This window comes from Stenella coeruleoalba, assembly GCF_951394435.1.
Source record: "Stenella coeruleoalba genome assembly, chromosome: 7".
Classification (NCBI taxonomy): domain Eukaryota; kingdom Metazoa; phylum Chordata; class Mammalia; order Artiodactyla; family Delphinidae; genus Stenella; species Stenella coeruleoalba.
This window is the reverse complement of record NC_137153.1, coordinates 87,827,442-88,115,799: the sequence shown is the minus strand read 5'-3', so window position 1 is coordinate 88,115,799 and position 288,358 is coordinate 87,827,442. Positions and strand designations below refer to the sequence as shown.

Here is a 288,358-nt window from a genome sequence, read left to right as displayed (position 1 = left end):
CCGGCAGAGGAGCCAGCTTACAGGATGGGAGCTGCTAAAAGGAATTTTTTTCCTTAATTTTATGAACCTCTCCCTCTTCTTCCTCTAATTGTGACCGTTTCCTCTGTCGGCGTGTATTCATGTTTTCTTGGACATCTAACAATTGAAACAGCTTTTCCCTTTCAGAAACACTCACATTCAGGTTACTGGCGTTGGTTGGGGTTTTGTTTTGGCTTTTTTTTTTTTTTTCATCTGCTGCCAATTAATGGGGGAAAAAATGAGCTGGATTTCTTTGAGGGAAAAAAAAAAGCTCCCTGCCACACAATATCTCGCCTCAGCATTTTGTCTCAGAACACAACCTCTAGCCCCTAACAGGCTGCGTTGCTCAGAGCCACAGGACTGTCGGGCTTTTTCCCTTCTTTCCCTCCGTCGCTGGCTTCATTATTGACCATAATGCCCCGACCACTTCAGCAGTAATGTCCTTGAGCACTGAGGAGTCAGGGCCTTTTGGGCAGTGCCCCGCCCGCCCCAGAACAAGATGACAGCCCAGAAAGAAAGGAGGCTTTGTGGGGAGAGATGGCCCACCTGCCTGTCAGGAGAGAGGCTCACAGAGCACCTCTTCTAAAGAAAATGGTGAAAAGGCTCCTCTTCAGGAAACTCAGCCAATCCCAGCTGAGCTGTGCCTCCCCTCCCAGGGCAGTTCCAGGCTGGTGCCCCTCAGTGGCCAGTGGGTTAGCAGAGGGGAATCATGATGTAACTTCCAGGAAGGGCCTGGCATCAACAGGTGGCGCCCTTGGCAGACGCTCTGCTTCTCCTACAGTCACAGGACCCGGAGATTGCCTTTTTAAGATTTGGAACACCGAGCTCTGGCTGGCTTCAGGGAAGTGCTTGCTGTCACTTGACCAAGGGCCCAGCAGGGACAGACATCCGGGCTTACCATGTGCTCTCACAGGCCCCAGGGACAGTGCGTGCAAAAGTGGGCAGACAGGGCAGGCTGGCGTTTGGAGTTGGCCCGTCGATGCTCATGAAGGGTCCTGGCTGGATCAGATGGTCATCCATCCAGCAAACCGATACCTTCCAGAATCGATTACCAGCAAAGACAAATGGGGCAAGTTGTCCGGTGGAGCCAGCACAGCCCAGGGCTGTAGATGCAGGAGCACCTTCCAGAACCCCCCAGAGACCCACTCAGGTATCCCCTAGGCACTGACAGCCCCCAGCCCCTCCCCTCTCCTCAGGGCTGTTGTGTCACCGCCAGGAGCCTTGGGACGGCCACCTACTGCGAAAAAGTGTCCCGTAAAGATCTACTGATACAATAATTCTGTGCGATCATCTGTATAATGTATATTTAATGTGAAGCTTTTAATATACAAGTGTCTTGTTTAAATGTACCTCACTGAGCACGCATGTTTTATTTCCTTAAAATGCAAACGTGTGCCCCAGGATCTAGTTTGATTGCCGCCTTCTCGCAGAAGCTGAAGTTCTGCCATCATCCCCCAAAGGTGGATCTTACAAGAGGAAGGAACCTTCCTGCTTCCTAATTAGGAGGAAGCTAGAGCCCTAGTGAGCTTGTTAAATGGAAACACATTAATTTGTTCAGCAAACATTTGTTGAGTGCCTACCCATCCTTGGGCCTGGTGGATACAGAGGAGAATAGGACCCAACCCCTACCCTCAGGAAGTTTCCAGTGTGGCGGAAAAACAAACAGGCAACTACACGTGATGTAATGACAGGGGCCGTGCACGCCCAGATGAGGGGGAGTTGAGAATCTGCTTGCAGCTGAGGAACGAGTTGGGCCTTAGCGGATGAGTGAGGAGCCTGGAAGCCTGGTGTTCCCGGCAGAGGTAACAGGTGGGGGGATGATCGGGGGAGTCAAATAGGCCTGGTGTGGCACAGCCTGCATGGTAGGAGATGGCAAGGTCTCTGGGCCTCCAAAGGCTTCATCCGGTGGAGGCAGAAGAACAGAACAGGGCAAGGGGAGGGGCGTTCATCCCCTTGTGGCAGGAAGCCATTTTTGGTCTCCCTGAAGACTAGGAGATGCTGGCCTGTTTCCTGGAGAGCGGCAGGCAGGGCGTGACGGGCACACTGTTTCCCATTGTGTGCCCTCATGCCATCATCATGATGATGTCCTTATGCAGCCTGAGCAGGACGGTCTGCAGCCCAAGCCCCTTCCTCACACACAGGTCGGCACCTGAGGAGGCATAGGGACCCCCGGCTCGCCTGGAAGCCTGCTCTGGAGTGGAGGCCGACCCCCACCTGGCCCTGGAGGAACTCACTGCCTCTCCCTCTCTCCCAAGGTTGTGGCCCGCTGTGCCCCAGTGGGCCTCTTCCTCCCCCACTACCCCCAAGTCTCAGGCTTCGATTCCATATTCCAGTGACCCAGACAGAATCCATACCTCCAACTCCTAAGCCCCTCAGAGCACACCCCCCACCACAGCGCACACACACACACATGCACACACACACACACACACACACGCACACACGGCTCCCTGTTCAAGGGACGGCAAAGCCCTGGCATGTTCCTGGGCCCACCAGGCCGATGCCAGTGCTCTGTGACCAGGAATATTTCCTGAAGAGAGGAGAAAAATGTCTCTAGTGGTCACTTTTATGTTTGGGACAGTTTTTTATTTCCGTTTTGGTTCAATTTAACAAACACGGAGCATGAAACAGGGCCTGGAACGAGCTGGTGACCTGGAGCAGGAAGCTGAGCACAGGAAACATCTTCCTCAACTAGTCGACAGGAAGTGGTGGACGACCTGCCCTCCCTCATCTATGCACAGAGACCAAGCGGCGTGGGCCAGAAACTGAGGTTCAGAGAGGGATAGGAGGTTGCTCAAAGACACACAGCAAGTCCATCTCCACATACCACCAGTGCTTGAGGGTGGCCAGCTCAGAGGGTTACCTTGGCCAGTGCAGCAGCTCTGGGAAGACTGGGGTAGGGGTGGGGATTCTTCTAGGACAGAGTTTATGAAGCAGTTCCTTCTCTCTTGCTCCCTCCTGAGTGGGAGCGTCCCAGCCTGCAGTGACTAGTATCATCTCTGGCTTTAGGGGACAGTTTTGAAGGGGCCATGATCTGACTGGGTGGCAGGATGTCACCAGTGTGGTTCTGGCGCCCTCACGTGGTTGTCTTCAGCATTGCAGCCAGTCTCAGGGGGAGGGGAAGGCAGCTCTTAAGTCACTTGGCCTGTTACACAGACAGAAACTGAAGCCCAGGCTCATATCCTAACTCCATCCTTTCCAGCTGTGTGACGTGGGCAATGTGCAAAAAGCCTCCATTTCCTCCACCGTAAAATGGCACGAGAAGTGACCTCGGGTTATTGCAAAGATTACACGCAGCCTTGGATGAACGCCCTTCGCGTGCCTGAGTTTTCGTCAAACTTCAGACAACGTCAGCTACGATGAGAACAAGGTGAGCTTTCATAGAAAAGGCAGGGGTCATTACAGCCACAGGATTTCAAAGGAAAGAGGGCCTGGGGTTCCAGGAAGGCTGGGGCATTTTAGGAGGTGAAAGAGGAGTCCACTTTACAAATTAAAAATGCCCCAGCTCTATTGAACATCATGAAGGATCAGCGTTCAAGATCCTTTTCCTCTCCAGGCTGAAGTCCAGAGTGGCTCTCTCCATTCCCCTACCACGGCATCTTCTGCTGCCCCATCTTTATTTATTTAAATTAATGCTAACATACTAGACTATTTAAATAATAAGCAGGTGTTGTGTTTACTATTTAAATAATTGTTACATCTGTTTATTTCAATATTAAACCTATTTATTGTCTTTATTGTTTAAGCATCAAATCCATGCAGTGTCTTTACTGTTTAAATATTAAACACATATCATGTTCATTATTTGTCTGTCTCCATCCACTAGAATGTAGACTCCATACAAGCAGGGGTCTAGGAGAGCTCCTGGCACATAGCGGGTGCTCAACAAGTATTTGTTAAATGATTTAACAATGGTAACAGTTCCCACTTACAGCGGGCTTACTGTGTGTGCCCTACACATCGTGCACACACCGGTCCCCCACCATGAGAGCAGGTGAGAAACTGAGGCTTAGAAGGTGAAGTGGCTGCTGGGAAAAGCATTAGTTCAGTTTAGTGGTGGGGGCCCTGCGTTCCTGCTCTGTACCTCACACCCCAGAGGACAGTCACAGCCCAAAGGTTAGCAGGATCGAGAGGGAACTACAGAGTCCCTTCTTCCCAGAACAAAAGAGAAGGGTGACATTTAGAGGTTTGGGTGACATATTCCCTGAGCCTCCATTGCCCCCTCCATGCCCCCCATGTGAAGGAGAATGAGCATCCGTCGTGCTGGGTCTGCCATCGGGAAAGCCTCCCTCAGGGAGACAGAAGGTGGGTTCGGGAAGGATCCTCATTCTGAAGTGGGGATATTGAGGCTCTGAGAGGGGGAGAGCTTTGCCCCAGGTACAAAACCAGGAAGTGGTGGTTCTAGGATTCAAACCCAGGTCTGCTGACCTTGCGACATGCCACGTCTAGTTCAGTGCATCCTACCTTTGCCTCGTCATATAGTTCACGTGGGCCTCTTGTAAATTACAAATTCCTAAGCCCTTCTGGGAGATTTTGAGTCAGTAGGTCTTGGGTGGGCACCAGGAACCTGTGTTGGTAGCAAGCTCCTCAGGTGCCTTATGATTAGAGAGTCCTGTGTAAGGGGCCAGTCTCCCCACTGCCCTGCAGCTCACCATCCACAGATCCTTCCCCAAGGGCCAGGCACCAGTTCTCAGCAGTGCTTCTGTTCTCAAAAATGGTGGAGGCGGTGCAGTCCCAGCCTCACCTCTTGATACATACTCAGCTCAAGCAGGTCACAGGACTTCCCGGAGCACACAAATGATGTGTAAACCAGAGGGAATAACTATCAAGTAACTGCTTGGAAGACCCAAAGACTATTGTGCAAATGTTTGATGTTGTTTTATTGACTCAGCCCTTGCTAGATAAAAATGTGTTTGTATTTCACAAGTATGTGTCACTTAGATACCAAGTAAAGTGTCCCAGGATCCCACCCAGAGGTCAGCAATTGTTCTGAGCCCTGAGAGCTACCAGGGGGCATAGGCTCTGCCCGTAGGTGTGCCTGGGACAAAGGCGAAGTTGGGGAACAGGAATGAGGTCAGGGAGAATGAGAAACCTGGTGTCTCCTTCCTTACACAATCCTCCCATCCCATGCTTCTTCTGGAGCCCGCCTTGTTTTAAGTCCTAGTCATGCTTTATGGGTCACCTCTTCCAGGTAGCCTTCCCTGATTGCAGCTAGTGCATTTTCACTCTTCTCTGCGCACTCACAGCACTTGGTATATGTCTGTTTCAAGCCCTGATCATTTCTCCTTAGGACTAGACCCCAGTTTCCTCTCTGGGCTGCAGGCTTATTCATGCACACATTCCTGAGCCCTGCAGCTCCCTGGGTTTCAAATTTTAGGTTACTATTATGGGTCAGGGTATCAGTTTAGAACTGTTGCTTCCCAAAGAGTTTGAGAAGAACTGCCTGAGGCTTGTGTTGGAGCTAGAGAGGCCAACTGGCCTCTCCCCCGGAAATTCTGACTTCATAGTAGGTCTGCTAGAATCTAGCTTTTCAATCTGTAAAGTGCATACGAGTCACAAAGGATAGCACTGTGGGGCAGCTCTGTGTCAGGTAGTTAGGTCAGGAAAAGCAGCAAGAAGCCTCTGTGTAAGCTGAGCAATGAAGGGTGAACAGGACTTTGCCATGAAGCAGGCAGAGCCTTTGAGGCACAGAGGACATTGTAAAAGAATGCAGGGACGTGAATCAGCAGTGGCTGGCCTGTGGCTGGAGCCTGGGGGTGTGAAGGGGAGTGGCTGAAAAGGGAAAGGAAGGTCACTGACCCCTTGCTAGGGAAAGACTGCTGGTGACCTTATCTGGGCAGAGCCACTCACAGTAGCCAAGGCTCCACCGATGACAGCTTGCGTAAAGCTGTTTTTGTGGACATAAGGGCCCATGGAGCCTGAGTGCACGAGACAAGTTTCTAGAAAGCATTTTGGTGGGAGGGGGAGGGAGAGTAGAGGGTGCTTAAGCAAAGATCCAGCAGCAACATTCCCATGGCCCTTTTCCTAAGAACCCAGACCCTCTCCACCAGCATTTTATTGGGGCAAACACCCTTTTTGCCAAGCCCTGAGCTGGAGGGTCAGAACCAACTCAGATAGCTCTGCCCTAGTAGGAAAGGGAGACATCTTCACAAATGATTATAACGTAAGCAGATATTAGAGGTGCCCCAAACTTTGTGCTATGGGAAGGCAAAGGCAAGAGCAACCAAGTTAGCCCAGGTTAATCAGAGAATGCTTTTCAGGGGAGAAGGCAAAGGGCCTTGAAGGCGTAACATGTTTGATTGCTGACAGTCAGTGGTGAAAGGGGGGGAAGGTCTAAGGAACAAGGATTTGCAAAACATTGAGAGACTGTGCATGGCTGAAGCACAGAATGTAGCTGGAGACAGGTGAACAGATTAGGTAGAGGGGCCAGGACATCGAGAGCCCGCGAGCCAAGTTAAGGAGTTTGGATTTGTTGAAGAGGCAAGAGGGAACACGTGGAAGTTTTTAAGCTGAGGACTGAGATGATCAAAACTGAGTTAGAGGATGTTATCCGACAGCTGATATGGAGGCTGGAGGTATGGAAAACAGTTTAAGAGACTGAAGAATGAATAAAACAACGGGTGGATGAGGACAGAAAAATGAAAGGATAACTTTATGATGAATCGTGAATCAGAAAATAGAGGTTTTTGATCTCCAACATTCATATGCCCAAGAAGAGCCAATTAAGGACCTGGGAGGTTTCTGATGAGGAACTAAGAGCTGGAGGAGCAGAGGCCAGCGCTGTGACCTGCAGCATAAAAGAAACGGACTGGCTCAGCTCCAGACATGCGTACGCCTGTCAACCTGGGATTCCCCTACTCTTTCAAGTCTGTTGTGCCCCAATTGTGTGTTTAATTTCAATCTTTCCTCCTCTTCGGGTTTTACCACAGGAGAATAACCTCTCTATTCTAATCTGAAATGAATTATTTATGCTTATGAACATGCTGGATGCCTGCCTGATTTATTTATTTTTCAAATAATACATCTGAATAGGAGTTCACACAAGACAGGGCAAACATAATTCTGACATAAATGCCTTTCCCCAACTGTTGCCCAATTTTAAACACTCCAAGCTACTGCGTGGCCTTGTCATTATCCTGTGGAGCCCCAAATCTATCTCTGCACACTAATTAGATGCCAGGTGCCTGCATCTGACGGTCAAGATTTGCACTATCAGTCCCCACCACCTGACTTTTACAATCTTATCTCCTGCTGCTATGACTTTCTCTGCTAGTCCAAGTTCCACTCATTCATCTTCCAAGGCACAGTTCAAACACCTCCTCCCCTATGAAGCCATCCCTAGTTCCCTCTTAAGGGGAAAGGCCCCTCATGCATCTGAATTTCCAGAGTTTTTGTTTTTATATCCTTCGTTGGACTCTAAGTTCCCCGAAGAGAACACAATGGCACCCAGTAGGTACCTCAGCAGAACATTTGCTGAAATTAGGTAGCATGATGTCTCACACCCCAAGAAGCAGTTAATCAGGCCAGCTCAAGCAGATGAGACAAAATTTTGGAGTCAATATCTACAAAGTGCTCTCAGGGGAAGTGGGCCGGGAGAGCCACCCACCTATAGCCATACCGTATTTCACTCCAGTGGAGTTGCTTATTGGACTAATCCCAAGGAAAGCGCATACACTTCACATATTTGATGAGCCTCCTGAGGAGCCTCGCTGTTGCTCTCCAGGCTGACCTTTCCGTTTCCTTCAACACCTCACATCTGTGTGCCTTCCAGTTTATAAGTTAGAGTCAGATCATTATTCTCAGTGATTCTTACAAGGGCCAAAGGATGCATGCAAGGCCGGCGTTACTTGTCAGAGATCTGGGGCTCAGGGGACAGTGACTTGTCCGAGGTCACTCCCAGCAAGGGTCAGGGCTATGACTTGACCTAGGCCTCCTAACTCCGGGTGCAGTGAAGTCCAAGACGTGCAAGTTGTCTGAGACTGAAAAGAAACAGGGTTTTTTAATGATTTGTATATTCTAAAGCACACACAGGTGCTCTGTGAACTGCAGGATCAGTAGCTGACACAAGGCCACTCCGAGGGTTTGATGAAATCTAACCAAGGCTACAAAGGGAAGCGAGGCGGGGCCTTTCAAGGCCTAGGCGCACGTGCGCTTGCCACCCACACTGTCACTTCCCAGTGGTCCTCCCGCAGGCTACGCACTAGAGAACGCGTTGGCTGTTTGTGGCACGGCAAGGCCACCGTACGGCACCAAAGGTACGGCATTCCAGCAAGTGGAACCCGAAAGCCTGACGACAGGTGTGATGGGTGACCCTACACCTGCCCTGCCGCGCCGAACCGCTGCCAGGAGTTGGCCGGCGTCACTCGACCCTCCGCGGGTTTAGAGAGAGGCGGCGCGGTGGCGTCTCCCTCACGTGACCGGGCTCGGCGGCATAGAGCGCGTCACGCTCCGCCCTGAGCTCGGGTCGGTCAAGGTCTGCGCCTGCGCCGGCTCGGTGGCTCGCGGGCTCGCGAGCTCGCCAGCCTGCAGGCGGGCCGCTACCGGGCGTGGAGCCTGGCGCCCGCGGCGATGGGTGAGTACAGGAAGCGGCCGAGAGGAAAGCACGGGGCTCCCCCGGCCTGCGCGTGGAGTGAGTGGAAGCACGAAGGAGGGTCTGAGGAGGCCGCCTGCACGGCCCTCTGGCGCGGCCGTTGAGGACTCACCCCCCTGCCTCCGCGCGCGCGCGCTCGCAGTGCGCCCCCCCGCAGTGCACCCCGCCGTTCCCGCGCGCGCCAGCCCGGGTGGGACCTGCAGCCGCAGGGCCCAGCTCTTGCCTCCCAGCTCTGCCGCCCGCTGCCGGGCTTCGCTGGGCCGTGAGCGCCGTCCGACTGCCGGAACGAGCCTTTCCGGCGGAGGAGGCAGTGCGTTCATTTGGGCGCGCCCCGGGAAGGAAGGTGCCTCCCGGCGCGCATCGAGAGCGGGGCGGGGAGGGGCCGGGCTTTGCCTGCAGCCCGGGAGAGCAGCGTTGGGACCGCGGAAGGGCGCCTGCCCCCTCGGGGTCTGGGATACCGGGACCCCTGGCTCCGTTGAATGTCCGGGACGGAAGGGGCCTGGTCGACCCCGTCCGCCACCCTCCCCTCCCCCTCACTACAGACAGGGGAAATGGACGCCTGGAGAGCGGTAAGTTCAGCCACACAGCCAGACAATGGTTATTCTGCGACACCATGTTGCTTCGCGTTGTGGGAAACTCGGTGGTACAGTGCTTTTTTTGGAGATGCGGGGGGCATTGTTGTTAATTGAAAATCTCTGTACCAATTATTTAGTGTTAAGCTTATCTAGGTGGAGCGTGTCAATGCCTCAGCTATATTTACCCTTTTTTTTTTTTTTTTTTTGCTCCTTAGAGCTGTACACGTCTGGTCTTAATCCCCACCTTCTGTTTCTCTACCTGCAAGCTGTGAAACAGAAAACCTTAAATAACTGTGTAGTGCCCTTGCCAGTCTGAGCTTCCTCTGACCTTGTTTCGGAAGGATTCCATAAAATCAAAAGGTGCTAGGATCGGTCAGGTCCGCTAGTGGTTCCAGAGCACAGGTCTGGCGCTTTGGATCTGGAGTCACCTTGAGTGCATCTCGGGGAAAGATCACAAGCTGTTACCTTTAAGAGGAGTGGACTTGTCTGGTCTCTCCTTTGGTAGATTAAAGTAAGCCCAGAGAAATGGATTTTTAAATTGTAGACTTTGCTTTGTATTTATAGTAGCAAGATAGTGTCCTATCTAGGACTAGAACCCAGTTTAATCTTGTCCTGAATGCTGACTCAGACCTGCTGACTTGTGGGAGTTAACATCCTTTGAGAAATACAATTGCTTTCTCCTCAGTTTTTGCGCAGAGACCTTTGTGATGGATCACATCTCGGTCTTAACCACGTGGGCTATAAATTACAGTGAGCATTTAGACTTTACACTGTTTTCTTATGCCACAGGAGTTTGACTCTTGGAGTTGCTTGAAAGTCAGCTTAATTAACTTTGCTTCCTAATGTTGACATAGGTTGAGTGTTTTAGGTAGCAAACAAATGTAATATTATGGTAGATAAATTTTGCAATAAATTGCAAAGAATTATTATCCATGTTAAAGAATTTAAATATAGGGAAAAGTTTAGCAAAGAAATTTAGTCGTGTTCACAGAATAAACATGAAAAATTTTAAAGTCCACTGCTACAGAATACTGTGCACACTAGCCTTTGTTCTTTTGCCAAATTAAGAACCTATTCACACGATCCTGGTGTGTAGGGCAAAATGAGGGAGAAAGCTTTAAATCTGTGAAGTCTGGAAAGGTTTCATTACATTCCTTTTTCCTATGTCCAGGCCTGTTTTTAAAAATCTGAGACCCTAAATGTACACTAATGTTCTTTAAATTTCTTAGAATAGTTCAGTACAGCGGTCAATAAATGACTGGCTAACTTCTGTTAGCCACAGTTTTCTATCTGTTTAATAACAGACCCAAAGAGTCATGACAAAACTAGTTGAAGTAACTTTAATTTGCAAAATTTTGGAAAGTAATGCAAGTGCCATTCTAGTAAAAATTAAAAGTGAACATGGACAGAATTTTGTTGTTCAAGTGTATAAGTAACTTGGTTTGTATTATCAAGGAACATATATTGTTAAACAGCTGGTAGGTAGTGACTTTATAATTTAAAGTATATTGTTATGTGTTTAGTATGTAAAAATGAAACTTTTACATTCATAAATTGTCACAACGTGTTATGGTATAATAACACATAAATCTGGATATTTCTGTTGATTTTAACATTTAGTCCTGAAACTGAAGAAGAGCAAAGCATTACATAAAGTATTTCTATGCTAAATTGTTTTTAAATGTTGGTTAATCTTAGATTGGCAAGTATAGTACTGATAAGAGTTTAAACTCCTGTCTGGCAGCTAAAATGATAAGAGGTAAGAATGTAGAAGACTGATTAATAATTATCAAACTTTGTACCCTGGCAAACCTCTCAAGCATTTATAGAACAATTTTTCTTAAAATGCCATTGATTCCTTTCACTGGTTAACAGCACAAAATGTAACAGACACAATGTCTGTTTTAAACAAATTAAAAAGCTGTGGGGTTTTTTTGGTTTGTTTTTTCAATTCTCCCTAAGTCAGATTTATGCATACCCACAAAAGCTGTGTGTGAAGGACAGCTATCATACCTAAGGAGTTGTATCTGAATTAAGGGAAACAGCTGTTGAAAGGGAGTTAGCTCAATTAGTCAGCAACAGGTTAACAAGTTTAAAAATTGAGTCTTCAAATGCTCCTTGGCACAATGCTAATACTACATGAAGTGCTTCAGGTGTTGAGGAAGTCTATACAGCTTTTAGGAAAAATGCTTTTCTAGAAAAGCACGTCAGAACAGTGGGATCAGCAGGTTAGGGAGGTCCCACCTAGATATCAGAGCTACAGCTTCTCATATCTGTGCTGGAAGATACCATTTTTCCTGGATGGACTAAAAGTTCAGAACAGAACAGGGACATTTTTAACATTTCTTTCTTTCTTCATTTTAAGATCTCAGTTTCTTTCCCCCTCACCCTGTATTTCAGCATGATCCAGCAGAAAGATGGCTGCTTTCAGAAGTGGCTATTTTATTTTTCTTTGTGGGGTGAGACTGTTATGGAGCCTGGATACTTCAGGCTCGTATGCGTCCATGACCAGTGTCCTACTGTGGTCAAAAAACTTAGCAATGGACTTGGTGAACTTGGCTGCCTGCTGCTGCTTTGTTCTGCCACTGATGAAGGTCAACCTCAAGGTGTATTTGTCATCAAACCTTTTAAGACTGGAGGCTAGTTGCCAGATATCAGGGTCCATCCCTGCAGGATCTTTCCTGTGGGCCACGAGAAAGATGCTCTTCTCCTGAGCATAAATTAAGGATGTGCTGCGATGTCCGGAGCCTAAACAGGCTTGGACTCTGGAAAGGGTGCATATCACTCCAGGTCAAAGCCACTGTGGTGAAGAAACACAAGATGGTACAGATGGTAAGGTGACTGCCAATTAGACCAAAACGCTCCATGGAATGTATTAAAAAGTAATAGTTAAGGTTTTGCTTAAAGCAAAATATATACCCTTAAACACTCAAATTATGAAACAAAGAATAAATAAAAATAAGAAATTTCCCTTCAATAAATTAGAAGAAAATAAATCCAGACAAAGCAGGAGAAATGAGATGATAAAGAGGAAAAACAAATTTAAAAACTGAAAAATAGTAAAATTGGTAAATTTAAGAACTGGTTCTGGGCTTCCCTGGTGGTGCAGTGGTTGAGGGTCTGCCTGCAGATGCAGGGGACGCGGCGGGTTCGTGCCCTGGCCCGGGAGGATCCCACATGCCGCGGAGCGGCTGGGCCCATGAGCCATGGCTGCTGAGCCTGCGTGTCCGGAGCCTGTGCTCTGCAACAGGAGAGGCCACAACAGTGAGAGGCCCATGTACCCAAAAAAAAAAAAAAAGAACTGGTTCTTTGCTGGGATGATAGGAATGTGAATTAGGTAAACTGACTACCCTGCTCAAGAAAAAAGGGAATATAGGCACACAAGATTAGAAGTGTTTTTTTAAAACAGCAAGTGCTTTATAAGACTATATAAATAAACCAGACTTTTTTTTTTTTTTAAAGGAAATCCAGTTATCAAAGTTGACTCCAGAAGAGAGAACCTAACAGACCTAACAATGGAAGAAATTGAGGAAGTTATCAAAAAGCTACCATCCCCCAAAACACCAGTCCCAGATGGTGTTTCAGGTGAATTCTTTTAACTTTCAAGAAAAAGATAATTATAAGATTTAAATTGTTCACCAGCTTAAAGAAGGAAAAATGACAGATTTCTTTTACAAAGCCAGTGGAACATTGACACCTGAACTTGACATGAAGATAGTACTGAAATTGGAAACTTGGTATGTTATGAATAGTGATGTGAAATTTTAAAATAAAATGTTAGCAAACTGTGTTTAGTGATACATTAAAGGAATATTTCACTGTGGCCAAGTAGGATTCACCTCCATATTGCAAGGGCGAGAAATACACTAACGTATACACCAAATAAATACATCAGAAAAGAACAATAATAATAGTTTATCCTTGTTGAGCCACCTGCTGTGCTGTAGACTACTTTCCTGGGGGCTTCACATGTATTAATTCAGTTAATTGGCCGGCCTATGAGGTAGGTAACATTCTTATTTTATAAACGAGGAAACTAAGCCACAGAGACATTGAGTAACTTGCTGAAGGTCACACAATAGATTTGTAGTGGAGCCAGAATTTGAACCCAGGCAATTAACTGTATCTGTTAAATGTTACACTGGCTCTGTTTCCAGTATCCATATGATCTTCTTAGTAGCTTCCTAAAAGCATCTGACCAAAGTTCAAGATAGATTCCTGACTTAGTGGCAGTGGGGGTGGAGGTGGTGGTAAAACAGGAATCAATGTATATCCCTCCTGTGTTTGGAAATTCTAAGAGACCCTTATCATCAGTTGACCATTAGTACTAGAAAAATGGAATCAATTTTTAATGGGAAAAACAGGGGGCAGGGACTTCAATTATAATTGCAGATATACTGATTCTTAGAATGAATGCAGAATGAAGTTTTGGGAGTTATAGTGTAATTTGTCAGATGAAATTATATGATAGTACTGGGAAGACATGCTCCACTTTAAGTTTGCAGAACAATCCTAAAGATGGGCAGGGATAGATGGCAAACAGGGAATATTACTTGAGAGGGAACAAATTTTATATGGGCCAATTGATCAGTGAATATTTTTGTGTCATGATAACTTGTTTCCCTCTGTAAACTTGAAACTGCTAGGACTTGGATTATGAACACTCAGATGACAAGAACTTCCTCCTCAAACCAAAAGCCAGTGTCATGCTTCACAGTTAATCCCTGTGGAGTTGTCACAGATGTCAAAGTATAAGGATGTTTACTATTACCATAATTTAATTATGTTCAGGAGGTATATGCCAATCCAATAATAAGAAAGATGCATACAGTAAAGGAGAAGGCAAAATTATTTGTGATATATAGTAGAAACAAGCAAATCCACCAAAAAACTGAGAAATAGGGGACTATGGGCTGCTTCTAACTTTAATACACAGGAATTGGTAGCTTTTTCATATGCAGACAAAAAGCAGTTAGAAAATTAATTGGAAGTAAACAACCCTTTCATAATAGGGACTGAAAAGGTAAAATACCTTTCAAGGTCTATATGAAAAAAATTTTAAATGCTAAGGTTTGTGAAAAGAAACAAACAGGAAGATATCACATCCTTGTAAAGTAAGGTACAATTTTTTTTTAAGGTTCAATTTTGAAAAAGTGACAGTACTTTAAATTTATAAAGTCACTTCTGCTGTAAAATACCAAGATTTTTGGGAGGAATATGACAAAAATACATTAAAGTTTATCTGGAAAAGTGCAAGAGCCCGGAAAACTGATGATTCTGACGAGTAAAAGGGAAAGCCCTACTAGTTGATGAAATCTACTCTGATGCTACAGTAGGTTAAAATCAGTTGTACCTAGAAAAGACATACAAGGCTATTGTGGAACAGAGTGGAGTGCAGAAATAAATGCAGATGCTTGTGAGTATTTAGATGATGCTAACCAGTGAGGAAAAGAAGGCTCATCAGTCAGTTTCTAGGCAATCTCTTGTCTTTGCTTCATTCCTTATACTGTAATTCCAGAGAAATTAAAGTACAGATGGTAAATGAAACCATAGAAGTTGTAGAAGGAAGCATGGATTACTTGTTTATAATTTTGGAATAATGAAGGACACAAAACCTAGAAGCCAAGATCAATAGAATTCATATCCATATTAGGAACTTCATCACAAAAATGATACAAAGTAGGGAAAGTATATGCCACAACTTGATTAATATAACTAGGATTGATTTTTCTTTGTGCACAAAGAAATTTTCCAAATCAACAAGGAAAAAAACAAAGTGCCTACAGAAAAATGGATAATGTGAAATTTTACAGTACTAAAAGAAATTCAAATGGTCAATAAAAAATGCTGAATTGTATGTATGTATGTATGTACGTATGTATGTATGTATTGTATGTATGTATGTCTGTGTTGGGTCTTCATTGCTTCGCCTGGGCTTTCTACAGTTGTGGCGAGCGGGCGCCACTCTTCGCTGTGGTGCATGGGCCTCTCACTGCAGTGGCTTCTCTTGTTGTGGAGCACGGTCTCTAGGTGCACAAGCTTCAGCAGTTATGGCTCGCGGGCTCCAGAGTGCAGGCTCAGTAGTTGTGGCGCGCACGGCTTAGTTGCTCCATGGCATGTGGGATCTTCCTGGACCAGGGCTCGAACCCATTTCCCCCGCATTTGCAGGCAGATTCTTAACCACTGTACCACCAGGGAAGCCCCAGAAATTACTGTTTAATACCTGGTGCTGGAAATGGTAGGGCAACTGGGACTGGCGTACACTTAATGGAAATATAAATCACAGTAAGTTTTCTGGAGGCAATTGGCCGTAGCTATCAAATTAAAATGTATTCCTGGGCTTCCCTGGTGGCGCAGTGGTTAAGAATCCTGCCAATGCAGGGGACATGGGTTCGAGCCCTGTCTGGGAAGTTCCCACATGCCGTGGAGCAGCTAAGCCTGTGGGGCACAACTACTGAGCCCACGTGCCACAACTAGTGAAGCCTGCGTGCCTAGAGCCCATGCTCCACACAAGAAAAGCCACTGCAGTGAGAAGCCCGCACACTGCAACAAAGAGTAGCCCCCACTTGCCACACTAGAGAAAGCCCGCATGCAGCAACGAAGACCCAATGCAGCCACAAATAAAAAAATTAAATTAAAAAAAAAATGTATTACTGTTTGAACCAGCATCCATTCTAAAGATTTACCCTACAGATAAACCTGTGAGAGTTCACCAGGTATAGGTACAGAGTTGCCCATTGCAGCATTGTTTAAAAGGAAAAAACAAAAACAGTGACCATAAATAGGAGACAGAGTAAATTACATGTAATATATCCATTCAGTAGAATACTACGTAGCCATTCAAAACATTGTGATATCTGCTGTTGTTTTTAAGCACATTGTTGTACACCTTTTTCACTTAGTAGTGTGTTCATTTTGTGTGTGTGTGTGTTTTTTTTTTTTTTTTTCTTTTCTGTACGTGGGCCTCCCACTGTTGTGGCCTCTTCCGTTGTGGAGCACAGGCTCCGGACGCGCAGGCTCAGCGGCCATGGCTCACGGGCCTAGCCGTTCCACAGCATGTGGGATCTTCCCAGACTGGGGCACGAACCCGTGTCCCCTGCATCGGCAGGTGGACTCTCAACCACTGTGCCACCAGGGAAGCCCTTTTTTTGTATTTTTTAAATGATGGTTAGGTTGGTGGGGATGGGATGGAGTGTGTCACTAGAGTCGGACTTAGTAGTAAGGAGCCTTTGGCAGTAGTCAGGCAGGAGGTGAAGAGGACCTGGGTTGGGACAGTGAGCCTGGAGGAGAGAATGTATGTGTATTTAATTAATTTACAATTTTATTTTTCTCTTAAAAAAATATACATCTTTTTTAAATGTCTTTTTTTAGTTTATTTTATTGAAGCATGGTTGATTTACAGTGTTGTGTTAATTTCTGCTGTACAGCATAGTGATTCAGTTATACATATATGCATTCTTTTTCATTATGGTTTATCACAGGATATTGAATATAGTTCCCTGTGCCATAGAGTAGGACCTTGTTGTTTATCCATTCTCTATATAATAATTTGCATCTGCTAATCCTAAACACCCACTCCATCCCTCTCCCAACCCGCTTCCCCTTGACAACCATAAGTCTATTCTCTATGTCTGTGTCTGTTTCTATTTGGTAGATAAGTTCAAGTTCATTTGTATCATATTTTAGATTCCACGTATAAGTGATATCAAATGGTATTTGTCTTTCTCTTTCTGACTTGCTTCACTTAGTATGATCATCTCTAGGGTCATCCACATTGCTGCAAATAGCATTATTTCATTTTCTTTATTTTAAATTATTTTTGGCTGCGTTGGGTCTTTGCTGCTGTGCACGGGCTTTCTCTAGTTGCAGTGAGCGGGGGCTACTCTTCGTTGCGGTTTGTGGGCTTCTCATTGCGGTGGCTTCTCTTGTTGCAGAGCATGGGCTCTAGGTGCGCGGGCTTAATTGCTCTGTGGCATGTGGGATCTTCCTGGACCAGGGCTCAAACCTGTGTCCCCTGCATTGGCAGGCAGATTCTTTTTTTTTTTTTTTTTAATATGAATTTTTTTATTTTATTTTATTTTTGGCTGCATTGGGTCTTCGTTGCTGCATGAGGGCTTTTCTCATTGCTGCGAGCGGGGGCTACTCTTCGATGTGGTGCACAGGCTTCTCATTGTGGTGGCTTCTCGTTGGGAGCACGGGCTCTAGGCACGTGGGCTTCAGTAGTTGAGGCACACGGGCTCAGTAGTTGTGGCTCGTGGGCTCAGTAGTTGTGGCACACATGCTTAGTTGCTTCGCAGCATGTGGGATCTTCCCGGACCAGGGCTCAAACCCGTGTCTCCTGCATTGGCAGGTGGATTCTTAACCACCGCGCCACCAAGGAATGGCAGGCAGATTCTTAATCACTACGCCACCAGGGAAGTCCTGCTCTATTAAATGTATTTTTAATGTGTAAATTTAATGTGTAACTTTTTCTAAAGTAATATACATTTATTTTGTGAATTTCTGTTTAAATGATTCATTTGTTGTTTTATTGGATCTACGAGCGGCCCAGCTCCAGGGATTCTGGCCTCTTGGTGAAGCATTTTGGTGACTTCATAATGTAACTGCTTTAATACCTGCCAAAGTTAGAAATAATGCCTCTCTCTGAGCCGGGCCTTCCTTTGATTATTTAAATTGCAGTGGAACAAATTTTTAGAATGTCAGGGGAAAGTTTTTTACTGTCCCTTTATTCCCCATCATGATAGTGCTAAGCAGCATTTAGAGACAAGTCCCACTCCTCCAGCCTCTGCCAAAGTTGAGGTTAATTCAAATGAACACAGTTTTGGTGCCCAGGGGTAGTGTGGCTGCCCTGGTGTTGGGGGTGGACAGTGAAAGGTTGGGGCTCTGGTCCTGTCTAGTTCTACAGGTGTGACCAGGTGACAGTGGGGAGAAGATTCCTGACTCCTTTTATTACCTTCCTTATGGCAGATTTCAGGCCTGCAGTGGTTTCCAGGCATAATTCTTCTCAACTGAGGGCATGTTTATCTTTTCTAATAGAAATGTGATAGCAAGCCAGCTCCAACTACAGACAAAGCAGCATTGGGCTAGAGTGTACAGATGTTACATTTTCTTCTTAATATAGTCTGTCTTCTGGGAAAAGGGCACACAGATCTAGGTGTAACATGCCTAAGGAAAATAATTTGTTTCTATTAGCTTCCCATGAGAAAGGAAAAAAATAGTACATAGTAGCATCAGGGTCTTGGGATCATCCTGAGGGTCTCTGGTGATGCAGGTCCTAGCCTGCTTTTCCATCATTGTCTGCCGCCCATCCATCTCGCACCCACATTAAGCTCCAGCCAGACACCCTCCTCAGGAATGTGATGCTGCTGCTCCTTTGACACGGGGCCTACACCTTAGCCTGTGCTGCTTTGGCTAAAATGTGCCCCACCCTTAGGTACATCCAGAGTCCTATTCACCTTTCAGAGCCCTGCCCAGAGGTCACAGACCCCCCTGTCTTTCCCTCCAGACAGCTAATTAATGACCCCTTCCTCTGTGGGGCCTTTATACCTTCTGTGTATTTCTGTGGTTGCATTTACCACACTGTGGTCCAGTTGTTTGCATGTCGTATCTCCCGAGGCCAGCGTCCTTTTATCTCTAATCTCTGAACATTACAGGAGTTGAATAAGTTGGTTGAATTAAAATCTCTTAGTATACTGAGGAGGCCAGTGTAAAAGCAGGCAAAGAAGAAGAAATTCCCAACAAAAGTAAATGAAAATCTTCTTGATAATGTTATACTGTAAGTCTGAATGAAGCAAATACAAAAAACAGTACAGTGCTCACTGTGTCCCCAGAACAGCAGTGGGACCCGGTGCACTGTACTCTTCAGCTGACTTCTGCCCCAGTGCAGGGTGGGTGGCCTTGGCCCATTGTAACTGGAAGCAGCCTCAGAGGTACAGCAATTTGCCTTGTTCACTTGGGAGCATTGTCACATCCTTTCTGTCACTGTTTGCCTTGTCCTGATTAGACCTTAGTTTTGTCAGTCTCCAACTTTTGAAGACAGTAAATTGAGACAAATTCAACTTGAAAAATATAGAAAAGGAAAATACAGCATTATTATGAAATTAGAAAATGTAAACTACTTATTTTGGCTTTTCTATATGTATATTGATAAAAACAGGATTGTGCCACGTCAATAAAAATATTCTCCTTTATTTTTTCTTCTGTAACACTTTATTGATCATAAAAAGGACTCACTGCTATCTGAAACTTCATTAATACCATTAAAAATTCAAAATTAATATACTGAACCTTAAATATAAATACTCCTTTATTTTTAGTACCTATATGACATCCCATCAGGTGGCTACATCTTCATGTATGCAGTGTGTCCCTTACTGTTGCACATTTAATTTTTACTCTGTATTTCTGTTAAGAGCGTTGTAATTGTCCTATAATTGAGTCTTTATGTACCTCTCTTGTTAATAATTATTTCCCTAGGCTATATTTCTAGAAGGAAAATTAGAGTCGTATGTGTGTTCCATATTTTATGTTACATGTCTGTGGCTCCTGCACATATAAGCTCCTCAAGAACTGATGCTTTCTGATTATGTGCCTCACTCTGCTCTACCTTCACATGATGACATTTCTCTTTAACACCTTTTGTCCTGATGCTTAGCGGTTTACAGCAGCGTGTGTGTATGGGGAGGGGGAAAAAAAGGAACTTGTTTTTTGTTTGTTTTTGTCATAAGTCAAAGAGCTAGATGGTTTACCTGACTTATTTTGTTCTTATTTATTTATAATTGAAACTGTGGTTAAAAAAAGAAATCAGGGACTTTCCTGGTGGTGCAGTGGTTGGGAGTCCACCTGCCAATGCAGGGGACACAGGTTCGAGCCCTGGGCTGGGAAGATCCCACATGCCATGGAGCAACTAAGCCCGTGCACCACAACTACTGAGACTGCGCCCTACAGCCCGCGAGGCACAACTACTGATCCCATGCGCCGCAACTACTGAAGCCCGCGTGCCCTAGAGCCTGTGCTCCGCGACAAAAGAAACCACCGCAATGAGAAGCCCGTGCACCACAACAAAGAGTAGCCCCCGCTCGCTGCAACTAGGAGAAGTCCGTGTGCAGCAATGAAGACCCAGCACAGCCAAAAAAAAAATTAATAAATTTAAAAAAAAAATTAAAAATCATAAGATTTACCATCTTAACCAATTTTAAGTGTAAGTTCAGTAACATTAAGTATATTTACATTGTTATAAAACAGATCTCCGGAAATTTTTCATCTTGCAGAACTGAAACTATACCCATTAAACAATAACTCTGTTCCCACCTCCCCCAACCCCTGATAATAACCGCTATTCATCTCTATGAATTTGACTACTTTAGGTACCTCATGTAAGTGGAATTACACTCTATTTGCCATTTTATGACTGGCTTATTTCACTTGTCCTCAAGGTTCATCCATGTTGTAGCATGTGACAGGATTTCCTTCCTTTTTAAGGCCACATAATGTTCTGTTGTACGTACATACCATGTTTTGTTTATCCATTCGTTCATCAGTGGACACTTGGGGTGCTTTCACCTCTTGGCTATTTGTGAATAGTTCTGCTGTGAACTTGGATGTGCAGATATCTCTTGGAGACCCTACAGTAAATTCTTTTGGATATATACCCAGAAGTGGGATTGGTGATGGTATCGTATGGTAGTTCTATTTTTAATTTTTTGAAGAACTGCCAGACTGTTTTTCCATAGTGGTTGCATCATTTTACATCCCCTCTAACACTTTTTATTTTCTTCTTTTTTTTTTTTAATAGTAGCTGTCCTAATGGGTATGAGGTTTTCATTTGCATTTCTCTGATAATAAGTGATGTTGAGCATCTTTTCATATGTCCGTTGGCCATTTGTACATCTTCTTTGGAGAAGTGTCTGTTAAGTCCTTTGCTTGTTTTTAATCAGGTTATAGATGACTGGCAAGGACTGATCTTGCCATTTTAAAAAGCAGATGTATTCTAGGGGTAGGACCTTGCCTTCATTCCACTAAGTGGGCTAAGCCTGTGTATTTAGGCTTCAAATCTTTTTCAGCATGGTCTGGTACGGCCACTCTTTGTCCCAGGGCATCCTCCCAAAGTCATTGCCATCTGTGGTATGACAGCAGGAACATGAACTCTGGAGGCAGACTTCATTTCAAGATGCCAGCTCCACCAGTTACTAACTACCTTGGATGAAGATGAGTATTGGTTTTTCCATTTGTAAAACTGGGAAAATAATGTTTACTTTATGGAGTTGTTTTGAGAATTAAATACGTGAAAATTGTGCTTAGTATATACCTGCAGGCCTTCCTTGAGCCTGTTCTCCCAGCCTCCACCTCACAGAGTGTGTGCTCACTGTCCCTTACCTGTGTTCCCATAGTATATATTTATCATGGAAGGACTTATACTGTGGAGTGATTGTAGACCTTGGCAGAGCCTTCTGTTAGATTGCAAGTTCCTTGTCTTTGACTCTAGCACTTAGCAGAGGGCCTAGTTTACAGTAGTAAGTGTTAGTGAACAGAATGACTGAGTGTATGTCTTGCTCTTCTTTTTCTCATGAGAGGACTTTGTTTCAGAAGGATAATAGCATGTACCATTATGTAGTGTAGGCATTACATATGAACTAGTCCAGTGGTTCTCAAATTTTTGGGTCTCAGGACCGCTTTACACTTAAAAAATTTTTGTGGACCCCAAAGAGCCTTTATTTGTATGGATTAATATTCATGGTCTTAGAAATAAAAACAAAATTTTAAAATATTTATTAATTCACTTTAACAAAATGATAAACCCATTACATGTTAATATAATCAACACATTTTCATGAAAAATAATTATTTCCCCCCTAAAAAATTAATAAGTATGTTTTACAGTTTTGTAAGTCTGTTTAATGTCTGACTTAAAAGGTTGGTGGAGTCTCATATCTACCTCTGCATTTGTTCTGTTGCGATAAATTGTTTTAGTTGAAGTATATGCAGAAAATCCAGCCTCACATGGATATGTAGTTGGAAAGGGGAGGACCTCCTGGACTACTGAAAGGGCCTCAGGGCCCTCCAGAAATACTTGAAGAAACAGTGATCTAGTTTAAAAGGGAAAAACGTAATAGAGTCCAGAAATTGGAGGAAGGATTAGGGGAAATTTTCATATGTTTAGCACTGTATATAAAGGTTTACCTATTATCATTTTATTATTTGTAGGTTAAAAAAATCCTTCCCGAAGAAGATCTTAAGCAACACGATGGATTCAGAAGCTCATGAAAAGAGGCCACCAATCCTAACATCTTCAAAGCAAGATATAGCACCTCATATTGCAAATGTTAGTGAAATGAAGCATTACTTGTGTGGCTGCTGTGCGGCTTTCAACAATATAGCCATCACATTTCCCATTCAGAAGGTCCTCTTTCGGCAACAGCTGTATGGAATCAAAACCCGGGATGCAGTACTTCAGTTGAGGAGGGATGGGTTTCGAAATTTGTATCGCGGAATCCTTCCCCCGTTAATGCAGAAGACGACTACACTGGCACTTATGTTTGGTCTGTATGAGGATTTATCTTGCCTTCTCCGTAAGCATGTCAGTACCCCAGAGTTTGCAACCTGTAGCCTGGCCGCAGTACTTGCAGGAACGACAGAAGCAATTTTCACTCCATTGGAAAGAGTTCAAACATTGCTTCAAGACCACAAGCATCATGACAAATTTACAAACACTTATCAGGCTTTCAAAGCACTGAAATGCCATGGAATTAGAGAGTATTATCGAGGCTTGGTGCCTGTTCTTTTCCGTAACGGATTCAGCAATGTCCTTTTTTTTAGCCTTCGAGGTCCCATCAAGGAGTACCTGCCTACAGCAACAACCCACGGTGCTCATTTGGTCAATGATTTTATCTGCGGGGGCCTGTTGGGTGCCATGTTGGGGATCTTGTTTTTTCCAGTTAATGTTGTAAAAACTCGCATGCAATCTCAGATTGGTGGGGAATTTCAGTCTTTCCCTAAGGTTTTCCAAAAAATCTGGCTAGAACGGGACAGGAAACTGACAAATCTTTTCAGAGGTGCCCATCTGAATTACCATCGATCCCTCATCTCTTGGGGCATAATTAATGCGACTTATGAGTTCTTGTTAAAGATTATATGAAAGAAATCAGTTAAGTGCCATTAATCAACTGAATAGACCTAAGAAGAATGCAGTTTGGCCTTGTTTCTAATTGGCCAAATACAAGTTGGTGTCCTAAGTCCAGGGCACAGTGAATTACGGGCAAAGCTGTTTTTCTTAAGCACCAACAAATTCAGAATAAAAGGTTTCAGTAGGAAAATTTAAGGTTTTGGGGGGATTTTGGGGGGGACAGTGTTAGTACTTTTTTTAATCATTATCTGAGAACTTTAGGCTAATTGCCTGGTTAATAGCTGTCTATCTGATGGCTTTTAACAAGGAAACTAACAGCCAAGATATATGATACTTTTTTCCACAAATCTTCTGTATTGAAGCATAAGTGGCCATGACCAGCCAGAGGAAAGGCTCTTAGGGTCCCATGATTTCTCAGGCTTACTTCTATTACTCCATTTCTTCTCTGCTTTTAGGAGGAGTTACAAAGGGTAGTTTTTGTTAACTTAAAACATATACATGGTAGGAAAAAGGAGCAGAAGAGAGAAGAAAAACAGCTTATTATGTGTAGGTTTTTCATGATAAATTGTTTGTATTCGTTTTGAAACTAAGCACCTGTTGGGATGGTCATTATCCAAATTATTTCTCTTTCGACGTGGTAGACTAAAGCAACTAATGACATCTCCCATTTTGCTTTCTAGGGTAGAAAGTTTTCTCTGTATTTCTCAATATGACCTTAAAGCTTCCCAAAATATTTTTATATTAATTTCACTATTTCGTTGCCAGAAAACGTGGAGGCTTAAATTTTGTTAAAGGTGTTTCATCCCATTAAGAAGGTTCATATTACAGGTATCCCCCACTTCTCCAGAGTTTCCTTTATGCCACTTCGCTTTTACAAAAGACCTACATTAGTACCTGTTTTCACTAACCAAAAGAAATACAGAGATGATTTTTGCTTTTACAAGAAAAGGTGATTGCTTCCTCATTCTATGCCATTTCGGCTTACAAAAAGTTCCGCAGGAATGCGGGGGAAACCTGTAATTGCATTACAGATCCAATTCTGTTTAGCTCAGCTTCTTTGAATTGTTGTTGCCAATTTAGTGAAGAGCTTTGGAGTTTTGGTAGTTTTTCCTTTGAGTAGTAGTTTGTCATAGTCAAGTATCCTGTTCTCTTGAAACTCCCTTTAAAAAAACAACAACATGCTTCCATAAAATTTTATTTTGGAAGTCTATTAATAGGACCTCAGATTTTTTTTCTGGTTTCTAAGTGTTCTGGGGAAGGGGAAAAAAACTCAGTACTTTTTCCCAGATAAATAAGGCAAAGTGACTCATACACCAATTGAATAACTAATAAAACATACGAGACATCCTAGAAAAGTGGTTTATCGATCTTTTAAAAATCCACATCTGTAAGTATTATGTAGTTAAGATTACCTTCCAGCATCTGACACGGAGCAGAGCACATGGGTTTTATTACCAGTCTTTCATCATTCTGGGTAATTGCATGTTACTCTGTGCACATGCTGACCAAAATAAAGTCAGGGTCTCAATTGGTAGTTTACTCAGTTTCTGGACAGATAGTCCAAAAACGATGTTTACCTCTCAATGCAGGGTGGCTGGTCAAGTGACAGGAACATCTTCCTTCCAGCTGTGAAGCATTCGGAGGCATTGTCACGCGTTTGCCAGGCAGTAGTGAAGCTCACTAGCTTTACAAAGGCTCTGTCTGACAGCGTTGTGCTGGAAATGGCCGTTAATTTTAGAAACCAAGGTGCAGGTGTAAGGATTTGAGAAAACAAGGATTTGACACCAAATAAATGAGAGTAGCATCCTTTGGCCTATGGAATAGAGTCAGGATTTCAAGTGGGTTGTTTCAGGAATGAGTGGCAAAGGCACTGGTGTCTGATCCCCTCGCTCGTGTGTGTGTGTGTGTGTGTGTGTGTGTGTGTGTGTGTGTGTGTGTGTGTGTGTGTGTGTGTGTGTGTGTGTGTGTGTGTGTGTGTGTGTGTGTGTGTGTGTGTGTGTGTGTGTGTGTGTCCAGCACTCCTGGGCATATCTGAGTGCTCAGCATGTGGCCGGTGCGTTAGCCTGGGGTCACACCCTGACCCTGGGAGTAGACTCCACTGGCCTTCAGTTCCACGGGGCTTCCTTTTGCCTCTACACTCCATGTAGGTGATAGAAATCTAAATTCTAAAGCACTTTTGTGAAATACAAGTGAAGTGAGAATTTGAAGGAGGGTGCTTCCTCTTCTGCTGTCTCAAACATGTGGCATTTAAAAACAAATATTTTTTTAATGGTTTTAACTCATTATATTTTTTGATTTCTTTGTCACTTTTTACAGCTTTTGAAGACCAAACTGCAAATACGTTACCAGGGTTGGTTTTATGTTGTCCTATATTTTCTTAAATTTGACAAAAAACTCAACAGAATTTGTGGTAGCCAACAGCTTTGTCTGAAATTTAAAAGAAGTCAAAATGTGTTATTAGTAAGGAAGAGATTCTAACTATTGTTTTTGCCTTCAGTGTGAACTAGTATGGTAATAATTTGGAAAAAGCAAACATGAGTGAATAACTTTTATCTGCACAGCTTTAAAAGTGGCCTTTCTGTGGCACAGACAGCTCATGAGCGCAGGGCACTCCTGGTCTTGCCTCCTATACTTCATTCTGATGCCACCAGAAATATGTTCTGGATTCTATACGTAAGGGTATGAGCCCTCAGGACTGTACTACAGAGTAAACTCAACCTCTGTATGGTGGCAAATGTATGTGTCTTTGTTTCATTTGTGGTTGGAGACAAAGTTGATACTTTAGTCTCAATAGTCAATATTCATCTTACTTTATGGTTGGTTATATAATCACCTGCTATATATTACGAACTGTGCAATGAGACAGAATTGTGCATATATAATCATCTTGGAGACCTGCAATTCCTTGGCTTGATTACAGTGGTGATACTCAGTTACAGGGCTGTACAAACCTTAATAAGAGGATGACGGGTGGTACTGGAGGGCTTCACGGTAAGCCGATCATGTTGACCAACACTGTTCAGTGTAGATGAAGTACTGTCGTGTGAGGGGCATGCAGTCAAGATGGAAGCGAGGTGGGAGATCACATTTAAAGAAAGGGTAAGCACTCAGCCTTGGTTTCTTTTAAAATAGTCTGTTTTCTCACGTGCTTATAAATGTGTATCAAAGACTTGAATAGGCATTCTCCTTAACTCTGAGGGTTTTTCGTTTTTAATGCTGTCTTTTTGCCTAATAGTGAATATTTGCTTGCCTAAATGGCTCCTAAATTGTGGAGGAGTCTACACGTTTCCTTTTTTAAAGTTTCATTATTAAAAGTGGTTGTTTTTGTTTGATATTTTGAGTTTTGTGACTATATGAGTTTAAATGAAATCTGTTAAATGTTTCAGAGTTAACGTGTTTCTTTTGGTATTTCTGATCGGAATAAATTTTTTTTTAAGTCCATTTTTCTGGTCTCTTGTGGCTGGGTTAGGGTTAGTAGCACTGTCCTTTTTGTGGTAGATTAGTCTATTAGTCTTTTTGTTGGTAAAACATTCAGCACACTACTTTGACTATTAGTGACTTCACCTGATAACTTTGTAGGTAGAACAGTTCTTCAATTATCCATTTTGTTTGGTCAAGAGGAGTTCCAGATAAGTTAATTTTCTAGATAGGTTAACTACAAAGCATTTTGTTTTTTAAAGGTTCTCAAATGAAATAAACTTTTCCCTACTGAGTATAAACTGTTTTGGTGAATTCAGTATATCAGTACTTTCTGTTGTAATTATGTACCTTCAGGTCATGCTTACCCCCAAGCTGAATGATCTGGACATTTGTGCTTTTTGAGTTTTTTATATCTGCTTTTGATTTCATACTGCTTGTTTCTGTTAGGAGACTGAAATCATATTAGCTACACTCTTGGTTTACACATTACATTTATAAGGTGCTTCCTGACTCTAGGGATAGTTGAGGTTGCCTGATGAGGTCCACCAAGTAAGGGAGCAGTTGCCATGTAATGCTTCTAAAACACTCCTGTTTTAGAAATTTTTTAGAAATTCAGGATAAGAGTGAATATCCTGAACTCTAGAATTCATGAAACGGGTTTGACACATCATCTGATGAAATGTCATTGTAACCCATTGGCGGAGTGAGGGGAGTAGAGAGCATTTCTCTTGGTGTGACGGGGAGGGGCCGGAGGGAGGTCTGCAGTAGCTGCAGTGCCTCCCAGTCTCCAAAGGCTGGTCCCAGCTTAATCCCTTCAGCATCTAGTTTCCAGTAGGGAACTTTTTCTCCAGATGAGTATGTGATTTTGAAGTAGAAATTGAGGATAAAATAGGATTTATAAAAATTCTCATCTGCCTTCAATCCATTCTTCATATTCCTATCATTTTTCTAGATGAAATGATCCAGGCCCTGTCTCCCTTGTTGTCATCTCCAGCTAAAACTGCCCTGCCCAACCACTGCCATGGGGACTTCTGTACTCTCTAGCCTCCCAGCCTTACCCATGTGGAGTCCCACTGCACTGAACCCTGCTCTCTCCCCTGGTTCACGCAGTAACTCTTACTGAGGCCTTCAGATCTCAGCTCAAACGTCACTCCCTCGGGGAAGCCAGCCCTCACTTTAAGGACCAAGGCAGGTTCCCCTCTTACATATTCTTGTGCTGCCACATTCCTGTGCTGTTTTCATAGCATTTACCTGTTTTAATTATATTGTCATTATTTGATGCCTTTGGCCCTTTTGAATGTCAGCTCCATAAGGGAGGGACTCTGCTCTAGTTTCCACAGTTCAAGTTCCTGGCACAGTGCCTGACACCTTGTAGATGTCTGACAAATGTTTCTTTAAGAATCAAAAGAGTGAAGGGGGCTTCCCTGGTGGCGCAGTGGTTGGGAGTCCGCCTGCCGATGCAGGGGACATGGGTTCGTGCCCAGTCCGGGAAGATCTCACATGCCGCGGAGCGGCTGGGCCCGTGAGCCATGGCCGCTGAGCCTGCGCGTCCGGAGCCTGTGCTCCGCAACAGGAGAGGCCACAGTGGTGAGTGGCCCGCGTACCGCAAAAAAAAAAAAAAAAAAATCCTGTCTGACTTTAGTTCCTTGATGGGTCATGGAAGTTGTTTCAGAAACAAATTTTCTATTTTTTTTTTTTTTTTTTTGCGGTACCGCGGCCTCTCCTGTTGCGGAGCACAGGCTCCGGACGCGCAGGCTCAGCGGCCATGGCTCACGGGCCCAGCCGCTCCGCGGCATGTGGGATCTTCTTGGACCGGGGCACGAACCCATGTCCCCTGCATCGGCAGGCGGACTCCCAACCACTGCGCCACCAGGGAAGCCCCTGAAACAAATTTTAACACTGCTTGTGCTGCCATAATGAAATACCATAGACTAAATATTTAGGCTTAAACAACAAGACATTTCTCGGTTCCAGACACTGGGAAGTCCAAGATCAAGGTGCTGGCAGATTTGGTTACTTGTGAGAGACCTCTTCTTGGCTGTGTCTTCACATGGCAGAGAGAGAACCTCTTGACCTCATCTAAACCTAATCACCTCCAGATACCATCACACTGCGGGTCAGGGCTGCAACCTGCAAGCTTGGGGTCGTGGGGGACACAAGCATTCAGCCCATAACATACATGAGCTAAATGATGAGGCTCTTCTTTGCTCTCCTTCTTCATGTGTAACACTTCGCTATCTTTTTTTTTAATTTTTATTTTATATGGGAGTAGAGTTGATTTACAATGTTGTGTTAGTTTCAGGTGTACAGCAAAGTGATTCAGTTATACATTCACCTATCCTTTACTCAGAAACATCCAGCCAATCTGAGACAAGTCTCTGTACTAGTCAGGACTCCAATATACAGGCTCCATTTTTCTTATTCTTGCACTGTTTGTGAATTGTGGATCTCAGCTGAGTGAAGCTGACCAAGAAGGACAAGAAGAAAGTATTCCTTAAAATAATAAGTGTCATTGCTACTTTGTCACTGTAGAAGTGCCATGAAGGCAGTGGCTTGTTTTGTTTAGAGCAGACCACCTCAGTAGTTGCTTTACCTTTCACCATCATCATTCAGTTCAGGAACCAGTCATTAGTCAGCAGTGGCTTGCTCCTTACAGAGTACACCAAAAAGGGGGAATGCATTTAGTTACATTGAGATGCTATATACCTTTTTGTTTCAGATGATAATAGGGAAAAGAAACTAATTTCTTTCAAGGGTCATCATACCTATAGTAATACGAGGCACATGGTATATAGCTTTCTCCTTTCCCGTTGGTAAAAAGGAAGCCTCCAAACTTTCCTTGCCCCTCTCATACTTTGCTGAAAAAGAGTGATTAAACAAATTTCGAGGTTTTCTTGGGCTCCCCACTTCTCACTCCCCACTGAAAAAGAGCCATAGAGTTTTCAAGACAGGTAATAGGGAAAAGTGGGTATGTAAGGGATCCAGGTACTTTTCATTTGTAATTTGTGTGTAAAATATGAAGGTAACAAGTGAAAAGCAGTTAGGAGGTGAGGGCCTAAACTTGGAGATATAATGGGTGCGATAAGCCTTGAGAAAGCTAAGGCAAAGTCCAAGGAGATTTAAAGCTTTGCTGTTGCTGTTTGGAGCCCTTCAAAACTGCTGCCACTTGTGGTCCAGGAACAGAAAAGCATGGTGTTTTTATGTTTGGAAGCAATGCTAAATACATTTGAATATATATCAACTCAAACTAGAGAAGAAAACATCCCTAATTTCAATTTGTACCTTTTATAGTTTATTTTGTTTAGCAGATTTGCCTTACATCTGCTCAGTACTGTAAATCTGCCCTCTTAAGGACAGATCATTTCAAGTTACAAGATTCTAGACTTGTGGACTATACAGAGCTGGCTGCCTGTGGCAAGTTCCTAGGTAAAACCTTAAATTTCCCTTGATTCCCTACTGGCTCCCAGGCTGGATTAGGTCTCCTGTGGCACGTGATGACTGTCTCAACCTCAGCCCTCTGGCCAAGATGTTTGTGCTGTATCCCTCAAGACAGTGTGAATGCCTTGAGGGCAGGGGCTGTCTTTCTGATCTTTGTATCCACGGACTAGAGTTTCTCATAATACCTATTCAATGAATGAATCATACTCTGATCCCAGGTGTTATCTTTATCACTATTATTCTCCCTGTTTCAGAGACACTGAATTTTTTAGGAATTTGTCTTTTAAAAATCATCACGGAGAATACATAATGTCTGATTCCATTTATGTAAAGTTCTAAAAGAGGCAAATCTGTTGGGGAAAAAAACCAGTGGTTAACTCTGGGAAGGGGCGTGAAGGAACTTTCTGCATCTGGGGTAACGGTAGTGATCTGTATCTTGATAGGGGTTTGGGTTACACAGGTGTATACATTGGCCTAAACTTATTTAGCAAACATACTGTTAATATTTGTGCACTTCACTGTATGGAAATTTTACACCAGAAAAATATTGAACTTTAGTTAATGATATGTATTGCTGAGGAGTTTTAAAAGGATGGGTACAGATATCTGCAATTCATCAAAATACATCAAAAATTAAGATGGATTGATGGATGGGTAGAATATTGGATAACTGATAAAACAAGCTTAGTAAAGTGTTGACAGTAGAATCTTGTAAAATTCTTTCATCTTTGCTGTATGTTTGAACATCTCATAATAAAATGTTAAGAAAAATCATTAGGGTGTTTATCACAATATTTGATGTCACAATATATTGAGAGACTCAGTTCAGTTCTTTTAGTATGCTAATTATTCTAGACTGCCATGAAGTCATAGGATACTACAGAAATACCTGCTAGAGGGGAATACAGTCCTATGGCATATTACTAACTTATCCTTCCCACTAGTCCTAATGACGACGTGGTGGCCACCTCCTCTCTCTCCTCAAGCCCAGGATACACACCAGATTGTAACAGGGCTGGTGAGTAACATGGTGGCTGATGAACTGAAGTTTTTCTTAAGTGGGCCCCAAAAGTGAGTGGTCTACTCACCCCCGAAGTGACCAGGGTAGGGATCATGATTTTCCCGCCAATACTCTGCAACTTTCAACAAAGGCCAGGAAGTCCTTCTTTTATACATACATTTATTACGTACACACACAAAACCTCTTCAGTAATAACTGCCTAAGAATAAATACAATGTATTCAGAACAGATCTGATACTTTGTATTTAACTTTTATAAAGTAATCCTTTTACAATGACATTTGGATCCTTCATTTTACCCAGACAAGAACTAATCTTTTATAGTGATGGGCTTTTGCAAGTTAATGTAAGCACAGCAGCCTCGTGTACCCATAATTTAAATAGCTTTCAAAGGAGACAGCTGTTTCCCCCAAAAAAGGGTTTAAAAGCTGTTGTGAGTTGTCTGTGCTCTGCTTAGAGCTTCTGTTGTTCCTGTTTTGAATTTGTCCGTAGCAGTTGGAAGCTGTTTGGAGCTCACAGTGTGTTCTGTAGCGGCTCCTCTCGTGGAGTTAGAAGATAAGGCACACGGCACCAGGTCTGTTCCTGAGAAGATAAGATGATCTTAGTGTAATTAACTGCTCAGTAATTTAAATACCATTTAAAAATAGGGAAGCCTTAGCTCTCGCTGAAGGAGGATGGTGTAACTGATGGGATGCATGGTTGTCCATCTCTCAAGCTCCAAAGTTAATATGTTCTCCAAACAGGCTTTCTTTATCTTCACAGAGATCCATGGAACTGTCATCCATGAAGAATCTAAACCCTAACTGCATTTTCTAAATCCCTAGTTCTCAAACTGTGGTCCCCAGACCTACAGCATCAACTGGGAACTGGTTAGAAATGCAGAATGGGGCCTCCCACCCCAGACCTGTGAAATAAGCAGCTCTGGATGTCAACCTAGCAATCTGTTTTAACAAGCCCTCCTGGTGATGCTAATGCCTGCACCACTTTTCATGTGTTCTCTGCCAGAAGGGAAGGGCCTAGAAGGAAATCTCAGTGGACATGTATCTGTGTTGTTTTAACCATTAAGTTTGTGGTAATTTGTTACATCAGTAATAGGAAACTGATGTAAATATAAATCATTAAAATCACTTCCTTTTAAATAAAAAAATCTATTTTTAAATAGTCCAAAATATGTCAGTCATATTTCAGGAATAACTGAAATAGTGATCATTAGTGCTATGGTTAGTTAAGTTAGCTAAAGAACGATTAATTTCTCAAAAAACTGAAAGGGATTCACTCTATTTTTCTTTTCAGTGACTTCCCAAAAAAGCATCCCAAGTAGGATTGTCATTTTTCTAGTAAATTTAAAATAGTATGGCAAAATGAACCATCAATCATAGTTAAATAACACAAGAAAATGTCATTCTAGGGAACAGTGTGAAAAGTAGCATGTTCTAAATTTATCTATATGAGATCCAATCACTGTATACAGCTTAACAAAAATTTATCAACTATGCTTCCTACTGGTATGAATAATTTTCACTGAATAATTTATAAAACTCTACACACGATTCATATCAAATAAACTTGTAAATGGCCAGAACATTAGTGAACAGATGTGAATGGTTCAGATCTTAGTAAATGTGTTTTCAGTGCAAAATGCCATTTCTATGTTTTAGAACGGTAGGCTTCAAAAAATGAAGTGTGCATATGCCAGTGGAAGGACAAGGTGAACCCTGGAAGTGCAAGAGGTAATGTAGAACTTTGATTTTTTAAACATCTTATCCTTTTAAAATTTCCTTTTTCCCTATACATGTTTTATAATGTACATAATAGATCAGTATAACAATATATGTAATTTATAAATGATCAAAATTTGGATTGTATTCTCTAATTTTTTCTGTTAAGAGTTAACATGATCAAAAAAGTTTAGAATATCACTAACAAGAACCACCAAGCCACTGCCTCTGTTACAGCCTTATGCTTGATTCTGGTCTAAAAGTGAACAAAATGTAAACAAAAATTTTCAAACTAATGCTAAATGCAAGTTTTTTGTTGTTGTTGTTTTTTCCAGAGGTGGGGTCTCTGACCAGATTAGGGTGTGAACAGGACTTGCACTCCCTTAATCTAGCTCCAGGTGGTCTCCTAATCTTTTTTAAACTTATTTATTTAATTTTGGCTGCTTTGGTTCTTCTTTGTTGCTGTGTGCGGCTTTCTCTAGTTGTGGCGAGTGAGGGCTACTCTTCGTTGCGGTGCGCAGGCTTCTCGTTGCAGTGGCTTCTCTTGTTGCGGATCATGGGCTCTAGGCGTGCGGGCTTCAGTAGTTGTGGCGCGTGGGCTCAGTAGTTGTGGCTTGAGGGCTCTAGAGCGCAGGCTCAGTAGTTGTGGCGCACAGGCTTAGTTGCTCCGCGGCATGTGGGATCGTCCCAGACCGGGGCTTGAACTCATGTCCCCTGCATTGGCAGATTCCTAACCACTGCAATGCAAGTTTGCCATCAACCTTTTAAATAGGTTAACCACACACAAAAAGTGTGGCAAATGTTTCAAAGTAGCATTTATTTTTTAAAAGCACGTTATGAGGTAGACTTAAACTAAAATATTCAGTGCATGTATTAATAAAAGGTTTATTAAAACCTTAAAATTTTATGTAGATATGTATGTAGATAAATTCACCTACAATTCTACCATGCATTTGAAAAACAACTCAACTGAAAAGGTAAAAACATCACATTTTTAGAAAGCTTTTCTAATTCTGAAATAAAGAACATTTGATCTGTTCAAAAACTTTGTGGGAGGGAGGTAGTTGTTTCAGTTTTAGATTTTAGAAGTTATTTTACTAAATCATTCACTTTATAGCTAGTTTTGAATGAATGTGAATATCTTTACTAGAAGGTAGGTAAAAGGTACTATAATGCAATTAAGAATTTCAAGATGGCTTCAGCAGAGCATTAAACCAAGCATGGGGCTTTTCTCAATGGAGACCCTTAAATGACTACATAGGTCACATACGCATGAAGCCAGCCCTGCATCTAAGTCTGTATCAACTGCAGTTATAGGAATACTAAAACCTTAGTTATCTTTGTCCCTTGAGCTCTAGACTAGGCATCTAGTAGGGAGCCACATGTTTGTTGAATGAAAAACTGAGTCTTGGCAGTTTTCCAAATCAATGAGAAATGCTTAGTTTTTCTGACCTATGGTCAGAACAAATTCTTACTCCAATGAATAGTCTGTTCATTATAATAAATGATGGATTCCTGTAGTACTGAATAGTTGCACATCACAATTCTGGCTTCATGGAAATTTGAGGCCACATATGGTGAAGATTCATTTGATTCATTCAACAAAAATTTATTGATCCTGCTGGGCACTGGGAATAGAAGAATAAATAAGAGTCCCTGCCCTCAAGGAGCTTATTGTCTGGCATGAGAATCTAGTGAGAAACAGCACCTCAGAATCTAGTGAGTAAACTTTCTGGTGTCTGGCATATTATCTGGAATACTCCAAATGTCCTGAAAATGTGCATCTAAAATTTATCAGAAAGCACAGTGTGGAAATGGAAGATGCAATGAAATTTAAAAGAAAATTCAAATATTCAACTTCTAATGTAAAAACCCTGAAATCTAAATGAGGAAGAAACTCGGGAAAGCTGAAAATTCTATTTTAAGTACTTTGGACCAGATTTAAATTTTTAAAATTATTTTATTATCTCTAGCATTTTCATTTATAGTGACATTTATATACACATGTATAGAGGAGGTGTGTGCATGTGAGATGTATTCCCTGGAGCATTTAATAAAACCCATTTTTCTATCACTAATTCATTTACAACTAAAAAAGCGGCATACAGGTAAATTTGAGACTTCCCTTTTGATAATAGTTTCCATTATCGTTTGAATGGAAGAAATTCTTATGAATTGTGTTTAGGGTATAAATTTCAGTACACTCTCATTTTGCACTGAGACTTAACTGTGTCTTTGTACAATGTGTGATAATTTAACCATGTATTTTATTTTTTAACCATATATTTTAATAATTACTGACAGTTCAATGGCATCAAAAATACTCAAGTCTATCTGGATTTTCACGGGGTTTTTTTTTTTCCCTCTGCACTCTTCTTTTTCCTTAAAAGCATGAAAGACCCCTGTGCAACTACAGAGCCTTTGTTTTTGCTTCCCTGTACTTTGGTACATTGCTTCTCCTTAATCTAGCAGCATCCTTAGCTTGTAGTATTTTACTTAGTGGCAACTGAAAAAAATCACTAGCTTGGGCTTTAACTGGGAACTATTATCCAGAAGGTTACTGTGAACCTGTCAGGAAGGTGGTGAGCAACCAAAAGAGCTGTCTCAGACTGTGCACCCAGAGCTCATCCAGCCCATTAGAAACTAAGCAGGCTTGGTTATCTCACGTCCCAGCTCATAACAGATGAACACAGCACATTAGAAGGAAGTGGGGAGCCTGTTAGAGGCAGGTATATTGATAGTGTGGCAGGAGACCACTATATAAGCAAAACAAACTGCTTAGCAGATACAAAATTTTTTAAATTAAAGAAAAAACAAAAACCACACCAGGAATCTGAGGCAAATGATTATATATACCTCGAGGCTGAGGGAATCACTTTATAATAATTAATATCAATTTGTTATAGCCCTTTACAATTTATGGATTATTTTACATACATCAGAGCTCATTAGATACTTGTAATAACACATGAATATAACTTTTACTTTCATCATGAAAAAGTGAATTGTACTGAGCATGCTGTTTAAGAAGAAGGCGGGTAGGTATACTGACATATCTGAAAGACTTGCATCAAAAATAATTACAAGTTTTGAATTTTGGCACTTAAGACAAATGCATTAATTATCCCAACATTAATATATATGCTTTCCTTCATGACCAACACTGTGTTACTGAATTTTCATAGCTCTCAGTGACTGCTGGTCATTAAATGGGGATGACTGTCATCAGTAAGTTATCAGACCATTTCTCCTGTTAAACACAAGCTTAACAGATTCTTATGGATGCCAACACCATATATTCTAATATGGGAAACACTAGGCTCCTAAAAGAGTCTCAGAGTGTTTTTCCTATATTGCACTTGCTAGAAAACAGCCTTAACAATGATATGATGTGATCTTGGTTCTAGACATAGGAGTGAGGAATATGTGATTTACCTTTTTCATGCTTGTTTTCCTAAAATTTTTGGTATAACCTCTTCCCGGGGATGTAACAAGGAGAAACAAAATATACATGCTCTTTGAGCTTCTGAGAAAAAAGACCACAGACATTTTCAAAAGATAAAAATAGAGGTCTCTTCTGCATCAGCCACTTCATTTTCACAATTGAAAATAAGGAACTACGGTATATTTGATGTTTTTAAACTCATTCAACATAGCTTCGCCATAAATATACTGTTCTGCAGAAAGCTTTTTAAAACATGTATAATTTATACTATACTTACCAACAATTATATTATCAATTATAATACATTTACCAATTATCATGATTAAAAATGACTAAATAAAATTTTAGAGTTAAAAACACCAGATTAGATTTTATACACTAGGTGAAATGGGATCTTGAAATTTTAAGTGTAATCTCCTCCAATAGTATGGCATTCCTGATGCCCTTTAATTCCTTGATTAATATCCCCTGATGACTTCCTGATCATGACAATACCTCAGAGAGGACAAAGGTTTTGTTGAGTTTGCTATTAATTTTTAATTCTCATCTGTGAGGCTCTGTTTTTGTATAAGGCTATTAATCCTCCATTTTTCTTTACTTTATAGCTACTTACCCTACATGAGGGTTTTTAGTTAGGAACGGACTGTATGTGTGCCCTGCAGTTTATGGCGTTAATTCTAATGGAAATTGTCTATCTTGTAAATGTTCTTTTGTATGGTGCAGAAGATGAGCCAGCTCTGAAATAAACAACTTCCAGAGGGTGTTAAATAAGTAAATTAACAGGCCAGTTTACCATCCTTTACAAACTAAAGGGCAAAATGGTAGAGTAGTAAGCACAGGCTTGGAACTAAAACATTGAGTTTGAATCTCAGTGCTGCCACCCCATGCCAGCTCTGTGACTTATGTCAAATCAACCTTTCTGACCTTCCATTTCCCCCAAAGTACATTGGTGCTCATGCCACCTACCTTGCAGTTTTTGTGAGAGTTACTAGTAAAGTATCTACATTATTTGACACATGATAGATATTCTTGAATCACGGACTGAAATTTATTAGAGTTGGGCAACATTTGGGCCCAGCATCTGACATGGAGCACTCTCCCAAGGAGATGCAATATATGGAAACTTCTTTTGATTATCAATACAACCTTTGTACTTAGTAGGTTTTTTTTTTTTTTTTTCCTGCGGTACGCGGGCCTCTCACTGCTGTGGCCTCTCCCGTTGCGGAGCACAGGCTCTGGACGCGCAGGCCCAGAGGCCATGGCTCACCGGCCTAGCCGCTCCGCGGCATGTGGGATCTTCCCGGACCAGGGCACGAACCCGTGTCCCCTGCATCGGCAGGCGGACTCTCAACCACTGCACCACCAGGGAAGCCCAGTAGCTTATTTTTAATGTCAACATTAGGTGTTTTTGTCTCTTTATTTTCTCTTAAATATGTGTTTTTAAGAAAGTTTATGGCAAACCTGTGTTTTCACTGTGGGTACTTTTTTTGATGACTAAAACATTTCCAATTTTTTTTTAACATCCATGGTAAGAAAGATCTAATTTTTAAAATTTGTCCTACAGCCAACATTATCCAAGTGAGATGTAACCTCTGTACGTGCGTGAATGGCTGTCTGGCAGGTTCTACAAAAAGTGTCATTTTTATTCATGTATTTGGGTTGCTTAAACATTTCTATAAGATTTAAAACACTTTTCTTCTTATGGCTGGAATTCTCAGCATTGATACTCCCATGCCTTCCTTTTTCAATCTACTGGCCAGTTTAAAGGTATTCACAATAATACAACTTAAAGACAAAAAAAGTGTTCATAAGTCATTGTTTTAACAGCCAGCATAATACAGTAGAAATGGCCCTGAGCAAGGAATTAAGAGACTTGAATTCAAGTCCTGGCTCTGCCACTAATTTTGCAGGATGACTTTAGGCAAGTCACTTAACTTCTCTCATTCATCTAATAACGAGATTGAGTCCATTTTAAGTTACTTTCTACCTCTAAAATTGCTTTTATTTGCTTATTTTTTTAATAATCAAAACACCTTCTGGGAGTTGTGTTAAGCACCTGATGGGTACAGAAATATTTACTGATGTTTAAGGTAGTAATATTTGAAGCTGTGATCCAGGAACCACCTGAATACAGATTACTTGGGGTTCGTGTTAAAAATACAGATTCCTGTCCTCTCCCTGGCTGAATCAGAACCTCCTAAGGTGAGGGCCAGGTTTCTCTATTTTTCACAAGCTCCCCAGTGATTATAATGCACCCTAATGTTTGAGAACCACTGGCCTAAGAGAATGTGTTCTAAGGGGGAAAAAGCTAGCATGTGGCTCAAATTACTCCAGCCTCTGGCAAATCTCTTCTCAGGACAGTCCCATTCCAAGTGGAGGAGACTAGAAAAAAGCTGCTTACTTCAGCAGAGTAGTCAGCCTTATGCCTGGCCCCTGCGTGATGCTTTGTACTTGCTGTGTTCCACAACAAAACACAACAAAAGGTCTTAGTCATGACACCCAAGTCACGGACCACCACAGTTATGACAACAGCTTGAAGACAATCACAGTTCTCCCTTCATAAATGGTAAGAGAGTTAAGCTCAAGGAAAATGAGAAAAACACAACGTTTTTACTCTCGATTTTCCCTCCACCTGTCATCCTCTGTGATTTAAATAATCTGGCAGAGGAAACAGAAAATCTAAGCCACATTGTTCTCATCACTCTGTGGCCAGATAGAAAGTATAATCTAATAAATAAATCCTCTTCTATACAATAGAAATGACCAAAGCCCATTCCTTCTCTTTTCCTTTCTAATGCTGTTGACAGGAACAAAATACCAAGTAAGGACACATGCTACAGATTTAAAAGTTCATACAAATAAACTACAAAGAGAGGTGGTAATTTTTTTTCTAGAATTTCACAACAAAATCCCTCTCACAGTGAAAAATATGTATAATTTTAACAGGAAACTTAAAAGACATTTTGCTGCAAAACTATAACATTTGTAAGAATAATGCCATTATCTGTGCTCATTATAGAGAAACAACAGCAACTTTAAAAGGCCAAGTATACTGATAAGATGAAATTTCTTTTCAACCAGTATGCCAACATCGAATAAAACATTGAATAAAACATAGGTTTTATTCAACACTAGCATCACGAGTTTCTCCTAATCCAACCAAAACTCCTGCCAAATGTCCACAAAATTCATACCAAAATCGAAAAACAGAAAAGAGAATTAAAAGAAAGAAACTTGACAAGAGCTACCATGCAAAACAACCAGCAGAACTGGAGTTCAGTGGCACAGATCAGCAGGAGCCTAGGAATGCTGCAAAAGATGGTGCTGCCTGGAGTCTAACTTGGCGATGCCCCTGTGATGCTGGACGACCAAGTACTCAGGTCACAGGTGTGTTCATGGACCCGTAAGAACTAGGATCTTGACCCAAACTTTTAAGATCTTCTAAAAAGAAAATACTTCACCTAAATTGAAGTAATATATAATTCAAACACCAGAAGAGTTCCTTATTTGATGTAAGTTGTGCCTAAAACTTTGGCTGATACAAAGACACCCGTCCACTAAGGCACCCGGAGGCGATCTGACAATGTGTTGGAGAGAACTTTGTCGTCAGTACCACATCATTATGAGAGTACAGAGAACGGATCACCCGCAGGGGACTGGCTTCTTTGGGCAAACAGTCAATAAGTTCACTGCACTGTTTGTCAAATCCCAACAAGCGAATCCCGTAGCCATGTGGGGAAGAAATCATTCGCCCATCAGGGCTGAAGCAAAGTTCTTTGATATAACCCCTGCCTACGTTGGCTTCTTCAATGTAATGAGTCAGTCGTAGAGAACAGCGAGGTGAGACTGGTCGCACGGGGGCTCCTTCTTGGAATTCATAGACACAAGTCCACTAGAGGGAGAGAAGAGAGACAAATCATAGAGCCTCATAAATGGAGTATAACCTTTAAAAATTGTGAATAACTATACTGTCACCTGTAACTTATATAATATTGTACAGCAACTATACTTCAACTAATTAAAAAACAAAAAGTTACAGAGTCCCAAACAGTGCTACAGATAATCTTTTTTTAAAAAAAAAAAAAAAAAGCTCCACAGAATGCCAAAGCTACAGAATTGTTCCAAGAAATCATTCAGATGAATGCTACCCCTCTCCCAACTAACAAAACTTGCAGGTCCCATACTGTCTTATCTACATTCATATCAAGGTTATTCTGTACTATGACACTTTAAAGCCTTTTATTCCCTGAGGCCACTGTGACTTCTGAAGTAATAATTCCCTTTTCAAGAATTCCTGTTACTCAAGAGAGTAACAAGAATCTTGATATTTTAGGGCTAAGACATCTAAGCCCTAGAGTACCTCTCTTCCTACACACTTCAAAGACTCTTCTCTCCTGTTAGCTGTGGCTTCTAGAGCTAGTGACTAGCTAGCTAGCTCTGGAAAGACTCCTGCTTTCCAGAGTAAGGAGAATCATAAGCTCATATAGGATCTTTTCCCCTAGTTATCAGTTCAGTCCCTTCCTTTCCCAAAGCTTTCCCTGGTTTTTAAAAAGAGAAAATCATAATACTCCATTGGCTTATAGCAAAACCTCCCATTTAGCCAGCTTAGCTCAGTCCTATGTTTACTATATAAGGGTTTTTTCACATTGAGATGAAGGAGGCAAGAATTAAGCTGGGCTCAATCTGAGCTGATGACTCCTTTAAAGTACTTCCTGCTTGCCACACACAGGCCAGAGAGGAGGAAGGATTTTGAAGGGATAAAGACACCGTGAGCACACATGGCAACGGCAGTTTGTTCAGTCAGCCCCATTGAAGGTGGAGTGCTGCTGCCCATACCTCCTGATCATCAGTGTTGCTTGAGCACCGAAGAAGAGTGGCCCAGCCTTTTGGGTGCAGCTGTAACGATGTGATGCAATTTCCACGGTCTCTCTCACCAGGAACTTCAGGGGTTAAGACTTCAAGACTGTTTCGTGGTGAAATTCCTGAGATATAAGAAAATTAGGATGTGGAATTTGTATTATCAAAGGACTAAGGTAGCTCATCAAAGCTTTGATTTCTGGCAGCCACCCTCATGCCTTTATTCTTTCATCTGCCCCTTATGCTACCACATATAAAAAACCATGGTGCCCTTCAACGTATGGGGTATGTGTCTTTGGGGTGGGTATGGGGGAAGGGGTATGACAGAACTAAAGAATCTAAGTTCCTGCAGCAGGAATCAACAATAACCTAACGCTAAGGCGTTAAAGCTGACTAGGAATCCTTTTGATTTGGATCTACATCTCAAGTTATGTGACATGAAAGGAATCTGGAAAAGTAAAAGACAACAATTCTCATCTCAGAGGACCTGATGCTCTCTAGTCCAGAGAAGGAAATACCTGGAAGCCGTGAGGACTGCCTTTATATAGATGAAAGATGTGTGCAAGGAGCAGGACTTATGGCCCCCAAGGACAGTGCTATAAACAACAAATCAATGTATAATTTTGGAGGTAAGAGAGGACAACTCACACAGGACATGTCAAAACAAGGGGTGGGAGATACTGCCAACTGTACATATTCCTGGTACTCTGCTATGGCCCATCATTTCTTTCTACCTGGCCCCCAATGAAATTGACTGCTGTAGTGAGCCATTGTTACAAATGGGAGTATGTCATATCCCTCAAGTATGTGGAGAACCACTTTCATACACATTGTAAGGAAGCAGCTTAGAAATTTATTATCAAGAGAAATATTTCAACACTTCTCTGCCTATAGGAGTTGCTTTAAAGATAATGAGCTGCCTCTGTCAGACCCTTCGTGAATTATTTCGCACTTAGATGTGCTATCTTCTTTTAAAAGCTTCCCTTAAGATTACTGCAGCATTGACAGAAACCTGTGACGATCTAAATTACATTCTCACAACCAAATTATACCTAAAGAATTATTTCACATGTGATTGAACCTTAACAACAATTTTAGAAAAAAAACGAACCCTATTTCAAGAATTTTGAAAATCTATAACAAAAGCAGAAAAGAAACCCATTCTGAATAAGTAAGCAGTGGTTTTTGAGCTCTGTTCCTTGGAGGTTGCTCAAGAGCTGGCAAAAGGGGGAAACCATACAGGGCCAGGGTGGAGATGGGGTAGGGAAGACTGAAGGGTCAAGGGCCTCCTTAATTTTACTTGAACCAAAGTTACTTCACTTTTATTTGTGCTACATCCCTAAGAATCCACAGGAGAAATGTTACGTATGTGGGCATAAATCTCTAAGAGGAGGAATATTTAACCTTAAAATGAGACATCATAGTCTTCAACATCCAGAGGACAGGATGGTGGATAGTCTATAGGTTTAGGTTAGGAAGGTCTCTCAAACCATTCTTGGAAGTAGTCAGGCAAAGTAATCAAGAATGCATTTATTGAGCACTTACCAGATGATGCCACCCAGGGAAAACACTAATTATAAGTCTAAGTATAGTCCTGCCTCTAAATATCTAGGTAGGAGATATGCTTATTTCCAAAAGGTGACCCAAAATTACAAAAATATATATATCTGGCCATCAGTCCATCAAGAGGAGAACAAAAAGTGCTGTAAGAGCTTAGATGTGAATTAGTACGGAGAGGGATGATGAGTGAAATTTGCATAGGTAGAAAGCATTTCAATTAAGGGGTGGATAGAACAGACTGAGCAGCTAGTTCTCCCAGATTGGCTGGGGAAAAACTGGCAAAAGTAGAGTGGGGCCAGATTATAGCTCTTTATCCCACAACCCCTCTGAGGCTGCCAGACATTGCTGAGATAAGGAAATGGCAAAGCAAAAAGCCTGCTGGGCTGGAACCAGGCAACTTTCACAAGCACCTGATAAACTCATCCCTTTATATTTACATAGCACTATCACATGCATAGTCTCATTTAATTTCTATAACAACCTTGATTGGAGTCTATATTTCCCAACTATTCCCTCTCCAAACTAGACCAAACTTAATCCAGAAAATAAAACTAAAGTTCAAATTCCAACAAAAATGTAAGCCCAAGATACTCAACCCTAGAGACTGGTTAGCTTTTTGGGGTTTTGTTTGTTTGTTTTTTTGGCCACACTGTGTGGCATGTGGGATCTTAGTTCCCCAACCAGGGATTGAACCCATGCCCCCTGCAGTGGAAGTCCTGAGTCCTAACCACTAGACTGCCAGGGAATTCCCTGGTTAGCTTTTTGAAAATTACTGAGGAGCAAGGAATAGCCTCATCTCTATTGGCTTTTATTTTTAAGGATTAAAATCAAACCAAAAAAAGCTATTTTAGAATCTGTATTCAAGATTATGAAATCCAACTTTTGACCTACCTTCTCTTTGTGAGGCTCGTGACATGTGTTTCTCAGAAGATGAATTAGAATCACTATGATGAGAAGGTGAACCAGAAACTCTAGGACCGGATGAACTCGACAAAGTGGTAAGATCTTGAAAATACAAAACGTTCCGACAGTAAAGCTAGCAAAACTCTGGTAGTGTCTCTTAACTTTTTAATCATCTACTTGAACCATATTGTTAAAGTTCATCTGAAACACGGCAAGTACATATCCACCTAAAAGTGGCCTATAAAAAAGACTGAGGTGGGCAAGATAGCTCTTTGGAATGTCCAATCTAAGGCCTAGTCCCTTTCTAAAACCCTTTTTACATCAATGACTTCCTTAAGTGAAATAAAAATGAAAAACCAAATAAACACAGGAACATCTTAGGTTTCCCATCATTTCTGTAGTGAAATGGAACAAGAAAATTCAGCAAGAATGAAAACTGAGCTGTTCGGCCTGTTGTTTTATGTTAGAATGGCATCCAAACAGGTCCATTACCGAGAACATGAACAGATCCTTCTTAAAGCATACCAACAACTTCTATCATCAGTACTGAAATTATGTGAATACCATCTTTGAAATGCAATACAAACTTAACATTGAAATCTGGGAAAATAAAATGAATATCAGATAGGTGAGTCTGACGTATCACTCCAAATAGCAGTCTCTATTTCACACTTTTCTTGTGGCCGCACATTTCTGTGGGGACTTCTTATTAATCTAATTTCTTTGGATGGTATTAAGTATCAGAATTACCTTTAGAAGACAGAAAACCTTCCTGGTTTTTAAGCAAAACATGCCAATTTAGACCTTCTAAATCACTACTTCTCACTAAGCTCACTAAGCTAAAGTTGATTATTAATGTTTAACCTAAAAATTTGAAATGAAAAGGACTGTACTTGCATATTAATGAAATCCCTTGCTTGCAAATAAGTTGGTAAAACTTAAATTTCTACTTTTAGCAGTGAAATTAGGCAACTGCAATACAATGAGCCCTGCACATTCCCAAAGGAGTCTTCAGAAGTGGCCCTGTGCATAGAGAAAGATTCCAACCATTTGAAGTTGATTTTAAACAACAATTTATGAACGTTATATTTTCCAAATGCTTAAGTATTTTTTTTCTGAGTTCTTGTTCATAAACACAATATTATAACTAATGAGTATGTTCCTATATCAGCCCTCTTCTTCCTAAAGGTAGATATAATATAGTCTCTATCATGTAACGTAGTACAGAGTTTTCCTGAGCCCCCATTTTGCTTAAGTCCAATGGAATTGGCAACAGGAAAAGGAACAGGGCTTTAGCAAGAGGATGTTTATAGGTCATGAGATAAGATGGCACCAACTACCTGTGTCTGGACATCTGAAAGTCTAGGATGCAATACAGACTTAAAATTAAAACTCTATATTGACTATAACTTAACAGCTCTGCTGGGTTCCAGAAAAACTTAAAAAAGATTGACAGTAATTTGGGCCATCACTAATTTTTGAGATAATGGTGATCTACAAATACTGATGAAGACTTTCTGGCTAGCAGAGGGCTAAAAAAATTTTTTTTAGAGTTAGAAGTTATTCTTCCTATATCATTTGTGAGACAGAGGCACAAATTAAAACTATGTCAGAGATACATGTAGATCATTATACTTCCTTACTGAGCTTTCCAAAGAATATCTTTTAACTTTCTTCCCTTCTTTCTGCTGTCATTCTCAGAATAGAAACATATACCATCCCCATGTCTGAGATTACTTAGAAAAAACTTTCTTTAATCAAAAAAGGAAAGCTTACCTGAACTTGATGTTGTTCTTCTTGCTCTCAGAATGGGATAGCTGCCTACTTCTAAAGACTTGGTTAAGTCAAGATCATGCAAAATCAAGAGATATCCAGAGGACGTTGAGATCAACATTTTGGAACAATCTGGTGTTAATCTCATTCTCATGAGAAAACGTGTGTGAAAGAATTTCTTATGTGGACACCCATCTTCTGTACACCTACAAAAGAAATCAAACCAACAAAACCTAGAGTTACCATAAATATAAGCATTCAGTGATAGTCATATTTTTGCCCTTCAAACTAGAATTTACACTTGATGTACACTCAGACTTATACATACGAAAAATTTTTGCTCACCATTCCTTCTTCCATCTCTAACTTTTTTTAAAGATTATTAGTTCTTTCTGAAGTATATTAAATAAAATTTTGTTGAGATAAACTCTCACTTTTTATAGTTCTGAAAATCTTTATTTCACTCTTTGATTAAAGGTTTAGCTGAGTCTATAACTTTAGGTTGATAGTTATTTCTTTCTGAATATTGAGGATAATATTCCAGTGAGTTCTGCCTTCTATTGTTGCTATTTTTAAGTCTACTATCAGTCGAATTGTTACTTTGGATAATTTTTTTTCCTTTGGTTGATCTTCTCGTTGTTTTGGAGTATTGCAGTTTCACTATGACGTGTAAATTTGGATTTCTTTTCATATATCTTCATTGGGATTCATTTGACTTTCTAAATCTTAAGATTCATATTGTTTATATATTCTGGAAAATTTTCCATCATTATTCCAATATTGCCTCTCACCTATTTTCTCTATTCTTTTGGAGCTCTAGATAGATATCTGAAACATTCCCATTTGACTCTCCTTGTCTAATAACTGCTCTTTCATGTTTTCTATCTCCTCATTTGCATCTGTTGCCATCTTGGTTTTTCAATATCTTTCTTAACCTGTTTTTTAAGCTGTGTCTGCTACTTGTTTTTATAGACTTCAATAGTTCTATTTCCTTACTTCTTTAAGTTCTATTTGGCTCTATTTCAAATCTGTATGACCTTTTGAATAGATTTTTATTCCTTGCCTATGTTTTTTAGTCCCCATTTTATTAACTATTTTTAAAACTGTGAACTTTGTCATCCCTACAGAAAAGTACATAAATAAGACATATGTAGAGTTTAAAGAAAAATGAACAGCTGTTATTCATCACCCATGTTAAGAGGTAGAACAATACCAGTACTTTAAAAGTCCCCTCTGTTCCTCTTTTCTGTAGCATCCTTCAGTCAGCATACAGTGCTTCAAGCATGCAATAACTTTTCTTATCTCTCTGAGGATATTTATAGGTTTTTAAAATTTTAAGTTTTCTTCTCCCTATGTAGTCTCTACTTTTTCCAAGATATCTCCCCATTTGTGTGAGTCTTTTCATAGAAACTTTTGTCAAATGTCTGATTATGTTTGGCTGTCTGCTCATAATTAAGAGTGGGGAACTAAAAAGCTGTCTGGGAACTCTGAGTGCAAGGGTAGGCTTGAGCTTCACTAAATAGGGTGAAGCCATTTTTTGAGGAACTCCTAATGTCAGTACCTTTAGTTCATTAACGGAAAGAACTTGTGAGGATCTCTAAATTCAATATTCAGTGTGCATATGTTCACTTAATCCCCCTGATTTTGGTAAGGTACCCAAGCCTTCAACTGTGTCTTGGCATCCTTTAATACAGATATTCTCTATTTTACCTCTTTAGAGAATAAAATTCAAAATTCCTGCTGAAATGCGAGGAGGTAAATAGCCCAGCAGTATGGATTAAGGGAGGAGATATAAGTTCTTAAATATCTTTCATTTGAATCCTTATTTTAGCTACCCTTTCTGTTACAGAATACCGAGAGTTGCCAGTTACTGTGATTTTTGAGGATTTTGTATAAATATTCTCAAGTTCTTAACTTTTTCCCACTGCCAGTTTAGGATTCAGCTTTCTTGTACTTACTAGTAAGTAAGTTTAAGTGAGTTGCTGAGTTGGTTGCCACTCATCTTCCTGCCTTCCAGATTTTAAAACTTTATTGTCATTCCTTCCTTTCCTATTTCCCCATCTTATGAGTTTATACCCTTCATTTTAAAATTTGCTTATATTTAATTTTAGAGGAATCTTTTCATCCATAGATTCTATTTAGGTCTTACAATAACTTAAATGAAATTTTAGTTTTCTCCATAATAGTTATACAGATCTTCTGTTGCAATTTATTCCTGTGTACCAACTAAATTTTTTTAAGAACATTTATTTATTTATCTATTTATTTTATTTATTTACTTATTTATTTTATTTGGCTGTGCCACACGGCATGCATGATCTTAGTTCCCCCACCAGGGATCGAACCTGTGCCCCCTGCAGTGGAGTCATGGAGTCTTAACCACTGGACCACCAGGGGAGTCCCCAACTAAATTTTTTAATTACTAAAAACTATGTACTTAAAAAAAATTTAAATTGTTTGTAGTGATATATAGGAACACTACTGATTTTTACATTTTGATCTTATATCTAACAACCTTAGTTAATGCTAATTAATTCTGGTAATCTGTCAGTAGAATTTCTAGAGTTTTCTATATAGACCCTAGGTGTCTAAAAACTGTGGCCTATGGGCAAAATCTGGATACTGCCTGTTTTTATATAAAAAGTTTGTTGGAACATAGCCATACCCATTCATGCATTGTCTATGGCTGCTCAGAGAAAATATAACACACAAAGCCTAAAATATTTATTACACAGTCCTTTATAGAAAGTTTGCCAGCCCCTGATACAGATAATCATATCATCTGAGAATGATATTGTTTCATTTTTTCCTTTCCAATCCTAATATATTCCAATCCTTGTTTTTTTTACTGCACCAACTAGGACCCTGCCTCCCTCCAACCCAAAACAATAGTGAACAGCAGTAGTAATAGCAAGCATGTTCTCCTTCCTGATTTTATAGAGAAAATGTCTAAAGTTTCACCATTTAAAAATGTGCTATAGGTTTTTAGTGCCTACTTTTGATCAGTTTCCTTCTATCTAGTCATCAATACAATCCAATTTTAGAACATTTTCATCACTCTAAAAAATCACTCTTGCCCATTAGCAGTCATTCCCTTTCCTACTCCCAGCCACAGATAACCACTAATCTACTTCCTGCCTATTGCTGACATTTCATATAAATAGAATCATACAATAAGTTGTCTTTTGGTTTGGCTTTTTCACTTAACTTTTTTGAGGTTCAGCCATATTGTAGCACGTAATAGTACTTTGTTCCTTCTCAGTACCACATAGTATTCTATTGTATCGATATACCACATCTTGTTCATCCTTTTACCAGTTGATAAGTATTTAGATTGGTTCTATTTTTTTGCTATTATGAATAACACTATTATAAGCATTCTTTGTGTGGACATATATATTCATTTCTCTTGGGTAGATATCTAGAAGTGGAATTGCTGGGTCATATGGCAACTCTGTGTTTAACATTTTAAGAAGCTGTCAAACTGTTTTCTAAAATGGCTGTACCATTTTATATTCCTACCAGCAATATATGAAGTTCCAGTTTCTCCATATTCTTGCCAATATTTGTTGCTGTCTTTTTTGTTAAAGCCATCTTATTAGATGTGAAGTGGTATCTCATTTTGGTTTTAATTTGCATTTCCCTTAAGACTAATGATGTCAAACATCTTTTCAGGTGCTTATTAATCATTTGTGTATCACCCTTGGTGAAATGTCTATGTCAGTATCTCGCCCATTTTTAAATTGGGTTATCTGAATACATATAAGTGAGTTAGAAGAATTCTTTATCTATTCTGGACACAAATCCTTTAGCAGATGTGATTTACAAATATCATATCCCATCCTGTAGTTTTTCTTTTCACTTTCATTTGTTGAACAGACTATCCTTTCCTGAACTACTGAATTACTTTAGTACCTTTATTGAAAATCAGCTGATCATAAATATAAGGGTTGATTTCTGGACTCAATTCTGTTCCCTTAATTTATATTAGACGTCTATCCTATGCCAGTACCACACTCTCTTGATTACTATGGCTTTGTAGAAATTTCTGAAATCAGGAAGTGTGAGTCTTCCAATTTGTCCAAAAAAAAGGCAGCTGGAATTCTGATAGGGATTGCCTTGAATCCATAGATTAATTTGGAGAGAATTGCCATCTTAATGATATTGAGTCTTCCAATCCATGAGCATGGAATGCTCCCTCCATTCGTTTATATCTTCTTACATTTCTTACAGCAACGTTTTAGTTTTCAGCGTACAAATCTTGTACTTCTTTTGTTAAATTCATTCCTAGGTATTTTATTGTTTTTTAATGCTATTAGTGGAATTTTTTCTTCATTTTTGGACTGTTCATTGCTTATGAATAGAAATACAATTGATTTTTATATATTAATCTAGTATATCTTATGACCTTGCTGAACTTATTAGTTCTAGTAGTTTTGTGAATTCAAGATTTTTTTTTTTTTTTTTTTTTTTTGCGGTACGCGGGCCTCTCACTGTTGTGGCCTCTCCCGTTGCGGAGCACAGGCTCCGGACGCGCAGGCTCAGCAGCCACGGCTCACGGGCCTAGCCGCTCCGCGGCATGTGAGATCTTCCCGGACCGGGGCACGAACCCGTGTCCCCTGCATCGGCAGGCGGACTCTCAACCACTGCGCCACCAGGGAAGCCCCAAGATTTTTGATATATAAAATCGTATCTTCTACATATGAAGATAGTTTTACTTCTTTCCAATCTACATGCCTGTTATTTTTCTTGTCTGTACTTCCAGTGCAGTTGTACTTCCAATACAGTGTTGTATAAAAGTGGTGAGAGCAGACATCCTTGCCTTGTTCCCAGTCTTAGGGGGAATGTATTTAGTCTTTCAACATTAGGTATGATTTTAGCTGTAGGTTTTTCATAGCTGTCCTTTATCAGGTTGAGGAAGTTCCCTATTATTCCTAGTTTTATCACAAATGGGTGTTGGATTTTGTCAAGTGCTTTTTCTGACTTTATTGAGATGATCATATATATGGGCTTTGACCTTTATTAATGTGATGTATTACATTGATTTTTAGATGTTAAACCAACCCTATCTATATTCCTGGAATAAATTCCACTTGGTTGTGACATATAATCCTTTATATATCTTGCTAGGTTTGATTTGCTAATATTTTGTTGAGGACTTTTATCAAATTTTTGGGAGAGGGATATTGGTCTGTAGTTTTCTATTCTTAATGATGTTTGTCTGGTTTGGTATCAGATTAATACTAGCCTCATAAAATGAGTTGGGAAGTGCTCTCCCCTCCTCTATTTACTGTAAGAGTTTGTGAAGGATTAATATTATTTATTCTGTAAATGTTTGGTAAAATTCACCAGTGAAGCGTTTTGGACCTGAGCTTTTCATTGTGGGAAGATTTTAAAATTCAATTTTTTTTTTTTTTTTTTTGCGGTACGCGGGCCTCTCACTGTTGTGGCTTCTCCCATTGCGGAGCACAGGCTCCGGACGCGCAGGCTTAGCGGCCATGGCTCACAGGCCCGGCCGCTCCGCGGCATGTGGGATCCTCCCGGACCGGGGCACGAACCCGTGTCCCCTGCATTGGCAGGCGGACTCTCAACCACTGCGCCACCAGGGAAGCCCTAAAATTCAATTTTAAACCAATTCAATTTCTTTACTTGCTATGTAGGTCAGTAGGTCTATAGACTTTCTGTTTGCTCTGGAGTCAGTTTAAGTAATTTATGATTCTGTAGGTATTTGTTTATGTAAGTTGTCTGATTTGTTGCCATAGAGTTTTTCATTGTATTCCTTTGTAATACTTTTATTTTTTTTTATAAAGTTGGTAATGATGTCCCTTCTTTTGTTTTTAATTATGAACAAATGTTGAATTTTATTCTTCAGTTGAAACAATCATATGGATTTTTCTATTTAACCTGGTGTGATAAATTATACTAATAGAATTTCTATTGATAAATCTTTTCATTTCTAGAATAAACCCAACTTGGTCATGATATATTTTTTTAAATTAATTAATTAATTTATTTATTTATTTTTGGCTGTGTTGGGTCTTCGTTTCTGTGTGAGGGCTTTCTCCAGTTACAGCGAGCGGGGGCCACTCTTCATCGTGGTGAGCGGGCCTCTCACTATCGCGGCCTCTCGTTGTGGAGCACAGGCTCCAGACGCGCAGGCTCAGTAGTTGTGGCTCACAGGCCCATTTGCTCCGCGGCATGTGGGATCCCTCCCAGACCAGGGCTCGAACCCGTGTCCCCTGCATCGGCAGGCAGACTCTCAACCACTGTGCCACCAGGGAAGCCCGGTCATGATATTTTGATTAATATCTTACAGGATCCAATTTCCCTTTTTTAGAATATTCGCATCTACATCCATAGTACAGACTGACCTTTCATTTTGAGTTTGTGTATCAAGGTCATACCTGAGGTAAGAATTCCATTTTTCTGGACTCTGAACAGTTTAATAAGATTGGAATGTTCTGTTTCTTGTAATATTTGGTAGAAGTCACCTGTAAAATTGACAGGCTGCTGTTTTATTAGTAGATAGGTATTTTCTTAAAAAATATTTATTTACTTATTTGGTGGCGCCGGGTCGTCGTTGCTGTGTGCAGGATCTTCATTGCAGCATGCGGGTTCTTTTCTTTCTTTTTTTAAAAAAATCTTTTATTATTATTATTTATTTATTTAGGCTGTGCTGGGTCTTAGTTGCAGCATGCGGACTTCTTAGTTGCCACACATATGTGGGATCTAGTTCCCCAACCAGGGATCGAACTCAGGCCCCCTGCATGGGAGTGTGGACCACCAGGGAAGTCCCAGTAGATAGGTTTTAATTGATTTTTTCATTTCTCTAATAGCTAAGGCAGAAGTGACAGCCCTGCATGAAAACTAGCCAGAGCTGATGCAGGTGGCAGTGCTGGAACTGGATCCTGCGATTACTCTGCTATGTAAGGGGGGCTTCAGCTACTAGATCATAGGGAGAGATCTTGAGGAAAGTATCTCTAGAAGAGGTGCCACGGTACCCAGAAGGTGCCAGGATATGACACGTGGGGATGATTCATGACAGTGACTATTTATCAATTAGTATGGAAGAAGTTCAATCTTTTAACAACCTTTTCAGCTGAACCAGTGCATAATGGTTAAATATCAGTCCTGGTAATAAGTCTATTTCAGGTTTTCTATTTCTTCCTTGATCAGTTTTGCACAGGTGTATTTTTTGTGTAAACTATTTCATCAAAGTTTTCAAGTATATTGGCAAAAGGTGATCTTACTCTATATTTTTTATTGTCTTCTTTCTAATTGCTGAGATTGTGTCCTCTTTTTTCCTTAATGTATCTTATCAGAGAAGAGCAGGCTTTTAAAAAATCTTTATTGTATTTCATTTTCTATTTCATTAATTTCTGCTTTTTTAAAAAAAGATATCATTTCCATACATCTACTTTCATCAGGTTTACCCTTTTTTATCTTTTTCAGACTTTTTGAGTAAGATGTTTAATTAGTTCATTAATTTTTAGTCTATCTCCTGATTTCACTATGATTTTTTTCTTTGATCCATTAATTATTTAGGAAGTAAGTTTATAAGTCTCCAAACCTGGGAATTTTTATTTACCTGTTGTTCATTAAACTGTACTGGGATCAGGGAAAATGGTTTGTGTGATAACAATTCTTTGATATTGGTTGAGACTTACTTCGTAGTCCAGAACATGCTCAATTTTTGTACATGTTCAAACTTTGCTTTAGAGGATGTATTCACTATTTGGGAGCAGAATTCTACATATGCCTACTAAATCAAGCTTATTAATATTATTAAAATATTCTATAGACTTACTAGTTTTTTGGTCTATTTTATCTATTAGTAAATGAGAGAATGATGTTAATATTTTCCACTGAGATGGAGATTCTCACTTTTTTCTTGTCTGTTTTTGCTTTTTATGGTTTGAGGCTATGTTATTAGGTACACACAAGATAAGAATTTTTATGTTCTAGTGAAATAAACTTTCTAATATAGTACCTTTTTAAAATCACTAATAATGCTGTATGCCTTAAACTCTATTTTGTCTGCTATTAATGTAGATATAACTATTTTTCTTTGATTTGTATTTATCTTTTATTTTTTCCCATCATTTTACTTTCAAACTTTCTGTGTTTGTATGTTTTAGGTATACTACTTATGAAGAACATAGAGTTTGTTTCTGTTTTTTTAATCCATCTAGTACTATCTAATAACTGGTTACATTAGTCCATATATACTTATTCTAATTGTTGATATTCCATTATCTGCCTATCATATTCTTGTGCTTCCTAATTTGCCTGTTTTTTTTTTAAAAAATGATTTTCCCTCTTCTTCTCTGCCTCTATTGGATTGATTGTATTTTTTAGCTTTTATCCTTCTACTAATTTGGAAGTTATTTATATTCCTATTCAAATTTTATTTCTAAACTAAAAAATAATTAGTCCTAAATTTAAACAGACACGCTTGTCTTAGTTTAAAGATAATCAGTAGCTCTATGCTTTGCTCAAACAATATGAATAACTAGAAATCTTTAAGAATATCCCCCTAGTTTTACATATGAGCTCTAAAAAGAATATTTCAGAAACATTCCTGGTGTATATTACTGTATTGTCATTTTACCAAAGCTAGCAACAGGAATATTATAATTATTTCCCAACCTTCAACTCTTTCAATTCTCTATAAGGAGATATTCTACAGAAGTGTTTCACAACACAGGCATTAGTGACATTTTAGATGGGATGACTGGTCCCCTGTGCAAACTGTCCCATGCACTGCAGAATGTTTAGAAACTCTGATCCCTGCTCACTAAATGCCAGTAGAAATCCTCCTCTCTTCTCCTGTAGTGACAACTAAAACTGCACTACACATTATTTCCAAACATTCCCCTAAGGATCAGTACCACTCCAACTGAGAAACCACTCTTTTAATGCATGAAAACAAAGTGCAAAAATTACAAAATAGATTTAGAATTGAAGGACCAAAGAGTGAAAAACATTTCAGTTCCACAAAGGAAATAATAACAAAAATACTTTTCCTTAAATTCAGGAAACTCATCTTATAAACCAGTTTTCATCATTAACTATATTACTTGGTCTCCTTTCCACATAATTTTCTCCAAGTTTTTTAGTCACAATATGTGACTAAGTGCAAGGAACAAGATGGAATCACTTTCTGATTGTTTTTTCCCAAAGCCAGTTTCTTTCTCCTAAAGAGATATGAGAGCTAAGACAGAACACTGCATTTGTTTACCATCTTAAAAACTTTTTTGTTGTTCATAATCCTAACATGACCTCCTATTCACAAACCTGTTGGTGTCCCAAATAATGACATTTCCATCAAATCCTGACGTTACTAAGAGTCTTGTATTAGTATCATATTCGATGTTCTTCACCCAGCTAGTGTGACCATGTAAAGTGCATACTTTGCTGTTCAGTTTTCTCAGATCCCATAGTGCTATTGTAGTGTCATCAGAGCAGGTAGCAAACAGCCGGTTATCAAGAAATCTACAAAGCAGAAAAGAAAAACTAGTTCATTTAATCTCTTATTAAAGAAAAACTGAGAAGCAGTCTCTGTATTAGGAATCAAGAAAACAAATCAAAAAAGGACTACAAACTCACTGTATAAACCCAGTGATTCTAATATATAATAAATAGTAAGTGTAATTCACATAACCACAGAGAAGGATACTATGATTTAGTGAGGGCCATGTTGCAATTTTATCTGTTTTACATTATTGATTTTTACTCAAAACTAGAAATAGGGGTGGGTGTTTAGAGAACACTGCTAGAGAAAATGAATTTTAGAATCTGTATAGGAAACACAAATGGTGAGAGACAATTTAATAGGAGACAAAGGAGATTTTGAATACTTAATTGCAAGTGAAACATGTTAAGCATAAAGTGTTCAAAATTATGAGAAATATTTACTCTGCTACCAATAACATCTCTATCTATTTAGAGTACATTTCTCTTTAGAATACATTTACATATAAAAATTGCTACTAAAGTGCCATAATTTTTAATCTATTAATTCAAAGCCATTCCCCAAATAATCTCACTTCTAGGACAACCAAGAGGAAATGGAAAAATTCTTAAAAAGGTAGAGTTTCCCAAGACTGAACCAGGAAGAAGTAGAAAATATGAACAGATCAATTACCAGCAATGAAATTGAATCAGTAATTTAAAAATTCCCCACAGGGACTTCCCTGGCAGTCCAGTGGTTAGGACTCTGTGCTTTCACTGCCGAGGGCCCAGATTCAATCCCTGGTCTGGGAACTAAGATCCCGAAAGCTGTGTGGCGCAGCCAAATAAATAGATAAATAAATTTTAAAAAATTAAAAAATAAAAGTAGGGCTTCCCTGGTGGCACAGTGGTTAAGAATCTGCCTGCCAATGCAGAGGACACACATTCGAGCCCTGGTCCAGGAAGATCCCACATGCTGCGGAACAACTAAGCCCGTGCGCCACAACTACTGAGCCTGTGCTCTAGAGCCTGCGAGCCACAACTACTGAGCCCACATGCCACAACTACTGAAGCCCGTGCACCTAGAGCCTGTGCTCCGCAACAAAAGAAGTCAGCTCAATAAGAAGCCCATGCACCACAACGAAGAGCAGCCCCCTCTTGCCACAACTAGAGAAAGCCCACACGCAGCAACGAAGACCCAACACAGCCAAAAAATAAATTAATTAATTTAAAAAACAAACAAACAAGGTCCCTGTGCTACTCTATAGCACAGGGAAATCTACTCAGTACTCTGTAATAACTACATGGGAAAAGACTCTGAAAAAGAATATATATATATATATATATAAAAAACTAAATCACTTTGCTGTACACCTGAAACTAACAAAACACTGTAAATCAACTATACTCCAATATAAAATAAATTTTTTAAATTAAAAAAAAGACTTAGGGTGGGAAGCTGTTGTTACTTAGTGATTATATATATTTCAAAATAATTTTATGGCTATGCATAAATTAGTTTGTAAACTACATTAATAAATTAATAAGATTTTTTAACAAACTTAAAAGCTTTTTTACAGCAAAGGAAACTACTGACAAAATAGTTTGAAAAGACAACCTACTGAATGGGAGAAGATACTGCAAATGATACAGCTGATAAAAGGTCAATATCCAAAATATATAAACAGCTTATACAACTCAACATCAAAAAATACTAACAACCCATCTTTTAATTTTTAATTTTTCCAAAGAGAAAATGCAGATGGCCAAAAGGCACATGAAAAGATTAAAAAACCACAATGAGGTATCACCTCACACCTGTCAGAATGGCTATCATCAAAAAGAACACAAATATCAAATGTTGGTGGGTATGGGGAGAAAAAGGAACCCTCATACACTGCTGGTGGAAATGTAAATGGGTACAGGCACTGTGGAAAACAGTATAGAGGTTTCTCAGAAGCTAAAAATAGAACTACCATATGACCCAGCAATTCCACTCCTGGGTATATATCTGAAAAAAACAAAAACACTAATTCAAAAAGATACATGCACTCCAATGTTTATAGCAGCATTATTTACAATTGCCATAGTATGAAATCAACCTACGTGTCCATCAACAGATGAATGGATAAAGAAGATGTGTTATATATATACAATCGAATACTACTCAGCCATAAAAAGGAATGAAACTTTGCCATTTGCAGCAACATGGATGGACTTAGAGGGCATTATACTAAGTGAAATAAGAGAAAGACAAATACTATATGATATCACTTATATGTAGAATCTAAAAAATACAACAAACTAGTGAATAAAATTTTTAAAAAGGCAGACACAGATACAGAGAATAAACAAGTGGTTACCAGTTGGGAGAGGGAAGCAGGGAGGGGCAGGAGAGGGGTAGGAGGGGAAAAAAAAATGGGGTTATTATGGGATTATATGAAATCATCTGTGTGAAACTTTTGAAAATTGTAAAGCACTACAGAACTTTAAAAAATCTTTCATTCAGTAAAAAAAAGAGAAAACATACCATCATTTTTTATCTATTAATTCAAAAGCATTCCCCAAATAATCTCACTTAGCAACATTTTATTGGACCAGTCAAGATTACAAAATAGATAATTAACAGTTTTCCAAGGCAATAGAAATAAAAGCAAAACTACATAAATGGGACCTAATCAAACTTATAAGCTTTTGCACAGCAAAGGAAACCATAAACCAAATGAAAAGACAACCTATGGACTGGGAGAAAATACTTGCAAACGATGTGACCTCCAAGGGCTTAATTTCCAAAATATACAAACAGCTTGTACAACTCAATAACAAAAAAACAAACAACCCAATCAAAAAATGGGCAGAAGACCTAAATAGGCATTTCTCCAGAGAAGACATACAGATGGCCAATAGGCACATGAAAAGATGTTCAACATTGCTAATTATTAGAGAAATGCAAATCAAAACTACGATGAGGTATCACCTTACAAAATGGCCATCATTAAAAAGTGTACAAATAAGGGCTTCCCTGGTGGCGCAGTGGTTGAGAGTCCGCCTGCCAATGCAGGGGACGCGGGTTCGTGCCCCGGTCCGGGAGGACCCTGCATGCCGCGGAGCGGCTGGTGCCGTGAGCCATGGCCGCTGGGCCTGCATCCGGATCCTGTGCTCTGCGGCGGGAGAGGCCACAGCAGTGAGAGGCCCGCGTACCGCAAAAAAAAAAAAAAAAAAAGTGTACAAATAATTAATGCTGGAGAGGATGTGGAGAAAAGGGAACCCTCCTACACTGTTGGTGGGAATGTAAATTGGTACATCCACTATGGAAAACAGTATGGAGGTTCCTTAAAAAACTAAAAATAGAATTGCCATACGATCCAGCAATCCCACTCCTGGGAATATATCAGGAAACTCTAATTCAAAAAAAGACATGTACCCCAATGTTCATTGCAGCACTATTAAAATAGCCAAGACATGGAAGCAACCTAAATGTCCAAGGACGGATGAACAGATAAAGAAGACGTGATATATATGTACAAAGGAATACTACTCAGCCATAAAAAAGAATGAAATAATGCCATTTGCAATAACCTGGATGGACCTAGAGATTATCATACTAAGTGAAATAAGACAGAGAAAGACAAATATGGTATGATATCACTTACATGTGGAATCTAAAAGATGATACAAATGAACTTATTTATAAAACAGAAACAGACTCACAGCCCTAGAAAACAAACTCATGGTTACAAAAGGGGAAAGGGGGGGTGCATAAACTAGGAGTTTGGGATTAGCAGAAACAAACTACTATATAGAAAATAGATAAACAACAAGGTCCTACTGTATAGCACAGGGGACTATATTCAATATGTTGTAATAAACCATAATGAGAGAATATGAAAAATATATATATATAACTGAATCACTTTGCTGTATATCAGAAAATAACACAACATTGTAAATCAACTATACTTCTATAAAAACAAAGTAGACAATTAAAATACTCTATAATTCAGATTTTTAATTATTTTACACTAATTTCTCAATCCTTAGTGAGAATATATTTTATATAAACACTTAAAAAATAACCTACCTATCACATTTTAATTTCTGCTCAATTCAACATTAGGATGCCTTCTCTAACATATTCTTTTATATATAACTAATCTCTCGCAGAAGAAGTGAATTCTGGAGTTTCTTATATATATATATATATATATATAGTTATTTTGAATTATTATTATTTAGAATTATATAAAATTATTTTGTCTCAGAAATCAATCTCAATATCCACAACAGCATAATGGCCTTCCTGAAGCTAACACGATTTTAAAATCCCAGGCTTTTGTACAGGCTGTTTCTGCTACCTGAAACCACATCCTCCCTACCTCTTGACCTGGATAACACTTGCTTTCTTTTTAATAGCCAGCTATCATCCCTTCCAGGAAGGCTTCTCTCTCTATCCAGCCTGGGCCAGATTTACCGATCTTCTAACTTCCCAAAGCACTCTACAGTTCTATGGTAATACTTAATGTTACAGTGTAAGGAATAAATTTACATGGCTATAAACTCCTTGAAGGCAGGGGAAACCTGTCTGCATAATTCATGATTAGATCTGCAGTACCCAACACACACAGTCCCACTCACGAATATTTATTAAATAAATGAATAAGACAGAAGTTCACTGCCTAATGGAGAAGACATTAGAAATACATAGTTATACAAAATACATGTGTGGGGAGTAAGCAAAGAAAAGAGGATGTTTAGGACAGGTTTCATGGTGGTGTCATTTGAACTGACTTAAAAAAAATGAGCAGGAACACCCTAAGTGGCCAAGGGGTAAGCAAAGTTACAAAGGTGTGTACAGGGATAGTGTACTCTTGAGAGGCAACAGCAGTTAAAAGTGCTGTGTGTGGAAAAGTAGAGACAAGTAGAGAATACATCATGGTATTATTCTATAGTGATTCCCAATAACTATTTCTTAATTATAAATACATGCCCATTGAAAATATTTTTTTAAATGGAAAAAAATCCTACACCAAAAATAACGACTGTAATTGATATTTAGCCTAATTCATGTATTTCAAGACTAATATTATTTCATAACTATTTTGCCATGTCATTAAAGATTTATTGACAAAATAATTCTTAATGGCTGAATAGCATTCACCGTATGAGTGAACCATAATCTTTTCTATTTTAAACTAATTTGCAATTTTTGGATGTTTAGATTGCTGCCAATTTATTACTATTCAAAACACAATGATGAATATGCTAACAGCCAAATATTAATCACATTCCTAGTTATTTTTCTAAATACATTTCCAGAAAAATGTATTGTTAAGTAAAAAGGGATTTTTTTTTTAAAAGGTAAGGCTTTTGATACATATAGACAAATTGTCCTCAAAAGAACATACCAATATCTAGTTCTACCAGCGGTTATGAGAGTGTCTGCTTCTCCAAACCCTTCCCACAGAGGTATTTTTTTAATACCTGTGCTAAGTGCTAGGAAAAAAATATCATCTTGTTTTAGGTTGAAACTTATTTTTAGTAAAGTTGAACTTTTTTCATATTAATTGGAAGATTATATTTCTTTGGGGAATTGCTATTCATGTTCCTTGCTGATTTTCCTCTTGCAATATTAGTTTTATTATTGAGTTACAAAATATTACTAATATTCTTCAGTTTTTCAAATACAGTATGTTGAATATGTTTTCCATATATTTCTATCTTTAAACGTGGTTCACATGTTTTCTTACCATATCAAAAATTTAATTATTATATTGTCAAATCCATTTTTTCTCCTTATAGTTTTACCTTTACTGATGAGGCTTTTAAAAGTAAAAATATTTCAATGACTTCCACACTTGACAGGAATTATACGATTTAAAAAAATACAAAATAACAAAGGCTACTGGAAAGTCAAGTCAGACTTTTAAAATAAATTGATCATCATCATAGAAGCATCTTTATATATTTGAAAAATTTAGGGAAAAAAACACTAAGCTATTTTATTTCGTACAGAAAATAATGCACATATGGATTCAAAACCCCAGTGGGATTATATTGCTGTACGCCGCAGTGGTCCACCTTGAAGGGTTTTAAGCAAGAAAGTGACATGATTGGTTAAGACTTTCAGAAGGATCTCTGAGCTGGCTAGGTTCCAAAACTATATTCATAAAAAATAAAATAGAGGGATTGGTTTAAAAGTTTTTGTCAGTAAGGCCACTGAGAAAAATTACTATTGTTGCATGGATATTTTAATATCAGTATGCAGAAAATCATGGAACAAAAGTTAATAATTTTTAATTGAATAAGTTTACTTTAATGAAAAATTCAATACTTAGACTTTAGTTTTCTCATTTTTCCCTCAAAGTATTACCTGTTAAAAATTTTGGTACTGGAGAATCATTGGTAAAGAGAGTAGATAAATTATAGAAAATTAAGAATGTAGACTAGGAGACCAGTTAAAGCACCCTCAACAATTCTTATCCCAAAGTAAGTAGACACGGAAAGTGTAAAGTGGTAGATAAGTCTTGGAGATCTGGCCCAATCCTCTCAAATTAAAACTTAGTCTACCTAATAAGTTAATAATTATAAAGTATTTTTAACTACATGGTCTCTAATAAACAAGAGACACTCCACACACATTGAAATCTATGAATTTCTGAATTACAGAACTTTTCCATATGTCTCCATTAAACTCCAATATGTGACAGCTCTGGATAAATTGAGGTCTTCATTATCAGAGGATGATTGGTAAAGGATAACAGCAACTGAAATTGAATTTTCTTAAAACAGGTACCAACACTTCATTGTACAAGGGAAAGGAAGTGTTGTATATTTTTTAAAAAACCAACTAAAAATCATCAAAAAAGGCCTTTTAAAATTTATTTAACTACATGCAAATTCTTAGAACAAGAATAAATTAAATGTTTGGGTTTTTTGCATAATCTTTCCAATGAAATTATGAAGCAGAATATGACATCCTTACTTCATATCTGAATTTTGTACTATAATAAAAAGAGGGCCATTTCTGTATAACATTCAAGGTCTTTATCAATTTTCCCAAAGGCCTTTCCTTAGTCCTGTGGGATATTCACATAATTCTTTGAAGTTTCTATCATGTCATCATTTCTGTCGTTCTCTTTTCTCTAATTGATAACTAGTCTCACTCTATCAGATCCTCATTTGCCAATGATTTTGACCAGTTCTCTAACATCACTCTCAAGGCCTTGCAAAATTTTACATCCTTTGCAAGATCAGAAATTTCATGTTCCCCATGATAAGCACTGAACCTACATTATATTGTTTGAAATATAACAATCAGGAAAAGACCAACAAAGACAGTGGGAGGGAAAAGCAGATCCTGGAATATTTAAATGGGTACTAATTTTTTAACTGCCATATCACTAAGTAAATATTCTTAGGATAACCTCAGTTCCCCCTCTAACCTCATAACTGGGGGACCTTGATTATTAAATGGACTCTTAAACTCTTAAACCTTCATGAATGAGAAGTAAGGCTGTATATTGGGCTTAAGAATTTAAATTACAGGGGCTTCCCTGGTGGCGCAGTGGTTGAGAATCCGCCTGCCGATGCAGGGGACACGGGTTTGTGCCCTGGACCAGGAGGATCCCGCGTGCCGCGGAGCAGCTGGGCCCGTGAGCCATGCCCGCTGGGCCTGAGCGTCCGGAGCCTGTGCTCCTTAACGGAAGAGGCCACAGCAGTGAGAGGCCCGTGTACCACAAAAAAAAAAAAAAAAAAAGAATTTAAATTACATATTTTTTCCCTTACTTTCATATGAAGCAACAGAAAATACTCTCCAAAACTATCAATATTTTTATTTTACAATATTAGCAAACCTCAAAACTAAGAAATGAACTAGAAGACATTGTTAAGTATGTGGAAAATGACTATCTAGAACCAAACCAGGAAATGCATGTCCATATCTCTGAACAGTACAGTGAGGTGGTCTAATGGAACTGAGTATGAATTCCAGCTCTACCACTTCCTATAAAAAGACCCCGGGGAAATCTCTTTATCTGAGTTGCAGTTTCTTCATTCCTTAAAATGAGTACAATATCTGTCTCACATCAGGATACTGTGAGGATTAAACAATATAATGTATCAAAAGTGCTTCACAAAAGGTTTGGCACATGGTAAGCACTCAAAAAATTAATAAGTAATACACAATTAAGCTCATGCCAGAGGACCTTTCAGATCCTTACTCAAAACACTTAAGTGATATGTACTTCTAAATAGCTTCAAAATCTGTTTTTCTAACAAACAGATAAGAAGCAAATTCAAATTTGTAGGTGTGGGGTTCTAGGGCAGGCACATTGATAGCATCAAATGAGAACTGACATTGAAAAAGAACACAAATTCTAATAGCAAATTAGTCAGAGGTCATTTTGACTAGGGGCAAACAACTTGACATGTCTTTTCTTTTTGAGATAAGAAATTTTAAAATTGTAAAATATTAGAAACATAAAGAAAATTATGAAGAATATAACAAACATCTGTGATACCCACCACCCAGCTTTATCAAATTTTAACATTTGGTTATATTTCAGATTTTTTTGAACATTACAAACCCAATTGAAGACCCCTGTATATCCCTCCCCAATCCCATTCCCCTCCCTCCCTCTCCAGAGGGAACCACTATCCAAAATTTGTTGTCTGTCACTCCCCTTGCAAGTTTTTAATACTATGAATTCATAAGTATGTATCCATAAGTAATTTACAGTTTGGTTTTGCATCCAACTTATTCTGTAAATATTTAATGAGCACCCACTATGTGGCACAGTTCTAGGTGCTGGGGATAGAGCAGAGAACAAACAAATACATGCCTTCATCAAGTTTATTTTTAAACTTTATATAAATGGTATCACACTGTACAGCTCATTCTACAATTTGCTTTTCTGGCTCGACCTTTTATTTCTGATATATCTCAGATGCTGATGCTTCTAGTTCATTTATTTTAACTGACGTATAGTATTCCATCGTATGAGTATACAATTCATTTATCTTCCTTTTATGTTTTGTTTTTTTGGCCACGAGGCATGTGGGATCTTAGCCCCCCGACCAGGGATTGAACCTGCACCCCCTGCCTTGGAAGGCGAAGTCTTAACCACTGGACCGCCAGGGAAGTCCCTTATCTTCCTCTTGATGGAGATTTGTTTTCAACTTCTATTACTAACGATGCTGTAATGAACCTTCTTTACACATTTCCTTGTTCACATGTGCTTTAATTTCTTTTAAACAATCGATCTTCAATTTTACCAGATATTGCTAAATTGCTCAAAATAATTTTACCAATTTATATTCCATCAATAATGTCTAAGAGTTTTCTATTTCTCAGCATCTTTGTCAATATTTGATATGTCTTCATTGTTATTTTTATTTGCATTTCCATAACTAGTAAGCTTGAAAATCTTTCCATATTTATTGCTCATTTTATTTTCTCTTATGCGAGTCTCTGCCTATTTTGCTCTAAGGTAATTGTTTCATATATTCTGGATACTAATCCCTTTTTTTTTTTTGCGGTACGCGGGCCTCTCACTGCTGTGGCCCCTCCCGTTGGGGAGCACAGGCTCTGGACGCGCAGGCTCAGCGGCCATGGCTCACGGGCCCAGCCACTCCGCGGCATGTGGGACCTTCCCGGACCGGGGCACGAACCCGTCTACCCTGCATCGGCAGGCGGACTCTCAACCACTGCGCCACCAGGGAAGCCCACTAATCCTTTTTTTGGCTATGTACATTGAAAATATCTTCTCGCACCAGCTTATAGCTTACCTTCTCACACTGTTATGTCTTTGGTTATAATGAAGTTTTAAATTTTAATGCAGTTGAATTTATCAATCCTCAATGGTTTATACTTTTTGTGTCTTAAAAAGAATCCTTTCTCGTACTTAGAACATAAATATTCTATATTTCTTCTAAAAAGGTTTGCTTTCATAATTACGTCTTTAACTGGCAGTTATTTTTAGTTATGGTATGAGATAGAAATCTAATTTCATTTTCTTTTTTCATACATATAACAAATTCTCTTTTCCATTTTCCCCCACTGGTTTATAATGCCCCTGCTGTCATATATAAAATTTTCATATATGCATGGGTCTGTTTCTGGAAGTTCTATTCCATTCCATAGGTCACTTAATCTATCTCTGTCCTAAGACAACGTCTGATATCTGGAGGGGTGAGTACTCCTACAATCTCAGTCTTCCTCAAACTTTTCTCAGACATTCTTGCCACTTTGCTGTTCAATATGAACTTTTAAATCAAGTTAAGAAAAAAAAAACCATTCTGTTGGGATTTTGATTAAAACTGCACTAAATTCATAGATTAATTTGGGAAGAACTGACTTCTTTATAATACTTAATTTGCTCCTTCAGAGAAGATTTGCGTTTCTCTTGGCAGCCCTGCCAAGCTGGATCCAGTTTAAAATTGCTGGCTGGAGGGTTTTGGACCATATCACAGTGTGAAGGCTGCATGAAGGCTGGCTTGTGGTTAGAAATTCAGAGATTTTCTGACATCCCTCTACCCAATGCCACAGTCTAGATGAACAAGGTGGTTTATTTCTAGATCACCTTTATGCTGAAATTGTAGCCCTTTGCAGTCCCCAGCCTTATGCAGAGTTTTCTATTAGACTCCTCACCTTGAACTGGACGTAGAATTAACTCTCCTGTCCTTTGTACTCCTCACACCTGTCAAAACAGAAACTCAAGAGTCACAGGCATTTGGCAGATGCCTTCAGGGTAAAAAGCCAGCTGAGTACGTGTTTACTTCTTTGCATTCCTGCTTCACTTTTGGCCCTAGGCTTCCTTTCTTTCTTATCAGTTCAACTCTACATTTAAAAAAATATTAAAAAAAAATTTATCCAGCATTTCTATTTTTAGTAGAAAGGTTGTTCAAGGTATTTACAATCTTCTACAACCTAATTTTTATCTGCTTGATTTACCAGTTTTGGACAGAACTGTATTAAAATCTCTTAATATGATTATAGACATGTAATTCATTATTATTGTTTTTGCTTTCTTAATTTGAAGTTGTATACAAGCTCATGATTATGATATCTTCTTGGTGGATTTTTCTTTTTATTAATATTTACTGTTGCACTTTCCTTATTAAAACCTTTGGTCTGGAGAAGTCAGGGAAGATGGCGTAAGAGTAAGACGCAGAGATCACCTTCCTCCCCACAGATACATCAGGAATACATCTACACGTGTAACAACTCCTACAGAACACCTACTGAACGCTGGCAGAAGACCTCAGACCTCCCAAAAGGCAAGAAACTCCCCACGTACCTGGGTAGGTCAAAAGAGAAAAGAATAAACAGAGACAAAAGAATAGGGACGGGACCTGCACCAGTGGGAGGGAGCTGTGAAGGAGGAAAGGTTTCCACACACTAGGAAGCCCCTTCGTGGGCGGACACTGTGGGTGTCGGACGGGGGAAGCTTCGGAGCCACGGAGGACAGCACAACAACAGGGGTGCGGAAAGGAAAGCAGAGAGATTCCCGCACAGAGGATCGGTGCCGATCAGCACTCACCAGCCCGAGACGCTTGTCTGCTCACCCACCGGGCGGGCGGGGCTGGGAGCTGAGGCTCGGGCTTCGGTTGGAGCACAGGGAGAGGACTGGGGTTGGCGGCGTGAACACAGCCTGCAGGGAGTTAGTGCACCACGGCTAGCCGGGACAGAGTACGGGGAAAAGTATGGAGCTGCCAAAGAGGCAAGAGACTTTTTCTTCCCTCTTTGTTTCCTGGTACGCGAGGAGAGGGGATTAAGAGCGCTGCTTAAAGGAGCTCCAGAGACAGGCGCGAGCCGCGGCTAACATTGCGGACCCCAGAGACGGGCATGAGACGCTAAGGCTGCTGCTGCTGCCACCAAGAACCCTGTGTGCGAGCACAGGTCACTATCCACACCTCCCTTCCGGGGAGCCTGTGCAGCCCGCCACTGCCAGGGGCCCAGGATCCAGGGACAACTTCCCCGGGAGAACGCACGGTGCGCCTCAGGCTGGTGCAACGTCATGCCGGCCTCTGCCTCCTCAGGCTCGCCCCGCACTCCGTACCCCTCCCTCCCCCCGGCCTGAGTGAGCCAGAGCCCCCCGAATCAGCGGCTCCTTTAACCCCGTTCGTCTGAGCGAAGAACAGACGCCCTCAGGCGACCTACACACAGAGGCGGGGCCAAATCCAAAGCTGAACCCCGGGAGCTGTGCGAACAAAGAAGAGAAAGGGAAATCTCTCCCAGCAGCCTCAGGAGCAGCGGATTAAATCTCCACAATCAACTTGATGTACCCTGCATCTCTGGAATACCTGAATAGACAACGAATCATCCCAAATTGAGGAGGTGGACTCTGAGAGCAAGATTTATTATTTTTTCCCCTTTTCCTCTTTTTGTGTGTATGTGTATGCTTCTGTGTGAGATTTTGTCTGTATAGCTTTGCTTTCACCATTTGTCCTACGGTTCTATCCGTCCGCTTTTTTTTTTTACTTTTTAAAAAAATTTTTTTTCTTAATAATTATTTTTTATTTTAATAACTATTTTATCTTACTTTATTTTCTTTTATCCTCTTTCCTTCTACTTTTTCCCCCTTTTATTCTGAGCTGTGTGGATGAAAGGCTCTTGGTACTGCAGCCAGTAGTCAGTGCTGTGCCTCTGAGGTGTGACAGCCAACTTCAGGACACTGGCCCACAAGAGACCTCCCAGCTCCACATAATGTCAAACGGCGAAAATGTCCCAGAGATCTCCATCTCAACACCAACACCCAGCTTCACTCAACAACCAGCAAGCTACAGTGCTGGACACCCTATGCCAAACAACTAGCAAGACAGAAACACAACCCCACCCATTAGCAGAGAGGCTGCCTAAAATAATAATAAGTCCACAGACACCCCAAAGCACACCACCAGACGTGGACCTGCCCACCAGAAAGACAAGATCCAGCCTCATCCACCAGAACAAAGGCACTAGTCCCCTGCACCAGGAAGCCTACACAACCCAGTGAACCAACTTTAGCCACTGGGGACAGACACCACAAACAACGGGAACTACGAACCTGCAGCCTGCAAAAAGGAGACCCCAAACACAGTAAGATAAGCAAAATGAGAAGACAGAAAAACACACAGCAGTTGAAGGAGCAAGATAAAAACCCACCAGACCGAACAAATGAAGAGAAAATTGGTAGTCTACCTGAAAAAGGATTCAGAATAATGATAGTAAAGATGATCCAAAATCCTGGAAATAAAATAGAGAAAATGCAAGAAACATTTAACAAGGACCTGGAAGAACTAAAGATGAAACAAGCAACAATGAACAACACAATAAATGAAATTAAAAATACTCTAGAAGGGATCAATAGCAGAATAACTGAGGCAGAAGAACAGATAAGTGACCTGGAAGATAAAATAGTGGAAATAACTACTGCAGAGCAGAATAAAGATAAAAGAATGACAAGAACTCAGGACAGTCGCAGAGACCTCTGGGACAACATTAAATGCACCAACATTCGAATTATAGGGGTTCCAGAAGAAGAAGAGAAAAAGAAAGGGACTGAGAAAATATTTGAAGAGATTATAGTTGAAAACTTCCCTAATACGGCAAAGGAAATAGTTAATCAAGTCCAGGAAGCACAGAGAGTCCCATAAAGGATAAATCCAAGGAGAAACACGCCAAGACACATTAATCAAACTGTCAAAAATTAAATACAAAGAAAACATATAAACAACAGCAAGGGAAAAACAATAAATAACACACAAGGGAATCCCCATAAGGTTAACAGCTGATCTTTCAGCAGAAACTCTGCAAGCCAGAAGGGACTGGCAGGACATATTTAAAGTGATGAAGCAGAAAAACCTACAACCAAGATTACTCTACCCAGCAAGGATCTCATTCAGATTTGATGGAGAAATTAAAACCTTCACAGACAAGCAAAAGCTGAGAGAGTTCAGCACCACCAAACCAGCTTTACAACAAATGCTAAAGGACCTTCTCTAGGCAAGAAACACAAGAGAAGGAAAAGATCTACAATAACAAACCCAAAACAATTAAGAAAATGGGAATAGGAACATACATATCGATAATTCCCTTAACTGTAAATGGATTAAATGCTCCCACCAAAAGACACAGACTGGCTGAATGGATACAAAAACAAGACCCATATATATGCTGTCTACCTGAGACCCACTTCAGACCTAGAGAAACATACAGACTGAAAGTGAGGTGATGGAAAAAGATATTCCATGCAAATGGAAACCAAAAGAAAGCTGGAGTAGCAATTCTCATATCAGACAAAATAGGCTTTAAAATAAAGACTATTAGAAGAGACAAAGAAGGACACTACATAATGATCAAGGGATCGATCCAAGAAGAAGATATAACAATTGTAAATATTTATGCACCCAACATAGGAGCACCTCAATACATAAGGCAAATACTAACAGCCATAAACGGGGAAATCGACAGTAACACATTCGTAGTAGGGGACTTTAACACCCCACTTTCACCAATGGACAGATCATCCAAAATGAAAATAAATAAGGAAACACAAGCTTTAAATGATACATTAAACAAGATGGACTTCATTGATATTTATAGGACATTCCATCCAAAAACAACTGAATACACATTTTTCTCAAGTGCTCATGGAACATTCTCCAGGATAGATCATATCTTGGGTCACAAATCAAGCCATGGTAAATTTAAGAAAACTGAAATTGTATCAAGTACCTTTTCCGACCACAACGCTATGAGACTAGATATCAATTACAGGAAAAGATCTGTAAAAAATACAAACACATGGAGGCTAAACAATACACTATTTAATAACTAAGTGATCACTGAAGAAATCAAAGAGGAAATCAAAAAATACCTAGAAACAAATGACAATGGAGACACGATGACCCAAAACCTATGGGATGCAGCAAAAGCAGTTCTAAGAGGGAAGTTTATAGCAATACAATCCTACTTTAAGAAACAGGAAACATCTTGAATAAACAACCTAACCTTGCACCTAAAGCAATTAGAGAAAGAAGAACAAGAAAACCCCAAAGTTAACAGAAGGAAAGAAATCATAAAAATCAGATCAGAAATAAATGAAAAGGAAATGAAGGAAACGATAGCAAAGATCAATAAAACTAAAAGCTGGTTCTTTGAGAAGCTAAACAAAATTGATAAACCATTAGCCAGACTCATCAAGAAAAAAAGGGAGAAGACTCAAATCAATAGAATTAGAAATGAAAAAGGAGAAGTAACAACTGACACTGCAGAAATACAAAAGATCATGAGAGATTACTACAAGAAACTCTATGCCAATAAAATGGACAACCTGAAAGAAATGGACAAATTCTTAGAAATGCACAACCTGCCAAGACTGAATCAGGAAGAAATAGAAAATATGAACAGACCAATCGCAAGCACTGAAATTCAAACTGTGATTAAAAATATTCCAACAAACAAAAGCCCAGGACCAGATGGCTTCACAGGCGAATTCTATCAAACATTTAGAGAAGAGCTAACACCAATCCTTCTCAAGCTCTTCCAAAATATAGCAGAGGGAGGAAAACCCCAAACTCATTCTACGAGGCCACCATCACCTTGATACCAAAACCAGACAGGGACGTCACAAAGAAAGAAAACTACAGGCCAATATCACTGATGAACATAGATGCAAAAATCCTCAACAAAATACTAGCAAACAGAATCCAACAGCACATTAAAAGGATCATACACCAGGATCAAGTGGGGTTTATTCCAGGAATGCAAGGATTCTTCAATATACGCAAATCAATCAACGTGATACACCATATTAACAAACTGAAGAAAAACCATATGATCATCTCAATAGATGCAGAGAAAGCTTTCGACAAAATTCAACACCCATTTATGATAAAAACCCTGCAGAAAGTAGGCATAGAGGGAACTTTCCTCAACATAATAAAGGCCATATATGACAAACCCACAGCCAACATTGTCCTCAATGGTGAAAATCTGAAAGCATTTCCACTAAGATCAGGAACAAGAGAAGGTTGCCCACTCTCACCACTATTATTCAACATAGTTTTGGAAGTTTTAGCCAGAGCAATCAGAGAAGAATAGGAAATAAAAGGAATCCAAATCGGAAAAGAAGTAAAGCTGTCACTGTTTGCAGATGACATGATACTATACATAGAGAATCCTAAGATGCTACCAGAAAACTACTAGAGATAATCAATGAATTTGATAAAGTAGCGGGATACAACATTAATGCACAGAAATCTCTGGCATTCCTATACACTAATGAAGAAAAATCTGAAAGTGAAATCAAGAAAACACTCCCATTTACCACTGCAACAAGAAGAATAAAATATCTAGGAACAAACCTACCTAAGGAGACAAAAGACGTGTATGCAGAAAATTATAAGACACTGATGAAAGAAATTAAAGATGATACAAATAGATGGAGAGATATACCATGTTCCTGGATTGGAAGAATCAACACTGTGAAAATGACTCTACTACCCAAAGCAATCTACAGATTCAATGCAATCCCTATCAAATTACCACTGGCATTTTTCACAGAACTAGAACAAAAAATTTCACAATTTCTATGGAAACAAAAAAGACCCCAAATAGCCAAAGCAATCTTGGCTTTGAGAATGAAAAATAGAGCTGGAGGAATCAGGCTCCCTGACTTCAGACTATACTACAAAGCTACAGTAATCAAGACAGTATGGTACTGGCACAAAAACAGAAATATAGATCAATGGAACAGGATAGAAAGCCCAGAGATAAATCCACGCACATATGGTCACCTTATCTTTGATAAAGGAGGCAGGAATGTACAGTGGAGAAAGTACAGCCTCTTCAATAAGTGGTGCTGGGAAAACTGGACAGGTACATGTAAAAGTATGAGATTAGAACACTCCCTAACACCATACACAAAAATAAGCTCAAAATGTATTAAAGGGTTTCCCTGGTGGCGCAGTGGTTGGGAGTCTGCCTGCCGATGCAGGGGACACGGGTTTGTGCCCCGGTCTGGGAAGATCCCACATGCCACAGAGTGGCTGGGCCCGTGAGCCATGGCAGCTGAAGCTGTGCGTCTGGAGTCTGTGCTCTGCAATGGGAGAGGCCACAGCAGTGAGAGGCCCGCGTACCGCAAAAAAAAAAAAGGATTAAAGACCTAAATGTAAGGTCAGAAACTATCAACCTCTTAGAGGAAAACATAGGCAGAACACTCTATGACATAAATCACAGCAAGATCCTTTTTGACCCACCTCCTAGAGAAATGGAAATAAAAACAAAAATAAACAAATGGGACTTAATGAAACTTAAAAGCTTTTGCACAGCAAAGGAAACCATAAACAAGACCAAAAGACAACCCTCAGAATGGGAGAAAATATTTGCAAATGAAGCAACTGACAAAGGATTAATCTCCAAAATTTACAAGCAGCTCATGCAGCTCAATAACAAAAAAACAAACAACCCAGTCCAAAAATGGGCGGAAGACCTAAATAGACATTTCTCCAAAGAAGATATACAGACTGCCAACAAACACATGAAAGAATGCTCAACATCATTAATCATTAGAGAAATGCAAATCAAAACTACAATGAGATATCATCCTACACCAGTCAGAATGGCCATCATCAAAAAATCTACAAACAATAAATGCTGGAGAGGGTGTGGAGAAAAGGGAACATTCTTGCACTGCTGGTGGGAATGTGAATTGACACAGCCACTATGGAGAACAGTATGGAGGTTCCTTCAAAAACTACAAATAGAACTACCATATGACCCAGCAATCCCACTACTGGGCATATACCCTGAGAAAACCATTAATTCAAGAAGAGTCATGTACCAAAATGTTCATTTCAGCTCTATTTACATTAGCCAGGAGATGGAAACAACCTAAGTGTCCATCATCAGATGAATGGATAAAGAAGATGTGGCACATATATACAATGGAATATTACTCAGCCATAAAAAGAAACGAAATTGAGTTATTTGTAGTGAGGTGGATGGACCTACAGTCTGTCATACAGAGTGGAGTAAGTCAGAAAGCGAAAGACAAATACCATATGCTAACACATATATATGGAATCTAAGAAAAAAAAAATGTCATGAAGAACCTAGGGGTAAGATGGGAGTAAAGACACAGACCTACTAGAGAATGGACTTGAGGATATGGGGAGGGGGAAGGGTAAGCTGTGACAAAGTGAGAGAGTGGCATGGACATATATACACTACCAAACGTAAAATAGATAGCTAGTGGGAAGCAGCCGCATAGCACAGGGAGATCAGCTCAGTGCTTTGTGACCGCCTGGAGGGGTGGGATAGGGATGGTGGGAGTGAGGGAGACGCAAGAGGGAAGAGATATGGGAACGTATGTATATGTATAACTGATTCACTTTGTTATAAAGCAGAAACTAACACACCATTGTAAAGCAATTACACTCCCATAAAGACGTAAAACAATAAATAAATAAATATAAAAAACCTTTGGTCTTATATCTGTCCAATAATGATAACCTACATCAGTTTTCTTTACCCATTTCTGGGTAGTTTTATTTTTGGTATCTCCATAAAGAGTATATACGTGATTTTGTTTTTTATTCAAATTGCTATCTCTGTGCCTTTTAATAAAGAAGATCAACCCATTTATATTTACTGTGAACTATTAATATATTTGGAACTATTTCTACTTCCTGTTTTCTATTTATCCTTCCTTTCTTTTGCTTATTTTTTTTTACTTTTTTAAGCTTTCCTTTCTTTTACTGAACTGATCAAGTTTTCAATATTCTCTGCCACCCACCTTTGCTGGTTTGGAAGCTATAAACTATAGTTTTATTATTTTAGTTTTTTAATCATATATACTTAATTATAGATTGTTCTGAAAGAGTGTGAAATTAGTTAATATTTCTATCCTCTTCTTGAACATGATGTGGACCTTAAATGTTATACATTCCCACTGAACAAAATTTCCCCACACGTACAACCTATTTGTTGTTACCATCCAGAGCTACAATGTGCAGTTTGGTAGCCATTAGCTACATGTGGCTAATGAGTCCTTAATATGTGGCCAGTCTGCATTGAGATGTGCTCTAAGTGTAACATATATACTGGATTTTGAAGATTTAGCATGAGAAAATGAAAGTATCAATAAAATATCTCAGTATTTTTTATGCTGACTGCATGTTGAAATGAGAACATTTTAGGCATACTGGAGTAAATAAAATATATTATTAAAAATTAATTTCATGTCTTTTTTTTAATGTGACTACTAGACAATTTTTAATTTAAAATTATAATTGTATTGGATAGTGCTAATCTAGAGTTTTCGTTTTAACTTTGTTTTAAATGCACCCTCCCCCACAAAAATCCTAAATTATTATCTTTCTGCTATTAATAATTAACATTTATAATTTCACTGAATCAAAATTCTTTATTCTAGAATAACAATTTACCTGGATATGAAATGGTATTAAACATTACTCTTAGTATTTAAGATATTACTCCTTTGTCTCCTAGCATCAACTGTTGTTGATAAGAAACCAGTCAGTTCAATTATCGTACCTCTGAAGGTAATCTGGCCTCTAACTTTGGTGGCTTTTAAGATTTTCTTTTTATCTGATATTCTAGAATTTCACCACAACCTGTCTAGATGTAGCTTTATCTTTGTTTAACCCACTTGATTCCAGAGTTTACTTTTGATTCAAGGATTCAGGTCCTTCAATGCTGAAAATTCTCAGCCTTTGTGCCTTCAAAATTTAGTTCTCCTCCAATCTCTGCAACTTCTTTCTTCTGTAACTGAGATATTATACATCTCAATCAATCTCTGGGTGAATTTTTTACTAATATTTTCTAACCCATTAATTCTCTCATCAGTGGTGCAAAGGGTAACATTTATCCCATTTATTAAGTTTTTTAATATACCAACTATATTTTTAATTTACAAAAGTTCTAGTTGGTTTTTCCACATTAACCTATTTTTTTTCATAATTTTGAGCTATTAATGGGAAGTATCCCTTATTTCTTTGAGCATACTAAAAATGCTTTAAAGTTTCTTCCAATCAATGGAATACTATGCAGCCGTTAAAAAGAATAAAATCATCCCATGGGTACAAATATGGAATGATCTTAAATATGTCATTAAGTGAAAAAGCCAACGTATATAATAGTATGTGCAGAATGCTACCACTTATATAAAAGTTTATGTATATGTGTGTACATATGCTAGTACATGCATGAACTATCTCAGAAAGGATAGCAAGAAACTGGTAATAGTGGTTGCCTCTGGGGAGGGGAACTGGGTGGCTAGGGGAAAGAGGTGGGAGATAGACTTACTTTTCACTGTTTACCCTTTTGTACCTTTGAATTTTGTACCACGTGCATGTATTACCTAGTCGAAAAAAAATAAAATAATTCATTTTTTAAAATAAAGTCTTTGTTGGACTACTCCAAAAAATTAATTTTATCCAGAGAAAATACCTGTTCTAGTTGCTGGTTTTGTTATGATATTAATATTAGATATCTTCATGATTTTGGGAATTTTGGTTATATAGGCTTATTTTGAGCAAGAAAGATTTAAAAATTTTTTCTCTTTCTTCCTATTTAATGGTTTTATAGTTGCCCCCACTTGGATTTCTGGAACCAAATCCACTACTAGGCCTCATAATGACATTAAGGCCTCCAGTTTCATGATAATATTGGAGCTATCACATATATACCTTCAGTCACCGACTCAACAATGGCTTCATTCAATTCCTGGTCATGAGGCTGTATCTTTATCATCTAAAACCTACAGCCCCAGGTAATTAATAGCTTTTTCCTTTTTTCAGCCTCATTCCAACTAAACCCCTGGCTTCATATAGTAATTCTGGCTCTGGTTCCTGCCTCACATGAAACACTTTTAGCATTTTTGATTCCTCACTGGAGCTAAACTACTATATGTCAGTGCCTGACTGAAAACCCAGTGGGCTTATGGTTTCAACCCTGTAACAGCTTTGTGTCTGTGTTCCGGTCTGGCCATATGGCCACAAAGATGTTTATGTTGTTTCAGAGCCTGGCTGTATCTTTTGTGCTATTTAATCTATTGTTCTATATGTTTGGAGCTAGAGGTTACATCAAAATTCAATATGTCACCTTGACTAGAAGTAATTTCCTCATAAATTATTATTTTTTGAACATTAAAAGTAATCATTATGAAAGTCATATAATCTCATTATATAAAGTTTAGAAAATAGAAAATTACTCATAATCCATTCATTCTAACATATCCACTGTAAGCATTTAAAAATATTTCCTTCTAATCTTTTTCTTCTGCATCATGTCATATTTATATAATTTTTATGATTTTAACCTGTACTGTCGCAAGCATTTGTCTATGCTGATATGTAGTCTCTGTAACCATCATTTTAATGACTGCATATTAGTCCACCAAGCTATTCAACTGTTATCTACTTCCCACATTATTGAGAATTTAAGGAGCTTCCAACAATGCTATAAAGAAGTTTTTCTGTGCATGTGTGTTTTTTTCCCTCAATAGTATGAATTTGGGGGCTGGTGGTGACAGAGGGTAAGCAGTGGGAGTGCCCAAAAGCATTATAGGACTATCATAATACATGGCTGAGATTCATAATGATGACCCTAATACACAAGGAGAAAAGGTGAGATCATATGGAAGTGAAAATGCATTTCAGAAAGATTCCAATCCAAAATGGTTAACAGTAAGTTTTGTAATTAAAGGGCTATGTTCCACAATTCCAAATGTGTATCACCTAGTAGTGCTGGACAAGGCATTATAAATTTTCATTAACTTCCGAAACAGAATATTTTGGGTCACATTAATAAAGTTCACTTTTTCACTATAATACTAACCTTATATTATTTACACAGTCTTCATGAGCTTCAGAAAGTGTTTTTATGTGCTTTGAAGATATAGGATCAAAAAGCAGAACTTCAGTCTGTTCACAAGCAACTGTCAGCACTGACCTGGAAGCAAATGACACATTTCTCTTATTTAGTTTTTTAGCATTCTCTGGTTATTGATATTCAACTATTTATAACTACACAAGCTATAGATGAATAACTTCTTTTTGTCCACATTAGTAGCAGATAGTTAAAAGACTGACACTACTCACTGTTGAAAGTAGTAGTAGGAAGTGGTACTCTCATACATTATGGTGAAGTGTAAACTGGTGCCGCTTGTGTGGAGAGTACAAGTATCTATCAAAATTTTAAACATGCATACCTTTTGACTCAGCAATTTTTTTCTGGGAATTCAATCTAGAGAAATAATTATTTCTAAATACAAAGAAGCACATTTAAAGATATGCTGCATTGTAGGGAGAAATTGAAAGTAACCTAAATGTACATAAAAGAAGGAATGGTTGATTACATAAGCCATAGTATATAATACTTTACAATATAGTACAACATTTAAAAAGAAAGGGATAACTTTATGTGGGTATGAAGAACTCTAAAACATTTTTAAATGAGAAAAGCTGGTTGCAGAAAAACATGCATAAATGAGGCAACTTAGGAAAAAAATCATATACAACAAAATTAGGTATTTCATCAGTATCTATTAAAATGCACTGAAAAGGTCTAGCATATACCCTACCAAACCAGTTTGATATAGTCAAACTTAACCTTTTCCTTTATGGATTTTTAGTATTATCTCTTGTTTCAGCCCTTTCCTATTACAAAGTTGTATTTTTATAAACCTTTTATAAACCCCATTTTGATTTCTGAAAATCTATTGTCATTTATTTATTTTGCCTTAGTTTTCTGTAGGTGCTGATCTTTCAGATTCAGACCTAGCAAATGAAATCCTGAGTCTTTGAAAGTTCAGGTCTTCTCAATTTATAGTTCCAATAACAAATGGTATTTTTACACTTTAAGATGAAAGTGCATAAGATGGAATTTTAAATGGCCAAATTTTTCTATTCAGAACAAACTTTTTAGATAAAGTGGGGAGGGAAAAATTCTACTAAATTGAAATTTTTTCCATATGTAGTAATCATGAAATTATCCTTTAAAGGGTGTCTGCATAAACCCTTTTGTGAGGCATCTGGATTTCAAAAGTTTACTAATATGTGAAGGATTTTCGTAGGATTTTTGTGCTAGTTGACCATGATGAGTAAAAGTATTCAAATTAATATATGTAATTTTAGAGGATGTATAAATAATCATTTCTTTTTGTTGGTCAGAAGAGTCATGAAATGAAATTTTCTTTTTGTGCATAAAAGTAATGAATCAATGATTCTGGGAGAGTCTTAATCTTAAACACTGTACATAAGAGACCTATTAAAAAAAGAGAGACCTATAAAACTGATAGTCTTTCTTTTTTATTAATTAATTTTATTTTATTTATTTTTGGCTGTGTTGGGTCTTTGTTGCTGTGCGCGGGCCTTCTCTAGCTGCGGTGAGCGGGGGCTACTCTTCATTGCGGTGCGCAAGGCTTCTCATTGCGGTGGCTTCTCTTGTTGCAGAGCACAGGCTCTAGGCACGCGGGCTTCAGTAGTTGTGGCTTGCGAGCTCAGCAGTTGTGGCTCGCAGGCTCTAGAGCGCAGGCTCAGTAGTTGTGGCTCACGGGCTTAGCTGCTCCACGGCACGTGGGATCTTCCTGGACCAGGGCTTGAACTCGTGTCCCCTGCATTGGCAGGCAGATTGCTAACCACTCTACCACCAGGGAAGTCCCATTTTTTTGGTTTTAATACCAAAAAATCTATTACAATAGATTACAATCTATTTTTGTACATGGCATGATTTGTAACTTTTTAAAATGGATGTCATTTGTCCCAGCATCAAAGCCTATACTTTTCTAAATGCTGTCTTTATCATACACAAGTTTTTTTGGGGGACTCTATATTCTAGTCTATCCAATACTACCACAGTATTTTAATTTCTAAAAGGTTTGACAAGTGGCAAAGCAAGCCCCTCATTGCCCTAATAAACATTTTTTGGGGTGCTAATGTCATACTTTCTCTTTCAAATGAATTTTAGATATAGCATTATCAGGTACTACTAAAAAATCTTGTTGGTATTTTTATTGGGATGCAGTATCTTTACAAATTAATTTGGTAGAATTTATATCATACAGTATTGAATCATCCCATCAGTAATATGCATAGTTTCCCACATATTCAAGATTTTCTTAGCAAGAGTATTGTAACAATCCTTGGAACTTTGAACATCCTTATACATTTAGAATTGACTTAGGAAGTTATGTACACACACCCCCCCCCACACACACAGATCCACCTGTGGGTTTTAATTGAGATTGTAATAAATCTAAAGAAAAGTTTGCATAGAATTGACATCTTGACAATATGGAGTCTTCCAATCCTTGAACATGTCATATCTCCATTTACAACAGAGATTTTCTCCATATGCATCATGCCTATCTTTTGTTATATCTATTCCTGGGTACTTGAGGTTTTTTTGATGCTTTTGTAAATGTTCTTTTTAAAATTGTTTCATTTGTTGCTGGTACACAGAAGAGTAACTGATTTTTAAAATATTATTTATCATCAATCTTGCTATTTTATTTAATAATTTATCATAGGTTATTTTAGGTTTTCTTTGTCAATAATCATATCTATAAACAGTTGCTTTGTTCTTTGTTTTAAGATAAATTTATTTCTTTTTGGCTGCGTTGGGTCTTTGTTGCTGCGCACGGGCTTTTCTCTAGCTGTGGTAAGTGCGGACTACTCTTCGTTGTGGTGCGTGGGCTCCTCATTGCAGTGGCTTCTCTTGTTGTAAAGCATAGGCTCTAGGCACATGGGCTTCAGTAGTTGTGGCATGCGGGCTCAGTAGTTGTGGCTTATGGGCTCTAGAGCACAGGCTCAGTACTTGTGGTGCACGGGCTTAGTTGCTCTGCGGCATGTGGAATCTTCCCGGACCAGGGCTCGAACTCATGTCCCCTGCATTGGCAGGCAGATTCTTAACCACGGTGCCACCAGGGAAGTTCCTGCTTTGTTCTTTTTAATACTTCTTTTCCTTGTTGCACTGGCTAGGACTTTCAGTACAATGTTGAATAGAAATGTTAATATAGCATGCACTCTTATCTTGTTCCTTATCTTCAAGAATACATTCACCATTTCATCATTAAGCACAATGTTTGCTGTAGGGTTTATTTGTTTTGGTAGATTCCTATTATTGGATTAAAGAAATTAATTCTCTTCTACTTAAAATCTGCTGAGTGTTTTTTTCCATTAATATACATTAAAGTATATAAAACATTTTCTAACACTTATTGAAATTATCCTATAGTTTTCTTTTTAATATGTTAATGTAGTGATTTACATTAATTTATTTTCTAATGTTAAATCAATCTTTCATTTCTACCATATTGCTAGATTCAGTTGGCTAAAACGGTGGGTTCACATCTCTGGCTACCCTCCATTTGCAGATCTTGGCCCTGCAATTTCCTCATTGCCTCAATTCTCTAATCCTTTCAAACATAACTTTTTATATCTTACATTAGATATTTATGTTTTTCTCTAGCTTTTCTAATTATTCTCAGTTGGAGGGTTGGTCCAAACCATCTACTCCACTACTGGAAAGCTACAATCTCTACTTCTTGTATCAGAAAATATGTCCCCCTTTCATTCTGAATATTTGGGTATTCTCTTGATCAATCTAATGAGTGTTTTTCATTATTCTTTGTCTTTTTGAAGACAGATTTTTCTGTTGAGTATTTCTACTTAATTTTTAGAATTTCACTAATTTTACTCTTTATTGCTGTATTTCTTTCCTTTTACTTTCTTCAGATTTACTTTACTACAACTTCACTATTTTTACTGTTTCTTGAGATGGACACTTAGCTAACTAATTTTCCTTGTCTTCCTTTCTAGTTTATTAAAGATTATAATTTTCCTACTGAGGATTTACTTATATCCCACAACTTTTGCAAGGTGGTACTTTCATTATCATTTAGTTCTAAATATTTCTAATTTCCATTATCATTTCTACTTTGACTTATGAGTTATTTATAAATGTTTCTTAACTTGAAAATACATGAGGTTTTTCTAGTTTTCTTTTAGTTACTAATTTCTAGCAATCACATTATACTGAGAAACTACTTAATGATAATCTTTTGAAATATGTGGCCTTACAGGAGAGCAATTTTTAAATCATCCTTGTATGTTTGCAAAAATAAAATCATGAGGCAGCTGTTACATACATATAGTCAAATGTGATATTCAAAAAATATTAAATATTCAATAGTAATATAAATTAACATGAATAAAAATTTTAAAACATTAAAAAATTAAACTAACCTATAGGTTATAAAAATGCTTGCCAAGTGGTATTAGTTCTAACTCAAATTGTTCATCAGATTATTCTAGTAATTCCCAATCATTTATTAATTTTTGGAAATTGTAGCCATAATCGTTTTTTTGACACAGATGCTTTTGTCTGAACCATGAACTGCCACAGGAAATTGCATAAAGCCCCTCCAAGAATTTCCATGTTAAACAGGTAGTCATTCATATAAAACACACTTATGGTTACCAAAGGGGAAAGGGAAGGAGGGAAGGATAAATAAGGAGTATGGGATTGACAGATAACGAAAAACAGATAAGCAACAAGAATTTACTATATAGCACAGGGAATTATATTTAATATATTTTAACAACCTATAATGGAAAAAAATCTGAAAAAAATATAACTGAATCACTTTTCTGTACACCTGAAACTAACACAATATTGTAAATCAACTATACTTCAATTTTTAAAAATTCCTCATAAATAGGTAGTCATCAAGTAACCTGTAGAATTGATAAGTAAAAAAAAAAGTCACTCTTAATAGCAACAGAATTGTTCATGGGAGGTGAATTCTCTTTTCAGCTTTTGCTGCAGTTAACAGTAAGTATATTAAAAATTTTTTGGCCCTTATAATGCTTGCTGTTAATTTTTATATTCAATTACATTAATAACTAAGTCACAAAATAATTTATTGAGACATCATATTTAATTATATCAAACCTAATCCCTCAGCCCAAATGAGACATAATGTAATACAGCAGTTAACAGCATAAACCAGAATACAAATCTTTTGTGTTTCATGACCTTTCAGCTTCTCAGTTCTCTCAACTAAATGTTTCTGGTAAAGAGACTACTAATGTTGGCAGTCAAGTTCATTAATACAGTGTTATTAATGTCCATGGTGGGCATGTATTCAGTGGCTTTTGGCAAACTTATCCCACTAAATAAATGTGAAATTCAGTAAGAATGATAAAATTAGGGAAGTACATCCCAGGAGTCATTCATCCATAAACCATCCTCATAGACCTCATTCACCTGCCATGGATTGTATCCTGCAATGGGTATGCACACTTTGCCAAGAGAATTAATGTTTGGATGGTGCCTGCAGTAGTGCCATTACTCTCATCAGACTGCTCTTTTCATCTCTCTGGATCTCCCCAGAGGCTGCAGTTCCCACAAATGACCATGTGAGAATGACTGGGAGAGTGTGTGAGAAAGTCAGGCAGCCCCATACTAAGGGGAGCCAAATGGTCACTCAGCATTTGCCTATGGATTTTTTGTGTGTCGGGGAGGATACCTGGCATGGGGAGAAGAGCTTAGAGTGGATGCTGAAGGTCTCTAGTAAGATGTTTCTTGGCAGGTTGCTGTGCCAGTTCTTAAATCTTCAGTTGCTATATAATGGGTTACTGAGAGATCCTATGGAAGGTGCTTAAGCACTAGGAAGGCACTCAGTGAGCTTGGGGCAGTAACTAACTACTCAACCACCATGGATATATATTAATATTTTAACAACTGGTACAGGTGAACCAATGTGTACTAGCTGAATATCAGGCCTGAATGCAGTATTCTATACATGCCCTTTAGAGCAAGATTTTAAGTGGTGCTGTTTCTATCTTGTGTACCCTTATGTTTGTGTCTGCCTGCTTAACTGAGGTATGCTATAATGTGTATTAAGATCATCCCCTATGATGATATATTTTTCTCTTTTCTCCTTGAAGTTATCAATTTTTGATGTATATAAATAAAAAACCCTCAATTTCAGAACTGTTTTATCTTCCAGGTGAATTGAGCTATTATCATTATGAAGTAACCTTCTAACTCTAGTAATTTTTTTTTTTTTGCCTTAAAGCCTATTTTGTATATTAATATAGCTCACCAGCTTTCTTTTGTTTAGAATGTTTGATATGTCTTTCTCTATCCTTCTAGAATGTGTTTGATATATGCCTCTCTCTCCTATGTACAAGAAGTACTAGTACTTCTATATTATAATTAGTAATATTTGGATTTATTTTCAGCCATTCTTTGTGCTTTTTGTTATACCTTTTCTTTTTTCTCCTTTCCCTTTCTTGACTTCTTTTGGAATTTTTTCTTCTCATTCCAAAATTGTTTCTTCTACTAGTCTGGAAATAATATATTTATTTGTCTTTTGGTGGTATGCACACATTAAAGCCTAAAGTTAATATATCACAATTCTCCCTCAAAAAAAAGAAAAAAGGAATTTAGAGCATCCTTTCATAATTTATGCTATTGTTGTCTACTATTTTAGCTACATCTTTGTTAATCCCAAAAGAGAAAATCAGATTTAATTTTACATACAAATTTTCCACATCCTTTGTTCTTCATTCCTTCTAATATCTCTGACCTTACAGTTCTGATTGGGTGCATATGTATTTATTTCATCTTTCTTCTTGACAAGAACAAAGAACCTATCTTTGCTAGGTACAGACATCTAGATTGGCAGTTTTTTCCAGCATAGTAAAAAATAATCACGACTGTCCTCTAATTTACATGATTATTGATGACTAATTGGCTTTCACTCACATAGTTACTCCTTTGAAGGTTTTTTCCTCTAGCTTTTATGATTTTATATTTGTTGTCCTGCAGTTTCACTACATGGCTAGGGAGAATTCTTGCTTGGGGTGTGCTGGGCTTCTTAAATCATGGTTTGGTACCTTTCTTCAATTCTGGAAATCTCTCAGCTATTATTGCTTCAAGTTTGTTTTACCCTATTATCTATCTCATTTTCTTTAGGAACTGACCAAGTACATGATATGCATTTTCTCTCTACGCTTCATGTCACTAAGCCTCCTTCATATTTTCAGTCTCTGTCTCTCTTGTCCGCATTTTGGATAACTTCTTCACTTCTATTTTCCAATACACTAATTTTCTCTACAGCCGTGCCTAATGTGTTCTCATAGAGTATAGCCTAAGAAAGTCCCATATTATCTAATCTATTAATATCATATTTCCTTTTTCAAAATGTCATTTTAGGAGTTGACAGATTTATATTGACAGTGTTGCTATTGCTTAAAACATTTTTGGAATTCTTTAGAAATTACCTTCTAGTCCATGTATCCTTTCTTTTTTTTTTTTTTAAGTGCCAAATTCTAGTCTGGTCTCTATCAAATTCACAATTTTAATTCTTACCTTCTGTATCACCTCTTCTTTTTGTACTGAGAAGTCCTTGTGACAGTGGTTACGGTATCCAGTAAGCTGATTTAACTCATATATGACTGAAGGATATGAGAAATCATTTCATTTAACACAGTTTGTCATTTTATATAAAACCATTTTAAGTCCTATAAAAATTTGAGGTATATTAGTAGACGTAGTCAAAAGACTAAAAAATTAAAACACTGAACCATTTTCACCTACCACCTTGACATAAATGAAAAAGTATGGCAATGTGCAATATTGGCAAGGGTATGGGAAGACAAGTACTTTCATATGGGACTGACAGGAATAAGAATTGGTACAGTCTTCACAGAGGGCAGTTCAATAATAGGTATCCAGAATCTTCATAACCTTTGACTCATTCTAGGGACTTACCATAAGGGCATACATAAATCTAAAATATTTGTTTAGAGAGAGTTTAAACTAATGAAAAATTTTAAATAATGTTGTAGAAATATATTCATTAACATAAATAATTCGCAATATATTATATGAAAAAAAGCACACTAAAAAATAGTTGATTCTATCTTTATGTTAAAATAAACATACACAGGGAGTTCCCTGACGGTCCAGTGGTTAGGACTTGGCACTTTCACTGCCATGGCCTGGGTTCAATCCCTGGTCAGGGAACTAAGATACCACAAGCTGCACAGCATGACCAAAAAAAAAAAATTTTTTTAATAAATAAAATAAATATATACAAGGAAAAAATTCCTTAGATAGCCATTCAATCTCTGGGATCATAAATGATATTTAGCTTCTTTTAGCTCATTTACTGCCTACGTTTTCTAAAGTACATATTAATTGCATAATTACACATTATCAAATTATTTTAAGTACTAGAGTACCTAACCACCTTTTACAAAAATGTTACTATAGGAAAATGTGGCCCAGATTCAAACAAGAACTATCAGTAATATACTCCTCATTCTAATAGCACTGGCAATGAGAATTCCTTCTTCATAACTCATTCTATCCCTCTCACCCTCTACCTAAAATCCCACCTCCAAAGAGTAGAAATAGCTACTTCTGAAGGCCGGAGGTTGGGAGGAAAGGAACTGGGATATGTTGAAGAAAGGAACTGAAGGGTTATGAGGAACAGACTCCTGGTATTTTGGGAGAAGCTTTAGGAATAGGGCTTGAGGAAGAAGTGGGGAGAGGAGGTTCCATGGATAAACTTCAGCAAAACAGTTTCTCCCCTCACCAATTTTCTCTGTATTCAGGTGCACAGTCACTGTTACAAGTCAACTGCTATAGGGAGAAACCCCAGAGATCCCAGAACTGAGTCTGATTAAGAAAAAGCATTTGCAACAGTGAAAGGAAACAGGGTGTACTCGCTCAGTGATTCCAGATTCTGTTGCTTTGTTCCTTTGTTAGCACATTTTATGTCTTTCTTCAGCCCAATTTTTTACTTTGTTAACCTATCTTCTTTCAGCTTCTCTAGCATGATATGCTGCTCCTCCAACCACAGGTCCTTTGACATACCTCCACCTAAAGTATTTCTATCCCCTTCCAAACACTATCTTGACTAATTTATCTTCTACTCATTTTTCCAATCTAGGTCAAGTGTCACTTTCTCAGGGAAACCTTGAAAACTCTAGTCCACAACAGATTCTTTCAAGCCTGTATCACAATTTGTAAATATACATTAAGAAATTATTTAGTATGGTTATTAATGTCTAGTTGAACCAATATGTCCCAAGACCAATGAAAGCGGTGCCATTAGCTGGTTTGTTCACCACTGCCACCTCTGCCTCTGGAGCACAGCAAGTGCTCAACAAATATTGGGTTGGCCAAAAGGTTGTTCAGCTTTTTCTGTAAAATGGCTCTAGTAGCCCTTAGGTGTCTTTAACTTCATTCAAAACAATTTTGTTAGATTGTATGTAACAGCTGTCATATCAGTGTGCATTTTTAAAAAACTTATCAAAATTGATGAATTTTTGTGTAGCCATTTTATTATTGAAGATGGAAGAAAAAAAGCAACATTTTCGTCATATGCTTTATTATTTCAAGAAAGGTAAAAACACAACTGAAATGCAAAAAAAGATTTGTGCAGTGTATGGAGAAGGCGCTGTGACTGATCAAACGTGTCAAAAGTGGTTTGCGAAGTTTCATGCTGGAGATTTCTTGTTGGACGATGTTCCATGGTTGGGTAGATCACCTGAAGTTGATGGCGATCAAATTGAGACATTAATTGAGAACAGTCAACGTTATACCATGCGGGAGATAGCCGACATACTCAAAATATCCAAATCAAGCACTGAAAATCATTTACACCGGCTTGGTTATGTGAATCACTTTGATGTTTGGGTTCCACAGAAGTTAAGCAAAAAAACCTTCTTCCCCGTATTTCTACATGCGATTCTCTACTTAAACGTAATGAAAACGTTCCTTTTTTTTTTTTTTTTTTTTTTTTTGCGGTACGCGGGCCTCTCACTGTTGGGGCCTCTCCCGTTGCGGAGCACAGGCTCCGGACGCGCAGGCTCAGGGGCCATGGCTCACGGGCCCAGCCGCTCCGCGGCATGTGGGATCTTCCCAGACCGGGGCACGAACCCGTGTCCCCTGCATCGGCAGGCGGACTCTCAACCACTGAGCCACCAGGGAAGCCCAGGAAAACGTTCCATTTTTAAAACAAACTGTGACGGGCAACGAAAAGTGGATACTGTACAATAATGTGGAACGGAAGAGATCGTGGGGCAAGTGAAATGAACCACCACCAACCACACCGAAGGCTGGTCTTCATCCGAAGAAGGTGATGTCATGTATATGGTGGGATTGGAAGGGAGTCCTCTATTATGAGCTCCTTCCAAAAAAACCAAATGATTAATTCCAACAAGTACTGCTCCCAGTTAGACCAACTGTAAGCATCACTCAAAGAAAAGTGTCCAGAATTAGTCAACAGAAAATGCATAATCTTCCATCAGGATAACGCAAGACTGCATGTTTCTTTGATGGCCAGGCAAAAACTGTTAACAGCTTGGCTGGGAAGTTCTGATTCACCAGCCGTTTTCACCAGATATTGCACCTTCAGATTTCCATTTATTTAGGTCTTTACAAAATTCTCTTAATGGAAAAAATTTCAGTTCCCTGGAAGACTGTAAAAGGCACCTGGAACAGTTCTTTGCTCAAAAAGATAAAACGTTTTGGGAAGATGGAATTATGAAGTTGCCTGAAAAATGGCAGAAGATAGTGGAACAAAAGGATGACTATGTTGTTCAATAAAGATCTTGGGGAAAACAGAAGGCATTTTTGGCCAACCCAATATTTGCTGAACGAGGGAGGGAATGAATGAATGAATGAATGAACAGCTAAGCAAATGACTAAGAATCCAGAGGCCTTGATGGGGTAAGAGTTGTATTATCTATGTCCGCTCATGGTGGAACCATGTGTAAATTTTTTCCTTTGATTGCTGTTGAACTTGTTCCTGCACTCACAAAACAAAGTTTAAAAAATATATATATCACTTTGAGCCTCCTGCTCCAGCTCCATGGCCCGGCCAGCTCCCTCCCTCCCTCCCCTGCAGCCAGATGCCTGCCTTCCCCCCTCCGCAGCCCCCCCCCCCCCACACACACACACAGAGCAGCTGCAGGCAGCCGCTGACTTTCGAGGCTGAGTCATCACTACAGAGTGGGAAGGGCAGCAGCAGCAGAGAATCCAAACCTCAAAGGTGGTATCACAAAGTACCTTTTCTCCAAGTTGGGGGCTCAGAGGGGCACCATCATGAGCAACGTTACCACTGTGAAAGAAGGTTGGGTTCAGAAGAGGGGAGAATATATAAAAAACTGGAGGCCAAGATATTTCCTTTTGAAGACAGATGGCTCATTCATACGATATAAAGAGAAACCCCAAGATGTGGATTTACCTTATCCCCTCAACAACTTTTCAGTAGCAAAATGCCAGTTAATGAAAACAGAACGACCAAAGCCAAACACATTTATTATCAGATGTCTCCAGTGGACCACTGTTAATAGAGAGAACATTTCATGTAGACACTCCAGAGGAAAGGGAAGAATGGACAGAAGCTATCCAAGCTGTGGCAGACAGACTCCAGAGGCAAGAAGAGGAGAGAATGAATTGTAGTCCAACTTCACAAATTGATAATATAGGAGGAAGAGATGGATGCTTCTACAACCCATCATAAAAGAAAGGCAGAAAACATCTTACTCCCCTCCTCAGCACAACATTTATATGTGTGGAAGAAATATGTTAACAACTGCCATTTGCAAAAACTGTTAGCCAATTATCTTATGATATGCTATTATATTGGTGTGGATGGTTTTTAATCAGGTGAATCTTAAACCTGTCATTGTTTAAGACCAAATAATTGAAACATCACTTTATTTCAGTGTTTCAGCAATTAGCACTGAATGTTGAAAGGGCTTGTTAGGAAGTTGTGATTGATGTGCCATCATACTACTTTATATAATTTGCATTTTTCCCTTATTGTTTTAATACTATTTTAGAAACTTGGAAATAAAGTGTTTTCCCTAATGATATGGTCCTTTTCTATTTACCATTCTATGTTCTCCTGAAAGCAGAAGCTGAAATGGCTCTGGTGTACTTCATGCTTGGTGCCCTAGCCTCACTAATGTCAGCAGGAAAGCGAACAATCTTGGAAGTTATAGCTTTTTATTTTGGTAGCTGCTTCTGAGCCAATGAGGGAAACAGATTTTTTCTTCCCTCAGTGCTCCAGAATAATAAGTGCCAATTTATATATTTATAAGAATTGTAAATTATAGTTTTCATTGCTACAGAAAATTGAAAAGCAACTCCCTATTGAAAAAGTGGTATTTTAAGATTAACGGTACAAGTATTCAAAATAGATGAACATGCCATATTTAATGTTAGAATATATTTGTTATAATAGATTTTAAATTAATCTTCAGGTAGGAAAATGCTAATTGTTAAGGTAATTATCCATGTAATTTGGTATTAGTACAGTGATTAAGAACTCTTAAGTTAGACTGCCTGAGTTCAAATCCTCTTTTTCCTATGTGCTAACCATGTGAACTTGGTGAGCTTTACAGTTACAACTTAGATTCAGTTAATCATCCTTTCCTTACCTGAAATTTCTATTCTAATTAGAATAATATTCTATACTTGATCTTGGACAAATTTCTGAGAACCCTGTATGTCTTCCTTGAAGACTAATCCTCTATTTGTTAGTTGAATTGTATCCCTCTTTTCTTTTGAGTCACCTTAACCACGCTCTGCCCTTGTTCCTCAGTTACTGCAAAGAGAAAAACACAATCTAGCTTTACCCACCTTCTCAGAGAGAAAAAAGCTTCTTTTGCTCATGTATGTGCACATGTACACAATTTGAAATTTGACTGCGCTCATAAATTTAACGTCATATCCCGATTATTCTCACCCTTTGAGTAATAAACTACCTCGTTCAGTAAAAAAATATATATATACATACATATATCACTTTGAAAATTCTCCATAGCCCAAAGTAAACCGAGGCCAAACATGAAATTTTAGTCAGCCAGGAGAAAGGCTGGATACCCTTAACAGAAGAATGTAGTCTAGCGTGGAACTTCACAGATGTCCCACATCACAACATACCTCTCTGCAGTGTCTTAGTATCTTACTGGAGCAAAGGAACGACGGACCGCGCACTTGTCCCCTCAGGGCAAGTCAGCACAGGGAACAGGGAGTCTGCAGGCTCCGTACCCTTGACCAAGCTTAGGTGGGAAAAACACAAGCCTAGTGTGACAGGGAAAGAACGGGCATTTATTCAAAGTGTACTTATTGAGCATCTACGGTGTGCCAGCAAACCCTAGCTCTGGACTGGCTCTGACAGACCTGTCGGGGGGCTTTTGGCACTTCTCCTTCACAGAGCGCCGGTCCTGAAGGGGAGCAAACCAGTCCCGGGCTCGCCTACCTCCAAGGGCCGGACGGAGCCTGCAATAGCGACAGAGTGCTTCATAAAGAGCCAGGGGCACGAAGGCCGGCCGCCCCAAACGGACTCTCAAACCCCGGCCCGGGCCGAGCGAGCGGGCCCCGGGCAGCCGCCCACCGGCAGCCGCGCCACGCGGAGACGGGTCCCCGCCCTCCGAGGGGCCGCGCTTACCCGTCGGGCGAGTACTCGAGGTTGAAGACGGCCCCATGGGTGCGGGTGCTGAGGTACACCGAGTCCGCGGGATGGATGGAACCATAGAGGTTAGTCATGGTGCGGAAATTGTCTCGTGCCGGATCCACGAACACCCCGCGGCCCAGGCTGCGCTCTCTCAGCCACCCGAACAGCTGGGCGCCAGGGCCGCCCAGGCGGGCGCTGAGGCAGTGCCGGCCCCGGCTCCCGGCCCTGCAGTCAGGCCCAGGTTGCCGGCGCGGCGGGGAGGGCGGTGACTGCTCTTCCTGGGCGGAAGCGGCTGAGGGCTTTAGAGCTCCGGGCGGCCGGAGCTCCCCCGCGCGCCCAGCCTGGGGCTGCGAAGGGGCGCAGGGGTGGCGAGGGCTCCCGCAGGGCGACGGGGGAGGGGCTGCGTCAGCCCCCGGCTGTAGCGACGGGGGCGGAGAAGGGAGCGGCCCGGCAGCTGCAGCCTGTCTCGCGTGGGGTGCTGGCTCCTCAGCCCCGGCTCCGGCCGCCCTGTCCCCTCCGGGGCTACCGGGCCCGAAGGGAAACATGACCAACGCACCGACTCCCAGCTCCTGGCTGCTGCCCCGCCCGCCGACACCTCGGCGCTCCCGCCCCAGCCGCCACTTCCGGCGTACGTTGGCCTAACCCCACCGGCTGGGAAACCCGCGCCGCCTCTCGGCCATCATCCGCTGGGGACCAAGAAAGCAGGGACACCGCCCGACTGTGGGTACCGCGTCCCGGAGGGTTGGAGGTCTGGAGCGACTAGGTGCGTGGGCGCGCAACTGAGGATGCCCAGGGTCTGGGCTGCATGGAGTAACTTTAGCATCTGGGCACCGCTTGTGACATTATCAGTATGTGGTTGTCAGTGACCAGACTGTGTCCTTGGGGATGACAGGGCCTGACTAGTCAGTCCAAGAGGCTGGGTATGATTATGTACTGTTTACATAATCATCTCTACACTGAGACCAGCGAAGGTAAGAAATGACCATATTATGGGCTGCTCACGCATAGTAAGTAGCATGGTGTACTGCCTACACAGCCTGGGAATCTAGGGACTCGGGTTAACTTCTGCACTAAAAAGCCCTGGTTTGTACATTGCCTGGAAATGGGGCTTACTGGTGCGCTGGAGCTCTGCCCAACTCCCAGTTACTTGACCTACTAGGTCAAGACTTTATCAAGGCCAAAGCCTTCCTCTCTGCAGGAAGGAACATATATCCAGTCAGGAGTCACTGAGGGGAGCTGAAGACCTGAATCAATTCAGCCTTACAAGCAATAGAGCCCACCGTCAGTCCTGCTTACCTCTGCCAAGCAGGGCATAACAGATGCAAGGCCCTTCACCACTGCTGTTGAAGACAAATACATAGGACTTGTTTGCAGAAAAAGATTAACGAACTGGTGTGTTTCTTGGGGAGGGAAGGAGAGTCTTCAATGAAGGGAAGCCTGAGGTATAAGAAGAGGTAGGTATAAGAACTGACAACCCTTCTAGGCCTTGATCAAGACCTGAGTTATAGAAAGCTCCCATCTGGTGACTGTTTAGGATAGTCTGAAAGATCTCAAAAGTAAAGGAATGAGACTCAGAGAGGGCTGAACATTCAGCAGTTCCTCCCACCAGCAAAGTTAGTAGTTATTCAACTCTTCTGTCCATGAGCTGACTGAAAAATGGCAAGAAGCAAGTGTTCAGAGGAGATCAAGGCAGCCATTACTCTGGAGATATTCCCCATGTTAGGGGTAGAGGTCTGTTTTATAATTAACAAATAATGTCCCTTAGTGACCTACAACTTCTGGCTGCAACCGATACTTAATAAAGGCCCTCTACTTGATTCCCGAGTTATGGCCAATGGCTAAAATTATTTTGGTGTATAAAACCTTGACCATGATATATTCACCAATGCTATTAACTTTCTCAATAAGTAAAATAAAACTCAATATTTTTCCTTTTTTTTTTTATGCCCCTGCCTCCTCCCCTCAAAAGTCAGTTTTAAAAGGTTACATATTCTAAGGTATTTAAGATATAGTTCCAACAGAATAACACAAGCTCTGCAACAAGAGTTGTGCTGTCTCAAGATAACCAGGTTTCACAGTTCAGGCAATTCAAAATTAACTGTCGCCCTAAAACTGATTAAGAACTATTCCCTGGCAATTTAGAGAATCTAACGAAGGCAAATGGAAACAAAGACATTTTGTAGGTTTGCATGTACCTCTATCAGTTAGATAATGAAAATGTCTCCTGAAAAGTTAAGACAGCCACACACTTAAGGCAGTGGTGGTTGTAACATGCAGAACGAGTCGCTTAGTAATGTCAGGGTTAGTTTTTTCTTATACTTCTTAAAATATGAGAACCTTCTTGTTCCAAATAATTTTTACTAAACCCTAAAATAAGGATAAACTACATAAGGACTAAAATTCTATTGAGATGACCATGATTTAAATAAAAATCACTGGAAGTTAATGGAGAAGGCACTAAAGATAGAACAACTTGGTGCCTGCTTCTGTTTACCCACTGCCTTTCAGAGCCTTTATATACCATCATGTTAACACAGAATTGATTTCAAACCACAGTCTAGGGCTTCCCTGGTGGTGCAGTGGTTGAGAGTCCGCCTGCCAATGCAGGGGACACGGGTTCGTGCCCTGGTCCGGGAAGATCCCACATGCCGCGGAGCGGCTAGGCCCGTGAGCCGTAGCTGCTGAGCCTGCGCGTCCGGAACCTGTGCTCCGCAACGGGAGAGGCCACAACAGTGAGAGGCGCGCGAACCCCCCCCCCCCAAAAAAAACAAAACACAGTCTATATAGACCAATTTCCATGTAACACTATTTTTAAAAGCTAAAATATGTTCAACTTCAATTGCTGAAATTCACAGATATCAGTTCATCAGAAATGCCTAAAGCATCCTCTGAACTCCTTTGTCCCTGATGCTCCTTTCACATCACAACAAAAGTAAAAAAGTAAAAGGTTTCCCCGAGGCCCAGATATCACATGTCCCTTAGGATCTATCTCATCAAGCAGGCAGGGAACAAATTTATTTACTTTCTTCCCTATCCATTGACTAAACATTTAAAAAAATTACTTCCCAACTGGTGTCTCATAATGCAATGTGCTGGAAATGTAAACACTGGCCTTTCTGTTCAGACTTTTATACTTTGGGAGCAGCAGGTTCACTCCTGATGTCTTTGACATCATTGGTTCTGCCCATCAAATAGAATTCTTTGTTGGGAACAAGACTGACAAAATGAGCAAGGCAGTTGGACATGGCATAAAAAGCTGAAATTGCAGCTATATCCCAGGCATCTTCTTGGTTGAATCCGTGCACCTCGAGCTTTTTGAAATGGTCATCTGTTATGTCATCAGCTCGGGAAATAGCAAGTGCAAATTCCAGCATTGCCTTTTCCCAGGCAGGGAGGTCAGACTTTCTCCAGTTCACACAGACCTGCAAGAAAACACACAGTTAGAAGCAGAATCTCTGTCCATCACAATACAGCCAATAAAACACAAGGCCTAACAAAATAAGCATTAATGAAAAAACCCAAGATTAGAGTAAAGAGGCAAAGTCAGGCCACAATAAACTTTCCAGACAGGTAAGTATCTTGGTCAAGTTCAATATAATGCAAACCTGGAACTCTAGCTCTGCTGGGAAATCTTCTTTGCTCACTCCAACTACTTCTTTCTCCTCTAAACACCCATTTCATCAGAAACCTCAGAAACAAGACTCAGAGACTCTTAATACATAAGGACCCCCAAATACCAACCTTTTTGTATGAGAAAAGTGAAGCTTAGATAATTATCCCTTTGTCCCCACTTAATCCTAAATGACACAATATTTGCAAAATTAATAGCTGATACTTAAGCAATGAATATGTGCTAAGCATGTACTCAATGCTTCATATTAACTGTCTCATGTAATTCTTATAAAAATCCTAGGAAGCAATGCTTTTTATCACTCCCCATTTTATTGGCAAAGAAACTGAAGCTCAGAGAGGTCACACACTTCCCCAAGGTCACACAGCTAGAGAGTGACAGAGCTGGGATATGAATCCAAGTGTATTTGATTCCAATGACTATACTAATAATCATTACCCTTGCTAAAGCAAAATACTGGAAACCATTAACCACCTAAAAATAGGAAGAATAGTCCAGCAAACAATAGTGTGACACTATATCCTATGGTCATTAGGGAGACAATGCTTGAGAGACTGATCCTGGATGAGCAAAGGTCTGGCGAGTAGGCAGAAGGATCTCAGCAGGGAAAAGGGGATGATGCACCTATCTCGTTTAGCTTCTGGCTGGCAACAAAAGGCCCTCAGGGAACAATTTCCAAGGTCTCCACTCAGGTGGGGTCAGGAGGGAAGGTTGGGGGATAGGAAGACTGAATCTGAAAGTGAAATTAAGAAAACACTCCCATTTACCATTGCAACAAAAAGAATAAAAAATCTAGGAATAGGGGCTTCCCTGGTGGCGCAGTGGTTGAGAGTCCTCCTGCCGATGCAGGGGACACGGGTTTGTGCCCCGGTCCGGGAAGATCCCACATGCCACGGAGCGGCTGGGCCCGTGAGCCATGGCCACTGAGCCTGCGCGTCCGGAGCCTGTGCTCCGCAACGGGAGAGGCCACAACAGTGAGAGGCCCGCGTACCGCCAAAAAAAAAAAAAAAAGTATGAAATTAGAACACTCCCTAACACCATACACAAAAATAAACTCAAAATGGATTAAAGACCTAAATATAAGGCCAGAAACTATCAAACTCTTAGAGGAAAACATAGGCAGAACACTCTATGACATAAATCACAGCAAGATCCTTTTTGACCCACCTCCTAGAGAAATGGAAATAAAAACAAAAATAAACAAATGGGACCTAATGAAACTTAAAAGCTTTTGCACAGCAAAGGAAACCATAAACAAGACCAAAAGACAACCCTCAGAATGGGAGAAAATATTTGCAAATGAAGCAACTGACAAAGGATTAATCTCCAACATTTACAAGCAGCTCATGCAGCTCAATAACAAAAAAACAAACAACCCAATCCAAAACCGGGCAGAAGACCTAAACAGACATTGCTCCAAAGAAGCTATACAGATTGCCAACAAACACATGAAAGAATGCTCAACATCATTAATCATTAGAGAAATGCAAATCAAAACTACAATGAGATATCATCTCGCCAGTCATCAAAAAATCTAGAAACAATAAATGCTGGAGAGGGTGTGGAGAAAAGGGAACCCTCTTGCACTGTTGGTGGGAATGTAAATTGATACAGCCACTATGGAGAACAGTATGGAGGTTCCTTCAAAAACTACAAATAGAACTACCATATGGCCCAGCAATCCCACTACTGGGTATATACTCTGAGAAAACCATAATTCAAAAAGAGTCAGATGTGGCACATATATACAATGGAATATTACTCAGCCATAAAAAGAAACGAAATTGAGTTATTTGTAGTGAGGTGGATGGACCTACAGTCTGTCATACAGAGTGGAGTAAGTCAGAAAGGGAAAAACAAATACTGTATGCTAACACATATATATGGAACCTAAGAAAAAAAAAGGTCATGAAGAACCTAGGGGCAAGACAGGAATAAAGACACAGATCTACTAGAGAATGGACTTGAGGATATAGGGAGGGGGAAGGGTAAGCTGTGACAAAGTGAGAGAGTGGCATGGACTTATATATACTACCAAACGTAAAATAGATAGCTAGTGGGAAGCAGCCGCATAGCACAGGGAGATCAGCTTGGTGCTTTGTGACCACCTAGAGGGGTGGGATAGGGAGCGTGGGAGGGAGGGAGATGGAAGAGGTAAGAGATATGGGAACATATGTATATATATAACTGATTCACTTTGTTATAAAGCAGAAACTAACACACCATTGTAAAGCAATTATACTCCAATAAAGATGTTAACAAAAAAAATAAAAAGAAGTCACCGCAATGAGAAGCCTGCGCACCACAACAAAGAGTAACCCTCGCTCACCGCAACTAGAGAAAGCCTGGGCGCAGCAACGAAGACCCAACACAGCCAAAAATAAATAGATAAATAAATAAATGTACAAAAGGAAAATCAGCATGCAGTACATTTGTAATTTTTAGAATCCAGTGAACTAAAAAAATTTAAAGATTCATTCAAATACTACTTCCTTCAGGACACCTATCTTGACTCCTACCTTCCTCCCACAGAGGCAATCATTTCATCCTTTGTATTCTCAGGGCTGACACCCTAATCAGGTTGTTACAGACACCATAACCCTTGGTATTTTCACGTGGTGACAGTGAACTCCCCCAGGGCATGGAAGGTGCTTCAGCTGAATTTCTGGCTCAGAGCAAAAGCTCAATTAGTCTTGTTGATAGAAAGTTACAGACTCCACCTGTCAACAAAGAAAAGGAACCAAGAGATACCACTTTTCCAACTTCTCAAGTAGCACAGATTTCTAAAAAGGAAGTGTTGGGAAAGAGTCCAGAAGGCCGTGGTACGGCCCAACCTCTCCGAAGGGCAACTCGGTCATTTCCCCGAGGGAAATACTGAGAAATGGTAAGGTGTATCCCAGAGGCAGTCGAGGGCAGCACCGCCCCTGCTGCACTGGCTCCAGGCCGTCAAGCCCCCCAAACAAGAAGCGGTCCTAATCCACCCAGGCGGATCTGCTGGGAAGACCCCACGCTCTGGCCGAAAGCAAGACGCGGCCTCGACGCTGGAAAGTGCGCCGCCGACTGCACTGGCCCGGGCCTCATCTGCATTTCCCAGTCGCAGCGGCCACTTTCACACCAAGAAAAGGCTGCACACGCCGTTCCGAAACGCGAACTTCGCAACCGCTGCCCAATTGGACCCCAACACCGCACTGGCGTGCTGCCTTAGTCTGGGTCCGCGGCTCGGAGACTGTCTCCGCACACTTGCTTGCGGTCTTGGCTTCCAGCCACTTGCACGTGGACGGACCTCTGCATCCCCAGGCCTGCCCGCCACCCAGGCCTCGGCCATGCGCGGTCACTCACCATCGGCCGCACGACGCCAAGGCGGCAAAGCACTGACACAGCGGCACGCGGCGTGAAGGCCAGGTGCCCTTCCCATGTGCCCAGCCCTCTGGGCCCGACGTGCAGGGCACCGCCTGCGAGATGCTTTCAACCTAACCCCTCCAGGCCTGAGCTTCAGGTCTCAGGTGACTACTCTTCTCCAGGCCTCTGATTTCATCTGTGGACTTGGGAATGAGCCAGACAGATGCCCACGTGCTTCCCACACAGAAGTGCCCTTGATATGCCTCCTCAGCCAGGTTTGGGCCGAGTTTCTGACAGAGACTCCTCTATTGATGTGGGGGTGCCTGAGGGACAATCCAGGGACCATTTCCTGACCTCTCACTCTGTCTGGCCCAGACCCGACGTCATTGAGTACTATACAGGCATGGCCTTGGGTCAGCCGCGATCAAGGTAGTCGTGGTCACCGAATACCTGCTGGATCCAGACCCTCTGGAACTGGGTTGGAGTGGGGAGGAGAGAAAAAGAATCTGTGCCATTCCTTCTGCAAAAGGTAACCGACCAAGAACAGCTCCTGTGATAATCTGACTGCAAAACAACAAAAGTTACACTTCAGTTGGCCTCTATTATCTTATTCAGTTGGCTCAGCAGCATCTTACAGAATTTCAAGGGTATGTTAGAGATCATCTGTCTTAAACATCCTAAAACTCTAAAAATTAAGGTTGGAAGCAGATACCTCAGAGATGGGCAGAAGAAATGGAGGACAGCTAAAAGCCATCGGTCAGAGCCAAGCCTTTCCAGTCCCCAGGAGCTCTGACTCCTACTGGATTATCTGACCGAGTGCTAATTGGAGGTGCCAGTTGACAGATGAAACTGTGATTTCAAGTGAGAGCCCTGAAAGTCAGAAGGGCAGACCTGACATGCTATTGATTTGCAATTCAGCTGCTTCTCACATAGGCAACTAAAGCGTGCTCCAGCGACAGCAGCAGCAAGGATTTAAGTGCAGTTACTTATTTTCCCAGGCCATGTAGGGGCAGCTCAATTATGTGGAAATACGCATGTGATATGTATATATTTGCGGGGAAAAAAAAAAGCCTAGGGAGAAACGCACACCAAAATGTTAACATTCATTCATTCACCAGGTATTATCTATTTCGTGCCAGAACCTGCTCTACCAAGAATGAGAACTAGCTGACAGCCTAGCAAGGGAGACACACGGGGCTGCAAGACTAACACGTTTCATTTTCTTCTGATTCTTCCCTGTGTCTTCCACAATGTGGATAGATACAAGTTTCCCACTGAAAAAGAAAATACTTTTCCTGGCAAAAGGTCAGCAGTCCTTCTGAGGCCGGAGTCAGAAGAGAGAGCCAACTCCTGAAGGCCCTCTGCTAACTTCCCAAGGTTCCCACGGAAAGAAAGGTGGCGGCGTCTTGTATCCCACTCTGCGATCCGAGACACTGGAAGTGGGTGCTCCGCGACTGACTCAAGCTGCGCGTTTCTGCTGCGGACCTGCAGACAGACTGCAGGACAGGCGGGGGCTAGAGACACAATCATGGCCACCTTGAGGGAACCTGCCGGCCCAGGACTAACCGGCTTCACAACAGGTTCAAGTCCCACAGGCCTGTGCTGCCGGAAACGGAAAGCCTGGGGCGGGCTGGCGATTGGACGCTGAGCCGGAAACCGGAAACTGTGTGGTGACGACCGCTATGGCCGAGGCGGCGGCTGTTGTTGCGGAATCCCTGGCGGGCTACAGGGCTCGGGCGGCACGTGCGGTGCTAGAGCAGGTGGTGCTCCCGGGTGAGGAGCTGCTGCTCCCTGGACAGGAGGACGGAGAAGGCCCAGGAAGTGCAGGGGAGCGACCGCTGCGCCTGAACGCCGGGGCGCGCTCCCGGGGGCGCGTGGTGTGCGGCCCGGGCTTGCGGCGCTGCGGCGACCGGCTGCTGGTCACTAAGTGCGGCCGCCTCCGTCACAAGGAGCCCGGCAGTGGCAACGGCGGTGGCGTTTACTGGGTGGACTCGCAGCAGAAGCGGGTGAGCTGCGACTCCAGAGGGGTTGTACGGCCGGGAGAGGGCTGGGAATACTCTTCGGAAGAAGCACGGAAGGGGCCCTGGAGTCCTCTTCTGTTAAGGCTAGCCAAGAGCCACCGTAGTCCTGTGCTTACCTCTGCACCTCCTTTAGAGGGACCGTGAACAACTGGAACGTGGCCCGAGACGGGCGACCAGGAGAGAAAGGAGTCTGAGAATCTTGGCATGTAAGGGGATAAGGGCTGTGAGACATGGTTATTGTCTTCAAAACCCCATAGGTCAGGGAGCAGAAGACTTGTCTTTCGGGGTCCCAAAGAGCCAGGCTTAATGAATAGATGTCACAGGGAGCTCAGTTTCTCTTAGAATAAATAAGAACTCTCACATAGGAAAAAATTGTCTGACAATGGGATGGCCTTCCTTGGTTGTAAGGACCCCTGTGTCACTGTACTCATATGCAAACAGAAGCTAGAGAGTTTCTGATAAGAATACAGAAGAGGTAGGTGATAGTGACGTAAATGAACAGACTGTTAGAAGCTGGAAACCCGAGAGTTTATCATGTGATTGTTTTTCTTTTACTGAAAGTGACATAATAAAGTTTGTTGTAAGATTTTTATCGATTTGTAAACATGGATTTCGAAGTATTTTCTAAATATTTACAATGACAAACATAAAGTAACCACTAAGGACTTGCTGAAGATGTCTTAAAAATGATTGTCATTTGTGGTTGTGCTCTCATTCTGTTTTCTTTTGTAGTATGTCCCAGTGAAAGGAGACCATGTGATTGGCATAGTGACAGCTAAGTCTGGAGATATATTCAAAGTGGATGTTGGAGGGAGTGAGCCAGCTTCTTTGTCTTACTTGTCATTTGAAGGTGCAACTAAAAGAAACAGACCAAATGTGCAGGTAATGACAGGACCTTTGGTTTCAAAAGTAAAAGAAATATCCGTTCCCTAAACACTCAAATATCCAGAAGGCTACCGGAATGATCCTGTTTCCCTAGTTGTATAGGATGATCTTGGAGGATCTGTGTAATCACCCCAGGCTTCAAGAGTTCCTTCAGATGCTCCAGCTCTGGGACCGGAACCACATACTTATTTTACATTTGCTATGTTGTTGGATGTTTTCATCTCTACTGAGTTGGAAGGTTATATGTGTTCTCTCTGTTATTTGTTATGTCCATATACACCAGACAAGGAAGTAAGCCATAGGCTCAGAGAGGAAGGAGAGAAGAGTGGTGGAAATTGCCATATCAGCCATCCATCTATCTTGGATGTGGGTCCCAGGACTGGCATTTCACAGCTTCAGTCACATCACTGTTTCCCAACAATCCCTTTTTGCAGCCGACAGAGGAGCAGTCTTGTTACCTCAAGTTTTCAATTTGGGCTTTTCAGGTAGCATGGCCATACTCTTCCTGTCCATCCAAGCAAGCCAGAAATTTGGTGGTTTCTTTACCCTTTCTCACTCACCTCTCTTGTGTCTTTAGTTGCTTTATCTTATTGATCCTTTTTGAGTCTCTCTGATCTTCCATGAACACGCCTTTATTTCCACTTTGCAAGTTCAGGCCTTAGCTATCCCTTGATTGGATTTAGTCACTGACCTCCTTAGTAAAGCCTGCCTGTACACTTTTGCCCCTCCTTTTAAGAGCTGACAGCCTCACACACCCCTTTCTCAAAAAAAAAAAGTTTTTCAAAGCCTACATGTTTCCTTGGTATTATGCTCCAGAGGTCTTCCCTCATCCGTAATTATATCCTCCATGTGGCCCTGCCTGAACCACACCAAACTATTTAAGAGCACTACTGAATTCATAATTTCCTGCCCTTGTACCTTTGCTCATGCTGTTCCCTCTGCTTGGATTACTCTTTCCCCTTCTTAGCCGGTGGAATACATGCTTATCTTTCAAGACCCAGGCTGAGCACCACCACCTCCATAGAAACATCCCTAATTTTCAGTCACTTTTCTTATTTACTAGATTCAGCCTTGAATGAAGTTTGTTGTTTATATGTATATCCCAACTGCCCTCCGAAACCAAATGCTTCTAAAGGCAGAGAATGTTTTGTTCCTCTAGTTCCTTGAGGAACTAACAATACTAGGTACTTAACAGAACAAGTTTACTCTCCCATTTCCTTAGTTTTGTCATTTTGAAGTTCAACTCTTTGAGGTTTTTAAAATAAAATTTTTTAAAAAAATTTGTTTATATTTATTTTTGGCTACGTTGGGTCTTCGTTGACGCTTGCGGGCTTTCTAGTTGTGGCGAGCGGGGGTTACTCTTCGTTGCGGTGTGCAGGCTTCTCATTGCAGTGGCTTCTCTTGTTGCAGAGCACGGGCTCTAGGCGTGCGGGCTTCAGTAGTTGTGGCACGCGGGCTCAGTAGTTGTGGCTTGCAGGCTGTAGAGCACAGGCTCAGTAGTTGTGGCGCACGGGCTTAGTTGCTCCGTGGCATGTGGGATCTTCCCGGACCAGGGCTCGAACCCATGTCCCCTGCATTGGCAGGTGGATTCTTAACCACTGCGCCACCAGGGAAGCCCCTAAAGTAAATCTTGCATGGAGAAATGTCACTGAATTACCAGTGTTCCATTTTGCTTGGAATAATTTGCATGCCAGGGGTTTCTGTAATTCTTTAAAGCAGTGCTGTGTAATAGAATTTTTTGTGATGATGCTAATGTTTTACATATGCACTGACTATTATGGTAGCCATTAGCCACACATGGCTGCTGAGCATTTGAAATGTGGCTAATGCAACTGAGAAACTGAATTTTAAATATATAGTTTTAATTAATTTAAATGTAAGTTTACATAACTACATGTGGGTAGTGGCTACTATATTTTACAGTGTAACCCCAGAGGGTATTCTCTGGCTTTTTTTTAAAAATCAATTATTTATTCGTTTATTTATTTTTGGTTGCATTGGGTCTTCGTTGCTGTGCGTGGGCTTTCTCTAGTTGCGGCAAGCGGGGGCTACTCTTCGTTGCGCTTTGTGGCCTTCTCATTGCGGTGGCTTCTCTTGTTAAGGAGGACGGGCTCTAGGCTCGAGGGCTTCAATAGTTGTGGCGCAGGGGCTCTAGAGCGCAGGCTCAGTAGTTGTAGCACCTGGGCTTAGTTGCTCTGCAGCATGTGGGATCTTCCTGGCCCAGGACTCGAACCCACGTCCCCTGCATTGGCAGGCGGATTCTTAACCACTGTGCCACCAGGGAAGTCCTATTCTCTGGCTTTGAGATGGCTCCCAGTCTGGGGATTTTTCTGGTGGGGGAAAGGTAGGGGTACGTGCGTTAATTTTGCCTTCTTTTAAGGCACAACTCCAGAGTGACTGTGAGAATCCTGGAGTGTAGTCAGTCATTTAGCCACAGAACTGAAGGTGGCTGGCATTGCTACCTATGGAAAAGAACCAACAGCAGCACCTATAGCATGGTTTGTTGAGAGGAAATGAACTGTTTTTTAATTATCATTGTAGGTTGGAGATCTCATCTATGGCCAGTTTGTGGTTGCTAATAAAGATATGGAACCAGAGATGGTCTGTATTGACAGCTGTGGACGAGCCAATGGAATGGGTGTGATTGGACAGGATGGTCTGCTTTTTAAAGTGACTTTGGGCTTAATTAGAAGGTAAGTCCTGTTGCCTTCTGGCTTGCCTGTTGTCTTTTATATTATACCTTCTTAGAAAGCTGACTTATCTGTGGGATTTAGGTTCTTCATAACAATGGCTATAGCTCCTCAAAGTTAAAAATCAGTATCCATTTTAGCACAGTTGTAAACTCATGCATTTAGTCCCATCCTCTCAATGTGAATACATCAAATTCGGATGTATTTGGCGTTATAGTTTGTGTTGATATGGAGTCTGGATTTCTCTGCTGGAAGGTTGGTTGTTCCTTATAGCTGATATACTCAGACCAAATGTGAAAACTGGCCTTCCCCCACTTCTTAGTCACTTGTATACAGGTGCAATTTACTATTGTACAATATCATCAAATTTCTCTTATAATGGAAGCCAAATGAAGCTAGGCTGACATGATCCTCAAGCTTATACAGACATTCACAGAAAGCTCCTTCTTTTCTGTCCTGGTAGATTTAGTAGTTCCCAGAAGCAGATTCTTTGTTTAGACCTTTACCTACCCAAAGCTATGCCCTATTAAAGGGCTTTACTCCTAGAGCCACTGAGGTTCTTGCATATCTTGCATATCTCTTTGCTACTTATTCTGCAGATCTGCAGAATTAGTTCAAGAGATTAAAGAAGTATGTTATTAACCAAGCAGCACCTTTATGTTTTGAAAGAGTCAACACTCCTCTCCAAGTATTGAATTTAATACCAAGGAATAACTTACATGGTCAGGAAAATAAGGTTAAAGTGTTCTCTTAGCACCATAGACAGTAAAAAAGCTACAGTTTGAAAGTCAAGAATTAAGGTGCTCTGACAATGTGGAGGAAGAACTTTATACATTTTTTGTAAAGTTGGTGACATAGGGAGTTTGATTTCTTTGGAGAGGATAGTCCACCATTGACCTGTGGTAAGCTTCTTGGAAGAAAGAGGGCAAATGTTGTCATGTGCCTTGTTCTTGGGATGATGTTGGTGGAGCTCTGAATAACTGTGGAGAACTGCTCAGAAAAGGAGACTTCTAAAGGAAAGTCAGGTCACACCCTGCCACTTTATTTTCATTTTCTTTCTCTTCCTCACCAGGCTGCTAGCTCCAGACTGTGAAATCCTACAAGAAGTGGGAAAACTCTACCCACTGGAGATAGTATTTGGAATGAATGGAAGAATATGGGTTAAGGCAAAAACCATTCAGCAGACTTTGATTTTGGCAAACGTTTTAGAAGCCTGTGAACACATGACAGCAGATCAAAGAAAACAGATCTTCTCCAGATTGGCAGAAAGTTGATCTATGTGGGCTTTTTTATGGGTCAGTTGAGCCAAGAGACTCTGGGTTTCCCTGGGGGGAATGTTTCTCAGGTGAACCTCTCCTTATTAAATCTTCAGAAGACAAGATGTCTTATTAGAGTCCTAAATAAAATATTTTTATTAAAAAGTTACTGGCTGCCACTCATGTTCTTGTGGGTGAGACAAATCATTATAAAGTAATGATGTAGTTTTTTACAATAAAGTTTACGAAAAGTTACTATTATGGTTTATTTGATGTTAACTCCCTTAGTTTTGCTAGAGTGCAGCTTCTATAATAAACTGCAAGTGAGCATTAAAATAAGTTATTTTCTGATGATAGTAAAACATGTTCACCAAAGAAAATGTAGACTATGTAGAAAATATAAAGCAAACAAAAACCACCTGTAATCCTATTGTTTAATGGGTGAGTATGTAACAGCTAACAATTATCGTGTGCTTACCACGTATCAAGTATTGTTCCAAAAGTGTTCTGCATGGATTAAATCATTTAGTCTTAGTAACTGCAAAGACACTTAACCTCCCAGTTGAAGAAACCGAGGCACAGACTTTAACTTGGCCTACATTCTCAACTATTTGTGAATGTATATTTTTCAAATTAGAACTGCAGGATTACTTTATATACTACTTTGTTATATACTTTGATTCAAACAACATTTAATGTATTTCTTTCATGATTGCTATTAAAAATTCAATAGTTGTATAATATTTCATTTTCATGTTATAGGATATTTTGGACATGTCTAGTTTTTTGTTGTTCTGTAGATAATACAATGATTAGGATCTCTGATTCCAAGTCTAGCCAAATCTTAACTTTGTTAGGATCATTTCCAGGAAGCCAAACAAAAAACTACCTGCCTGGGTTTTGAAAAAATAGTAGAGGTTTGTGATGGAAAGGAAATTTGCATTTTAAGCAAAGCCTTTAAAGGTGAAAATGAAGCCTGACATGATCCAGGTCAGTGGTTCTGGGGTCAGAGACCTCCCTGATAATATATATAAGAGTTACAGACCCTGAAGCCTATCTATAGGAGGTCCCTTTTGGATGACAGAGATTATAGAACTCATTCAATATGTTGATAAAGACCAAGCAGCATTATATATTCCTAAAGATGTTTCCTGAAGACTGGGCCATTTTTAAGTAGTAAACATATAATATATCAAGTGATCATAGCTGTTGAGGGAATAAATTGTGAAGGGGAGGGGACAGAGCACAGAAGTAACCTTTTGGCTCTTTTGAGATATAGAATACATTTTCTGAATTTGCTAGCAGCTTAGTTACCAAGTTTACTAACCCAAACTGGCCAGAGTAACTGAAGCAACTCTACCTGACTAGGACACGAGAAAAGATCACCGAGATTTAGGTTACCTAACATGCTTGTATCAGATGCAATGTATTTTCTGGCTCTTTTCAAGTTAGACTTATCAATACTGTGTTTTTGCTTTTCATTTTGACCTGTTAATCACAAGTATATATGAAGAATCTAGTTTGTACAAGGCTCAGAAGGATACAAAGGTACTCCCACAAATTGTTAGGAGACTACTTGTTCAGAAGAGAGAAGCCCTCCACGCTCATACTCAGAATAGGGGAGACAGAGTAGGAGCCATAGATGGAAAAAAGTGCTATGGGGGGGCTTAAAGCAGGGCTAGGTTAGGAAAGGCTGATCCTGCAAAGCCTATGTACAACATATTACTTGAGTTGGGGAAAATCAGCATGATCGAGATGGCTGGAGAAAGTCATACAACTTTATGATGCCCGTGTAGTGAAAATTAGACTCAATAGAATAATACTTACTTGATTATTTAAGCTATCTCTAAAGAGTAGGTATTTCACAAATAGATGTACAGAAGATGAATTAACACATCCAAAGCCATGTAGTTTTAGGGCTAATTCATTATTATGTAAACTTTTTAGTTAGTCAACATATATCTGGGCACTTCCTGTGAGCCAGGCACTATGGGAGATACAAAAGAGCATAAAATATGGTCCCTGTTAGTAACTCCTATCCCAGTGAAGAGCCAAGATGTCAAGTAAAGGCAAATGAGTACCACCACCATCCTCTGATCTGTTCTTTGGTCAAGGCAACTCCAGCAACTTCACCTCCTGCAGCTGCAATCTTAGGCTGTCCATCATTCCACTGAGTTCTGAAGAGTATAGCCTTTTCTGGAAGAAACTCCTTTCTTCAATGCTTCAGGCCAGTTTTGAGTCTCAAAGTAAGTGGACAGGATATCAAACACTGTTAGAAAGGTAAACAGAAAACATAGTGGCCATACAGAAGAAAAAGAGAACTAGTAAATGACTAATGAGGAAAAAAGTGTTCTGGAATATTTTATTCAACAAACTTACTCTACCACACACGGTACTAGATCCTGGGGAGACAGAGGCAAAGACACAGGCCCTGCTTACCTACAAGGACCTCAGCCTACACTGAGAGATACAGGCCTGTGAATGGACAATGCTGCAACAGAGAGGAACACAGTACAATGGGAACAAAACAAGCCCTGACGTGGCCTGGGATGTGGAGGGGAGCAGCCAAGATGCCTGTGAACTGAATCCTGAAGGACAAATAGGAATTCACTGTTCAATGATAGATTGAAGGCATGGCATTCTAGGACAAGGGAACAATTTCAACTACCTTTAACATAGTTGGGAACCAGGAAGAAAATGAAAACTGCCTCTGAGAGGCCAGAATACATGTCACAAAGTACATACAGTAAAGTCCAAGCATATCAAGTCACAGGGGAGACTGCTTCAGGGGCCGTTTATACTGAAACACAATGCAAAGAAGCAGCATCAGAACTAATACACGTTAAGCATGAGCCATGTGAGCAGTACCTTGATTGATGGCCAGTATCTCTGAATGATAGTTCTTCCCATTCTGGCGTCTGATCATGTATTCCTGGATTGGTAAGCGAGCAGTCTTGACAGAGTGTTCTTGGGCCTTTTGAAATGTCACCTTCTGTAAATCACAAATATTCTTCTTATAAAAATAATACACAAAAATAGTCTCATTGTAATATGCAGAGCAAACTGTAAGAATCCTCATGTACCACCACCCCAATTTCCATCTGTAATCATAATTAAATGATAAGTATTAAAATTAAGTAGCCTATGGTAGAATGGAAGAAAATGAAGATAAGGAAAAATGGCTTGTGCAGCAACACCTCACTTATTTGGGATTCATTTATCTGCTGGCTTCCACTCACTACTACTTACAACCAAGAAGGAAATAAGTAAAAAGAGGTACATCTGCAGCCACAATCTGCATCCAAAAATCCAAGCCGTCTAACCAATGAGAGGAGAACACTCCTGGCCCTAACTCAGTAAGACCCAATTCTGGACATCTGGAGTTTTCAGTCATAGCCAATTGGCAGCAGCAAATTAGAAATAAGGGAGACAGGATTCGAGTCAGGTATACCACCAGCAACAAGACAGCGTTAAGGTATGACAGCATATAGCCCAATGAAAAGGAAAGGCTCTGAAAACTACAAAAAGGCAGAACTCAAAAAATCCAACAATCTGAGGCCATTTAGTGTCAGAGTACAGTAACTAATGTCCCTTTAAAGATGTCCCTGAGTCATGGACTGAACTTTAAATTATACTCACTACCTGGTAAGAAGCTCTGGGAAGGTCATCTACCTATTTGTAATTTCAGGATTAAAGGTTTAGATTACTGAGAAAATTAGCATACTTAGGTTTGGAAGGGACCTCGGTAGTTAACTATTCCACTCCAACCACCCATCCAATGTTTGTCTATCCTCTATGAACTTTCCCAGATGGCCTCTGGCTTTAAATGGACAACCCTTGTGACAGGGAGTTCATGCATCCTAGGGTAACCCATTTCAATTTTGATAGCAGCAGTTAATAGGAAATCTTCTTGATATTGAGGCAAATTTTCTATTTTCCCTGAGACTTCCAGTCATCTGTCCTAGTTCTGTTCCCCCAGGGCCACACCAGGCAAGTAAAATGGCCCTTCCACAAGACAGCCATTCAGACACTTGAAGGCAGGGATCATGCCCTATGAATCCTCTCATCTCCAGACTGACAACCTCAGTTCTGTTGACCTTTCCTTGACTATGATTTAGTTTTGAGTCCCTGCATTATTCAGGTCAACCTCTTCTGAACTTGTTCTAGCTTGTCAATGTCTATTCATTTACTGTCCCATATTGACTGGCCACTGTGAGTATGGTCTAACCAACTAGAACAGTGTGAAGCAGGCCTAGCACCTTCTTTGTTCTGACACTGGACTACCTGCCTCTCAGATTCACATGAAACACAATTCCGAAAGAGGACATCCAAAAATGTTTTAAGTGATGCAATTCAGATGGGATAAAGGTACAGCTACTTAAAGGACTTCTTTGAAGGATAATACTCCTTTGCATATATGAGCTATGATTATGTTTTAAGTCTATTCCTTTATAATCACTCTGAAGTACAGAATTCAAAGTTAGTAGGAAACTTGGATGCTGCCCTGAAGGAGTTTATAGTCTAGTTTCTGTTCTCTGAACATTTAAAGATAAAATGACTCCCCTTGAAGAAATCTTGTTCTTAGCATATTTCTGTGAAGAAGCCAAACTCTTAAGTAACAACTAAACAAATCTTTGTGCCAGTTATTTTTCAGTTTAAATGTTGGTGGAAAATAAAAAGAGGACAGTGTGTTAAATTTGCACATCTATAGATCATACACTGCTCACTGGCCCTCTAGAATTGTCTGCTTCAAAAAAGGGGATGTCACTCTGCTGTGGAAGACTGTATTTGGTTGTTATGTCTCTTTAATCTCTTTTAACCTTAAATAGCCCCTATGACTATTTCAGTTTTCATTACATTGACTTTTTTGAAAGTCTGGTCCAGGTGTCTTGTAGAATGTCTCACATCCTGGATCTGTTTATGATTAAATTCAGTTTAAACATTTTCTAATAAGAATACTTCACAGGTAAGATTCCATCACATCAGGAGGTACATGTCACTATTGGTGATTCTAAGTTTGATCATTTGTTAAGATAGGGACCTCCAGATCACTTTATTGTAATGGTACACTTTTGTGGGCTGGTACTTCGAGACCACTTGGAATAGTCAGTTCCCTCACAACCTTTCGTTCAGTCAATTCCCTGAATCAATGATTACACTGAGAGTGACAAAATGATGATTTCTCAATTCTATTATGCATTTCTCATTTATTAACTGGCATTCTTTAGAGCTCTCTCCTCCCCCACCTCCTGCCCATTTTTTAGATTATCACTATGGAGTCATGGAACTCTTTTTTAGAATAAATGCAATTCAGTTAAGTATCATCTGTGTCAAATATGTGTATGTATCTCATATATACATGAAAAAATATACTCACATATATGAAAAATATATGTATATAAAATATACCCATAAACACATACTTGTGTGATCACAGACTATATCAAGAGGGATACACAAGAAAACCATGGTTGCCTCATGCAGCAGATACTGGGTGACAAGGATGAGAGGCAGACTTACTTTTCACTGTGCTCCTTTTTATACATTTTAACCATTATATCATTATTTATTAACTATGCAATATGCTAATTAAATATTAAAAAATTATCTCAACAAATATTTGTATAATAGAAATATATTTCAAAACTCCAATTATTCCAATAAAATTCCAATTCAACAAAAGAAATCTGAATGTCCTACTAAGGTAGAGATTATGGGATAAGACTTCTGTCAACAGGGAAGATGGCCTAAGAAGGAACAAACTGCTCTTTCACAAAGAACAAACAGCTGGTAAGAATGCTGAATCAAAGCTTCCTTGGTCAAGATCAGAGTCATCCTTGCAGGACTGAAGAGAGGAGAGAAGAAAGGAGTTCAATAATGGTTATTTATGTAATTACTAAATACTTCCCATTCCAGTCCCTGACTGGATTCTGTCAGGTCAGTGTTGCTGACATTGCTGATGAGAAGAGAGGGAAGTTGGCAAGTAGGAGGGCCAACCTAGGCAGAATAGGCTCTTACTTCCTATTGCCTCTGAGTTTTTAGGTCTTTTGGCCTAAGATTATGACAGGGCAAGGATTTCTTTCTCTAAAAGAAAGTGCCACTTTTCAAAATGCAGTTGTCAGGCCTAAAATGTACACCTACCTTCTGAATGCTTTCGTCCACAAGTCCACCAAGGATGTAAACTTTGTTTAGATCAACATCTTCAAGAGCTAATGAAAAAATGAAGGCCACTGAGGTCAATCTGTTTTATAATTTCTAAATCCAAAGACTGTAAAAGGAAAGAATTATTAATGATAAAAGTAGAAATTTAATGAAATAGAAAACAAAAAGAGAGTAGATTTGCTAATTAGATTTGCTAATTCCCTGGAAAGATCAATTAAATGTCAATTAATTAGACATATCTAATCAAATATGCAGACTCAAATCACCATTAGGATTCAGAAAGGAGGCAAAATGTCAAAGGAAGGTAAAATTGAAGAGAATACTGAGATCAACTTAATACAATAAAATTGAAAATTATGCGAAATAGATGATTTTCTGGGAAAAAAATATTTATCTAACATCAATCTGAGAAGGGTCAATGTGAGGAGGTGACAAGGAAAACTCATGAGGATTACCAGGTAACTCACAAGCTCCAGCTGAGGATGGAGACCCTAAATCTGTGCAGCTCTGTGCACATGGCAGGACAAATATGAAGCATTCAGTGAGGTCTCTGTCCATAAGAGGTGTGCAATTAACGTCCATTCCTTTTTTTTCTTGGATACACCTTGGGTGGCTTTAACAAACTCTGACCCCGGGAATAATGAAATAAAGAGCTGGATGCAATGTGCTACATGAATGCATGCAGTAAAGTACATACCATGTTCTGAGTCAGGAGTCAGGTACACAAGGGTTTCCAGAGGAAATAAACTAAAGCAGTCTTCTTCTGTTATGTCTAGCTGAAAAATGTAAACAATCCAATGTAGTGTGAACTACGTTAAGACACAGCCCACGCTGCAGTAACTAGTTACAGAGCATGTAGTTTCTATCAGGCATGGCTCCAGGTACATCAAGAGGATACATGTCTGACAACCTGTTCTCAGAAAGTGCCCAGTTGGGTAGCGGAAGTAGAAAGGTACAGACATTCGACCCTACAAAATGAGACAGAAAGTGGTAATGAGGCCCTAAGAGACATACCGGGAGCATGCCCCAGGACTACAGAGAGGGAATGACAACACCAGGGACAATGTTCTAGCAAAGAGAATGCTGGAACTGGGTTTCTGAAGAGGTGAGATTGACACACATACAAAAGGAAGAAGTATTCAAAGTGGAGGAAATCACCTAAGAAAAGCATGAAGACAGGAAAGCAAGGGGACTGAACTACGTGGCTCTTAGAGTGGATCTGTTTGGCTCACATACAGGAATCATAAAACACATACAGAAAAGTAAAGCTGGGAATGGCTGTGTTACAGGAGGGATCATTAAGGTAACAGCAACCACGACTAACTGTGCAGCACCACATAGGGTGCTTTTCACACTCGTTGCCTCAGAGGACCTCTCTGGAGAAGGCCACACTACCCAGTCTCAGCTACATAATGCAAACACACAAGGGCACTTTTAGTGGCACTTCTTAGGCACTGATCTGGATTCTTGCCTGTATGTCAATCACTACATTTAAGAGATCCTAGAGAAAGTATTGAAAGTAACTTAGTACTCCATAAAGCTCATCTTAAATCCATATTACTTCCATAAGGATTCTCTCTTTCCCCCAAAATTCATGTTCCCTAATTCTGCACTAAGAACAAGAAAGGAATCATGGCATGTCCCTAAAACATTCCTGGTACATAGTCTAGCATACAATACACTGGATACAAAATACAGCCCTAGATACTGGTAATATTAGTTTGCCAATGCAGTGGAAGGATGAAAATTTTAAAACATAAGAACTGATGAGAGGTTCTAAATTTTTAAAGATTGTAATAGTGAAAACATATAACATATACACATAAACATTTTTTTTTACACTGAAATGTGAAAAAGTAAAAAAAAATTACTATTACCCCCTCCAACCTACTTTTCAGATGACAATCCAAATAATATGCAAAATGAGGCTTACCAGATAACTAGAAAATCCATCATTCATCCTCAAACACTCTTCATACAGGGGACTGTCTGTGGTGAATCCAGTGAGGCAGATCCAAAATGGCCTGTCAGCTTTTTTATTTGAGCCATACAACCTTCGGATCTGTCCAGCCAGTCTACTTAATTCCTTCGAAGAAGTAAGGACAATTTATGGTAGGAACATGCCCACTCTTTCTAAATTCATTATCAACAAATGGTTACTCAGTAAGTTCACTGAATACTACTCTGGGAAAGCTCATGAATTCAATGGCCCTTTTACTCCAGGAGTGAGTACATGCATGTATGCATGTGTGTTACATCCCATGGTATCACACCTTATAGATGAAACTTAAGGTAATGATACTAGCCCAGAAAACCAAGACCTCTCCCTCCTTCTGGATCTGCTGATATATATGTATATATAAATATATACATATATATATATAAAATTTTTCTTTTAGCTTTTACCTAAAATCTTACCATGTGGGCTTCCCTGGTGGCAGAGTGGTTACGAATCCGCCTGCCAATGCAGGGGACACGGGTTCAAGCCCTGGTCAGGGAAGATCCCACATGCCGTGGAGCAACTAAGCCCGTGCGCCACAACTACTGAGCCTGCATTCTAGATCCTCTGAGCCACAACTACTGAGCCTGTGAGCCACAACTACTGAATCCCACGCCTAGAGCCCGTGCTCCACAACAATAGAAGCCACTGCAATGAGAAGCCGCGCACTGCAATGAAGAGTAGCCCCCGCTCACTGCAACTAGAGAAAGCCTGTGCCCAGCAACGAAGACCCAATGCAGCCAAAAATAAATAAATAAAATAAATAAATTTATATATATAAAAAAATCTTACCATGTGATGGTTACTGTTTATCAAAAAGAGATTAGATTACTGCACAGATGTTTTTATACTCCATCAGTTAAACTTGGCACCTTCTCCCTAACTTCAGGAGCTGTCATAGGTTTGGAAGTTTTAACTTTCCATTCTGATTTATTAGAGATATCACCCGTATAGAAAGGTAGTTTCACAATCTGGCCTGATTTGGTTCAGTACAGGAAAAAAAAAAAAAGCTTTGGATTTGATTTAATCTGATATCTCAATTAATATAAACATTAGAAAATTCTTAGTTGACCTTTTCAGAGGACTATAGTTAGAGGTTCCATGGAAGAATCCTAGATCCTAATTTCTCTGAAAAACATGCAAACACTAGCATGTATAACAGGGACGTTGGAAAACACAGATTTCTTTTGTGGTGTAAGGCCTAAAATCAAGGCCCAATATTGTGTGCCGCTTTGATAGCTGGTGAAAATAAGAGGCCTTGAATGGCCTAACTGCAAGTTCCCCTCCCAATTCTGCTCCCATGGATAAGGTTCACTGGCTAAACAATTTTTTTTTTTTAATCAAAGGGATTCCTTTGATAAAGGGTTCCTGCTATCCCTGAGTAGTGGGTTTCAATTCTCTGCCAGCCCATGGAATTATTACAGCAAACCAATCACATCTTCCTGTAGGAATCTAATTTCTTGATACTACAAAACCTACCCCCCACGGCCCCTGGTTGTTCATTCTGTTCCCGAGTGCAATCCCATGTGGCCCTGCATGATGTCCAGTGTCATCCTCCCCTCGGGCTGAGTATATGTGACCAATAAACTGCTATAGATCTTATCTGTCCAGTGTCGAGTGTTGTGTGTTCAGCCATCCCCAGAATCATAGGGTGAAAAATCCCTCCTTCACCGACAGGGCAGCTTTTTAAAACACACACATTGTAGAAAGACCTCCCACCAGGTAATCTCCCCACAACATGCAACCAGGCGAATATTCCTCTCCCCGGCAGAAGGCCAAAGATTTCATCTCTGGAGAATTCAACCTGAAAGTCTCCATCTAGACTGGGGATACCATAAGCACAGAGGCAAAGGCAGTGGGCTCAAAACAGAAGATAAAGGAAAAATTTTTAAACTAAACCATATATCTATTCTCTTCCTGATTCTTTACAACAGCCATCTCAGAACTTAGTAGCCATGTGTAGAAAACTAAACACATCTGCTGGTTTACCAGAGAATCATAGAAGCTGGAGCTGGTCATGTTCTTTGTGAAAGCTGTTCCCACCTGGACCTCCCTCAGGTGAGCAGGAATTCAGAGTTCAGTGGATGTTTTACCTTCTTAGACATGTGGTGGGTCATACTCAAATCGATACAGAGTCTTGGTCCTGAGTGTTTGGCTTGCAAAAGTCTTTCCTTGGTTAAGGATCTCAGAAAACGTTTGCTGTGCTGGGGGTAGATGCCTAGAGTAGAAATATCAGAAAGGAATAAACGTGGAAAAACTGAAAAATGTTATTCAGTAAGAAATAAATCTCCCCAGCCAGGTGAGTAATTTTTGCATATGAAGAGAAACTGGAAGCTCATGCAAGGTATTCATTCATTAGGCAGTTTAGGTATAGCAGAATGGTAAAATGAGTGCTCTGGAGCACACTGCTGGATCGAAGAGTTCAGTTTGTTCATTTATTACCTATATGATCTTGGGCATGTTATTTATTTCTTTGAGCCTCAATCCCTTCACCTAGAAAATGAGGATAATAAAAGTACTTACCCTTATGGTAATCCATGTAAAATTCTTAGCACTGAACCTAGCACATAGTACTGAATAAACATTGGCTGTTGTTGTTATCATTCTTTCTACTTCTGAGCTTATAAACACATACATGCACTAGACAGCTATATTTGAAAGGCAGCCTCAAATGTTGCTCTCTTTGATACTTTGATTCCCAACAAAATAGGCTAATAGGTCCTATCTCCCAGATGTTTGTTTTACTTAAAAACACTATCCCTAACTCTCCTAGGAACAGGCAGATACCAGTTTGCTAAGAAATAAATATAATTACACCAGCAATCTGATTTATTGTTACCTGAATTTTCTACACGATTGGCTTTTCTTCTTTCTTTCTCTTGTCTTCTTTTACTCTTCTTTGCTGCAACTATCTTTTCCCAGTGTCTCTGTTTTCTTTGGACATTTTTCTTATGTTATCCAGAAAACAAAATTGTTTGAGAACTTCATAAGCACCAAAAAGGAAAATGAATATTAGAAACAGTTACTTAATTATTTTTTAAATTTAGATTAAAGTTAGGAGAGAAAAAGGGTATTAGTCTTAAAAACAAAAATGGGAGGGAAGAGATATGGGAACATATGTATATGTATAACTGATTCACTTTGTTATAAAGCAGAAAGTAACACACCATTGTAAAGCAATTATACTCCAATAAAGATGTTAAAAAAAAAAAAAAAAAAAAAGGACTAGATTGCGTTTAGAGAAAGCAGAACCCCAGAAAAGAGATGTGACATGCCCAAGGTCACAGTAAATTTATTAGGGACAGGGTTGAGATTTCCTGACCCTTCTGAGGTGTACAAAAATTCCTCTTAAGTTTACTTACTTTTTCTATGACTCAAATGGAACTGAAACCTTAAGCCAGGAAACTCATCCCTCGGAATACACCTAACTCATTCCCAGTCTTTTTTTTACCAATATCTATCCTTAGAACAGGGGTCTCTGGAACATTCCGTCGTCTCAAAGCCCGTGACCATAAACAATCCATTCCACTCACCGAGCGCCACACTGCATTGCTTGTAGGCAGGGTCATCTCCTCTCGATGCTCACATTCCACGTCAATCTGTAGAAGCTGGAAGCTTTCAGAGATGCCATCTTCACCTGTGTCCTCTAGGGTGACTTCTTGCTCCTGCAGCACGTGTGACTCTGTTTTCTGAGAGCTCCCTTCTAACTTCCAGTCCATGTGCTTAGTCCTCTGTCCTTTTCACCCAGATTAGGAAAAGGCACAATTATGTGAGACATTACATTATTTAATTTGCAGAGGTATTTCCCTATATCCAAATGACAAACAGGGTTACTGCATTACTGAAGGAGTAGAAGTGTGTAAAATACTAACACAGATTAACTGAACTGAGAAAAGCATGTGTGTCTTCTAGAGAAATAAGTCAGCACAGAAACCTTTCAGTAGTAAGGAAGCCAAATTCACTTCTTAGAAGACAAGCACAACTCCTGACAACCCCAAGAAATCAAAGATTATTCACTGCTGCAGTGACACAGATAATGAGTTCATTTACTGTATTCTTTGAAATGCACGTATGAGTTGAGGGCGAGACAGAGATGGCAAAATCCACCTATCCCATTATGTTTCTGTTTATTTTCAAAACCATTCCTTTAGCAAATATTTACTGAGCACCTACTCTATGCAAAGTCCTGTACTAGAAACATCCTGGGAGGTTCACAGCTAGCCAAAAATTATGGTGAAGAGTGGCCCAAAACCAACCAAGAATTCTAGGTTGCACACATTCCCTCCCCCAACTCAGTATCACTGCAGCAGAAAGCCACAGTCATAGTGGAAACGGCTAATATCCATCAGAAGTGCTGAGGTAGAAAAAAATGAAGAACCATTGTTACAACACACTTAACTAATGTAATAATTTCAAAGTGGTGTTCAAAATCCTTGAGGAAGATATGACTAAGAAGTGTTCTAGTCTACAGCTAAGTGTCACAAAGAATGGTATAACCATTGCTCATGGCTGCTCCTCTGAGCCTAGTGTGCTACCTACGTATTAGGAAAAGTGTATCGTTGAAAAAATAAATTATGTAATATGATCCATGCACATGGTAAAAAGACTTAGTTGTAAGAAAAGTAATGATCAATTCTCTGACCCCTTCCACCTTGGGGGGGTGGGGGAGCAACACTTGTTAACCAGCTGTTTTTAGTTCTGGTAATTTACTCCTTAACCTGAAATCATATGCTTACACCATTACTTCCTGATTCATCAACTTTCCCTATGAAACACTAAAACTCAAATCACTTTAATTAGCCCCTTTTATTTTTAGCTCTTCTCTTAGTTACCTTGACCTTTAAATTCTTTTGAGGTATAATTTATACACAATAAAATGCCAAGATTTTAAAGGGTGTAGCTCAACAAGTTTGTGTGTTGGGAGGGATGGTGGGGAGAGGTTTGAAGGGGTGGGAAGTGAGGGATGGGAATATACAAGCTCAATGAGTTTTTGACAAGTGCGTAGGGCCTGTATTACCCACACCCCATCAAGATATAGAACATTTCCATCACTCCAGAAAGTTCCCTTCCTTCTGCACTTTCCAAGTCAATCTCCATCCCACTCTCACTGCTTTCCAAATGCAATCATTGCTCTTTTTTCTATAACCATAGATTAGCTGTGCCTTATGTTATTTAAATGGACTCAAACAGTGTGTACTCTTTTGAACTTGGCATTTTGCCCCACAACTTGTTTTTGAGATTCATATATATTGCTTCATGTATCAGTAGTTTGTTCCTTTTTATTGCTGAGCAGTATTCCACACATGAATATACCACAATTTGTTTATTCTCCTGTTGATAGACATTTGAGATTTTTCCAGTTTGTGGCTTTTACGAATAAAGCGGCCAAGAAATTCTCATACAAGCGTTTTTGTGGACATATGTTTTCCTGTCTGTTGGCTAAGTACTAACAGAATTGCTGGGTCATAGGATGGGTGCTATTTAACTCCTAAGAAACTGCACTCAATTTCCCAGAATGATTGTAACATTACACACTGCTGTCAGCAGTCTGTGAGAGTTCCAGATGGTCTGCATCATCCCCAACATTTGCTGTTGTCAGGGTTCTTAATTTTAACCATTTTTGTGTAGTGGAACCTCACTGTTTTAATTTGCATTTGTTTGATTATTAATGATATTGAGCTTTTTTTTTCATGCAACTTATTGGTAATTCATAATATATCTCTGTGAGGTTCAAGTTGATGACATTGAAATTAAAATGGAGTAATAGTTCAGGAATACAAAAATGGGGTTGGGTGGCCATTGAAGATCTGGTCTCAGGCACGGCTGCATCACTGAGAACTTGAACTTTCTCTGAACTGTACCACACCCAAGGACACCATCAGTCATACTCTAACACCGGCCAGCTGCAATATTACGGTCTCAAGGTCTCCCCTTGTAACTATGCAACCATTTCAGACCCCAACCAATTCTTACTTAATAAACACCCTTACTTCTTGCCACCTCCAATTATAATTCTTGATAAATAACTCATGTAACTAACTGTAACCTTGCAGTTTTTGCCTTTATAAGCTTGCCCCATTTTGTAGCCTGGAGGAACACAATTCAAGTGCTTCTTGAATCTGTGTCTCCCATGCTATAGTCCTCAATGTGGCTAGAATAAAACTCTCTTCTATTCCTATTATAGATTGTTTACTGATTATTTGTCTGGACACTTACAATGGCCTATATTGATAATTAATGATCATCCATTGTTCTCTGCACTATCTGGTCTACTTGCTGTTGCTGTTCCTTAAACATACCAAGGATGTTCCCACCTTAGCGCCTTTGCACTTGCTGGTCTTTCTATCTCAATCCTCTTCTCCTAGATAATTATATGACTACCTTCCTCACTTCGTTCAGATTTTCATTAACCAACATGGCACACTTTTTACTTATTTTTTTTGTCTGAATTTTCCCCTTCCTATAATGTAAGCAAGTGTTCTGTTTGCTTCATTCACTACATCCTCAGTGCCTGGCAACGAGCTTCGTACATAACAGACGCTCAATAAAGACTTGCTGAATTAATAAATCCTCCACTCCACCATCTCTCCGTTGACAGAGGCCTCAGAACTTTTTTCTAACCCAAGTCCCACCTGATGAGCATATCCCTGGGCGCTAAGTGATGGAGACTTCTCTCATCTCCTCGTTCTAAGTTTCAGCCACCAAAGCCGGCTCCACTCCTCGGTCACCTTCAGCACTAGAACACCCTGACCCCAATCTCGAGTGTACACCGCGTGCAAGCCCAGTCTGGTCCATAAGCTGCGAGTACGACGGGAAGCAGGAAGGAACAGCGCCAAGAAGGTGGGGGACATGAGGCCACACGACTGCTGGGCGGGCGCCTGCTCCCCAGGCGCCTGTCTGCCCTGCCCGCGAACAAGGCGGCATTCCCAGGCCGGACCCCCAGCCCCCACCCCTGCCGGCAACGAGGCCCCGGCGTACCTGATCCCGTCACCTCACGCAGCAGCAGAGAAACCCACCAAGCCCCACCTCCGACTTCACTTCCGGTTCCTGCCCCTCTCCGAGTAGCATTCTGGGAGTTGTCGTTTTCAGCCTAGCGGCTGTGTGTTCCGCGAAGACTTGGGCTTCGGCTGCCGTGCCCACGGTAGTACTAAGGAGCTGCGTCCCGCTAGAAGGTTGCCGCGCCTCACTGAGCCTCCGTTTCCTCGCACGTTAGCTGGGCATACAATCCCAGCCGCTCGCCGACCTCACAGGGCTGCTGCAGGTGACCAGGCGCTTTGATGGCTGTCAAGGGCTGGACACGGCGAAGGTGGGCTGAAACCAGACTCGAACCACCCCTCATCTCGCAACCTGGGGGCCTTGCCTTCCCCTGGTCTCCCTGGGCTTCCCCACAACCAGAAGAGCCCACGAGCTGACATAGTTCCCCTCACCACTAGCTGGCCATCCAGGATCATAACAGATATCCCGGCTTGGGCAGATCACGAATTAGTCTAGCCTCTGGCCACTCTCCCTCCTCTTTCTCGCCTCACAAATCCACGGGGAAACTTGAGTCTCAGAGACCTGAAGCGACTTGTCCAAGCCTTGGCCTGATAAAAGCTATCAACCACTCTTCCCTTTATTCCTGCAGTCCTAGGGGTCTCATGCTTTCGAGAGACCCTACCATGAATGAGCCTGAAACACCTCCTGCCCAAGAAACCACAGCCTTGTTGGATCCGTCCTTGGCCTCACGGTTTCCCCTCAGGACTTTTCTTTCCACAGCTTCTCCAGCACCTCCCACCCCATCCCCAGTCCATGCTTTAACCCATCCTTTATAATCTGCTACTGGAGCAACTTGTAAAATACTAAAACTAAACATGCTTTCTTCCTCAAAGGGCTTTTTCGGAAACCCAGCTGTCTTCTCTGCTCAGAAGCTGGCCTTGGCTTTCCACTCAGCAGGACTTGCAAAGTGGCTCAGATGGTCTTCAGTTGCTCCCACCACACCTTCCAGTCCCTGCACCTTGCACTCAGCTGTACCGAATACCTTTCCTCCCTCCCTGCCACTGCTCTGGTGTCTCTTCACTTTTCAATGAGCTCATGAAGCTCATTCAAAAGTGGGGCTTTTCCCCATATCAAGGTCACCTAGCTGGTATCACTGCCCAGCCCCCTCCGGCGTCCATCCATTTGCCGAATGATTATGTGTCTCCCTTACTCCAAACCCTCAGTGGTTTCCCATTGTAATTGGATGTAAAATCTAACCTCCCCAAGGCCTTGCATGGCCTGGTTCCTGGCTGACCCTCCGACCTCATCTATCACTCTTTCTCCAGCTTGCTGTGTTCCAGTCACACCCATCTTCTTGAAATGCTTTAAACACAACAAAAGCCTTTGCAGTTACTGTTCCCTTTTCTCTCACTTTTTACATGGCTGGCTCCTTCTTTCTTACCCTTTAAGCTTCTGCTTAAACCTTCCCTGTTCAGAGAGGGCTTTACTGACCACCCCGCGCCCCCAGGGAAGATTGGCTTATCCCAGCCCCATCTTGGCACTCTTCGTTTTCTTTATTTCAATCTTCACCTATCAGTAATCTTTTTTTTTTCTATGTCTTCCCTGCTGATTATAAGTTCCTCGAGGGGACTTACATCTATCATGTTAGTGATTGTATTCCTGGTGCCAACGCACAGTAAATATTTGTCAACAGGATAAACAAACAAGTGATTTTTCTCCCTTCTTGAGAAAAACTTACCTTCCTATCTACCAAAATCAGAACCTGACACACAATAGCTACTCAATCAATACTTTTTTTAAAAAAAAACACTACTTTATTTTTATAAATTTATTTATTTATTTATTTATGGCTGTGTTGGGTCTTCCTTGCTGCGTGTGGGTTTTCTCTAGTTGCAGAGAACAGGGGCTACTCTTCCTTGCGGTGCGCGGGCTTCTCATCGTGGTGGCTTCCCTTGTTGCGGAGCACGGGCTCTAGGTGCGCGGGCTTCAGTAGTTGTGGCACACAGGCTCAGTAGTTGTGGATCATGGGCTCTAGAGCGCAGGCTCAGTAGTTGTGGTGCACGGGCTTAGTTGCTCCATGGCATGTGGGATCTTCCCAGATCAGGGCTTGAACCCGTGTCCCCTGCATTGGCAGGCGGATTCTTAACCACTGCGCCACCAGGGAAGTCCCCAATCAACACTTCTTGACATACTAGTTCTAATTAATGCTGCCTCCTACAGGAAGCCTTCCCTGATCACCACTCCTCCCAACACCCCCAAATTACTTCTCTCCTCTGAGCTCTTACAGCACCTTATCTGTTCTCTTTGGTAGTCCTGAGCACACCATGCCTTAGGTAGGTCTCTATCTCTACATGTCATCTTACCTCTCAGACCAGGAGCCCTTGCAGATAAGATTCTCACCCAACTATTTACATCCATAATCCTACATCAGGCACCCTGGCATGGGTGTACCATAAATGTTTGTTTAAAGAAATAAATCCGCCAATATGTTGGTGGGTGGAAAAATGAAGGAGTGTAAATATCCAGTCGTTTCTCAGTCATTAAACAATTGATTCTTGTGTTGGGGAGTAGGCAGTCCTGTCCTGCTCTCATGTAGGGAGCTGTGTGTCTCAGAGAAAGTGATAAACATGGCAAACCCCCTGTACTTTAGCTTCTCAACAAGCAATGAGGGGTTGCTTCAGAACTTCTGGGACTTAGTACACCTCATGGAGGCTCAGAGCAAAAATGCCAGCTCCATACAGTAGCAACCCAAGGAAGCTAACGGATTTGAGGGGAGAGGAAGCAAAGGAAGAAGGAAACAAAACATCCGAGTGCCTGTGCCTGAGGCTTCACAGTCTCCATCCTGCCTTCCATGCGAATTTATTTCTCACAATAATGCTGAATGTGTATTATATAACAATCTCTAGTTTGGGGTGTTGTGTTGATAAGAAAGTGTATTCAAGTTATCCAAATAAGGCATCTGGCACATTGTAGGCCATCACAAAATGAGACTAGTGTTATTTCCTTTTGTCATTTGGGGAAAATGAGGCTCAGAGAAGCACCTATAACAACACTGCCAGGATTCAAGCTCTGATTGCGTTGAAGTCCTGAGCTCCTTCCCTAAGCTTGTGAACACAGTAAAAGTATTCAAGTCCTGTTTAGCATCATACAATTTTTAGTATTTCAGTGTCCTATTGTTCCTATTTTCCATTGTCATGAAATCACTTTAAATCTGTTTTCAAGAGCCTTATTTAAATTTTATTCAAAGGATTCTGTGGAAAGAAACAGGCCTTTAAGAAAATAAATCTTTTCCTGGCACTAGTACTGGTTAACTGGCTACTAAGTAACTGGTAACAGGGGATGGGTAGATTCTCTTCTCTTCTCCCCAAATATTGCTTTCCTTCTGATTGGCAAGAGCTTGGGTATGTCACTTAACACCCTCACCTTTGCCCTGCTTTTGCTGGGTGAAGGAGAGAAATTAGGGAACTTTAGAGGAAACAAATTGCAGAGGAAGCACTGAGCCCACAACTGATCAGGAGCCCCAGAAGGACCCCTTGAGTAAACTCTGATAGCCCAAAGTGAGTGTCTAAACCACCTTTTGCCCGGACAGAAAAGCCAGGGGAAAAAGACCTCCCAAGGCTGTCTTCAGGTCAGTTTTCCTGGAGTCTGAAAACAAAATGCAAGGAAGGGTTTCATACTAGGAGAAGAATCCATAAACTTTGGGGATTATTACTAACTTTTTTTGAGTATTTACTAGATTTCTACCCTACAAAGCAGGCACTAGTATCCCCAATATTCAGAAGAGAAAACCAAAGCACTGAGAGGTTAAGTAGCATGTCTGACCAAGGTCCCACCAAGATTAACAGGGATTAAATGGCTCTACTGGAATTAGTGAGAAAGGTACTGAATATATTTCTTTTGCTCTAATATTATTCTTAAAAAGGCAAATCTAGTTCAGGGTTTTAATGTTTGCCTTTTTAGATATTTAAAATGGATAGAGGGTGGAGTCAATTTCAGGTAACGCACAGAGCACACACCTGGATATGGGGGGCCAGGCAACTAAGGTGCTTACTGCCACCTAGTGGCAACCTATGCTTATCGCAGCGAGGCCGCCAAGAATACCAGGCCTCCAGGCGCAGGTGCTGCAAAACAAAACTTGTGAAGGTGGAATCTATCAAATATCCCAAGTATTCACTCCTATTTGCAGAGGTTATTGCCAAATCAGTGTGATGTGAGAAGTCAAGACAATTTTTCAGTGGCTCCACCTTCCTCCCTCATCCCTGCCTTCTTGGGACAGTTTGTGGCTTCTTGCTTCCACACTCGCAGGGTATGCTCCTCCTAGGGTACACACATTACTGATGGCAATCTGCTTATCTGTACCCACCCAGAGGGGCTGTGAGCATCCTGGCCAGGGGCAGAGGCTTGTCTTACTCATCTTTATGAATAAGCCAGTGAATGTTTGTTGAACAAATATGAGCGGATGCTTTTGGCCCAAACTTGTCATCACTCTGTATGATTCAGGCAAAGATTAAGCAGCAGTTTATTTGAACACCCTAAATAATAAACATTTGAGAGGGGTGGGCAGAGGAATGGTAGGAGCTGCTCAGGGAAGTGTCCAGGGCAGGGCAGGGGGTCTGGCCAACTGGCCCGCTCACAGGGCAGTGGAGAACCAGAACTTCTGGGTCAAACAGAATACAGCAGCTGTGAGGGCCGTACACTGACGGGCCAAGAGTTTCACACTCAGGTCATGGTAGCCTCTCTCACAGGTGAGCTTAGCGGCCTCCACAAACTGGTGGTAGGTGTACACCACATCCCTCAGGTTCCCCGCTGCCTCTCTGTGTCGGGTGGAGCAGTGGCTGCAGGCTGTGAACTGGAAGCACAGGCCGGCCAGCTGGACCAGGTGCTGGAAGGTGTCGCGCACAGCACCCTGCATCTCCTTGGGGGACTGGTCCATTCTGATCACGTGCTGACAGCTCAACAGGAGCTTTTGGGAGCCCATGCAGAGGCGGCTCCGGCTTTCAGAAAAGTGCCAGGTGCACTTCTCAGGAGGGTGCGTGTTCCCATTTCCCCAGGAAGCTTCTAAAATGTTCTGTAATTCCAGCAAGCTCTCCGTGAGTTGGATGAAGCCCTCCGGGGTGCTGGCAGGGGCAGCTTTCAGCTGTCTCAGAGCCCTGGCGCAGTACTCTGGCCAGATGTGGCTGTTCCTCGACAGGGGCTCAGTGCTGCAGCTGTGGACCCGGGCAGGCCTCCAGGGCAGGGCCAGCTGGCCTCCTGCAGAGGGTGGTGAGGTGAGGGGGGCTGTGGGGTGTGCTTCCAGGCCCCTGTCTTCCTCCTCCGTCTCTGGCTGCAGGCCACGGAAGCACGTGGCATAGGAGAACTGGCAGCTGCACTGCTCCATCCCAGTTCTAGGGGCCACAGTCTCATTCACGCCTGCAAACCCCGAAGATGTGGCCGTCCTGAGACTGGCAGAAACTTTAGGATAGCTTTCTGGGGCAAAGCACAGGAAAGACTTCTCATTAGGAAGGCACATGCTAGGGCTTTTGTCTTTGCTTCCTGGCAGTGAACAATGATTTGAACCTTCTAAGTGGGGCTCCTCTTGGGAACACGGTAGTGGCTCTGGCAGAGAAGGCCCTGGATTCAAACAGACCTGCTGAGGAGTGTCCCTAGGGGTGGTATCTTCCCCTATCACATGGTTAGGTGGCTCTGCCTTGACCTCCTCCAGAGGGAAAGCTGATGAAATGGTCTGGTCCCTAAGCAAGAAACCCAGGTCTAAATCCAGCTCTGCCAATAGTTTTTGTTCTTGGGCCTGGCAGGCTTGGCCTGGGGTTTCTCTGCTTTGTCCTTGGGGGTCTCTGGGGGAATGTGGTGGGGTCTGTTCAGTCCTTGTTACAGGAGCCTCCAAGGAGAGGGAGGCTACCATGCCACCAGCTGGAGCACTGACACCAACAGTCTGTTGAACAGCATTCAACACGTCACCCTTGGGGTCACCTGGATCCTTCTCAGATTCATCATGAAATAAGTTGGCGCCACTTTTGTTTGTAACTTCTCTGTCATGTTCCAAAGATAGTTGTCCTTGCTGCTCCTCCTTCGTAGGGAAAGAAGCCATCTTCTCTTCTGAATTTATTCCACATTCACCACTTCTAGGCCTGTCTCGAGGAGACAACAGAGACCCTGTGTCCTGGGGGGCAGTTTCTTGCATATGATTTGTAAACAGAGATCCCAGTCCTCTTTCTATCTGGACTCCTCCCAGCTCTAGTGTGTCTCCTTGAGAGATATTATGTGGCCCTGGGCTGATGGTCAGGCAGACTCTGTCTGGGTTCAAGTCAGCACTGGAGAGGGAGGAGGTGCTGTCCCCAAGCTCCATGGCAAGTTCTCGGGGGGCACTGCCATCCGAGTCTTGAAATGGAGATGAGGTCTGGGGAAGCTCTACCTGAGCCGTATCTGGGCCAGATAAGCCTGCGTTGGGACTGTGAGGAGTGTTTGCTGGGGAACTGGCAACACTGGCGGTCAGAGGGGCAATCCCAGAATTCTCTTTATGGCTGGGGTCAATCCGGAGGCGAATGGCAGAAATAGAAAACACTCGAGAGTCGATGACCGACTTGGTTTCCATGGTCTCAGGCTCCATCTCCATGGCCCGGGAGGCTGGGTTTTTGCTCTTGGTCTCCCTCAGGGGAGCCAGCAGCCCCAGGGCCTTGGTCTCCAGGAGGCCAGGCTCACCCTGCACGTCTTGCAGACAGGACACAGTTGGGGAGGGTGCACTGAGGGCCAGGTAGGGCTCCCGGTCATAGTAGCACACGTCGTCCACGCTCTCCAGGGAGGCTGATGGCATCAGGGGAAATGAGACCTGACAGGTGTAGTCGGTCTTTAGGAAAGACCTTCTTTTCCTCAGGGTCTTGGCATACTTTTTCACCCCTCCCCTTCTGCTTGGCTCTCTTCCCCCTGGCTCAGGATTCAGGCTGTCCTCAGGGCTGCAAGTGCTGGCCTTATTCTGTGAGCTTGTGGCACTGGTTTCTGCAGCAGAAGCAGCTCTGAGCCCTGAGAACCAAGAGAGAAAAAAGAACATGAAAAGCACAAAAACAAAGAGACTTGTAGATCTTGGGCTCAGGACTCAGGATTGCCTGGGTTCAAATCCTGGCTGGGCTGTGTAACCGTGGGCATGTTAAATCTTGAGCTCCTCAATTTCCTCTTCTGAAAGATGGGGATGATCACCGTGGTAGACCTTTTTTGGTTCTTGGTTGCCCAAGATCCATTGCCTTATCTTTTGGTCACAGTACCCCAACTTCCTTTTGGGGAATGACATCTCCCCAGTAGTTACAGTCTGCTGGAACTATTAATGAAGGGGCCCTATCCACATCAGCCAAGTGGTCAGATTTATGACCTAGAAAGTCAGTCACAAAATTTCCTAAAATTTCAAACTCAAACACATTGATTAAAAAAAAAAAAAAAAAAAAAACAGTAGAGCCCGTTCTTCGCAGCCACAGTATCCTGACAGTACAATGAAGAATCCTGCTACCCCACCCCCGATCTGGTTGCTGCCTGTGTCTGAACCAGCTCTTCACCTCTGCTGGCAATTCTCTAAGCTATCTTACATCCTTTCAACACTTTCTCTCTGTGCTTACATTAACCCAAGTCAGTCAGTACCAGTGGTGTCGATCAGCACTGCCATGCTGGTTAGATGACTTAGTACGTATCAAGCTCCTGGCACAAGGCCTGTGCCTAATGGGTGTGCACTAAAGGGAGCCAGTGCTGTCATTGTTATGATTGTCACTACATGGGTGAGGGTCCCAAGCGAGCTTTCTTTTGACAAAAAGTGGCTGTGACTCTCAGTCATGGGCATGAGGGGTCTTGCACATACCAGGATGGATCTTTCTGCAAGGAGATGCACTTTTGTGAAGAAGTCCTGGGAATCAGCCAGAAGGAATTAAGATCACAGGCTAGCACCTGAGAATCAGAGGGCTCTTAGACTCAGACCAGTGTTTTGCACCCTGGCTGAACTTTATTAAAAACTTCATCAAATCCTAGGCTGCTCCTCAGACCTCCTGAATCAGAATCTCTGAGGCTGGGATCTAGGAATATACAGTATTTTAAACAGGTCCCTTGGGTGATTTCGATGTTTTGGAATTCCAGCCACGTTTTGGAATTGCTGCTCTAGGCCACCTACAGCCACTGACCAAGGGTGTTTCTGAAGCCTGAAAAGGGAGAGGCTTCCACACTGAGTCAGGGGCCAGACCAGACCTCAGGCTCAGGAGTCCCAGGTCTGGGCTGTCTCCCCAGCACCTCACTAGCTCTCTGTAAAAGAGGGAGTGTCCAGTGTGGACCTTATATCCCTGACTGGACTCCGATAAAGGAAGGCCTTGACTGATGGTCTGTCTCACGCCCATCTTGCCTCTAGCATAATGGCTGAGCCAGAAGGGCAAGGCTGGGGGCATGGATGGCAGTTGGCTGGGTTCTGTGGGAAGCAGGGCACAATCTGGCCATAGGTTTCTAGGTCAATTAACGAAGTCAGGGTAGATGGTGGAGAGTGCATTCATTTATCCATTTAGCAGCAACCGCCAGGCACTATGTGCCAGGACACAGAGATGAGTGTGAAACGCACAGTTCCCACTCGAAGGAGTTTTCGGTTTAGTGAAGGAGAGAAACATCAATACAAAAATCACACAAATAAATATGCAACTACAGGCAGTGCTAAGTGCCAGGCAGGAAGCACCCAGGGTGTGTGACAGGGATGGGGAGACCTGCCCTAGTCCTGGCAGTCTGGTTAATATTCCCAGAGGAAGTGAATTTGAGGCCTGATAGATGGATGGGCATCAGCAAACAAAGATCAGGGTGAGGAATGTTTCAGGTGGAAAGAGCAGCATGTGCAAAGGCTGGAAGTAGAAAAGAACTGGACACTTTCAAAGAATGGCAAGGAGGTCTGTGTGGCAGGAATGCATGGAGAGGGCTCAGGGGGAAGGAGAGAAACAGGCAGAGGCCATGTCACAGAGGGCCTCAAGAAGCCTTGCAGGGGCTGCTAAGAAGCTGGCCTTTCTCCCACGAGCAACGGGAAACCACTAGAGGGCAGGGCGCAACAGGAAAGGGCTGGAACAAAGAAAAGGGCTGCAGCTTCCCCAGCTCTTAGTAGGTCACCCCTAATGTCTGTGTGCTATTTTCTAATTTTTTTCTTCAGAGTTCAGAGTGAGAGAGAGAGTGTGTGTGTGTGTGTGTGTGTGTGTGTGTGTGTGTGTGTGTGTGTGTGTGTGTGTGTGTGTAAATGTCCCGCAAGGATCTCTGGTCAGCTTAGGAAGTCATTCTGTGCGGAAAGACACCCCACACCCTTTGTGGAGGAAGGGATGAGGATCCGGAAAGAAACATGATCCCCCTGCCTTATGTCCGGGTCCCTTCAGGGCCACCAACAGCCTGTCAGTTAGGTTCTTTTTGTTTCAAGGCCTCATTTAAAGCTTTGGGGTCAACAATGGCACAGCTGCTTCCCTCTGCTGGGCTGTCAAACCCTTTTCTTTCTGTGTAAATTCTGTCCATCTTACAACGCCTGGCCCATTTGCTGCCTCTTCTGGGAAGCCTTCCCTGATTCCCACTGCTGAATTAATGCCACCCATCCCTGCCTGCCCACAGTTCTCTGAACCTCCCTTGTAGCCCTTACTTGAAGTCGGGATGCCTGTAATGTGATCCACTGAGCCCAGCTGGCCCACCTCAAAAGAGAACAAGGACCGTGCTCTACCTACCTGTTTTCCCATCAAGCTTGGCCCCTGACCCCGGTGGGTACTGAGGAGCTGCCTGCACAGTCCACAGACCTGCGAGGGAGGGCTCACCTGAGAAGGCATCTGGGGGTGTGAGCTTGTCAGCTGCATCATAGTATTCCTCATCCGAACTGCCATCCTCCAAGGCCAGCGGCAGGCACAGGGCCAGCGCTTGCAGCGTGGAGCTGGGCTGGGCCTCAGGCCCTCCCTGCTGGGCCCAGGCTGCCAGGCCCCGACCCTGCCGGGAAGCTGTGCTGTCCGAGCTGTCACTCAGGTGGCTGGCGGGGGAGACATTGGTGCACAGGTTGTAGTAGTCAATCTGGCTGCCCTCGTACATCCTGGGGTCCAGCCTGACCGCGCTCAGTTCCGGTCCCCAGCTGAAGGTCTCAGGAGCGGGATTCTCAGAAAACTCTGTCTTCTGGCACTCAGGGTTGGCTCTCCGAGCCAGGTCCAGGAGACAGAGAAAGCCACTGGTTTCGATCCTGCTTCTCTCCTCTTGGCTGTCAGAATCAAGATTCTCTGGGAAGCCTACTGAGCCCAGGTGGAAGAAGCCGGAGCTGCTGGAGGAGCAGGCGTCCAGGTCATCCTCTTCCAGGGCATCCACGGACTCGCTTGAGCCACTGGTCCTGCAGCCTTGGCTCTCAGCGTTGGCTGAGTCCGAGGCCTCAGACTCAGCACTGTCTGTTTTGCTGCTGGCCCCGCAGGTGCTTGGGCCTTTCTCGGCCACCTCAGGCGTGGAGCTGTCCCCAGGAGGCTGCTCCTCTTCTACAAGTGGTCTGCAGGGGCCCAGCTTCAGCAGGTGTCTGTCAGAGAGGGGCTCCAACACGCAGTCCACTTCAGAGGACTCCTCGGAGTCACTGCATGCCCTGGATTCGTAGCCTGAAACACAGGAGACACCAAGGGTTACAAAACAGCATTTGGGGACAGGCAGAGGCTTATGTATCCTTTCGCCCCCTCTCTGCCTGCCCTCCCAGTTTCCAGATGAGAGGACTGAGGTTCAGAAGGGTGACAGGCCCAGGTCATGCTACACTGACTGACACAGGGTCCATGGGACTCCAAATTCCATGTTCTCCCCACAGTGTCAAGTCTCCTTTCCCACATCTAAAGGAGACAGGATTACCTCCATCTCCAAGGAGATCTGTCTGTCCATGGAAACATCTGGGTATTTAGTTGGTTTCCTAAGGCCCTCCTAAAACTCTCAGCTCTGTTGTCCTGACTGGGCATCAAAATCAGATAGGGAATCATATTTAAAAAAACAAAACAGAATAGATCCCTGGACCTAGCCCTGATGAACTGAGTCTGATATCTAGGGAGTGAGGCCCAGGAATCTGTATTTTAGCAACTTTATTGGAGGTTCTGAGGCTGCTAGGCTGGCACCATTCTGAAGCCTGGCCTAGGGACCTACTGGTGCCACAGGGCTTTTAGGAAAGTTAAAAGTCATCCACTGCTGGTACTTGGGAGGGATTCATGGTGAGAGTGTCGGGGGGGCATTGAGTCAGGTCTCCAATTTCTCATGCACCATAGCCTCCAGGTGTGATCCTTCTAAACTTCTCTCTGATCACATTACACTCTATTTAAACCCTCTTTTGGCTTCTCTTGTCTACAGGGAAGCACCTAAGCTCTCCTACTAAGGTTGGGGCCTCTCACAGGATGGCCCTGATCCCCTCAGCAGCCTGGTCACCCTCTAACAGGATGGCCCATACCCCTCCTCAGCAACTTTGTCACCCTGTCACAGTGCAGCCCCCACCCCTTCTCAGCAGCCTGGTCACCCACTGCAGCCTTCCCATGCTCCAGCCACTACAGGGAGCTTCTCACACATCACGACCTTACCCTTCGTGTCATGCCTCCATTGTGTCCCCTCTGCTTCAAGGGATCTCTCCTCCCTTCTTTGCCTGGTTAACTCCACCATGTTCTTCATGACCTCTTTCAAATACCTCCTGCTCTGGAGGCCTCCTGTGACCACTGCCGCCTGCCCTGCGCCCCCAGCCGGCCTCCACAACAGCACCACTCCATGGGGCGCTGTCTCCCTGACCATATTCAGAAGTATCATCCCTTGTTCATAAATTGTGTGAAAGACAAAGGTAACAAGCACACAAAATCTTCACTTCCTAATTATTTTACTTTAGTCTCATCCAGTATCTATGATTACTTATGCCTATTTTATCCACATGGAGGAAATGCCATGTAATGGTGCGCTACTGAGCACCTCTCCCCACCTTCATGTTCAGTGACAGCACATCAGGGGCTTGAAATTAGTCAGTGGGGAGTGTTTATGCTATGGAAATAGGCAATTGCTTCAAATTAGAATTCTGTTTTGTTTTGTTTTATCCCTGCAGAGACAGTTGTTAAACATTTACCAGCAAACCACTGGGAAAATGCTGCATCAATAGTGCTGAAGCACCAAGGGAGGAAAGGAGGGGGGTGAACTGGGAGGTTGGGATTGACATATACACACTAACTAATATGTATAAAATAGATAACTAATGAGAACCTGCCGTAGAGCACAGGGAACTCCACTTTGCTGCGCGGTAGAAGCTAACACAACATTGTAAAACAGCTATACCCCAATTAAAAAAAAAGTAGTGCTGAAGCAAAGCCTGGTAGAAACTGGGAGTTGGCCTGGGAAAATGTTCATCTCATCTGGCCTCCCCTACTTCATTCCTTACATCGTATGATTTTCCCTTCTATCTCCAGGTACCCCCTTCTTCTAAACATGTGAGGTTGAGAATTTTTATTATAATTCAAGAAAATGCAAAAGAGTGCCCAGGAATGGGATGAGAAGCTAGGTCAGCTGTATTTTCTGAACAAATAACTGACATCTTGTTTTACTGGCAAAGAAAGATAAAATGCAGTGGATCTTAGAGATGATTTTAGAAAATACTGCAGGGAATCAGAGACCTTCCAAAGCCTTCTTTGGCTCTAGGGGACTCTCAGGTACAAAGAAAGCTTCTCTATTTAGGATTTTGGAAAGATCAACTGCTTACTTCCACTTGGAGTCTCAGCTCCATTCAATGTACCCCCTCCTTTTAGGCTGCCCTGACCTACAAGGCAGTGAAGTGGGCCTGTCCTTACTGGGGCAAGCCTCAGCGCCTCACCTTCTTCAGCGGATACCCGGTGCACCTGTTGTTTGTTTCCCGGCCAGAGGAAAACGGAGGTAACTGGGTCGACATATAGCCTGTAGTACCCAGCAATCAGGCAGGCTAGGTCTTTTGCACTGTTGGATTCCAGCAGCAAAGTCAGAACCTTTGAAAGTAAAGAGAGCTCTTATGTTTATAAAGGGCTAAGGGATAGTCTGAAGACTGGCAACAAGGCCATGTGGCGCCAGTGAGAGATTCCAACTAAATCCAGCCACGGTCCACAGGCAGGCCCCCTGGTGTCCCATTTTCTCATCTACAAGACTTGAAATGAGTGTGCACACGTGTGCACACCCACAACCACACATGCATGCACACACACTCACACATGCACAGTGGGATCCTCCCATCCAATCTCCACAATGTCTCCTGTCCCCCTATCCCAACCACCCTACCCTGTTCATTCATACCATGGGGCCCCTTCAAGACCTGACCTGGAAAAGGAAAAGAAGCAGGAGCGAGCAGAGAAGGAGGAGAGGGGGGTAAGAAGAATGAAGCACCAGCCCTGAGCATGCTGGGATTAAATCAAAGGAAGGCAGGATAACTGTAGGACCTTCCAGAGAGGCTCAGGAAGCACCCCACACCACTTACCCATTTTAACTGCTGCCACCCAAAATCCTGGGCAGCCATTCTGGTCCCATGCATGTAATAAAACCCTCTGGTGCTCCCATCTAAGTTTCTGAACCCATCAGGAAAGTACATGGTCCAGCTCAGTTTATATAAAAAACCTTTTAGGACCTGTCCAGGAAAATGCACCCTGTTCATCACTTTCCCTTTGGTGGGACAGGATGGACAATTCCACCTCTTAAGCAAATGTTGGACATTAGACTTTCTTAATATCCAAACTCATATAAACTACCCTTGAATATTTAGCCCCAGATTCCAGAAGCTGGACTCAAAAATCTCTTCCCCATGTATTACCTTGATGTTCTGAAGATGCACTTTGACCATGCTCACTTTCTCAGACTCTTCTGTCAGCTCTACACGACTGATGTTTGCAAACTCTGCCAACGTGGACATGATGTTGAGTTTGCTGTTGATAATGTGGCTAATGCCATACTTGGCTCCAACTAGAAGGGCAATGTAGGATTCTCTATCCTGTAACTGCAGAAGGCGGGAAAGGGAATTAGTTTCCATTCACAAGCTAGTGAAAAAATACATTATACATGTAGGACATGATACCTCTCTCTGCAAACCCCTTGATTCTTATTTCAGGTCCTCACCACCACTCCCCTAGACTACCAAGTTAGGTAGCCTGGGCCCCATCTACAGATAAATTAAGTATAACTTTATCTCCCATAATACACTTCACAATAGAGAATCAAACCACAGGACTTTGACCTGTTCCATAAACACAACCATACAGTTTCACACCTATGTACCTATATTCATGCTGTGCCCTCCTCTTGGAATCCCTTGCCTGTCATCACTATCTACTGAAATCCTGACCCTTCTTTAAAAGCTTCCATCAAAACCTACTGCCTACAGAAAACATCGGCCTGACCTGCTCCTCAAACCACAACAGTCCTTTTCCTCTGTGTTGTTTTCACACCATATCCTCTGCACTTCTCTGATAGCACTGAGGTAAGACTTCTTACTGTAATTTTTTGTATTTAAGTCATATTCCATGCTAAGGTCCCTGACAACAGAGTCTGCATGTATCTACATTTGTAACCCCCAGTGCCCAGCAAGCACCCTGAGCCAGTTCAACGTGGTTGGTTTCTCCTCCCACTACCAGCTCTTTCCTTAGACAGGAAAGGTAAAGAGGAGCTGGGGATGGGACCTAGACAGTTGGCAGAGGGCAGGTTTAGCCCTTGGGAAAAGTGGGCAGTTTTTCTTGTACTTTCAAGTTTCCTTGCTGTGATCTAGTCTCTTTTCTACCATTTAGTCCTCTACTTGTACAAAGACTCAATCTATTTTTCCCTTCCTCTGACTATCTGATGCTCTTCCTTTCTCTCAAAACACTGATTCTCTTTTTCCATTTACATTGTTAGCTCAGCAGTCTGATTAAATTGACCCATCACTGCTGTAAATGACTGAGAGGCACACCAAATGCACTGAAAGGAGTTTTGCTATTATAAAATATATATATAAAACTGGTAAATTGTCTGGCTTTGTGCTGGAGAGTTCTGGGGCTGACTGAGTGGTGAGGGAGAGTTCCCTTAGGCCACACCCCCCATCACTGACTGCCGCAAAGCACATAGCTCTAGGCCTAGGCTCCAAAAAGCAGGCCAGGGGAGGAATGGGTAACACAGCAGGGGGCTCTTTTGCTTCTCTTTTCCCTTCTCACCCTTCCACCCCTTACTTCTTCCCTTCTTCTGAACAATCGGGGCCCCAGCATGGCAGTCAGTCTAACATTCTTATCTTTCCTTCGTGATTTCCATTTTTTCCTCTTTACCTTCATATACCCAAAGCTCCAGGGTACTCTGGAGTATCTGGAGCTGGAGTACCTGGAGTACTTACGTACCCTGCCCTCAAAACGCCTTTCCTCTGTACTGAAATCTGGCCAAATCCAACCTTCTTGCCTTTCCTTAACCCCTTCTTCCCCACTCAACCTGAAGCTAGCAGTGGTGGCCTCTGTCATCAAACCCCACAGCAATGGTCCTGTGCCTCTTGTGGCTTTGCTTTGTCTTGTTGGGTGCCTTGCTCCATCATTTTAGGGTGGGAATCACATCTCATTCAGCTCTGCCTCCCCCAGCATCTGTCAGAGGGCTGGCTCTAAGCAATGTCTTGATAGACACTCCCTAATGGCATAATATTTAGTTTCCCAAACAAATTCTAGTCCATGACCCAGTCCTCAGGAATTTTAGGCTAACAGATACATTGATCTTCAGAGAACCTCTTGCAACCTTTATAAGGGTAGGACCCTACAGTTCTTTAATACATACCATTAAAGTAGCATTAAAGATTTTCCCACCATATGTCTTGAGTTCCCCAAGGATCTGTAGATAATTTAAACGTAGCTGGGCAGCAGAAATAAGTTGCTTAAGTAGGAAAAAAGAAAATGAAAAAGACTGTTGAAGTCAGAGTTTTTCATTTGTCTAAAATGCAGTCAATGTTGAAAATTCTTTCCCTGAGGTTTCACAACAGACAGCTGTGTGATCGACAGGGGCCGTGGCTACATTACCTTCTGTCTGGGTTCCAGCAAATTCTGGTTCCTCTTCATGTGGAAGCTGATGGCTTTCTTGATGTCTTTTCCTTTCATGTTTCGTAGCAAAGTTGGAGATATAAAGTTCTCTATTCCCCAATCCTTCCTGCCACAAGACATTGGAGACAAGGAGGCCCATTTTTACAGTGTACTTGACTCTAATGAAGAGCATAATTATATTTGATTCAGTACTTAGTGATCTAAGAATACTGTAATTATAAGCTTCTTTTTCAGCAGAAGATATATATGGCTGGTTTTGTGGAGTGTATGTAAATATATACATGAAGAGTGTGTGTGTGTTTGTGTAATTATCTATCTATCTATCTATCTATCTATCTATCCATCCATCCCTCGATTCAAACACACACACACTCCACAAAAACCAGCCATTCAGGAATTAAACCCCATGGTCATTCTAGGAGCTCATTACTCATCACACCTGTATAGCACACTCTCATGGGGCAACACGTAGCACCTGTGAATCCCTGAGGCCATGCTTCAGAATGATGCCAGCCTAACGGCCTCAAAACCTCCCAACAAACTCATTAAAAATACAGATTCTCAGGTACCACTCCCTAGAGATTTGACCTCGTATATCAGGGGTAAGGCCAAGGATTTGTTTTATTTTTTTAAATATAATTCCCCATCCGATTTTGATGCTCAGGCAAGAGGTTAGCAAATCGGGGTGACACCACACAGAGCAAGGTGAAATTTTAAGCTGAGAATCAGGAGGTATCAGAACCTCAGGACTTGAAACTACCCTAATAGGAATCTAAGGCAACACGACTGGTTCACACCAAATGAATCTTCGAGGCATTCCTGCCCTCAGAACAGCTTTATGCTGAAGTCGTCAACTGATTTCCCGAGACATCCTCCCAGGAACTGGGAAATTACAAAGGGATCCTGTGTCGTTCCATCTGGAGTTGGTTTCTGCCCCAGAGGGAGCAGCCAGGTTCTGATATCTGGGGAAGCCAGGCTGGGTTGGACAGGGTGGAGAGGGAAATGAATGGGAAGACAACAGACAGATGGGTAGGTGGGTGACTATCAGCTTTCTGTGAATTCGGCCATCCTGGCCCAGGGCCAGCCAAGTTACAAATGCAACACAGCTGCTGCTGGCGGGACACAGAAGTCCCCTGCCACTCACTCTATGTATTTCAAAGAGATCTTCTGTGGCTGGGCACATGCGTAGATCCGCTCCTGGATGTGCAGGGCCGCGAGCCGGAGCGCAGAGCTGCATTTCATTTCCACGGCAAAGCGCTCCTGGAGCACATCGCTGCAGCTCTAGGAGAGATTAGATCAGAGGAACTGGGAAACAAGAACAGATTGTGTTCCTTGTTCTCTCAGGTGAAAGGCAGCTTTGAGACCTGGCTCTGCCAATTCTGGGCTGTGTGACCTTGGTTACTTGACTAAGACTATCTGCGCACTGGTACTTCCCCTTGATAAATGAGGATAGTCACACCTACCTTACATAGCTTCTCTGAGGTTTAAATTAGATAATGCATTTGAAAGCAGGTATAGGGACACTGTGTTATTCAAATATAAAGTACTGCTGCTGTTGTTGTTATCATTTGCTGCCACCATTTTTATAAGACTTTGGGCAATCAATACACCTAGTTATCTCATCTGTAAAATGGTGATGTCTCCCAAATGATTTTTCCATCAGAATAAAAATGACATAATAAACCTCACCTAAGGAAGTAGAGCAGGTGGAACACCGGGCTAGGAGGTCAAGGAACCCATTTTTGGCTCCACCATCAAATGGGGAACCCAGGCAAATTATGTGACCTTTCCAAGACTCAGTTTCATCATTTCTGAAGTAAGGCTCTGAAGTACTAATGCCCCTTTTAGCAGTAAAAACTGTAACTCTAAAGATCCTAAATGGTATTAGAAAATGTATCATCTACATTGAGGACTAAGCCTTAATTTCATTAATATATTGCAAATCTCCTAACATAGCAACTCAGTAACATTAAAAGGAACGCTGAGGGATAATCAGGCCCACTCTCCCTCAGATAAAGATAATCCCTACCAGGGAGCTGCTTAATTGCCTTGAGCTCATGTTCAAAATAACCCAATGTGCCCCCTTCGAGAACAACCACTGTTATTTTAGGAAGGGCAGACCGGGTCACCTGCAGATAGAGGTATTCAAAGGCTACTGGGTCTTCTTTCAGGAGGTCCAGGGGGTCCTTGGGAACAAAACACACCCTGAAGAGGCAGCGGTAGTCATGTGACTCTTCCCTTTGTACCACCTGGGATGCGTAAGAGAGACACGATTCACCTTCTGCTTTTGTTCTCACAGTTATTCCACAAAACAACTTTTTTAAAAAGACAATGAAAGTCCCCAGAGATTTCAGTTTTAGTGCTTCCCCAGTCAGTGCAGACCTTTGCCGCCAATTTAACTTTCCCATGGGTATAAAATGTAAAAGGCTCAAAACAGCAAAGTTTCCCATTGATCCCATCAACCCCTTTCCAGAAGAAATCTCTGGGTCTGGTTTCTTATATACTGTTCCAGAGACAGTCTATGTGTATATATGCTCCTATAAATGTACATTCTTTTCTTTTCCACAAATAATAGTATATTATACATTATGTATATACATATCTATGTGTGTGTGTGTGTGTGTGTGTGTGTGTGTGTGTGTGTGTATATCTCTCTCTCTCTCTCTCTCCTGTACCTTACTTCTTTTTCACTTCAATGATCTTAGTGATTTAACTTGATTTCTTTTTCCAATGCTAATGGAACAGAAGTGATTTAAAAACAGGTTTGTAAGCAGCAGTATTAGAAGATGAGTGACCACGGTAGGAATTCATCTGCAGTGAAGAACGCTCAGAGCGGCTTTCATGAGCTCGTGCCTTGCTCATGCTGTTTCTCTTCTTAAAAATTATGGAACTGACCTGTGTTTGGCTTTAAAAAGCTAGTATGACAAATCACTGAGTGGCTGAAAGATTGAGTGGTACAGGTGGACTGACTGTGTTAGCCCTGTCCTGCCGTCAAGGACGAGCTCAGAGGGCAAGTCTCACAAAAAGGGCTTAGACGCAGCAACAGATGCTTCCCTGACATCTCAAAGGCAGCAGGTTCAGAGGAAGGTCATCAGAATTGGAAGCAAAAGATAGAGCTCTATTGGCTGTGTTACCTTGAGTAAGTCACCTTACTTCTCTAAGCCTCTGTCTCCTTGTCTGCAAAATAGGGGCCTGCCTACCTCATACAAAAACCAGGCTGAGTGAGCTCTGTGCCTTCTGGGCACAAGGAAGCGCATCAAACCTGCAGATGCACTCAGCCCTATACCCAAAGGTTCTGGCTGAGGCGTGCAGCTTGCCCAGCCCAGATCTCCTCACCAGGAGCAGAAGCAGGTGGTACCTGCTGGATGAGCTCCTCCTCGTGCAGCAGGTGCAGCCGTGAGATGTTGTACTGCTCCTCCAGGGCCAGCGCAAAGTACTCCATACTTCGGATCGACAGCTTCTCCTTCACCGTGAGGATGATGTCCTGCAGGCACAGAGGCATAAGGGTCACCGAGGAACAGGCCAGCCCTCACGTTCAGGCACAGAGCAGGGAGGACTCCCTTCACTTTCCCTCTGCTCCTTGGTGCAGCTGGGGAGAGAAAGGCCTACACTGACCGGGTCCACTGCCAACGCAGGCAGCCGAATCTTGACGGGCCGCATGTGGGACTTCTCATTGCCCCTCAAGGTCCTACACCCACCGCTCCCCTTCCCTCAAGGCTCCAGCACCACCCATACGGCCACCCTCTCTTGCTTTACTCGAAAGGCTGAAGCTATCCTTTGGGGCCTTATGCCTCTCTTCAAGGTCTCCAGATTCATCCTCTCTCTGGAGTCTGCATCATCAACTGCTTACCAGACAGAATCACACCACCTACTCTCTATGTAACTATGGGAAATCAACCTGATGCTCCTGAACCTGTTTCCTCCTATGAAATGGAGGATAAGGATGCCTATTTAGAGGGGCTGATGGGATGACATGATAATTAATACTGTGCCACCAGAGTTGCCATGCCACATTTTCCTCGTTCACTACAGTGGCCGCTTGTCATCACAAGGTCTTTGCTGCCTCAGGGCATTCACAACGCTGTTCCCTCTGCCAGGCACACTCCTCCCACACTCTTCACAAGGCCTGTTTCTTTCTCTTCAGAGAAAACTTCTCTGGTCGCTGTATCTAAATGAGATTGCCCCTGTTATTCTCTGTCCCAGGTCCTGTTGATTTCCTTCCTCACTACTGGATATGATTTTCTTCAACGACAGCTCTGTTCTCTAGTAATAGATAAGACAGTACAGTAAAGTTAAGTGAATGGGCTCTAGACCTAGACTTCCACTCACTAGCTGTGTGTCCCTGGATGAAGTGCTTACTCTCTCTATGCCTCAGTGTTTTCATCTCTAAGATGGTCATAATATTCACACCTCTCTCAGGGGTTGTGTGCGGTAAATTAATTTCCCCATATATGGCATTTAGAATCGCACCTGGCAGATGGCAAGTGTTCAATACATGCTAGCTGCTGCTATTTGTTTTCTTGCTTATTGTCATTTACGCCGCTAGATGCTAACCTTCCCCAGAATGTGAACCTTGCTTGTCTCGTGCTCCATTATATCCCCAAAGCTTGGCACTCAGTGATGCTCAATAAACTTTCACTCAGTGAATAAATAATCATCACAGACTCATCATAGACGCCCTGCCAGAATCTCAGATTTAGTAAGTGCCACACCATCAGGTGCTACCTGTTCCTCACAGCTCCCGATTCTGAATCCTCTTCCCACTTGCTCCATCGCCCTCCATAACTGACCAGTGACGAAGTCCTGAAAGGTCTATCTGCTTCTGTAACTCAACATTAATTCAATGCCTACTGTGAGCTGGCCATGATGGACAGCCCCTCACTGGATTCTGTCCCCTCTCTCCATTCTCCATTTGGCTTGAGTTCACACGTTTCTCCTGGCTTTGTTGAGTGGTGCCCTAAGGACCCCACCCCGCCACCCATCTGACCGCCACCTCGCATCTAGAGCAGGGGTTGACAAACCATCACCTGTGGGCCAAATCTGGTCCACGGCTTGTTTTTGTAATTAAAGTTATATGGGAACACAGCCATGCCCATTCTCTACAATGGCAGAGTTGAGTAACCATGACAGAAGCCCCATGGCCTGCAAAACCTAGAATATTATCTGCCTCTTTACAGAACAAGTTTGCTGACCCCTGATCTAGAGAAACTTGTCTAAGCCTTGTACTCCTCATGCTCTCCCTGGCTCAAGAATATTCAGTGGTCCCCATGGCCCACTAGCCCAAATCCAGACTCCTTAGCTTAATATTCAAGGCTCTCAAGTATCAGGTGCCAGCCCACTTCTCCCACTTTATCTTCCGCTGCTTCTTCCAATGTACCCTGCTCGCAAGCCCCATATACTTGCCAAACTTTCCCATCATTGGATCTTTTGTTTGTTTGTTTGTTTGTTTGGGTTTTTTTTGCGGTACGTGGGCTTCTCACTGTTGTGGCCTCTCCCGTTGCAGAGCACAGGCTCCGGACACGCAGGCTCAGCGGCCGTGGCTCACGGGCCCAGCCGCTCCGCGGCATGTGGGAACTTCCCGGACCGGGGCACGAACCCGCGTCCCCTGCATCGGCAGGCAGACTCTCAACCACTGCGCCACCAGGGAAGCCCATCACTGGATCTTTGTTGGTGTCATTCCACATGCCCGGGAAGCTGTCTTCACCTACCACTCCTGACCCATTCCTGTCCATCTTTCCAAGTCGGCCTCATAGGCCATCACATCCTGGGGGCCTTTCCTTGCCACCCAGCTGGAAGCTCTCTCTTCCTAGAGCCCACACCACACCATTTTCATATCCCGATTTCCTGGTTCTGAGCACACTGTACCCACAACAGTCTCCTTGTGAAATAACCCCAGGTCTCATCTCCTCACCCCAGCCCCACCCCAAGACTCTAGGCTCCCTAAGGGAGTGACCTGGCATAAATTATTTCTGTATCATCAACAGCTTTGCCGGCACACACAAAAGAGTCACTAAATGTTCACTGGGTCAAATGACATGTTACTTTCCTTGATTTAGAGAAAGAGGTTTTCTAATGTAAGAAATTTGCTTCTCTTGAGAAGGCAGTGGGGAAGAGAAGTCACTGATGAACTGACAATGGTTTTTCCCTTTTTTACCCATTTGGGGATTTGTTTACATACCCCCCTCTTTCTCTGTCATAAAGAGCTAAAAGACTTGCTTTTCAAAAATTTGGCTACTACAGGGAAGTAAAATTAACCAGTATTGTACCAGCTAACTCCTTGCCCATTTCGCCAACTCCATCTGTCATCTTGGCTTTAATTCCCCTGTGGTGTGTGTAAGTCATCTCAAAGTCTTTTTGGCCACCAAAGGGGGACTCACTTTAAATAAAGCATCCCCTCCATTCCAATGCACTTTGCTCAAAGATGACAGAAGTAGACACCTTGTCTAACACATTTGCACAACTTTCATGCAGAATGGCAGCGTGGCCACCTCCAGTGCAGGGTTCAGAGACAACAGACCAAGTTGGAAGCCAGCTAGGAGCTAGCTGACCTTGACAAGTTTGGGATCTCTTGGGCCAGTGTTCTCATCTGAAAAGTAGGTTAATAATTGTCACTTTACAAGGTTACTGGGGGCATTGAGTGAGACAGTGCACGAGGAAGTACCCAGGGAAGTGCCAGACATGTAGTGAACACTGAACAAATCCATTCCCCCCTCCCTTCCTCCATTGGGTTTGAGCTTCCCAGGGTCAGACAGGCTTTCTCCAGCTTCTCCTCAGTCACACCAAGATAAGAACGGGATAGAGCATTTGGGGCAGCCCTAGGAACTGCCAAAGGGAGGTGCCAGGGAACACTGGTGTGTGAGCGTGCATTGAGTATGCATGTGTGCACTCAAGTGCGTGTGCGTGTGCGTGTATGTGTATCTTGGCTACTGTCCAGTACCTATAGCTGCACTTGCCCACCTGAACCTGCTCTTCCCCTGGTATCAGAAGAGCTGGGCTCAGTGTTGACTCTTACACGATTTTTAATGTTTGAACAACTCCTTTTTTGCTTCTTCCCTGGTGCCTCCCTCTAACACTATTTGCTTCCTTGTTCAGAAACTATAGTGCCATCCCTTATTGTCTATGGATAAAATCCAAACTCCATTGCCTGCCATTCGAGGCCGTCCCCAGCCAGCCTGTGCCGTCTCCCACTCCTCCCATGAGAAAATGGCCTGTGTTCCAGTCCTGTGGGATGGTTTACTGCTTCCTGGGCAATGCTTGTCTTACTGGCTCTCTGCCTTAGTTCATGGGACTTCTTCAGATTGATGTGCATCCTCTAACCCCTCAAAAACCCTGTCCCCACCTGTGCTTGTTGAAGTCTTAGAAACCCTTCAAAGCTCGGCTCAGGTCCAGCTTCCTTGCAAAGCCTTCTCTGACGTCCTGACAGGACAGAACATGGTCAGATAGAAAGATGGTGCTCTTTCCCTTGCATGCTGGGCACTTCCTTGTCCCTCTCCCTACAGCCCTTACTTCGTCCTGCCCTGGACTACTGCGAGTTCCAAGAATGTCCATCTTCCCTCAACTAGACTGCAGGCTCCTGGGAGACAGAGACCACTTTCTACCTCATTCTGTACCACCTGCCTCAGAGTATCTCCTCTGGGGGAACTTGTTAAATGAAAGTCAAACTGACTTCCATCCAGAATAGAATTCACAGGGGCCTGGACCTGCCCGCACACCTTGCCTGGGATTTTAGCGACTCTAGTCTTTTGGGTAGCAGGTGGAGTCCCATACAAGAGGCAGGGAATCCCAGTGGCTAAGGGTGAAAGCTTATGAGTTGTATTGGGTACTTCATCTCTCTGAGCCCTGATTTCCTCCCCTGCAAGACGGTGATTAAAATACCAGCTTGCTGGGTGTTTGTGCAACTAAATGAGATAACACAGTGCTTGGCTTACTGCAGGTGGTCAGACCATGGTGGTTGTGAGATCACCAAGGTAGCTGCCTGGCAAGATGCCCCCGGGGTCCTGGGAGCCAGCAAATTCTCACTGGGAAAGAGATTCAAGTTTATTCTGAATACCTTCACAGTCGTGTGTGCCTCAAACTTGAAAGCTTTGGTCTGTCCATTCTCCAAGTACACCTTGAGCACGTTGGGCATACACAGCAGAGAATTACCCTGGAAAACACAAGAGTAGTGTTGAAACTGTCCCTTCCTGTCCCTGGGTGTGACAGATCCTCAGCTTCCCTGGCCCTGCCTGGTGAAGAGAGCAGGATTTTCCCCAACCTCCTCACCACGTTGTAGATTGATTCTTGACATTTGGAGATTTGTCCAATGGATGAGGTCTATGCCACACAGATACCGGCATGCTTTGTTCCAGGGATAGCCACTAGAACTGGAAGACGGTGAAGAGTGAGCCCTGCCACGAGCATACTGACAGCACTGTGTGAGCCTGTACGATGTCACGCGGCCATCAGCTGACACTTCACTGCTGGTTGCCGCCCTTATGGGATGCAATTTGGCAAGTCAGGTGACAAGCATGCACATCGTCTCAGATGGGCCTTTCTGAGATTCTTGCACTGTGCCTTGTGGGGTTGGGTGAAATGGGGGGTAGGTTGCTCCCTCAGAGCCCCCTCAACATTTTACTATTTCATTCCCTACAGTAAAGCAACACCAAAGGGCAGAGGGCTGCTCTCCGTCTCTACTCATCCCAACCATCACTCCGGATTTATGAGAACAACTGCCCCCAATTCTAATCTCTGCAAAGAGTTTGGGTACAAAGCCCACCTGGGTTAGAAGCTTACCATCTTTTTTCAAAAACCTGACAGCCTTTTTCAGATGAGAAGTTTGTATCTTCTAAATATAAGGCCACTTGTATCGTTTAAGCAAGACTCACATTCATCACTCTACATAACTTTTTTTTTAAACCACAGTACTTTTATGGAAGAAAAAGGAATATGGTCATATCCCAGTGCCATTTCACACTCAGTCAGGGATGAGGGATTTCACATCGCGCATGTTGTCATCTCACTACTCTGGTTTAGGGTATTTAGAAATCTTAATCTTTGGAATTCCCAAGTATGACATGCTTTCCTTGATACTTTATTATTTGTGATTTACCAAAAAATACATCCATAACATCATCACATAACTAAGGCTTTTCTCTAAGGCTTCTTCCAATTTTTATCTATACCTGTAAATAGCTTTTAGAGAGCCGCACTAATAGAACATGCACGATTCTATGTGCATTTTTACTCAACACATATACACTTCTTCATGTGGGTTTAATGTTTATAATTTTAATGGACTTATAAAGAGTCTGTTGAGTTGAAATATCAGAATTTCTTTAACCATTCCTCTGCCCTAGACATTTAACATTTTTTCAAATTTTTTGCAATTTACCTATCAGTAAAACAGATATCTTTAACTACATGGATTTTTGCATTTAAATTATGTTATAGACTTAAATTAATGAGAATGTGGTCCTTGGCCCACTTTTATGGCATTCATTAAGTTTTGTTTTCTTCTACTCCCAGAGATTAAATCAATTTACAAAGCCACCGATTAGTACATGAGTGTAGCTACTTTCTTGGCATCAGGGCTTACATTTTTCTTTATTTGTGCTCATTTACTAAGTACGAAGTAGCAGTTCTTAATATTTTCCTTTGCATTTCTTTAACGGTTAGCAAAGTTAAGCATATTTGAAGTGTTGGTTTCCTTAAGTCAGACAGAGAAAGATAATACTGTATGATATCACTTATATGTGGAATCTAAAAAATAAAACAAACTAGTGAACATAACAAAAAAGAAACAGACTCACAGATCTAGAGAATAAACTAGAGGTTACCACTAGGGAGGGGGTGGAGGGGCAAGGTAGGGGTAGGGAATTAAGAGGTACCAACAACTATGTATAAAATGAATAAGCTACAAAGATATATTGATCAGCACAGGGAATATAGCCAAAATTTTATAATAACTATAAATGGAGTATATAACCTTTAAAGATTGTGAATCACAATGTTGAAACTTGAAACTTATATTGTATATCAACTATACCTCAATAATAAAAAACCCCCAAACCCCCAAATGTTGGTTTCCTATTTCAGATTCTTCTAGGGTCTTAGTATGTTTCAAGGGAGAAAGTTTAGCAACTGATTTTATCATCTTTTAAATACTTGAGAGGATGAAAATGCAGGTCACAATGATGAACTCTCGCTGGTTTGGCTGTCTCTGCCTCACGTGGCTGATACAGAGACTCGGTACCCTGAGCTGCAAGTCTCCCCAGGGGATCTGGTTCACATCTGCAGAACCCTTATTCTCTACCTGTTCTGTTAGTTGGTTCTAGCTTCTACTTCTCTTTACTATGTACTACTCTTTTTTTTTTTTTTTTGTGGTACGCGGGCCTCTCACTGTTGTGACCTCTCCCGCTGCGGAGCACAGGCTCCGGACGCGCAGGCTAAGCGGCCATGGCTCACGGGCCCAGCCGCTCCGCAGCATGTGGGATCCTCCCGGACCGGGGCACGAACCCGTGTCCCCTGCATCAGCAGCCGGACTCTCAACCACTGCGCCACCAGGGAAGCCCTACTATGTACTACTCTTAAAAACACACGTTGAATCAAAATTCAATTTGCTGAAGAGGTTTGATCCATTTTCACAAACATGGACACACAGAGACTCAAATATTTCAGACTGACAGGATCTCAGGTCTTTTCTGATTAATACATTAGGCCTCCCACTAGACCTTCCTGAACAAATCCACCTTTTACTCTGAGGTCTAACTGAAGGTGGAGTCTGTTAAGCAGCAGGACAAGAAGAAAATAAGGGCTCTCCAGATGTGAATCAGATCGCCTGAATCTGGTGTTACAACGGCCGTGACTCCCCATTCACTGGTCTCTATGCTAAGAAAACCAGATAAGGACAAGTTTCTTGAAACTCCCCATTCACTGGTCTCTATGCTAAGAAAACCAGATAAGGACAAGTTTTTTGAAAGTTTCAAAATCTATTATTGATCACTGAATTCAGAATGGTAATAGTTACAGACCATCGGGTGGAAAATATTTAAATTATGAATATATGAGTCTTTAACAGTCCACATTGAAAACATCAAACTCTAGCCAACATTTTCCCTTTACAAACTTGTCTTCTGAACCCTCATATCCAACCACACCAATCCTGGGTATTCCCATATCAAAAAGGACTAGACAGCATATCACAGTGGAAAACAGAAGAACTGAAGTCACACAGACCTGTGCTCCTGTATTTCTAGCTATGTGATCTCAGAGGTTAATTCTCTTAACCTCTCTAAGCCTCTGCTTCCTCTTTTGTTAAAATACCTCCCATGCAGGGTATGGTGATGACTAAGGATTATGTACCCAAAATTCATGCAGTAGAGGTTCAATAGATGATGGGCTGTTTAAAAAAACCAAAGCCACCCCCCTCCTCCAGCCCCCATCACTACTATCAATATATCACCTTCAGAGGGAATACTAAGTTTGAAGATTTAGAATGAGAAATGAACAATTGGAATCTGTTGAAATTTCAAGGGCAGAAAAATGGAGTCACAGAATGACAGAGCCACACCCAGTGCGTCTCTCCCTGTCCACCATTTGCAGGTGCCTCACTAAGGGGGCACAGAGCCTCAAGCAAGCCCTCTGCACTCCCTCTGCATCCCCTCCATGCTGCAGATTCCAGAGTCCTCAGGAGATACATGCCAGGAGGCAGCTCACCCACTTCATGAAGAGTCATTTCAACCTCCTGACCAGTGACGCACCTGGCTGTGTCCGCTGACGAGCACTTCCTCTGCAAAGTGCACCTTCACGGGGTTGGTCTTCAGCCTGGCTCGCTTCTCCTCCGTTAGGAAGGAGGACTTGGGGACTCCCTGTAAAACATTAACACGACACACTTTAGAAAAATGTGGGACTTTCATAAAAGCCATGTACATCTTCTCGTTTCTTAAAAACAAAAGCAAAAGCTTGACAGCTGTTGAGAATTCAATTAAAACCCACAGAGAAGGACGACATCCCATTAGAGATCTCTTTTCATAAAATTTAGGGATCTCAACCCAATGTTCTTATGTGTCTGAGGACAGCTCAAGATTCAATACAGTGGCCAAAGGCTGTGGTATGATGAAGACAAAGAGAACTGGCCTGTGAGCAAAGAAACCTGAATTCCAACCCAACTTCAGCTACTCAACAGTTCTGAGAACTACCTCAAACACAAATTGTTATGGAAGAAAACCAGTTGTGTGTATGTGTGTGTGTGTGTGTGTGTGCACACGTGTGTGTGTGTGTGTGTGTACACACTCCTTTCTTTGGCCTTCAGTCTTCTCTTCTGCACAGTATGGGAACTGGACCAGGAGGCAGAAACAGCATAATTCTAATGAGCATGGGTTCTGGGGTCTAACTACCTGAAAAAAGCCCAGCTCTACTGATTTCTGCATGTGAGACCATGTGCCTGTGAGGCTATGGTGTCCTCATCTGAAAAAGGGGGATAACCAATACATCTACCTTGCAGGATTCTCTTTTGGCACAAATTAAATAAGTATTAGTATTAATATTATAATAAATAATGTATTATAATTAATAGAAATACAGATCTATACAATTAAACCAAAACATATTTTAATCATAAAATTCTGTGTCCTAGAGAAGCAGTAATTAGTATTCCAACTTAGGATTTTATAATTCCTAATCAATTTCAAATCACTTGAGGACTCTAAGAATCCACTTGGAGAAAGATGAGCATTCTTGCTGAAGTAAAATATGTATGATCATTTGTCTTATGATCATATAACTTCTGGTGAGAGGCCCGAGCGGGCTAGACAATATTCAGGGCGTTTCTCAGGGGCACAGGGGCCATCACCTGGGCTAATATCAGCTTTCCCTGCAGGATTTCCAAAGTACAGTATTCATACTCCTCTTTTCTTGGCAACCCCATAGGAATCTTAGGAATGGTACTGGAACATGTTAATTTTCCTCTCCCTATACTTTTTATTTTTTAAAAGGAGGCAGCTATATGCTGCTTCCCTCTCTCCTTACTTAACAAGTGCTATCTTTTGCTATCACTCTTGGAAATAGAGTAGGAAAAGAACTACCTAATTAAGATTAAGACGTTCTCCACTGAGATGATAATCAGCTAAATGCAAAGAATCTCTCAACACCTGCATGATCATTTATAGCGATTAGCTTTCAGTATACTGTTTTTTTATGCATTGGTTTCACACTATTTCACAGGTAAATTCTTCTATTTAGAATAGAAGAATCTCCATTTATCTGTGCATAAAACACTTGGTCTTTCATATTTATGGCAAACATCCTAGTCCTATTTAGGTGGGGTTTTTTTCCTGTTCTACTTCTAAGAAACAAACAAACAAAAAATAACACTTCAAATAAGGAGAGGAGGCAACAATTTCTTTGCTTTTTAGTGTTATGGAGTTTTTGGACCACAGAAATTTAATTTTTTCCACATAATGAAATAGCTGTTTGTTCCACTGTACCTTCTCCCACTCCCTAAATGCTTAGGAATTCTTTCTGCAACTTACGACCGAATAGACACCCATCCATATTGTTGACATTTTTACGGTTTGTTTTTTATATTTAAGTCTTTAACATCAAATGGTGCGAGATATGTCCCAGTACAATTTCTTGAATAATCATCTTTTCTCCCACTGATTTGGGATGCCATATTTATCATATACTTAATTCTTATACTGGTATCTATTCTTGGACTTTCTATTTGATTAGATTGATATATCCAACATTTCATCAAAATCACACTGTTTTAATTACTGCAGCTTTATTAGTTTTAAAATCTAGTATTTCAAGGCCATCATTATTCCTTTTAAAAAAGATTTTCTTGATAAGTCTCACCTTGATATACTTTGTCAAAATCCAAATAAAAGTCCCACAGGGAGTCTGAATTTTCCTTAAGCATATACATTAACATGAGAAAATCCGACATATTAGTAGTCTTCCCATCAAGGAACATAATATGTAACTCCTTTTATATTAAAGAAAAATTTTACTTCCTTCAGTATTATTCTAGTTTCCTTCATGTAAGGCCCACATATTTCTTTTCCCTAAAGTTCTCCTATTTTTTTTTATTTTTCCCTGTAAAGAACTAGCCCTTGGATTTATCAACTTTCCAATTTTTTCTGTTTTCCAAAGCATCATTTAAATTTTTATCATTTTCTTTAATCTGCTTTATGCTTGTTTTATTAGTCTTTTCTTCCTACTTCTTGCACTGAATATTTACTTAACCTGTTTTCTTGTTAAATAATAAAATCACTTTTAAGGTTATGAATGTTACTCTGAGTATAGCTTCAACTGTATATAAGTTCTAAGAAGTAGAGTTCTAAATTTTAATTATTTTCTATCTAGTCTATAATGGTAATTTTTGCTTTTCCATTTGATTCTGTCTTTACTTAGGAGATTGCATTTTTATTCCAAATGACTGGGTGGTTTTAATTAAGTTTTTTTTTTTTTTTTTTTGTGGTACACGGGCCTCTCACTGTTGTGGCCTCTGCCGTTGTGGAGCACAGGCTCCGGACGCGCAGGCTCAGCGGCCATGGCTCACGGGCCCAGCCGCTCCGCGGCATGTTGGGATCTTTCCGGACCAGGGCACAAACCCATGTCTCCTGCATCGGCAGGCGGACTCTCAACCACTGCGCCACCAGGGAAGCCCCTTAATTAAGTTTTTGATAGCTATCAATTTGTGTTTTATTATATTCTGGAAAAGAGACTTATACAGTTGTTTCTTTGGGGAATTTAGTTTTTTTGGTGGTCTGGTATGTGGTCACTTGGATTAGATTATTAAATGCATTATTAAAATTCTCTATGCCCCTATTTATTTTCTTGTCTATTTGTGGCCAAGGCTAAGAGGTATGTACTAAAGTTTCAAAATGAGAATTTTCTGTCAACTTTTCCTCCTTGGTAGTTTTCTCTTACAATCTGATTATATACTTTCCCCTGTATCACATATAAAGGACTACTAGGCTTACAGTGGTTTAGGATGGCTGGTGCCTTTCTGTGCATCATCTGTGCCACACCTTGCCTTGAGGCCGATAAAACACGTTCACATTCAACACCTTGTTGGGTCCTCAGAACAACCCATTAGATAGACAAGGCAGTTACTGTCCTCATCTCTGTTTTACAAAAATCAAAACTGAAACTAAATGACTGCTCCACAGTGATATCACTCAGACCTGTCTTGAAACTCCTAGTTTGGTACCCTTGTCATCCCACTCTGCATAATCACAGGTCTGTCTCCTTAGCTGGACCATGAGTTCTTGAAGCCTGGACCCACATCTGTGTCCTCCACAATACTGGCACACAGGCTGTTTATTCTACGGGGGATATTCTGCTGGGGGTACAGGGTCTTGGGGCCAAGAAGGGTGAAACTAACACACAAGACATAAAAAGAGATATACCGATGTGCAGCGAACAACTGTGATTGAAAGAGAATCTTCAGCTTCCCTGAAAAAAAAGAATAAAGGTAAAAAAAGTCATCATTCTGGGTGATACACGTGTGTGTGTGCGTGTGTGTATGTGTGTTAGGGTCAAAAAGACTGGTAGGATTACAAAGCAGCCTCTCTTGCCTCAGCTTCTTTGGCTCAGCAAAATTGAGGACACTGAGAAAGCAGTGATCTGTGAAGGAACTTCAGCTGTCCCAGATACCACTGCTACCTTAAGAAAATCTTCAGATACTTCCCTCTACCATCTAGTCCATACCTACAGCCACTAAATTAAGTCACTTATCTTTCTTTCTTTTTTTAAATTTTATTTTATTTTTGGCTGCATTGGGTCTTTGTTGCTGTGTGTGGGCTTTCTCTAGTTGCAGTGAGCGGGGGCTACTCTTCGTTGCGGTGTGTGGGCTTCTCATTGCAGTGGCTTATCTTGTTGCAGAGCACAGGCTCTAGGCGCGCAGGCTTCAGTAGTTGTGGCACATGGGCTCAGTGGTTGTGGCATGCGGGCTCAGTGGCTTTGGCACAGGGGCTTAGTTGCTCCGCGGCATGTGGGATCTTCCTTCACCGGGGATCAAACCCGCGTCCCCTGCATTGGCAGGCAGATTCTTAACCACTGCACCACCAGGGAAGTCCCCACTTATCCTTCATTTAGTCTATATGATGGAAAACTCATCCGGTTGCTATGACCACTAGCTAGGTTTACATCCAGAAAAAATTTTTAAGAGAAAACAGAGCACTAACACAGATAACTTAGGTTGCTATTTCAGAAAACTGGCTAAACATTCATGAAATAGAATAAATGAATGTGGATAACACTGATCAGATAAAAGCCAACAAGTTTATGGTGTTTGGGCACACAAGTTTGGCGGGTCCAATCATTTAATCAAATACTAGACATTTTTGTTTTGTTATAATCTCTTAGGTTCCAAAAGTGATCAAATCAACCAGATAAGTGCCAAACTTCCACTTTGCATTAGAGGACAGAGCTGAAAAATCAATTCATATTTTCCTTTATCTCTGCCATTGCTAGAGAAGCAGTTTGCAAAATAATTTCATTTGATTTCTTGCAATATGAACATTTAGGCCAGCTGCTGCCAGTGTGTTACTTCCTCTAACAGATAAACTCAACCTGAGGTTTCTAAGTGCCTGGGGATTGCCTCTTTTCCATTTTATATAAGAACAGGTCTTTTTCAAGAGAATTCACAACAAACCAACGTCCAAGTACTCTCAAAAGGACAGTTTGGCCTCACAGATAATCGGAGGAATCAGAGAGATTTTGTTGGGTTTTTGTTTGCTTGGGTTTTTACTTTTATAAATGGCAATGACACTGGGAATTAAGCTAAAAAAGTAAGCAGTTCCGGGATTCCCACACAAGGCATGTAGCTGAGAGTGCAGATGCAAGCATACATCAGGTCACATCCCTGCTCACAAGTCTTCAGTGGCTCAGTCTTCCAGGAGGAGAATAACCCCTGAACTCGCTGTATCAGCACCAAGACCCTCCATCATCCGGGCCTCACTTACCAGAACTTTTCTCTAGGTATCCAGTGCCTTAGACAAACTGAACCGCTCAGTATCCCTACTCCCCAGCCAGTCACTCCTCCTTGTCACTCTGCATGGATCACCCTTCACCTCCATCTTTGTAGCCCAAATTCTACCCAGCATTAAAGGTAGAACTTGGCCAGCCGAAATACTTCTGTACTCTTCTCTGTTTTGTCAAACCACAACTTCCCCACAAGTCGGAGGAATCTCCAGCGTTTACAGCCCCTTTCCCCTGCTTCTCTTGAGACACCGTCTGCCCTCAATCTTAGCGGGGTATATACGAGCTGTCTCTGTACTACCATCCTGTAAGTGTCTGGGGAGTGGAGCCCCTTTGCCCCCAGGGTTCCTGGCCCATTGAACAGATCAGGGTTCAATGTTACCTAAACATTCAAATTTTGGTCTACTGTTTTAAATTGTGAACACTTTTGTTTATTAGTCAGAGTTTGATCTAGCCTGGCAGAGATATTAGTAGCAGTGAAAATCTAAAATTCATTTGCTGGAATGGAGAAATTCTTTGAGAAAACCACCCAGTAACTGGGAAAGCAAACTTCATGATTTCCATAACCATATTTCATTTTTTAAAATGAAATAATCAGGGCTTCCCTGGTGACGCAGTGGTTGAGAATCCGCCTGCCGATGCAGGGGACACGGGTTCGTGCCCTGGTCCGGGAAGATCCCACATGCCGCGGAGCGGCTGGGCCCGTGAGCCATGGCCGCTGAGCCTGCGCGTCTGGAGCCTGTGCTCCGCAACGGGAGAGGCCACAACAGTGAGAGGCCCGCGTACTGCAAACACACACACACACACACACACACACACACACACACACAAAGAAATAATCAAATCCTTTCCTGGCTGTCCCATCCACTCACCTTATTCCCTAGCAATCTTGAAGCAATATTGGGCGTGGCTGAGAGGATTCTATTTTCTACACTATGATGGATTCTCTGTAAATCTTATGTTTCTCCACAGCGAGACTGTGGACTTCCTGAGGGTGGAGACTGCATCCTGCATTTTCATTTTCTCTTTCTCTGACTTTGTTATTGTTGCCGGTTATTCAGTGTGTGCTGCACATGATAGGCCCTCAGAAATGAAAACCACCACTCACAAAAAGGCACAGACTAAAGTACAAACTTGAAGTATCTTCAAGCTGGCTTTCCTCTAACTCTATTTCTCGTTTCCCTTTATTTATATTAAAGTCATTAAAACAGTGTTGGGTGAAAGTTTGAAAAGACAAAGGACTGCACGTGCCTATAGAACATCTGTCAGGCCTCCTCACTCCTGTCACTCACTTCCTCTGTCTTAAAACCAGGGTCGCCAACTGTCAGTGCCAACCACATTCACTCATTCCACTGAGCACCCACTGTGTGCCTGGTCTTAAGGAGATCATGGTCAAAGCAGAAATTGAGACATTTACAAAAATCACCAGGACACCAGGTAGAAGCTGGTAGGTGCCATACCGATGGAACTACGTATGCCTACAGGCTGCACCAAGAACATTTAGGAAGAGATGTTAAAAGGGTTAAAGAACAATAAGCAGACTTAGTGTCAATTTAGTCTAATTTTGGGCATATGTTACAACAACCCTATACATCCTAAAGGGGTAGGGCCTATGTATTATTCATAATTACATTCCCCGCAGCGCCTAGCACAGTGTTTTGGGCATTGCAGGGGGTTGATAAATAGAGCACCCTGTGCCTCCCCATCACTTCTGTAGGCAGGTGAAAGAGGGCAGATAGTAACCGAGATGGAATTCTAAAACAAGGCTGTTATTGCTGCTTTAAAGGAGCCTGCACTTTACTTAAATCCCAGGGATATCAGTTATGCCCTTTCTGTCTCCCACCCTTGCTCTATAATAATCTGTGCAATATATATAATAATATATATAATAATTCTGTGGATGATGGAAGACAATTTAGTACCTCAGAATATCGACCGCTCGTTCACAGGAAAGGTCTTCAGCAGGCTCGTTGTTCATCTGGAGGATCTGATCACCAGGGAAAAGCTTGCCATAAGCAGAGCTTCCTGTTGAAGAGAAAAGAAGTAACTGATGTTCATGCCAGGAGAGCCCAGACCCCACGTGTCACAGCAGCTCACCTGAATGGCAGCCTGATCCAGTCCCCAGGGCACTGGCTCACCCACACCCCTGGCCAGACTTGGGCTCACATGGATTTCAGTTTTCCTGTTTACAAAGCATGGATAACGTACCTACCATTCATCACCTTCAAGGGATGTTAGGAGACTGTCCAGGGAAAGAAGACTAGCAGAAACTCCCTGAATCAACAGAGCTGGCCAGCCAATCTACTACATTCATTGCTAAAGAACTCTGGGGTGTGTGTGTGTGTGTGTGTGTGTGTGTGTAAATTCAAATTATTAGATTTTAACTAGTCCCAGATCTCACATCAACACATAGCTGAAGTATGACAAAAAACACTACACATTCCCAGCCTGCTCATCTTCACCCTGATACAGCCTATATTTTACAGACTCAAGTGAAAACAAATCAATAATTTCTATTACTGTCTGCCCAGAAACTCTCCCCAGCTCAGAGCATGTAGGGTTCAGAGAGGACGGCTGGTCCCAATACTGTCACTGCCCCTGAGACTGGCCAGGGGGCCACGGGTGGGCAAATCCCTGCCTGAGGCCAGTGGACCTGGGGTGCAGATCAGCAAGTACACTTGGAGCTCCTCCCTCCCAGCACCACAGGAAGGTGCAAAGCCCTAGACAGAATTAGGTCGAAATTAGATGTGCCCTGTCTAGCTTTCTGGGGTAGCGTTTTCTACATTATGTTATAGCACAGAGAGATGGGAAGAGAACGAGGGATATTTCTCCCCAAGAAGCCAAAATCCTTTCTTGTTTCCCAGTCATCCCCTACCTGCTGTGACGGCCACCACTGTGAGGGGAAGGGTCTCAGAAATGTGAAATCCATAGTCCTGGAGGAGATCATCTTTGTCTATTTTTACTGTGTGTTTCACAGGGATGATGGTCTGGGTTGGGATCCCAGGGGGTCCATCAGCTGCAGCATCTTTAGCCCTGGAAGAGAAGGAGTGTGTAAAAAAGACAGAGAGGGGAGTCTAGTTGGTCGCCACAAACCAGGTCAGCCCTAGGCATTCTGGAGGAGGAAGATGCAGAGCTAAGTGGATACCAACTTTCCTCTTGAGAGAGAGACGACACAAATGCCAGTAGATAAGACAGCGGGACATAGCACCGTGCTCTAAAAGAGAGGTCATGAAGTGCTGTGGGTACTCAGAGAAGAGGTAGAGCAGTTTTAACTTTGTGGGCTAGAGGAGAAGGAATCAGGGAAGCATTTGCTACCTAGAAGAGGTGGCATCTGAGAGATATCTACACAGCCCAAATCCTGGCACACACAAGATATTCAGTAACTGCTGCTGAGTGGATGGATGCATAGATGCATGGATGGGTAGGTGGATGGATTCATGGATGGACGCATGGATGGATGGGTGGGTGGATGGATGGATGGGTGGGTGGATGGATGGACGGACAGGCATTCCAGGCAGGGGGCACTGCTTCAGCAGAGGTACAGAAGAGGAAAAACATGGACTGTGAATAGGAACAAGGAATTGCTCAGTTTAGATGTCTAATGATGACTAATTTTTATAGGTGAGTTGTTTCTTTGGTGATTTTTTTCTTTTTTGCTTTATAATGAACGTTGCTTCCCCTTCAACTTTGTAACTGTGAGGATTCCAGTATAAAATCCCAGATATTGCAGACTCCCTCTATATTAATTGTTAAAAACATGTATGTTCTCTATATATCTAAAAGCAGGTAAGTTGAAAGTTATATTTTCTATCTTTCAATACCACAAAGCGAATTTATGAGCTATTTTTCATTTGTCTGTGGCAAGTGATTTTTTTTCCTTCTAAGAGTCAGTGGTTCTTTCTGAGGAAAGTCAAATAGTGATGGGATAAGGTATTTATTGTCATTATAAAAAAACAACAGAAATGTGGAGGAGTAACAGCTCCCTCGAGGCTCTGCAGCTAAGGTTCATCATTTATTCTCATCTATTTACCAAACACTGTCAGGAACTCTGCCCAATGCAATAGGACCTCGGTTATCTGAAAATCACCTCTCTGTCATTTATAATAATCTCAAGTTTCAACAAGGACCAGGAAATATTAAAAAACTGCTTCGTGGAACCAAAATGCAGGTGACAAGTCCAAGCCTTATTACGCACATTATCCATCAAGGAGCTCTCTTAGGAGCGAGGAGAGGATTTCTCCTAGGTGAGCATATGGGTAATACTGAGAAGTGTTAGAAGACAGACTTAACAAGAGGAAAGAAACAGAAAACTCTGATAATTTATACTGAATAAAACCCATAGGTATTCCCGATTTTTTTTTAAAAAAGAAAACTTTAAAGCTCTGAAAGGACCTTTCTAAGTAAAATAAATAATATAGTGCACTGAAAGGCAAAAATCAACATCTGCAGTCCTTTGAAAAAGCAACAGGAAGGACACCCTAGACACTACTCCTATTTAATGTGGCAGGAGAAATGCCTGGAATACTTATCAGAGAAGGAAAAATGATAAGAGGAATAATAGCGTACCTTTTTTTTCCTAAACAGTTGATGATCTACACCTAGAAAATGAATTCACAAAGAGAATTGCTAGTGCTTAAAAAATAGGTTTAGTGGAGTTGCAGGATAAACACATAAAACACAGCCACAAAAAGCATCCAACAATTCATTAAAAACAGAGTAGCTGAATGTGTATTAGGCGCTAGGCATTCTTAATAAGTTGATGCAATAAAGGAAGACACAAGTAAAACTGAGGCTGGATTCCTGGTTGGGAAGATTACATATTGAAAAATGAAAAGTAAGTACTGAACGAAAATATAAATTTGATGGAATACTGGTTAAAAATCCTTCCAAATTAAAAAAAAAACTTGATAAATTGATGACAGTAATAGTAGCAGTAACAACAACAACGATAATCATTTGTAACATTTATTGAACACTAACTATGTACCAAGGAGTGATCTAACTTGTTTTCATGGCTCATTTGACCCTTACAACACACTTGTGACGTAGGTATGATTATTATCCCTATTTTATAGATAAGAAGACTGAATCTTGCTTTGAGAAACTTTAACCTGCTTAAAGTCACATAGCTGGGGAGGGAGTTTCAAACTGGGGCTACTTTCTTCAAAGGCACTGCAGCACAGCTGTATAATGCAAACCACATTTGTAAATGGAACTTTTCTAATAGCCACCTGAAAATGGGGAAGAAATGAAAAAGAAACAAGTGATTTTTAATATATTTTTATTTAACCCAATATATCCAAAATACTATCATTTCAACATGTAATCAATAAAAAAATTATTGATGAGCTATTCTGCACCCTTTTTTTCATATTATGTCTTCAAAATTCAGCATGTATTTTATACTTACAAAGCATGTCAACTTGGATGCTATATTTTCAGCAGAAATTCTCAGATTTCATAAAATTTACAGTTAAAAAGTAAATTTTCAGGCCCAAGTTCTTCCGAACATACTTAAGAGTTTTCCAATAACTGAATGATCAGTCTTTACATTTAAATTAATTAAAATCAAATAAAATTAAGTATTTAATCTCTCACTCATACTAGCCACGTTTTAAGGGCTTAATAGCCATCTCTGGATAATGGCAACCATATTGGACAGCACAGATCTAGAGCCTATGACAATGTATGAAAAATATACGAGACTCTCATATACAAAAAGAAAATTTCTAACTTCAAAATTGTATTAACAGATGTTAGAGCAAATACCTTAAAAGGTACTTTATGTCAATTTGTCAAATCTTATATAGTTATATAAAATATTTATTGTGAGATGTGGGTACCTTTTAATGTAGAGTGGGTCTCCAAAATATGAGAAAACTTGAAGCCTAGAAGCCTTAAAAGAGTTGTGCTTCGGGGCTTCCCTGGTGGCGCAGTGGTTGAGAGTCCGCCTGCCGATGCAGGGGACACGGGTTCGTGCCCCGGTCCGCGAAGATCCCACATGCCACGGAGAGGCTGGGACTGTGAGACATGGCCGCTGAGCCTGCGCGTCCGGAGCCTGTGCTCCGCAACGCGAGAGGCCACAACAGTGAGAGGCCCGCGTACCGCAAAAAAAAAAAAAAAAAAAGAGTTGTGCTTCAACCTAGATTATTTGACCTGGGAGCCGGGGCTCTTGAACACTAAATACTGCTGCAAGAATGAGGGTAAACAAGATGTGCAAGCACACACTCACATGTGGGTACACTTGGGTGTGCATACATCCACCTTCCTCTCTTCTATAGATCACAATCTTAATCTGCTCCTATCAGACAGAGGCGATGATCAAAACTGCATGGCGTGGTCTTCACCAATGAAACGGAATAGAAACTTTAGAAAATCTTTTAAAATATTAGGTGGCTAGCCAGAAATAACTCAACATGGTGACATAATCACCACACTGCAGTACTAAACACCATACGAAGTATTACATTTCAAAAAGGTCAAAAGAGAGAATTATAAAGACTAGAAATAAATATGGACAGTTTATGCCAGCTTCTGGAGAGGAGACACATTTTTAAGGATTAGAAAATTAGAGACAGGCATAAGATATAAGATGGATGGTTTGAATGTGAACTTCAATAGCTAATACATAAATACAAATAAATAAAAGATTAGATAACAGAATAGGACACAAGGAGAAATATTAAATGATAAAAGTTTATAACTTCATCTTGTACACAAAAACTAACTCAAAATGAATCACAGACCTAAATACAAGAGCTAAAACTATACAACTCTTAGGAGAAAATATAGGAATAAATCTTTGTGACCTTGGTGTCATATTAGACATGCACAAGTAACAAATGAAAACATAGATAAACTGAACTTCTTCAAAATTAAAAACTCTTCTGCTTCAAAGGACACCACTCTGGACTTCCCTGGTGGTGCAGTGGTTTAGAATCCACCTGCCAATGCAGGGGGCTCAGGTTCGAGCCCTGGTCTGGGAAGATCCCACATGCCGTGGAGCAACTAAGCCCATGCGCCACAACTACTGACCCTGTGCTCTAGAGCCCATGAGCCACAACTACTGAGCCCGCATACCACAACTACTGACCCTGTGCTCTAGAGCCCATGAGCCACAACTACTGAGCCCGCATACCACAACTACTGAAGCCCGCACGCCTAGAGCCCATGCTCCACAAAAGAAGCCACCGCAATGAAGAGTAGCCCTCCCTCGCCACAACTAGAGAAAGCCCACATGCAGCAACAAAGACCCAACGTAGCCAAAAATAAATAAATAAATAATTTTATTTTTTAAAAAAAGGACACCACTGAGAAAGTGAAAAGACAACCCACAAAATGGGAGAAAATATTTGCAAATCATATATCTAATAAGGACCTTGCATCTAGAATACATAAAGAATTCTTATAATACACTTAAACAAAAAAGACAAATAACCCAAATAAAAATTGGGCAAATAATTTGAATAGACATTTCTCCAAAGAAAACATACAAACAGCCAATGAGCACAAGAAGAGATCATTAGCCATTATGGTAACATAAATCAAAACCACAGTGACATAACACTTTATATCCACTAGGATGGCTATAATCAAAAAGATAGGTCAAGTGTTGGCTAAGGTGGAGAAAATGAAACCCTCATACAGTCTTGTAGTTCCTCAAAAGACTAAACATTGAGTACCATATGACCCAGCAATTCCACTCCTAGGTATATACCCAAGAAAACTGAAAGCATTATGTCCACATAAAACTTGCACGCAAATGGTCACAGCAACATTATTCATAATAGCTCCAAAGTGGAAACAACCCAAGTGTACATCAACTAATGAAATGACAAAGACAATATTCCATACTAGACTATTATTCAGCAATAAAAAGGAATGAAATACTGATATATACTATAACATGGATAAACCTTGAACACATTATGCTAAGTGAAGGAAGTCAGCCACAAAAGACTACAAATTGTATGATTCCATTCATGTGATATGTCCAGAATAGGTAAATCTATAGAGACAGAAAGTAGATTAGTGATTGCCTAGGGCTGGGGAAGGAGGGTTTTGAAAGGAAACGGAGAGTGACTACTAATACGTATGGAGTTTCTTTTTGGGGTGATGAAAATCTTCAAAATTCATTGTGGTGATGGCTGTACATCCTTGTGAATATACTAAAAACCAGTGACTTGTACATTTTAAGTGGGTGAACTGCATGGCATGTAAATTATATCTAAATAGAACTGTTGAAAATAAGTAAGTCAATTAAAAAAATAAAATCCTAGAGGGAAAAAGCTTACAATAAAAATATATGCAGAATGGGCATAAATACATGCAGTAAATACCCAGATTTCACGTGCTCAAAGCAAGTGAATTGACAACTTGCACATGAAGAAATAAAAGCTGGTAAATAACAGAAAATGTACAACCTTAGTCATTGAAGAAGCACAACTGAAAGGACTACAGAGAACTATTACATGTCTACTAAAGCACCAAATATGAATAAAAATAATAAAGCCCAACATGTGTGGACCCTGGTATTTAAGGTTGACTGTATAAATTGGCTATTCAATCTCTCTGGAAAATAATCAGGGAAATTATAATACGAATTTAAAATTTGATCATTTTCTTTGATCTTCTGTTACCATTTTGACTGACATTCCTCAAAGTAATAACTGCCCTCCCCCCAAATAAAATATTATTTGCACTAGACTATGAATTCCTAGAAGATAAGGGTGACTTTTATTCATCTCTGTGTTCCCTGTGCCATAAAGTCCTAGAACAGAGTATGAACTCAAAAGACCCTAGCTCTTGAATATTCAAAAATATTTACCATAGCTTTATTTAGAATAGTGGAAAAACTTCAAACCACCCAACAGAGAACAGATAAATCAAGCACAGCAAGGAATTGCCCCAAGACTCTACATCAATGAAGTACCACAAGCCTGTGAATCTTAGACATACGTGGAAACACAGCTTAGAAAACACCCTTCCAGAGCATCTTCTAAACTGTGGTTCAAACCCCCATCCTAAGGGAGAGATCAAATTATTCTGTCCCCACAGCTCCCCATCACCCACAGGATAAAAGTTAAACTCCTCAACCTTACTCTCATGTTCCTTTGTCTTTAAGTCTCAGGCCCTGGCCAACATTCCCTACCCACTCTCCTTCCCAGGCCATCACTCCAGCCTAATCTTACCTGCTGCACCAGTTTTGCATCTGGGCCTCAGTTCATGCAGCTACCTCACAGGAAAATGTGAGGCCAATCAAAGCCCAGCTCAAACGCTGCCTCTTCCAAAATGCCTTCTCTGATTTCCCAGCTAGACACAAGTTCTCTCAGCTCTGAGCTCTTCTGGCCTAGAGCACCTCAACTTCAGTGATAACTGATCCCATATATCATCACCCCGAATAGACTGTAAATTCTCAGGATGCAGGAACCACTTTTTACCCACCTCTGTATTTCTCACCGTACCGAGTGAAGAACTTTGCCCACAGAAAGCATCTGTGCTTATTAGGTGAATACATGAGCAAAATACTATATAGAGAGAGCATGATGCAAAATAGTACCTCTAATATGATTAGCAAAGGTGGAAATGTATATTTAACCACTAATAAATAGCAGACAATTTGAATGTGACAGAGTTCAGTGTTTGTCCTTTGTTTGTTTAATTTGAAATATAGCTCAGCCCTATGACAATCGTCCTAATCAAGACCCATCTTTTCCATGTCCCAGAGCTCAGTAAATGGTATCAGGACGAGGCTCAGTTGCTCAAGCCAGACTCCTGGGAGTCATCTTTGACTTTACCCTCCTCTCACCCCTAATATCCTATCCGTCAGTACTACAAAAGATCTCCAAGATGTCCACTTATCTCTATATCTCCATGACCACCATTCTATTTCAGGACCCTGTTACCTGTCCTGAAGAAGATTGCTGTAACAGTCTCCTAGCTGGTCTCCCCACTTTTCATTCTTATCTCACCTGAATGATTCTCCATCCAGCAACCAGACTGATATTATAAATGCAAACCGGCTCGTATATCTGCCCTGACTAAATGGCCTAATCCAAAATCCTTAATATGGCTTAATACAGCGCCTGCCCACCACTGAAGCCTCTACAATGAAGCCATTTGTTCTCTCGATATTTTTGTTCCAGCCAGACTAGTATCCTTGGAGTTCCTCAAATACACAAGGTCTTCCCTCTGCCTAGAATACCCCCAACCCCTAACATAACACTCTTTAGAGATTTCCCAAAACACCCAACCATACACTATCTGCCCAGCTCCTACTCGATCTTCTGGTTTTGGCAGAAATATTCCTCTCCCTCTGCTGAACCTCTACACCGAACCTGTACATCCCTTTTTGAAACACACATCACCTTTGAAATGACCAGTGTGAAGTCTCTTGTCCTTTCTAGACAACAGCTCATATGGCAAAACCGTGTCTCTCTTGCCCCATGTGCTGAACTCAATGCTAGGCATAGAACACGGCTTAATAAATGTATGGAGACCAAAAGAAAACCACCGACCTTACCATATTTAGAACAGAATCCATTTTGATGCTTTTCAAGTGGGTAGGCTTCATTTATCTGACTTTTCCATTTGGAATGGTGTGCTCCTCAACAATGGTAGACAAATGAAGCCCCGCTGTGCTGGCTGATCCCTGGATGGCATCAGGAACTTTGGCCCAAAGTCTGTTTTTTGACATTTTCCCCAAAGGCCACATTTCAGCTTTTGTTTGGAAAGGGATTGCTTAAGAACAGGACCAAACCGTGGCCTCTCCTCACAAAGAATGTTCAATATTTGACAGAGAACTGAAGGAAATGATCTCTGTAGCAAAATTTCCTCCTCTGAAGAACCTTATAAATATCAAACTAAGCACCGACAATCCAAAAACCTATGTCTGATGCCTCTGTAATGGTTTCAAATCATAAATCTGAGGTCATTGCTGCGATTTCACTTTGGAACAGCATAAGACCTGGCGACACTAATAGAATTCCTGTCAGATAACTGGATCAAGCCTAAGGTAGAACTAGAAAAAACATGTAAAATTTATCATGAAAATAGCCTCGTGTAGACTAATTCTGTATTTTATGGGTCATAAGTTCATACTGAGCTGATCAATAATGCTGAGAAGAAAAAATAACAGAGATAGATTAGGTTTCAAATATTCTCTGGCTTTTTATCTGCTCTCTAATAGGTTGGAAAATATATTCTGTCCCTATCTTGTAACAACAAAGAATTCACCTTTGAGTTCCAGCAGGATGTGAAGAAACTACTTTGAATCTATGGTTAAACACTGTATTATGTTCAGCTTGAGTGATTTTCAAAGCTAACATCTGGTATAAGCTGGCTTTTTAATCCAAAGTTTATTCAAAGAAAGAAGAAATAGAAGTAGCAGCTTGTACCAGAAAGAAATTTATCATGTAGTCATAATCATAGGACTATGCTTGTGGCTGTGAAAGTTTCTAGGGGACCACTGAATGTACATATTGTGAGTATAGTGCAAAGGCCTACAGTTGAGAGGAGGAGAAATTATTCCACTGTTACTTTAAAAAGGAGGTTCAGGAGACAATGGCAACCCTGCAGATGCAGCACAGGAGCCTTCTAACCTGTTCTGTTCGAGCCTTTCTGCTTTTGCCCATGGGTCAAAGAGCAATAAAAAATTGGTACCTGAAATGGTCTTTCTACATCATTAGGAGTATTATAAAGGTCAAAGATACCATCCCTATAATTAGTAAACAGACTATGGTTATAATGAACAAGTAAATTTGTAAAGAGTGCAAAACCAATAGCCAGGGCTCTGATACCATGATGCCATGATGCATGTGTGTGTGCGTGTGTGCATATGTATGAATATGTATGCCTGTGTGTACATGTGGGTGTGTGCACATGTGCGCAAACATGTGCATGTGTGTTCACTAGTATTAAGATTCAAGATGAATTGAAGGAAAGAAATCTTTTTAAACCCTGAGGGTAAAACCAAGCACCAAGAAGAAGGCATCAAATCCATCAAGCTCTTTATTATTTTTAAGTCTTGCTCTATAAAACTATTTCTGATTAAGCATAAGAGAATTCAGTAAATCTTATGCAAAATTATGTTAATAATACAATAAAATTATTCTAAAGTTCACATGGAAGAATAGGTAGGTAAGAGTAAAAAAAATGGAAAATGAAGAATAATAAAAGTCTTGTTTAATAGATAATAAATGTAAATATTTTTCATACAGGTGTGTGAAAACAGGCCGTTAGATCAATGGAACAGAATAGCTAGTCCAGGAAGAGATACAATTTCCCACTCACAGACACAAGAATTTCATATATAATAAAAGTGAAGAAAGGAAAGATCACTCACAGTTAATGGTGATGCAAACATTACTTATTTTGGAAAAAACCAAGTTAAATCTACATCTCACAACCTATACAAAAATAAACTCCAAATTTAAAAATTAAATATAAAATACCTTAAACTATCAAATTGAAAATTACTTAAATTACTTATTGGGTGAGGATTTTCTAAGCTTAGAAGCAATCAAAGAAATCACCAAGAGAATATCATTTAACTATATAAAAATTGAAAATTGTAGGAGACAAAAAAATGGCATAATTAAGTGGAAAAGTATTCTATAACATGTCATTCTCAGTTTATCACCTCCGTAGTTATACAAAGCTGTTAAGAAGATGACAATTTAGTTCAAAGCAAAATGGTTAAAAATTAGTTTATAGTGTAATGTCACTATGTTGCAGCTTTTATTAAGTAGTTTGTATTACACTATTTTTACAGAAATTCGAAACATGTCACAGAGACCACTTGGGGGGGTTAGTTATTTCTAAAAAAGCACTGATATTGTAAATGTTATTTTTATATTGGAATGTGAAATTAAGTGGTAAGAGAGTAGTCATCTTAATAATATCTGAGTAATTCTGTATTTCTACAATTATAGGTATCACTAGGCTTGCAACCTGCACAAGCATACACACACATTCAAACTGAGTGCCACTATCCGAATTTGACTAGTGATTGTAACAATAACCACCCACTGAAAATTAATCTAAAATTGAAGAAATCAAAGCAACTTTAAAAGTTGACACTCTTCCCCAGAAAAATGTCCATTTTAAGACACATTATATAGCTCTAACATTACCAAGGTTCATAAAAGTTAACAGTTTGTTTAATAATGTTTGGAAATGGTAATTGTTATTTTTGACTAATTTCCTCCTAGACAATTCAATTAGTGTCAGAGATAAAGTTTAACTTTTATGGAAAAAATGGCAATTACAAGTAAGCAAGTACAACTGGCTGAAATGAGTGGAAGCTTTTAAAAGTCTGAAAAAAACACAGGATTGCTAAAAGATGCATGTAAAACTATATGACTACAGATTAACTTCTATGTTTCCTTTTTTTAAAAATTTATTTTCTTTATTACTTTTCTTTATTTTTGTCTGTGTTGGGTCTTCGTTGCTGCGCATGGGCTTCCTCTAGTTGCTGTGAGCCAGGGCTACTCTTCGTTGCAGTACACGGGCTTTTTATTGCAGTGGCTTCTCTTTTTTTTTTTTTTTTTTTGAAGTACGCGGGCCTCTCACTGTGTTGTGGCCTCTCCCGTTGCAGAGCACAGGCTCTGGACGCGCAGGCTCAGCGGCCATGGCTCACGGGCCCAGCCGCTCTGCTGCATGTGGGATCTTCCCGGACAGGGGCACGAACCAGCGTCCCCTGCATCGGCAGGCGGACTCTCAACCACTGTGCCACCAGGGAAGCCCCTGCAGTGGCTTCTCTTGTTGTGGAACACAGGCTCTAAGCGAGCGGGCTTCAGTAGCTGTGGTACATGGGCTCAGTAGTTGTGGCTCGCGGGCTCAGTAGTTGTGGCTCACAGGCTGTAGAGCGCAGGCTCAGTAGCTGTGGCACAGAGGCTTAGTTGCTCCACGGCATATGGGATCTTCCCAGACCAGGGCTCAAACCCGTGTCCCCTGCACTGGCAGGTGGATTCTTAACCACTGCGCCACCAGGGAAGTCCCTATGTTGCCTTTTATCTGGACTATAAAAAACACTTCAGTGTACTTCTTTCATTTCTTGACCTGGCTATCAGGAAACTCAGAGCCAATGTTAGTACTCAAATGCTAAATCCTATATCTAATTGGTTTGCAATCTATTTACAAAATTTCCAGTCTTTATTTAAAAGTTTTTATGTGTTTTAAAACTGTAAACCATCAAAAATTCCTCTTGGAAGGGGCTTCCCTGGTGGCGCAGTGATTGAGAGTCCGCCTGCTGATGCAGGCGACACGGGTTCGTGCCCCGGTCTGGGAAGATCCCACATGCCGCGGAGCGGCTGGGCCCGTGGGCCTGTGGGCCATGGCCGCTGAGCCTGCGCGTCCGGAGCCTGTGCTCCGCAACGCGAGAGGCCACAATAGCGGCAGGCCACAACAGTGAGAGGCCCGCGTACGGCAAAAAAAAAAAAAAAAAAAAAAAAAAATTCCTCTTGGAAGAAGAAAGGATGTAAAATTTAAATATATTTTAAATAAATAATATAGTCCCTTACTATGAAAGCCCTTAATCAATAAAAATTCATTGAACATCTACTACATACTATGTATGCACTCTTCTAGGGCTGAAGATACTTTGTAAAACAAGACAGTCATGGTCTTTGGTCTCATATGTGGCAGGAGGGTTGGAGTAGAAGAGTCATATAATAAACAGGTGGGGGAGGGTAGACAAAGAACAAGTAAATAAATGGATATGTTATTATAAAGTGTGGTGAGAGGGGTAAGCACTGTGCCAAGGAAGCAGGAGGAACAAGATGAAGTTGGAGAGTTAGATCAGGAACAGATCATAAAGGCACTTGCAGGCCGTGGCGCAATGGCAGGTGGGCCACTGAATGGTTTGGGGTCGGGTAGAGCCTGGGGCGAGCATGTGGGACACGAGCAGTTTGTATTCCGAAGAGTCCACTATGGCTTCAGGGTGGAGCAGAGAAAGAGTGAGTGACCACGGCAGTGCCCCCCAGGGACAGAGAGGTGGACAGATCGGAGATATGTTTGAAGGTGAATTGACAAGAGTTGCTGATGGGGTGGAAACAGAGTGTGAGGAAGAGAGGAAAATTCAGTTTGACTCAAGGGTCTCCTGATTAAGCAACCGGGTGGCAGGCGGTACCATTTACTCTACTCCAGGGAAACTGCAATTATTTATGCTTTTCAGTTCTTGATCATTTTTGAGTAACCTGAGGACACCAAGAACCCAGTCTGAATCAAGGTTGCAGGATTAGAGATGAGAAACAATTTAAAGAAGGCTACATGTGATTTATCCTAGAAACACAGAAATGATGTCTTCCATGGACACTGCCAGGAAGCTTTCCCTCTTTTTCTGCTCTTTCTCAAGCACTTGGAAAGCAAACTTCCTACTAGACTCATGGAAAGATGCTCAACATCATTAGCCATTAGGAAAATACAGATCAAAACCACAATGAGATACAGTACCACTTCACACCCACTAGTATGTCTATAATAAAAAAAACGGATAATAACAAGTGCTGACAAAGATGTGCAGACATTGGAACCCTTACACCCTGCTGATGGAAATGTAAAATGGTACAGCCACTTTGGAAAACAGTCTGACAGTTTCTCAAAAGGTTAAACATCAAGTTGCTAAATGACCCAGCTATTCCACTCCTAAGTACAAACCCAAGAGAAATGAAAACATATGTTCAAAGAAAACCTTTTACACAAATGTTCATAGCAGCATTATTCATAATAGTCCCAAGTGGAAACAACCCAAGTGTACATTAACTGATGGACATAGAAAATATTCCATAATGGAATATTATTTGGCAATAATGCTACATGCCAAACATGCTATAACATGAGTGAACCCTGAACATTATGCTAAGTGAAGAAGCCAGTCACAAAGACCACATATTGTATGATTCTATTTATGTGAAATGTCCAGAATAGGCAAATCTATAGAGACAGAAAGTAGATGAGTGGTTGCCTAGGGCTGGGGGAGGGGCAAACGGGGAATGACTGTTAACAGTTATGGGGTTTCTTTTTGGGGTATTGAAAGTGTTCTAAAATTAGATTGTGGTGATTGTTGCATAATTTTGTATATACACTAAATAAATCTGTACATTTTAAGTGGGTGAATTTTATGGTATGTGAAACATATCTCAAAATAGATGTGAAAAAAAAAAAGCTTCCTAGAGGCCAATGTTGCCTTTTATTTACATTCTGTGAGAAAAGGTAGATATTAGAGAGTTCCAAGGTCAAATATTCAGGCAACATAAAGTTACACAGGTCTTTTTCTGCAGGACTTCTCAGAGCCTTTAATGTGCTAAAATGCACTATGAATCACCAAGAGTGGGTGGATAGGAGTGGGATATAGGCTGCATCACTTCCTAAATATATCTCTGGCCATGGAACATTTTTTTAGTAGAGAGCATCACATAGGACTAGGTTTTGCAGAATCCACTTTAGAAAACAATGTACCTAGGAGTTTTCCCATTCATTCACCAAGCACTACCTGACTACTTGCAATCTCCTGGAACTCAATCATCTCTGGGCTATGAGATGTGGCCGGTACTTTCCCTGCCCTCCATAGAGCTTGTGGTCTAGAAGAAAGAAAAGGGATGTGCTCAAATTTAAGTTGAACACACCGGAAGAAGCACAATGCTGATGCTACAAACCAAATACTATGGGGCCCCTTGGGAGAGATTAATTCTGACTGTGGGCTGGGGAACACTTCATGGGAGACCCAGCATTTCAGCTAGACCTTGAACTATGAGTGGGTTCTGGACACATGGAGATGGGAGGAAGAGATGTGGCACAGAAACCCAGGTCTAAGGGGTGGAAGGGGAAGTCGGGTGCTTGTAGTAGGGGAATAGCAAGTAGATCATTTCAGCTGGAGTATGATGTTGATGAAGCAGAACAGTAAGACAAATAGCTGTAATGGATTGTGGGTCAACCATGGAGCGCCTTGAATGTCTAACCAAAAAATGTTTAAATTCATACTGTAGGAGATGAGGACCCATCAAAGGTTTCAGAGCAGGGGGTAGGGATGGTCGTAAACTAGTCACTCTCTGAGCCTCAGGGTTTCACCTGTAAAATAGGGCTAATTCTCCCAGCCTTATCCCACCGTAGTGTGTGAGGACCTGAGCACTTGGCCGAGGGCAGTGCAGCCCCGAGCAAGGTTTATTGCTCAGCAGCACAACAGCTGTTTCCAGTTCCTCTGGAAGAATATGTGTCTCAGAAACACCTGACATGTGATATTTCATCTCCGTGTCAGCTCCAGATGGGAAATCTGAGACTGAAAATGAGCGCTTTGAAACAGAACATATTTTAAGTTCTCTTGTAGCAGTCAAATCAAATCTGTATTTGATTTCATTTCATTTTGTTTAGAATGAAATAGGGACTGGAAGGAAGGAACAGCTGCTGTAAACAAAGACAGGGAAAGAGTATAAACAGCAGATTGCCTGACATCAAGTACTAAGACAAGGGGCGTGTGTGAGACAGCCAGAGACAGGGACAGTGATCATGTGTGAGTGTGGATTCAAAACAGTGTGTGTTCCAGAGTGTATAGGCACATGTGTGAGAGTATTTGGGTATGAGTGTGTCAGTGTGTTTAAGTCCATCTGTGTGTGAATGTGCGTGTCTCTGTAAATGCATGTATGAGTTTGGTGTGAGTATCTCTGTGTGTCTGCGGGTGCCCCTTGAAGGATGCAGGGGGAGGATTTGGAAAGGGACAGAGAGAAAGGCACTCCAGCAAAATTGCTGACCCATTTACACTTCTTCCATCACAGGGTGTTAAGAACAAAGCAAGCCGGAGACAGTGATCCCCAGACGCTGCCAAGACTGCAAAACTTCCTCCCACGGGGACACCGAACCCTTACAGACAGAAATCTCTGCCAACCCAGGAGCCTTACCGGGCCGAGCTGTCCCGGGAGCGCCGGAGCCATCTTGCCACCATTTGTTCTATTCTGTGTGCTTTCCGGGTCTGGAATAAACTGGTCTCCAGCATTTCCATTTACCTAAAAGGAAGAAGAGTTTTCTTAAGAAGCTAACCAAAATATTTGGAAGAGGATTCTGACAAATCACTATGATGCTTCCTCTATTTGCCAATTTTAAGACATGCTGATCAAATAACTAGGGCTCTCTATCTGAAATTAACATACACAGGTGTTCAGTGTCTACAGAGTGAACAACTTCAGCAGCCCTCTGCCCTAAGGAGTCCGTAGTCTTGTGGTACACAGATAGGTTTTACATCTTAAACGGTTCAACGTAAGGATTAGGGAATAAAATAGATAAGCCTTCTCAAACTCTGACTATGACCCACTGTCAGAGACATACCTTCTGTGTGACACCGCCCCCCGCCACCTCAACTATGTGTGCATCCCTGGACGGCACAGCTCCATTTTGCCTGCATCAGGAACTGCATGGACATGGAAGCATTCTAATCCCATTGTGCCCACTCTTCGGAGTGCTGCTTCTTTTGCTCAATATTTTATATATAATTTTTGAATAGGAAATTCTAATTTTTGAATAGGTAATTTTGAATTTGTATAATTCAAACCCCAGATTGTAAAAAAAAAAAAAAGGATACACAGTTACTGTATCGTGCACTTAAAAATTTGTTAAGAGGGTAGATTTCACGTTAAGTGCATTCTTACCATAATAATAAAAATAAGATTTTTGTACAGTGAACGGTCTCCTCTCTATCCTTCCCTTCCCCCAGCCACTCAGTTTCCACACCCATACATAATCACTGCTCTCCTACTTGAGATATCTGTCTTTCCAGAGTTTCTGTATGCCTATACAAGCAAACACAAATATAGATTTTATGTGTCCTCTTCTTAACACAAAGGATAGTACACCATACACATTGTTCTGCACCAGGCTTTCTTCCTCGATATCTTTCCACATTAGTACAAAGAATGCCTCTTCATTCTTTTTGACAGCTACTGAGTATTACATTGTATGAATATACTGTAATTTAAAAAGTAGTCTTCCCTTGATAGACATTTGGGTTATTGCCAATCTTTTGCTATTGTAAATAATACCACAGTGAGTTATGCTGTACAAATATCATTTCTGCATATATGCAATTATATATTTGGATAAGTTTCCAGATACTGAATTGTGAGGTCAAAATTTATAAGCATTTGTGCTTTGATAGATATTATCAGGTTACCAAGAAAAATAGTATATATGCTTGAGATTAAATTTTCCTAAAACAATTTATATTTTTCTATTTACTTTTTAAAATACTGGTCTCAACTCACCCAATTAATTTCACAACCCAATAAATATTCACATGAAATAAGATATGACATAGTGAAATAACCATGGATACAGAGAAAATAAAAAAGAATTATAAGAGATTATGTTGCTTAACACTACACAAACACATTTGGAAACCTTAATAATACGGATGGTTTTCAAGGAAAATATAAATGATATAAGATGACCCTAGAAGAGATAGAAAATCTAAAAAGACAATTACCATAAAAGAGAAAATTGTTAAAGCGCACACTCCAAAAAATTCCAGGCAGACAGGTTCAAAGGTGAATTCTTACAAATCTATAAGATGTAGCTCACCCTGACAATTTTTTTGTTTTATTTTAAATAGAAACTTTTAATTTTGGAATAATTTTAGATGTGTAAAAACGTTGCAAAGATAATACAGTGAGTTCCAATATACCCTTCATTCAGCTTTCCCTAATTTAGCATCTTACATAATCATTGTAACTTTGTCAAAACTAAGAAATTAACATGGGTACACTAATATTAGCTAAGCTATAAATTTTATTCAGATTTCATCAGTTTTTCCATTTATGCTCCTTTTCTGTTCCAGGATCCAATCCTGGATATCATGCTGCTTCTAGCCAGCTTAGTTTATCTTCCCCAATGCTATGTTAGCTCTTCTAGAGCATAAAGAAGGAAATGTTCCAAATTCTTTTTAATCAGTCAGTCTAACATTGATACCAATTCTGATAAAAACACTACAATAAGGCAAAAATACAATCTCCCTTATAAATATCAAAGTAAATATCCCAAATAAAATATTAGCAACTAGAATCTATCAGTAATCAGCAGAATAATAGTGGGATCTATACTAGGAGTGCACTAACCATTTTCATATAAAAATGAAAGCAGGACACCCAAACTCATCACTTTAGAAACCCAGAGACGTACACTTTTCATCAAATGCAGCCAAATACAAATTAATGGGTGTAAAACATAGGCTGCAACCAAAAATAAATTCCATTTAGATCAAGGGATGTATCAGTCTAGCTTTTTTCTACAATGGAGACAGCAGACCTGAATACTGTCTTCAGTTCTGTACAGCTCACTTTTTTTTTTTTTTTTGCAGTACGCAGGCCTCTCACTGTTGTGGCCTCTCCCGTTGCGGAGCACAGGCTCAGCGGTCATGGCTCACGGGCCCAGCTGCTCTGCGGCATGTGGGATCTTCCCGGACCAGGGCACGAACCTGTGTCCCCTGCATCGGCAGGCGGACTCTCAACCACTGCACCACCAGGGAAGCCCACATTTATATCATTTTAAATTGCTACATAGTATTATTTTCTTTGTCCATATCATAATTTATTCAATAGTCTATCATTGGATGTTTGTGCTGTTTCTAATTTTTCACTGTTATGAAAGCTTTACAATGGATATGCTTATTCATAGTAAATGGCTGCTTCCCAGGTATTTTCTTGGGATAATTCCTAGAAATGTAACTACTGGATTTAAGCATATGTTCATTTTTAAGAATTTGGAATATGTACTGTCAAGTTGCTTCCAGGAAGGTACCAATTTGCACTCCTGCCAGGACAGACCTTTGCAAATATTGAATACTATCATTTAAAAAATATTTGCTAACAGGATGGAAAATAGTGCCTACGTATGATTTAAATGTTTATATTTTGAAAAATACAGAAGACAAAAGTAAATACAATCTTCATTCTCATATATATTGGATATTATTTTTAAAATATTTGTTAATGGGATGGAAAGTATCATCTAATTATTAGTTTAAATATATATTTCTTGAGAAATATAGAAAACAAAAGTAAATGTCACATGTAATTCCATCACATTAAAAATTATATAAATTGAGTATCTTTCTTCAAACATCCAATCCAGTTCCCAGAGATTATCACTGTTAACAATTTGGTGGGTATTCACTCTCACTTTGCCCTAAATCTATAGAGACCTGTATTACGTATGCTAAAATATATAGGCCACAAAAATACAATCATGGTATACTCAGTGGTCTGCATCTTGCATTTTTTAACTGGTGAATATATCACGGACATATTTCCAGATCAGAGCTCATTATATCAATAGTTTTGATTTGAAGTTGTTTGATTACTCGTATATCTGGACATTTTTTATGCACTATGGCCATTTATGGTTCTTTTTTGTTACTTTTTTATTTCTGTTTTTTCCTTATCTTTCTACTAGAATGTCTGCCTTTTTGTTATTGCAAAAGCTCTTTTATAATAAGGATTACTTAATGTCCTTTTGCCAAGGACACAAAACCACATCATATTTCTGTGAGACTTACTAGGGAGGGTCAAGAATGTAGATTCTAGTGTCCTGACAACACAGAGACTAATCACAAAGGATACAAAAATAAATGTCCAGTAAAGCCTACAGCATATTGTTTTCAAGTATCAATTGCCTCAGTCAGGCCCTTAACAGGAGTGAGTCAGCTAGCAATTATAGGATGTGGAGGTTAACTTTGTTTGCCTTATGTCTGAGCATCACACTTTCAGCACCTTCCTGGAGGGGTCTGGGATGCTAAGGAGACTTAAAACCAAGTCACATAAAGACTCACTGAAAAATCAGAGAATGTTTATTCAGCAAAGATTTGGAGGTGGCCTATATGATCATGGTTCACAAGTGGCCAAAAGGCCACCAGGTAGAAGAGACATACGCCATATGTTTCTGGGGTGCAGAGCCAAGATTAATGGGGGAATGCCACAGAGAGGGAGATTCCAGCTCAGGCTGAGGCTAGACCTCTCTAGTGTTCCTAGTGATCCAAGAACAGGATGAGTTTTCTCAAGAATTAGCAAGATCCTGGTCACTGAAGGCGGTCAGGCAGAGGCTGGATAACTAACTCTGCATGGATGTAGAAGGGACCTTACAGTGGAGTTCAGGGACCAGATGACTTCTGCAGTTTTTCCATCCATGTGACTTGAGGTGTCTACTAGATCTAAAAAGCAGACAAGATGATATTTGTTGTGCTCTGTCTCAAAACTCAAAGACCCACATCCCCTGGCGTAGCTGGAACTCCTGAAGTCACCACATCTCTGGAAGATACAAAATCTCTGACCACTATGTTGTTTCAATCTCCAAATGACCGCAGTGTTGCCAAGGATCTCAGACTCATCCATAATGATTTTCCATTCCTTTCAAAGGTCATCAAACTGCAGTGGTTACTTACAGGGGATTATTACAAACACAAATACAGCTTAGCTAATTGATTTCTGTAAACATATATGCCTCTAGTTAAAAGAATTAATTTGCATTATATATCTGGACTGTGGGTAGGGACATGCCTTCATCTAGGAATCCCCAAAGACCAAACAAATGACATCAGTCAAGCCATTATAAGTGCTCCCTGACTCAGCAAAGCCTGAGCAGGACAGTTTAAAGTCAAGAAAATGACCTGCTAATGGTTTTAATATTTGCCTCTGGATTGCTGAGCCAATGGAAGAAAATAAGAGCCCAAATAATTCCCAAACATTTGAATCTTCTCTACAATCCCATTGCCAAGAAGTCATCCGGCCTCTAATTGTTCTGTCATTCATTGTTAGACCAGCTGCTTTACACAAAGCTAAATTCCACACCTCCATCTCCGCAGCTTCAGTCCTCCACAGTAATGTTGCCCTCCGAGCACTCCTTCTCGCCCCACCCCCAGCGCACCCTCCAGAATAAATCATCTCCCTCTTCTATACATCAGTCTTTCTGGACCTGAACATAGCAATCTTGCGTCCTCTGCCCTGGACTAAACATCCTCAGTTCCTTCACCAGGTCTTCATGAGACAGGATCACTTTAGATCACCCTCCTGTGGGCACACACCAATTTGGCAAAATCCCTTAAAGAGTGTGAATGCTCAAACGGAACACACTTCTGGTTGTCTGGAACAAAATACTAAGAAGAAACAAACTCAAAATATTTTGCAAAAGGAGAAGAAGACCAAATACATTCGGGTGATAGCTATCTTACAAAGTAAATAGACAATTAAGGATATGAACCCTTCAAAAGGGATACAAGAGGTGATAACAAAGAACTTCAGGAAACCATTAACTGCTAATGAGAAATGAAAAACATCAAAGGAGGCAGCAATAGATAGAAGAGAAAGTGAAGAGTTAAAAATCATTTACACTAAATTGAAATTAAAAAACAGATAGCAATTTAAGTGAAACTGTCAGAGCTACAATCAGATTGAGGATATTCAACGTACAAATAATAGGAGCTAGCAGAGAAAAGAGAAAAGGAATGCACAAAATTGTAATCAAAGAAAGCGTTAAAGGTAAATTTCTTGAGCTGGAAAATATGTTTCAAATATAAAGAGCACAAAAAGCAGCTCTCAGATATATGCCTCAAGGAAGGTTCCTTACACATCAGCTCAAGTTCTTAAATGTCAAAGACTAAAGAATCAGCCTTAAAATCAGTTTTACAAGGGGGAAAAGGGCTTCCCTGGTGGTGCAGGGGATTCACCTGCCAATGCAGGGGACACGGGTTCAAGCCCTGGTCCGGGAAGATCCGCAGAGCAACTAAGCCCGTGCGCCACAACTACTGAGCCTGCGCTCTAGAGCCCACAAGCCACAACTACTGAGCCCACGCGCCACAACTACTGAAGCCCGTGCACCTCTTAGAGCCCATGCCCCGCAACAAGACAAGCCACCGCAATGAGAAGTCTGCGTGCAGCAGGAAGAGTAGCCCCTGCTCACCGCAACTAGAGAAAGCCCGCATGCAGCAACGAAAACCCAATGCAGCCAAAAATAAATAAAATAAATTTTTTTAAAAAAGTAAAAGAGACGGGCTTCCCTGGTGGCACAGTGGTTGAGAGTCCGCCTGCCAATGCAGGGGACACGGGTTCGTGCCCCAGTCCCGGAAGATCCCACATGCCGCGGAGCGGCTGGGCCCGTGAGCCATGGCCGCTGAGCCTGCGCGTCCGGAGCCTGTGCTCCGCAACGGGAGAGGACACAACAGTGAGAGGCCCGCATACCGCAAAAAAAAAAAAAAAAAAAAAAAAAGGAAAAAAGGAAAAGAATATGATAATTTGAAAAAGATTAGGTTCATATGCTTTGTAGCATATTATTTAGGTACAGATGCAGGCTCCGTTCATTATTTCTCTCTCTGGGGAATGTAAAACTTTACAAGAGTCTGTTCTTGAAAGATATCCCTGGGAGTCATTCTGTGATTTTTTTTAACCTACTAGTGAAGGTCTTTTGTCAGTTTAGTGGTTTTTTTCTTTCACTATTTTTCCTCTTATTATACTGTCAGAAACTTGAGCATAGAGAACATGTCTTATCCCTTTTAATTCTCTCTCAGGACCTGTAACATAGGCTCAATAAATGTTTGTTGAATGACTGAAGGAACAAAATTAAAATAAAAGCAGAAATAAACTGGAAAATTAGAATAAAGTTTCACTTAATAAAGACAAAATTAATGTGGGCTCTTAAAGATTGAGAAAAACGTAAACCACTCTGATACAAGTTATTATTAACAAACTGAGAAATGAGCAAAGACAAACATTAGGGAAAAAACACGAGAGAGTGTCATACATGTTGTACACAATTTAGATAAGCTAAGTAATATGGGTGGTTTTGGAAGATATATTTGGAATGCATCTTTCTAGAGTCTTCCTGTTAAGTCCTTCAATTTTCCTGAGGGGCAGACTCCTGGGTAACAAGGTCAGCTTCATAGAATGGTGTCTCCCAAGACTTCCATATCAACTCTTTGGTATGTAAGTGCATTCATACCTGTGAAGGGATTTTCCTAGACCAGTTCCTGGGACATAGTGGAAGAAATACTTTCCATGTAGGGTGTTAAAAGGAGAAGATTCTAAGACGCATACTGAAAGGTGAAAATAGGATTCTCACCAATGAAACACCCTGGTTGTAGCCTCTGGGAATCCAAGATGTTGATCTTTCCTGGATGTGCTGAAGATTTCATTTGTTTAAAAATAAATCTAATTCACTAAACATACATTAATTGAAAAAAACACTCACAGAGAGATCAGCTTGGTGCTTTGTGACCACCTAGAGGGGTGGGATGGGGAGGGTGGGAGGGAGACACAAGAGGGAGGAGATATGGGGATATATGTATATGTATAGTGGATTCACTTTGTTATAAAGCAGAAACTAACACACCATTGTAAAACAATTATACTCCAATAAAGATGTCAAAAAAAAAAAAGGAAAAAACACTCAGTGCAGGTGACCAAGAATGAGCAATGAGTAAGATGCAGCCCCTACCTCAGGAAAGGGTCAACCCCCTTTCTGTTCTCTGCGTGCTGGTAAGAGATGCTTGGCAAGGTGGTCAGTGTTTTGGGCTCATTTATTCTATGGTTTCCACAAATTACTTCTATCTGCAGCTATCCTAAGGCCGATCAGCTCCAGGAAACAGAGGTAGTTCAACACCTTTCCCCCGCAAAGCAAAGAACCAGAACTAAAATTAAAACTTTGAGTAAATCTATAACTGCAGAAGAAATTCTGACAGTGAATTTTTCAAAAATCTATTAAAAAATCCACACAGAACTTGAAGGTTGCTGTGTTTATCAGAGAATTATTTCAAACTCTCTCTCAAAATTAATACACAAGGCTTCCCTGCTGGCACAGTGGTTAAGAATCCGCCTGCCAATGCAAGGGACACGGGTTCGAGCCCTGGCCCGAGAAGATCCCACATGCCGCAGAGCAACTAAGCCTGTGCGCCACAACTACTGAGCCTGCATGCCTAGATCTCGTGCTCCGCAACAAGAGAAGCCACGACAATGAGAAGCCTGCGCACCGCAACAAACAGTAGCCCCCACTCACTGCAACTTAGAGAAAGCCCGCACACAGCAACAAAGACCCAACACAGCCAAAAATAAATAAATAAATTATTAAAAAAAAATTAATAGACAATATTCTTCAACAAAGAAAAATGATAGCATGCTACCAAGTTCTTCTAATAATGCAAAGGTAGCCCTGAATTTAAAATCTTACAAAGCTTACACTAAAAAGTAACATAGAGGCCAATCTAACTCATGAAATACAAAATTCCTAAACAAGATCCTGGCCAGAAGATGTTAATAATTCTTGAAGCTAGGAGATGGGTATTTAAAGTTCATTTTACTATTCTCTCAACTTTTGTGTACTATAAAAATTCTTCTTAATAAACTTGTTTTTTAATTTAAAAAATTACCTCCAGCAAAATCCAGCAACAACACATTGCAAGGATAATACACCATAATCAAGTTGGATTTATCCTAAGAATGAAAGGTTCAATTTAAGGAAAACTATTAATATTTTTTAGCTTATAAATAGAAAAAATAACAAAATAGGTGAGCATATCATAAGATGCTGCAAAATCATTCGTTCTATGTAATTTAGGTTCCTTGTTTTGATTAAAAAAAAACAGAAATACCAGGCAGTTCAATATTATTTTAGAATGAAATATAAAAGCATTCCACTTAAAAGGGAAAATAAAATTACAGTGTTCATCACAACACTATAGTAGCCAGCAAGTGTGATACAACATGAAAGAGAAATGAGAGATAAATACAGCAAAGGAACTTAAACCACCAGTGCCTACAGGTGGCATGATTGCATATGGGCCTCAATTTCAACATATCAGAGATAGTAAATAACCTGGGCAAAATTGTAAAGTTGTGAAGACTTAGGAGACTCTATAGACAATCACAAGTATTGAAAAGGACTATATGTGTAAAAGGAGTCTGGACTTTTTCTGAATGAAACCTAAAGTAAAAATTTATCTAAGTTCAAGATGACAAATTCGATTCAATGTAAACATCTTATCTCTTTAATTTTTCTTAAGGGAAATTTTAAAGCATACACACATCAGACAGAATGGAATCATGAATCTCCATGCGCCCATGGAGTTAGCTTTAACATTTAACCATTTTGTCCATCTTGTAAAAGACTTTTCATAATCAGAGCTATCAAAATGGCACCGGGCTACCCAGGTGAAGAGAGAGCTTTTCATCACTGAGGTGTGCAAGAAATACAAAAGATATTAGCAGGTCAGGGATCCTATAAGGGACAGTCAAAATTGGCTGGGGACTAGATCAATATGTGCCTTCCAAGCCTGAGAGTCTATGATTTAGGAGGTGAAATGGATCCAAACTGTGTGCTGGCCTGGACCAGATCATAAACAACTTGAAAGCAGGGTTTCTTCTCTTAGTCATTTTTGTATCTCCAGTTCCCAACATAAATAGATATTCAATAAACTTAGTGTTTGTTAAATGCATAAATGACAAATGAATGAATGGAACACAAAATGCAATGGTGGAACTTCTACACACCAGTAATAAACAAACTCTCTCTCTCCCTCTATATATCTTCTTATAACATTTAATCTCCAATATACCCAAGGTCTAAGGATATAAACCAACTGATGACACAAGGAAAAAACCACAAACGAGAAAACAAAATGCATGGCAAACATCCAGCCTTTTGAATAATGAGAGAAAATAAATTACCAAATTAGCATTTTCTCTTAAACTAACATAAATAATTGTTAAAATGTCTTGAACTTCCTCCCTTGGCTCCTGTGACATCTGTTTCCTCACTCTCCTCCAGCCTCTCAGACTACACCTACCCAGCTACTCCTCTTCCCTCCATCATCTAATTCTAGGTTCCTGTTCTCAGCTCCCTTCTTATCTAATTAAATGTGACACCTATTCTTTCTAAACCAGAAGTTCCCAAACTTCATGGCACATTAGAATCACCTGGGGAGCTTTTAAGACTCCCAGATCACACCCTAGACCAATCAAATCAGAATGTCTGAAGGTGCAAGCCAGACGCTGGTAGTTTTTAAAGACCCGCCCCCCCACAACCCCGCCCGGTGATTCCAACGTATAACAAAGTTTGAGGTTCACCGCTCTAAACACTCCCCATGGGCGATGTCATTTACTCCCCCAGTTTCAGCTGCTTTGAGAATCACCTGCCTCTTTAGGATCTCTACCAAGACGTACCATAAGCACTTGAGCCAGTCATATCTAAAATAGAATTCACCATCTTTCTTTGCTCCGCTCCTCAAATCCTCTCCTCCAAGGTGGAACATTTTGTTGAAGGAGACCACCATTTAATTTTTCTAACTGCCCAAGTCAAAAATCATTCTTGACTCTTTCCCCGTTTCATGCCCCACAGTGAGCCAGTCACCACGTTCTATTGCCTTTGCTACCAATTACCTTAATCTCTCACCAACTCTCTTTTCTTAGTGCTACAGCCATTGTCCAAACTTTGATCCTGTCTGAAATACTACGATAGTCTCCTAGCCAGTCTCTATGCTTCTAGACTTACCCTCCATCAATCTATCCTCCATACGGCTGCCAAAATGATATAATGTAATTCTAATCATGTCACTTTTATTTTTAAAATCCTTTAGTGGTTTCCCTTCATCTTTAGGATAACATCTGAGCTCAAGAATTACAATAATATTAAAGACCCAATTACATTAACATGCTATCATTTACTATGTGCCAGACACTGGGCTAAGTAATTTATATGTGTTTTCTTATTTAATGCTTATTACAATCCTCGCTTACAAAAAGGAAACTGAGGCATGAAGAAGTTAAGTAATTTGGCCAAAAGTACATAGCAAGAAAGTGGCAGAACTGGAATTCCCAATCAGATTAGCTTGCTTGTCTCTGGAGCTAGACTCAACCACTCCCTCCCACTGCCTCCCTTCCAGCCTTGGAGCAGCAGTCAAAGCCTTTTGTGATCTGGCCCCTGCCTACCTGTCTGTCTCATCTCCCTCACACTGCACACACCATCAGCTCTGAATTATCCACTGTTCCCCAAACAGGCCCTGATTTCTCACACGGTCATGCCTCTGTAGATGCTGTTTCCTCTGCCTAGTCCGTACGCCCTGCCTGTCACCCACCAAATTCCTACTTGCACTTCAGTGAGTGGGCACAGTAGTACGCTGGTCGAGCACCAACACTTCCCTCTCTGGCTTGTTTTCTCATCTGTAAGAACAATTACCATGATCCCTGCCCAGCTGTGTTCCAGGGTTGGTGAAAGGTTTACATTCCATTATATCGTGACAATTCTTTGAAAACTATAAAGTTCTATGCACTTGTGCCCATGAGAAACCTCTTTTTCTGAGGTAGTGTAAAGCTCAGTTGTATGACCAAATCTGAGACAAAAGTTTGAAGTATAAGAAGTTCATCTCTGCCATAAAAAGGAATGAAGTCCTGATACGTGCCACAGCATGGATAAACCTTGAAAACATTACACAAAGGAGAAGCAGCCAGACACAAAAGGCCACACATTGTATGATTCCATTTATACGAAATGTGCGGAATGGACAAATCCATAGGGACAGAACATTGATTAGTGGTTGCCAGGGCCTGTGGGAAAGGGGAAATGAGGATTGACTGCTAATGGGTAAGGGGTGTATTTTGGGGGTGATAAATGTTCTGGAATTAGACAGTGGTGATGGTTGTATAACCTTGTGAATACATTAAAAACCACTGAACTGTACACTTCAAAAGAGTGAATTTTATGGTATGTGAATTATGACTCAATTTTTAAAAAAAGTTTCCCTCTGGCACCTAGCTTAACCCTTCTGCCCCCTTTCCCTTGGTGGTAAGTAATATCCAACTCCAATAAGGAACCCGTTTTTCCTCATATCCTTCCCCCCATTCTTTCTTAGTAAAACCCAGAACACTGGTTCCCTAAAAGCATTAGAAGCATCTGGAGGGCCGGTTAAAACACAAATTGCTGGGGCCCCAGAGTTTCTAATTCAGTAGGTCTAGAGTAGGGCCCAAGAATTTGCATTTCTAACACCTCTCTAGATAAAAGCTAGGGAACTTTTTTTTCAATATTTATTTATTTATATTTATGTATTTTATTTTTTTGGCTGTGTCTGGTCTTAGTTGCGGCACACAGGATCTTCGTTGCGGCACTCAGGTTTCTCTCTAGTTGTGGCGCGCAGGCTCCAGGGCATGTGGGCTCTGTAGTTTGTGGCATGCAGGTTCTTTCGTTGAGGTGCGTGAGCTCAGTAGCCCCGCGGCATGTGGGATTAGTTCCCTGACCAGGAATCGAACCCGTGTCCCTTGCATTGAAGGCAGATTCTTTACCACTGGACCACCCGGGAAGTTCCAAAGCTAAGGAATCTGAAAATACCACTGAGCTGAAAGTCAGGAGACCTGGATTCTCTTCCTGACTTTGACTCTAATTAAGCCTGGAATTGTACAAGTCTCCAAACCTCTGGTTATCTCTTTTATCTTAAACATTGAATTTCTCTAAGAATCTGCCAATTCTAAAACTGTATCAACTCATCAGTTCCCTTCTTATGTCCTCCAGTGCTTCCCATCTCTAATATCCAACCTCTGCCCAGATGTCCAACTCAATTTCTCACCTGACAAGTTTGGAAAAGGAAGGGAACTAACATATGTATAACTGATAGCATGTTATTTACTTCTCATGACTGTCCCGCATGGTGGGAATCCATAACTGCATTTTGAGGACCAGGAAGCTGAGTATTCTAGAGGTTAAAGAACGTCCCTCAGAGCTTCCCTGGTGGCACAGTGGTTAAGAATCCGCCTGCCAATGCAGGGGACACGGGTTCAAGCCCTGGTCCAGGAAGATCCCACATGTCGCACAGCAACTAAGCCCATGTGCCACAACTACTGAGCCTGAGCTCTAGAGGTCGCAAGCCACAACTACTGAAGCCCACGCACCTAGAGCCCGAGCTCCGCAACAAGAGAAGCCACCGCAATGAGAAGCCCGCGCACCGCAGCAAAGAGTAGCCCCCGCTTGCCTCAACTAGAGAAAGCTGCGCGCAGCCACGAAGATCCAATGCAGCCAAAAAATAAATAGTTTATTTCTTAAAAATTATTAAAAAAAAACTTCCTCCAAGTGGCCAAGGGGACCCAAGGCCCCATCTTCCTCCTATCATATTCTTTCTCTTCCAATGCTTCTCTGTCCCTCAAAAAAGCCCTAGGTGGCCACTCCTGTACATTTGTTCATGATATCCTCACTTTCTGAGACTTATTCAAATCCTATCTAATCTTCAAAACCCAGCTCCAGCTCCACCACATCCAGGGTGGGTTCCTGCCTACCAGTCTACCATGAACCACGTGGTTCCCCAATCGCAGAGCTATTGTGTTGTGTCTTACCCTCCATGCAGCCCCTGACTTCCTTGTCTATGCTCTTGTCTTGTGTTTCCTAACTTCATATGGATTCAGATCTTGTTTTTTGCCCCCTAGTTAGTGAACTCCTTGAGAGCAGGAGAAAGGCACCCTATTTCTTCACAATCCCTGCAGGGTCCGGCAGAATGCCTTGAGCTCAACCAACATTTGTTAAATTAATAATGCAGGTTATAGATGTCTGAAATGCTACGGTAGGCTCGGAACACTAGAACAATAAGCAGTTTCAATTCTTGAAGTTCTAGGCCAAAAGAAAAAGTTATTTGCAAATATTTTAGGGAAACGCATATTTACATTTCTATGTTAACACTTGATGTTGCCTTGGTTCATTACAGTGATCATAGCTCAGTGAGAGAGAATGGGCTGCTTCTCACACCTGCATTAATTTTCTAAAAGGAGGGAACTTCCCTGGTGGGCCAGTGGGTAAGACTCTGCACTCCCAACACAGGGGGCCCGGGTTCGATCCCTGGTCGGGGAACTAGATCCCACATGCATGCCACAACTAAGGAGTCCGCATGCCGCAACAAAGATCCCGCGTGCCACAACTAAGACCCGGTGCAGCCAAAATAAATAAAATTTTCTAAAAGGAATTCGGATTAAGATGATGCTTTATCAGAAAAATGACAGGTCTGAGAAAGTGTGAAAGGCAGGGGGACCATGTCAGCAACTGTCAGACTACCACACCTGTAACATGCACAGTCTGCATAAAAAGATTCTATAGTACAGCGCCTCCTACTTTACCTTCAGCCTAAACGATAATATTCATCAAATCACAGGTCTGATCATGCTAGATATGGGTTTCTTCCTGACACACATTAAAGTAAATATACAACTATTTAAAGAAAAATGTTTGTTCCTGTATCACCTAAAACCATCTTGGGTTCCATGTGGTACAAAAACAAGCCTTTGGAAAACAAGGGTTCAAGGCATCACCATGTCACCCAGATTTCACATCTGCCTAACAGGATTAGACGTCTCTCAGAAAGGGCATAGCCTCTTATCTAGGTCAGTGCAGATGGCCTCTGCACGGCCCTCTGGGAGCGACAGGGTGGCAGCAGGAACAGTCAGCACGATGGGGCCCCAGGCTGTGCCTTTCTCTTGCTATAGATCTAAGGGCCCCAGGACCCAGGAGACTGGAAACTGGTCACACAAGTCATCTACTTTATCAGATGGACAGTGAGCCCTGGAAAGAACGTGGGAAAAAGCTGCCACCAACAATAACACTATCTGCAAGGCCTTACCTCACCACGGCTATGCTTGAAGGGGCCCTGTAGCAAGCCCCAAAGGTGGATGGCAAAAGGACATTGCTGAGTTGGCTGTAGCTGCCAAGGCTCTTGGTCCACCATGGGCAGGAACAGAAGCACTTCAGGGAGACAGAACACCTGCAGTCAGCCCCATCAGCAGGACACATGACCCAAGTCAAGTACATTCCCTCTCTGAGTTTCAATTTTCCTACCAGTAAACTTAAGGGTCAAGCATGGATGTACCTTGAAAACATTGTACTAAGTGAAAGGAGCCAGTCACCGAGGACATACATGTTATATGATCCCATGCATATGAAAGTCCAGAAGAGGCAAATCTAGAGTGACAGAAAGGAAGTAGTGCTTGCTTAGGTCAGGGGACTTCGGGAAAGAGGAGTGTAGCAAAATAGACAAAACTGACTACCCTCATGAAGCTTATATTCTAGTGGAGGCTCCCACTAGACAAGAAATGACAAACATGATAAAGGAAATTAATTAAGGATGTTAAAAACTGGTAAGTGCTAGGGAGAAAAAAGAGAATTAGATTATCAGTGTCGTGGAGCTGGAAGTCAGGGGTCGGGCCAAAGTTTGTTCACTTTTTGAGATCCCCGTATGGGTTCTCCCATTCATATCTCCAGAAGGCCACAGAGTTCCTCTCTTTCTTTCCAATTCTCTAAGTCAAATCTCTAGTCAAGCCCTTAGCTGTGACATACACGGACAGACATCATCTTGGCTCCTGTTTTCCTTTCGTCCTGAGTCAAGGCTAGCATCCACACATTCACTCAGGAAACACTCACTGATCAGCAGCAATGTGCCAGGTACAGGGGCTGAGGGGGACACTGAGACAAGTGAGCACAGTTCTCACCCTCAGGGAGTTTGTAATTCACTGGGGGAATCAGAGCTATAAACACCTAATTGTAATCCAGAGCAGAATGGAAGTAATGATCTGCTGGAGAGACATGAGCAAAGTTTGTGAGTGTTTTGCAACGTCCTCTGCAGTTTTCAAAAATGTCTCATGGGCATGGAGATCTCATGTGGTGGTCACATCCTCATCCTCTCCTTCTGTGCTTTGACAGTACTGCTGGGCTCAAGGCTCTTCCCCAGAGACCTCTCATGTCAAGTGCACAGGCCTGGACATGACCTGGGTTCCAATCCCAACTCTCACTAACTTGTGCATCTTTGGACAAGTACCTTAGCCTCCCTGAACCTGTCATCTGTGAAGTGGACTGACTTCACCTACCTCACAGTAAATTAGATAATATAATTATCTAATTATATAGTACAGGGGCTTGGGGGAGGAGGGAATAGGGTATGTTTGTTTGATGGGTACAGGATTTCCTTTTGAGGTGATGAAAAAATTCAGGAACAAGATAGTTGTAATGGTAGCACAACATTGTGAATATACTTAATGCCACTGAACTGTGCACTTTAAAATGATTTTTTAAAGGTAAATTTTATGTTCTGTGTATTTTGCCATACACGCACAAAAGAATATGTGACCAACCATTTCAAATACAGTCAAGACAGCCAAAAGGTCCATCCTGAAAAGGGGCCTTGGGGATTGGGACCTTCATGATAATACGTTTTCCCTGGGGCTACCTGCTGCTACACAGGTGCACAAAGCATCCAGGTGCTGGACCAGAAGCCCATTAGGGCGTTTCCATCTCAGAGGTCGCAAGATCCTGAAGCTTTTCGTACCCCCTTTACATTCAACATGAAGTTCTTTCCCTCTCCATAGACTTGTTGGTTATTACAAATGCTCTGAACCTGTGAAGAAAAATTCTCTTGACAACCATTTGGGTATCATTTAACAAAATTGTGGAATGTAGACTCAAAGGCTAGACTTGTTTTTCTTACTATCAAATGAGTCATCAAAAGTCATTACATGCCAACTCATTTCAATATCCTCTGGGCACGTTTGGAACCACAGGCACCAAAAACAAAACTCACAGCAATTAGAGTACTTGGGAAGTTCAGAATGAAGACTCCCAGAGTGGCTCAAATGAAGCAGCTTGCCAGCCTGGTGGACTGAGATGTGACTCTATGTGTCTGGGTCTGGGGAAGGAAGGCAGGATTCCAAATCTATCAAGCTAAAAAAAAAAACACAATAACAACCACAACTATAGCACAAAAAACTAAGAATGGCTTCCAAAGCTGGGCCTAAGACATGCCTGCCGCATGACCTGTTACATCAGGCTCTGTCCTGGCCAGAGAGATCTTGAGGTCTTCTTTAAAAGTCTTCACCCTTCCCACAGACTTGGCACTGGGGGCTTGTGGGCCCCCATGTCTCTGCATTTCTCAAGTCTAGTCTCTGCAACCATCTCAAGCCAAGGGATTTGGTCCAAAAATCAATGCTTTTCATTCAATTCATATCTAGCACCCTCTTTTCTGCTGGGCCCAGTGCTGGGTGTGGTAGAGGAGGTTGAGGTTAGCCAGACACAGCCCCTGTCCTTGGAGAGTGCATTGTGTTATGGAGAGGATAAGACACCTAGATAAACAACTCACATAACAATGTGAGGCAGAGCCTGGGGCCCATGAGAAAGGGATGTCTAAAACGCTCCAGGGAGTCTACAAAAGGGCTCCTACCAACCCGAGTGGCAGTGTGTGTCTTGCTCATTTCTGCATGGGGCTTGGGAACAGCTGATAGCTGTCAGACAGCCAAGAATGCCAGGCGTCGCCTGCCAATCAGGACCCTGTACAAGGGTTCAAGCCAACAGGCCACTCTGGCCGTCTTAATTAAGCCTTGATTAAGCATTCTGCCCATAAACCTCGTCTCCCTCCTGTAGAATTGCCCGGTTTACAGCAAACGATTCAGGGAATCGGGTCAGCTGTTCGGAGACGGCAGCCATTAGGAGCGGTGCCGACAACTGTGAACAGATGCCAACTCGAGCCAGAGATCAGTGAAGACGGCAGGGCCCAGAAACCCAGAAACTCAGCCCTGATTAAGCTTTCTGCCTCTGTCCCTGAACTCAGTATAGAAAAGGGCCCAGTATGGGCCACTCCACTTTATTTTACTTATTTAGTTAACATCTTTATTGGAGTATAATTGCTTTACAATGGTGTGTTAGTTTCTGCTTTATAACAAAGTGAATCAGTTATACATGTACATATATCCCCATATCTCTTCCCTCTTGCGTCTCCCTCCCTCCCGCCCTCCCTATCCCACCCCTCTAGGTGGTCACAAAGCACCATGGGCCACTCCACTTTAAAAGGACAGAGGGACTATCCTGGCTGGGAGTTTTTCCTGAGGGGAGAAGAAAAAGGCCATGCAAACAAGATGTTCAGTGAGACACTATCTCTAAACAAGAAAAACAAAACAGCTGACAACAGAGAGTGGGTAAGTTACAGCACATCCTCTTTCTTGATTCCTTAAGAAATGCTAACCAGAAGCCGTATAACATTCCAGGAAAAGCAACTGTTTTAATGTAAGGTGTAAACCATGGGCTACAAAGTCATATCTGTGCTCTGGGTACAGCTGTAAAGGTGATGCTGGGCAGATGCAGGCAGGAGACATAAAACAGCAAGTTTGATCTGATGGGTGATGGGTTTGGGCTGTAAATTTATTCCATTTTTATTTGAATTCCCATTATTATTGTTTGCACACAATGATACCTCTTTTTAGGATCAGAGAGACGATTTCTGAGAAGAGAAGCAAAGCTCTGGGGAGTGGCAACGTGGCAAGCGAATGCAACCAGCCTGAGCGTCAGCAGGGACACGCCTCATTCTGCCCCCATGCTGCCCCCATGTGACCTTCAGCAAGCCCCTTCTCCTTCCAGGACCTCCATTTCCACCTCTAGATCTAGGAGGATTCCAAGGCACCTGCCACCTCTGATTCCATGATTCTCGCTGGCAGAGAGGTCAGAGGTCTAAACTACTCCCATGTGACAGACACTAACCCGCCCACACTGGGGCACCTCTGTGGCATGGACAACATGGGCACCATTAAACCCCCCACTACCCCAGCTTCCCAAGCCCAGAACCCTGGCATCCATCTGAGAGTCTCTGTACCCTCTCTCCAAATCCAGCCACTCTACAACTCCTGTTAATGTGACCTCCTAATTACCTCTCAAGTCTCTGCCTCTTTCCATTCCCACCACCATCGCGCATGCTCAGGCTAGCATGCTCTCCTATGTGGATCACACGCATGTGGTCTCCCTTCTTCAGTGTTGCTCTCCTTCCAATCCATTTTCCAGACCACAGAGCAATCTCTTTAAGATGTAAATATGCCCTTGTCATTTCCCTGCATAAAACTCTATGTCACCCCATACCTTTCAGAATTATTTGCTAGGATCTATCATGTGAGCTCTGGAGTCAGCCCTCCTGGGCTCATACTGCAGCTCTGTCACTTACTAGGTCTGTGACTATGGGCAAGTTACCACTTGGTGCCTCAGTTTCCCCACTGGTAAAATGCAGATAACAATAGCACCTCCCTTACAAGACTGTTGTCAGGATTAGTTAATGCATGCAAGCGGCTTAGAACAGTGCCTGGCGTATGATAAGGAGTCCATAAATGGTAGCTGCTGTTTTTATAGATTCGTAATTTTTAGAGACCTTCCAAGCCCTACCTGTTCAGGTCCCACTCAGCACTCCAGCCTGTTTGCTTTCCTCTGTCTCACTGCTCTCCACCTCCCAGGGAGTCCAGCCCTACCAAACCTCTCCCATGTTTGCTCTTGTGGCTGAACCTTTGCACATGCCATTTCATTGCCAGGTACCCTCTTCCCACTCCTGGCTTGTCTGATTGATTTTTTTTTAACAGCTTTATTGAGATATAATTCACATACCATAAAATTCACCCACTTGAAGTGTACAAGTCAGTAGTTTTGGTATATTCAGGTCACCCCCATTTTCCCCTCAACAATCCCTTCCCAGCCCTAGGCAACCACTGGTCTACCCAAGTTGATTTTTAGGTCTTAGCTTATATCCTACTTGTTAAGTTTTCTCTGACCTCCAACTCTGGGTTGGGTGCTTCCATATATCTATAGTTTTTCTCTCTCAGAACTATGTATATATATGTCCCCTGCTAGACTATAAGCTCCATGTCAGCAATGACCATGGTTGTCTGAGTCACTGCGACTCTTCGGTGTTTAAGAGATGTTCAGTAAATATTGGCTGAATGACTGAAACCAATGGTGCTGACTAGCCAAAGCCCCAGCCTTATAAAGATAGCCCTACTGAAAAAAATCAACAACAGAGTCTTCTCAATAAGTACAAATACTAGAAGTAACAGCACATTAAAAAATTTATGACATTCAAGTTTCCTACAACTATTCCTACTAGAGCCACCATTGGAATAAGGCAGATCCTTGTAAAATGAGTTTGATTCAGGTGCATTAACAAAGTAAGGCCATGAATGAGAGGGAAACTGCTTTAGAGGCTGAGTAAGAAGAAGCAAGATCCACATTTTAGGAATTCGGTATTTATACATTTTATGTGACCTGGCATTACTGGGTCATTACTGAGTAATATGAATACAAATACTTTTTGTTAAAAAGAAAATGTTAAGAAAGAAAACAGGACTTCCCTAGTGGTGCAGTGGTTAAGAATCCGCCTGCCAATGCAGGGGACACGGGTTCAAGCCCTGGTCTGGGAAGATCCCACATGCCGCGGAGCAACGAAGCCCGTGCACCACAACTACTGAGCCTGCGCTCTAGAGCTCGCGAGCCACAACTACTGAGCCCGCGTGCCACAGCTACTGAAGCCCACGCACATAGAGCCCATGCTCTGCAACAAGACAAGCCACCACAATGAGAAGCCCACATACCACAACGAAGAGTAGCCCCCGCTCAGCCCCCGCAACTAGAGAGCTCGTGCGCAGCAATGAAGACCCAATGCAGCCAATAAATAAATTAATTAATTAATTTTAAAAAGAAAGAAAGAAAACAAAGAAGTAAGAAAGGAGTTCTGGAAGTTCTCTATAAAGCTACTCTGTTAAGCAATTTCTATTTTCTTGCAGATTCCTCATTATAAAATCAGAGCTGTGTTCCCCTGGACAATAATCTATGCCCTGGGAGCTTATTTCAAAATCCAGTGAGTAGGGCTTCCCTGGTGGCGCAGTGGTTGAGAGTCCGCCTGCCGACACAGGGGACACGGTTCGTGCCCCGGTCCAGGAGGATCCCACATGCCGCAGAGCGGCTGGGCCCATGAGCCATGGCCGCTGAACCTGCGTGTCCGGAGCCTGTGCTCCGCAACGGGAGAGGCCGCAACAGTGAGAGGCCCGCATACTGCAAACACACACACACACACACACACACACACACACACAAATCCAGTGACTATCATAAGAAAAGCAATTACTTCCTAAATAAACATTGAGATGATTTTTCCAATATATCACCATACTGCTGTAAAATAGTTACAGAATAAAAACAAAAGCCTCCCCTACTCCCTCTCACACATTTCAATCTACTTCATACACTGATGGCAGATTAGACTTCCTAAAAGCACAGCTCCCGTCATGCCTTGCCCTCATTCAAAACCCTTCAATGGCTCCCCATTGCCTTCAGGATAAAGAACAAACTCCTAAGTGGGTGTTTGAAGATCCTCCTCCTTTTGGCACTGACCTACTTATGTAGCCTCATTTCCTCCTAGTCACCTTCACATAACCCCTGATGCGGACAAAAATGCACTGACAGCCCTTTCCATGCCTTTATCTTTTTTCTACCTCTGCCTAGAATGTTCTTTACCCACCCCCAAACTCCCCATGTCAAACGCCTATCTCCTTTTAAGACTCTCTCAAATGCTACCTCCTCCATGACGTCCCCCGTGATGTCCTCCTCCATAACACACGCTCTCTACCACCTCTATGCTTCCACAACCCTTTTACTGGAGATGATTCTCATGTATTTATCAATGGCCGACATATTACAGTTATATCTGAACATAGTCTCTACTTCCTGATAAACTATAAATTCGAATACATTTTCCCCTCACACTTACCACATGCCATGCAAATAGAAGGTACTAAGATATTTGTTGAATGAATGAATAAAATAACAAATTATAGAAAACACAGCACAATATGGTCAATAGTAGTCTAGTTTATCACTGTCCTTAGAGAGGCAGCAAGTCTTGAAACTTAAGAAATATACCTCAGTGGTTGGGACATTTTGTCTATCTACAAACCTGCTGCTATTGAAATCCCCTATTTACTTTCATTATTTGCCCACAGATATTTCACTCCTGCTAGATGTGTGTGTGTGTGTGTGTGTGTGTGTGTGTGTGTGTGTGTTTTGTGATGATGAAAGGAAGCAGAATGAAGAAAGGGAATTATTATTAAAAACTGGCAACAGAGAAGCTCCTTCTTCGGTGAAGAAAACTCAAAATCTACAAAAGAGCCAAAGTGTGTCATTGCACTGGCTGTCAAACGTGGTGGGCGGGGGTGAGGTATGATTTAAGTCCTGTCAGGCAGTGGTTCTCTGACTTAGTGCTGAGTACAGGATCACCTGCAGCGCTTGTTAAAAGACAGATGGGTCCCACCCCCACAGTTTCTGTGTCTGTAGGTCTGAGGGGTGGGGCTGAGATTCTGCATTTCTAACAAGCTCCAGGTAATGCTGAAAGGGACCACACTCTAAGGATCACCCATGCAGACTGGAAAATGAATCAAAGGATTTAGGGGAGGAGGATCCTCTGTGGCACATGGCACAGGCATTCCTAAAGTTAGAAAATTCATCTTTAACTAGATTAAAACACACGGAAAAATTAAGTTGGAGAGTGATTTTTTTTTCCTTCTCACTTGTAATTCAGAAGCTAAATTCTACAGGATAAACTAGAGAGTTTTGGAGAAGGGAGTCAGGAGACCTGGGTTCAAGTCCTGACTCTGTCACTAGTTAGCTGTCTAAGCAAAGACCACTCATTACCTTCTCAGGACATCACTGCACCATGTGAAACACCCCAAAATCTCCAGTGTCAGGTTTTACATCCTATGATTTCACAATTTTGAAAAACTGTTGGCAGTTTAGTTCCAAAAGTGTTTAATGATTATCCCATCTATATATGAAACGATTAAAGACACTGCCATTTCAAAACATAAAACATCAGAAATAATTACCAATTAAATTTGAGAAGAACCTATACCAAATAAAGTACAATTATGAAGACTGAACGAACTTTTACTTAAATAGCTTTCATGTATAATAATAAGTGCTCAAGAACAAATATGCCATAAAAATAGATTAAAAATATATAGTAAAGATATTACAATAAAAAAAAAAAACATTCCCTTCCTGAGAACAGACTAGAGAAAATAGGACAGGTTACAGAATGAGAAAACATCAACTCACCAGTCGAGCAGAGGTAAAGCAAGTCCTCCAAGGAAAGAAATCGGCCCCTCTTCCCAATGCTGGCACCTCCCTCCCGTCCCAGGACACTGCTCCTGGGCCTCCCAGCACACAGTTATTTTTAAAGATAAAAGGCCACATTCCCAAGATTGTGGCCACAAGAATGTGAATATCAAATGACCTTCCCAAAGCTCGTCAATGAGCCGGAGTAAAATAGATCGCTGGGCCATGTGGGCAAAGTTGGATGGTTCTCTGTGGCACGGGTCCCACTTATCTGCTGATACTGTGCAGCTGCAGCTATGCCCTCAACATGAGTCTGGCCTCTCTCCTTTCAGCTCAACAGGCCCAGAAGCCCTCCAGATGCCATCGTCATCCTCAAGACCTTAGCCACTTGAGCTGGCTGAGAGAGGAAACCCTAGAGGTTCTTGAATAGCAAACTGGCCTCTGTGCCAAGGGCGACACAGAAGGTGACGCCCAAGGTCTCATGAGGCGTCTATTGGATGGCTGCAGAGTTTATTCTGTGCCTGGTCTCTCACTGTTTCTGCCCAGCTGTCTTCTGTTCAACTTAATAGCAACAGCATTAAGTCGATAAGTCTCACAGCATCCCAGGGAGGCAGGTCACCCTCAAGCACATTATCCCCCCTTAACAGACGGGGAAATGACGTCACAGGAAGATTAAATAACCTGCCCAGTCTCAACAGCCTGCCACAGGTGGAGCACGAGACGATCCCAGCCCCCGTGCCAGCTCATGAACAGAGATGCTCTGGATGAAGACCTCTGAAGTTCTAGGGTCCCGGGCAGTGTGGATGATTTGCACAACAGAGGTCAAGAAAGAAATAAGCACAGAGGTAACCTTAAAACCACTCCAATTAGAAGGCCATGAGAGAAGAGTGATTTTTAATACACAAGTATTAGCTGAAAGATGGTGTGAGTGTGGGTGCAGGAAGAGGACAGAACAGGCCTGTAGGCAGCAAGGGGCCTCAGTGGTTAGGATCAAAGGAGGGGTCAGGCCAAGGAGGGTTCTATCAATGACCTCTGTCCTCTGTACCCCACAGGGCCCTGCACAAACTGGTGAACTCCGGCCTGAAATTATGCCCATTTCGTTCCTCCATACAAGTACTTGTACATCTAACATGGGCAAGTCACTGAGAGAGACAGAAAGATGAAATGGACCATCTCTGCAGTCAAGAAGCTAGAAATGTCATTAAGGAGCGTACATAAATTACTAAAATACAGAGTAAAAATTAGTAAGGACCACAACAGAGAGGCTGGTAGAATGCCTGGGTTTGATGGTGGGAGGTCACATCCACCTGTGGATACAGTAGGATGCTATCAGGGCAGGCTTAGTGGACAAGGTGAGCAGGCTGCGAAGCATAGGAGAGTGAGGCTTGCAGGGGTGGCCAGAAGGGCACTGGGGACAGTGGCTGGAGAAGGGCAACGAGAGTGCATAGAAGGGAAATGGCACAGGGTTATCCTGGAGACCAGCTCAGGAAGAGGGATGTGTGGGACAAAGGGTATGCGAAGTAGGGTTGAGGGATTTAGGGTAGTCTTGGCAGGTAGAAGCCATCTCACCGAAGGCCTTAAGTGTGGGATTAAGGAGGTTAAATTTCACTGCTAGCCGTAGTGCTCAGCACTGTACCTTGCTCACAGTAGGCACTCAAATGTTGGTGGAACAAAATGCAGGAAGGCAATTTAATCCATGGAAGATGCAGGATAACTGTGAAAGAAGATGCCAAAAAAAGATGCTTCAACTTTTAAAATCAACTGATATCTAGTCAGGACAACTCCTAAGTTTAACTAAAATATATGCTATATTCTGCCCCAAATGGAGCCCACAGTACCTGCCATCAGCTTCTCACTCAAGAACACTATGAAAATTAATGATGAGGTAATGTTTGTGAAATGCTCCAAGCTCTTTGGAGATGTGTGGCAAAAGGCATCACTAAAATTAATATTTAAAGAGATTCTACCCAGCTCTGATCTCTTTTTCTGCAGACTAATGTTACGTCCACAGGATAAGGTGATGCCAGATTGGCCTCTAAATAAACCTTCCCAACAGACAGCACCCAACACAGATGCCTCCTCCTGAGTCCCTTACATGTGGCTGATGGCGCCCATGATCACAACAAGGCAAAGGTGGTTTCCGACTTGGTTATCTGGGGTTATCCAGGGTTATCCAAGGATAAGGGGGCAAAACATTCAAAAGGCGGTCTTTCTTGGGACCCCATTTTTTAAGCATGAGAGAGAGTCTAGTGAAGACTTCAAGGGGGATCATTTTAGCAAAACCCACATCTAAGCCAGTTAACATTTTTAGATCTAAAGCAGTGCCCAGGAAAGGAAGAAATAAGAATAGCTCCCTGGGCTCAATTACAAATGGAGTGGAAACAATAATTTCAAAAGTTCAAGGGGAAAAAAAATCAATCTATTTCCTTCCCCCAAAGCTTTCACTTCTATAAATACACTCACATAAATGGACCTAAGACCACTCTTCCTTATGAAAACACTACCTGTCTGGAATTTGCAAAATAAACGATCTGCCCGTCTTGCTTTCAACCCACTGAAGTTCAGACAATGCTCTCCAAAAGCTTCTCTTTTCTTCTTACATAACATTCATTTTCCCCCTCTGATAATTAAAGTGATATGTGTGTCTGGTAGAAAATTTTGAAATTTTTCTTGTTTCGAAAGAAGAAAATAAAAATTGTCCACTATAATCTACAAGTTGCTAATTACCCTTCTGGCCTTTTTGTGTGAAAAGACACATTTCTGACATAATTGGGAATTTACTGTATATACTGGTTTATAGCCTGATTTTCCTCTTAGAAAAATATGCTATAAACATTTGCATGTCTCTATTATTCTACAGCATTATTTTTTATGTCCTGTAGAGAGGAGTGTCATTTGTAAAGCTAATCCTCTACTGCTGGACATTTGGTTTATCTTGTCAGTGTCTGTATTACAAATAATGTTGAGATAAATATCTTTGCATAATACATCTTCAGTTATTCTCTTAGGATAAATTCCCAGGAGTGGCACTGCTGGGTGAAAGCCTGCTCAGGTTTGTAAGGCTTCAGATGCAGTCAGATTGCCCTCCAGAAAGGTTATCCCAGGCTCACTCCCCAGCAGTAGGAGAGCTACTTCCTGCAGTTGCTCACTGATCCCTCATTTAGTAGATTTATGAAGGGGGTGTTGCTGCTTTTATTTGCAGTCCCTTGACAGGCAAATTTTTCTCCAAATTTTTGTGTCTACAGTATTTTTGCAGAGTTTTTTTTTTTTTTTTTTTTAACTGTGTGCTTCTATTCATCAGAAAGCCAACGTTCTATTCCCTCTTCCAAAGAGTACTTTTTCTGCCACTCCACCTCCAAGGGCAGCCCCAGGGTCTCCCTGCTCAGCACCTGCCACCCACATTTTCACCTTGGTGCCCTTCACTCCTTTCTCAACAAACATTTTACAGTTCCAGCATTAAGTCAGACTAAGAACCCAATAATCAGTCATTTATTCACTTACCCATCTATTCACCTGCTGTCTCTTGGGGGTCTGTAATGCTCTAGGCACCGAAGTATAAACGGAACACTATGAGAAACCAGGAGAGGGAAAGCCAATGAGGCCCAGAAAGCATTAGTATACTGAATTGAAAGGTAACTCATAGTTTTGCTGGTAGGAGAGGGGAAAGACCAGCCTAGGCAAAAGGAACGGCATGAGCAAAGGTCCTGAGGCATGCTAAAGCATCATGTGTTGAAGGAATATTTTCATTATTAAGGCATGAGAATGAGGGGCTGAGGATGAGACTGAAAAGTTAGCTCCTTATGTATAGCTGATTCACTTTGTTATAAAGCAGAAACTAACACACCATTGTAAAGCAATTATACTCCAATAAAGATGTTAAAAAAAAAAAAAGAAAAGAAAAGTTAGCTCCTGCTGAATTCACCTGCTGAACTGCTCTCTTCCCTGCATCTCAACTCTGCTTGTACTCCCTGGCCCATCTCCAATGCAGACAGACTCCTCCAAAAGCCTTCTTGAGAAGCATCCCCACCATCCATTTCTCCACACCTCTCTGCTTGGGACAGGAATCCTGGCCCTCACACCAATCTCCTCAGCAACCACCAACGAATAGATGGCTCTGTTCACTGATTCCTGAGTGTAAGGCTTATCAGTCCAGCTAGAAATAAACCTCTGGATAGTAATACATTCTCTTGTATCCCTAGCTTTTCACCATGGGGCTTAACTTATAATTGGCAATCAATATAAGCCTATAGAGTCTAACCAAATTAAATTGGGCAGAATAAATACAAAAGAAGGGATGAGAGTGCACATGTATGCATCTCACTATCATCCAGACAGCTGGGAAATGGAAATTGTCTTTGAAAATTAGCTTCTGAACACAATCATGGCAAAAGATGGATTGATTCTCTTCAGGCCTGTAATTCTGCATCTACCTAGACATTTCGCAAGCACACAAACAGTACTTGTTAAACGATGCTGCATATCTTAGAAGCTTCTGTGCATAAAGGTCAATATATTCTGGAGATTTGGATTCTTTTTTTTTGCAGGGAGGTAGGAGGAGAAGAGAGAAAAGAAGGCCCCTACTATATGCCATCTCTGCTAGGATTTTCCATACTGATAATTCCCATTCAAAGTGAAAATCCTAATGCCACCTGGGAGGAACTAGTCTCCATCATTCATGCAGGCAACATTTCTAGCTAAGTCTTCCCTGAGGGCAAAGAGCCCATACATCCAGTGGCTGGTCTCTCCCTGTTCTGGTTCATATCTCCCCAGCTCTGAATTCACCTATAGCATTCACCACACTGCTTTGCTTGTTTGTCCCCACGCTGGGCCATGACCTCTACAAGGCTGATGACTTTTTTTCCAGCCCTGTGCACCCTGAGGCCTAGAACATCACCCTCCACTCAGTGGATGATCAATCTCTGTTGTGGAATTAAATGTCATGCCAGGGCTGGAAAGGACCGTAGAAATAACTCAGTCCGCATATAGGAAGCGGAGGCCCAGACAGGGGACACAGCCTCTCAGATACACCGAGAGCTGGTGGTAATTGGCAGGTGGAAGAGAGAAAGAAATCAAAGATATTAGCAATGCTTGAGAAATTGGGAGCCTGAGGGGTTTGATGGAACTTGGGAAGGATGACAACATGGGGGAAAACTAAGTTTAGTTTTGGACAGCCTCTAACACACAGAACAAGTTTTCTCTCTCTTCTCCGTGACAGCCCTTCAGATAATATAAAAAGGAAATTAACATGTATTGAATAGTTACCTCTTGCAGGTGGAAAACAGCAATCCTGTCCTCCCTGTGTAAGGTTAACACTCACAGATAATCAATTACATAAACAAGTAAATAATGTGCCTCAGGTCACATAGCTAGTAAACCCAGGTCTGACAGAGTCAAAAGCCCAGGTGCTTTCTCCTGCATCCCACTGCCTCTCTGACCCTAGTCCTGAGGCTACAGGGTACCAAAGAAGAGCCAGCTGGACAGAGAGAGGTCACAGGTGGCCTTGGCTATGTCCCAGGGTGACAGGCAGCAGCTCCAGAGGCTGAATGTTAGGTCCGCAGCCTCCCCACCCTCTGAAAGGGCAGAGAGCGGGCACCACCCCTCGCTAGCACTTGGCTGACAGGCTAGACCCACTGCAGAAACAGGTATAAGATGGAGAAACACAGAGGCCCACATTTGCCCTTCACTCAGCTAGGATATCGCTGATGACTGTAAAAGCAATGAGGGCAGCTGGGAGCCAGATGCAAGTAAGGCAGTCGTCATAATCACAGTCCTTCATTTCATTAGTCAATACTGTATGCCGAGCCTCTGCCCAGGACCCAGCCTCTTCTCAGTTCTGGATTGAACCAGGCCTAGTCCCTGCTTGGGAGAAACTCACGGTCAAGTGGGGCAGGTTACATGGAAACACCCCATGACCACACAGCCTGGGGAGTGTTATCGTGGAGGGATGACAGGGTGGGGGAAGGGAGCTCTCCCAGCCTGGAAGAAATTTCCCAGACAAAGCAGGACATTTTGATGTGGGGATATTTCCAAGCAGCTACATTAAACAAGCCTTGTCAAAATGGGAAATCTTTGTTCTTTAAACCCAGTAAGCAAAATGAGAAGCAGAAATCTCTGAACTGATCCCCCTCCCCTGCCCTTAGGGCTCTGAGCAGTGCAGTGGAATATCTGCTTTACTAGATATTAAGGTCCCTTTCAAACCTGAGGTTCGTCCAGGTCAGGTCTGGTGGGGTGACCAGGAAGGGGGCAATCTAGGGCCCTGGTGGGGACACAACTGAGGGCAACTTTGGGTGGACTGCTCTATCCGCCTGTCCCCTTAGGGCTCAGTTCAAATGCCAATCCCTCCCGGAAGCCTTCCCGGATCTTACCTGAGGCATGGCCAGCCCTCTGCTGGGCTCCCATTAGTCTCTGTAACATGCAGCACCCTGCGCCACACTGACTTGCTGCAGGCCAGGCAGGGACCATCGGATTAATCTGTCTCTTCCCTCCTCCCCACCCACTCCTGTCCCCATCCCTGTGCAGGCCTTTCTTAGCAAAGCATATTGAACTGAATGGAGGAGCGGTCTAGGAGGATGCTCTGGGCAGTTGTGAGCCGGTAATCCCGGAGCAGCCCTGACAGCCACGAGCAGAGTCTGGAGCTGCTTGGTGCCAGATCCTCTCAGGTCACTCTCTTCGCTCTGCTTCCTCTCAGCTCCACCACCTGCTTCACCAGACCCAACACGCCCATTTGCCCTAGGCCTCTCTGGCACTCTGGAATGTCAAGTGCAAACAAAGTGGTACACACACTTTTTGGAGAAAAGCATATTTGATTGTGTATTGCATTTGGAGAGCTCATTAGCCAGCAGCAGATGGAAGACCCCACTTAAAGGACCATGAACTTCAGCTAGCTGAGGGGCAAGAAGATCACACTACAATGTACTTTCAGGGCTACAAAGCAGCATTTCCTCATCTCTTACAGAAAGAGATATGTACTTGGGCACTGAGAATATAAATAATTTCCCTCAAGTTCAATGAACCAATCTTGGACTAAATTAGAGGGGAAATGCAAGGACATTAAGTCTTCCTCTATACGCCCCTTCTCTACCCAGAGCACATTCACTGTGGGATCTCCCGTAAGTCTAAGAACTGGTAATGAATATTTTAATAGGTACAGCTTCTCCTTCCCATTGATAAAAACTCCACTGACCAGCCAGAGCACGCTGGTGAAGATGAGGGTGTGGACCAGAAACACCTGCGTCTTCCTGGGCAGCCTAATCCCTGAGCCCCTCCCACATCTGTGGGGCAGGGATGATTAGAGCAGCCTCAGAACCCTCAGAGAAGCAGCCACGATGCTGCAGGAAGTAAGAGACGTGAAACATGCAGACTGAAGACCCAAGGCTGCCCCTGGAGAGCTGGGTCCAAATATGATTGAAAGAAAAGACAGTCACATAAGTAGAAAAAGGAGAGCCAAAGGCTGAATGGTGGCCCACTAAAAAAATATGTCCACACCCTAATCCCAGGAGCTGAAAATGTTACCTGATTTGGAAAAAGTGTCTTTGCAGATATAATTAAGGATCTTATCCTGGATTATTCAGGTGGGCCTTGAATCTAATGATGAGTGTCCTTATAAAAGTGAGGCAGGGCTTCCCTGGTGGCGCAGTGGTTGGGAGTCCGCCTGCCAATGCGGGGGACACGGGTTCGCACCCCGGTCTGGGAGGATCCCACGTGCCGCGGAGTGGCTGGGCCCGTGGGCCATGGCCGCTGGGCCTGCGCGTCCGGAGCCTGTGCTCTGCGACGGGAGAGGCCACAGCAGTGAGAGACCCGCGTACCGCAAAAAAAAAAAAAAAAAAGTGAGGCAGAGGGAGATTTGACAGAAGAGAAGGAGACAATGTGACTAAGGAAGCAGAGACTGGAGTGATGCAGCCACAAGCCAAGAAATGCCAGCAGCTACCAGGAGCTGGAAGAGGCAAAGAAAGAATTCTTCCTTAGAGCCTCCAGAGGGAGTGTGGCCCTGCTGACACCTTGATTTCAGACTTCTGGTCTCCAGAACTGCGAGAGAATAGATGCCTGCTGCTTTAAGACAAGGTTGGGACGGTTTGTTCCAGCAGCCACAGGAAACGAACATAGCACCTTACAAGCAATGGGATTGATGAGGGATCTGAGTCCCAGAGAGGGGGCCGACTCACCCAGAGCCACTCTGCGTCAGACACTCGTCCGGGACACTCCTCCACGGCCCACCAGGTCTCTGTGACACTAACATGCACACAGGTCCCCAGTTGCCCAGTGTAGAGTCCAGAAGAGGAAGCTGAGAGCAAACTCTAGGGGGGCCCCCCAGGGGGCCTAACTGGTCTGCAGGCTGTGCTGATATAAGGACAGACTCTGAAGTCAGGCTCCTCAGACCCCACCTGCACAGCTGTGTCCAATTCTTAGCTCTGTCTTTTTCAGGGGACTGGATCAATTGGGGGCATTCTGACTGAAGAAGTGAAGACTCGGGGACCTAATCCCCGTGTCTGAATGTCCAAATGGCTAAAAAGCCTGTCATGGGGAAGAAGAAATAGATTTTTGTGTGGGGCTTCAAAGGGCAGAATCAAGGCCGATGGGACAGCCGTTGCCTGGAGGAAGAGCTTGATTCAGCATAATGAAGAACTTTCTAATAGTCAGAGCCAACTAACAAGGGACTAGGAATGCCTGGGGGATGGGCAGGTCCGAGCACAGAGGCTGGGTGTGCTAGGAAGATTCCTGCGCCAGACAAAGGCTGCACTTGATCTTCTCCAGAGTTGGCAACTTTGTTTGAAGGTCTATGCCTTTTGGCTAAAATATCCTGTGTGAATCTAGGTTTTCAGCATATAGACAGGGAATGCTCTCACTGAAACTTATGACACAGCTTTTTGTGAAGAACTAAGTACAGCAACTACCCAGGAATGAGCTCCAAAAAGAAAGAATTCTTCCTGTTTCTATATTCAAAATGTCCCTCATCCCCAGGGAGGAAAGGAAGAGGAAAAGCATATACCTCCATACGGACATCACCTCTAAGCTGGCCAGGAGCCAACAGCACACTGGTACCAGAGGAGCCCTGGACAGCCTGGCCTTGATGTCCCTCTCCAGGGAAAACCAGAGAGAACACACACTCCAGCTACCAACTGAATTGCTTTCATAAGAACAAATCAATGGCACCCTCATCTTTATTTTGATAATTGCTCTTCCTTTTGCATCCTTCTGAATTCTACACGTGGAACAAAGTAAACAACAAAGCAGTAGCTCAGAAGCTTAACCACGTGACGCTTACACGTTAGCCTTGGAGAGGTTATTTGCAGGGATGGCAGTTGCTACTGTTGCCACTGGTTGTAACAGGTTCTAATCTACACCCTACATTCTGGATACTCAGAGAACAGGAAGTGCAGCATTTTGCATCTGCCTGCACATCTGTCTTCTCTTAAACTCTCAGAGAACTAAGCACTGTTGCAGCTGAATGAATTCCTCTGAAGCTCTTTCCATTCAGGATTTTGAAAGTTTGCCATGTTACCCTTTTACTGAAATGGTTGAGCTTCTCTGATCATTCGTCAAGAAAGGTCAAAAGAACACACTTTCATACTTTTAGATAAACCACCGTACCCATTTCTAGCTTGTAATTAGAGTTCTCTTTTTTTTTTTCCATAAGAACCAGTGTTAAGCGCACACATCATTTAGCAGCCAGCTTGTGAAATGATCGGAAGCCAGAAACATTTCTAACCACTGGCAAAAAGGTCTCCAAACATCAGGTGAGTCCCTGAAATTACTGTTTCACTTTAGTGAACATAAATGGCTACCACCCTTACTTCAATCGGCCAGGCACTAAATCAAACTTCCTATTGTCCATCAAGCAGATAGTTATTATTTTTTTTTAATCCTCCCATTTGCAGAGCTGCATAATGTAATCTGTAGTTACCAAAACAAATTTAAGACTGCATTACCCTGCTTCCATGAATGTGTGGTAAGTCTGGTGTATATCTCTGACTATGGTAGAAGTACAGCTATAACAGCTGTGCATAAATCAGAATTTTATATACTGATTGGTATTAAGCATACAGGCATGTTTGGTATTTGAAAAGCTTTCCATACCCAATCTTTTCGGTATAGGGCAGAATCCTTCTACAATATGAACAATTATTGCCAAGTCTGTCTAGCTTGAAGGTTCAAATTTTACATAGCATATTTATTAAAATAGGCCATCTTGAATAGCTAAACTCAAAACTCAGACTCATCTCTGAGGTTACATCAACTCTTCATCAAATGAAGGGCCTACCTTTCGAGGCACCTGAATGCCGCAAGTGAGTTCAGCCCCTCTGCATTAGCAGCATGTTTATGGCCTGACTCAAACCATTTCAGAACTCAGGAAAATCACCAGCTTCTGTCACTCCAGTACAGCAAACGCATATCACTAGGGCTGGGCTCTGTGAGAAGGGCTGTGGGGTAGACGTAAGAAGGGTGTTATGCCCACCCTCCCAGGGAGTTCTCAAGGCCATGGCTCCCTACACAAGTGGCCGCACACAGAATCCTTCAAGGTTGACAGCGATGCTGCTCCATGAGAGGTACTAAGTGCAGAGTGGGAGGTCAGGTGAAGATGAAGACCCTGGGACAAAGGGATCTGGAAGACAGTTCCCAGGGCAAATAGGATTTGAGCTGGACCTTCAGGCATGGGCACCACCACCATGGCTGAGGCATATGCTAGGCAGAGGGGCCAGATGGACGAGCAAAGCCCTGGAGACCTGGGGGGTGGGAGGGATTAAGTGCGGAGGACCAGGTGAGGGAGGAGGGGGACTGAGAGACAGGATGGAGACAGCCCATGGTGTCTGCCAGGCTGAGGACCCTGGACTTCATTCTCCATACACAAGGGACCCACTGAAGGCCTCTGGGCCACATGTTAGAAGAAACAAGCCTAACATTGAGAGAGAGAATGGAAAGAGAAGGACATGTTTGGGAGAGATTTTAGAAGTAAAAATGACAGGACTTGAGTGATTAGATTTCAAGGAGGAGGGATCAAGGGAGCGGGTAGGTCACAAATGACTATGCTCCCCTGCTGTGACGCTCCCAGCATGGAGTGGGAGGGGTATGCTGGCCATTGGGTATCCCACAGCGAGCGGGCAAGGCTAGCTTTGGTGGCACCATGGGCTCAGCCTCACTCAAGCTTCCCTTTGGCACATCAATGAGCATCTCCACGGGCACTGCTCTTCAGGGTTGCAGTGAGAGAGAGGGCGTGAGGGGAAAGGAGAAGAGGGGAGAGAGGAACAGAGAGTCAAGGAGGAGGGGGCAGGAAAGGGAAGGCAAGAGAGGGTTTTTTTTTTTTTTTTTTTTGCGGTGAACTGTCAACAACTTTAATAGACTTGGATGGTGTCCACCAAAGCAGACCGACTTGGGGATCCCCGAGGGCTCCAGCTTCTGTAGTTCAGTGTGGCCAAAGTTCTCTTGGACCAGCTCCTGCCTTGCCTGCAGAACTGGGTCTACAGTGAAATGTCCCCAAAGCAGCAGCAGCTCACCACACCACTCAGGGCCTGATCCTGCAGGTGGGAGTGCTGTGGCTGGGTATTCCTCTTTTCAAAACTCCTAAAACATAGTTTTGTACTGAAGAGGCAGAGTACCTGCTCCAGAGTCTCCTCAATAACTGTGGGGATGACACCCACAGTTACAGGGCTGTACAGATAGCCCGCCTGGGCCTAGAACACACCAAGCCCTTTCAGGCCTCCAGGCCTTTGCATTGCTGTTCCCTCTGCCTGGAACAGACCTCCCCCAGCCCCCGGCTCATTCCCCTTAATTTAACTTTCAGTTGGTGCTTGCTACATACCTGGCTCTATTCTAAGTACTTTACATATAGCAACGCATTTAATCCTCATAGCAACCCTATCAGGTAGGGTTATTATCCCCAGTTTACAGATGAAGAAACTGAAGCCCAGAAGATTAAATAACCTGACCGTGGAATATATTTAGTTGTCGGAGGGGCCAGGATTCAAATCCAGGTGGTGTGGCCCCAGGGTCTGCATACTCATACGCAGAGTTACCCAGCCTCTTCCAGTGCTGGGCTACCCTCCCTCAGTTCTTGGCATGACTGGTTCCCTCTCTCTACCTCTCCATGGTTCAGATAGGCCTTCCCCGCCCACCCTCAAGTGGAGCACCCTCCCCTTACCTTCTCTCACATTATGCTGCTTATTTCCTTCCCAGCCCTTTGCACCACCTGTAATTATTTATGTATTTACTTGTTTATTACGTTTCCCCAACTAGAATCTACACTCCAGGAATGCAGGGATCTTGCCTTTTGTTCCAGTGTATTCCTGGGGTACCTGGAATAATTCTCTGGCACAGAGTAGGTGTTCTATGAATAACTGTTGAATGAACAAATGAAGGACAGTACTGTGGATGCTACATGGTGCTACCCAGGGACGTAAGGTATTGCAATGTTGTTCTTTACCCCCCTGTCCTATTCTCCTTCCTTGGCTACTACAAATGCCCCTGCCTACACTAAGGCAGACAGGAGCGGCACCCAGTTTCCCAGTATACATGGATAAGGCTGATCTATTTATAACTGCGTCTAACTGTCAAATCCCCCAGACTGGGGTCCTTGAGCACTAATGATAAGCTTGTGGAGGCAGGGATTCCATCTTCCAATTAACCCCTCTGTGGCCTCCCACCACTTAACAGTATTTACAGGGCATTGGCTGCCGTTGATGTCAGTGTTTGGTCTGAGCACGCACCATATAACAAAAAGCCCCTGCCCCTTGAATCAAGAGGCATCTTGAATACAAATCACACTGTCACAGGAACTCCATCCTGGTGGTGAGGTTCTAAGTCAACACATATTGCTAAAATAAAAGTACTGTTTATATACTCCAACATTTATGGAGCTTGCCTGTGAACTTGCTAATAAGAGGAACTAACTTATCAAACACCCATTGTATGCAAACACTCTGTTAGACACTTTTATACCCTGTGATCTCATTTAACCCTGTGAGTTTGGAATTATTATTCTTCCCACTTTACAAATGAGAAAAGTGAGGCTCAGAGGTCCAACATCCCCAAACCAGTGTGGATTCCAGCCCAGGGTCAGAGCCTCCTGACCCTCTTTCCACTGTCCTCTGAAGTGTTCTGCCTTGTCTTGTGCTTCCACCAGACTCGCTCTTCTCCATCTGGGTCCTGTGCTTTCCTGCCTCCGTACCTTTGCTCATTCTAGTTCCGTGACCTAAGGTGGCCTTTCTGCTTTTCACCACCTGTTGAATCCTCTTCTTCCTTCCACCTTCCATGGTGCAGACTTCCCCAGTCTCCCCAGTTAGAATTCACCCCCCGTCAGTGTTCCCAGAGGTCCCAGGGTTTAGCTCCCAGAATGCCCTGTGGTTTAATCTTCTTTATTCCTCACTAAAATCTGAGCTCCTTGAGGGTAGAGCCTGTCAGTATTTTTCCTGTTTGTTTCCTCCTGAATAAGTTGAGAAAATTCTTGCTGAACCATTGAAGAATGAAGAGGGGAAAGACTGGTGACATTTGAATGCATCTGAGAGATCAAAGGCTCTGGACAAATTAGCTTCAACTATATAGTTCAGGAAAGGCAAACTTATGTGCCACAACTCTGCCATTTTCCTGCTCCAGTCACAAAACACTCTCACTAGTCCTCTGATTTCATAAAGCTTGAAACTTAAAACCAGGAAGTCTAGGAAGGAAATAAAATAATAAAATCACTTCCATAAGAATCATTTCATAGTAATGGATTTCACCCACACACTGGGCAGAAACTAACTGCAGCACAAGGGGGATAAGAGATTGGACAAAAGCACAAAGTTCACCTTCTAGGATGTCACAGTTAACTACCTTGTGTTTGTTCTGCTGTCGCTGCACCAGAATTCACCTGTCCTAGAAAATATGCACTTGCTAAACTGTTGGCCTCTCCAATCACTGCTATGTTGAACACCCACCAAAGGATGCCTGACCTGTAAGTTATTTTGATTCGTCTTGATTAGAAAACATCTCAGCCGTGGCTTTAGACTAGATATGAGGAGATGCTGGCCTCTGGGTCAGGACCTCTAGATCAGTGCATTACTTTTTCCCTCAAACAAGTATTTTGAGGTTTTTACTAAAATAACTGACTCACAAACAGAAATGCTTCCTGATCTATAAGCCACTTTGAAAACAAATCATTATGCCGTTGAATATTTTATGATGGGCCAAAGCACTGAAGGAGGCAAGGAGAGCATTCGCCAATCCTTACCATGTCTATTTCGGGATTCCCAAAGCAAACTGCAAATACCTCCTTTATTTTCTTAACGCCCATTTGCAAGTGCTAGGTGGATTCTTGGTGAAATATTGCCTCTGCGCAAACTGACCCCAAATTCAGAGACCCGGACATTTCACTTCTGCACGTTTACCGCGGATGTATCTCAATGATGATCTAGTGCACAATGCCTCCCCGCCCGCCCCATTTTATAGGTGGCAACAACCGGAAGGGGTACTTGCCCAAGGTTACCTAGTCAGTGGAGGGCAGAGGAGCCACCAGGAGCCAGGGCCCCAACTCCAAGCCCTGGGAGCATCCTTTATTTCCAGAAGCTGACTCAAAACCCCTCCTGAAGCTCAGCCAAAGCTGCTGCAGATAAACGACGTGACCCCCGATACTGACTTCTGTAGGTCCCAACATTCCTCTCCACCCCCAAGGAGCTGTGGAGCTGAGACACTCAGGGGTGCCCCTCGACTCACAAAGTGGCAACACAGGCAGGGCGGTTCAGGTGATCGTCCCTGGCGAACCCCTCCCGGTCCAGGTGTAGCCGTCGATATCCGGCAGGGCAGGCTGGTCCGAGGTCACTCAGAAAGTTGGCTCTGGCCGTGGCCGCACCTGAACCCTGGTCTCCCACCTGCCAGTTTGCCGCTCTTTGCACTATACCATGCAGATCTCGAAATCTTAAGCAATACATTGATGCTGTGTAAAGATTTAACCTTTGCAGGCCCTGAGCGAGACCGCGGACGCGCCCCGCGCCGGGAGTGGGGGCACGAGGACTGGAGGCGGGCGCGGGTCACCAGGGGCCGGAGGTGCAAGCGGAGCGCACGGCGGAGGGCGGCGCGGAGTAAGCCGCGGGGCAAGCAGTCTGCAGTTCCCGGAGGCGCAGGCCCGGGGCGTAGGGACCAGCAGTCCCCCCAAAACTTTGCGGCGCCGGGACCTCGCCCTTACCTGCAAGGAGGCGCCAGCCGCGCGGACGCGGACCTGGCGGACTTGACGCTCTCGGGCAGGGGCGGCCCCGCCCGGCGGCGGGCACGGACGCGGGCAAGGCTCAGCCAGCGGCTCGGCTCGGGTTCGGCTCGGGCTCCGCCTCCCGCGCCGCGGCTGCAGCCGGAGTGGGGGCGCACAGCCAGGCCGCGCCCGCCCGCGCCGTCTGGCCGCGGCAGGTGCTGAGGCTGCAGCTGCGGGGCCGACAGCTGCCTGCGCCGCGACCCTCGCCCCGGGGGAGGAGCCCCGCGCGCCGCCTCCGCGGGCCCAGGAGGTCCCGGCCCGCCGCAGTGGGCGGTCCCGCTCCCACCCGAGCCCTGCCTCCGCCGGCCTTCCCCAGCTCCCGCGTGGGCACGCAGCGTCCGCCGGTTACCCACCGGGAGACTGAGGCCGGGAGAGGAAAGGGCTCCTCAAGGCCACCCGGACCGGCGGCGGTGGCGCCAGAACAGGAACTCAGAAGAGTCCCAAGGAACGACCCCCCTTTCTCACACCTCCCTTCCACTGGCTCTTGTACTCCAAGGCGTTTTGAAGAGCTCCAGCTACACGGGACTCTGCGAGATGAAGATGATCCCGACTGCCCCCCCCAACACACACCCCACAACACACACACAGCCCCTCGGGCTGAGGGGAGGTGGAAGGGGTGGGCCCACGTATGGCACTATGGTCCACCTACCCTGCCTCTGCAAACTCCTGCTCTGGGGCACTGGTTCCTCCAATCTCTCTAGCCACTCCTTCCTAGTCTTCTTGAGGGCTTCTCAAACCCTAAAGCCCTAAAATGTTGGGGTGCCCTAAGGACTCTGCACTCAGCCCTCTTCTGACTCCCTGGGCTACCCACCCACTCCTCTGGCTCCTGTGCTACCACCTCTCTATCCACCACCCCCCTTTGCATGCTTCTGTCCAAGAATTCTTTCTTGTCGAAATAGCTACTCAACACCTACTAGGTCTCTGTACTGTGTTAGACGCTAGAGATACAGCCTCGAATAAAACACAGTTCCTACCTTCACAGAATGTACTGTCTAGCAGACTGCTAATACAGTGCAGTTCCTGTAACCATAGTGTGATCCTAGGGGGCCAAGGGGGGCATGGCAGGTGGTGCCCACACAGGCTGAGGGAAGACTGCCTCCTGGAGAAGATGCCCTCCAAACAGAAACCTGGGGGCAACGGGGTTGCCAATGAAAGGGACCAGTGTGGAGAGAGCCTTCTGGGCACAGACCACAGCAACAAAGACCCCCCAGGTGAGAGAGAGCCCAGTGGGGAGGCTCAGGAGCCCAGAGCTGAAGCAGCAGAGTCAGCAGGGACCATGGGAGGAGTTTTTGAGTAGGGAAGGGGTACCATCAATGTTAGATCATTTTGCTGGTGGAATGGAGCACAAATATAAGTTCACAAGTGTGTCCTCATTTCCTGCCCCAACCCAAAAAACCCCAAAAAACAAAGCAGCAGCATTGCAGCAGTTGGAGCTGGAGCCCAACTGGCCTGGATGAAGAAAGGCCCTCCAGCACCCACCTCCTCTCATCCTTCATTCTCAAATCCAGCCCTCTATCCAAAAAGGGTCTCCTGAGAGGCTCCATTTTTAAAAGGCCTCCTAGGCACCTCCACCCCAAACTCCCTTTTCTCTCAGTGCCCCAGCCCCTCTGCACCCAGATCTATGGGCTGAGATAGCCCTTCACTCCTTGGGGTCTGCTTCCGTCACCTGTCTCCTCTCTAGTTAGAGTGTACAGAGTTCTGCCCCCACAATAAGCACCATTAGGGAAGTGAACAAAAATGGAAAATTCTGAAGCCATGAGGAAATAAAGTCAGCTTCTAAAAAATTAAATGTTGTACCTCTCCATATTGTTGCTTATAAAACTGCGTGTGAATCTACAATTATCTCTAAGTAAAGTTTAAGTTTTAAAATTATGTGTTGTAGATAAAGATTAATAATCAAATTACTCTCCCAAATGCAGATTAAAGACCGAAGAGTTCACTTGTCAAAAAGGAAAATAAAAACTCAACCCTCTTGTCCAGTGAGTACAAATTTCGCCCATGGAATTTTGTCCTGTCCTTCACAATGTCCTAGCTGCCCATGCCAGAGGTGTCTGCATCTTCAGGTGCTTTATGTATATTTGTGTCAACAATTACACCTTTGGCCCCTGAGTTCCCACTCAGCCATTCTGATCCCTCATCCCCCTTCAGCCTTCCTTGTCTGCCTGCTGCTTAAATACCAAGGTTGCTTGTGTCCCCTCTTGGTCTCTTTTCTCTCTTCACTCTAACTGAGCAGTTCTATCCACTGCAATTCTGTTCTTCAGCTCAGACCTTCTGTGCTCCAAACCCAGAGACACAACTGGCTGCTGCAACTCCTGAATGCCCCTCAAGTGCCACAGTCTCAACAGAGCCAAAACCAAACTCCCATCTTCCTTAAACTACCCCTTCTGCATTGCTTCCATATCTCAAATGGTAGTGGGACTTAAACCAGAAACCAAGGGAACATTCTAGACTCTTCCCTCTTCCTGGTCCTCATATCCTACTGGTCACTAAATACAGTCAACTCTGTGTCCATAACATCTCTTATACTCATCCCCTCCTCTTTGTCCTGCTGTCCTTGCCTTAGTTGGAGCCTCCCCATTTCTTGGTGAAGCTGTAGTAAAAGCCTCCAGTCTTGCCTATTGGCAATTCATCTGCCACATGCTGCCTGTAACCTTTTTAATCCATAAATCTGACAAGTCACTCTCCTCCTGAAGGTAACTCCATTGTTCCTTCTTAGCCTGGCAATAAAGCTCTAACTCCTTAGCATGGCATGAAGCCCCTCAGCTATCCAACGCATTACTGCTGCAGCCCCATCTCCACCTCACCCCATACCTGCACACCGAAAACCTCATGTTCCTAGGGCAATTGTACTTTACAATAGTAAAAATAGCTATAACTTATTAACTTATGCTACAGCTCACTTTTTTAAGTGCTTTACATACAATATCTCATGTAATAAAAGGCATGGAACACTGTGCTAAAACAAACGGTCTCAAGCCAAACTGCCTGGGTTCAAATCCTAACACAGCCACTTGTTAACCTATGTAATCTTGGGGAAGTTCCATAAGCTCTCAGTTCTAGGTATCTTCCTCTGCAGAGGGAACATAATAAGACAACTTGCAACCTAGGCATGTTCTATAAAGAGTTATTGGAGATGAAACAGCATTTATTACCTGCTAGCCAGCACTATTAGTCATGCTTATAATCAGTATATGCAGTGAAGATTACTATGCTCCTTTTACAGAGAAGGAAACTGAGGCTCCAAGAAGTAATGTCACTTACCTACAAAACCACGGCTTTAAAATAGCTGCACTGGGATTCATCTGGGATTCTAAATCCCATACTGCCAAATACTTTGCATAAGCTACTGCCTCGCTCTGGGAGCCTTCCCCATTTCCCCATGTTTACCACAGCCTGCCAGACAAACTCTTCTTCCTCCTTTAAATCCTGGTCAAAAATATCTTCCCCTCTCTGAGGTCTCCCCAGTCCCTCCTTTGTGCCTGGGCTGTGCTTGGTATATTCTTTTTTTATATAAAAGAAAAACGTTTATATATTTCAAAAGCTTAGATAAAATCAGCAGAACCAAAGGGTGTGCTTGGTATATTCTTCACACCACACCTCACCACAATGGTTTATTTACGTCTGTTTTTTTTGAGACCTCCTTGTAAAAGACATTATCTTCTTTGTTTTCATCTTCCTAGAACCCCATAGATACTTGTTAAATGAATGAATAAAATCTACGTTAGATTCTCAAAAGCTTTTTACCCTAACAGCTGTCATTTCAATATAGATCACTTTTAATCTCTGTTTTTGTCATTCTGAAGTCATTTTTGGTGAGAGGATAGCATCTAATGATCCAATATTCATATAGAGCAAGACACAGCAAGCCTGAAATTTCTCATACTGCTATTTGGTCATGTCTTGTCCCTCTCAGATGTCTGTCCTTTTTTTAGTGACACTGTGTAATAACCCATGATGAGAAGCTGTGTTGCATCCTAATGAGACTTCCTGACTAAAACATCTGAGGTTTGAATTTATTTCCCATAAGTACCATTTCAGCTAAAAGTTTGCTTTCCCTATGGCATGAATGTGTTATTATTTGTCATCTGCTAAGTGCCCATACCTTCCCTTTATCTGTATTAATCTCCTTTGCATTCAAATACTTTGGAGAGCTGACTTATTAGTAAGCTTTTCTATACAATTTTCTTCTTAGAATGCCTAACTCTTCCTGACTTCATATCTATTGTTCCCAAAATAGAATAGTTTACTGCTTCAAATTTCAGCTTTACTGTCTTCAGTGATTTAGGACAAGTTTCTGCTCTTCCTCAGAATGATCAAATTCCATACAATTCAAACAAACAAACAAACAAGCAAAACCCCAAACCTGCCCTGTCATTTTGTATGGAGTAGTGTTTTAAAATTAGATGTTAGAAGCACTTCTTTTGTATACCAGAATACAAGTAAATTGACAATTTTAATGCCTTTGTATCAAATTAACTGAAAGCAGTGCAGGTGGAAAAAATAATGCTGGTCTGGGAAACAGAAAAAAAAAAAGGGAGGGGGTTCCAGTGCTGTTCTCCAAATCCCCTCACTCTTCAGGCTGCAAAAGAAAGGAAAGGAGTGGGACAGGATGACCTTCAAGTCCTCTTTCAGATATAAAATGGCATGGTTCTGGGCTTCCCTGGTGGCGCAGTGGTTAAAAGTCCACCTGCCGATGCAGGGGACACGGGTTCATGCCCCGGTCTGGGAAGATCCCACATGCCGCGGAGCGGCTGGGCCCGTGAGCCATGGCCGCTGAGCCTGCGCGTCTGGAGCCTGCGCTCCGCAACGGGAGAGGCCACAACAGTGAGAGGCCCACATACCGCAAAAAAAAAAAAAAAAAAAAAAATGGCATGGTTCCTTAATGAACCTCCAAGTGGTCATTCATTCAACATTGTTGAGTGCCCTCCTATGAACTTATGCCTTTTGAAGTATAGTGATTTAAACATCAATCCAGACTGGATAGATAACGGAATGTTTTGGTTAAGGCAGTATTATTATACTACATAAACTGATGACATGTTTTTAATATTCAAGCTCTAGTTAATAGTGAACTATAATGAAGACAGTTTCATTGAGACTTTGGTGAGCCAAGATTCATGGACTGTTGGAGTATTGCAACAAGACCACTAGGAACATCCATGCCAGCATTCGTGGTCAGCTGCTTGTAGAAAAGCAGTGCCCTAGAGTTCTAGAACCTAGTTCTGTCCTTAACCTTGCCATGTGGCTGTGGGAAAGTCACATGACATCTCTGGGCTGCAGTTTACTCTTTTGTAAAAGGAGGGAATGATACCTTGTAACTACCTTAAGGAAGTAAAATATTAAGTCAGAAAGAGGTTCTGCCGTTGTCTGAAAAAGAGACTGGGTGCTTATCATGAGGATTATATTACCTCTTGAGGACAAGTAAATTAACAACAAGTATATTACCTCTTGTTGCCCTACAGGGAGAAACAATGGCATAACAACAACATGTTCTTACTCCCAAGATTCTAGGACACAGAGGCAGACATTCACTGCTCGCATCTTAAAAATGAATTGTCCAGTTCACTGTAAAATACTAAGAATAGGGAGTTAGGCTAGAAAGTCCATTGTCTGTGTGTTAGTGAAGAGAGATCAATCTCCCAGTACTTTCCAAACCTTACATGATCACCTGTCACAGTCATTCTCTCAAAGATGACCCATTTTTCCTTTTGGGGGAGGGTGAAGGGTGGAGGTGTGGAAGACACATCTTTCTTCTGGATTGCTTCCTTAGATCTCATATAAGCCTTGCCTGCTTAATTTCTTTTCCTGTTCCTAATTACATTCTCTGCTCCTTGATAAAACTGGTATTCTAATCTATTGCTAATGCAATAGACTTAATGACTTGGTTGGAAACAGAGGAAAAGGATGGGATATTTGCATAGGGTTGGGAATGGTTATCACAATTAAAAAATATATATTCGAGATCTTTATGTCTCCTCTCAGATGTTTTTATCTCATTCCTTACCTGATAAATCTTTCAGTGTTCTGAGGGACCGCTTTGAAACTATATGAGTGGCTTTAGCATCTTTTACTCTTTCCTTTTTATCTCTTTTTAAAATTCTCTTTTCTTCCGCTAGTTCAGCCTTTGAAAGATCAGCTCCTAAGAAGAAAGCATGCCCTTGAGGTTGTGGCCAGTGTCTGGCATGGCCCTACTCTGGTCTTGCCAACTATGTCTGCTCCAATTCCCAGAGGCTTGATCCTGCTCTGAATCTACTGGATGACTGCAACTTCACACCACCGCTCTGCTCCCCATGGCCCCAGAAGCGGATGCCACCATCTCTCCATCACCATTTTAGTCATCTCCTTTACCTTTTCATTGCACTTTACCGTTTGCAAAGCACTAGACAGAGCAATCGTCTCATTTTATTCTCTCAATAGCTCCTTGAGTTATGGAAGACAAACATTATGATCCTCGTTTTACAGACAAAGAAACTAAGACAAGCTCAGAGAAGTCAAATGATTTGCATGAGGTCATAGAGCTGGTGGTAAATGGGATCCAAGTTCAGGTTTATCTGGGTAATACGGCTCTATCCTATGGGGAAAAATGATGACTGCAACAGAATTTTGATATGGAAAAATTTCCTAAATGATCTTAGGATGACTATCCAAGGGGATTCTCTAAAGATGGGGGCTTGCACCTAGAGCTGACACTGTTTCTCTCGCTCAGCTCTCTGTAGAAGTGACTCAGACTGTGAGACATACAGTGAATAGAGAGGGTAGGATGCTAGGGCCTACAGCTGGCACCTAAAGGAAACCTCACACATCCTGGGGAGACCGAGCCAGTGCAGGACTGGTGAAGGATGGTGTCTCTGCCACACTGTTTAAAATTGCAGGGAGGACCAAGGCCCAGGAACCTGGGAAGTACCTGCTTCACTAGTGAGCCTGCCACAAAGGCTTTCAATTCTGAAGCTACCTGAGGGGCCCAGCTGGCCCCAACTGAATGGGACCCCTTAGCAGGTGAGGAGGAACTGTCCCTGCCCACTTCCTGCACAAAACCCTGAGTGAAGGCCCCGATTCCACTGGGGCTCACCTCCCTAGAAGGGAATGCCACAGGTGGGCCAAACTACCCCTCCCAGGGCCACTACTAGCTTGTACAGCATCTTAATGTAGATTAGAAAAAGGCGTCCCCTTCAGCTGCTCTTGTGCAAATGAGGAAGTAATGTTTCCTTCTTTCAGGCAGATGTAGCTCCACACCAGGGTAAACAGCTCAGCAAGTAGATTTTAGCTCTTAATATTCTCTCAACCAGGTACCCTTGTGTGGCAAACAACTTACACATTGACACACAGCAGCCCAACCCTTTCCCATTCACACCGGGAGTGACTGAAGATCCTAGAAGCCTCTCCCACCGTCACCTCAGCCTGAGGGACCCAGCTGACCAGCTTTGTTCACCATTAGGTCACTGGAGAAAAGGCATCTTTCTTTCCTTTCACAATTGCTCAGCTGTTGCTATCCAAGAGGCCACAAGAGCCTGACTTGCCCAGGTGCTGGTATGAGTAGCCAAAGCAGATCAGAGATCAGTTAAGGGGCTCAGTTGCTTAAAGGAGAAAGACCAAGCTAGATAACTAAAAGAGAGGACTCATGTTCAGACAGATTTAAAATAAGAAAAAGTAAGCTTTGAAGATAAGAGTTTTAAGGAGATTCAAGTAGAGATTGGGGGAAAAGTGATAACAATGAGGGAAAATGGTTTTTGGAAGTAAAAAAAAAAATTTCTAAATTTAAACATTTCAATTGTGGAAGCAAAGAATAGAATGAACACCACCAAAAATTGATTTAATGGTCTGAAAGATGAAAAAGGAGAACAATCCCACAGTACCAATCCAAAAATACAAAGAAACGGAAATTATGAGGGAAAAATTTTTTAAAAAAAACCATGGATGAAGTATCTAGGAGATATGCAAATAATAGGAGTACCAAATGGAGGAAAAATAAGAAGAGAGCAAAGCAACAACCAAAGAAATAATAGGAGAATTTTATAGACTTTCAGAAAATTGAATTTTCAGATAGAAAAGACTCATTAAATGCTACAGAGTAGTAATTTAAAAATATACATCTAGGAATTCCAGTTCTGGACAAGATGCAGGACATACATTTCTCCCTATTCCTCCTGAATCCCTAGACATAACATATAAAACAAAGGTAAGAAAACTCTGAATGATGGAGAAAGCAGAGCAGTTAGGGACCTCAGGACTCAATGAACAACATGACCATGAATTCCCTAGATTTTCTTTTTGCCTCCTATACATCCCAGACTGGGCACTAGAGAAGCCCACAGCTAAGAAATGCCAATAGGTACAGATAAAAACAGCCTCAAGAAAAGTCTGATCTCCATTGTCAAAGGAATGTGAAAGAGCAGCCTAATAAGACAGAAGCCTTTGTGATAAAACCAACCCTATTCCAGACAAACACCCCAGAAAAAAATGACACAAAACACTCCTACTCTCCTACCCCTGGTCAGTAGAGGCTAAATGGGGAACATAGACTTTCACTGCTGCCCATGAGGTAATGAGGCAGTGTTCCCTCTCCCCACCAGTACAGTGTCAATTGAGGCTTGCTAAAATAGAAGATGCAAATAAGATCCAGAATCCATAACATGATACCTAAAATGTCCAGGATACAGCTTTTAAAAATCACTCATCATACCAAGAACCAGAAAAATCGCACCTTGAATGAGAAAGAGACAATCAACAGATGCCAAAATGGAGAAACTACAAATTTTGGAATTATCTGACAATGCTTTTAAAGCAGCCATAATAAAAATGCTTAAACAAGCACTTATTGATTCTCCTGAAACAAATGAAACTATAGAAACTATCAGCAAAGAAATAGAAGTTATAAAAAATAACCAAAATAGATATTTCATAACTGGAAAATGCAATAAAAGGAGTGAAAAACTCATTGGACAGGCTCAATAGTAGAGTGGAGATAACAGAGGATAAAAGTCAGTGAACTTAGGACAGATTAATAGAATTGAACCAGTCTGAACAACAGAGTGAAAACAGACTGGGGGAAAAAATTGAAGAACAAAGTTAAGCTAAAATTCATATCATCAGAGTCCCAGAAGGAGAGGAGAGAGAGAGAGAAGGGGAGAGAGGGACTGAAAAAGTAGTTGAAGAAACAATCTCTGAGGATCCCCCAAATTTGGCAAAAGGCATAAGCCTAGATTGAAGAAGCTGCACAAACTCCAGAAGGGAGAAGCTCAGAGAAAACTAAAGAAATCCACAGACTTAAGTCCTAACATTTCAATAATTATAGCCATCGTAATTATACTTCTAAAAGCTAAAGACAAAACAGAGTCTTGATAGCAGAGAGAAATGACACATGACTTAGAGGGGAACACCAATTCAAATGACAACAGAATTCTCATGTGAAATCATGGAGGTCAGAAGGAAGTGGTGCGATGTTTTTCAAGTGCTGAATGAAAACTGATGTCAACTCAGAATTCTATATTCAGTAAAAATATCCTTCAGGAATGAAGGTGAAAAACTAATATAATTTGTGACCAATAGACCTACCCTAAAAGGATGACTACAGGAAATTCTTCACACAGAAAGGAAATGATAAAAGAAGGAAATTTGGAATATCAACAGTGAAGAAAGGATAACAGAAAAGGTAAAAATATTGGGTAATATAATAGATTATTACTTTCCTCTTAAGTTGTTTTTTTTTTTTTTTTTTGCGGTACATGGGCCTCTCACTGTTGTGGCCTCTCCTGTTGCGGAGCACAGGCTCCGGACGCGCAGGCCCAGGGGCAATGGCTCATGGGCCCAGCCGCTCCGCGGCATGTGGGATCTTCCCGGACCGGGGCACAAACCTGCGTCCCCTGCATCGGCAGGCGGACTCTCAACCACTGCGCCACCAGGGAAGCCCTCCTCTTAAGTTTTTAGATTTATGTTTGGTGGGAGCAAAAATTATAATATTGTCATAAGTTCTTGGTGTATATAGAGGTCATATTTAAGACAATTATATTTAAAAGGAGAGAGAGTAAATAAAGGGACCTAAATGCACTTTTTACTTGAAGTGGTAAAATGTCAGCACCAGTAGACTGTGACAGATTGTGTATGTATAGTTTAATGCTTGACCAACAACTAAAAAACTATACAAAGAGATATACTCAAAAACACCACTGATAAATCAAAATGGAATTCTTAAACATGCCCAAGTAATCCACAGGGAGGCAGAAGAAAGAAAAGAGAAGTGGAAAGTGGGGAACAAACAGAAAATAAGTAATAAAATGTCAGACTTAAGTCTTAACATTTCAATAATTACATTAGAAGTAAGTAGTCTAAATACACCATTTAAAAGACAAAGATTGACAGAATGGATTTTGCCATGTCCTGGTAAATTTTCTGAACTCCAAGAATAAAGTGTAAATGTCGTAAGCTTCTAGACAATGTAAATAGTTTACTTGGGACAGAAAGAGAGCTCTCCAAAATTATTTTGTTGACCCTACTGTCCTTGTTAAGATTTATTGAGACCTAATATTTGTTGGTCATAAGCAGTTTATGTTATCTCATGTTAACATAATTCTATGAGGTATATATTATTAGTAACTTTATTTTATAGATGAGAAAACTAAGGCTAACTTTCCCAAGGTCACTTAATTAGTATGTGTGGCAGAGCTTAGATTCTAACCCAAGGAGTCTAATGAAAGAAACTAAAGAATAAGTACAAGTTAGCTCCCTGGGGAGAAGAGAGAAGCTAGACCTCATAGGCAGAGAGAACAGCCTATAGGAAGGTTCTGAGGATGGGAAGGAAAACCTATTATGTGCAAGGTGTTTTAAATATAATATTAGGGCTTCCCTGGTGGCTCAGTGGTTGAGAATCTGCCTGCCAATGCAGGGGACATGGGTTCGAGCCCTGGTCTGGGAAGATTCCACATGCCGCAGAGCAGCTGGGCCCGTGAGCCACAACTACTGAGCCTGCGCGTCTGGAGCCTGTGCTCTGCAACAAGAGAGGCTGCGATAGTGAGAGGCCCGTGCACTGCGATGAAGAGTGACCCCCGCTTGCCACAACTAGAGAAAGCCCTCGCACAGAAATGAAGACCCAACACAGCCATAAATAAATAAATTTAAATATAATATTAATAATCACAAAACTCCAATAAGCAGATATTAGGGTGTCTGTTATGCAGATGAAGAGACTCAGCAAGGTTAAGTAACTTGCTCAAAATCCAGCTAGTAGGCAATGAAGCCAAAATTTAAATCTGGGTCAGCCACCATCCCCTATTCGGTCAACAAACTGGAAAGGCTCTTGGAACATACCTCCCATGGTGATTGGCTTTGTCACCCCAATAGTTACCCTGTAGTAACCCAGCAGTTAAAACCTTAAAGAGAAAAGAGTCTGTCCTACCTTTCTGGGTGATTTTGTTCAAAGCTGCTCTGGGTCTGAGTGTCTTCATCTATAAGAGAGAGAATCGGGCTACATCAGTGTTTGTCTAACTTTGGCGGAGGGGAGACGGTGGAATCCTTCATTCAGTGCAAATCCTATTAAACGGAGCCCAATGTGGAAGACAGGTAAAGGCAGAGCAAACCTGATTGAAGGGGCAGTGCCAGCCTGGACACTCTTCAGTTAAAACACTCCTACAAACCTAACTTCTGGAAATGGTGCATGGAGAGGCTCCAGGCACAGGGGAAAGTCTTGGAGGCATTCTCTTCCATCTTTAGTGTAGGCTAGGGAGAGAGATGGATGACCTAGATTTTCCTAAAAACAAGGCTTTATTCATGTTTTGTTACTATGTACTGTGTACTGCAACATTGCGTTTCAGTCTGTTTTGAATCACAGGGATGTTCTGGGAAGGATGTGTGGTAGAGGCTTGAATTCCCAATTCTGTCCCTTGCTAGCTTTGTGACCTTGGACAACTAATGTAACCTTTCAGTTTTCTCATAAGGAGGAGATAATACTGACCTTGAAGAGTGTTGTGAAGACTAAATTAAATAATAAGGAAGGACAGAGTATGTAGCATATGATTAGGGGTGTTGTAGACATTCAATAAAATGCAGCTATTATGCACATTGAAACTCCCAGATCCTGATACTTTAAGTCTGCTGTGGAGCATGGGTCTGTGTTTTTTCTTTTTTCCTTTTATATGAAAAAATTTTGATATGAAAAGAGATATACTTTTTGCAAAGGAATACTGGAGGTAACAAATTTAAGGTGGTGAATTATGAAAAACTGTACTTGTTAATGACACTGAAGATATGTGTATTTTCATAAGCTGGACCCTGAGTAATGACTGTTACACATGCTAATTAGCTTGAAACCAAACAGCAAGAACATTCACAAAATAATCCATTATTAAAAAATACATTTTTTTAAGTAAAAGATGACTTTATGAGCCTAGAATTGACAGACAAGGATAACCTGACTTTACAGACTTTGTCTTATGCATCATCATGTAGTTGGGGGCATGGTCTGACCTCCCAGAGCCTAGGAGATCTAGGAGTGTGTTTTACTAGAGTCTAAAGTCATGGCAGGTTTCCTATAATGGACCATGAATTCCTGCTATTTCCCATGGAGCTTAATGGGAGAACATTTCAGAGCATATGGTACTTTGTCAACTGATACTAATGTGTCCATTAGTGCGGCTCCAGAGGGAATTTCAGTTTATGCCCAGAGAATGAACACTTGGGGAACAGAAATATCTACTTATAGCCCCTGCCTTCCCCACAACTCTGTCCTCTGTTCAGCCTCCCCCTCTTCTTTCAGTCCTACCAGAAAAAGATGTTTAATAGGGGTGTGCTACTAGTGGTATCTGCAGTATCCACACTTGAACCATAATCCCTTAAGGCACACCATCTTGATGTCCTTCGGAGCCCTCATGCGGACAAATTCTCATTTGACCCTCACAGTACTCCTCTGAGCTATGTATTGTTATCCCATTTCACAAACAAGGAAAACAGAAGCTCACAACAGTTAAACTATTTGCCTTGAGGTCAGAGGTAAGTGGCAGAGCTAAAGCTTAGTCCACTGTAATAGCCCAACCCCATGCTGGATGTGCAGAGGTATCAACTTGGCCTGACTGGATCCTACGAATTGCTCACCCGAATCATATATGGCCCAAATTAAGTATATGCAAATTTATTCATTTATTCAAATAACATTGACTGGGAGCTTTTGGGTAAGGCACTGTGCTAGATAAGGGGGAGTATTGTCCTGGCAAGTGCAAGGGCTTTGGAATCATTCAGCACAAGGACATCCTGGCCCTAGTAGGTGCTCATTAAGTGCTAGTTATTATTAGTCAGAGACATTTTGGAGCATAGAGAGATGCATCAGATGTGGTCCTGACCTTCAAAAGGCTCTAAAGTTTAAATAAATTCTATGACCATCTGAAAAAATTTAAAAACTGAACCCCTTACTTGCTATATCTTACACTTTATTCCTAAATAAAAGCCAAATGAATCAAATATTTAATTGGTGAAACCATAAAAGTACTAGATGAAAATATGGGAAAGGTTGCAAGCATTAAACAGAAGATGAATAGATATTATTACATAAAAATAAAAAATCCCACGTGGAGGGGAACACACTATAAACATATTCAAAAAATAAATGAAAAACTAGGGGGACTTCCCTGGTGGTCCTGTGGTTAAGAATCCATCTTGCAATGCAGGGGACACCGGTTGAATCCCTGGTTAGGGAACTAAGATCCCACATGCCGCGGGGCAACTAAGCCCACACACCTCAACTGGAGAGAAGCCTGCCTACCACAACAAAGAGCCCTTGCGCCACTGTGAAAGATCCTGCATGCTGCTAACTAAGACCCAACACAGCCAAAAATAAAAGAAAAACATTTAAAAAAGAAAAATTAGGAAAAATATTTGCAATACATGTGCCAAACAAGAGGATAATATCCTTATTATATATCAAGTTTCTAAAAATCAATAATAAAATACCAACAACCCAGTGGAAAAATAGGCAAAAGATAGGAATAGATAATTTATGATATGAACAATTTATTCATAAATTGTTATTTATGAATAAACAATTATAAATGGCTCTAACATCGATAGAAATTCTCAATCTCACTTGTGAGAGAAATTCAAATAAAGATAACATTGAGATGTCGTGTGTTACCTATCATAATATCAAAGATCAAAAATGTTCATAATACACTGTGTTGTTGAAATGTGAAGAAACAAACTCTTATACTTTATTGGTGGAAGTATAAATTGTTACAATCTCTGTGAAGAGCAATCTGGCAATATCTATGAAAATTTTTAAAATGTGCATTTTAAACAACCTAAATGTCCATCGTTAAAGGACAGGTGAGTTATGATACATCCATTTAATGGAATGCCGTGTAACCATAAAAAAAAAAAAGAAAGCTCTTTCGTACTACTGACTGAGAACGGTTTTCATGATATATTGTTAAATTTTCAAAATGCAAAGCACAGAATCATGAATATAACATGGTACCATATGTATATGAAAAAGGAAGGAAATGTTTAAGAATAGATATGAAACTGATAACACTGGTTGACTCAGGGAATAGAACTAGAAGGCTGAGGACAGAAATGAAAGTTAAACTTTTCACATATACCCTTTGAATATTATGAATTTTTTTTTTTTTTTTTTTTTTTGGTACGCGGCCCTCTCGCTGTTGTGGCCTCTCCCGTTACGGAGCACAGGCTCCGGACGCGCAGGCTCAGCGGCCATGGCTCACGGGCCCAGCCGCTTCGCGGCATGTGGGATCTTCCCAGACCGGGGCACGAACCAGCGTCCCCTGCATCGGCAGGCGGACTCTCAACCACTGCGCCACCAGGGAAGCCCGAATCTTATGAATTTTGAACTGTGTAAAGGTGTTAAATATTTTTAAGTTTTGTTTGTTTTCCTTTTTTCTTTGTTTTTGTTTTTTTTTTGGTTGCACCGGTTCTTATTTGCAGCAGGTGGGCTCCTTAGTTGTGGTTTGCCTGCTCCTTAGTTGTGGCATGTGAACTCTTAGTTGCGGCATGCATGTGGGATCTAGTTCCCTGACCAGGGATCAAACCCAGGCCCCCTGCACTGGGAGCTCAGAGTCTTAACCACTGCACCACCAGGGAAGTCCCAATATTTTAAAGTTTTAACGCTGAAAAAAAATCTTTTAACTCAGGAATTCAATTCTAGGAACTAATTCTATAGATGTATTTACACGTGTTCCATATGTACAAAGATATTCACTGAAGTATATTATATAATGGCCAAAGATTGGAGACATCCTAAATGTTCGCTAATAGAGGAGGGCTTAATAAATTATAGTACAGTCACACAAAGAGTTGCATGCATTCATTAAAAAGAATTTAAAAAAAACTTGGTAGCACTATGTGGGCTGATAGAGAATAATCTTAAACAGTTTTGAATGAAAAAAGACTATGTCGAATAGTCTGTATTATCTGCTTATGGTATGCTTGCATATGCATAGACTATTTATGGAAGAATATACAAGAAATTGCTAATCTTGGTTGACAGGGAGGGGGACTGAGTCGCTGAAGGACAGATATGGGAAGACAATTTTCTTTTCACTGTATATCCCTTCGTAGCTTATGAATATTTTACCATATGGCAAATAAGACTCAATCATCAAAAAATGTTTAAGTACATTATGTTCAAAAATAGGGGAGTGTCTGCGGGACTTCCCTGGTGGCACAGTGGTTAAGAATCCGCCTGCCAATGCAGGGGACACGGGTTCGAGCCCTGGTCTGGGAAGATCCCACATGCCACAGAGCAACTAAGCCCATGCGCCACAACTACTGAGCCTGCGCTCTACAGCCTGCATGCTACAACTACTGAAGCCCACGCACCACAACGAAGAGCAGCCCCCGCTTGCCGCAACTAGAGAAAGCCCACGTGCAGCAGCAAAGACCCAATACAGCCAAAAATAAATAAATAAAATTAAAAATTAAAAAAAAATAGGGGAGTGTCTGTATTGAGTTGAATCTTGCCTCCCTGTGGGTTCTGCTTGTTGATTCAGATTCTATCATTAGAAACATATGTAAACCAACTTTAACCCCTCTCCTACTAGACTCTCTTGAGATAGCTGGACACTCTGAGTCTTCACTTCCCCGGCCAAGCACCCTCAGAGTCCCAAACTGTTTGTCCTACGAGAGGTCCTTCCTCATCCTACTCTCCATCTTTGGACTCTCTCAAGTCCTAGGGTTTCTTGGAAAGAGCATTACCCAAAACCAAGCATGGCTCTTCATGCAATGTAGTGGGCTGCTAATTTTGTAGGTAACAAAATGGAAATTTCATTTTTTAAAAAATGCATTTGCATTTATTTGATTGTAAGTGAAGCTTAAATATGTTTTCATGCATTTATCAATATTTAATCAATAGTTATTAGTTTAAGTTTGTGGTCTTGGGTCCTATTTGAATATTGCTCAGATTTCAGGAGAGTTGGATCAAGTACCTGCTCAATATTATTGCTGTTAGAACTTAAGTTAATCAGGCAACATTTTGATTATTATGTTTTTATATAAGCACTTCACCCAGCACTTGCTTCTCCATGGAGCAGCAGCATGAAACAAACAAAAGGTGTCTAAACAGCTGCTCATATATTTAAAAATACAGACTTCCATTGCCCTCCATTATCTTATGAGACTAATTGAGCCTAAAAGGATCCTGGTATGGAATATCAGCATTACAGAAAATGAATCCCCATGTTCAGAATAATTGTTTTATAATACATGGTTCTCGGGCTTCCCTGGTGGCGCAGTGGTTGAGAGTCTGCCTGCCGATGCAGGGGACACAGGTTTGTGCCCTGGTCCGGGAGGATCCCGCGTGCTGTGGAGCAGCTGGGCCCGTGAGCCATGGCCGCTGAGCCTGCACGTCCGGAGCCTGTGCTCTGCAGCGAGAGAGGCCACAGCAGTGAGAGGCCCGCATACCGCAAAAAAAAAAAACAAAAAAAAACCATGGTTCTGTAAAGGCAAGGAAGGATTCTTTCTATTTCATTGTGTGCGTGTGAGACCAAGCTAGGAGGCAAGAGGCACATGCCTGGCCCTGGGCTGGGAGTTGGAATGCCTAGAATTCCTCCATCAATCTCTGACTCTAGTCTCACTTGCCCTGGATCTTGAAACAGGTCCTGGGTATCTTGAGAACATCTCCCTCAGCCAAGGTGATGAGTTTCTTTTCCATGGGAAACAACTGTTTTGAGAAGGGAAAAGAATGGGTTATTTGGTCTCTATGACTGGTTAGAGCAGCTGGTGTACTAGAACAGCTATGGGTGTAACTATGCATCATTTTCTCATCCAAAGAGCACCCAGATGATCCCTGGGGTTTCTTCTAAGCTCTGATACTCTGTGAGTCAGTTATGGGAAGGTTATCTTTGTGTCCCGTGCATGGGCTGAGTCCCAATCTGGGATAAGAGATTTCACAGACTGTAAGTCTCTGGAGGAACTAGTCTGTGGATGTTTGGATATAGCTTCTCACCATTACCAGAAAAACAGATGAAAGTTTCTGTTCGTCTCATGGTGTGCCACCCTCACAGTGTACGGTGAGCACTTTTAGATTGCTTACAAACTGCCCTGCAGCTTTAAAATCTGGACCCAAATTAGCAAAGGAAGCCTGTTCAGCAAACCCAGAAAAGTATGGGGGCTCTCCATCCATGGGCCTTCAGCCTCTGCAGAGGCTGCTGCAACATTAGCACCCTCCATTCATGAGGATGTGCTCCTAGGAGGTATGTAAAGTGACAGTATTGTATCAAACCCTGCAGAGGCTGTTTCAATCTTCAGTGAACATCTGCAGATGTCCTCTGTTATGGAAAAGCATTATTTCAGTCAGAGGGGAAAAGTCAGAAATATGAGGGAAGATGATGGCTGTTTTCAACTCTTTGGAGTCCCATATGGTACAAAACAAAATTATGTTTGTTCTATGAGCCTCACAGGGCAGAGCCATAACCAATGGGATGAGGCTGGGAAGTGGGGCTGGAATCAATGGATGGAAGACTTCAGGAGTTAAGTCAGCCTTCTGTGTTCCCCAGAGCATGTTCCTTGATGGGGCACATAGAGAAGGCCACATCTTGCTTCCTGGGCCTCAAGCTCAGGCACTAATAGCAATGCTCTGAGAATGGGGGCTGTGCTAGGGTTCCTCCTCTCATAGACTGGCAAATTTTCAACCAACGAGAGCAAAATGGGGCCCCATCAACTGCAGTGTTATTAGACACAATAGAGTATTAGCCCTAGAGGGGAGCAATTTGATTGGCATCCACCTCTACTCAAACCTGAGTCCCCAGGAATCCCTGACTCTATTTCCTTCTCTTACAAGGAAAACTGATGATGTGCAAGGTCCCCCTGAGCCCTACCGTTCTCAGTCTACAATTCTGTGTGCTCGTAGCTACACCATCCATCCCCATCCACAGACAAATTACTGTATTACCCTAATACTGCTGCATTCCTGAAACACTTGAACAATACTACTCTAATAATCTGTGTCCAAATTATTAAAAGAATCTCTTGCCTCAAATTTTTTGATGACAAAAACCAAATCATTATGGGAGATGGGGAGAGAAGGTGTAGAACATTGTTCTTTCCTAAAGCCAGATGGAGAGCTTTGCTCAATTGTTTACTTTTCTATTAGATTTCAACACTGAATTTTCTTCACAACATAAAAATGTGTTTTAGAAAGGGTCAGAAAGGAAATTTCATTAAGGAAAAAAGTTTGCTAGTTTGTCTTTAAATTATTAAGAAGGCAGAGAGATAAAAGTTTTTTTGACTAGGAACTCTTAAACTTCCTTAGATGTTGTCTAGTCCAACTGTCTGCTTTTTCAGATGAGGTCTTAAGAGGGAATGTAAGGTAAAAACTGCTCATTGCCTACCCAGTATCCATTCTGTACTTTCTCCTTAGTAGCAGAGTCCTGGGTATTGTGCCTAACCAAAACCTTACATTTCCTAGCCTGTACCTCAGATAAAGGTCCGCATTAGGATTTAAGAAGAAGTTGTGGGAAGAGAGTCCTAGGAAAGATCTTTAATGGCATGCTCCCTTTTGCCCTTCCCCCTTTCTCCTTCCCATTGCTCGGGATGTGGATATGATAGCTGGAACTCTAACAGCCATTGGGACCATGAGGTGACCTTGAAGTTGGAAACCTATGCTAAAGACTGTGGAACAACAAGATAAAAGAAGTCTGGATCTATAAGAAGTCGAGGTTATATATTATAATCTCTAGGGTAGTCACTAAAATGAAAGAATGTATAATTAAGAAATTCAAAGAGGGAAAAAAATGGATCATTAAAAAATAGATGATTAATCCAAAATAAGGCAAAGAAGAATAGGAAAAAGAATATAACAGGTGGGGCCAGTGGCATAAGAACAGTAAAAAGGTGGCAATAAACTCAAATAAATCACAAGCCTAAACGGCTGGAGCTATCATACCTACACACGGACGTAAGATGGGATAATCGAGCCTCAATAAGGATAATAAAAGCACTGGGTTGAAACTCACTCAATGTGTTTAAATCCATGAATTCATAATGATATATTTTAAAAACCTATTTGGTCACCTTTGGATGATGTTGGAGTAAACAAAGAGGAAGAATCAAGTACTTATCCTGCCTTTCCTATATGAACTGCACCAGTTATATGCTGGTGAAGGTTTAACAACTAGCTCTCTAGGGATGAAAAGCCCTGATTTGCATCATTTGCCAATTTCCATGGTGTAAAGGCTACCATGGCCAATTTCGAGCTAGCAATGTGACATAGGTGAGCACGGGGTTGGGAAGAGATGTGTACAATCGGGTCTCATGAGCTGGCTGACTCTCTCTCTGAGTAACAAAATTCTAGTCAGTGAAGGAAAACATCCTTTATCAAAAATATTCCAACCTATAAGTGAAAAAGAAATGATGGAGTTAGAACATCACCATTTTGCAGCTTCCAGTGAATTAGTGGATCTTGGCATTTGGCTCCCACAGCTGCTAACATCACACTGGGAGACACAACTGAACATTACATGCCTCCTTATGAAAGAATCCTACACTGCTTAGGGTCTTGCCAGTGGGAACAAACCCAAGTCTGTAGAGCCTCTGGATCCAGCTGCCAGTTTTGCAAGGAATGCAAAGAACATTGCGTACGGGAATACATTGAACTGCACCATGAGTATGCAATAGGCAAATCTAAGCTGTGGGAAACTCGATGGGTCAAATGGTCTAGGTTCTTTAACAGATAAATTGTTAGAAAGAGAAAGGAATGGAAGGGAGGCTGGTAGATTAAAAGAGATTTAAATGACATAACCAACTTCTTTTAATGGGCAAGATTAAAATATAGTGTCTAGGGATGCAGAGTTGGGTGACAAAACTATAGGAAGTGCAAGGACATGGTCATTCTAAAATCAGGAGATTGATTATTTATGGAGGAATGGCGTTCAAACTGCAGCAGGGCACAGGGAGGGCCTCTGGGTTGGCTTGCAGAGTTCTATTTCTTAGCCTAGGTCATAAGAACTCATTGAACTACATATTTGTATGTAGTTTTCTGTAGCTATGTATGGTTTTACAATAAAGAGGTTAAAACAGAAGCCAGACAAAAATAGCACATACTAATAATTTCATTTAATGAAGTTCAAAACCAGACAAAACTAATTCATGTATGTTAGAGGTCAAGAGAGTTGATACCCTTGGGCAGGGCTAGTGTCTGGCAAGAGGCATAAGAGGGGTAATGTTCTGCTTTTATATCCGGTTGCTGGACACATGGGTGAGATCATTTTGTGAAAATACAAGAGAAAATTAATCCATTGTGTGTTAATGCCACTGTTATTTTGGAATGTCTGTTATACACAGCTGAACCTAATCGAAAATCCCAGGATGAGTTAATTGCAGGGTATACTCTCTCCACCACTATCATTATGATGCACCTGCTCTGCAGGTCCTAAATGACTAAACACAGCCCCAGTTGCTAGGGTTTGCATCAGTCTCCTCTCCGGAAAGCAGAGCACCAGGTCTCCCACTGCCTCTGAGAATCACTCAGTAATTCCACGAGTATTACCGAACCTGGACTTCTAGAATTACAGAGGTGAGTGACAGAGTCACCGTCCTCATGGGCTCAGGAGTTAGTATAAAGAAATGCAAAATCCGTGACATTATTATTTTAAACTGTGCTGTTCAAAGACCCTGATATTAAGATACACTTTAGAAATTCCTTAGAGTTTAGTACTAGGAACACAATTTGTCTCTTTTGAAAAACTGACATACTTCCCTTTATCAGTTAATGAAAGCTATCTAACTCACCATGCATTTCTTTCTGCCCGGGCTGCCAAGAAAGTTAGAGTTACATTTAGTGCTAAATGACAGCAGCTTTTCCTGCCCAGTAGCAACAACTCCCACAGCTTCACAGACCATCCTGCCTACTTCCAATCTCTGTTTTCTACTCAAAGCTCTCTCCTAAATTTCTGTCCACTCAAATTTCTTCGTAAAACAGATAAAACTTTACAATCTCATTAACAACCAAACGTTTTGCCTCATCTCTTACCGCTCACACAAGCACCCTCTTTGCTTGTCATTTCATGATTTTCTCGTCATTTCTCAAATGTATCCTGCACTTGAGGCTCTAAGCACTTTCCTTTAAAAAAGTTTTTAAACAGCTTTATTGTGCTATAATTTACATACCATAAAATTCACATTGTCAATGTACCCAAGTGCTTCTGAACATGCTGTTCTTTCCTTCCTTTTCCATTTAGTCATCTCCCATTCTTCTTGAAGACCTGGGCAGTGTCACCTCCTCTGTGAAGTCACACCCAGCAAACCCAGACAGACTAAATTTCTCCCTTCTGTAGAAGTTTATATTTGCCTCTATTATGTCATTTAGCCTATGACATTATTATTGTTTGTGAACATTGATGTTGTGTCCACTAGTATGTGAGCTCCTCGAGGGCAGGCTGGGTGTCAAGGCCTTTTCCACCCACTACACTGTCTTCCAGAACAATAATCATTCCCCAGAAGTGGTCAAGTTGCCCAGAGGAAGCTGCTCACCCAGCACTGAATATCCTAGGGGCCACCACAGCCATGGAAGCTTTACCAAGAACCAACTGGATACCTTCTGCTTGAGTGCAGGATGCCTGAACTATGGTGCACACTGCACATGAATTCTAATTCCAGACACAGGGGTTATAAGAGAGTTTTAGACTTCGGAAAAGGATAGGGGTGAAAGCCTGACACAGAATGACTTCTAATGAACATCAACAGTGCCAACAATATACTATATTTCATCGGCTCTAAGGCACCATCAATCGTAAGACACATCCCAATCTCAGAGGTAAAAAGATGTGCTTTTTAGAGTCTGAAAAGTATGGTAAGTTACTTACTGCAAACCTCAAGGAAAAGCAAAGAGAAAGGCAGGGCAGGATGGAGAACTTTAAATACCCTAAACTTTGAAAAGTTTATAAAGAGCCCACCATGTCCCCATCCCTACCTTGAGAATTTCAAAATTAAAAAAAAAAAAGCCCTAAGCACCAAACTAAATATAAAGAGGTCTTAACAGTGTTCTGATCTTTTCCTATGAGGACTATGTACTTAATGCTTTTTGGAAAACTTGAGATATCAAATTTTCTAAACAAAAATAACATTGGTGGGTGCTTTGCTAGTGCCCTGGGCATGCACTTAGTGTGCCTGCGATGGGCCATCTGGCACTGGAGGGAGGGAATGATGGGGCTGTGACTCATACACAGCAGCCTCACGACACTCCACAACCAAGCAGCTGCGCATTGGCCTAGAGCACCGACATCTGCCTCAATTGCCTGCATCTGCTTTGCGTGTGCTTCAATGACTTCATTTACAGAAACACAGAATAGTTAGTCCCGTGGGTCTCAAACTTGAGCACGCATCAGAATCACCTGGTGGTCTTTTTAAAAGACATAGCTGGGCCCCACCCCAGAGTTTCTGATGAAGCAGGAATTCACATTTCTAGCAAGTTCTCAGATGATGCCAAGGTTGCTGGTTCAGGGACCACACATTTAGAACTACTGACATGGTCTAAACTACTCATCTTACGCAGAATAAACTGGAGCATTACGAAGGGAAGAGGCGTGCCGAAGATCACACATTAAACCACGGTAAAGCCAGGCCTGGACCTTACCCCCTTCTCCTTATTATGCAAACGCCATGTGACTGCCCCTCACGTAGCTACATTAGTTGCCAACCCAGAGAATTAACGGTTCTGATAAGCACTTTGTATCTACGAAATTTGTTTTATATTTAAAGTTTTAATATAATTGCTAATAATCAAATGAGACTCCTGTGTCATTAGGTTTATTAGTGAAACAAACACATCCGGTCTAAGCTATTATTTCTGTTTGCTTTTAAAACTTCATTTCTTCTTCCTTGCCCTTTCTTTTTCTCTGTCCTCCTTCTCTCTGTATACATTCTTCAGAGCACTTTGCAGTAAGATTTCCCCCAAGACCAATATGTTTACAAATTCTCTTTTGTCTAGATTCCAAGTGTCTCCTTCACATTTTCCAGTAAAACTCCATCCTGCCGCAGCCCCATCCATTATCGCGGAAGTGGAAGGAAGACAACCAGGTCTGGAAGTAATGGTGCACACAGCCTTGCAACATAAAGCACTACAAAAACCGTTCTGTGAAACCCAAATTCACAGCAACAGATAAAAAGACATATAACTGAAGGCATGTTAGTCTGAAAGTTATTTTCTTCGTTTAACAGAGATTTTTCTTAAGTGACTACTATGAGCAGAGGAGCAAGCCTCATTAGTAATTAGGATCTACCCGTATTGGGTTGTCCTTTTTGTCTGAGCTTATGCAGCTTTTAACTGCGCCATATGTCATGGTCCTATTCCTGAGCACCTAATAATATACATCCTGTTCGTTGTTTAGGCTCTCAATAAATGTTTATTTAATTGAGTTGAGCTTAAGCCTGGTTGGACTCTGCTGATAACTCTTAGGAACCTCCTATTCTTCCCATTATTTTGAAGCCAGAATAGGCTATATATTTTCCCAATCAAAATCTGGCAACCTTGTGATAATGCCTGAGTACTTATCCTCCTCCACCCAGCATTCCAAAACTGGAGAGATTAGAAGTCACCCACTTTGGGGGAAGGCATGATGAAATAAAATGAGTTGTTTAGAATGGAAATGATATAGCTGATTCCTAACACAACATTGTGAAGCAATTATACTCCAATAAAGGTGTAAAATAAATAAATAAATAAATAAAATTTTTAAAAATGGAAATGATGACTGGAGATGAAAGGAGAGGACTCTGAATTCTAAAACTCTCATGGACAGTGATGTGGGAAGATGCCACCGATATAAAAGTAAGAAATAAAATTTTGTCAGGAGAATTATTATTTCAGAAATTGAAGAAGGCAGAAAACAGAAAAGAAAAACTTAAAAGTTTCTCACAGATTTAATGCAGCTCTTTAGACAGGAGAAAGACCAGGGAAATCCTGAAACTCAGGGAACTGAGATGAAGGGATTGGGCTGGAATTCAGAGGACCTTGAGACTGCAGCTTCAAACTGGGGTTGAAAGCGTGGAGAGTGGAAGAACTATGCTTTTTTGGGACCATCGGAGCTGAAATAAACAACGCTGGGCAAAGGTAAGAAAAACTGGATTAGCAAAGATGGCCTGGAAGATGGAAGAACGGACAATAACAAGCCCAATTCTGTCTGAATCTCTGTTGCGCTAAAGGGAATGAAGACAAACTTACAGTCACCTCTCTGCATATGATTTTACCCTCAAGATCTTCACACTCTTGGGCAAAGCAATCTCTACACCCTCAACCCATGCTTCTCAAACTTTAAAGTGCACACAAAACCCCTAGGGGCCTTGCTCAAACACAAATTTCAGGGCCTCGTCTCCCAGGGATTCTGATACGGCAGGTCTGTGGCAGGCCCGGAATCTGCATTTTTAACAAACTCCAAGGTGATGCTGATGGTGCTGATGGATGGACCGCATTTTTAGCAGCACTGCTCAGACAGCCAACTTAGTGGGGTGGAGCATTCTGGGCTTGGAGGGCCAAAGCTGTGGGCACAAGAAGTTGTCCTCTCTTTGCGGGCCTCTCACTGTTGTGGCCTCTCCCGTTGCGGAGCACAGGCTCCGGACACGCAGGCCCAGCGGCCATGGCTCATGGGCCCAGCCGCTCCGCGGCACGTGGGATCTTCCCAGACCGGGGCACGAACCCGCGTTCCCTGCATTGGCAGGTGGACTCTCAACCACTGCGCCACCAGGGAAGCCCAGAAGGTGTCCTCTTTGAGGGAGATAGCCCCCTCACGTCCCTCATGCCCAGAGATGGCTGCAGGGTGAAAACCACATCATCCTAGTTATCTCCCACACACACCCCATCTTCATGCTCCACACCTGCAGTTCCTTTAGCTACTTACACGTTTTCTCCAGGTCCTTTGGCTCTGGAAGCAATGATATCAATAGGCCCTGGGGCAGGTCTGTGGCCAGGAGACCCCGTAAGCATTTAGGAGCTGCCCAGGGTTCAGGAGGGGTTTATTCGTGCTGATGCCGGAGACCAGCGATGGGGAGCACTCCCAAGAGTGCAGGAGTCTCCCGACGCTTGCCGGGCCAGCAGTCACAGGCCTTCCCTTAAATGACTTCTTGGCAGGCAGTTGCCTGCCTGCATTTCATCCAACAGACTTCAGCAGAATCAGAGCTCTGAATGCAAAATCATAAGTACTGGAGATGGAACCAGCCTAATATCTCATCTAGGGTCTATCCCTGAGGGCCAGACTAAGAAAAGCAATTACAGTACAAGAACTGAGTCTTTTCACACATGGGATTTAGAGATTTCATACTGTTTTGAAGGGCTTTTCATCTTTCAGACTGTACCTCCTCCAAATCACAGTGTGTGCAGCGGTTTTAGGCTGTGAAAGGAAACTAGTAAATTCAGGAAAGGATTCCTATGTCCAGACCTGGGATCCTTGGTCAAAGCTACTAACAATACTCACTCTGAGAACATATGAAGGAACTTTCCCTTGGTGGAGTGAAGTTAAATATTTTTTAATCATTTTAATTCTGAATGGCCTTTTTTTTTTTTTTTTTTTTCCTGAGCTGCATGGCATGTGGGATCTTAGTTCTCTGACCAGGGATCGAACCCGTACCCACTGCGTCCTAACCACTGGACCACCAGAGAACTCCCCTTCGTTTTTTCTTGACAGGTTATTAGAGGAATAGAATATGTTGAAGAAGGTAAAAAGTCCCACAGTAACAAGGTTGATTGAAAGAGATTGTGCATGAATCACGGGAGAAAAGGAATGTGTTCAGAATTCAAGTTAATTCAATGCTGTAAGTGTCAATGGAGCAGCCCCCTGGGCCAGACACTGTGCTATGGAGTGGAGAGCACCAAAACTGAAAAGGAACGATCCCAGATGATAAGAACAATCCTTCACATCTTTCAAGTGATTTATGTCAAAAATTAATTTAAAAAACACTTTTACAACCTTTATCTCACTTTATTTTCATAGTTACCTTACAGAGTAGGCGAGGCAGGAATTATCATCGTTCTACAGATAAACTGAGAGTCAACAGTTAAATTATATGCCCAGGCCCTCATCTTCCCTTATTCAGATTTTATTACCAGCTTTTCTTATCAAGTGTGTAGTAACGATCATAGTGAAATCAGGTTTCATAGTGAAACCCCTCTGTTTGAAATCTCTAGGATTTAAGAAGCTCCAGGACACTAAATATCACCTAACATACAATACAGTTTAGCACTGTATGTTATTCTCCACTTGTCCCCCCTACTATCCCCCGTCATTATTTCTGCCCATGTTTCCCCCTGCTCTGTGCCCTGAGAGGTCCACACCTGTAACTGCATTACCTAGGCACCTTTTCAGTTGAGTTTGGCCAATGAAAGGAGCCAGCAGACTGAAGTGCAGCAATGGGGAGAGGTAAGGGTATTTCTTTCCTGCTCCCTTGTTTCTCCTTCCTCCATGGCTGCAGCTCTCATTGGAAACTGGGAATACTATTTCCTCCCCTTGCCCTTACGGGTGTTAAATCTTCCTACTCTTGCTAATCTCTGGGTGCCTCACCACCTCTTGTTGGTTCCCTTAATCCCACCCACCCCTCTGCAAGTAGTGCCTTCATTAAAAATCTCACCTCAGTTAGATACTGTTTCCCCCTGGGACCCTGAATCATACATACCTCTCTCCCACATAGCCCTAACCTGTACAGATAATTTTAATGCCCAGAGGAACACAGCGAGCCTAAAACAACCACAGTCACAAACTCATGGATTTTTCCCTTTGAATAATTAATGTTTGTTTCTCCAGTGCTTATTTGCCACAATCCTACCTTGGGTCCTTCTTTTTTCCTGGCCTGAACTTTTGCTATGGTCTCTAAAGCCTCCCACCTCCAATCAATTCTAACTAGAGCCTGCTAATGGGTAAAATTTCCTGATGCACAATTCTGCTCATATCATCCCTACCATGCTTCCCAAGTGCCTATGGCATAAAGTTCAAACCTGGCACTTAGCATGTTGAACCTCTCAGTATTGTAATGGGTGTCTATCTGATCCCACACCCTATCCTAAGCAGCTTTCCCAGCAGAGGCTGTCTGGTTCATGGTGGTCCCCTAATGAAAAGCATGGGATACAGCACAGAGTAGGTCTCAGCAAGTATGTGTTGGATGAATGACGCATGAATGGATTCAATTTAACATCCGCTCAGCACCTGTGTGGTTAACCTTTAAAATATTTGAATAATCAGCTGAACAAGCTGGCTAATTTATGCTAAATGTCCTATATAAGATGCTGTATACAAACACATCTGCACATTTGCCGATTTTATATGACTATCTCTTAATATGGATATATACATTTTATCATATGCCATTTTAAAAAGGATCCCTCTTTGGAGAAAGTGGTACCACACACACAGGCATGTTTTAAAAAAAAAAATCCTAAAGGTTCTAAAGCTGAACAAGGTCCTAGAAGAGGTTTCTGAAGGGCAATTGAATGCGTGCAGCTTTGAAATATTCTACTTCTCTCTCATTTCCTATCAGTCAGCCCCATCCTCTCCTTGCATCCAATTTTGTTTAATGAGGCTACTGCAATGTATTTATTTTGGGGTGATTGAATTTAGAAAGACATTCATCTAACACTCAATTGCTGTCACAAGCTGAATGGCTGAATCATAACAGGGGTGATGGCATTAATCCGAGGACAGCTGTTTCTTATCATTTCTAACACACAAAAGAGCTCAGGCCAGGCAGGAGGTTTTGCCTCAGTTGCAAGGTAAGACTGATAGGATCTGAAGCAGAAATGCCTCCGGACAGGTGGAAGTAGACAAGGAGAAAGAAAAAATACCTCGTGAGGGACTAAATCTTTGGTTTCCAGAACTCTGTCTGTCATGATGTATGAGTTGCTTCTGTCCCTTTGGGATGCTCAAGAAATTCCAGTCAAAAGGAGATAATTTGGTAAGGACAGCAAAAGCATCTCTGTGGGTAACTAATCTTTTAAGAAGAGCTTACAAGTCTGTTGTGAGTAGCTGCAGCTATTAAAGAATAATGATAATGCTGGCTCACTTTTGCATGGTACGTTATAGTTCAGACCACGATTTCACATTCCTCATCTCAGGCAAGTTAAGCTGGAGTATGGTATGTACTTGGGCAGCCGCCCATGTGTGCTGAGACCAGGTTCCCAGGATGCTGAGGAGCCCCTCCCCAAAGAAATCTTGGTCAACATTTGCCTTCTGCAAATGCCCCAAATCGTGCCACCATGAAGGCATCACTTCTTTGAACTCAGCCATTTCTACTACTAAAGCAAAAATGTCCCTGGAAATAAGCATGTAGCCAACTCTTGACTCTTCTACACCTGAGTGTGAATGAATTCTCCGCACCTGCTCAGCAGAACAGCTGGCTAAGGTTTTGAGCAGGAAATGAATGTAGTAAGAGAGTAAAAGGAGGTGAGGGACAGACATTGGTGACCCACTTCACTTGCTACAGCTTTTGAGGTAACAGGAAACAGGTAGGGTGGTGTTAATTTCAATACAGGACCTTAGTATAGCTAAGAGCTACAGTAATCTCCACCTACAACCATACACCTTCCAAAGGTGATAAAATGTTACAAGAATTCAATTTTTAAAAACCCCTAAGTTTGAATCATAGTGCATCCTAATATAAACTTATCCAAATATAAACTTATCCATTCATTTTTTTCATCTGTTCATTTATTCATTCTGTAGCTGGTATGTTGAATAACCAGAATTCATGGAATCTAACAAAAACACTATTTTAAATCTTCCACCGCCCTTTAAACTTATCAGGGGTGGAATGGGGACAGAGCTTCCTCTGTCACTAGATATAAACTTAAGCATGCCCCTAGACTTTGGTGGCCACTCCTAAGTAGACACAAGTCCTAGTTCACTTTAAGTCACAGTTATAAACAGCTTCAATTCAGTAAATTAAAATATCCACATCCATGTAATAGTAATAGAAACTTCTAACTTCATTCAGGGGGCTTTCAAGTGGGAAACCAGGATCTAAATCTTCTCCTCCCTTCCTGTTACACTCCCATCTTGTCAAATGAGATTTCTGACTCCTCCTGGAGAAAGAGAGGCGGAGAGGGAAGGTGGGCATAAAGGGCTTGCTTGATTGGGACGCTGGTGAGATGGTGCTGTCATACTCTCTAGGCCTGGCAGTTGTCTCAAACTGACTTTCTCTTATGTGATATTATTGTGAGTTCCTCAGAGACCTTCTCTCCTCCCCCAGCCCTGGTGGTCTCTCACTTGAGAGGGTCCCTTAACCTGAGCAAAAACATTCTTCTCAGGCAGGAGTTTCTTCCCCCAGCCCTAGAAAATGCTGCAGCCCTCATCCAGCTTCTCTGCTGGGGCCTCTTCAAACTCCCTACTAAACGGGTCTAAGGGGCATCCCACACTGGCTCTCCCCTGCAGGGCCCATATCTGCTCCTTGGAGCATTCTTTGCCTGAACCAGTTCTGGGAGTGTTGGCCAATCCGGAAGCAGCAGCAATCTCCTTTGCTCTGCTGCCAAAGCATCAGCCAACCCTGCTCTTTTCCTGTAAATTTATAGGGAGGGAGTCAGACCCGGTCCCCGGGGCCCATAACTGCGGGAAACACAGCTCAAGTTCTGAGTGGTCTTGTTGCAGCGAGGTGAGGGGGGCACCCACATCCCTTAACCCCTGGGGCCACAAGTGGCACTTACACTCACTGCTCCCTCCAAAGAAATCCTCTTCAAAAGCTTTCAAGAGTGGCATCTTTGGACCCTTGATGGCAGTGACAGTGCAAGAGTCATGAAACCACTTTTCTGCTAAATTTTTCTGTTGGTTCTTCTGGATGGTCTGCCCCACAACTTTGGATATCTGATAGCTATTATGTCTTGCTTCTCTGTGGGAACTTTCAGTCTAATGCTCTGTTACAATTCATTCACGTATCCAGCCAGCAATTGTTGAAGGTCTACCCCAGTGTAGACTCTGCTGTTCCCTACGTCTTTCCCTCTTCATTTATTCTCTTCTTCACCTTCCTGCTATCAAGTGTTATGATGTTATATCGATCATTCTTTCTCCCTTCTTCCCTCCCCACAAATTTCCAGCTATCACTGTACATACACGTGAGAAAATGTTTTCACTTTCTGAACCAAAATTGTTAACAAGCAAACTGAGAAAAATTAAAATGAAAAACTGCAATAATGAAAATACTGCATGTCAGATTATCTTACAAGCATAATAATGTTTTTAATGCAAAGCCTAGAATGTTGTCTATTTGGATTGGAGTTCTTCAAAGTTCAAGTTGCAAAGTTCTTGCAAAGCTCTTGTAAACACCCACTCTTAAAAATGTTATAGAAAGAAGGTGCTTTATCATGTGTTCCTAGTAGGGGCTGGAGTAGGGAAACAAGATGAGGATAAACCGGGGTCAGGAAGGAATTTAATTATTGCTAAAGACACAACGTAACTGTGCCATACTTTCTGTAGCATATAAATACAGGCACAGGAATGGGATAAAATAAAAACCGGGGGTGAAAGGAATACCAAGGGTTCTAAAACGACCCCACCAGACAACTAGAACATCTAACAGGATTTCTGAAATATAGAACAGCTGTCTACTTCATTAAGCCCTTGAATCCTTACCCCAAATAGCTTTTTAAAATAATCATGATGATCAATAGCTAACATTTACATCGGGCTTTCTCTATTGCGGGTGCTGGACAAGGTATTTATGGTACGTGTTACTTAATTCTCCCAACAGTCCCAAAAGAAGATAGTATTTATTCCTATTTTATAGATGAGGAAAATAAATAAGTTTCAGTGATTAAGGTACTTTTTTTTTTAATAACAGTGAACATTCTTTCCTTTTTTCTTTTTTAAATTTATTTTTGTTTTATTTTTTTTTGGCCGCGTGGCATGTGGGATCTTATTTCCCCAACTCGAACCCACGCCCCCTGCATTGAAGTGCGGAGTCTTAACCAATGGACTGCCAGGGAAGTCCAAAGCACTTGTCTTAAGCTGTGTGCCTTGTAAGTGGTGAAACTGCTAGTCATGCCCGGCTCCCAGCAATGCCAGAGCCACTGCTCCTTCCACTATGCTGTGGCCCTCTGACTGGAGGCAGATAAAAGTGAATGTTCCACTCCTAATTTTGCCTATTTGTGTAAAAGCGAAGGGAAAGGAATTTCAGCATCAACTGGAAGCGGTTGATTTTTTTTTTTAAGAGCTACCTTAACTTTAATGGCCATTTGACTGGTCTTTGTGTTAGTGAAAGCTCCAGCAATCACAACGACCCTCTGTTACAGAGCAGGCATGGACTGCAGCTGCCAACAGCCTCCTAATTATCTTCTATTGAGGAAAGTACCACAGTGCCAATGCCAGGATGTGGGGAGAAGAGGGGGACAAAAGGATCTTGGAATACAGGTTGGTTTTTTTTTTTTCCTTATTTACTCAGTGCCAATTAGCACCTACAAAAAGCAGTATGTGAGAAGTGAGCACCTTCATTATAGTATCAATCTAATCCACCAAGACAATTTGGCAGGGTCCCCACATATGACTGTATCCCTTTGGATTCAATTTCTTTGTAGCCTTCACCTTCCCCCATCTCTACATGAATAAACCCTCCCTTCCCTCTCTCCCACCCTCTTTTTCCTCCCCCTACAAATATTTATTGAGCACCTACTATGTGCCAAGCTCTGGGCTTGGTACAAAAATATAACAGGAATTAAGCCTTGGTCCCTGCCCTCAAGGATCTTCTAGTCTAGGAAATATATCAGACATATAAGCAAACAATTACAATACTGGGTTGTGAATACCACCATGGGGGCTGGGGGTGGGAGGTGCAGGAAGGACACAAGTCACAGAGGAGGAGAGATCACGGAAGGTTTACATGAAAAAATGAAAACTTTCCCAGTCTTTCCTGCTTGGAATATATTCATCCCCACTCCAACGCGAATTTTATTCCACTTTGGAGCTCTGTCATAGAACCTTGTGGCATTTTGGCTTACGTTAGTCACTTTGGGCTGGGTTTATCTCCCCCATTCCATTCAGTATAATTCACTCTGCATGAGGATCATGCTAGCTATGCTGTGGGAGAGGAAAATGACAAAGTCAATCCCAGGACCGGTTCCTCGGGAGACTGGCTGGAGGAAAACTCAGACGTGAGAGAAGGATAAACCAAGTGCAATGCAGGATAACATGGGATTGATGACATCGCAATAGAGGAAGCCAACATCATGGGATGCTTTAGGGAAGAAGTGGCACTGGAGACGAGTTTTGAAAGGTGGGCAAGATCTCTCTAGTCAGAGATGGGAAGGGAAGCCATGCTGTGCCTTGTAACAGATTCGGGGAAACAGGAAGATGAGGAGAAAACAAAGACAGTGTGTTTCAGGAAACTGTAGTAGACCAATAAGGCTGGCATGGAGGAGAGCAGTAAGTTAGAGGAAAACCTGGAAGGGTTAATCTGGGCCAGTCTGTAGGGTCTTTAATATCGGTAAGATATTTGTACTTAATGTGTAGGCAGTGGGAAGCCATTTTGAGTGAAGTGTTATACGACCAAAGTTTGTTTGTATGGATTGTGGCTGAGGAAACACAGGAGATGGGGAGACCAGTTAAGAGATGATTACAATAGTGCATGTGAGAGGAACTGTAGGTGCCGATAAGAAGTGGGAGTAGAGATGGAGAACTGACACCCTGAGTGTCACGCATTTGTGTCCCCATAATGTCCAGCACTGTTTCCTGCCCTAATTGTTTCACAAATATTTCTGAAATCGAACTGTATTAAAGATTCCATTTGAAAGTATGAAGTTATATCTTGCAGGTGGTTGTCCTTTTTGTTTTAATCCTGTCACCTAAGTTATCCAGTTTCAAGTCATAGAAGGTTCCGGCCCAAGGCTGTCATTATCCGGCATGTACTGGCACCTCAGGGAAGTGGCACCTCGTTCACAGTCCTTAATTAGCTTATGCACCATTTTAATTGGTCTGTAGCTGTCTGTGTGGACAGACCTAGTTTCCTTTCTGGACTCAACTGGGGCTGCCCCACCCTTTCCTGCCAGCTCAGGCATCTGGAATGTCACTGGCTGAGAAGACTCGGGAGTCTGCTGAGCTACAAAGCATGCAAGGAATGGGCTCTCTGGGGAGCACTAATGACCTGTGGGCTGCTGGCACCACGTCAGGGCAGATCTCCAGTAAACTCACCAGTCCCTTTAGACAGGCATTTCTAGGAAAGGAGGGAGGAGGGTACAGCAGAGGCAAACTGTAGGGACTATCCATGGTATGACCCTAGAATTCTAGATGAAGTCTGATATTTACGTCAGTAGGGATCTGTTAAAATGGTTAAGATGATCCCTTAAAATCGTTCAGATGACCCATCTAGAAAGTAACCCACCCCAACAGATGGCTGAGAATTATGGAATTAATGAGGCTGCAGTGTCTTCCACATCCAAAGAAGGGGTCAGACTGGATTGAGGTCAAGATCTCAACTTAATCAAAAGATATTAATGGCTAATTTTATTGAGCATTTACTATGTGCCAGATACTTTTCTAAGCACTATAGTTATAGTAACATATTTGATTCTCACAACAATCCTATAAAGTGAGTACTATCATTTTTTTTAGGTAAGTACTATTATTTTCCTCATTTTACAAGTGAGGAAAAAAGGCACAGAGAGGGTATGACTTGTCCCAGGTGACACAGCTGGCAGGTGGTAGAACCTGAATTTGAGCGCAGACAGTCTGGCTCTAGCATGTAATGAATGCAACACTTTTCCTGCTTTTCTTTTGTCTCTTGTTCTCACACTCTGACCAGCAGGATTGGAGGACAAAAAAGGCCTGAATTATAACAGCTCATCTGAGATATGAATGTATTGAGGGTCAGCATGGCACAATGGGAAAAGCTTGAGTTTTACATCAAACCAAACTGCCTTAGAATCCATTTCCAACATACATTAGTGAGTGACCTTGGTCAAGTTACTTAACCTCTAAGGGTTATAGTTTCTTGGGTGGAGGTTGGAGGCAATACAATCTTCAAGCTTGTTAGGAGCAAAATAATATTCCTAGCCCCGACCTGGCACAAGGTGGTACTCATTAATGGTCATTATCACAAAGGGAGGTGTTCTCTGTAAAGTCTGGGGCAAGGAAGCAAAGAGTGAGAATGTATCCTCCTATATCCAGCAGTGCTTAGAGGAAAGAGTGTTTTGATTCCAGAAAGACTAAGAGAGGCCATTCATCCCATCTTCCCTGTGGCTTGGTGGCAACATCCTCAGGGATACCAGCCCCCTCTTTTCCAACTCTGGGCTCACCCATGGGCCTTCCAGCCTGTGATCTGGTCTTTGTTCCTATTCTCCTGCCAGCTCTGCCCACAGGGGTCTGTCTAATCCCAGTGTTCTGCCTCCTTGAGGTAGGGACAGGATTGGGCATTTCTACTGCTAATCAAGCCCTGGTTCTGACACTAGAATTCTCCATCATGGTTTTCATGCTAAACCTCAACACTTGACTTCTCTGCGTGACCTTCAAGTGGATAAATTAAACATTAGTGTAATATGATTTTTCTTTTCAATATATGTGGAATTTAAAAGAAAACCCTTCTATTACATGGTGAAGGAGTGGAATATACTAGAAAGTGGCCTGGGATCTGAGCTCTGTTTCTGCCTCTTGTTAACCTCTTGTTTACCTCTTGAGGTAAAGAATTTCATCTTAGAATGATAACAGACATGAATGTGTGTTTTGATTGCAAAAAAGCACATGAATGGAATGGAAAGGTTATTATCACTGAGGCTTTATCTAGTTTGTGACAATCTGACAGTGTTAAATATAAGATTGTTCTAAGCCATTGGAGGCTTGGTGTGCCCTAGAATCTCGAGACTGGAAAGTGTTGTCAGTACTAGGGGCAACAGTGAATGATCCTGAAAGAATCAGAAATGAGATTGTCCTCTTAAGAGTTAAACTGGGACATCAACACATGGATTACAGCAGAGATTTGCTAAGTCATCCTAAAGAAACAGAATGGTTCTCAGACCAGGAGAACTTGATGAAATCCGATTGGAAGTGTTAATATAGTTAAAGAAGGCAAGTATCAGTCAGAAGGGAGGTTGACCAGCCATGAAAATGCAAGGAAAGGAGGTCAGACAAGCAAACCTTATCACTGTCCATCTAATACCATCCAGGGAAGAGGGGTTCTGGTTTAAAAGGTGACCTAGGTAATTATGGTGACAAGTACCTACCTATTATAGAGGACTAGGTTACATGTCTCTAAACATTCTTTTAATGAGTTCCCCTTGTCCTAAACTCCAAGTTTATCAAGGAACTGATTATAGTGTGGCTTCTCGTGTAGATCCACCTATAGGAAATGACTACCTAGCCATTGGACTTGGGCATCCTTGGGCAATATATTTCTTGTGAATTAACAAACGGACACCTAATTATAATATGACTTCTTATGTGGTCTGCTTACAGGGCTCTAGTCATAGGACTTGAGCATTTGATACCTTTAGCAATGCTAGTTTTCCTTGTGAATTACTAAATAAGCATCCTGGTTATACACAGTAGCCTTGTGAGATTAGGTTAACCTTTGAGTGTGGATAAACAGATTTTCGAGCCTGACAGACAAAGGGCCAGAACCTGGACCCTATGAGATCCCTGGTAATTACACCCCACTGTGAGGACCTTTAGGAAGACAGCCAGCTGGCCTTCTCCTGGAGTCATCCAGTCCTTGTCACTGTCCACGCTCTATCTTTTGGAACACTGTGAAAGGAACTGACCCCCATGCAATGCAGGGATCCCCTCTATGGCAAAGCTTACCAACAGATGAAGAAGTCCAAACACTTTATCCTGCCTGTCTCAGTGGGATCCCAGCCTGCTTTCCCCATGTTACGTCCCATCACTCCTCTACATTCACTCTGAATTCCAAACTTGGTATCTTTGTTCATGCTGTTCATCTCTGGCTAGAATAACCTTTTCACCCTCCACCCCTTAGTTCCACATGCCAAATCCCATCTTTGATTTGGTACTCAGGTCAGGTGCCCTCTCTTACATAACCACTTCCACGATTGCTATTCCATCTCTGAAGTCCCATAGCTCATTTCCTGTTCACTTGCATTTCTACCTTATGTTAGAATCCTGCTGTAAGTGAGATCTCCAAGAATTCCAGAAATAAAAGTCATCTCACTGCTCAGGGAATTTTTCCCTTATAGGGAAAAATCTTCCTGGGAAATCAGATTCATTCTGTCTTTCATTTATTTATCCAGTCGTTTAACAAATATTTACTGAGTACCTCTATGTGCCAGGCAATGGGTTACAGGGATGAATAAGACTGACACGTCTTCTATCCTTATTCAGCTTCTGGTCTAGTGAGGAAGAGAGATGCTAAGAAACAATAAATTACAGCTGTGATAAGTGCCGTGTAGGAGACGTACATAGTACTGTGAGAGTACAGGTGAGGCTTTTCCAGGAAAGTTACATTTAAGTTAAAACCTGAAGATAAGTAGGAGTCAGGCAGGAGAAGAGGAAGAGGTTCTTGAAAAGAGTATGAGTTAAATGATCTCAATAGCCAGTGTCACTGAGCTTTGAAAGCCTGATGTCCTCAGTCCCTGGTCCATTACCTTGTATTCAGATCATGCTAGGAACGAATTCACAAATATTTTTCCTTTGACTCCCTGTCTTCTAGCTCCATGCAGACCACCCGCTTTACACTAACACTCATCACAGTTGCCAAAGCATGTTATGATTTGTTATACTTAAGCTTTCCTACTTATACTTATATCCCCATTAGCCAATTGACCTTGTTTCATGTTAACTTTTCCTAATTTCAGTCTCAAAGGCTAACATTAACTTCATGCTTTAGGAGTTCTTATTGGCAATCTCATATACCACCTGTAAGACACGTAAGTCTTTGCTTTGTTCAGTACTGTAGAGCACTCAGTGCTATGATACCTCAATATACAGTCAGCCCTCTGTATCTAAGGGTTCTGCAGCCACAGATATGGAAGGCAGACTATACTATTTTATACAGACTGTACTGTCCTATCTTATACCAGGAACTCGAGCATTCTCAGATTAGGTATCTGTTGGGGTGGGGTGTGGGGCAGAGGTCCTGGAACTAATCTCCCATGAATACTGAGGGATGACTATATATTCATTGGATGGATGGATGGATGAATGGATTTTATCTTCCCTCTTACATCAGTGCTAAAAGCACAGTACTTGTCTAGTTCACATTTGGGTTCCTCCAGCACTTAGCATAATGCCCCACATAGGGTAGGTAATCAGTCAATAAATTATTTGAAAATAAAAAGTCATCTGGCCTTTCCTTGAACTTTTCCATGGCCAGGAAGAACTCCCTGCTTTTTCAGGCATTGGTTCCATAGTTGAACTGCTCCAGCCGTTGAAGTTCTTCCCACTCTTGGGCTAACGTCTGCCTCCCCATTTGTCCTAGTTATGCCCTCTGGGCCCATGAAGAACAAATCAGCAACTTCTGCCCCACGGCAGCCCTTCTAGTGCTGGAGACAGAGACCAGGTTCCCTGCAATCACAAACAGGACACCTTTCCAGTGTGAAATCGAGTGCTTTACGATTCTTTGGAGTACTCCTAACATACATCAAAGGAGGACACAACCCTCACAGGTTTGTGGGGTGCTCTGAACCCACACAGAGGCCACTGTGCGAGCAGGTTCTCTCTCCAGGTCAGGAACCCAGACCAGAACTGACCGTGAAAACAATAATTAATGTTTACTTCACAATTAATTATAGTTTACTGGTTAATTCACACAACACCCCTGGGATATAGGTCAGGTTTCTAGTCTATAAATGGTCAAGGGAATGATGCAGAAGACAATTGAGTGCTGGGGTTTCAGGGACCCAAGAGCCCATATCCAGGCTGACTCACCTGCAATCACTGCTGATCCCTCTCCTTGGCAAGAGAATCACTTTGGGTCCAATCTCATTTCACAGCTTGCTGATCTGTGAAATGCTACAAATTCTAGGATGAGGGGTAAGGTGAGAAGAGCATACAGAGACAGACATCATTACTCTATGTACTGAAACATGTAAAAAATGTTTCCAAATATAATACCTTACACATAACAGGCCCCAAACTGTGCATATAGGTTTGCTATTATTTAAAATAAGAGAACTGTTAGCTAGAGGCTCAAACATCTATTTGTTACACATAGATTTTATTGTAGCCTGACTTACTCTGAATCCTCTTAGAACTGATACACTTGGGTCACAAAGAGTCTGCTAAAATAATTAAATATATTTAATTTCATTGTATTGTGAATGCACAAGACATTTTCAATGATTCCTTTTGTTAAATAAAGAATCCTTTCCGGGACTTCCCTGGTGGCACAGAGGTTAAGACTCCACTCTCCCAATGCAGGGGGCCCGGGTTCAATCCCTGGTCAAGGAACTAGATCCCACATGCATGCCGCAACTAAGAGTTCACATGCCACAACTAAGGAGCCTGAAAGCTGCAACTAAGGAGCCCCTGAGCCGCAACTAAGGAGCACACGTGCCAAAACTAAGAAGCCCATGAGCCGCAACTAAGGAGCCTGCCTGCCGCAACTAAGACGCAGCATAACCTAATTAATTAATTAATTAATTTTTAAAAATAAAATAAAGGGTACAACTCAATGGGTTTTTTTTAAAAAAATAAAGAATTCTTTCCAAATCATTTTATAATTTGAATAAATGCCTTCTTTAAATTGGATTTTCAGGTATGACGTTTCCTCCAAGCAGTGATTCTTAAGCTTTTGGAAGATTTTGATTCCTTTGAGAATCTGATGACCACTACATAGACTCTCCCAGAAGAACACACAGATTCACATATGCACAAAACACTGCATAAAATTCAGGGTGTGCAAACTCAAAGTAAAGATCAGAAAAGAAGCTGGCCCCTCGTGAGGCTTTGTAGCCATTGTAAGGGCTTTGATTTCCACTCTGAGTCAGATGAGAAGCTGCTGGAGGGTTCTGAACTTTCATTTTAACAGGGGCAGTCTGGCTACCTGGAAGAGAATAGACTTGAAGGGGGCGAGGGCAGACGGAGGTCACAGCAGCCATCCAGCTGAGAGAGGACGGTAGTTTGAACCAGGTAGTAGCAGTGGAGGAGTGAGAAGTGGTCAGATTCTGATACAGTTTGAAGGTGCAGCATCAGAATTTGCTAACCAGATGGGATGTGGTGTGTGAGCGAAAAGAGAGGAGTCAAAGACAACTCCCAGGCTTTCGGCCTGAGCATCGTGAAGGCTGGAGTTGCCATCACCTTTGATGAGGAAGACTGAAGGGGTGGAAGTTTGTTGGAAGAAGGGGAAGGAGAAGACGAATGTTAGCAGCCAAGTTTTGGACACTTTAAACTTGAGATGCCTATTAACTATCCAAACAGAGAGGTTGAGTAGACAGTCGATGTCTGGTCAGAAATTCTAGAGAGAAGTTGGGCTGTAATAATATTCATCTGTAAAATTAGAATAATAATATAATAATGCCTACGTAAGAATACTTATTATTGGGAGTATTAAACAAGACAATGCATGTAAAACTCAGGGCAGGACGTGGCACACAATATGCCTTTGATACCTTTTAACTATTGTTTTTATTCAAACTTAAATACTCTCAGTATTTCTATCATTACTATAAAGTTATGAGTGTTGTTGCTTCTCAGATTGACAAGTTGTTTCTGATGACATTTCCCGGGCATGATTTGCAACGAAAACAAGGTTTTGCGCAATGGCAGTGCCTTGGGATTTGTTTCTACCCCCAGAGTTTAAAATTTGGAAGGCTTCTGCACACATTCAATAATCTTCACAGGTAGGTTATGTCACGTTTCTTAAATGATCAGTGTGTTATTTCATCAACCCAGAATTTACTTCATTTTGAAGAGGATTTGATGAGAAGAATGAGGCAATTTATCAGAGGAAATTGAGTATCAGCAAGGACCCTGCAGGGAAACATTCCCAGCCCATTCGTGTGGCCCCTGTGACATGAATGTGACATGAAGGAAGCATGAGAATTGACTGACTACCCTGTCTTGACTTCAGTACCTACAGATATTATCACTGGTCATAAGCTCATCTGGCTCCTTTAAAGCTGATTCACAAAACCCACAACCCATGTCTTCCTGAAATGGCGAGCTTCTTAGGGGAATTTTCCTTGAGGAAGCACACCCTTGCTATCTCTTATTAATTTATTCAGTGATCTTTAGCTGTTTTATGTTGGGAAGGTGGAAACAAGAGCTGGCATGGTTTTCTAGAAAAATGGTACAGATGAACCAGTTTGCAGGGCAGAAATAGAGACACATATGTAGAGAACAAACGTATGGACACCAAGGGGGGAAGTGGGGGTGGGGTGGTGGTGGTGGGATGAATTGGGAGATTGGGATTGACATATATACATTAATATGTATAAAATGGATAACTAATAAGAACCTGTTGTATAAAAAATAAATAAAATTAAAAAAGAAAAGAAACAAGAAATAAACACGTTAAAAAATTTTTTTAAAAAGAGCTGGCATGGTTTTATCACACACTCCCAGATCTTTGAAACAATGAGCTTCTAACATCAAAACCTAAACAATGTCTCATCCTTTTCACGTCTCTTTGAATTTTGACTATAATTTCTTGACCCTGTAATTCCCTTCAATATCTATGACAGGCCTAATGCTCAATAATTGTCTATTTACATTCCTCCTAATCTGCATGTGTATCCAAAGGAACGAGGTGATGAAGCCATTCAAACAGTCCAAAAATGCTTCTGTAACAGATGACTAAGGTTGAGTACAGTCACAGGTCTCGTTTGATGGCTTTAGCAATAGCAGCACAACAACACAGACACAGGTAGATGGACCAGTGAGGGGAGAGAGAGCAAAGGACACACAAGAAAGGCTCCTTCCCCAAATCCTTGTTTTCCTCCATCTGTAAATGTGGTCAGATAAACTAAAGAGCAGGGCAATGCTCAATTAAATTTCATGAAACGCCAATTTCATTCCTTCTCCTTGATTCTTTCGCAAGTTTCTACTAATCACTACAGTCACAGTGACTATGTTTCAAGCAGATCTCCAGGGATGAGAAAACGACTCTCCTCCCTCCCTTCCCTCAGGAGTCAGAAGATGATACCTCAAGGACTAGGGTCCTATAGAACAGCAGGACACGTGAGAGGCTGACAGGCTCCCCCCTACATCTGTGGTTCCCTACCAGCACCCCACTCCAGCCTCTGTCAGGCTGTGTGCCCCAGAACTCTAGGTGGAGGAAAGCTAAAAAATTCAAGAACTGATATCTCTAAATGGAGCCAGTCAAGTAGATCTATGGCAAAAACTTAATGAATTTGTACCCTGTGTCTGTTTTTCTATTTTAAAGGAGATTGGTGGTGGTGATGGGGGGGTGTTCTATTAATTTTTAGAGTAAATTTTAGTTTTATATTTTCCAGCCAAGCTAAGGGGGAAAGGATTGACTTTTGTCCATATTCAGGCATGGTGGTAACAGAGGAAAAGGCTATCTAGCAAGAGATGTTTATACTCCAACATCTCTTTCGGTTTAAAACTCAGAACTCAAGCCCACCAGAAAAATGCAGGTGTTTTTTTGTCCTTGGGCAGCATGACTATAAAATTTATCATCCAAACCAGGATACTTTTTAGAGTGAAACAAGGCAATTTAAATAATGCCACCAGTATAACAAGCATAAACTGGGACTATCCAGGCAAACCAGGCATCACCTTCATTGCTCATCACCAAATGAATCCTAGCCTACCAAAATTGCTTCATCACTCAAGAAACTTGACCCCAAAGCCGGTTCCATGGCTAACACAGAGAATAAATGTTCTCTCCTCCCTACTGGAATAAATAGGTCCTAGTGTTATATGAACATAAGAACAGATGTCTTTCTTTTTCTCCTTTCTCTTATCCAGCAATCTCTCTAGCCATTTCAATTGCAGAGTCCTTTCCCAAGTTCTGTCTACCCAGCCTTGCCACCACTTTAGCCCTACATTCTTTTTTTTTTTAACATCTTTATTGGAGTATAATTGTTTTACAATGTCGTGTCAGTTTCTGCTGTATAACAAAGTGAATCAGCTATACATATACATATATCTCCATATCTCCTCCCTCTTGCGTCTCCCTCCCACCCTCCCTATACCACCCCTCTAGGTGGTCACAAAGCACCGAACTGATATCCCCGTGCTATGCGGCTGCTTCCCACTAGCTATCGATTTTACATCTGGTAGTGTATATATGTCCATGCCACTCTCTCACTTCGTCCCAGCTTACCCTTCCCCCTCCCTGTGTCCTCAAGTCCATTCTCTACGTCTGTGTCTTTATTCCTGTCCTGCCACTAGGTTCTTCAGAACCATTTTTTCTTTTTTTAGATTCCATGTATATGTGTTAGCATACGGTATTTGTTTTTCTCTTTCTGACTTACTTCACTCTGAATGACAGTCTCTAGGTCCATCCACCTCACTACAAATAACTCAATTTCGTTGTTTTTTATGGCTGAGTAACATTCCATTGTATATACGTGCCACATCTTCTTTATCCATTCATCTGTCAATGGGCACTTAGGTTGCTTCCATGTCCTGGCTATTGTAAATAGAGCTGCAATAAACATTTTGGTACATGACTCTTTTTGAATTATGGTTTCCTCAGGATATATGCCCAGTAGTGGGATTGCTGGGTCATATGGTAGTTCTATTTTTAGTTTTTTAAGGAACCTCCATACTGTTCTCCATAGTGGCTGTATCAATTTACACTCCCACCAGTGGTGCAAGAGGGTTCCCTTTTCTCCACACCCTCTCCAGCATTTATTGTTTGTACTTTTTTTTTTTTTTTTTTTTTTGCGGTACGCGGGCCTCTCACTGCTGTGGCCTCTCCCGTTGCGGAGCACAGGCTCCGGACGCGCAGGCCCAGCAGCCATGCCTTACGGGCCCAGCCGCTCCGTGGCATGCGGGATCCTCCCAGACCGGGGCACAAACCCATGTCCCCCGCATCAGCAGGCGGACTCTCAACCACTGTGCCACCAGGGAAGCCCTGTTTGTACATTTTTTGATGATGGCCGTTCTGACTGGTGTGAGATGATACCTCACTGTAGTTTTGATTTTCTTTTCTCTAATGATTAGTGATGTTGAGCATCCTTTCATGTGTTTGTTGGCAATCTGTATATCTTCTTTGGAGAAATGTCTATTTAGGTTTTCTGCCCATTTTTGGATTGGGTTGTTTGATTTTTTGATATTGAGCTGCATAAGCTGCTGGTATATTTTGGAGATTAATCCTTTGTCAGTTGCTTTGTTTGCAAATATTTTCTCCCATTCTGAGGGTTGTCTTTTCATCTTGTTTATGGTTTCCTTTGCTGTGCAAAAGCTCTTAAGATTCATTAGGTCCCATTTCTTTATTTTTGTTTTTATTTCCATTTCTCTAGGAAGTGGGTCAAAAAGGATCTTGCTGTGATTTATGTCATGGAGTGTTCTGCCTATGTTTTCCTCTAAGAGTTTTATAGTGTCTGGCCTTACATTTAGGTCTTTAATCCATTTTGAGTTTATTTTTTGTATGGTGTTAGGAAGTGTTCTAATTTCATTCTTTTACATGTAGCTGTCCAGTTTTCCCAGCACCGCTTATTGAAGAGGCTGTCTTTTCTCCATTGTATATTCTTGCCTCCTTTATCAAAGATAAGGTGACCATATGTGTGTGGGTTTATCTCTGGGCTTTCTATCCTGTTCCATTGATCTATATTTCTGTTTTTGTGCCAGTACCATACTGTCTTGATTACTGTAGCTTTGTAGTATAGTCTGAAGTCAGGGAGCCTGATTCCTCCTGCTCAGTTTTTCTGTCTCAAGATTGCTTTGGCTATTCATAGCCCTACATTCTTAATCCAGAAAGTTCGAGAGATCTGAAAGTTATATAACCCATCTTCTGAATCCAGTTAATGGCAGTGAGCTGAATTTTAAAACTCCACAAGAGAGACAATAGAATTGAGAATTAATCTCGTCTGGCCCTACAAAGTAGGACAGGGGTCCTAAGGCAATTTTCTGGCTCCTATCAGATAGGTAGCCTTTCCCAGTACTAACATGGAGCTCCTCCAGGGCATGGAATGTGGACAATCCAACTCTGTATCCACAGTGGCCAGTGCCCAGTACAGGGGCTGGTGGCAGTGAGTTCCCGTAAATGCTATGGAACCAGCAGGCTGCTTCTTCACACCCCCAGCTCTGGGCTCCTGTGTACCCATGGTTTTCCTTCCTGTTTCTGTTCAGTGAGAGGGAATCCTGCCCACGATCCCACATCAGCTGGCTGGACTGGGCTTCTGCTGCCAGCCCCCAGGGACTGGCTAGCATTCTGCTCCTCTCAAGTACTGTGCTGAGTCAAACAGAGCCTCCCACAGACTCCAGGTGGGCACAGGCTGAGTCTGCTTGGTTCCATTCAGTTCAGGAACACTCAACAAAGCCCATTACCTTCCCAGCCCCAGACCGGATGCTGGAGATATAGAATGAGAGTTGTATATGACCTTGAAAGGTTAGAGATGCACCAGGGCACAGGTAGTTAACAGCAACGACTCTGCAGCCCAACTACCTGAGTTTGTATCCTGGCTCTACAGTTACCACCTAATTTTCCTTGGGTGAATATTTAACCTCTGTACCTGAGTTTTCCATTTAGAAAATGGAAATAAGAGAGCCTGCCTCAGAGGGCTGGTGTGAGAACTATTAATAGTATAATTCTGATTATGATCATTATGATTTGGAATCCTGCTTGACACAGAGTAATACTCAGCAAATTTAATTATTACTATTTTTGTGTTTTGGCTCCTCTTCCTGGAGGCCCATTTCTGCATCTGGCTGGTCCCCTCATTTCTCAGGAGGTGCTTTTCTTTGCTCCTGGCCCACCTCCATTCTGAGAGCTAAAAATGGCACTTCTCCACACCAACATTTGGCTTGTGCTTTGTCCACTAGGATTCAAATCCAAACAGCTTCAAGAAGTTAAGCGATTATGCATCTATCTTTTCAGAACCAAAGTGAATCATTACACAAGCATTTTTCTAAGAAGCTGAGGAAACTCTTGGTCAACACAAAGGAAGGACCAGATTTGAAAGGAGTCACCTTGAGCCAGAAGCTCGAGTTCCTGAGCACACCTTGTACTCATGTATTTCCAGTTCTTTCAGGGACAAAGATGGGAGTTTCCATACACCTCTCAGAAATTCTGACACCAGTGAATCATGACCAAAAAGAATATTCCCAGGATTTTTAAAAATCATAATGTTATTTTTTTCTTTATCACCCTAAGTTCTCTGCCAAGTACTAGAGCTAATCAACTAGAAACAGTTGGTTATGAGTATTTATTCAATTAAACACACATATATATATATATACTTTTCTTTATGCTTCCCAAGGAGTCTTTAATACAATTATCAAAGCCACTACCACCCATTTAAGAATTCAGAATAAACTGGATTGTTTTACTTGGCTAAGGCAAATCTGAATTTCTATGACTTGATGGTTCATAGCCTCAAAAAATCTCAATTCACCCACTTAACAGTTCCGTTCAAAAACACTGCACTGCTGTCATGCCTGCCTCAGCTAAGTTCCAGGTGGTACTCTTTGAATCATTTCCAACACTTAAACTTTGGATAATTTCAATGCAAAGAAAATGATCAAAATTATTGGTCAATAAACATAAAAACTTTCCCTAAATGTGGTAATTTTACTGTTAAGTGAAAATTAACACTTCTCTGCCACCCACCTACCCCCACTCCAATCCTTGGAAACGCTTCCTTCTGACAGACCTGACTTAGAGCCTTAAGACACAATGGTGAGCTACCGCGCCCCAGAGGTCTCTACTTCCAGGGTGACTTAAAGCAAATCTCTGTCCTAGCTTGGCTCCCTTTTGCTGAAGACTGCTGAAGGCCTGGAACCAATGGGTCAGTTGCCACATGCTCCTAATACACACTTACCTGCTTCCTTCCACTGAGATCTGCAGTCTTCACACTGATCACAAAATCCCAGAGCATCAATCCTGGAAGGGATTTTGGAGCCCAGCCAATCCAAGCCCTCATTGACAAGTATGGACACTGGAGCCAAAAAGAGGAAGACACTTGTTCAAGGTCACACAGCTCATTAATGAAAGAGCTGGGACTAGAATTGCTGAATGGGAGATTCATCTCCCTGTGGTGTCATTCTTCTTCCAACCGGTTCCCATGCTCTCTGCCCTAGTTGGCTTTCGTGCACTTGACACACAGTCCGCACTCTCCTGAGGTGTGCCAGCAGCCTGTAAGGCTCACCCAGAGTGAACTAACCTAGCTCAGCTGGCCCAGGGCTCTTTACCTGCAGAGGAATGAGTGTCATGTGACGCTCTTGGAAACACACACTGTGTTGGGATGCATGCGATGTTCATGTGTATCCATCATTGCATGTCTGCCAAGTCCATCAGGTTGAGAAGCAAGCAGAGCCTACGAGTCATTTATAATGTCTGAGACTTTTAAGTTCCTTTTCCAAGCCTATAATTTCAGGTTACCCTACAACAAAAGCTTTGGTACTGTTTCCCAAAATCAACTTATTTAACAATAAACATAACTTAGGAGATACTTACTGAACAGTTCCCATTTGCTAGGCAGTATGCTAGCATCAGAGATTTAAAAATGAGCAAGACATGACTGCTATCCTTTTTAAGTGGCAGGGAAGTACACAATGGCAAGATATTGCGCTAAGTGCTTTGACACCTTGATGGGAGTAGGAACAGGTCATGTAGACACATAGAAGCAGCAGCTAAGCCAGCACAGGAGAGTTAGTGGAGGCTTTTTAAAATTTTATTTATTTTTAATTTATTTCTTCCAATTTTACTAAGATATAATTGACATATAGCACTGTATACATTTAAGGTGAACAGCATAATGATTCGACTTACATACATCATAAAATGATGACCACAATAAGTTTAGTGAACATCCATCATCTCATGTAGACACAAAATTAAAGAAATAGAAAAAATATTTTTTCATTGTGATGAGAACTCAGTATTTATTCTCTTCACAACTTTCCTATATAACGTACAGCAGTGTTAATTATATTTATCATGTTGTACATTACATCCCTAGTACTTATTTATCTTATAACTGGAAGTTTGTACCTTTTGACTGCCTTCATCCAATTATCCCGCCTCCACACTCCACCTCTGGTAACCACAAATCTGATCTTCTTTTCTATGAGTTTTTTTGTTTGTTTTTGAAGTATAATTGACCTATAAGACTACATTAGTTCCTGTTACACAACATAGTGATTCAATATTTCAAAATGATCACCACAATAAGTGATCTGTTCACATACAAAGACATTACATAATTATTGACTATATCCCCCACTTTGTACATTTATACCTGTGACACATTTATTTTACAAAGGAATTCTGTACCTCTTAATATCCCTCACCTATTTCTCTCCTCTCCCAAACCCCCTCCTCTCTGGAAGCCACAATTTGTTCTCAGTGTCTGTTTTGTTTGTTTTGTTTTTTGGATTCCACATATAAATGAAATCACATGGTATTTGTCTTTTTCTTTCTGACTTATTTCACTTTGCTTAATACCCTCTAGGCCCATTCACATTGTCAGAAACGGCAAGATTTCATTCTTTTTATGGCTGAGTAATATTTCATTGTGTATATATACCACTTCTTTATCCATTCATCTATCAATGGGCACTTAGGTTGCTTCCATATCTTGGATATCGTAAATAATGCTGCAATGAACATAGGAGTGGATATATCTTTTCTAGTGTCTTCATTTTCTTCAGATAAATACCCAGAAGTGGAATTGCTGGGCTGTATGGTAGTTCCATGTTTAATTTTCTGAGGAATCTCCATACTATTTTCCATAGTGGCTGCACCAATTTATATCCCCATCAACAGTGCACAAGGGTTTCCTTTTCTCCATATCCTCACCAACACTTGTTATTTGTTGTCTTTTTGATAATAGCCATTCTTTCAGGTGTGAGGTGATAGCTCACTGTAGTCTTGATTTGCATTTCCCTGATGATTAGTGATGTTGAGCATCTTTTCATATGCCTGTTGGTCATCTGTATGTCTTCTTTGGAAAAATGTCTATCCAGATCTGCCCATTTTTTAATTGGGTTGGTTTTGCGGGGGTGGGGGGGATGTTGAATTGTATGAGTTCTTGTATATTTTGTATATTAACACCTTATCAGCTATATCATTTGCAAATATCTTCTCCCATTCAGTAGATGGCCTTTTCATTTTGTTGATAATTTCCTTCACTGTGCAAAAGATTTTAGTTTGATGTAGTTCCCATTTTTTTTTTTTTTTTTTTGCTTTTGTTTCCCTTGGCTGAGAAGACATATCCAAAAAAATATTACCAAGACCAATGTCAAAGAGTATACCACCTGTGTTTTCTTCTAGAAGTTTTATGGTTTCAGGTCTTATATTTAAGACTTTAATCCATTTTGAATTTATTTTTGTGCATTGTATGAGAAAGTAATCCAGTTTCATTCTTTTGTATGTAGCTGTCCAGTTTTCCCAACACCATTTATTGAAGATATAGTTGATTTCTAGTCTCATACTGTTGTGGTCGGAAAAGATACTTGATATGATTTCAATCTTCTTAAGATTTATTGAGACTTGTTTTGTGGCCTAGCATGTGATCTATCCTGCAGAATGTTCCACGTGCACCTAAAAAGAACGTGTATTCTTCTGCTTTTGTATGGAATGTTCTATATATATCTATTGTCTATTTGGTCTAATGTGTTGTTTAAGGCCAGTGTTTCCTTACCGATTTTCTGTCTGGATGATCTGTCCGTTGATATAAGTGGGGTGTTAAAGTCCCCTACTATTGTTGTGTCACTATTAACTTCTGCCTTTAAGTCTGTTAATATTTGATTTATGTATTTAGGTGGTCCTATGTTGGGTACATATATATTTACAATTGTATATCTTCTTCTTGGATTGATCCCTTAATCATAATGTAATGTCCTTCTTTGTCTCTTATAACAGTCTTTGTTTTAAATTGTATTTTGTCTGATATAAATATTGCTATCCTGGCTTTCTTTTCACTTCCACTCGCACTGAATAGCATTTTCCATCCTCTCACTTTTAGTCGTGTGTGTCTTTAGATCTAAAATGAGCCTCTTGCAGGCAGCAGTAGCATACTCTCCAGAACTCTATGCTCCAGGGGTGCTCCCTCTGTGGGCTGCACGGGCCCTTCTGTCATGACAGGCTGACTGCTGTTGTGGGGGGTGTCTGTTAGGCATGGCTGGCCCCCAGTCCAGTTTGTTGCCAGGCCCTGCCTGTGCCATCTGCCAGCTACTGGTGGGTGGGGCCCAGTCATGAGGTGGCTGACTATAGAGCCCCCGGGGGTCCCAGGGCTAGTGCTGGCCCAATGGTGGGTGGGTCCCATGGGTGGGTGGTTGTAAGGTTGGGGGGTTCCAGATCTAGTGTTAGCCAGCTGGTGGGCAGGGCCAGTTGCTGACATGGCTGGTTGTGAGGTCTGGGGTGTCCCAAAGCTGGTGTTGGCTCACTGGTAAGTGGAGCTGATTCCCAGGGTGGCTGGCTGAGGAGCCCAAGGTGTCTTAGAGCTGGTGTAGGCCTGCTGGTGGGTAGAACCAGGTCCTGGGGTCTCTGGTTGCATGGCCCTGGGGGTCCCAGAGTTGGGGTCAGCCTGCTGGTGGGCGGGGCCAGAGCCCTGGGGGTCCCGGGGCTGGTGCTGGCCTGCTGGTGGGTAGGCTGGGTCCTGACATGGCAGGCTATCACGCTGCAGGGCTGCAGTGTTCCTGGGGCTGGTGTCCACCCACTGTGGGGTACAGCCAGGTCCTAGGGTCTTTGGCTGAAGGGACCTGGGGGTCCTGGAGTTGATGTTGGCCAGCTGATGGGCAGGGCTGGGTCCCAATGGCTGAGTGTGTGGCCCTGGAAGTCCTGGGGCTAGTGCTGGTGTACTGGTGAGTGAGGCCAGGTCCTGGGCATTGTGGTGTACAGATCTGGGTTCTGAGGTAACTCAGGGCTCAGGGAGTCCTAAGGCAGTGGACCCGCTGATGGGTGGGGCTTTAACCCCTCCCTGCTAGCTGCTTGGCCCGCGGTGTCCCAGTACTTGTTCCTATAGGCTGAAGGGCAGGTCTGGGTCCCGTGCTAATAAGCTAGAGAGAGGATTCCAAAATGGCACTTGCCAGCACCAGTGTCCTTGTGATAGAAAGAGGCAGGGAAAAGAATTTTAATCAGAAAGAAAAGCATGTGCAAAAGACCCAGAACTAAGAGTTTGGTGAGTTCAGGTAACAGCCAGTAGCAGTATGTGCGGATGGAGGTGGGAGATTTGGAGCGAAAAGAGAAGGGTAGGGAAAGAGTAAAGAGACACCAGGTGGGGGAAGAAGAAGGGAAAGAGATGAGGTTAGTGAGGAAAATGGGACAAGATCAAGAAAAGGCCTTCTAAACAGGGCCCAAAGCATTTGTACGTTTTCCGAGGGCAACAAAAAATAAAGAATTTTATACAGGAGACTGACATCATAAACATTATATTTGGAAAGATCACACAGACTGTAGGGTGGCAAATGTGCTATCAGGGATAAGACAGAAGAAAGAAGACCAGCTGCTGGATGGCCTGAGAAAAAGCAGTGGTGGAAGGTATAGAAAGAATATAATGAATTTCAGAGATATTAAGGAGATAGAATTGATAGAACTTGGTCGTTAAGTAGATATAGAGCCTAAGGAAAAGGGAAGAATCAAGGTTGACTCCCAGATTTTTGGCTTTGGCAACTGGAGGGAGTGTATGGTGGTGTCAATCATTAAGCAACAGAGCATATGAGTTAAGCTCGATTAGAGGGGAAGATAATTGGTTCCACTTTCAACAGTAGAGTGTGAAGTACCCATGGGACAACCAAGGAGACAGTGAAGTCAAGAGGTTGGTTGGATATACAGGTCTTTGTTTCTAGAGAGAAGTATTCACCACACATATGTGGTGAATTATTAGCTTAAGGATGGCAATTGAAGCCAGATTAAATTGCCCATGAGCCTAGAAGAGAAGAGGGTCCAGGAAAAAGCTTTAGATTATGCTACCGTTGAGAAGATGACCCTAGCAAGGTGTGGAAGGAGGATATGGAGCATCCAGAGAGGAAAACCAGAAGAATGTGAAATCTCTTAGGAGGGGAGAGCTTTCCTGAAAGGGTTGTGTGACCAATAGTGTCAAGTGCTGCAGAGTGATGGAGGCCTATTTGGGTCCCTTGGATGTGGCAATAGGGACTTCCCTTAAAGGATGCAGTTTCAGATAATAGGTGAGGCCAGAAGGCTGATCTGTTCTCGGGCTGCAGATTGAATAGGAGGTGACAGAGTACTGTGGGTATAGGCCATTCGATAAAAACAGTTACCATGAATCACAGGCCAGAGATAATTCAAATGGGACAGACAACTGATAATAGATACTGTTGTAGTAAAAAACTACTTGTTCCACTTAGAGTATGACTAAGCCACAATTTTCCTAGTGAAAAATTATTTCTTATGATTAGCAGCAGCTATCATTTATAAAATGCCCACCGTAAGCCAGGCACTTGAAGTACATTATTTTATTTAGCCCTTAACATGACACTCTGCAGTAGATATTAGATGCCTCTGTTACAGACGAAGAAAAAAAAGCCCAGAAAGTTAAATAACTGGCACAAGGTCTCAAAACAACTTCATAGAGGAGCTGGAACTTAAACGTAACCTTCACTCCAAAGCCTATGCTTTTTCTACTGCAGCCACGCTGCCTCTCCTAAATACTTCCTAGAGCTGCCCTTCACTTCATAGAGCAAAAGCCAGGATATAACATGGATGGTCAGGGAATTCCATCCACCACTGTGAGAGACCTGAGGGAACAGACAGATAACCCAGGCACACACTTCTTGTTCACTGACAATCTCTGAGTAAGGAGTAGAGAGTCTCTGGCTTTGAATCCTATAGGTCCTTGCCAGGGACCCAATATGTTCCCTTTGGTTGTGGGGAGGGGGAAGCGGGAGGGGGGGTGGGACGTAGGGTCAGAGAGCTCAGAGTAAATCAGTCCATCATTGCTAACTAGAAAAGTGAAGGCTGTGGGTAAGGGAAAACTGCAAAGTTTTAAGAGACTTTTTCAAAAATTATTTTTATCCTGGAGAAAACAAGTATCAAAGAAGACCCAAGCTGCCTTTACATATTCATGAGGAAGAATGATCAGATTTGCTTTTGACACTCTGGAGGACATTACTGGGACCAGTGAGAATATGGTATGGAGAGGCAGATTTTGGCTCTAACAAGAAGAGCTGCCTATCCAAAGATGAATGGAACTGCCCATTAAAGTAGTGAGCTCTTCATCACTAGAGATGCTCAAGCAGAAGCAGGATGTTAGAGGTGGGGGCCCAGCATCTGAGAAGGCATGGATGGCCTTTCAGGCCATTCCAGACCTGAGATTTTGAGACTGTCTGGAGAAAATGGTTAGGATAAGTTTTCACAGATTAAGGCCTGGCCTTTATTCTCCCCAAATGAATTCTAAGTATTACACATGGGTAGATTGGCATGTTCCTTCAGTCACAATTTGTACAAACAACATATAGCAATTCAACTTTGATATTCGAGAACAAAATGTATTCCTACCTTCAGGAAGCTCTGTGTTTTCTAAGATGAGAAAATATGCTTGTAGGTATCTACTTGTTGGCTTTGATCAGTCATGTGTGTCATCTTGAAAATGCCGGGGACAGGGTGTGGAGAATGGATATTGGTAGCCTCATCTTTCTTTCCTGCAGGGGTTAAAAATAAGGAGTTCATTTCCAGCTTTTGCAAAGGTCTTCTGATATGGGAAGAGGGCAAATCCAACAAAGGTTGATCTGTGATCACTGAATCAATAAAAGATTCTTTCTTCCCTTCTACCTCTTTCTTTCACATGATAAATATTAATTGAGCACCTATTATACAACGGGCTCTGCATATTTATTGATAGGCAAGAAACTATATCCAGCTGTGTATAAGCACATTTCTACGACATACTATGTGTGTTTTTGTGTAATGGGGATGAGGTGGGAGTGGTGGCAAAATCAACCCTCAAACCTCTGCAAGGAGATGGCTGGTAATTATTATGCACTCTAAATACTGTCAATGCAAACTAAACCCTTGAATACATTTTACTTTTCCTGCTGCAAAATAATAAGAACTTATAGCACAAGGAAGAAAACCTCTTCTGAAGACAAACAAAATTTCCCATCCCATGTGTGTAGTTCCCAGAGGTCTAGAGATCTCACACATACACTCTTGGCTACAGAGTGCTTTTTTCCTTAGAAAAAAAAAAAAGGGTCACTGGGAAAAATTGAGAACTCTGAATTTAAGGTAATAATTATAATGATCAAAAAAATTTTTAAGGGTGCACAAAGATTGTGTTACAAGGATGTTCCTCAGAGTATTATTTATAGGGAAAATATGGACACAATCTAAACACTCAAAGGTAGAGGTTAATTAAATAAATTATGGTACTTCCATATAAAGAATACCATAGAGCCATCATTGATGATATTTAGAAGAATATATAAAGATATAGAAAGATAGTCAATACAGCTTAAATAGAAAATGTAAGTTAAAATAGTATGTATCCTCCTCCTTCATCTTTGGGATGTGCATTTTGCCCAGTTTCCACAGTGGGAGCTACTTCAAGGAGGCAGCCCTGAGAGAGCGCTGTGGTGTTGAGACCATCTGGACACAGTACACGTGCCTCAAGGCGGCCGTGTGGCTGACAGGGTCTTGGTGATCCGGCCTGGTGTCAGGCCTGAGCCTCTGAGGTGGGAGAGCCAAGTTCAGGACATTGGACAACCAGAAACCTCCCGGTCCCATGTAATATCAATCGGTGAGAGCTCTCCCAGAGATCTCCATCTCAACTCTAAGACCCAGCTCTACCCAATGGCCAACAAGCTCCAGTGCTGGATGCTCCATGGTAAACAACTAGCAAGACAGGAGCACAACCCCACCCATTAGCAGAGAGGCTGCCTAAAATCAGAATAAGGTCACAGACACCCCCAAAACACACCACTGGACGCAGCCCTGCCCAGCAGAAAGACAAGATCCAGCCTCATCCACCAGAACACAGGCACCAGTCCCCTCCACCAGGAAGCCTACACAAGCCACTGAACCAACATTACCCACTGGGGGCAGACACCAAAAAGAACAGAAACTACGAACCTGAAGGCTTTGAAAAGGAGATCCCAAATGCAGTAAGTTAAGCAAAATGGGAAGACAGAGAAATATGCAGCAGATGAAGAAGCCAGGTAAAAACTGACCAGACCAAACAAAAGAAGAGGAAACAGGCAGTCTACCTGAAAAAGAATTCAGAGTAACGATAGTAAAGATGATCCAAAATCTTGGAAATAGAATGGAGAAAATACAAGAAACATTTAACAAGGAACTAGAAGAACTAAAGAGCAAACAAACTATGATGAACAACACAATAAATGAAATTAAAAATTCTTTAGAAGGAATCAATAGCAGAATAATGGATGCAGAAGAACGGATAAGTGACCTGGAAGATAAAATAGTGGAAATACCTACCACAGAGCAAAATAAAGAAAAAAGAATGAAAAGAATTGAGGACAGTCTCAGAGACCTCTAGGACAACATTAAACGCACCAACATTCAAATTATAGGGGTCCCAGAAGAAGAAGAGAAAAAGAAGGGGTCTGAGAAAGTATTTGAAGAGATTATAGCTGAAAACTTATGTAACAAGGGAAAGGAAATAGTCAATCAAGTCCAGGAAACGCAGAGAGTCCCATACAGGAAAAATCCAAGGAGAAACACACCAAGACACATATTAATCAAACTATCAAAAATCAAAGACAAACAAAAAATATTAAACGCAGCGAGGGAAAAGCAACAAATAACATACAAGGGAATCCCCATAAGGTTAACAGCTGATCTTTCAGCAGAAACTCTGCACGCCAGAAGGGAGTGGCAGGACATATTTAAAGTGATGAAAGGGAAAAACCTACAACCAAGATTACTCTACCCAGCAAGGATCTCATTCAGATTCAATGGAGAAACTAAAACCTAAACAGACAAGCAAAAGCTAAGAGAATTCAGCACCACCAAACCACCTTTACAACAAATGTTAAAGGAACTTCTCTAGGCAGGAAACACAAGAGAAGGAAAAGACCTACAAAAACAAACCCAAAACAATTAAGAAGATGATCATAGGAACATACATATCGATAATTACCTTAAATGTACATGGATTAAATGCTCCAACCAAAAGACATAGACTGGCTGAATGGATACAGAAACCAGATATATATATATATGCTGTCTACAAGAGACCCACTTCAGACCTCGGGACACATACAGACTGAAAGTGAGGGGATGGAAAAAGATATTCCATGCAAATGGAAATCAAAAGAAAGCTGGAATAGCAATTCTCATATCAGACAAAATGGACTTTAAAATAAAGACTATTAGAAGAGACAAAGAAGGACACTACATAATGATCAAGGGATCGATCCAAGAAGAAGATATAACAATTGTAAATATTTATGCACTCAACATAGGGGAAATCGACAGTAACACAATAATAGTAGGGGAGTTTAACACCCCACTTTCACCAATGGACAGATCATCCAAAATGAAAGTAAATAAGGAAACACAAGCTTTAAATGACATATTAAGCCAGATGGACTTAATTGATATTTATAGGACATTCCATCTAAAACAACATAATACACTTTCCTCTCAAGTGCTAAAGGAACATTTTCCAGGATAGATCATATCTTGGGTCACAAAGCAAGCCTTGGTAAATTTAAGAAAATTGAAATCATATCAAGTATCTTTTTCAACCACAGTGCTATGAGACTAGATATCAATTACAGGAAAAAAAAACTGTAAAAAATACAAACACATGGAGGCTAAACAACACACTACTTAATAACCGAGAGATCACTGAAGAAATCAAAGAAGAACTCAAAAAATACCTAGAAACAAATGACAATGAAAACACGAACACCCAAAACCTAAGGGATGCAGCAAAGCAGTTCTAAGAGGGAAGTTTATAGCAATACAATCCTACCTCAAGAAAAAAGAAAAATCTCAAATAAACAACCTAAGCTTAAACCTAAAGCAGTTAGAGAAAGAACAAAAAATAACCAAAGTTAGCAGAAGGAAAGAAATAAAGATCAGATCAAAAATAAATGAAAAAGAAATGAAGGAAACAATAGCAAAGATCAATAAAACTAAAAGCTGGTTCTTTGAGAAGATAAACAAAATTGATAAACCACTAGCCAGACTCAGCAAGAAAAAAAGGGAAAAGACTCAAATCAACAGAATTAGAAAAGAAAAAGGAGAAATAGCAACTGACACTGCAGAAATACAAAGAATCATGAGGAATTACTACAAGCAACTATATGCCAATAAAGTGGACAACCTGGAAGAAATGGACAAATTCTTTGAAAAGCACAACCTCCCGAGACTGTACCAGGAAGAAATAGAAAATATAAACAGACCAATCAGAAGCACTGAAATGGAAACTGTGATTAAAAGTCTTCCAACAAACAAAAGCCCAGGACCAGATGGCTTCACAGGTGAATTCTATCAAACATTTAGAGAAGAGCTAACACCTATCCTTCACAAACTCTTCCAAAATATAGCAGAGGGAGGAACACTCCCAAACTCATTCTACGAGGCCACTATCACCCTGATACCAAAACCAGACAAAGATGTCACAAAAAAACAAAACTACAGACCAATATCACTGATGAACATAGATGCAAAAATCCTCAACAAAATACTAGCAAACAGAATCCAAGAGCACATTAAAAGGATCATACACCACGATCAAGTGGGGTTTATCCCAGGAATGCAAGGATTCTTCAATATATGCAAATCAATCAATGTGATACACTGTATTAACAAACTGAAGGATAAAAACCATATGATAATCTCAATCGATGCAGAAAAAGCTTTCAACACCCATTTATGATAAAAACTCTCCAGAAAGTAGGCATAGAGGGAATTTACCTCAACATAATAAAGGCCATATATGACAAACCCACAGCCAGTATCATCTCAATGGTGAAAAACTGAAACCATTTCCTCTAAAATCAGGAACAAGACAAGGATGCCCACTCTCACCACTATTATTCAACATAGTTTTGGAAGTTTTAGCCACAGCAATCAGAGAAAAAAAAGGAATCCAAATCAGAAAAGAAGTAAAGCTGTCACTGTTTGCAGATGACATGATACTATACATAGAGAATCCTAAAGATGTTACCAGAAAACTACTAGAGCTAATCAATGAATTTGGTAAAGTTGCAGGATACAAAATTAATGCACAGAAATCTCTTGCATTCCTATACACTAATGATGAAAAATCTGAAAGTGAAATCAAGAAAACACTCCCATTTACCACTGCAATGAAAAGAATGAAATAGCTAGGAATAAACTTACCTAAGGAGACAAAAGATGTGTATGCAGAAAATTATAAGACACTGATGAAAGAAATTAAAGACGATACAAATAGATGGAGAGATATACCATGTTCTTGGATTGGAAGAATCAACATTGTGAAAATGACTATACTACCCAAAGCAATCTATAGATTCAGTGTAATCCCTGTCAAACTACCAATGGCATTTTTCACAGAACTAGAACAAAAAATTGCACAATTTGTATGGAAATACAAAAGGCTCCAAATAGCTAAAGCAATCCTGAGAAAGAAAAACAGAGCTGGAGGAATCAGGCTACCTGACTTCAGACTATACTACAAAGCTACAGTAATCAAGACAGTATGGTACTGGCACAAAAACAGAAATATAGATCAATGGAACAGGATAGAAAGCCCAGAGATAAACCCACACACATATGGTCACCTTATCTTTGATAAAGGAGGCAAGAATATACAATGGAGAAAAGACAGCCTCTTCAATAAGCAGTGCTGGGAAAACTGGACAGCTACATGTAAAAGAATGAAATTAGAACACTTCCTAACACCATACAAAAAATAAACTCAAAATGGATTAAAGACCTAAATGTAAGGCCAGACACTATCAAACTCTTAGAGGAAAACATAGGCAGAACACTCCATGACATAAATCACAGCAAGATCCTTTTTGACCCACTTCCTAGAGAAATGGAAATAAAAACAAAAATAAAGAAATGGGACCTAATGAATCTTAAGAGCTTTTGCACAGCAAAGGAAACCATAAACAAGATGAAAAGACAACCCTCAGAATGGGAGAAAGTATTTGCAAATGAAGCAACTGACAAAGGATTAATCTCCAAAATATACCAGCAGCTTATGCAGCTCAATATCAAAAAATCAAACAACCCAGACCAAAAATGGGCAGAAAACCTAAATAGACATTTCTCCAAAGAAGATATACAGATTGCCAACAAACATATAAAAGGATGCTCAACATCACTAATCATTAGAGAAATGAAAATCAAAACTACAGTGAGGTATCACCTCACACCAGTCAGAATGGCCATCATCAGTAACTCTACAAACAATAAATGCTGGAGAGGGTGTGGAGAAAAGGGAATCTTCTTGCATCGTTGGTGGGAATGTAAATTGATACAGCCACTATGGAGGTTCCTTAAAAAACTAAAAATAGAACTACCATATGACCCAGCAATCCCACTACTGGGCATATACCCTGATAAAACCATAATTCAAAAAGAGTCATGTACCAAAATGTTTATTGCAGCTCTATTTACAATAGCCAGGACATGGAAGCAACCTAAGTGTCCATCGACAGATGAATACATAAAGAAGATGTGGCACGTATATACAATGGAATATTACTCAGCCATAAAAAGCAACGAAATTGAGTTACTTGTAGTGAGGTGGATGGACCTAGAGACTGTCATTCAGAGTGAAGTAAGTCAGAAAGAGAAAAACAAATACCATATGCTAACACATATACATGGAATCTAAAAAAAGAAAAAATGGTTCTGAAGAACCTAGTGACAGGACAGGAATAAAGACACAGACGTAGAGAATGGACTTGAGGACACGGGGAGGGGGAAGGGTAAGCTGGGACGAAGTGAGAGAGTGGTATTGACATATATACACTACTAAATGTAAAATAGATGGCTAGTGGGAAGCAGCTGCATTGCATGGGGAGATCAGCTCGATGCTTTTTGACCACCTAGAGGGGTGGGATAGGGAGGGTGGGAGGGAGATGCAAGAGGGAGGGGATATGGGGATATATGTATACATATAGCCGATTAACTTTGTTATACAGCAGAAACTAACACAACATTGTAAAGCAATTATACTGCAATAAAGATGTTAAAAAATAATATAATAAAATAGTATGTACCATATGATCCATTTTGGTAAAAAATAGGTATGTAAATAAGTATATATACACACACATACACACATATGTATAAAGAGAGACAGAGAGATAGCTATATATGTATATGATAGAAGAAGAAAGCTTGAAAGGATTATTACCAATGTCAAAGGTGGTTGTGGGATCATGGGGGATTATTACTTTCTTTTTTTCTCTAATTCTGTATTTTCTAAATTTTAGGATAATAAACACGTACTTTTGTGTGAAAAGTTATGTTATAAACATACAACATGGGTTTAATATAATTCTATTGCTAAAAATAAATTAAAGCAAGTAAATCTTAAAGTTCATTCTTCAAATTTCCCTATGATATGTTAAAATTATTTAAATGATTTTTATGTAGCCAAACAAAAGCAAGTTGTACTGACATAATGAGAAATAAGTAACTATATAAAAATATGTAGAATTTTGGGTAAATTTCTTTTGCAGACAGTTTCCTTTCAATCTAATATACAAAGCTACCAATTTTTTAATTCTAAAGGTTAGCATATATGAAATTTACTCATTCTTTCATTCACTCAGGGGGTACTTGCTGAGTTTTCACCATGTATAAATACCTGTCCTGAATTGTTTGGAGGCTTAAAGTGCATGTTGCTTGTTCTTGAGGTGCTTGCATTCTACTGGGAAAGAGATCAACAAAGTCCAGACAACAAAATAATAACAGACAGAAAACAGGGTATGATAGGAAGCAAATACCAGTGAGGTGAAGGTTATCAAAATTCTACTCATCTTTGAGGCTCAAAAGGCCTCTCTTCCTGAAGATACCTCTTGCTGCGCAGTAATTCCTAGAAGTCTTATCTCATCTGATGGGTGAGGACTCTGGTTAGCATCTGTCACACAGCAGAGGGCCCAAGTGTCCTTTCCTTGTCCTGACCTTTGTTTCATTTATTGTGGGTCCTGAGTGGACTTCAAAGTCAAGTTTATTTTGGGAACACCAGACCACGTTCATCTCCTGAAGGAATGAGGAAGGTGAAGTGTGGAGCTAGATAATAACACAGCCCAGATTAATTACTGGTGATGGGTGTGGAAACATGGAAAGAAGGGCTCCCTTCAGCCTGCTGATGAATAACAGCCACCCCTTATCCTGTCCCTTCCAAATTGGTGTTCAACAACATCCCATTCTTCCAATCCTTACTCCTGAGGGGAGGATTATCAGCGAGAATATCCTCAAAGTATCGAAAGCTGCAAGGCATGATAGGGAAAAGTGCTGAACTGGGAGCCCAGACTCCTACCCTAGCTCCAGCTGGCTCTGCTTCTAACCAGCTTCTCTCTGGACCTCAGTTTTCTCATCTGAAGGGGTTGAACTGTTCAATATGTGAAACCTACACATTCCCTATAAATTAGAAACCACAAGCTTCCTGGGACTATATGTTGGAATTATTCCCCAACCATGAGTTCATCTGTCAATCTCTGACCTTGCAAATATAAATTCGTCTCCAGTGATAGAAATTAAAACACTTAATTCTCTTATAGGTAGGTTGTACACACTGAACGCTTGTGTGTAGTACTGTCTGGGAAGTTGAGGCAAAGGAAATGGCTCCTAAACTCCTCCTGGGATTGAAATGGAAAATAAGACAGGCTATGACATCAGCTACCATCTCCTCTGTGATCAGACTAAATAATACAAATATCAATATTAAATTATGCATGCATACTTTTTATTTTTGCCTTTCATGGCAAATCACAAGGAATCTTTTGCTTTTAGCCTTTAGTGCAAGGTTATGAAGGAAGAACAGGAAAGGATCTCAGCATTTTAGAGCTGCAAGTGATTTTAAAGATTAGACCCAAGGGCTTCCCTGGTGGCACAGTGGTTGAGAGTCTGCCTGCCGATGCAGGGGATGCAGGTTCGTGCCCCGGTCTGGGAAGATCCCACACGCCACAGAGAGGCTACAGCAGTCAGTAGGCCCGCGTATCGCAAAAAAAAAAAAAAAAAAAAAAAAAAAGATTGGACCCAAGTCCTTCATCATTCCAACGAGGAACAAAATGAGGGGTCCAAGATGTGAAACAACTCACTCCAGTGTTAACTTCCTGAAGTATGTTCTCAGTTTGCTTCAGCTAAGCCAACCATAACTGGACAATACCACTACCTACATGCTAAACAAACAAACAAACAAAAACCACTGAAAGAAAAGACAAAGAAAGTAGTCAAACCTCTTATAAAGTTTCCTCCATTACAGCTAGAGGAACCATGCAAGGGGAAGAGAGCTCATCAGGATGAACATTTCTGAGACAGGAACAGTTCACCTCCTAGACTGCATCCAGAATCAATTCCTCACCCCAAGACACAGCTGTGCCATATTTCCACCCACTACTTTCCTGTCTCTCTATAGGGAGGCAAGCACCAGACCTTTTGAAGAGAACTGTTACAAGAATCATGTTGCCTTTAACAAATCAGCAATTTACAACCATATCATCAAGTAAACATTGGATGAATGAAATTCAAATGCTAAAAATCTGTTCTATTTCACCAAGAAACATGATTTTCTATTAATTTCTCCCCTCTTAGGTTCCCTATGAATCCAGGGAAGTTACTTAAGAGCATCTTAGTAGAGAAAAAAAAAATTGGTAGTTCCATATGAGAACTGTTTACCTAAACTCGGTCAGCATTGGGGATCTAGGTTACTGGGATCACATAAGAACTCATTCCTTCCCAGTCCGTTTTGCCTCACTATTCAGATGGATGCAATACGTTACATCCTTCTTATCATGGAAAACACACACACTGGTCTTTTGATGTTTCACCACATTTGATAATATTTTGACATCCATACACTCCAGACCAGAATGTCCTAGATGACACAACTAGAATTCAAATGCATAGACTGTTAGAACTGAAAGGGACTGCAAGAGAACTGAATCATATCTCCTCCCTTTACAACTAAAGAAACATAGTTGCAGCTAAACAGAGACTTGAGCCTCATCACATGGCTAGATAATGGCAGGGCCAGATCTGAAGGCTACATCTCCAGTCTTCTTGTTCAAGTTCTTTCCACAGCCTCCACTGCTTTCCAGCATCAGTGCAGGCTTTCTAAACACTCTTGAAGGGTTAGATGGAGCTATTCCTTGGGAGTCAGCCCCTCCCATTCCAGAGCTGCCTCTGCTATTCCACTACATGAATTATAGATGCAAGAGGTTACTAAAGCCTGAATAGGCAGATGAGCTACCTTCCTTGACCTAATGTGTTACATTCTGTCAATCAGGAAGGTGGGCAGCAATACTTAGTTATCAGTTGCTCCCATAGTAAATTACTCTTCGAATCTACCTAAAATCCATTGTTGCTATGCAATGCAGGAGCATTCTGATTTTGAATTATGTGAGCAATTCAGTCATCTGGTTCATGTCTAAGAATTATACATGGCTAGTTGGCATGCATAATTTGGGGCAGCAGCCTTCTAACAACTGTTTTGATGACTCTGTGACAGGAAATCTGGTTGCATTAAATTCCTACCTTCTGGCTCCAGGGATGCCCATCCAAGCAGGCACTAATGTCTAATAAAGACTAACAGGTGAACAACAGGGTTCAGGGGAAAGAGAATTCAACTTGACATTATAATTATTTGCATTAGAACCCCACCTCTGCCCATCACTAGCAGAAGGACTTTAAGCATTACACTTGGTTTCTAAGCCTCTCTGCCCTTATCTGTAAACTTTGAACAGAGCTAAATTTCATTTACATATACTGTATTACTGGGCCAATACTACAATTTGTGACGACCAGTTAACCCCAGAAATGAGAAGACGACAATAATACGGAAAATGTTAAAAATTCTGTGTCTGGGATGCTACCGGTCTAACTAGGTATAAAACCCTGCTCAGCCACTTACTAGTTGTGTAATCTTGAGCAAATTTCATCATCTTCGTCCTTTTCTTTTCGTTTATCATTCATTAAAAAGTTCAAAAATCCTGAAAATAGAAGACTAGAATTAACTAAAATGATACACTAATTACCAGTTTATGCAATTTTCAGTATTTTGCTAATATCCTTTCATCTCTCTTTCCCAACATTTTTTTTTCCTCGAGGTATTTTAAAGCACATTTGGGCAAGTTGTTGTTTTAAAGATGTCTGTGCTTCAATTTTCTCATCTAGGAAATGAAGATTATAATATCGAATTCATGGGGTAGAACTGTACTTCGTATTCAATAAATGTTAACTATTATTATTTATGGTGATACCTATGTGCACCGCCCCCTCTGAGGCGTAAAAGCACTTTGCAGCTCCGAGCGCGCCTCTCAGGACAGAGGTTGTTAAATAAACAACCTGGAAGAACAGCCTGGAAGAGCCCGAGTCCTGCGTGGCTAATATTACGTGCACCCCCTTCAGGCCGCCTTCGTTCAGAACAGTTCAGTTTAAGGATGAAGTTTGTCCTTCGCAGGCTCCCGTCGCCACGCGTGAAAATGAGGGGCGGGAACAGGAAATGGGGTTAGGCCGAGTGCCGGCGCTGGGAGGCAGCTGAGAAGAGCAGAGGGCGGCCGCTGGAAGACGTGAGGAAGAGCTACGATGTTCCGGATCGAGGGCCTTGCGCCGAAGCTGGACCCGGAGGAGATGAAACGGAAGATGCGCGAGGATGTGATCTCCTCCATACGGAACTTCCTCATCTATGTGGCCCTGCTGCGAGTCAGTGAGTGTCCTTCCAGGCTGTGGCCGTGAGACTAGCAGGGAACTCGCCGACACTGCCCGCCCAACTCTGGTCTCACCGGCCTTTTGGGGTCCCTGGGGCGGAGCTAAGCGGTCGCGGGGTGCAAGGGACGTGCACGTCGAGGGCAGCGGGCGCATGCGCGCGTTGCTTAGGCTCTGCGGGTCTGGGTGGGGGTACCGGAGTGCAAGCGGCGGCTGGGACCGCGAGGTTAATCACCCAGTCCTGCCCTGTCTTAAGAGCGTTTGAATTGAAAGATTCTGTAAGCTCATCCCCCAGAGCAAGTTTCTCGTTTTGCAGACAGAAAAACTGGCATCTAGAGTGGAGAAATGGCTGGCTCAAGGTCACTCATCGATTCGGTGAATGATCTTGGCCTAGAATCCAGAGTTCTTAACTGACTGCCAAGTTTCCTTACATCAGGGCTTACTTCTGAAATCCAAAAGCTTTTGTTCCTTTTATTTGTAGAGGGTGAAGTAAATAATTACCTTTTTTTCTTTCTTCTTTTTTTTTTAAGAAGAATAAAGGATATGAGTCTATAGGATTAATGATAATACCTGAGGGTTTAGTTGACTTTTACGTTTTGTAGAAACTTTGCATTGCCTGAGTTTGACAATAGCCCTTTGAGAGAGGCAGGGCCTAAGTCTCTGTATATCCCCTTTGCAAATGTGAACTCGACTTTCAGAGGGGACTTATGCAAAGTATTAGAATTGCAAGCACACAATATTAGAGCTGGATGCAGTTTTATAGATTAGTTCTCTATTTTTACGGATAGGAATCTCAGAAGTGAATTGCCCCTTCCATTTGCCGCTTCATTTTCATTTCAGCATTCTTTCCATTGTTCCTTGCTGTACATTGTTGACAGGTCTGGATGGAGAGGCAGAGATGATTCAGATAGATGAAGACCGTACCAAGTCTTCATGAGACTCGTGGAAGGCTCATGTTGGGTCTAAGGCCAGAGCTCTTGAGGTCTAGTCTCCCTTATTCTGCCCCTTTCACTGCCTGTGGTGTTAACTATGGTTTCCCAGAGGAGGGAGCCCTGGTGAACAGAAACTCCCAAATCATCTTGCTCCTTCAGCAGCTTTTTACAACTCCCAACTTTACTTATTTCCTCCTCTTACCTTTTTTTGGTTGACTTAGCTACCAGTAAAATATTTGCTTCTTCTCAGTGACCTTTGTATTTAAGATGAATCAAAAAAAATTTTTTAAACAATACTGTTCCTTATCCCTTTTTAAATTGAGATATAATTTGCACGTTATTCAATTCACCCATTTAAAGTGTACAATTCATTGATTCTTAGTATAGTCAGAGTTGTGCAGCCATCACCGCAATCTGTTTTAGAATATTTTCTTCCCCTCTGAGAGAAACACCATGCCCATTAGTTGTCATTCCCCCATTTTACACCGTCCCCAGCCCCTGGCAACCACTAATTGACTTTTTGTCTTTATAGATTTCCCTATTCTGGACACTTTATATAAATGGCATTGTACAATATGTGACCATTTGTGTTTAGGATAATTTTTCAAGGTTTGTTCACACTGTAGCATGTATCAGTATTTCCTTCCTTTTTATTGCTGAATAATATTCCATTGTATGGATATCCTACACTTTGTTTATCCATTGTTTTGATGACTGTTACTTTTTTTTCTGATAAGAATTAGTTTTAAAAAAAAAAGCCTGGGCATACTGCTGACTTGGTCAGCTTCTGACATATTTCAATATCTTCAGTTTAGTATTAACAGAATGTTCTATTAATTTAGTATGGGTGTTGAGAAATAATCTGGCAGCTTTTTTGGTCACAACCTTTTTTTTCCCAATATTTTTAAGTTTGATAAAATACATATAAAATTTACCATCTTAACTATTTTTAAGTGTTTGGGTTAGTGGTATTAAATTCATAATATTGTATAATCATCACCACCATCTCCAGAACCCTTTTCAGCTTGTAAAACTGAAACTCTGTAGCTATTAAACAGTAATTCCCCATTCCCCACTCTTCCCAGCTGCTGGCAGCCACCATTTTTTTTTTTTTTTTTTTGAGGAACCACTATACTGTGCTCCATAGCAGCTACACCGTTTTACATTTCCAGCAACAGTGCACAAGCATTCCAGTTTCTCCACATCCTTGCCAAACAGTTCTTTTGTTAGTAGCCATCCTAGTGGGTGTGAAGTGGTATCTTGCTGTAGTTTTATTTTGCATTTCCCTAACGATTAATGATGCTGAGCATCTCTTCATGTGCTTATTTTGGCCATGGCACTGTTACACAAGGCAGTAATATCACTTCTTTTGATCCCTGTGACAACACTTCTTTGTTTTCTAGACATTTATATCTTCACCACCCTACTCATAATAACTGACGTAGGACTGTATCAGATGTGAACAGGAGCATGTAAATGTCATATAACTAATTAGTGGGGGAACCAAAATATGTGTCCAGCTCTTCTGGATCCCTACTTCAATGTTTTCCCACACTCTCTGTCTTTCAAATGTGTTTTTAAAAGTGAAAGATGCCATTTTGTTTCTTCTAGAGTTCTGTTCCTTTGACGGTTAAATCACAAAGTAAAGGCTTGTCATTTGAAGGAGGATTGGATTTCCTCTTTATCGTCCTAAGAGCGAAAACTACCTGGAGAAAAGATTTTATATAGTGAAAAATGAACTTTGTAATAATTCTAGCTGCATGATGGTGGGATGGGCTACCTTGAAAGACAGTGATTCCCTTTGGCTGGGTGTGCAGGCAGAGGCTTGGCCACATTTGGAGTTGTTTTGAAAAATATGTTGAACTATAAGGTTTATCTCCCAATCTTGTAATTCCATATGTAACTTGTGATTATCTGGATCTAAAAACAAATTCTGGATTTATTTTTCTTCCAGCTCCTTTTATCTTAAAGAAATTGGACAGCATATGAAGAGTGGGCTTCACGTGTGAATGCATGATATGAAGAACCTGGTTACAGTTTCTACTGCTATCTGCAGATGAATAGACCCAGAAAAATGTAAGAGACTCTTTGATTAAATGGACATAAAAATTCTACTTGTTAAGAGCAAGTTTGGCTCTGGTAACTGACCTTTATAGCTAAAAGATAAAACTATTTGGGAAGTATGAAGAGACGTACCTGTGATATTCAGCCTCGGTGAACGTTGGTGTTATTGTACATGATGTCAAACTCCGTTTTCTAGCAAGTATTAATTATAAGGGAATTATGTCTGCAATGGCACTGTCGTGTGAGTCATTTCTGTGTACTTTTTTTACTTCTGTCTGGAGTATATTTGTTGAAGAGTTCCTTTCCATTAGTTATGTTTTATTGAAGCCAGCACACACCATGTCATTTAAGCACAGGACCATTAGTCTCTCTCTCTCTCTCTCTCTATATATATATATTTATTTTTATTTTATTTATTTATTTATTTATTTTTGCAGTTCGTGGGCCTCTCACTGTTGTGGCCTCTCCCGTTGCGGAGCACAGGCTCCGGACATGCAGGCTCAGTGGCCATGGCTCACGGGCCCAGCCGCTCTGTGGCATGTGGGATCTTCCCAGACCTGGGCATGAACCCGTGTCCCATGCGTTGGCAGGCGGACTCTGAACCACTGCGCCACCAGGGAAGCCGTATATTTTTAATAAATGTACCAACTAAGAAAAATAGGGCTTTTATTTTTCTTAACCCACTTTTTGCTGCAAACCAGCAGTCACTGGTGAGACTACTATAATGTTGTGACTATTACAAACTGCATTAAATTGAGTTCCTCTTGTTTTGGACTGGAGAATTTGCTAATCCTGATAAAACAACATGGTTTTATTCTTAAGCAGTCTTTATGAAAGGCAACATTACTGCTTGATGCTGAGAATATGTAATACCACCAAAGGGGGAAAACGCTGTATTTTTAAGTCAGGTAGTTCTCCAAGTTTGTTGGGAGAAGGGGAAAGTCCTTAACCTTCTTCCCAGGTACAACTACATTCACTTCTTTTTAGCTAATTATATTGAGTTTACCTTCTTGTCCTAAGTAACATGATTATGTTGTTACTTTATGATTTTTCTGTTTTAGACATTGCCTACTGACTTCTCCATGCATGTAAGGATTTGTGTCTCTTCCCTCTCCTTTCCTCCATCTCTCATGCATGTCATTTCTACTTCCTTCCAGTGTACTTATTAGTGTTGATTTTGATTAGATTGATTTCATTAGGACTCCAAATGCTGTTTGTTGTTTTCTTTTCCTGCACATCTTTTTGATTTTCCTAGGCTTAGTTTTCTGTGAACTTATCACACTAAATCAGCTAAACTTTTTGCCATTTATCTAAATCGCTGATAATCTTCTATGCCTGACGCGTGGCTGTATTCTCAGGTCTTCCTTCAGCATCATCCTGGGAATTCTTTTTCTCTCTTCTCCCATATTGGGTCTCTTGTTTTCCATATCTCGTGTCCCGTATGTGTCTGTTCACTGAGTCTCTATATTGAGTACAGTACCCGTACCCATAACTGCCTGGTATCTCAGAATCCAGAGAACTCTCTATTTTACCCTTTTCAGAAAATAAAATTCTAATCTGGGGAGGGAGTTGGGGAAGAGAGGCTACTTAACTGTAGAGTTGCAGAGAGCATCCAACTACCTTCAACCAATTCTTTTCTTCTTAGTGTGTATGCCTTCGTGCCCTACTTCCAAAGGTACATGAAACCACCAGTTCCTGAACCTTTTAGGAATTCTGTGGTGTAAATTGGGTGTTGTTTGTTTTGCTTTTCCTATTGCTGACTCAGAATTCGGTTTTCTACCAGGTTATTTACTACTTGTCCACCTGCTTTCCAGCTTCTTACTTTGTTGCTATTGTCTCCTCTCCTCCTTTTCCATCCTTTCAGGTTTATACCTAGACAGTCTTTAAACAAACATCTTAAAAATCTTTGATGTTGTTTAATGGAACTTCCGGAGGGAGTGGAAGTAGTAGCGGGTGCTCAATCCACCATCTTTGCCCAGACAGCATGTATTTTAACCCTGTGATGCTGTGTTTCATGTTGGTAATTTATATCCATCCTTGACTTAAAGGGGTGCAGTATATAGTACTGTGATCATAAACACCTTATTTTGAGTCCTGGCTGCGACGCTTATGAGATGGATGACTTGTAGCAACTGAATGTCTGTATCTCATTTTCTTCATCTGTAAAATTAGCATAATAGAAACATTTATCTACTTCAGTGTGTTGTAAGGATGAAATGAGAGAATGCAAGTAGAGCACAGTGCTGACGTTTGGTAAACACTAGTTGTTATCAATGGTTCGTCTTTGGTATAAGGTGTTTATAAGTGATTTGCGCTGGCATTCACCCCACTAATAGATTTCATTCATATTTCCACATGCTATGAGATAGCATGCTTATCCTCTAATTATATACAAACTTCAAAATTACTGAACACTAAAAAAAAAAAAAAATTACTGAACACTTAAAATTCATTACCTAAAAACAGCCTTAATCCATCAGTGTTAATGCCATTTTACAGATGGGGAGTTTGAGACTGGAAGTTTCAGTGGCTAATACATAGCAGCTGGCCAAAGTTTAGGGCCTTTTAATGTTTATTTATTTATTTCGTACCCTGTCCTTTAGTGTTTTTCTTTGTGGGGGGTGGTGATTGTTACCCTGGTTCCAGCACATGTTCAAGTTACAATAAGAGAAAATGTGATGGTGCAGTTTTTTACAGCTGACTTTTAAAAATTCAGGCCATAAACTCCACCAGGGGTGTCTAATGCTTGTAATTAACAGTTCTGAAATAGTAATTAGAAAACAGAAGTAGGAATTTTGCTCCTAAATTAGGCTAGTATTCTTCTGCTACCAGTGAATTTCATTTTCAGACTGCTTTATCATTGCTCTTTGTAGTTCTTCTGTGAAGTGAGTTAGCATTTCAATTACAGTGTGTTCCATAGTTTGTAGGTGGGTAAACTTGGGCCTAGATTTGGAGTGAAGAACAAGTGAGGAATCAGCTTCTCTTTCTCTTCCCCCTACTTTGCTTGGGCTGAGTGTCTCTCTTTACCTATAAGATCCAAGCACCAGAGAGTGTTGTAGATAGTATCAAAAGGAAATCGGCCAGACATTTTACTCTGTTTTGCTATGACTTGATCACTGGATAAATTCTGCTTGTAGCTTAGGTCATCAAAGAAGCCACTAAAGCAGGAATTGGCGAGCTTTCTGTTCACAGTCAGATTGTAAATACTTTAGGCTTTGTGGGCTCTGTGGTCCCTGTCAACTCTTCAGTTGCAGTGTGAAAACAGCCTTAGACAATATGTAAGCCAATGAGCATGGCTGTGTTCAAATAAAACTATGCAGAATTGTGGCAGGCTGGATTTGGCTTTTAGGACACCTGCTCTGAAGTGAAGGGCAGAATTTGGCAAAGTGTGAAATGGCCTCCAACATTACAGAACTGTTTTATTATTTTAAAGGTGAGACGTTTGTTCTGTTGCAAATTATATAGGGAAAATGATTTCACATAGGGTCTGGCTTTTTAAAGTCCCAGAGATTAATAATTCATTGATCGGTTACTGAGTTTCTGTTATATGCCATGCTCTTGTGCCAGAAGCTGGGAATGGACAGTCATGGGACAGCCGTTTTGGTCTATAATTCATCGTAGGATTCCATACAAGTGGACGTCTGGAGGACCTCACCTTGCTGGAGGTTTAGACTTGAAGGATTAACTGTGGTTGTCTATGAGAAAAGGTTAGAGAAGGGAGCGCCAGGCAGGAATCATATTGATTAAGGTGTTCAAATCATATTGATCAAGGGGAGTTCAAAATTGCTTACTTAAACCTAGATGCAATGTAGGGACTAGGTTTGAAGGGGAGATCAAGGAGGATGAATGAGCAGACCAGTATTGATTCAGATAAATGTAGTGTAGGGGAAAGAAGGAATTCAGGGAAGGCTCTGGAGGTGTAGAGATTATTTCTGGATGGACCCAGTGTAATCACAACGGTCTTATGAGAGGGAGAAAGAAGGTGCAAAGTCAGAGAAGATATTACAACAGAAGCAGAGGTGGGAATGATGTGGCCACAAGCCAAGGAATGTGGGCAGCCTCTGTGTTCCAGAAGCTGGGAAGGGTGAGGCACAGATTCTCCCCTAGAGCCTCTGGAAGGACCACAGGTCTGCTGACACCTTAACTTTAACCCCTTAAGACCTGTTTCAAACTTCTGACCACCACAACTGTAAGATAATTTGTGTTGTTTTAAGCCACTAAGTTTGAATAGTTTATTAGAGCAGCAATAGCAAACTAGTACATTTATAGCACTTCTTCCTCCATCTCCTGTTATCATGGCCTCATCCTCTTCATATCTAGGGTAAATCCCTTACCTGTTCTACCATCTTTTGCAAACTTTATTATTCACTGACTATGTGATCATTCTTGAAATACTTTCTGGTCCTGGATTATCTTCTCTTTATAAACTTCCAGCCCATTAAAGACCATGGCTTTAATTACCATCTATTTAGAAGAAACTCCCAATGTTTATTTCCAGTTGAAATGTTGGCCATGTTTGGATATCCATATGCTCACTCAGCATCTCCATCTCACCAATATTTTCAGCTTAGCAGATCCAAAACTGAACCCATTATTTTTCACTTGAAACTTGTTGCCTAATTCAGTAAATGGTACCATCAACACAGCTGCTTAAACCAGAAATCAGGGAGTTTTCCTTGAATCCTTAATTATACATCTCCAAAGTCCCTCTTGCCATCTTAGCTACGTATTCAGAGGTTTGGAGATAAGGACACAGACATTTTGGGTGGGGGCATTCTGCCTACCACGTGTAATAAAGCGTTAGATGTGGTGGGGAAAAGTTGAAAGAGTTTCCTTCTGCCCAGATCTGCTTTCTCTGGAAAGACATTTGCTGACCTCAGTCCTCCTTAGTCTTAGTCACTCAATCCCACAGCCATAGCCTAGATTTAATTTCCTTCCTCCAATACAAATAACTTAGCCCCACCAGACTCTATCATGGATCTATTCACCCTACCACCTAGTTTCTGTGCTTCATTGCCTTCATGCCTCAACTTATACCCCATTAGCCATCATTGTAATCATTCTTGCATACACCGTCAACACTCTTCCCTCCCTCTAGCTTCATTGTACTTTTCTGGCAAAACCCCACCTTGGTTAAACCCAGCTCTTTGCCTACTCTGTGCAGTGGAAAGTGTTTGTAAAGAAACATCCTGACAGGTTCTACCTGGAAAATAATGACTGCTGAACCTCAGTTGGGTCCTGCAGGACCACTATGTTTCCTTAGTTCATTCTTCTCCAGTAGATAAACATTTAATACCTTCTCAAACCTCCAGGATCTCCCCTCATCTTCAAGCTCAGCTGATGTTGTTGCTTCTTCTTTCCCTGAGAAAATAGAGGCATCCAGAGGAAAGCTTCCATAAAGTTACCCCTTGATAACCCACCCACCAGCATTTGTTCCCTCCCTCCTGTTAGGAAAGTCTGCTCCTACTTAAGGCCAGACCCATCCCACATGCACACAATCAGTCCCACCCGCATCAACTACCCAAGGATCATGATCCATCAGTTCTCCCTTACTTTTCTTTCTTTATTGGATCATTCCCAATAGTATTCAAAAGGGCTGTGATTTCTTCTATTTTAAAAAGAATTTTTTTTTAAAAGCCCTGTTGACAGTCTGTTCCCTGGAGCAGATGCTGAGATTTTGTGCAGGAGGTTTTGGGGGGAATATTTTTGGGAAAAACACTTTAGAGTGCACGTGAAACAAGTTTGGGCAGGAGAAGTTGAACTGTGGTGCAGCTGCAAATACGGACACCTAGGACTGTCCCAGTTTTAGCACTGAAACCTCTCAGTCCTGGGCAAGCCAGAATGTTTGGTCGCCCTAGTTGCAAAAGCACCTTTAGTCAGTCCCACAGGTAACTGATGCTGGGATGGCCCTTCAGAGAAGTCCTGAACAAGGCAGGAGGGCAGGGCCTTTGGACCCTTGCATCAACTAGCCGTTGCGTAGGGGCTGGTGGGCAGGTGTATTGCAGTGGAGGCAGCTTCCTTCAGCTGACCTGAGGGGGATGCAGCTGTGAGGTGTCAGCAGCTAACACTCCTAGCCGCTGGGGGAATGAGTTTCTTCGTCCCAAAGTTGCGATCTGGGTGGTTCAGTACAGCATCTACCATAGTCCTCTTGAATCCTCAGCCCTCTCCATCTGCCATCCCATTTCTGTGCTCTCAGTTAAATGCCTCAATAAGGTGGCTTTTATTTTCATTCCTTCCTCTCATGGTCTCCTGAACCCACTCCAGTTAGGTTTGCATCCCCACGAATCTTCTGAAACTGCTCTTGTCAGGGTTAACACTGACCTGTCTTACCCTGTCAGCAGCATTTAACACACTACCTCTTACTATTTTAACCACCTTGTGGGCCTTCTTAATTTTCCTCTTATCCACCCTTTCTATTCCACTTATCCACCCTTCCTCAGATTCTTCTGCTGGTTCTTCATCTCTAACCTCTGAAACTTGCAGTGCCCCAGGCTTTACTCCTCAGACCTCTTTATTTACAGTATAGATTCTGCTCTGACTCTTGGTGATCTCACCTGATCTCTTGGCTTTAAATGACATTTATGGGCTGAGAACTCTCAAATTTATATCTCCAGCCTACACGTCTCCCCTTAATTCCAAACTTGTCCAATAACAAACTCCCAGTCGTCCCCTTTCATGAAACCCACTCCTCTCAGTAACAGGAGATGATAATTCTGTCTTTCCAGTTGCTTAAACTAAAACCCCAAGTGTCAGCCTTGACTCCTCTCTTTCATGTCCCACACCAATCCTTCAGAAAACCCTACTGGCCCCTGAGTCAGAATCAGAATCTGACCTCTTCTCACTAACTTCATTGCCACCACCCTGGTCCAATCCACCATCATCACTTTTCTGAATTATTGCAACAGCCTCCTAACTAGACTCCCTGCTTCCACCCTTGCCCCTCTGCAGTCTGTCCTCAACACAGCAATCAATGGTTCTCTGAAAATTTAAGCCAGAAAATGTCACTACAGCTGAAAAACCTTCAGTGGCTTCCTGTCTTATTCAGAATAAAAGCCAAAGTGCTTCTGGTTGCCCATAAGTTCTGTACAGTCTGGTCCTCATTACTTCTCTGATCTTATCTTTTATGATTCTCCTCTCCCTCACTGCACTCTGGCCATACTGGCCTTCTTGCTTCCTCAAACAAACAGACATGCTACTGCCTCAGGGTCTTTGCACTGGCTGTTTCCTTTGCCTAGGATGCTCTGTTCCTTTAGATTTCCAAGTGCCTCAGTCCCTCTCCTTGGGTCTCCGCTTAAATGGCATTTTTCCATTGAGGCCTTTACCAACTCCTTTAAAGGTTATAAGATGTTTCAATTTGTGAAAACCCAGCAAGTTGTAGACTTAGGATATTTGCATTTTTCTGTAGTTACATTATATTTCAACATATTTTTTTTTATTACAAGCTCTTCGGCACTCTATACCCCCCTTCTTTATTTTTCTTCCTGGCATTTACTTTTTTCCTAATTTATTTTGTTAATTGTCTCCTTTCGCTAAATATATGCTTGATGAGGACAGGGGTTTTGTCTTACTATGTTTCACTGTAGTATCCCAGTACCTAGAAGAGTGCCTGGCACCTAGTAGGCACTCAGTATTCATTGAATAATAGAATGGAAGTAGAGTGGAGTTGTTTTTTTTAACTAGTTGTGGGAAGTGTGAGAGTGAGCTAACTAGAAAAATGTCAGATGGTATTAGAACCCCAGTTAAGATAGGTGATCATGAATTTGCAGTGCTTGGATGTGGGCTTTTTCTCTAGCACTGCTCTGCTGCCTAAGCTCAGAGAAGGTGGAGGGTTGGATTCTTCCGGGGGTGGGGCTTGCCACGTGGATAAGGTGATCTGACAGGGTCAGGGAGTGACTGAAATAATGCACAAGGCATCTAAGCTTGGATAAGGAGGAAAAAGCAGGAGGGAGCTGATGGCCAGGAAGAAAACAGAAGGGTCAGTTCCTGCTGAGGGCAGCTGTAGGAATGGGAAGTAGCCCTGAAGACCTGTTATGCCCAAAATACCTTTCCTTCACTTTCATTGGAGAGAAAAGTTCCTATCCTGAAAAACAGAATCCATTCATTTTGTTTTCCGAAGCGAGACGTAATCTCCAACTTGTGGCCTTTCAGGCTGTTAGTACAAGATCAGAGTTTGTGTTTCACAGCTAAGCATATATGGAGTAATCTGACAAGGACCACATCTAACCTACTACCACAATTTACCCTCCCCCAAGTTATATGTTTATTTAGGAGGAAAGAAAGTAGCTAAGTGCAGATATGTTCATGATACCAAGAGACTGAAGACTAATTTTTATGGGACAATGCGAAACATAATGAAGACTACTGCTGGGTGTGATACGTACGGCAATGGGAGGTTATATGATGCTTTTCTTCCCCAAATTCAAATTGCATTGTCTCTGATTATTTGAGCTGATAGAAGGGAAGCAATATAGAGATTACTTAAAATAATAAAGATATTGCAAAAAAGGGTTTTAGAAATGTGGTAGATAAGAATTAAAGCCAGGAGATGATCAAATAAATTGCTCATCTTAACATCATTAGTAAAATTCAGCATTTATATGTTTTCAGTGTACTTTTGAGTAAAATTTAATAAGCTTACTATTGAATCTTTACATCAATTGTAGAATTTCATACTCAATTTTTGTAATATCCATTGTTTTCATTGGTCACAAGCATATGAAACAAATGACAAGGATTCTTTACTGAACATAAAAGTGTAAGTAAAATCTCAAACCTATTAAATCAAAAAAAAATCATTCTTAGTAAAATACTGTTGTTAGCTTAGTGAAACAATGATGCTGTTAAAGAAGTTGAAGAGAAAGGCACTTAGTTTAACACCTACTTTTCCCTCTTTAACCTAACCCTGTTAGCAAGCTTTCTACTACTGTTTAGAAATTCATCACCATAGGGCTTCCCTGGTGGCACAGTGATTAAGAATCTGCCTGCCAGCGCAGGGATCACAGGTTTGAGCCCTGGTCCGGGAAGATCCCACATGCTGTGGAGCAACTAAGCCGGTGCACCACAACTACTGAGCCTGCGCTCTAGAGCCCGCGAGCCACAACTACTGAGCCCGTGTGCCACAATTACTGAAGCCCGCGTGCCTAGAACCCATGCTCCCAACAAGAGAAGCCGCTGCAATGAGAAGCCTGCGCACAGTAATGAAGAGTAGCCCCCACTCACCGCAACTAGAGAAAAGCCTGCCTGCAGCAACAAGACCCAATGCAGCCAAAAATAAATAAAATAAAATAAAATAAATTAATTTTTTAAAAAGTTCATCACCATAAAAAGAATTTGTATTTTTTACATTGTTGTTCCCTAAGTTGCAAGGTGCTTACTCCTGATCTGACAGAAAGTACTTAATTTTTTTCAGCCTGTTAAGTGTATTGAACTTAGATCACTTAATTATCTCACCTTCCTTGAGTTTACACAGAATAGCAGAGGAAGAACTGGGGGGAGCCTAGAAACTGCTAGATACTATAGACTCAGACTATCACTTATTTCCTTCTTCCCAATTCCATGCGTAAATAAGATGGTAAAATAGCATATTTTTAATACTTGTTTCTTGGTAGGAAAGGGGCTTAAGATAAATATGTCTCCATGTTTATGGGTAACTGATGTTCTTTTCACACAAAATTTTAAGAGTAAATGGGTGCTAGGTGTCATGTACTTGGGAATTAAAGAATGCATACTAGGGGCATTTGGGAGCATTTTCATGCACAGATACCTGCCAAAGGAGAAGTTCAAGTATAATAGGGAAAAGAACACTGGCAGTGTCAGGCATCATGTGCAGAGGGCTTTTCGAAAACAAGCTGCAAACCACACAAGAAACTTTTAAACAAAGACCTACTGAATCAGAATTGCTATGGATGGAGCACAGGACTCTATTTTGTAAAGCATCCAGGTGACTTAATTGGCCCAGGCTCTGCTTTGGGTAACCAGACCTTAAATTAAGGTCTTTTCAAATCTGAAATTCTGGACTGGTTTAGGAATAAGATCAAGCAAAATTAAAGATGAAAGGAATTTTTTAGCTTGCATCAGTAAAATTACAACACTAAGGTCTCCAGGTCTAACAGACTCCTCAGGAGTAGCCCCCCTTGGCAGAGTAGAGTTTGGCAGAGTACTGAAGGTGTCTGGAAACCATGCTGCTAGAGAGATGATTGAAAGAATTAGAGGTGGTTAGCCTTGAAAAGACCTATAGTAGGAGTTTGAGAGCTGTTTTTTAAAAACTAAAAGGGTTGTTATGTCAAAGAAAGTAATGGTCCCAGAAGGCACAATAGGATAAAGGTTTGGAAGCCAAGAGGGAAGATTCCTTCTTGAACTCACTAACAACTACTGTGACCAAGATGAGCTGGGTCACAGAAGGGGCACTTCTTCACTGGAAATGTGTAAGAAGCTGAACATGGATACCGTACAGCAGGGAAGGGATTGCCACTGTGAGGGAAAAGTTTTTGTCATTGTCTTTTCCTCTTGAATACAAGTATTATCCCACATTCTTCTGCCCCACATAATATCTTTACAAAGAAGGGGCTGAATTGAAGGCGGAAAGATTGGCTTTCGGATACTACCTGTTGTCCAGGCCTCCGAAAAAATATTCCCAGTCTACCTGGTGGAGGTGTTCACAATCACAGATATTTATTTATTTAGTGACTACAGAGGACCAGGCACTGTGGTACGTGAGGGATACAGAAGAGAAGAATGCGGTCATTGTACCAATCCTTAAGAGGCTTACAAAATAGCAGGGGAGTTGCACATTACCTAAGTTCATCAATAATTATGTCATTATATAAACTGCTAGGAGAGTGAAGTAAAGGTAGCTGTGAGAACATGGAATAAAGGAGCCTGGCCTGTTGGGTTGGGGAAGAAGCAGGGAGGGCTCCCTGAGGAAGTGACGAAGTAAGATTTGGATGAATAGGAACTGTCCACATGAAAGTGGGGGGAGTGGGCTTTGAAAAAGTGTTAAAGCATATATGTTTAAGGAAGAAGAAGGCAAGTGTGACTTAAGTGTGTTGTACACAGAAGAACAAGAAGAACTTCTGTTCTTTCAGGAACTCCTGTTATTTATTGTGTTTTCATACTTTAGTCTTAAGAAAGAGATCCTATGCTGACATCTGCTGGCTAGTATATATACTAAAACTCCAAAATATACTACACAACAAAGGCTTAGTAACCTTATTTTTTAAAGGCTACAATAATAAATTAGAAATAAAGTACCAGGTCTTTTCCCTACTCTATTATAGATGTCACCCAGGAGACCATGAACAGTTGCTACTTCTGTGCGCTCAGTTTTACAGCTATGCTTATGTGGTGTCATTTGCCTGCTTTTGTGCAAGTTCATGAAAACACAGAAATCACATGTATAAAAGTTGAACAGACTTGTTACTGAGAGGTAAAAACATTACACAACCACTTACACGCTTTGTCTTTTAAACACGGTATCTTATAAAATATTTTCAGAGTTATAAAAGGTTCTTAAATTGTTTTCTTCAGAAACACACAGCTGGCTTTAGTCCAATAAGCATTCTGCTAAGGCTAAAGATCTGCTTTAAGCATGTCTGATTATTTTCAGCTTTTTCTCAGTCACATTAGTAGTAGTATTTTCATTTTCCATTTTATGCCTATAACGGACAAAAATACAAAAAAATTTCAATATTACATAAACTGTACAGTGATACTGCTACATCTGAAACTGAATGTTCCACTGGCAGCTGCCTCACCATACAATTGCTTAAAATATTCATTAATCAGCTGACATTAAAAGATAAATTTGGTGAACAAAGGGTGATTTAGAGACATCGATATGTAATGTAGAAAGTGTGGGTTGTTGGAGAATACAGATTTATGTTAGGAAGGAACACTAGAATTAGTTCAAAGTCCTCAGCTCTGCTGTTATGTGACTATATGAGTCAGATTTTTAACTTGTAAACACCATAATCCAGTTTTAGTAGATTTCAGGAGAAAAGTAATTCATTAAAAGGATTATAGGTAGTTTAGCATCACCAGGAGGCCTGGAGACTAGGCAACTGGAATATCACCCTTTGTCACCTGGTCACTCCGTACAACTGGTGCAGTGAAGACACCATCTCTGCAGAAGATTAGATGCCACTGCTCATTACCAAGGCCACAGCTCCCTGGACTATGATAGCAGCCAGTATTGCTCAAAGAACTTCATCTTGCTGCATTTGCCATGGTCACCAAAGAGAATTACTCCAAGATACAACTTTGCTGTGTCTCTGGCTCCCAATTCAAAGTCCGAGGAATATTTAATTTGTAGTGTCAGGGTCACGTGGAGAAGTAGAGAAAAAAAAAATCAATTTCAGCTTCTGTAGTGAAAGGCATGCTCTGATTCCCAACAAGCTCTCATAAGATGGGGAATTCCCAAATGGTACTGGACAGCCAAAAAGGAATGACAGATGTCTACTATGTTGACCCTGGGCAAATCACTCTGAGCCTCCCTTTTCCATAAAACAAGGTAAGTAAAGTTCACATGACTGAGGAGATGCTTATATGTACTTACTCTTTTTATAATAAATACCAACTATGTATCAGAATGCAAAAGATGAGCAGGTCCTCTCCAGTCTAATGGAGGAGAGAAATCAGTAGACCTCAAGTGGTAGGATAGAGGCAAGCACAGGTGAGATGAGG

The 288,358-nt window shown here is 41.8% G+C and overlaps 7 protein-coding genes across 24 annotated transcripts; 3 read left to right on the top strand and 4 right to left on the bottom strand.

Moving 5' to 3' along the window:
* The first annotated feature begins 8,272 nt into the window (after positions 1-8,272).
* SLC25A51 (solute carrier family 25 member 51) lies at positions 8,273-26,746 on the top strand. 4 transcript variants are annotated; one of them, XM_079926887.1, is made up of 4 exons: positions 8,273-8,590; positions 12,646-12,768; positions 22,387-25,243; positions 25,322-26,746. In XM_079926887.1, the coding sequence occupies exon 3, from the start codon at positions 22,427-22,429 to the stop codon at positions 23,315-23,317; it is 891 nt and encodes a 296-aa protein (XP_079783013.1). In that variant the 5' UTR covers positions 8,273-8,590; positions 12,646-12,768; positions 22,387-22,426; the 3' UTR covers positions 23,318-25,243; positions 25,322-26,746. The 4 variants fall into 4 exon arrangements, with proteins under 4 accessions (XP_079783013.1, XP_079783014.1, XP_079783012.1 ...); XM_079926888.1 differs by lacking the exon at positions 8,273-8,590 and adding an exon at positions 8,663-9,177; XM_079926886.1 differs by lacking the exons at positions 8,273-8,590; positions 12,646-12,768 and adding an exon at positions 12,779-12,920 and having other exon boundaries at positions 22,387-25,225.
* Positions 26,747-34,463: 7,717 nt separating this feature from the next.
* On the bottom strand, positions 34,464-90,984 carry DCAF10 (DDB1 and CUL4 associated factor 10). 2 transcript variants are annotated; one of them, XM_079925825.1, is made up of 9 exons: positions 90,385-90,407; positions 84,282-84,367; positions 83,175-83,254; positions 76,737-76,850; positions 54,737-54,934; positions 45,443-45,645; positions 43,655-43,768; positions 41,183-41,328; positions 34,464-40,238 (listed from the first exon to the last, which is right to left on the bottom strand). In XM_079925825.1, the coding sequence occupies exons 3-9, from the start codon at positions 83,228-83,230 to the stop codon at positions 39,870-39,872; spliced, it is 1,200 nt and encodes a 399-aa protein (XP_079781951.1). In that variant the 5' UTR covers positions 83,231-83,254; positions 84,282-84,367; positions 90,385-90,407; the 3' UTR covers positions 34,464-39,869. The 2 variants fall into 2 exon arrangements, with proteins under 2 accessions (XP_079781951.1, XP_079781950.1); XM_079925824.1 differs by lacking the exons at positions 83,175-83,254; positions 84,282-84,367 and having other exon boundaries at positions 90,385-90,984.
* A 2,034-nt stretch (positions 90,985-93,018) lies between these two features.
* Positions 93,019-98,941, bottom strand: LOC307189073 (uncharacterized protein). Its single transcript, XM_079926811.1, has 3 exons — positions 98,651-98,941; positions 97,811-97,924; positions 93,019-93,812 (listed from the first exon to the last, which is right to left on the bottom strand). Exons 1-3 carry the CDS (start codon positions 98,888-98,890, stop codon positions 93,519-93,521), a joined length of 648 nt encoding a protein of 215 aa, XP_079782937.1. The 5' UTR covers positions 98,891-98,941; the 3' UTR covers positions 93,019-93,518.
* Positions 98,942-99,037: 96 nt separating this feature from the next.
* On the top strand, positions 99,038-104,348 carry EXOSC3 (exosome component 3). The gene is made up of 4 exons (XM_079927408.1): positions 99,038-99,366; positions 100,114-100,263; positions 102,808-102,959; positions 104,029-104,348. The coding sequence occupies exons 1-4, from the start codon at positions 99,043-99,045 to the stop codon at positions 104,228-104,230; spliced, it is 828 nt and encodes a 275-aa protein (XP_079783534.1). The 5' UTR covers positions 99,038-99,042; the 3' UTR covers positions 104,231-104,348.
* Positions 104,349-106,102: 1,754 nt separating this feature from the next.
* On the bottom strand, positions 106,103-119,394 carry TRMT10B (tRNA methyltransferase 10B). Its single transcript, XM_079927407.1, has 9 exons — positions 119,352-119,394; positions 115,907-116,109; positions 115,213-115,321; positions 114,467-114,591; positions 112,308-112,460; positions 111,072-111,150; positions 110,354-110,421; positions 107,081-107,204; positions 106,103-106,481 (listed from the first exon to the last, which is right to left on the bottom strand). The coding sequence occupies exons 2-9, from the start codon at positions 116,090-116,092 to the stop codon at positions 106,375-106,377; spliced, it is 951 nt and encodes a 316-aa protein (XP_079783533.1). The 5' UTR covers positions 116,093-116,109; positions 119,352-119,394; the 3' UTR covers positions 106,103-106,374.
* Positions 119,395-121,203: 1,809 nt separating this feature from the next.
* On the bottom strand, positions 121,204-272,351 carry FRMPD1 (FERM and PDZ domain containing 1). 14 transcript variants are annotated; one of them, XM_079925716.1, is made up of 20 exons: positions 272,237-272,351; positions 271,888-271,966; positions 261,336-261,478; positions 246,671-246,763; positions 219,796-219,844; positions 170,203-170,307; positions 155,187-155,344; positions 154,234-154,336; positions 150,739-150,784; positions 147,082-147,189; positions 143,394-143,489; positions 138,702-138,827; positions 137,473-137,592; positions 136,488-136,624; positions 135,323-135,449; positions 135,084-135,179; positions 133,117-133,299; positions 132,157-132,304; positions 129,134-129,940; positions 121,204-126,362 (listed from the first exon to the last, which is right to left on the bottom strand). In XM_079925716.1, the coding sequence occupies exons 6-20, from the start codon at positions 170,301-170,303 to the stop codon at positions 123,979-123,981; spliced, it is 4,740 nt and encodes a 1,579-aa protein (XP_079781842.1). In that variant the 5' UTR covers positions 170,304-170,307; positions 219,796-219,844; positions 246,671-246,763; positions 261,336-261,478; positions 271,888-271,966; positions 272,237-272,351; the 3' UTR covers positions 121,204-123,978. The 14 variants fall into 14 exon arrangements, with proteins under 14 accessions (XP_079781842.1, XP_079781843.1, XP_079781845.1 ...); XM_079925717.1 differs by lacking the exons at positions 271,888-271,966; positions 272,237-272,351 and adding an exon at positions 268,829-268,866; XM_079925719.1 differs by lacking the exons at positions 246,671-246,763; positions 261,336-261,478; positions 271,888-271,966; positions 272,237-272,351 and adding an exon at positions 254,698-254,715.
* An 80-nt stretch (positions 272,352-272,431) lies between these two features.
* TOMM5 (translocase of outer mitochondrial membrane 5) lies at positions 272,432-276,433 on the top strand. Its single transcript, XM_079925733.1, has 2 exons — positions 272,432-272,682; positions 275,568-276,433. Exons 1-2 carry the CDS (start codon positions 272,562-272,564, stop codon positions 275,600-275,602), a joined length of 156 nt encoding a protein of 51 aa, XP_079781859.1. The 5' UTR covers positions 272,432-272,561; the 3' UTR covers positions 275,603-276,433.
* The last annotated feature ends 11,925 nt before the right edge of the window (positions 276,434-288,358 follow it).

Excerpts from the sequence above, each read along its gene's own strand:
- SLC25A51 (XM_079926886.1), top strand. The coding sequence starts at position 12,841 with ATGACAGATTTCTTTTACAAAGCCAGTGGAACATTGACACCTGAACTT. Across the intron at positions 12,921-22,386 it reads GTACTGAAATTGGAAACTTG|GTTAAAAAAATCCTTCCCGA; the intron begins GTATGTTATGAA and ends TATTATTTGTAG.
- DCAF10 (XM_079925824.1), bottom strand. The coding sequence starts at position 90,935 with ATGTTTCCCTTCGGGCCCGGTAGCCCCGGAGGGGACAGGGCGGCCGGA. Across the intron at positions 43,769-45,442 it reads AAGAACAACATCAAGTTCAG|ATCTTACCACTTTGTCGAGT; the intron begins GTAAGCTTTCCT and ends TGTATTTTCAAG. Across the intron at positions 41,329-43,654 it reads ACGAGCCTCACAAAGAGAAG|GAATTTCACCACGAAACAGT; the intron begins GTAGGTCAAAAG and ends CTTATATCTCAG.
- LOC307189073 (XM_079926811.1), bottom strand. The coding sequence starts at position 98,890 with ATGATTGTGTCTCTAGCCCCCGCCTGTCCTGCAGTCTGTCTGCAGGTC. Across the intron at positions 97,925-98,650 it reads CTGACCTTTTGCCAGGAAAA|TCAGATTATCACAGGAGCTG; the intron begins GTATTTTCTTTT and ends GTTGTTTTGCAG. Across the intron at positions 93,813-97,810 it reads AGAGGGTCTGGATCCAGCAG|GTCTGTGTGAACTGGAGAAA; the intron begins GTATTCGGTGAC and ends GTTTTCTTGCAG.
- EXOSC3 (XM_079927408.1), top strand. The coding sequence starts at position 99,043 with ATGGCCGAGGCGGCGGCTGTTGTTGCGGAATCCCTGGCGGGCTACAGG. Across the intron at positions 100,264-102,807 it reads GAAACAGACCAAATGTGCAG|GTTGGAGATCTCATCTATGG; the intron begins GTAATGACAGGA and ends TTATCATTGTAG. Across the intron at positions 102,960-104,028 it reads ACTTTGGGCTTAATTAGAAG|GCTGCTAGCTCCAGACTGTG; the intron begins GTAAGTCCTGTT and ends CTTCCTCACCAG.
- TRMT10B (XM_079927407.1), bottom strand. The coding sequence starts at position 116,092 with ATGGACTGGAAGTTAGAAGGGAGCTCTCAGAAAACAGAGTCACACGTG. Across the intron at positions 111,151-112,307 it reads ATGGATTTTCTAGTTATCTG|CTAGACATAACAGAAGAAGA; the intron begins GTAAGCCTCATT and ends TACATTTTTCAG. Across the intron at positions 107,205-110,353 it reads TGGACGAAAGCATTCAGAAG|AAGGTGACATTTCAAAAGGC; the intron begins GTAGGTGTACAT and ends TGTGATTTACAG.
- FRMPD1 (XM_079925716.1), bottom strand. The coding sequence starts at position 170,303 with ATGGAAATGCTGGAGACCAGTTTATTCCAGACCCGGAAAGCACACAGA. Across the intron at positions 138,828-143,393 it reads AGGCACACACGACTGTGAAG|GACATCATCCTCACGGTGAA; the intron begins GTATTCAGAATA and ends CTGTGCCTGCAG. Across the intron at positions 129,941-132,156 it reads CCGGGTATCCGCTGAAGAAG|GCTACGAATCCAGGGCATGC; the intron begins GTGAGGCGCTGA and ends CCTGTGTTTCAG.
- TOMM5 (XM_079925733.1), top strand. The coding sequence starts at position 272,562 with ATGTTCCGGATCGAGGGCCTTGCGCCGAAGCTGGACCCGGAGGAGATG. Across the intron at positions 272,683-275,567 it reads TGTGGCCCTGCTGCGAGTCA|CTCCTTTTATCTTAAAGAAA; the intron begins GTGAGTGTCCTT and ends TTTTTCTTCCAG.